General features: G+C 37.7%; 4 protein-coding genes and 1 pseudogene across 17 annotated transcripts; 2 read left to right on the top strand and 3 right to left on the bottom strand.

Annotated features, from left to right (window-relative positions):
- The first annotated feature begins 1008 nt into the window (after positions 1–1008).
- On the top strand, positions 1009–14389 carry PPID (peptidylprolyl isomerase D). The gene is made up of 10 exons (XM_025921494.2): positions 1009–1206; positions 2432–2572; positions 4762–4868; positions 7066–7254; positions 8158–8280; positions 8423–8529; positions 10266–10407; positions 13145–13231; positions 13327–13369; positions 14119–14389. The coding sequence occupies exons 1-10, from the start codon at positions 1122–1124 to the stop codon at positions 14205–14207; spliced, it is 1113 nt and encodes a 370-aa protein (XP_025777279.2). The 5' UTR covers positions 1009–1121; the 3' UTR covers positions 14208–14389.
- Positions 14390–14973: 584 nt separating this feature from the next.
- On the bottom strand, positions 14974–47886 carry ETFDH (electron transfer flavoprotein dehydrogenase). Of its 2 annotated transcripts, none has more exons than XM_086703986.1 (13): positions 47631–47886; positions 38710–38850; positions 38064–38293; positions 36632–36713; positions 35870–35988; positions 32975–33052; positions 29469–29615; positions 27747–27887; positions 23951–24094; positions 19637–19805; positions 17126–17308; positions 16510–16731; positions 14974–15300 (listed from the first exon to the last, which is right to left on the bottom strand). In XM_086703986.1, exons 1-13 carry the CDS (start codon positions 47662–47664, stop codon positions 15137–15139), a joined length of 1854 nt encoding a protein of 617 aa, XP_086560112.1. In that variant the 5' UTR covers positions 47665–47886; the 3' UTR covers positions 14974–15136. The 2 variants fall into 2 exon arrangements, with proteins under 2 accessions (XP_086560112.1, XP_086560113.1); XM_086703987.1 differs by having other exon boundaries at positions 38710–38909; positions 47631–47884.
- A 31-nt stretch (positions 47887–47917) lies between these two features.
- CB1H4orf46 (chromosome B1 C4orf46 homolog) lies at positions 47918–143329 on the top strand. Of its 4 annotated transcripts, none has more exons than XM_086703988.1 (4): positions 47918–48558; positions 50285–50411; positions 127122–127243; positions 133130–133358. In XM_086703988.1, the coding sequence occupies exons 1-4, from the start codon at positions 48373–48375 to the stop codon at positions 133178–133180; spliced, it is 486 nt and encodes a 161-aa protein (XP_086560114.1). In that variant the 5' UTR covers positions 47918–48372; the 3' UTR covers positions 133181–133358. The 4 variants fall into 4 exon arrangements, 3 of the variants coding, with proteins under 3 accessions (XP_086560114.1, XP_086560115.1, XP_086560116.1); XM_086703989.1 differs by lacking the exon at positions 133130–133358 and adding an exon at positions 143196–143329 and having other exon boundaries at positions 47919–48558; XR_015250159.1 differs by having other exon boundaries at positions 47933–48558; positions 50285–50449.
- Positions 58445–181544, bottom strand: RXFP1 (relaxin family peptide receptor 1). Of its 10 annotated transcripts, none has more exons than XM_025921349.2 (18): positions 181263–181544; positions 143262–143399; positions 121471–121569; positions 117942–118128; positions 112082–112153; positions 101437–101508; positions 96868–96939; positions 96710–96781; positions 96034–96108; positions 85569–85640; positions 76774–76845; positions 72884–72955; positions 69648–69719; positions 68735–68806; positions 66742–66971; positions 64269–64679; positions 63099–63317; positions 58445–61227 (listed from the first exon to the last, which is right to left on the bottom strand). In XM_025921349.2, the coding sequence occupies exons 1-18, from the start codon at positions 181309–181311 to the stop codon at positions 60926–60928; spliced, it is 2358 nt and encodes a 785-aa protein (XP_025777134.2). In that variant the 5' UTR covers positions 181312–181544; the 3' UTR covers positions 58445–60925. The 10 variants fall into 10 exon arrangements, with proteins under 10 accessions (XP_025777134.2, XP_025777135.2, XP_086560106.1 ...); XM_025921350.2 differs by having other exon boundaries at positions 117942–118047; positions 181263–181543; XM_086703980.1 differs by lacking the exon at positions 101437–101508.
- An 84531-nt stretch (positions 181545–266075) lies between these two features.
- Positions 266076–266502, bottom strand: LOC112858859 (2-iminobutanoate/2-iminopropanoate deaminase pseudogene; annotated as a pseudogene).
- Positions 266503–288358: the final 21856 nt, after the last annotated feature.

Below are 288358 nucleotides of genomic sequence, written 5' to 3' on the forward strand. Positions count from 1 at the left end.
TTCATCAAAGGACTCATGAGTTGTGTGCTGAGCTTACTTGATCCTCAGGGAACCACAAAGAATCAACACCATGGAATTCAAGGATGTCAACTGGTAAGGAATTAAGATTTTACATTAGTTTTAATGTGCTGGAATTTGAAAGGGTCAGCAGGAAGCACTGATAATCTTCTCAAAGCATACACAAAGACACATGGAAATAAAATTTCTTGTTAGCATTCTGTATAACTCATTCATTCAAAACAATTTATTGAGCACCTACTACCTGCTGGACACTGTTAGAAGTGCTCTGGATAAAGCAATGAACAAAACTAAATTCTTGTCCTGGCAGAGTAATTCTAATGGGAGAGGATAGATGAAATAATGAACAACTGGAATATCACAAAGTGCTAAAGAACATACCAGTTCTCTCCAAAATTAGGCTTGATCAGAGGTGAGTCTACGTTCCTATGACTAGGTAAAATCTTTACACAAATTCCCGTAAGGGGAAACTGGACTATAACACAGTTTTATCAGGGAACGAAACTGCTCTTTTCTGGACGTTCAGCTTCACAGTCATCAGTAAAAATGTTAATATTAAGAGTAACTTCTAACAATAAGGCAGTAATAACATGGCCACTATTGATTAGCTACCACCAGGCTGTGTTAGGCATTGTGCTAAGCAATTTACGTTTCAATCCTCAAAACGACCCCCCAAGGTGAGCATTTTGTCCCATTTTCCAGACAAGCAAAATGAGTTTCAGAGAAGCAGTCACTCATCCGTTAGCGGCAGACTGAGGCTGGGATGGAGAGGACGGTCTCCAAAGCTCTTTTACACTACCGTGGTAGGAAAAGCGATGAAACACGTGCGAAAACCATAAAAACGATCGGGGATGCAAATTCAGTACGCGAAAAGCAAGAAAGCACAGGGCAGAGAACTACAGAGAACGCGCACGAGCTCCAGCGCGCGGAAACGACGCCGGGAGGAGGCGCCGGAAGTCAGGGCGCGGCTTCCCGACCTCACGCCGGAAGTAGCTCGTCAGCGCCGCCGACAGATCGTCGCGGAGAAAGTAGCTTTGGGGTCGAAGGTGCTGGGCGTCCACGAGATTGTCTGAGTTCGCTCCCAAGCGCATCTGCAATTCAGTATGTCTCACCCGTCCCCCCAGACTAAGCCCTCCAACCCCAGTAACCCCCGAGTCTTCTTTGACGTGGACATCGGAGGGGAGCGAGGTGAGCAGAGTCTGATACCGAGGAAGCTGGACTTACCAGGATTTGGGCGACTCCGAGGGTGGCGTGCGGTTCGGGCCAGGGGCTGCACTGTGATGCGAAGGGGATGGCTCCCTAGACTGGACTGTTGGAACAAATACTGATTTCCAAGGCTGGGTGGAGTCCGCGCCCTTGTACCAATACCATCGGTCGCGCGGAAGTTTCTGGAAATTTCTGGTTTGGGGATTGTGGCGGCCTTTAGTTTGTCTCTCCTGATTTGGTTGTACTTCCTCGCCACCTTGCATCAAGCAGGCATGAAATAAGGTTGTTTTATGTATGTAGTGGGACATTCAGAAAACTGTGATAGGCGTTTGTTGAGTTCCGGTCACGCCATGTCTTTTTGCCACGCGAGATACATATCAGCAGCTGCCATATGGTTTATAAATAGAGCGACTTTTGTTTGTTGGTTTTTCTTATTACCTATTTTTAACTTAGAGGTACCCTCAGGTTGGTGAATATTTTCTGTTTTGGCATTGGGAAAAAGGAGCTCAGTGTAGCAATGTGGTTGCCTAGGCTACGTCAGCGGCTCGGAAGCTCCTAGGGTCTTGTGAATTAGCTTATCGATTTGTAACTGAATTGCTCTTGTAGAACGGGTTAGGTTTGTGGGGCTAGGCTGTGTTAACGCAAATACTAACGGACACATCAGGATTTAGGGACCCCGTGGATGATTATGGACGCACATGTACATTTTGTTTTGAAATTAGCGCGAGGTTTATTTTACCTGCCTTAGGAGTTGTCTAAAATGGGAACAACTTCACATTTTTGCTTGAGCGGCTGCATTAGGCAGATTCCATAGAACACAGAGGCTACAGCTATACTTAAAATTCAGCCAACCTGACCACTCAAAGGATATTTAATTTTCTCCTATTGGCTACTTGGTGGTTATAATTTCTGAGTACAAGTTAGAAGAAATGACTCAGAATTTAAAACCATTTGCACTTCATAGTGTCCCTTATATGGTGTTAATCTTCTGGCTACTGTATTTATGATCCTTTGTTAAGATGTAGAAAAGTAATTGCTTCAGATTCATTAAGATACATGACACTTAACATTAGACTAAATTTGAATGTTAGAAAAATGACCAAAAAGAGAACTTGGTATTTTAGTCACTAGAATTTTACCAGCTCCCCTTTTATCATTTGCATGTTTGGTTGTTTGCATACTGACATGATTTCATTTTTTATTTTAGTTGGTCGAATTGTCTTAGAATTGTTTGCAGATATTGTACCGAAAACTGCAGAAAATTTTCGTGCATTGTGTACAGGAGAAAAAGGCATTGGACCTACCACTGGGAAACCTCTCCATTTCAAAGGATGTCCTTTCCATCGAAGTATGTGTAAAAATTTGAATCTGATTCTTTTTTTTTAACGCTTATTTTTGAGAGAGAGAGAGAGAGAGAGTGTGTGTGTGCGCGCGCGCACACGTGCACGCGGGGAAAGCAGAGAGAGGGAGACAGAAAATCTCAAGCAGGCTATATCAGCACAAAGCCTGATGTGGGACTCGAACTCCCAAACAGTGGGATGGTTCCTGACCTGAGCCGAAACCAAGAGTTGGACGCTTAACCAACTGGACTACCCAGGTGCCCCTTGAATCTGATTCTCGTAAATAATTCTGTAGGCATTAGGGAAGAAAATACCAAGTGATAAAGAGTGAAAGTTAAAAATTACTGCTGGTTTCAGGAGGATGCTTTGACATCTGAGGCAGTAGCTCAATTTCATAAAGGTTGGTCTGTGAAAAGTGGAATTCTGAGAGGGTGCTAAGGTTTACTTAGAAATGGAATGCCTTAGCTTCACCAGACATCTGGCTCTTCACACCAGTGGGATTAGATTGAGAAAAAAGGGTGTGCTATGATAAAGAAACAGACTTTATTTTTATTTTTTATTTCTTAAAGTTCACTTATTTATTTTGAGAGATAGAGAGTGCATATGTGTGTGCAGCACAAGCGGGGGAGGGGCATAGAGAGAGAGACTGAGAGTTCCAGAATCCCAAACAGGCTCTGCGCCTACAGCTACACTCACAAACTGAGATCACGACCTAAGCTAGATCAAGAGTTGGATGTTTGACTGATGGAGCCATCCACACGCCCCAAGAAGCAGACTTTAGCTTGACCGATGACAGAAAAGTTATACCTAGTACTGGACAGGATTGCTTGGGAAGGCTGTAGCTGATTGAAAGATTCAGTGTCTTGGTATTATTTTAATTAAAAGATGACACTTCACAATGCTTGTCACCCTTTGTTTAGTGATTATTTGATGGTTCCCTAGTAGGCTCTAGGTTCCATGAATTCAGGAACTAAATCTTTTCATTGTATTGTCTTCAGCATACAGTATAGTTATTAAATAGGCACTCAATAAATATTTGCTTAATGAATAAATAAGTTAAAGCATAATCATGAGTAGTATTTTTAAAAGAAACTTGATTAAGAAAAAATTAATGTTGATTATAAAATATTTAAATGTTTTACATTTATGTTTAATAAAATACTAAAATATACTAATAGAATGTAGTATTCAGAAGAGAGTTGATGTAGGAGGCCTGAGACTGCTTTCCTTAGAAAGGTTTGCTTGCAGGATGGCCATTAGCTGGAGTTTAGGAATTTGGCACTTGAATGATTCCCTGAATCATAATGATGGTTTACTGTGCCCAGATTGTTTGTACACACACTTTGATTTATGCTGAACATCTGATTTCCTTTTGAGAGTCTGAAATTTTGGTACATGGCTAGGTAGAGAGTAACTGCATGATCAGCCCTGATGAAAACCCTGGATGAGTCTGTAATGGGCAACAACATTGTGCACATGTTGCTGCATTTGTTTTTTTGCTGGGGGAAGAATGTGCTATATGACCTCTCATAGAAGCGAGAGAGTGTAAGGAAACACATGGATTCCTCCAGACTCTGTTTATTATCTTTTTCTTTTATCATCTAGTTGTGTATCTTTATTACATTACTGTAATGCAACCAAATGCTGAGGCCCATGAATCCTAGAAAATGTCTGAACATGGAGGTGGTCTTGGGAACCTTTGACACCAAGTGCTAATACTTGCTAAAGTACTTCCATTCTCGTGTAACAAATCTCAGAATAATTGATCTTATTTAGTAGACTTTAATGAGTAACGTGCCTAGCCATGTGCATGGTGAAAAGCAGTTGCTGTACTTAAGAAATTGTTTCCTAGAAGAGACAGATCATTACAATATGTGTTGTAAAGGTAGAATCAAGCTGCTGTGGGAGGAAAATTGATGAGATCCAACTTGGGGGTCTCTGACAGTTTCACAAGGAGGTGCCATTTGAACTAATTCTTTGAGTATTAGTGAGTGAGCAGGCAGTAAAAGTAGTTTGGACTCAGACTGAAAAGTCTTTTAAGAGTTTGGAGTTGTGGGGATGGGTGGGGAAAGATAGGAGAGTGCTAAGACTAGAGTCATGTTTTAGGAAGTTCATCTTTCTTACTACATGTTCATTAGTTAACATTACTATAGTCATCCATATTTTAGTTTCTAATAGCTGTTTTCCTTTTTTGTAGTTATTAAGAAATTTATGATTCAGGGTGGAGACTTCTCAAATCAAAATGGGACAGGCGGAGAAAGTATTTATGGTGAAAAATTTGAAGATGAAAATTTCTATTATAAGGTAAAGTGGACAAAAGGGAATGTTTATTGCTAATAGTAAAGGTTATTAGATGTCTGGGATACTTGTTGGACTAAGAACCAATAAATGTTTCAACGTGTGCTTAGATTCTCCTTTTCTTGTAGAAGGTATCATTTGTAAATATATATTTAATATATATTTACTATTTTTAATATAGAAAAATTTGATCCACTAATTTTATTTGGCAAAAATACAATGGTTATGCTTGTGAGATCCAGGTTTACATACTTCAGTAAAGCCAATGAGTTTTTAAGAGTGGCCACCATATGGCAGAATTGTTTCCAGGAAAAATGTTCTCATTATCAGAAGGATGGTAACTTGTGCATCTTTATGCTTGAATTTGAAGAGCAACAAAACCATCGCTAATATCCAGGATGTCAGGGGATTTGCAAAGTAATGGATATGGTTAATGTCCAAGCTCCTAAAGGACATTAGTGGTGCCTGTGCCTTCTTATCTTCATTTTCCCAAGATGTAATTGGGGTGTATTGCATCATTCGAGTTGTAAGAAGGGACACATAAGTACAAAAGTAAAGTAATATCTTTGGAAATGAGGAATATGAGCAAGGTAATTAGGATAATTTGAAAAGAAATTGTCATCAGTCTTTTAAACAGTATTCATTGGCTGCAATTGTATGTATTTAGTACTGTCACTGGCACCAGAGGGTTTATAAAAATGAATGGCTTTGGTGATAATTTAAGATCTTACCAGGAAGACCAGATTAAAACACATGGGACAACTGGAGAATAAATAATATGCAAATTAATGCTAAATTGATTGAGACTTTATATATTCTAGGAGACAGGTATGATTTACATATTCTAAATTATTAGGGGAGACATTGAAGAGGAATGGGTACTTAAACTGGGCCTTGCAGGGTGGCCAAGACTTGGTTAGACAGGAACTAAAACATAGATGCCAGTTTGAAGGATATGAGTGAGGAAAGACAAAGGCAATAGAAAGCTAAGAAAATAAAGTTAATATTCTATTTGATATTGTGGGAAAAGCACCAAACTTTGGGAATGGAAAAAAGAGAAGCTACCTGAAGAATGAAAACTAAGATTATGTGATCACTTTGATCAAAAGAAAGGGGGCCTATTGAAATGATGGTTTGTGCCTTCTACAAACTTGGTAGCCTTGAAAGCTGAAGTTTTTGGGTTGCAGGGGTAAAAGGCATTTTTGGTGGGAAGACTAACAGAGGACAGTGCATGACCCGACAAAAATTTAGAAAGCCTAAGGATAAAGTGGAAAGATGAAGACATTGGGTTTCATAGAATCTATGAATAGGTTGATGCCAAGTAGAAATTTGATTTTGAGATGTATGCAGCAGTTTGTTTAGGTCATTCTCTGGAATGGTTCTCTGAAGATTCACCTGGAGTGAAAGCCATAATGTTTGTATTTTTTTTTTTTTTTAAGTTCTATTTATGTATTTATTTTGAGAGCATGCGTGTGTGTGTGTGTGTGTGTGTGTGTGTGTTTGTGTGTGTGTGTGCGCGCGCGTGCATGGGGTCAGGGCAGAGAGAGGGGAGAGAATCTCAAGCAGACTCCACGCTGCCAGCACAGAGCTGACCTGGGGCTAGATCCCACAAACTGTAAGATCATGATGTGAGCCAAAATCAAGAGTTGGATGCTTAGCCACCTGGGCCACCCTGGTGCCCCGTTTGGATTCTTCTGAGATTAGGAAAGTACCTAACGAATGTCCTGTCTAAATTGAATGTCCCATCACTGTTCTGAGTTTATTGATGTGTAAAGGAGGAATCAAAGTGTAGGCTGATAAAAATGGGAAGACTGTTTCCTGTTCTCAGACTGTTCCCTGTTCTCAGAAGAGAGAGCATTCCTTATGAAAAGAGGGCAGAGTACAATCATTAGATTTCCATAATGCAGCATCTTCATCTTAAGTTGAGATACAAACATGTTCTCAAAATGGCCTGTTTAGAAACCTGCCCCCCCCTTGTTTTCATTATTTTATTTGGTTTCATAAACTTTTCTTAAGGTCTAAAAAGTGATTAAGTGCCCCATGTTTGTGGATTAAAGGTTGCAATTTATACAAAATAAAATTACATTGTTTGCTCTGAGTAACATTAAAGCCTGCCCTAGTTTTATGTGAATGGTCAGTGAAAGAATGATTCAGACTAGGACCACTAACCTTGGTTTTCTTTTAATGATTTTTATTTCTACAGCATGACCAGGAAGGTTTATTGAGCATGGCAAACGCAGGCTGCAATACAAATGGTTCTCAGTTCTTTATCACAACAGTTCCGACTCCTCATTTGGATGGGAAACATGTGGTATTTGGTCAAGTAATTAAAGGAATGGGTGTGGCAAGGATACTGGAAAATGTAGAAGTGAAAGGTGAAAAACCTGCCAAAGTAAGTAAAAAGTTATAGTGAGATATACTTGTTATCTTAATTACTGCCTTAAACATAAGTAAAAGGATCAGGTGGTTATTAGTTGGGAGAATGTTAGGATGACTTTTGGTATTGAAGCTTGGACTGCCACTTTTTTTTTTAAACTTTTCTACAGTGGGAAAGATGAGATTAGGGTAGCTTATAAGGAGATTTTTATTATTTCAACTTCAATTTTGGTGATTTTTTTGTACGTTTCTTAACTCTTTCTATACCTGCAAAACTTTGAATCAGTATGTGCAGTAGTACATAGTAGGAAGAGGACAGGAAACCAAGAATCCTGTCTAGACTCTGCCATTTAACTGGTGGTTTGGCCTTGATCTTGTTATTTAAGTTTTCTTGGCATGTTTCCTCATCCTGTATAAATTACTTGAGGGTTTAGACTAGATTATATAACTCTGTAAAGAACCTCGTATTTTACATGTCCTTGAATCACAGTGGCCAGAATACTACCTAACCTAGTTGGCAGGGTTGTGTGTGGGAACTGGAAACTGAAATACTTAGAGGAGATAGACTGTTTCTCATTGTATGACGGAAACAGTAGTAAACTTGAAAGGACATGCCTCACCGAAAGAAAATTATATAGAAAATGATAACATTTTCAACTATTCTCTGTATACTGAGCCGCTAAATAGCAGTAAAACACTTTCATAAAATAGTGACATTGTATTGTATAGTGGAATGTATATAAAGGGCATTATTGTAATCAGAGCAGATGGATGAGACTTCTGTCAATCTGTCATTTTAGAAGTGACATGGACAGTGTTGCACATAACTTATACCTGTATAGCTTTTAAACCTAGATCTCTTGTTTTTAATCTCATTAATATGGTAGTGCACCTCTACAATTTAGGATTATTTTTACAGTTGTGCGTTATTGCAGAATGCGGAGAATTGAAGGAAGGGGATGATTGGGGCATATTCCCAAAAGATGGCTCTGGTGACAGTCATCCAGATTTCCCTGAGGATGCAGATATAGATTTAAAAGATGTGAGTACTTTCAGATTAGTCAAACTTTATTAAAAATAGTACTAAAATTTTGAGCTTTGTATCAGTCTGTCTTAATGATAGAACCTAGCATTTAGCTACATTAATTACTAAAATGCAACATATTTGTATTTTTTTTATACAGGTAGATAAAATTTTACTAATAACAGAAGACTTAAAAAATATTGGAAATACTTTTTTCAAATCCCAGAATTGGGAGATGGCCATTAAAAAATATACAAAAGTTTTAAGGTAATAAAATATTTTTAGTAAGTTAATTTTAATAACTTGTAACTTGAATTATAAACTGAAATTCAGAGTTGTTTATTGTCTTTTGGGCAAAATTACTTTGTAGAATAATAACCAGGTGTGTTGAAATAGTTGCATTTCTTTTGTTTCCTTTAACTTTTTATTTTGAAAATTTCAAAATACAGGAAAATTGAAAGAATAGTATGTGAATACTCATGTACCTTTACCTGTTTTCACTAATTTTTAACTTTTGCTACATTTGTTTTTGTAGAATCGTTTTGAAAGGAAGTTACAGATACCATGACATTTACCCCTTCAATGGCTTAGCAGATATTTCCTAAGAATCAAAAACATGCTTCCACATAACCTTCTGGACCACTGAAAAAGACCCCCAGAATAATATTGATCCAAAATATTGTCTAATATGTAATCCATGTGCAGATTTCCCTAATTATTTCACTTGGTTTTGTGTCTCTAGTCTCCTTTAATCTTTGGTAGTTCCTATTTTACATTAGGTTTTCTAAGTCATTTGTATTTTGTGCAGTCTTAAGTCAGTTGTTTTATGGAATACCATCTGTATTTTTTTGCTCCCTCAAGATTATTTTGAGGTTAAATATTTTGGCAAGACCACTTAAATCGGTGGTGTTGAATATTTCCTATGATACCACATCCTGAAAGCACATGTCAGTTTGGCCTATTTTGAGTTTTGGCATTTGGTTAAAGTGGCATTAGCCAGATGCTTGTGTCATAAAAGTACCTTTTCCTTTTGTAAATAATAAGTACTTTGTGAAGTGATCCTGTGAGATTGTGTAAATATCCAGCTCCTAATCTTTCTTTCATCCAGTGGGTGTTAGCATCATTGAAGATCTTTGCCCGAATCAGTTATTACATTGATGGTGACAGAACTGATTTTCTAATTTATCATTCATAGCTGGCATTCTAATGTTTGAAAGAGCCTGTTCCCTCTGCCCCGCCTCCCTTTTTAGTACCACTGTAGATCTATGTTTTTGGTTTTTTTTTTTTTCCAGTTCAGCTTGTTACTGTACTCTCCTTTTTGATGTTCAAAGGGTTCCAATTTGTCCAGTGGAAGCCCCCTTCCTGTATCTGTTTGACATGTTCCTATTAGTCTGTGAGCACTTGCTTGCTTTCACAAGGTGTTCTATGTTCATCTTGTTTCTTGATTTGGTATTAGCAGTTTCTCCAAGGACCCCTGGCTCTTTTTATTGGGGGATTGATTTTAGAAACCAGATTCTGAGAGCCAGGTGTGCTCATCATTTCTGGGCCTTCTTCCGTGGGCAGAGCTAAGAATTGTATTAAAATACAGTTCAAAGTCAACAGTTCAAAGTCAACAAAGTCAGCTGTATTAAAATACAGTTCAAAGTCAACTCATTCCATACCCTCTCCCACAGTGAGAACCTTGGCCCAAACATAATTACATTGGAACGTAAATAATGGAGATTGTGAGTTTTAAAAATTGGGACATGTTAGTAGTGCATGATTATCTTTAGATTTGGGGATTGTTGTTAAATTGGTTTCTTTGAACACTTTTGGGGAAAAAGTTGGAACAAATAAAAATAAATCTTCTAAAGGAAAATAAAATTGTGATCATTAAGAATATTAATATTAGCATTTGATGAGCTTTTTATATCAGAAGTGACATAATACTTTTTGCCATAGTTGAAGGAGCAGGTTAAGTCGTATGTGGCGTTACATGCCAACTTTATTAATGTATTCTCCAGATACGTGGAAGGTTCAAAGGCTGTTATTGAGAAAGCAGACAGATTGAAGCTGCAACCTATAGCTTTAAGCTGCGTGCTGAATATTGGTGCTTGTAAACTGAAGATGTCAAATTGGCAGGGAGCAATTGACAGTTGTTTGGAGGTAAGTCTCTTTGACATCAGACTTTTTGAAGGAGTTGGTTTATGATTTATCAACTTGAACAAAAACAATTTTATATACATTAATATGTTTTATTACATAGGACCTAATGAGACTTGATGAAAAAGTTCTTTTATCTCTAAATACTTTGGACCTTCAGTTCTTCCTGTTAATCCATTCATTTAGCTTATAACATTATGTAACTTAATACCAATGAAGATATTTTCCTTTTCAGAGCACAGTATCAGCTCATTTATTCATTTTAACATATTGAGCACCTATTGTGTGCTAGGTATTGGAAGACAAAGCCAGGAATGATTAAGATTATGGGTTGTGGAGCCAGTCAGACTTGGGTGTTTTTGTTAGACTTCCATTACTAACTTTGTGTTGGGTAAGTCCTAATTTTAGAGAGTTTCAACATCTTTATTGTTTATTTATTTGCTTATTTTAAAGTTTATTTATTTTTAGAGAGAGAGAGAGATGGCATGAGAAGGGAAGGGGAGGAGAGAGAGGGAGAGGCTTTCAAGCAGGCTCCGTATTGTCAGCACAGAGCCTGATGCGGGACTCAAACCCACAAACTGTGAGCTCGTGACCTGAGCTGAAGTCAGGAGTCAGACATTTGACAGACTGAGCCACCCAGATGCCCCAACATCTTTATATTAAATGAAAATAATACTTGCCTTATGGAATTGTTACAAAGATTATATAACATGTAAGAACATTTAGCACAGTATTGGGCATATTTTAAGCACCTAACAGAGATAGGGTGTTTTTTTTTTTTTTTAGATATGAGAGAGAGAGAGAGAGAGAGGGGGAGAGAGGGAGAGAGAGGTAGAGAGAGAGAATGTCAAGCAGACTCTGCGCTGTCAGCACAGAGCCTGAACTGGGCTCCAACTCACAAATCATGAGATCATGACCTGAGCCAAAACCAAGTCAGACATTTAACCAGCCGAGCCACCCAGGCACCCCGAGATTAGGTGTTTCAGTTAAAAGACTCATACTCTCAAGGAACTTTTTATTTGGCTGAAGAGGGAGTCAGTTTCAATTTAGGGTCATCAGGATTTACATAGGGAGAATGGATACTACTGAGACACTCAAAGGTCACCTGTCTTCATGGGGACATCCAGGGATACTGACTGATAAAGCTAGATAGGTGGCAGCATTACCTCCTTAATCGAGCAGTTATGACATTCTTCCTATTGCATAGTTGAAAAATTTTCCAAACTGTGTATTTTAGAAAGACCCATCTCCAGTAATTTTTATGTATTTTGCACATTAAGCAATGTAATTAAATCAGTTATGCCCAGAGTAAGTAGAAATCAAATGAGATCTGGGGTGCCTGGTTAGCTCAGTTGGTAGAGCATGTGACTCTTGATCTTGAGGTTGTAAGTTTGAGTCCCATGCTGGGTGTAGAGATTACTTGAAAAAAATTTTTTTTTTTTTAACGAGATACTAATTTGGTAGGATAGGTAGAATAAGGGCTAATATATTTAGAAGGGAGCATACAACAGGAAAAAATTTATCCAAGGAAAAGTTTGGTCTTCACTCTGGGTTTCTTTTCTTTCTTTCTTTCTTTTTTTTTTTAAATGTTTATTTCTGAGACAGAGAGAGACAGAGCATGAGTGAGGGAGGGTCAGAGAGAGACGGAGACACAGAACCAGAAGCAGGCTCCAGGCTCTGAGCTGTCAGCACAGAGCCCAATGCGGGGCTTGAACTCACAAACCATGAGATCATGACCTGAGCCGAAGTCGGTCTCTCAACCAACTGAGCCACCCAGGCGCCCCTCTTTTTTTTTTTTTTTAAGTAGTCTCCACACCCAATGCGGAGCTTGAACTCCTGACCCGGAGATTAAGAGTGGCATGGTCCACTAACTGAGCCAGCCAGGTGCCCCAGCTCTGGATTTCTTTTGGACCTTTGTGAGGCAGATAATATGCCTTTTGCAGTAAAATCTTAGTATTGACCTTTAGAAGATGTGAATAAACAAAATAGGTTATTTCTAAAATGCTTGTTTCAGAGCAAAGACCTATTAAGTGTTAACTACTGCTCCTTAAAAAAACTCATAGATTGCAAGTAAAGAGTGTAACAAATTTTTATTCATGTTTTTCTCTGTTAATTTAGGGTCCAATCAGGAGATAGAAACTATATAGTAATTTGAAAAGAGAAAGTTTAATATGAAAGTACATGTAAGAGGAGATTGGAATAATGAGGGATTGGCTAGTAAAGAGAATTCTGAAGAATATGAGAACAGCAGATCTATATCTATCTGCCATATATAAATATATGGAGCTGGGATGGAGCCTCAAGGAAAAGTCACCTCTTAAGGGCCCTTAGGCTGAGATCCGTACTTCATTGGAGAGGGGATAGCTGTGACTTACTGGTGGCAGAGAAGTTCAATGGGTACCATACTTGTGATTCCCTGTAGTGCTTAGGGAAGTTGCCTGCAGGGAGCTCCTATTGACCAAGTAGTGCTGTTGACCAAGTTCAGTGCAGGAGCCCAAGAGAGAAATGCACTGGAACCTGCAAGAGAAACAGCTTTTCTCATCCGTGTCCCTTTAGTGCCCTCTACTGACAAAATGTAATGTGCCAGCTGGCAGAGGGTATTTACAGGGTCCATCCAACTCCATTATCACAGAGCAGTAAAGGGTTGATTTGTAGCTGACTGGCAGTAAATTGAAATCTAGCACATATATTTAATTCTTAATATTTAGATAAAAATATTAATTTTACAATTTTTTTGTAGGCTCTTGAAATAGACCCATCAAATACGAAAGCATTGTACCGTAGAGCTCAAGGATGGCAAGGATTAAAAGAATACGATCAAGCTTTGGTAAAATTTTGTTCTAAATTTTAATTTTTTTAGACAACCACCTTCATAAATCATACATCTAATTTCTTTAAATGTTTTTTTTTTTTCAATTAAAGGCTGATCTTAAGAAAGCTCAGGAGATAGCACCAGAAGATAAAGGTAAGTTTGTACTTTTTATAGTGAAACTTCATTTTGTTCTGTAAGAATTCACCTTCATAAACCATTGTATTTTTTGCCACTTAGAGACCTATTTGTTCAACATATATTACAGAATGTCTGTTATTGGGCTAGGCATTGGCCATACTGCAGTGAACGTCAAGATCCCTGCTCTCAAGGAGCTTACATTCTGGTCTCTCTTCAGAATATTGATTTTCACACATCTGAATACTATTTTTCTATCATATCATTTGAGATCTGGTTCCTATTGCTGTAATTCTAGTTGAAAGCACAGCACTAAAAGATAAAGTATTTATGATGAATTTAATGTTTGGGACCATTCCTTAAGCTGAATGAGGCCATAATATAAGTATTCTAGTTACTGGATATGTTTTAGGAAAGCTATGGAAAGTTAGAGCACAAAAATTTGTTTTTCAAATAATGCCTGCTACAAATAGTGATGGTAGGCCTAGGTATTAAAATATATCTTCAGTTTCTTATTACTAAAGTAAAATAGGAAAGGCACTTCTTTCAAATTGACAATCTTCTAAAATTATGTTTCATGGTTTTTTTGTTTGTGTGATGTTTCCTCAGTAAAATATTCTGTTAATAGAGCTCAGTTACTTTATGGACAAGAAGAGTTTTATCAACGGCGGGGGCGTTAACTGTCATACTAAAACATCAGTTTGTTGGGCATCCTCATTTTTTGGATGTTTTGAGAAATAACTCCTATTTACATATTTATTTTACAGCTATCCAGGCAGAATTGCTGAAAGTCAAACAAAAGATAAAGGCACAGAAAGATAAAGAGAAGGCAGCATATGCAAAAATGTTTGCCTAATAAGGAATTCAGTTTTATTTACATATGCATTGATTGTATAAAGGCAATAAGAAAATTTAAAGGTTTCTGTCTGTTATAGATGATCCCTGATGTGTTTCCTTTGATACTTCAGTTTCTCATTGTTTACAGTTTAGGAATACTGAAAAGGGTTCACTCTTAATAAAACGGTGTTACAAAATACAGTGAAGTTGGTTCTTCTTAATGGCTATTCTGCATTAGTTACAAAGAATAATGGTGTCCAGCCTGTTTCTAATCTCCTAAAGACACATCTGTTGGATAAACAGATTAAAGCTTAAGTTTGTATACTGTTTCCCTTGATTCTTTGATGTATTTCTTTGTGGTTGGTTTTTGCTGGCATTTTTATACTTACATATAATACAGATATACATGTTCAGGGGTTGGCAGACTTTATCCAGAGGGCCAGAGAGTAAATATTTTAGGCTTTGTGGACCATTATCATTTGTCACAACTACTCAGTTCTGTAGTTGTAGCCACAGACAGTATGTAAACCACTGGGCATGGCTGTGTTCCAATAAAACTATTCATAAGAAAAGTGGTGGGCTGGATGCTCATCTCTGGTCTAGAATAATAATACGTTTATACTTGAAGTCTTGAATTTGACAAGTGCAATATACATTAAAGGCCAATAGTGTATTTGCTATTGGTACTGAATCTCTGAAGAATTAAAGAGGTAAGCAGATGCTACCTCATTGATAAGGTTTTATGTAAGAGGTGTATTCATAATTTTTTATGGGACAATTTTAGGTGTAAGTATAAAATTTTTATTTCGTTGATAATTTTATGAACATTCTGGTCAGTAATATGTGGTAAGATAGTTTGACAACCTGTTGACTTCTAAATGTTTAGTTAGCTTGCCATACATTTTAAAGAAACTCTCACAAGTGCCTGCAAATGAAATCAGTTGCAGTTTACATTCCATTGTAAGCAGGTCCTCCACCACCTTCAGGTACCACCCAGTTAATATTCTGACTTGGATCTTTAATATCACATGTTTTACAATGCACACAATTCTGAGCATTTATCTGTAACCGAAATCCATCACCTTGTTCCAAAGGTACAAATTCATAAACTCCTGTAAGGAAAAATAAATAATACTATGAAGTGCGTATTTTGACTTTTAAAATTCAAACGTAGAAATTGAACCCCTGCAAACAGTAGCTACAGAAACCTTAAAGGTTTGTTTTCTGAATGTTTACCCATAGAGAATATTATGAAGATCTTGGTGTGTGCCATTGCTGTTAGTATAAATTATAGATAAAAGGGGCGCCTGGGTGGCTCAGTCAGTTAAGCGGCCGACTTCGGCTCAGGTCATGATCTCACAGCCCGTGAGTTCCAGCCCCGCGTTGGGCTCTGCTGACAGCTCAGCCTGGAGCCTGTTTCGGATTCTGTGTCTCCCTCTCTCTGACCCTCCCCCGTTAATGCTCTGTCTCTGTCTCAAAAATAAATAAACGTTAAAAAAAAAAAATAAAAACAACTAGTTGTTAATATTTAAACAAAAAAATTATAGAGAAAAGTAGAAGGTATAGCAGTATTGGCTGAGTTAGTCTTACTAACAAGGGAACAACATTTAGTAGTTTTTGAGCTCCAATGTTATATGTGCGCTACAACTGAAAAGACAAATTACATCCAGTCCTTCCCCCTTGAAGAGTTTAAAACCAGTGTGATGACAGAAATTATTTAAAAGTAAAGTCAAAAGACAGTTGAGGTGCCTGCCCTCAGAGAGCTTATATTCAAATTCTAGTCCCTCCAGGATGTGCTAATTTTCATATATCTACATACTATTCTACCATATCATTTGAGACCCAATTCCTATTACAATTCTCATTGAAAGTTCACACTAAAGGATACAGTATTCATGATGAATTTAATGTCTGGGGCCATTTCTTTGAGCTGAATGTGGCTATACCCTAGTATTTTAGTATATATACTGTGTATGTGTGTGTAGGAGCAGCCATGACAGAAATGATTTTAAGTCCTGTGAACATGGAAAGAGGTATTCTTTGATGTTCCATAATCCTTATCTTGGTCTGAGGATAGAAAGGGAAAAGTTTTTTTGACAACTGTCATCTGAATTAGGCTTACCAAAAAATCCCTATTATTTCAGCACTGATAGAATAAGAACCATAAAAATGAGCTTTCTAAAGGAAGCTGTATGTAGGGGGTCGTTTACAATTTCCATGCAGTGAAAATGGTAGACTTCCAATGGTAATGGAAGTCTATTACCAACATGGTTAAAACAAATATTTGTGTTTCAGAAATGGATGGAAATCACATTACTGACCTGCAGGGCAAAATCGCTGTTCTGGTCCATCATATATTGACAGATTTTTGTTTACAGGAATACTGTCATCCTTTAAGGTTAAATGTGCTGGCTGGTCATGTTCATGATTAGTACCACTTAGGGCCACAGATGACAAAAGGTCAAAGCTGATCTGTCCATCAGGTTTTGGATACTCAATAGGTGTGCAGTCCTTGGCTGGCTTGAGCTGATCAGAGTCAGAACCTTAAACCATTTTGAGAAAGATGTTTAATAAAAATAAAACACTAATATAAAAGTACTTTATCAAACATTTTTATGAAAACTTGAAAATACCCTACCAAAGAAATAAAACTTTAACCCTCTTATGGTAACAATACACTATTAAAAATACTGAGTTCATTATTTCTCTACTAAGACAAGTTCAAAACGTTAAATTTACTTTCTCTACTACTTAATGGATTACATTCATGAGGTTAAAAAAAATTTTTTTAAAGGTAAGCTCTACCCCCATCATGGGGCTAGAACTCATGACCCCAAGATCAAGAGTCACATGCTCTACCAAATGAGCCAACTAGGTGCCCCCCATTCATGAGCAGCTAATGATTTTAATACTCATACTCAAGTATGTTGGAATTACCTTTATGTTTTAGAGTCCATGGCTCCATTCCTCTAAGTATCCAGTAAAAGATTCCAGTGTAAATCATCCCTCCATATACACCCAGTATTCCATGGCAGGATGGTCTTATATTTCTAACAGAATATAGCTCTTTCCACACCCATGATTTCTTCAAATTGTCCTCATACTCAGTTACATGGAGTCCTTTTATTAAAAACGTGAAGTGTTAAGGGTCAAATCACCTCAAGGAGTATAAAATACTTTATCATGAAGGTATTTTGCTGCTGAAATATTTGATGAGTGAATCTTAAGTAAATTTAAACAGGTGGTCATGTGAGACCACATCTGAAGAATCTTTCTGTGTAAATGTTGGCATCTTCCAAAAAAGATAACCATTTGATATATGTTGTTAACAGGCAGTAAGACATTTGATTTCTTAAACTAGTAGCACAGAAAATCCATTTCAAAACTGAATGAACCTGAAATGGTTACTTACAAAGTTCATGCTACTATAAAAGTGAGGCATTTTATAACTGATTAAATGAAACACTTCCACCTCTTACAAGTTGAATTGTGTCCCCCCCCCCACCAAAAAAAAAAGATTATTTTGAAGTCCTAACCCCCAGGATCTCAGGATGGGTCAGAATAAGGTCACTGCAGATGTAATTAGTTGAGGTCATATTGGAATAGAGTGGGTCCTTCATCCATCGACTGGTGTCCTTATGCACATGGAAGAGAGGTGAAGATGGAGGCAGAGATCAGAGTTATTCTGCCACAAGCCAAGGAATGTCTGGACCGATCAGAAAGCTGGGAGGGGTGAGAAGACTAGAGGCAGCAGAGTAAGGTCCCATCAATGCCTAGAGAACTCAGAATAAATTCCCGTTGTTTTAAGCAGCCTGGTTTGTGGTACTTTATTGTGGCAGCCCTAGGAAATTGTAACAATACCTAAAACTTGCTGCATGCATTTAACTGGTTCTTCTTAACTGTCACAAACTCCATAGTGACTATACACTTCCCAGTCACAATGTTGCCTCTTCTGGCTCCATTCCCTCTCCCTCGGGCTGTCATCCTCAACCTAGTCTTTGGTGATCTACTTGCTTCAGTATCATCTATGTGCTGGTACTGTGTCAAGAAGGTGAAAGTATGGCTGGTGGTCCCAATAAGGAAAGATAACTTGGCAAGAAAATTAGGAAAAAGGTTCCACTGCTCAACAATTACACTCCTTACCTATTCTGTTCTTGAAGTAGCTTCTTGCCTTTTCTATGTTCTATCTATCTCCTTCCTCTTCCACATCCTAGGCCTCCAATTCTACAAAGATACTTGAAGGCATAATCAGGTTTCATACCTCTACTTGAAGGAACACTTGTTATTTGGAATTCTAAGGAATAAGGTTTATTTATCAAATATCCGTTGAGTTGCTACTATATGCCAAGTATTTGGGATTCATAATGAACCAAGTCCCTGCTCTGCTGAAGCATTCTCTGCAAGAGGCAGGAGATAAAGTTGATACATAAGTATCTTCCCAAAAGGGGGAGAATACTATATAAAAAACACGGTGTGTGTGTGTGTGTGTGTGTGTGTGTGTGTGTGTGTGTGTGTGTGTGGAGGGGCGGTGTTGGGAGTGCTCTGTGTGTGTTGCAAATTAACTGGTATGGTGAATGTAAGGCCACCATGAATGCGCGTTTGACATTTGAGCAAAGGTGAAGGCAGAGAGGGAGTTAGCCATGAGTAAAGACCATGAGATGGGAATATGCTTGGCATGTTTCAGGAATAGTAAAGAAGCCAGTGTGGCTGGAATGGAGAGTAAAAAGAGATGAAATCAGAAGAGTAAGAAAGCTGAGGCTTTTATTTTGAGAAAAATTGAGAACTATTAAAGGGTCTTCATAGATTAAGGGTTTACAGAGGTTTCAGTGTTCACTCTTCCTCTCCACCACCGCAGAAGGCAAAGCCTGCAAAGGAAAAGGTGCTCCTGGGTTCTGCAGTGTGCAAAGCTGTTCTGTTTTCAGATTGAAGACACTTCAGTATTTGTGAGGTATCTTAGTGTGTATATTACATACATGAAACAATGCAGTACTGTCGAACTTGAAATCATTTCTTCTTTTAAATTAAGAAAAAAAATTTTTAAGTTTATTTGACCAATCTCTGCACTCACAACCCCGAGATCAAGAACAGCATGCTGTACCAACTGAGCCAGTGAGGCACCCCAAACTTGAAATCATTTCTAAGTAGGTGAGATATCATTGGTACTATTCTACTTTTGATCTGAATAAAACACAACATTGCTGGAAAAATCTAATTACTGAGGTTAGTTTTCTTCACACAGCACACATTTGAGTGCTTTGTGTAAAGGGACAGATACAATATATGTCTTTTAAATATCGGCTGAAATATGCATAAAAAAGACCTCAAGATTTTTAATTGTATTTATTTTCATTCTTTATCTGTATACTAAGTGTATGTCTAAAAAGATTCTTTTTAATATCTCAATGAAGACCTTGACAATTTTCTATGCTTTAAATGGGAATTTCTTACCTATTGTCTTTGATTGGAGATTTTCACCAGTTAGTTGATTAAAAATAGATTCTGCTGCCAAAATTCCACTTTTCATTGCTGTGTGGGAACCTTTGATCTTGGGAACATTCATGAAACCAGGGCTACAACCAATTAGTAAACCACCAGGAAAGGTGAGCTTTGGTATAGACTGAAGGAAAGAAACATTCAAAGTGCATTTTTAGTTCAAATTAAACAAGCAGAACAATATTACAAATTATATTCTCTTAAAGTCTTCTAAAGCTATAGGGAAAAATTTGAAGGAAAAAATCAGAATAAGGGCAGTTCCCCCCCCCCCCCTTTTTAAGAATGAGGGTTAGACTATTACTACTATTCTAGGACTTCTTCCTCTTCTGCCGCCTGACTAACCTACATGAGACAGATTTACAACCAGAAATTAACATACATTTTTATTTTTACATATCCACATCTAAAAATACTCTGTAAACTTAAACAACTATTATAGAAATTGTAATCTGCTTTTACATACATTCTTGGTAACATGATTTACAAAGGATGTTAACTCTATATCCCTGTTTTATTTTACTTTGATATCTAGAGATGGAAACTTAGGTTCTGATCATGGTATCGTGACAATTAGCTACTACTTTAAAGATATATTTTAGGGGGCGCCTGGGTGGCTCAGTCAGTTGAGTGTTTGACTTCGGCTCAGGTCATGATCTCACGCTTCATGAGTTCGATCCCTGCGTTGGGCTCCGTGCTGACAGCTCAGAGTCTGGAGCCTGCTTCAGATTCTGTATCCATCTCTCTGCCCCTCCTCAGCTCACAATCTGTCTCTCTCAAACATAAACATTAAAAAATATTTAAAGATATATTTTAATTAAGAATAAGTTGAATTTCCAAAATAAATTTTATTTATTTATTTATTTATTTATTTATTTATTTATTTATTTATTTATAAAGTTTATTTTTTTGAGAGAGTGAGAGCACAAGTTGGGGAGAGGGGCAGAGACAGAGGGACAGAGAATCTCAAGCAGGATCTGCACTGTCAGCATGGATCCTGACGCAGGGCTCAGTCTCACAGACCGTGAGATCATGACCTGAGCTGAAATCAAGTCGGACACTTAACCAACTGAACCACCCAGGCGCTCCCCCCACCACCAAATTTTAAGACAGTTGTCTGGGCCTTAGTATATACTTTTCATGAAAAACAATGTAATAAAAGGTAGTGCTGTTATTTGGGTTACCCAGTAAAGCTTATATATACCCTACAATGTAGTGGCTAAATTAGATTGCATGAGAAAATGTATTCTAACTATAGTTTGAAAATGAAAGAAGAGAGGACCAGTGCAGAGTTTCCTCCCTCTTTATTTTTTCTTCTTTAAGGGCTTCCTAAAGTAAGCCACAAGCCTGTGTTGAGAAAGTGGTGGGTGGTAAGAGTTTGGCTGATGGTGCCAAAAGGGACACAGAGGGAGAAGGATAAACAGGGAAACCAGTGCCATCAGCTGCAAGATCCGTGGCCACAGCTACTATCAATTACAGAATTCTCACTATGAGGGAGAGGTGGTGAGAAGAGAAGCTGGAGGGCAGAGGGAATGCTGGTATAAGACAGATCAGGGTTCAGATCCTTTCACAGTACATGTAGGGAACGAATTTATGATTATAGTTCTCAGACCGAATTCAATTATCAGAACCACCTAGATAAAAGAGCCTGAAATCAGGATCACAAAATAGACAAGAGGGGGAAAGGATATTACTAGCTGAATATTACTAGCTGAAAAGAGATTAACAGTAATTTGGATAATGACACTTTTCTTAAATAGGACTTTGGCCTTGCCAACACTAAGTTTGATTTAAGAACCAGAAGACTGGGTGAAGTTTATAAAAGGGCATGGATTGTTAGTGCCAGTTCTTCCAAAATGGTGCTTAAGTGCGAAGAATAAAAATCTTATGGTCCAAGCAAAATGATTTTTATTTTTTTAATTTTTAAAAAATGTTTAGTTTTGAGAGAGAAAGAGCACAAATGGGGGAGGAGCAGAGAGGGGGAGAGAGAGAGAGACAGAGAGAGAGAGAGAGAGAATCCGAAGCAGGCTCCAGGCTCTGAACTGTCAGTGCAGAGCCTGACGTAGGGCCTGAACCCATGAACTGTGAGATCATGACCTGAGCTGAAGTCAGAAGCTTAACTGACAGAGCCACCCAGGTGCCCCAAGCAAAATGGATTTTTAAATCCTGTGAGGATCTTACACTGTATGGGCAGTGTTACTGGCAGCTAGGTATCTGGTCAAGGAACTATGGACAGGAAAAGTTGCACTGGGAAAGGCTGTATTCTGGGACATGAAACCACAAGGTTGGAAACTCTCCAGAAAAGGTAAGTTTTAGTACAGACTAAAAAAAAAGAGAAATAAAAAGTCATGTACACAGAAACTACCTCATTTATAAAGAGAACAAACTGGTGATTGCCAGAGGGGAGGCAAGTGAGGGGAGGGCAAAATATGTGAAGTGGATTAAAAGGTACAAACTTCCAGTTATAAAATAAGTATGATTAAAAAAAAAAAAGGGGGGTGGGGAAATCTTATCATATTTGTTAGCTCAAAATAAACAAAATTGAATTTTCCAAATTATTGCTTCTTAAGGTTCTTTAAAATTTTACTGGAAAAGTTTCTGAATCTTTAATTAAATCAGAAAATTTAAGTAAAATGTATGTGTGTGTGTGTGGTCAACTCTTCTCGCCAATCTAAAAAAAATAATCTGAGAGGCTGAAATACACAAGGCCATATGTTTTTAAATACAAATCTGATGATGTCCTATTAAATATACTGGAAACTTCATACTATAAAAATGAGTAGAATTAAATTGACAGGTATTATGGACAATATGCAAAAGAGCTGAATGGGCTTGAACATAGTAATACAACTTAATAAATATTTGTTGCAAATGAATTACTACTCTAGAAACAAAATTATTCATGAGAATAATTCCATAGCAACAGGGACACTGTTATTTTAAGATTCTAATGATTATATTTATAATTTAGCTCTGATTTTACTGGACTTTATGAATTATTGTTACAGTAACAAATTATTTAGAACTTCATTTTATTTATTTATTTTTTTTAACTTATTTTTTTTATTTTTTTTATTTTTGAGACAGAAAGAGACAGAGCATGAATGGGGGAGGGGCAGAGAGAGAAGGAGACACAGAATCGGAAGCAGGCTCCAGGCTCTGAGCCATCAGCCCAGAGCCTGACGCGGGGCTCGAGCTCACGGACCGTGAGATCGTGACCTGAGCCGAAGTCGGACGCTCAACCGACTGAGCCACCCAGGCGCCCCTAGAACTTCATTTTAAAGGTTAAGTTACTCATCCCCCATTTTCTTTTTTTAAAAATTTTTTTATATTTATTTATTTTTGAGAGAGAGAGAGAGAGAGAGAGAGAGAGAGAGACAGAGGGTGAGCAGGGAAGGAGCAGAGAGAGAGGGAGACACAGAATCTGAAGCAGGCTCCAGGTTCTGAGCTGTCAGAGCCCGACACAGGGATCAAACTCCTGAACCATGAGATCATGACCTGAGCCCAGCTGGATGCTCAACCAACTGAGCCACCTAGGCGCCCCTCCCCCCATTTTCTATTATCTGTTACTTTTACAACAGAATTAAAAAAAAAAATGTCCAATCTCTAAGATAGTTCTAGATTCCTAGAATATTAGAGACAGAAGGGATCATCTTCATTTTACACATGATCCCACAAAGCCAGAGAAGATATGTAACTTGCTTCAAATCACTTGGTATAGATTTTAGAGCTAATTTTTAAGATCATCTTACATGTTTAATATTTTTACAATAGTACTAACAGCTTTTATTACTGCTTATTTCATTGTTTATATATAATTAATACATTAACTGCATTTGGTAAGATTTATTTTGAACATACACTAAAATAGAACAATTCAGGGTAAAAGCTTGACAGAGGCCACCTAAAAGGCATGACTGTTACTAGGTAGTTGGGATTAATTAATTACCTTTGTGGAAAACTAAATCTGTCTTTGTTTCCTTGCTGCTAAGGAGTAATGGAAAATATCTTGGATCATATAGTTTTAATTTTCGGGTTAAAAACCAAGCAACCAACAAGAAGCCTATAAATTTATCTCAAGAAATCAATATATTCTTAAAACTAAACTCACAGTGTAATTTAATTTAAACTATGGTGTGACACAGTTTTATAAACACTAGATGCTCTGCTTAAAAGTTTCTTTCTATAATTTTCTATTCTTTATCTAAATTTGTTACATTATATTTTCAATGTTTACTTTATAATACAGAAATAAATAAAAAAATTTGTTACCTGAAAGCCACCTTCATTCAGAGCTCTGGCTCCATATGCAATTCTTTTTCCACCTTCCAATGTCGGCCGAATGCTGGGATGGTGTTTCCACCTCTGGAACTCTCTAAATGGGCTCAGATACGGATTCTGGTAGTCTAGACCAACCTTAAAATTTTTATATTTAAATTTAGTAAATTTATATACTTAGAAATTTTTATTTCAAATTATATCAAACTAAAGTGTGAGCAATATTTATGAGAAAGCATTAAGTTTCTTGTGCTCAATAATACTTGGAGAACTATAGGCAGTAACTCAAACCTAACTGAATAAAATCTGTTTGGAAAAGAAAGGGTAAACAAAAGGATACCATGTGTTTGTATTTGGCCAAACTTTAAAAATGTAGACCGTGTTAATAAATCTTTGTGCTCTGTAAATAAAAGTTCAAATTAGAAAAGTATTTGTAGGTAAGTGGCTAACATTATGTTTCTACGAAAGGAGCTGTAATTATTTTTCATGTATCAATACCCTCTCTGGTAATAAACTAATAAACTATATGTGGTGCTACTAAGGCATAAATGAAGAAACAGAATGTAATCATACTTAGAAAAAAAGAAGACAAGAAATATTAGAGGCTACATTTTACAAGGCATTATCAAAACGCTAAAATTAATACCCACAACTTTTTTGCTCTCAAAAAATTAAGTCACTGGAATAACTATACAAAAATGATATACTGAACACTTGGCTATCTGTCAAAAAACACCAATAATGCAAAAATTTAATGTATCACATACAAGTCTAATTATGACATTAAATTATAAAGTTGCGACCAACTGCAAGGCGCAGTAACTTTATTTTTTCCATTCCTTGCAAGGTTCAAGATGTAATTTACTGCAAAGACATAAGTGGCCAAAAGGGAGAAAATGCTTACATTTAAAAGTTATAGATTTTTTTGAGGGGAAGATGGCGGCGTAAGAGGACGCTGGGCTCACCGCGTCCTGCTGATCACTTAGATTCCACCTACACCTGCCTAAATAACCCAGAAAATCGCCAGAAGACTAGCAGAATGGATTCTCTGGAGCCAAGCATAGAGGAGAGGTCCACGGAAGAGGATGACATGATATTATACATGGAAAATCCGATAGACTCCACCAGAAGTCTGCTAGAACTGATACATGAATTTAGCAAAGTTGCAGGATACAAAATCAATGTACAGAAATCAGTTGCATTCTTATACACTAATAATGAAGCAACAGAAAGACAAATAAAGAAACTGATCCCATTCACAATTGCACCAAGAAGCATAAAATACCTAGGGATAAATCTAACCAAAGATGTAAAATATCTGTATGCTGAAAACTATAGAAAGCTTATGAAGGAAATTGAAGAAGATATAAAGAAATGGAAAAACATTCTGTGCTCATGGATTGGAAGAATAAATATTATTAAAATGTCAATACTACCCAAAGCTATCTACACATTCAATGCAATCCCAATCAAAATTGCACCAGCATTCTTCTCGAAGCTAGAACAAGCAATCCTAAAATTTGTATGGAACCACAAAAGACCCCGAATAGCCAAAGTAATTTTGAAGAAGACCAAAGCAGGAGGCATCACAATCCCAGACTTTAGGCTCTACTACAAAGCTGTCATCATCAAGACAGCATGGTATTGGCACAAAAACAGACACATAGACCAACGGAATAGAATAGAAACCCCAGAACTAGACACACAAATGTATGGCCAACTCATCTTTGACAAAGCAGGAAAGAACATCCAATGGAAAAAAGACAGTCTCTTTAACAAATGGTGCTGGGAGAACTGGACAGCAACATGCAGAAGATTGAAACTAGACCATTCACACTTACTCACACCATTCACAAAAATAAACTCAAAATGGATTAAGGACCTGAATGTGAGACAGGAAACCATCAAAACCCTAGAGGAGAAAGCAGGAAAAGACCTCTCTGACCTCAGTCATAGCAATTTCTTACTTGACACATCCCCAAAGGCAAGGGAATTAAAAGTAAAAATGAACTACTGGGACCTTATGAAGATAAAAAGCTTCTGCACAGCAAAGGAAACAACCAACAAAACTAAAAGGCAACCAACGGAATGGGAAAAGATATTTGCAAATGACATATCGGACAAAGGGCTAGTATCCAAAATCTATAAAGAGCTCACCAAACTCCACACCCGAAAAACAACCCAGTGAAGAAATGGGCAGAAAACATGAATAGACACTTCTCTAAAGAAGACATCCAGATGGCCAACAGGCACATGAAAAGATGCCCAACGTCGCTCATCAGGGAAATACAAATCAAAACCACACTCAGATATCACCTCACGCCAGTCAGAGTGGCCAAAATGAACAAATCAGGAGACTATAGATGCTGGAAAGGATGTGGAGAAACGGGAACCCTCTTGCACTGTTGGTGGAAATGCAAACTGATGCAGCCACTCTGGAAAACAGTGTGGAGGTTCCTCAAAAAATTAAAAATAGACCTACCCTATGACCCAGCAATAGCACTGCTAGGAATTTACCCAAGGGATACAGGAGTGCTGATGCATAGGGGCACTTGTACCCCAATGTTTATAGCAGCACTCTCAACAATAGCCAAATTATGGAAAGACCTGAAATGTCCATCAACTGACGAATGGATAAAGAAACTGTGGTTTATATACACAATGGAGTACTACGTGGCAATGAGAAAGAATGAAATATGGCCCTTTGTAGCAACATGGATGGAACTGGAGAGTGTGATGCTAAGTGAAATAAGCCATACAGAGAAAGACAGATACCATATGTTTTCACTCTTACGTGGATCCTGAGAAACTTAACAGAAGACCATGGGGGAGGGGAAGGAAAAAAAAAAAACAACAAAAGAGGTTAGAGTGGGAGAGAGCCAAAGCATAAGAGACTGTTAAAAACTGAGAACAAACTGAGGGTTGATGGGGGGTGGGAGGGAGGGGAGGGTGGGTGATGGGTATTGAGGAGGGCACCTTTTGGGATGAGCACTGGGTGTTGTATGGAAACCAATTTGACAATAAATATCATATATTGAAAAAATAAAATAAATAGATAAAAGTTATAGATTCAAACGCAGTGCTGCTTTCATTTTTAGTGACAGCATGCCTAAGTGGAAAATGGGCTTTGAAGTCACACAGACTCAGGTGTGAATCCTGCCTCTTGTCATTTAATGGGTGTATTTGAGAAAGTTGTTTAACTTGTTTGGACTTCAGTGTCCTGTCAGTAAAATAAGGACACACCTACTTCTTAGGATTATTATGAAACTTAGAATTCTCAGTGAAGCATCTAGCATAGTGTTGGGCATTTAGTAGCTATGATTCCTAAAGTATACATAAAGTATATTTATAGTGTTTAAAAAGCTATAGACTAATGCCAATAATAGCCACAAGCACTTTACAGACTGACAAAGTTAGAAAGGGACCTTTAAATGAAAAGCATTTTTTTTTTTTTAAGTAAAAAGCATTTTATATGCTGCAGATATCATAACACTGATGATCCAGGGGCGCCTGGGTGGCGCAGTCGGTTAAGCGTCCGGCTTCAGCCAGGTCACGATCTCACGGTCCGTGAGTTCGAGCCCCGCGTCAGGCTCTGGGCTGATGGCTCGGAGCCTGGAGCCTATTTCCGATTCTGTGTCTCCCTCTCTCTCTGTCCCTCCCCCGTTCATGCTCTGTCTCTCTCTGTCCCAAAAATAAATAAAAACGTTGAAAAAAAAAAATTAAAAAAAAAAAATAACACTGATGATCCAATGACTCTAACAGAATTTTCCATATTGGGCACGTAACTTACCACAAAACCAAGAGCTACCAGAGGTTCACCTTCATTTAAATGGTAGAGGAAAGAGCCTCCATAAGTATGTCTGTCCAAGGGCCAACCAACAGTGTGATCTACTCTTCCAGGTTTCCACTTCTTTTCATCAATAATCCATAACTTAAAAAAAAAAAGTCCTAGAGTATTAAATATTTTCTATCACCACAATATATATAACTTGCCAAGTTTTATGTCTTAGTTATGAAAGTTTCAAGTCAAAGACTGTAATACACAAAAAAAGTAATACACTGAGAAACACAAAAAAAGTACTTCGCATATCAAAGAAAATTATATCAAACTGCAGCATGATAAACCGGACTAAAGGAAACAGGTCAGAAAAGTTATGAAGTCTATAGGAAACACCCTGAAGAGATGAGGAAAACTTCTGCGGTGCTGGTAATGTTCTGTATCTTGATCTGGCTGGTGGCTACATGGGTGTGTTCACCTTACAAGAATTACTTGAGCTATACACTTAAGACCTGTTGCTTTACATATGTTATTCTTCAATAATATAGTTTATGCTTTCCTGCACTAACCCCCCAAATGAAAAAAATTGCTCATCTATTTTCAGAATGGTTAGTTTTAATTTTAAACAATTTCCATCTGAAATATTATTTAAAAATCAGATAACGTTACGTGCTATCTGCAACCTACCAAAACAATTAAGCCTTTACTCACAATAAATCTAGTTATATATGGAATTTGAAACTTTCTGAGCTTTACCCTAAAAAAAATTAAACAAAAGGGTTATAATTAATCTTTTACACTCTAATAAGCACAAGGTTTGGGAAAACAGAGATCGGATAAACTGAGAATATATACAATACTTAACCTAATTAAATTTTAGGTTTCAAATCAATATACTACGGCTGAGTATATATTTCATAAACTAAATTATCTGCACAGTGCAATTTTGAAGAAACAATTCTTGTAAGATGCGGTCACCCTACAAACAGCATATGGGTATCAGGTCAAATCTTATTAGGGCAGATGGCATTATAATGAAAAAAATTAATACTACAAGTATTTTTGGGGTGCCTGGGTGGGTCAGTTGGTTGAGCATCTGACTCTTGATTTTGGCTCACGTCATGATCTCACAGTTTATGAGTCCGAGCCCCACGCTGGGCTCTGCACTGACAGTGTGAAGCCTGCTTTGGGATTCTTTCTCTCTCTGCCCCTCCCCCATTCACTCCTTCTCTCGCCCCAAATAAATAAACTTAAAAAAAATATTTAAGTTCAAGACTTTGATTTCAAACAACATTTTTTAAAAAAAGTTTATTTAGTTATTTATTTTGAGAGAGAGAATACAAGCAGGGAAGGGGCAGAGAGAGAGAATCCCAAGCAGGCTCTAGGCTGTCAGTGGAGAGCCCAATGCAGGGCTCGATTCCATGAACTATGAGATCATGACCTGAGCTGAAACAGTCAGATCCTTAACCGAATGAGCCACCCAGGCACCCTTCAAGCAACATTTGATAAAACAATTACATGTAGATACAATTTAGATAATAATGGAATTTGATTAGCAGTGCTTTCTAGCCCCTTAAAAAATATCTGAAATCTTTTTAGTCATAATGAACATCTCAAGTCAAGGAAAAATATAACAACTATAAAATTATATCAATGTTATAAACTACATAACAGTACAAACAAGTTTAAATTCCATATTTCAAAATGAAAATTACAAAAAACAAATCAGGATACCTCCTTGAGTCCAATTCCATAGGTTTGGGGATCACAGTTGGCTCTCAAATCAAACTTCTTATATAGTTGCTTGGCTAGATGTCCATGGCAACCCTCTGCAAAAATTGTAACTTTGGCATGTAGTTCTAGTCCTCGCTCAAATGTTGTCTAAAAAACAAAAACGTTAAATTGCAACATTTGACAATTTAAAAAATATTCACATTCTAGTCAGTTTTTTTTTAATATGAAATTTATCATCAAATTGGTTTCCATACAACACCCAGCACTCATCCCAACAGGTGCCCTCCTCAATACCCATCACCTCCCCTCCCCTCCCTCCCACCCCCCATGAAACCTCAGTTTGTTCTCAGTTTTTAAGAGTCTCTTAGGTTTTGGCTTCCTCCCTCTCTAACCTTTTTTTTTTTTTTTTTCCTTCCCCTCCCCCATGGTCTTCTGTTAAGTTTCTCAGGATCCACATAAGTGTGAAAACATATGGTATCTGTCTTTCTCTGTATGACTTATTTCACTCAGCGTAACAACTCTCCAGTTGCATCCACATTGCTACAAAGGGCCATATTTCATTCTTTCTCATTGCCAAGTAGTATTCCATTATGTATATAAACCACAATTTCTTCATCCATTCATCAGTTGTCTGGTCAGTTTTGAATTGAACCATGATTCAGGTATGGAAGAAACAGTACAAATACATAACCCTAGAAATAAAACTAGGTACTGCTGTAAGTGGAATCTAATTTAAAATGTTATAATATATCCTGTGTCTCTGTTGTATTTTTCTTTATAACTTCCAAAGTACCTGAATGAATGCATAAGAATTAAAAATGAAATAAAGCATGCTCCTGCTAAAAAAATTCTCTCCAAGTGAAAATAAAGTGAAAAGTGCAAAGCCATTTCCCCCTGCTCAATTTTCCAGTCTCATCAGCTGAAGCAAAAAACACTATTAATAGTTTTCTTGTGAATCATCCCAGAAAATTCCATGAATAAAAAATTATACAGAGCCTATTTATATCCTTCTAACACAATCATACCAAATATACTCTTTAGCTACTTGTTTTTCACTTTAATTATACTTGTCCTCTATTGTTCAATGTATATTATAAAACTGAAATTTTTTTCCAAGTAGAAAAAGAGCTACAATTAAAGTCTTTACTTCTTTTTTGCTCTATATATTTTGCACTTAACACCTACCATGATGTAGATACTCAATAAAGTTACTTAATAAAGGAATACAGAATAATCAGGAAAGTCTCTAATGAAGTATATCTTTTCTGATATTTCTCTATTCATTTTGCTTGCATGTATGTGTGTGTGCAGACATTCATACAGATAGTAGTTTTACACTGACAAACTGTTTTATAACTGCTTTCACATTAGTGATTTGTCTAAGGCAATATACACCAAATAAGGCATTCATTTTTAAAAATATTTATTTATTTATTTATTTTGATGGAGAGAGAGAGCAAGCAGGGGGAGGGGCACAGAAAGGGAGAGAAAGAATCCCAAGCAGGCTCCATGCTGTCAGCACAAAGCGTGATGTGGGGTTCGATCCCACAAACTGTGAGATCATGGCCTAGGCTGACATCAAGAGTCTTGATAAAGTTAACTGACTGAGCCACCCAGGCGTCCTCCTATAGCATTCAGTTTTAATGCTTGAATAGAGTCCCCTAATTTTTTAAACAATTCTCAATAGTGGGACAATCACACCGTTCCAGTGTGTTTCACTATTATAAAGCATTTCTTACATGAATATACTTGGTGCTAAATATTTTCGGTCTGAATGGTAAGAATTATCTCATTAATTTAACAATAAATTAATTTCTTTGGTTACTAGAAATTCTGAACATCTTTCACATGCTTACTGGTAACTTTTTTTTCTTGAGCAATACTTACTAGTGTCATAATAATGCATACATGTATATAACACTTGCATACACATCCTATAAGTACTCTCACTCAGTACCTTTTTATTTTGTTCTTGTCTGCTTCCTTTTATTATACTTCATCCATAAACCATATTAACAATCTAGTATGTACAGTTTTACCCAAATACATAAACATACATATATTCTGAGATACATACACACTTAAATTTTTTCGATTCTTGATTTATTCTACAAAAAATGAGATCATATAATACAAACTGTTCTGTATCTTTTCTCAATACTACTTCATGAAAATCTTTTCAAGTCACTGTATAGTTCAAATTTTTCTTTTCAAAGGCTGTATAGTAGTAGTCCATGTGGAAATACCATAGCTTATTCACCTGTTCTGCTAATGCATAATAACCATTAACTCTGTTTCCAGTTTATTTGTGATCAAAAACAATGTTTATAAAACATACACCCTCGTATATACATATTCTTACAATACTGGTGCTGTGAGTGCAGAGCCCGCTTCCAATCCTATGTCTCTCTCTCTGCCCCTCCCTTGCACTCTCAAAAATAAGCATTAAAAACAAAAACAAAAACAAAAACAAAAAACTTCTTGGGCCCTAGTACAGGACACACTGAGTCCCAGACCTCATATAATTCTGATGAATCTGGTCAAACCCTTAGAAGAACAATTAAGTAGGTAAGACTCCAAAGCTTTGCCATTTGCTTATTTCTAGGCAGGAAGCAGTAAGAAACAGGAACATCTGCAGGGAGACTCAATACGAGATTCCCAATTCTGTTCAAGAATGGCAGAAGGAAGGATAAATTCCAAATTAACAAATATTTATTGAGGACCTGATATTACCTGGTACTATACGGTAGGTACTGGAGTAACCCTCCATGATCTCTGCCCTCATGGAGCTTATGATCTAGTTGAGAAATTAAGACAATAAACACATAAATATGAATTGACAAATTAATTTATTGAGATGTTAATTTGTGTTTTGTCCTATTGTTACAGGAAAGCAACATGTTTTTTTTCCTTGTCCTTTCCAGGGAATCTTATGGATCCATCCCCTTAGAGCTTTTCTTTGCAAATTCAAAAATAAAAGTTGTAAAAACCTGAAAACCAACCAGGATTATATCTGAATGAAAGGAAAGCAATCAGTTTAATATTTACCAAAAGATATTAAAATCATGTCAAAGACTCTATCAACATGACTGATAGTAATACAAATGACTCTTGTCCATAGAAATGAAAATTGTGGAAGTGGCAATGCAGTTTACTGATGACCTACACATGGGTATGTTTTTTGAATTCTCCTTGAACTGCTCACTGAGTCTGTCATTTATTAATGAGTAAAATAAAATCTGTCACGTTTGTTTTATATTTGTATGAGTCATGTTTTTCTCTTTAAAAAAGTATTCTTAAACACATTATATCGACTTGTCTAAGTCATTTTTTAGTTCAAAAATGCTTCTGTATTTTTTAACAAGAGAAAAATTCCACATTAATCATATTCTAACACACACTATTAGCATACACTCTGTAGCAAAACTAAATTATTGCATTTAAGTTGATTCTCTTCTTTGTTTTGTTTGTCAGTTTGTTAAGCTCATAACTGTTAAGATGTTTACCTTTGGGGCACCATCCTTTTGTATCCCTACATCGTTAGTGGCAATCCCCTTTACACTACCATCTTCATGAAAAAGGACCTAAAATGAAAACATATTTTGTTATCACCTAGGATTCACAACCACCTTGAAAAGAAACAATAAACAGTCTTAGATTTTTAAGAAAGTGAGCATGTTCTCTAGATTACAGAAATAAAGGCTTTAAAACAGTTAGGCAAAAAAAAAGACACATGTTTTAAAGATACTCCCTTCTAGTGTATAAAAGAACACAGCTCTAACAGTTGGAAATGAAAGAAATGCCACAACTTTTTGAAGAAGAAAAGTGGTAAGCTACTACAGAGGTCACTAAAGAAACCAGTAACAATAAACAAAAAGCTCTCTGAAGAGATCAGATATCAAAAACACGTATACAGAACCTGAAATCAGGGCCTGTAACAAATGAAGACCATCAGTGTGGGTGGGAAGACAATAGTGTCAGGAAAGCCTCTGTTCCAAATGAGCTAAGACCCCCTCCCCCCGCCAAAACAAAACAAAACAAAACAAAACAAAACAAAACAAAACAAAACACCAAAGAAAATGAAACCACAAAACAAAACAGAAAGAGGCTCAAGACAGCCCAAAGGTGATCAAAGTTTATTTCTGGAGCAAGAAGGATTGGCAAAAACTGGTCAAAAGGGTAATTCTGAGGATGAGAAATAGCAATCAATCCTCTGTAACCCTTACTTGGCTTCCGATTCCCCTATGGAGAAAAATGCTCTTGAGAAAGGAAGTACAAAACGTACACTAGAATCACACAGAAAGCACAGGTGTGAAAAGATGAAACAAGGATTAGCAGCAATGGATATGAAAAGAAAAACATATAAATATTTTATTTCTTACCCTAAAAATGAATCAACTGTAGAATGTGGCTTTGAACTAGAACTGAAGTCTGACTCAGAGTACAAAGAAACCCAACAAACAGATCATTAATCTATTGATGATGATCTTTAACAGACTGAGGAAAAGAAGAAAAGTGTAAGAGACTATGTGTATATGTGTGTGTCTGTTCACAAAAAGTAAAAATCATAGATTCTACAAAGTGTGACTTACACTGATCCCAGTCAAGAATATTTTAATCAGGAAAATGCAAAACCCCACATTTGGGTCTAAAAACCCAAATGCATATATATGAGCTGGGAAAACAAAAATTAGTATAGCACCAATTATAATACAGGGACTTACATGTTTTATTTGACTTACATATTGTAAGGGTAAAAACAAATTTAAAAAATTTTTGAGAGGCACTTGGGTGGCTCAGTCAGTTAAGTGTCTGACTTTGGCTCAGGTCATGATCTCACAGCTTCGCTCGTGAATTCAAGCCCTGCATCGGGCTCTCTGCTGTCAGCACAGAGCTGGCTTTGGATCCTCTGTCCCTTCTCTCTCTGCCCCTCCCCAGCTCATTTTCTCTCTCTGAATAAAAAAACTTAAAAAAATTTTTTTTTCAATTTTCCCTGAGGCCGAAAACAAAAGAACTCCCCTCCCCTTCCTGCCGATTCTTCCAATTCTTTCCTTTAGAAAACCCTGGTTTACAGCTGTAAACCCTTTCTATGTCTCTCTGAGATATACGAATGTTTTTAAAAGTCTTACTTAAGACTCCTGCCAGATCTGCATCTCAGAAACGTGTTTCTCCAAATATGGAGACATATTTGAAATGTGAACACCATGGAGAATGGTGTCCTATTTCCCTGTCTCTGTGGGAGTCTGGGCTAGGTGCTTGGTTCTAAGTTATAACTTTCTGCTTGTCAAAAAGATACAAGAAATTTTATTTTTCCTCTGGATAAAGACACTTAAACTATATGTAATGGATTGTATCTGTGTGGCTATGTGAGAGAATGATATTTCTTTCTGTTTTGGCAATCTCCCTAGCAGACTGCCTGTGACATGCATTGCAGTCTTGGTTTAATGCTCATTAAATAAAACTTTTTTTTATAACTTATACAGATTTTTCTGGGTTTGTAGGAGATTTTATTTTATCTATCTATCTATTTTTATTTATTTTGAGAGATAGAGAGCGTGAGTAGGGAAGGGAGCAGAGAGAGGGGGAGAGAGAGAATCCCAGGCAGGCTCTGTACTGTGATCGCAGAGCCTGACGTGGGGCTCGAGCTTACAAACTTTGAGATCATGACTGGAGCAGAAATCAAGAGTCAGAGGCTTAACCAACTGAGCTACACAGGAGCCCCAGTAAGGGATTTTATTTTTAATCATTTCCCCAATAACACTCAGTGTGAATCAATAGTATGGTATGTTTGCCAAAAGAATTATTTTGAGAGAAACAGAACAGATTCCAGAATGAAGAAGGCAATAGCTCTTCTCTTGAAGCAGTTTTTTCATTTGGGGTGCCGCTTTATAAAGAGGATAAAAAGGGAAGAATCTCAGGGCACTGAGGAATACTGAAGGAACTCAAACTATGTAACATTATGGTTGAAAGAACTGAGAATATTTGACCTAGGAAAGAAAAAACACCAGAGTGAAAGTGAGGAAGAAGAGAGGAGGGCATAATTATAATTGGAAAACTGTCCTTGGAAGAGGGCACAGATTTGTTCTACATGGTGTGAAACAGAAGATATATTTCTATTCAATACAAGAGAGTATTATCAACAATCCAAACATCAGATAGAGATTATTTCACTCCTGATGGTGTTCAATTGTAAATTAGACAATCACTTGATGAAGGTACAAAATAAGGAATTCACATACTCTTTGGATTAGATCTTTTCATGATTCCTTCTAATCTTACAATTCTGAAATTCCATGGCTTTTCTAAAATATCTATTTCTTTACATTTGTACTATCCTTGGTTTATATTCAAAAGAAAAGAGATTCTTATAAATATTAAAACCAAAATAAAGCTGTACAAACCTCAGCAGCAGCATAACCAGGGTATACTTCAACACCAAGGGCTTCTGCTTGTTCTCCCATCCAGCTTACTAAATGTCCCAAGCGGACAATGTAATTGCCATGATTATTCATTGGAAGACCTACAAATATATGCTTATCAGTCTGACATTTTATGAATAAAATATCTAAATAAAATACACAAATGCTTAACTTAAAAATTCTAATCAATATAGGGGTGCCTGGGTGGCTCAGTTAGTTGAGTGGCCGACTTCGGCTCAGGTCATGATCTCACGGTTCATGAGTTTGAGCCCCATATTGGACTTACTTCTGTCAGCACAGAGCCTGCTTCGGGTCCTCTGTCCCCCTCTCTCTCTGCCCCTTCCCCACTTGTGCTCTCTCTTCCAAAAAATAAATAAAACATTTAAAAAATTCTAATCAATGTATAATTTCTGTGTAAATATACACATTATCTAATGGTCATAATTTCATTTATTTTCTACAATTTTGGCAAAAATTCTAATCACTAAAATAAAAACAACATTACAACACTAAATTAAAATTCTGAGTGGCTTACAAGGTTATCTCAATTGTTCTAGACTAAAAGACAAAGAACCAGGTTCTATTCTTGTTTTACTACAAGTTAGCTATATAACTTTGGGTAAGTCCTTCAAATCTCTGGGCCTCAGTTTTCTCATCTGTAAGAGGAAGGGATTTCACCAGATGAAATGTAGTTCCTTCCATGTATGGAATTCTAAGATACTACAAATATTTATCATACCTTACCTGGAAGAATTGGCACTGGAATTCTGTATTTCTCCGTTAAAATTCCAAATCTGTCTTCTGTTACGGGAGTGTTAAGTGGAGCCTGAAAACAAAAGAAGGAAAAAGAAGTAAATTTTTAGTTCATATTTGTAATGATAAATAGAAATAATAAAAAAAAAAAAACTGTCAAAGGGAAAGTGAACTACTTTCCTCACTTTTCTTTCATCATTTCCTTTAGAAAACTTGGAACTATAAATCCTCTTTGTCTCTTTGAGATGTTTAGGAATCTTTTTAGAACCTAAATAAGCCAGTTTTACATCCCAGAAATGTCTTTGTTGGGGGGGGCTTGGAGACATCTTGGACATGGCTTCCTGTCTCCCTCTCTCTGTGGGAGGTTAGCCTAGGTGCTTGCTCCAAGTTGTAACTTCCTGCTTGATGAAAACAGAAGAGAAGTTTTATTTTTCCTTTGGATACAGACAATTAACATGTATGTAATGGATTGTATCTGCTCAGTTGGGCTTAGAAAATCTTTTTCTAATATAATTGATACTATAGCAATTCAATGAGATCTATTTTTGATACAATATTGTAAAAAGGAAGTTAATTAGGTATAACTAAAGTATTTCTAGTTTAAAGGAGCTTGGTCTTTTATTTTAAAGTCTTTTCTTTAGTGTTTATTTATTTTTGAGAGAGAGATCAGGAGAGTGTGCGAGAGCGAGGGACGGGCAGACAGTGAGGGAAACAGAGGATCCAAAGTGGGCTTTGCGCAGATAGCAGGCCAATGTGGGGCTTGAACTCACCATCCTGAGCCCAAGTCAGACACTTAACTGACTGAGTGAGTCACCCCAGTGCCCTGAGCTTGGTGTTTTAGAAAGAAAAACATAGATGAAATTTTTGGAATTCAATTTACTCCATACAGAAATAATACAGAAATCATATAATTTTTGACCTTTACAAAGTATATTCACAGGTAGTGAATATTCTAATGTTGGCAGATATAACATAACCCATCTTATAGAAGAAAAAACTAAGACATGTAAAGTGTAAGATTTTAACCAAGGTCCTACAAATTATGAAAGCAGTAAAACTAACACAGTTCTCTACGTATCATACCAGTGCCTTTTCTGCTTAGGTTATGAGAGGCCATATTAATTTCTTTCTTTAGACCATTTGGTTAGACTATCCTCTTTGGCTTTACATATTGCACTGTTCCAGGAAATTGACAGAAAGCTTTAATAAGAACAATGATATAAACACCTATGGAACAAGTTAGGAAATACCCTCAAAATCTGATAGGACTCAATTTTTTTCATTCTTTTTAAGTTAAAAAAATACCTATCTATAATAATCCTCTAAGAGGTAGAATTATGTGAAAAGGGTTTTCCATATTCTATAATTTGGAAATAGAGATAGAATAAAGATTATGCTTTGTATAAAAACCAATTTTTCATACTCCCTTCTCCTTCCAGTCTGGGAATAATTCTTCAAAAGCACGTGGATCCAGGCAGGCCCCTGAGAGAGTATGAGCTCCTATTTGGGCAGCTTTCTCTACGAGACACACACGGATGTCCTTTTCATGTTTAGTAGCCAGCTGCTTTAGACGGACTGCTGCAGAGAGTCCTGCGGGGCCTGCGCCAACGATAACTACATCTGCTTCTTCCGCAAACCTCTCCATGTTCACTCCTGGAAGGAAAAAATGTTTAAAAAAATACATAAAAATTCTGCGATGAACATGATCTGATAAAAATCACATACTGGGTTACAAATACTATACTGTACTAAGCATTACTTATAGAAATTGCCCCTCTGCTTTGCATGAAAATTATACTAAGTATATTACTGTATTAATTGGACGTTCTGTTAGGTTCTTTTCCAGTGTAGATCTTACTTTAGCTTCTAGAAGCCAACTTTCGGCTTTGGGATTTACTACTATAAACTTAGCAGATATTTGCTTATCTCAATATCAGTAAGTGATAGTGTTGGTAAAGCTATGAAATATTATTAGATGATTTTATACTATCATGAAAAATATTTCTCTCCACAAAACGATACAAAGTATCTAGAAAAGCCTCGACTCTTCTACAGAAATTATTACTTACCTTCCCATCGCTTGTCTTTATCCCGGGGATAAATAGTATAGTGGGTAGTAATTCGAGGTACAACAGAAGTTGAAGACCATCTTGTACCACACAGAGGTAGATAACTTTTCTTAATTTTTAAGGCATGAAAGCACTGATATGCTGCATGAAAATTATGAACATTATTATTTCTTTTTCAATTAGCTTTCCTCAGGAATAGGCTGAAAAAAACATTTTTTAAGAGAAAAAATTTCTAAGATTGGGAATCAGATCTGGTTTTTGTTAAATTTTCTATTAATTAGCCCTAAAACCTTAAACAAATCATTTAACCTTTCTAGATTTCAGTTTCCTCATCCAAAAAACGAAAGGGTCACTAGATGATGATTTTTATTTTTTTAACATGAAATTTATTGTCAAATTTGTTTCCATACAACACGCAGTGCTCATCCCAACAGGTACCCTCCTCAATGCCCATCACCCACTTTTCTGCCCCTCCCCCCCCCCCAATCAACCCTCAGTTTATTCTCAGTTTTTAAGAGTCTCTTATGGTTTGGCTCCCTCCCTAACTTTTTTTTTCCCCCTTCCCCTCCCCCATGGTCTTCTGTTAAGTTTCTCAGGATCCACGTAAGAGTGAAAACATATGGTATCTGTCTTTCTCTGTATGACTTATTTCACTTAGCATAATACTCTCCAGTTCCATCCACGTTGCTACAAAAGGCCAGATTTCATTCTTTCTCATTGCCAAGTAGTATTCCATTGTGTATATAAACCACAATTTCTTTATCCGTTCATCAGTTGATGGACATTTAGGCTCTTTCCATAATTTGGCTATTGTTGAGAGTGCTGCTATAAACATTGGGGTACAAGTGCCCCTATGCATCAGTACTCCTGTATCCCTTGGGTAAATTCCTAGCAGTGCTATTGCTGGGTCATAGGGTTGATCTATTTTTAATTTTTTGAGGAACCTCCACACTGTTTTCCAGAGTGGCTGCACCAGTTTGCATTCCCACCAACAGTGCAAGAGGGTTCCCATTTCTCTACATCCTCTCCAGCATCTATAGTCTCCTGATTTGTTCATTTTAGCCACTCTGACTGGCATGAGATGATTAAGGTAACTTTTTGATCTAAAATTGTATGATTCCATATGATGTCTTATATTTGGAAATCTGTGTTCATAATCTGACCATATCAGTACCGCATTCAATTAATAGTTAGGTCTATGTTGTTGAGCCATTAGTTGTGCATGTACTGAAACACACTATACTATTTCCTAGACGAACAATTAAAATTTTCTTAACATTTGTTTATTTTTGAGAGACAGAGAGAGACACAGCACAAGTGGGGTTGGGGCAGAGAGAGAGGGAGACACAGAATTGGAAGCAGGCTCCAGGCTCTGAGCTGTCAGCAGAGAGACCAACGTGGGGCTTGAATACATGAACTGAGAGATCATGACCTGAGCCTAAGCCGGAGTCGGATGCTTAACTGACTGAGGCATCCATGTGCCCCAGGTGAACAATTTAGTTAGTTTCTCCTCATTAAAGTAATGTTTTCAAACTATAATATTGTAGAAGTATCTAATAAACTAATTTTTCAATATAGCTCATATCAAGCCTAACCTATAAATAGGATGACCATATAATTTATCAACTGGATACTTGTGAGAGTAACAAGGGGCAGTATTAATTATGCTGGGACAATGCAGGCAAACTAGGTTTTATGGTCAGCCTTTTAAAAAATTAACTCTCCCATATGGCAGTATCTTCTGAGAGCCTCAAAAATGTACCTATACTTTAAGTTAGAAAATAGAAATAAACAGAGGTGTGCAAAGATTTATCTGCAATAATTTTCTTTAAACCTCTGTTGTCCTAAAATCTTCAACTCTACCTCCTCCCTCCCTTATCTGAAGCAGATACTCTAACACACCAAACATCATAGAAAGATAGAAGCAATTAGGTGGGAACTTCCCTATTTCCTTGGCAACAACTTCTAATGTAATCTGTATTTGTATCTACTCTTTGTTCATTCTCTTAGGTTATAATAGATGTCGTTTCCCTTCACTTAGATTAATCCTTCCACCTGGATGATGAGGCTTATCCCTCCCATATTTGTAGGGACATCCCTCCATCTGAGGCCTTCCCTTTGACCTGTATCTTCAATTTCAGTCTCTCTTCTCCGGTACTCTTCTTCATAATTTTTCCCATTATAAAAAAAAAAAAAAAAAGGGGGGGCAGAGAATCCTCCCTTGGGAATAGCCCTGAAAAGTATAAAAACTTGTATTTGGAGCTATAATAATTAAAAGTCTGTTATAGGAGAAGGGATAGAATAATCAAAGGAAAAGAATAAAGAGTTCAGGATTTGATGTCTGATAAAGATGCCATTTCTAATCAGGGAGAAGAGATGGTTACTCACTAAATCATCAAAGATAGGGAGATAGTCATTTGGGAAAAAAGTGTACCTTTTTCTTCCTATCAAAATGAATTCCACTTGGCCTATGATTTTAACAGAAAAAGTCAAAGTATAAAAGATTATGGTGATACATCCACAGATTATTTGTTTCTCTGCTTCTGAGTGTAAGTTGCAATTAGTTACTAGCTTCCCACAAGTAGAGCATGAAAGGGAAAAATATTACTTTTATAGTGGAGAAATATAGCAGACCCTTTAACCAAATGATCAAGTTTAACATTACTGGCAATAAGATATGTTGGTAAAACATACTCCCTGATAAGATAAGAAGAGCTCTTCACCTATGTGTCATACTTCCCCCAAAATCTATAACCTCAGTGTAATTATGAGAAGTCAGACAAATTCAGATTGAGGAACATTCTACAAAATGCCTGGCTAGTACATATCAAAAGTATGAAAGACAAGAAAAGACAGAGGAACTATCACATTGAGGTAGACTAAGGAGACATGACAACTAAAAGCAACGTGGTGTCCTGGACTGGATCCTGGAACAGAATAATAAAATCCAAATAGAGTCAGTAGTTTAGTTAATAGTATTACATCAATATCAATTTCTTAGTTTTGATAATTATACTATGCTTATGTAAAGAGTTAAGCTGGGCAAAGGGTATATGGGAACTCTGTTATCTTTACAATGCTTCTGTAAGTGTAAAATTATTTAAAAATACAAAGTTAAAAGATTAAGATTATGGTGATACAAAAGTTAACTCAAAAAGCTTCAAAGACCCAAATGTGAGAGCTCATACTATAATTTTTTTTTAAATATGGGTATAAATCTTTGTGACCCTGGATTAGACAAAGGTTTCTTTGCTATGATACCAAAACCACAAGCAACAAAAGAGAAAATAGGTAAACTATACTTCAACAAAATAAAAACCTTTTATCTTCAAGGGATGCCATCAAGAAAGTGAAAAGATAACTCATGGAATGGGAGAAAATATTTGCAAATCATATATCTCATAAGGGACTTGTATCAAGCATATATAATAAACTCATCTCTAATAATAAAAAGACAACCAGATTAAAAAAGAGACAAAGGATCTGAATAGACATTTCTCCAAAGGAGATATATAAATGGCCAATAAGCACATAAAAAGATTCTCAACATCATTAACCATCAGGGAAATACAAATCAAAACCACAATGAGAAAATACTTTATATCCACTAGGAGGGTTATAAGCAGTAAGAGGGATAATAACAAATGTTGATGAGGATGTGGAAAAACTGGAACCCTCATACACAACTGGTGGGAATGTGAAATGGTGCAGCCACTTTGGAAAACAGTCTCTCAGTTCCTCAAAACCTTAAGCATAGAATTTCTATGTAGCTCTCCCCTAGGTATATACCTAAGACAAATGAAAACACACAAGAGCTTGTACATGAATCTTCACAGATGCATAATTCATAACAGCTAAATTATAGAGAAAATCCAAATGTCTGTTTGTGGATGGAAAAAGGTGATATATTCATACAATGGAGTATTATTTAGCAACAAAAAGAAATAAAGTAGTGATATATGCTACAATATGGTACACTTTGAAAACATATTGCTAAATGAAAGAAGCCAGCAGGGAAAGATCACATATAATAGAATTCCATGTATATGAAATATCCAGACTAGACTAATTTATAGAGAGAAAATAGATTAGTTGTTGCCTAGGGCTGGAGAGGTTGAAGAGTGACTGCTAATGGTGTGAGGTTTCTTTTTAAGGTGATGAAAATGTTCTGAAATAGACTGTGGTGAGGGCTGCACGACTGTTATGTTTGTATTAAAAGCCATTGAGCTGTGTATTTTAGATGGTGTGATTGTATGGTATGTGACATATCTCAATAAAACTATTATTTTTTTTTTTAATTTTTTTTTTCAACGTTTATTTATTTTGGGGACAGAGAGAGACAGAGCATGAATGGGCGAGGGGCAGAGAGAGAGGGAGACACAGAATCGGAAACAGGCTCCAGGCTCTGAGCCATCAGCCCAGAGCCCGACGCGGGGCTCGAACTCACGGACCGTGAGATCGTGACCTGGTTGAAGTCGGACGCTTAACCGACTGCGCCACCCAGGCGCCCTTCAATAAAACTATTATTAAAAAAAGAATATTCACAACCACACACAATAAAGATTATGAGAAAAACACTGGAAAAATTTTTTCTAACAGAGATGTGGGGCAAAAGGATCTCTCATCCATTGCTAGTGGAATGCAAAGTGGTACACTTTGGGAGATGGTGTGGCATTTCTTAACAAAGCTCAACATGCTCTTAACAAATGATCCAGCGGAGGAGAGGGTGGGTAATGGGTACTGAGGAGGGCACCTTTTGGGATGAGCACTGGGTGTTGTATGGAAACCAATTTGACAATAAATTTCATATAAAAAAAAAAAAATGATCCAGCAATTGCACCCGTTGGTATTTACCCAAATGAGTTGAAAATTAATGTCCACACAAAAACCTGCAGTCAAGCAAGAGGAGTAAGCTCTAGAGATCTGATGTTCAACACTGTACCTATAGTCAACAATAACATACATTTAAACATTTGTCAAGAGGGTCTATGTCATGTTAAGAGTTCTCATCACAATAAAATAAAAGAAAGAAAATGGCCAATATTAAAAACAAAGCCCTTCACATGAATGTATAGCGGCATTATTTATAATTGTCAAAACTTGGAAGATGTCCTTCAATAGGTGACTGGATAAACAGATAACACTGGGGTGCATCCAAACAACAGAATATTATTTAGCACTAAAAAGAAATGAACTATTAGACATGAAAAGACATGGAGGAAACTTAAATGCATATTAAAAGAAGGCAATCTGAAAATGCCAGTCTACATACTGCATGATTTCAACTACGTGACATTCTATAGATAAAATTATAGAGACATTACAAAAAAATCAGTGGTTGCCATGGGTTCTGGAAGAGAGAAGAAGGGATGAATATGTGGAACACAGGGGATCTGGGGGTGAACTATTCTATACAATAATGTAACTAATGGTGGATACATGTCACTACACATTGTCAAATGCACATAAAATGTACAATACAAAGAATGAACTCTAATAACAATGTATCAAAATTGGTTCACCAATTGTAACAAATGTACCGCCAATACCAGATGTTAATGGGGAATGGGGGAAAGTTATATGGAAACTCTGTGTATTTTCTGCTCAACTTTTCTTTAAACCTAAAACTGCCCCCCCAAAACTAAGTTTATTAATTAAAACCAAAACAAATAGAAAAGGGCAACATGGAAAAAAGCAGTGGTTAAGTGCATAGGTTTTGGAGTCTGTTTACATTGTGTTTGAATTCATTAACAGCAACAAAACATTCAGCATGTTATTCTAACTCTGCTCACCCCATCAGCTCTAAAGTTTATGGTCAGTCTTTGCCTTGGAAATACTATGATATATGATCTAGTATAACTCTTACAAAAAGCAAGGGGCTAATACATATTTGATAACTAAATAGATATCTTCCTAGTTACAATTTTCACTGTAATTTGCAGGAACCTGCAAATCTGTGGTTTAATTTCCAAAAAGTAACTTGGGTTATACAGCGATAACAATAATAATGAGGCCTTTCCTGGTTTTTAACTTGTCTCTTATAAGGAAGCATCTATCTGCAAATGAACAAGTTTCTTTTTCTTTTAAGATTTTATTTTTAAGTAAACTCTACACCCAATGTAGGGCTTGAACTCACACTCCCGATATAAAGAGTCACATGCTCTACTGACTGAGTCAGCTAGACATCCCAAAAATAAGTTTCTAAATATGGGCTATAACAAATAATTAGTAAAGATCAACAAAGACTTTTACATGGATTTGAAACATACAATAAAATTTACATTTTAATGGACATACTGAACAGTTCAAAATTTTCAATTTTAGGGGTGCCTGGGTGACTCAGTCAGTTAAGCATCCTACTTGATCTCGGCTTAGGTCATGATCTGAGGGTTCATGGGACTGAGCCCGGCCTCGGGCTCTGTGCTGATAGCGCAGAGCCTGATGCTTGGGATTATCTCTTTCTCTGCTCTCCCCTGCTTGTGCGTGCCTGCGCACTCATGTGCTCTCCCTCTCTCAAAGTAAATCAACTTAAAAATTAAAAAACAAGAATTTTCAATTTTAATACATCTTATCCTTCATGACCTTATAAAAATTGTGGGGCAGCTCATCCCCATTTACAGTAGATAAATAGGAATTCAGATGATCCCACTCAAGCTCAGTCTCAATCCTTCCAATATCAGTCAAGCTCTGAGACTATGATCGGATTTGGAATGATTTGTGAATGGAAACTGTGCTGTGATGAAAACAAGATTTTTTTTTCCCCTTTCTTTTCTAATTACATGGAGAGATAATTGCCTGGCATAGTCTAATTATTTTTTAGTACCTAATTGCAGAACTAGCATATTTTTATGATTTATTCTTTCCAATAAAATATTTTTTTAAAGCAAAAATCTGGCCTCAGAAAATCAATAAGTAAAGATTGTGGGAAACAGGAAGGAAAGAGATGTATAGTGGCTCAACTCTAAGGACTTTTAAACACTAAAAAATATCTTGGGGCACCTAGGTGGCTCAGTCGGGTAAGCATCTGACCTTGGCTCAGGTCATGATCTCATGGTTGTGGGTTCAAGCCCCGGGATGGGCTCTGTTCTGACAGCTTGGAGCCTGAAGTCTATTTCAGATTCTGTGTCTCCCTCTCTCTCTCTGCCCTTCTTCCACTTGTGCATGTGCTCTCTCTCTCTCAAAAATAAATATTAAAAAAAATGTTTTTGATAATCTTAAAAAAAGAGTGGCAAGGAAACTAATTTTCTCTACTTACAGAGGCATACTAAAAATTTTAATATTGGGAATAATGTTTTAATTATTAGGTAACTTTTCACATATCCTAAATCTTGAAAAAAATGTATCTAAAATACATAAATAAAGATATTACAGGAGAATTCAGTTCTAGAGTTCAGTTCAAATAGAGCATTATCATTATTCAAAAGAATATTTATTAATTATTTGTATTATTAAAAGATATTAAAAATCTTTGTTTTGTGATGAATTGTAGTTTAGTGTATAGAAGTTATCATTTGCTGCTGCAAACTGTTGACCTGGTATCAGACAAAACTAATTCTATTGCTTACATAGCCAGTGGTTTTCTTGAGAATATTTGGAGTTGGGTAGTTTGATTTTCCCCAGGGGATAAAAATTAAAAAGTCATGACCTTTACTCTTTTTCTGAAAACAAATCTGGTACTCCACTTTAAACATCTGAACCATTAGGCAACTTGGCTGAATTTTGGTAGAGAAGGTCAAAAAGTCCATTGAACTCATAACATCACTGCCAACACATTTGTGTCCATCTCTTTGTTGCCAGTAGTGCTAACACTGAGCTATGAAAATGACAATGATTTAAGTATCCATGGAAAATGGAAATGCTGATTGTGGTGGAATTTGGTTAAGGCTTGGCCCAAGAATGGTTTCAGCTAAATTAGGCAGTAGGGTAGATAGCATCTGACTACTTTGATATTCCACAAAACATAAAGCATATCTACACATTAGGTGTAGTAATACATGTATGAGTAACAGGAACTTTAAACAAAATTCTAATTTAACATATGGTAGCCAAATCTGACAAAATTCTACTTTCATAAAATGTACATAATAAGAACATCGTTGAATCTGCAGTATGTATACTTGTTTATTCCATAACCAAAAATTAAATAAAAGATAAAAAAATTAAGACAACTGTGAGAAAATTCAAGATTCTGCAGTGAAGTTTTTTGAATTTTTAAACTTTTTTTGTTTTTAAGTAAAACCAACCAAAGACCATTCAACTGCATTATTATTATTATTATTTTTACTTAAGAGAAAGGGAAGGTAATGAGGTATTTTCACAAATCATCATGATGGTTCTAGGAGCACCCATAACACGGTAAGCCTCTAAAGTTAATTTTAGACAATGTAGAAAAATTTCTGGCTCCAGATGTAATATGGTGACTTGGGGCAGCACATGGATGTTAATCATGATGTGACAGATCGGACTTCAAATTCTTAAGAATGTACTAGGCTGGGTGCAAAGACGAAAGTCAGTACACGACCAAGAAGAAAAACTGTGCAAATATTATTTTATCCATTTAAAACAATGCAACATATAACACCTGAGCTATGGGATAAGAGTTTTAGGACCAGGATTTGGGAATATTCGGTTCAGGAGTCCACCGGAGGGTCATGTTGACAAGGTTCCTCAGCCCACGACCTTTAACCTAGTTGTTAATTCTTCCAATTGGGGCAACTCAATGGGGAGGAATTTAGGGTCCATTACCAGGCGCAGACAGCGTGGCCTTCGTCTTAGTTTAACCAGTGAACGCCAGGAGAGCCGGAGGAGAGAGGTCGGTGTCCAGCCGCACCCCCCCTCCCCCGCCCCAGGTGTGGCCCTGTCCTTTTCGCCCTGACTCCTCGACCTTCCTCCATTTATCCCCGCCCGGAGTTCTCTCTCACCCGGGCAGGAAAGCTTGGCCAGCGGCACCAACATATTCACTGTTCCCAGGACTGTCGGTGGGACACAACGGAAGGGCTGTCTGTGGCTCGCCGCGGGCGCTGGACCTCTAGGCCGCGGGGGGCGCCATCACCTGCCAAGAAGGACCAACACCTCCGCTGAAGTTTGCCTAGAGTTCGGCCCAACACTGTGGCTTCACCGTGTTCCCGCCTCTTTCTCGCTCTGCGCCGGCGCCACGCATGGACGCGATGTCCAGCAGAGACTTCCGGGTCACGTTCCAAAAGAGGAAAAGGAAAGAGACTCTAAGTCCCAGCCCGCCCCCGGCTTCAGGCTGAGGATTGGTTCTGAGTTTGCGTCTCACCAAGGCGTGGTGAGGCCTCCGAGGGCTTGTGAGAGAGACCCACAGATCCGGTAGTGTAACGCGCTCGCATCAAAAGCAGTGGGAGGTGGCTCGATGCATACGGCATTCTGGGAGTTGTAGTCCTCTGCTCAAGCGTCTTCTGAGCCTGACTGGAAGTTTGCGCAAGAGCGTTGAGCTACCCAAGGTGAATTAACTGACATATGATTGGCTGTCCCGAAAAAATGACTGGTATCCGCGGATTTGGCTAGAGACCCACTAGTATACTGGGCGGGATTGCGGCCGGGAGGAGGCGGGGCTTCTGGGCGTTGGGCGCGAGCAGTTTGAAAGACTCTTGGTGTCTGTTCGGCTGCTAAGGTCGGATTCCGCAGTCCCAGCCCCGCTCAATGGCAAACCCTGAGGACGTGCAGATTTCTTCGCCGCCCCCGCCACCTCCTTCGTCTCCCTCGTCTTCAGACGCCTCGTCAACATCCTCCCCCGGCGTCCCAGTGAGTTTGGGCTGGCCAGTTCCAAGCAGAAGCAGCAGCCGAACAGTGGACCCCCTGGAGGAAGTGGAGCTGCAGATCGGAGACGTGAGTGTTGGTAGACAGGTCCCCACTCAGCCCTTTTTGGAAGACAGACCTTGGCGGTGCAAGGGAGAAAAGGACCAGGAGTCCGCGCACTCAGTCCGGCGCGTCTCGCGCTTCTGCCCTTTCAGAGTATGGGCTGGGGGATGGGTTGAGTAAACTGGCGACCCAAGGCCCTTTGTCCCCCATCTATGAGGATTCCGCCTTTAGATTTAGTGTTGAGGAATAAGGGGTTATCCCTCCACCGCCCCACCCCTATTTTCTTTTAGTCTCGCCTTCTGGTTTCAATCACCCTCTGTAACCTGAAACCGTTCTGCTCTACTGCGCCGACTTGTGCAGGCGGTGTCTGTGCTCTCCTTGTTGCCTGTTGGTGCTTAGAATCAGGCTGTGATTTCTTTCCTTGGGACTTAAGATCCCGCTGCTCTAGTTGGCCACCCGCCAGAGCCAGCTGGTAATGCTATTATTGTCTGTTTTAGGCTTGCTGTGCGCTGGACCCAGTTTGGAGGGATTACTTAACTGCTCTTGTAGTCTAGATTGGGTTTCATTAGAGGTTAGGTCAAAAACCCCTCCCTATGATTGCTAGAATGCATAGTATGGTTTCTGTTGAATTGCGAATTCCCAGTGGCGCGCACACCCACCTACTCACCCATCACCGGAGTTTCAGTATAAAAAGACTCTTGGATGGGTCAAGTGAATGAGGTATGTAGGGTGTGATCCTCCTGGGAGAACTTTGTGGAATAGACCCTGTTGTGCAGACTGGAAACTGGATAATGAACTCGATTATCTTAACAAGTATTTGTTTGCTTGTTTAAAGATGACTAAAATGGTGAACAAAACAGTGTTTTTGCTGAACAAGACTGGTTTCAAGAGAATATGTAGACTGGACTGCTGATGTGTTAGTGTAGGAACAGTGTTATTCTATATTATAGGTGAAGAAAACATTTCTGTATGCTTGATTTTGTTCATTTTGATTTTGTTCATATATGTCAGCTCAGAGTATCTATTCTTTGTTGTATATATTTTCATGGTTTAAATAGCGTTCACAGGTAAAATTAGTGGAGCGCTGCCCTTGTTACTAAATATCAGTGAGTTTTTTATTTTTTAGTGAGTTGTTTATGATGAAGTAAGTCTGTAAGTCCTTCTTCAGATAATTCTGGTCCTTAGTGTCAAGGGATCCAAGTCCTCTTGTTGAGTTAAATGAGATTCTAGTGTATTTTTTTTTTTTTACTTTCTTTTTTCTTTTTTTCTTTTAAAGATTTTTTTTTTTTTTTAAGTAATCTCTACACCCAAAGTGGGACTTGAACTCAACCCCCAGATGAAGAGTTTCATGTTCTATGGACTGAGACAGCTAGGCACCCCTAGTGTATTTTCAGTTAAAAAAAAATACTGATTTGTTATGTTTGGTGCATAATGGATGCCTTTCCAGCAGACATATTTCCTCAAAGCTTACTTCATATGAAAGAATTTCTTGGGTTCCCTGAAAGAGCTGGTATTTTCGTTTGAAGATTTTTTTGTTACTTTTAAGGAAAATAACTTAGGCAATGGAATCAAGGTTTTAAGCTATTTTCAGACTATTTATAAAATGAGATGAAAATCTTAAAAATAAACTTCTGTTGTTTCTTTTTTCTTTTCTTTCTTTCTCCTTCCTTCCTTCCTTCCTTCCTTCCTTCCTTCCTTCCTTCCTTCCTTTCTTTCTTTCTTTCTTTCTTTCTTTCTTTTTTTTAAATTTCAGGCAGCATTTTCATTAACCAAACTTCTTGAAGCCACATCTGCAGTATCAGCTCAAGTGGAAGAGCTTGCCTTCAAATGTACAGAAAATGCACGTTTCCTTAAAACATGGAGGGACCTCTTGAAAGAAGGTTATGATTCTTTGAAGCCTGACAACTGATTTGGCTGTGTAATAATTCCCTCTTCCTCATTGATGATATTTGCACGTGTACCATAAGTATAAGGTAGTCTCCAGTAGTTCTGTGTATTCAGAATGAAATTTTTTTGGTTTCCTTCACTTTTGTGAAAGCAGAATACTGATGTTATATTTGATGTTGGCAATATTTATCTTTAAATACTTTCTGTCCTCTAAACTTTCATAGAATCATTTATGGAAGTTAATTTCATCAGTGGATATTGTTATCTGTAGTTTTAATGGCAGAAAAAAAAATAGTTAAATCATTATTCTATTTGATTTGCAAGAAGATGCCAAGAATGCCAGAGTTTGAAGTTGAGCTTTATTTTACAGACCTAGGGAGGTAACTTTAAGGCTACCAATGTTGGCCCAGTGCCACTAGGCCAAGGTCCCTGGAACTAATGATTGTGTCTTGTTTATCTCCAGCACCTAGAACAACTGTGTCACACAGCAATCAGTAAATGTTTGTTGAATAAAAGAGTTGACAGTACAGTTAAAAGCTGTTTTTTTTGTTCCTGTTTTTACCATGAAAATTGTAATTGTTTTTCTAAAAAAGTATTTGACTCAGAACCTCACTGACTTGAAGGAATACAATCTCTCTCTTTTTTTTTTTTTACAAGAATTTGAACTTTGAGGACAACTTTTTAAAATATATGATAAATATTGTTTTATCCTTTACGATGCTTTCTAAAAAGCTTTTATTTCAGAAAATGAAAGCCTGTCTAGAAAGAATGTTTATATTTTTTCCTTGTTTATTTCTCAGGTTAACTCTTTTTGATGTTGTATGTTTGGTTGTTCTCTTTAAAGTGCCTTGTCAAAATTATGGCTCTGTACTATTACTTTTTGAGCTTTGCACATAATAATTTAAATTCTAAATATGATTCTAAAGAAATTACTGTGTTTTTAAGCCAACAAATTTAAATGATGTGATTGCTTGCATATAATTTGACTTTATTGACAACGTTCTACTTTACTTGTTCCATATCTTATATTCTCTCTGTCTCTCTTTGGTGGTTTGTGTTGACAATTAAGCCAACTAATTTTCCGTAATTTCTAGACATCTTTGATAATGCATCTTAGTTCTTTGTAGATATGGAGTTGTGTACAGATACGTATTCTAAAGACCCACAGTGGGGTTATGAAAGGGGACAAACGGATGGGCAAAGAATAGTTTCATTGAGTATATTAGGTCATAGTTCTTGGTCCCCTTTTTTTTTTTTAATTTTTTCTTTTTAGTTAAAGATAACACAAATGGTGTGCTTCTATACCAAAGAGATACTTATTTTCATATTAGAAAAATATTTTTCTTACATGTCACGAAAATTGCAATTTTAAAATGTATAAAAATAAACTTGTTCAAAGCAAATTTTATTTCCATTTCTTTGGGTTCATTATTTTAAAACTTTTTATTGAAATATTTCGAACATAACAGGAAAAGTGAATGATTAAAGAATATATCCCTACCATACAGATTTAATAAATATTAGCATTTGGGGCAGCTGGGTGGCTCAGTCTGTTAAGCGTCCAGACTTCAGCTCATGTCTTGATCTCACAGTTCGTGGATTTGAGCCCCTCATCGGGCTCTGTGTGGACAGCACAGATCTTTGGCTCTTCTGTTCCTCTCTCTCTCTCTGCCCCTCCCCCGCTTTTGCTTTCTCTCTCAAGAATAAATAAACATTTAAAAAAATAAATAAATGTTAGCATTTGGCTATACTTTCTTCAGATCTATGTTTGTAAATGTCAGATACATTTGAAACTTTTGCTACCTCTTTGATCCCACCCCTTCTCTCCCCAGAGGTAACCATTGTCCTGGAGGTGGTGTATATTCTAGTTTGTGTTTTTATGTTTTTAATACATGTGTATGTTTTCAAAGCACTACAAAATACTTTTTTGTGTATGTGGTAGCTAGCCTCCAGATGGCCACAATGGTCACCCTCCTGGTATTCATGCCCTTGTATAGTCTCACATGTTGAATAGTGCTGACTTTAATAACTACTAGGAGATTGAAGAAATGCAGTGTGTGATTTCTGAGGCCATACCTTTGTCCATTTTTCTATTAGGTTTTGTCTTTTCCTTATCAATTTGTAGGTGTTCCATATATTGAATACTAACTAATGACCTGTTCTCTGTGTTTCTTTTTTTTTTTTTAAATTTTTTTTTTTTTCAACGTTTATTTATTTTTGGGACAGAGAGAGACAGAGCATGAACGGGGGAGGGGCAGAGAGAGAGGGAGACACAGAATCGGAAACAGGCTCCAGGCTCTGAGCCATCAGCCCAGAGCCTGACGCGGGGCTCGAACTCACGGACCGCGAGATCGTGACCTGGCTGAAGTCGGACGCTTAACCGACTGCGCCACCCAGGCGCCCCTGTTCTCTGTGTTTCAACTACCTATTGTAGCTTGTGGTTTATCTTTGTATTTGAGTGTGGAGTTTTCTTAAATAAAGGCTTTTAATTTTAATGGAATCTTACCAATTTTTCATAATAGTGCTTTCTGGGGCTTGTATAGGAAATGTCATAAAGATACTCTCCTTTATGTCTTTCCAAAAGTTAAATTTTTGTTTTTAATGTTGAGGTGTTTATTCGTCTGATTAACTTTTGCTTATGGTGCGATTTTGGGATCTTGTTTATTTTTGTATGTCTGTTGCTGTTCCTTCAAGTATCAGTATTTCAAATGCTACGTCTGTCATTCAATTACCCTGTAAGTGTTTGGTTCTGAGCTCCATATTGTATTCTGATTTATTTGCTTAGCCCTATGCTAAGGTCCCCTATAACTTTTTCTGTTATAGCTGTATCATAAGTTTGATCTGTACTACTTTGATTTTTGTGTGTGTGACTTCCTCTCCCCACCATGTATGTTTTTATGATAGAAAAGAAGAACCATCTTAGTTGATTTATAATTTTGTTGAATTGTAGTCAGCTTAGGTTAACCCCTGATTTCAGGAGGTGAGGCTTCTGTGGACACTTTCGGTTCATTCCTCATCACTAAAACTCATAGCTGCTAGTGTCAGGAGTCTGGTATCCCCACAGCTCAGCTCTGTTGACAGTTTTTGTTGTCATGTGTGGCCCACAGAGAAGTTCATCTTATTTTTAACAGTGGCTCTTTAAAAAAGCATCCCTTTTTGTATTTCTTTTTGCTCTGCTTCATGGCAGGGGTTGGGGAAGAGCTCAAAACATAAACATTTACTTAAAGACTTAAGAAATTGTTTTCTTAACTAAGTAGCTCATTACCAGTTCTATATACACCTTAGAGGAAAACTCAGTATTTTGATGTAATTAAAAGCCTCAAGAGGTTGGGGTGCCTCGGTGGCTCAGTCAGTCGCTGGAGTATCTGACTCTTGATTTCAGCTTGGGTCATGATCCCATGATCCTGCTCAGCACAGAGCCTGCTTGGGATTCATTCTCTCTCTCTCTCTCTCTCTCTCTCTCTCTCTCTCTCTCCCTCCCTCTCTCCCCCTTTGCCCCCCTCTGCCGTTTGTGCTCTCTCTCTTAAAAAAAAAAAAAAAAAAAAGGCCTCAAGAGGGTAAAAGTCACTGTAATGAAATTTTTAGTATTACAAATAATGTGTTTCAAAAATTCTGAGTTAGGCACTATGCTAGGAGATTTATAAGCATTATTTAATATTAACTTTTGAGGAAAGTGGTGTTGTTTCTGTCTGTAGAGACAGAATAGGAAGTAAGCTGAGATGAAATTTGCCTGTGGGTCTCTTACACCAAAATTAGTATTCTCTCTCTCTCTCTCTCTCTCTCTCTCTCTCTCTCTGCCCCTCCCTCGCTTGTGTGGTCTCTCTCAAAATAAATAAATAAAAACAAACAAAAAGTTTGTTTTTGAGAGAGAGAGGGAGACAGAATCCCAAGCAGGCCCTGCACTGTCAGCACACAGCCCAATGCGGGGCCCGAACCCACAAACCATGAAAGCATGACCTGAGTTGAAATCAAGAGTCAGCGCTTACCTGACTGAGCCACCCAAGAGCCCATAGATTAATTTTTTGAGAGCTCTAAATATGGATAAAAATCACTTGAACAAATTACAACTGGAGGTATAGAAACTTGTTAGAAGGTTATTGCAAATACGGCAACAATACATGATGTCCACACAAACTAAGGTACTGGAAATTGGGATAAAGCCAAGTGGTTAGATTTAAGAGTTGTTTTTTAGGTAGAATAAAGGTAGGGCTGGGTGATTTGATATGATGGATAAAGGAGAAGGAAGAGCTAAAGACTGATTCTAGGATTTCTAGGTTGGGCTTTTGGTACCATTCACTAAGACAGGGTCTCAAAGGACTCTATAGGTTTTTGGAGATTAAGCTGTTGATAAGATAAGGTGTCAGTACAGAGTCTTAGTAAGACAGAGTCCTAATGATGAAGGAGCATAAGGCAAGCTGAGGGCAAAGCTCAAGCTAAGAATAACAATCCCCCGCCCCCAACCCCTCCTACTCACCTGGTGGGATATGTGTGACATTCCTCAGGCACTCTTGGCTGCCCAAGAACAAAGGAAAGGGGGAAACAAATGGTTAACTGATGGAGATCATAGTCCTGCAGGATATGAGTTTCCATTAGTTTATAAAAATAGAATTACTCGGGGCGCCTGGGTGGCGCAGTCGGTTAAGCGTCCGACTTCAGCCAGGTCATGATCTCGCGGTCCGTGAGTTCGAGCCCCGCGTCAGGCTCTGGGCTGATGGCTCGGAGCCTGGAGCCTGTTTCCGATTCTGTGTCTCCATCTCTCTCTGCCCCTCCCCCGTTCATGCTCTGTCTCTCTCTGTCCCAAAAATAAATAAAAAAACGTTGAAAAAAAAAATTAAAAAAAAAAATAGAATTACCCTACAACCTAGCAATAGCACTATTAGGAATTTATCCAAAGGATACAGGAGTGCTGATTCATAGGGGCATGTGTACCCCAATGTTTATAGCAGTGCTATCAACAATAGCCAAATTATGGAAAAAGCTCAAAATCCATCAACTGATGAATGGATAAAGATGTTTTATACATACATACATATATATATATATATATATATATACACATATATATATACACATACATACATATATGTGTATATATACACATATATATGCTATACATGTGTATACATATAATATATACATATATATATATATATATATATATATATATATATATATATATATATATAATGGAATACTACTTGACAATGAAAAATAATGAAATCTTGCCATTTACAACAACATGGATGGAACTGGAGGGGATTACACTAAGTGAAATAAGTCAGAGTAAGATACGTTTTCACTCATGTGGGATTTGAGAAACTTAAGACTATTGGGGAAGGGAAAGGGAAAAAATAATTTCAAACAGAGAGGGAGGCAAACCGTAAAAGACTTAAATACAGAGAACAAGCAGGGTTGATGGAGGGACAGTCGGGAGGGAAAAATGGGTGATGGGCATTGAGGAGGACACTTGTTGGGATGAGCAGTGGGTGTTGTATGTAAGCAATGAATCATGGGAATCTACTCCCAAAGCCAAGAGTACACTGTATATACCATTTGTTAGCTAACTTGACAATTATATTAAAAAAAAGTCTTCATAAATTATAGGAAAAAGGCAATCTTATAAATAGCTTAATCTCCAAAAACCTATAGACTCAGTTTCCTGGAGCCCTAACATCACCCTCCCCTCCATAGTGATGTGGGGAACAAAGACAAGAAGGAAATGATATGCATAGTTAAATTTCTTTATAACCTGCAGCCCATTGACAAATTCTTGAGGTAAATACAGAGTATGTGTAACATTTCTCCAGGACTCTCTACTATCTTAATGTCTTACCAGAGGGAAAACAACCTAAGCTTGACAATAGCAAGGCCTCTGGTATCTTTAGCATATGAAAGTCCTTTTGAAAGCCTCCCTTTTTGCCTTTACCTCTCCAAACTACATAGCATATAATCAGTCACTCTTCACAACCCCAGTGCATCTTTTTCTGCCCAGGAGTCCTATCCCAGTGCTTTAATAAAATCACCTTTTTGCATCAAAGACATCTCAAGAATTCTTTAATGGCCATCAGCTCTGGAGCCCCACCACTCTAAATCCCCATCACATAATGTACATGAAACAGCCAGAGAGATATTCAAATGTTAATGTTTAGTGGGCAGTTGTATGCATAAGTGACTAATTTAGGAGAGAGAATAGGCTAAAGGCAAAAACGTGGGAATCATCAGTATATATAAAGTAATTGAAACCATAGAAATAGATAAGGGGAGCCTGGGTGGCTCAGCTGGGTAAGCATCTGGATTCAGCTCAAGTCACCATCTCATGGTTTGTGGGTTCAAGCCCCACGTCAGGCTCTGTGCTGATAGCTCAAAGCCTGGAGCCCACTTTGGATTCTGTCTCGGTCTCCCTCAGCCCCTACCCTGCTCACGCTCTTTCTCTCTCTTAAAAATAAACATTAAAATAAATAAAAACATTAAAAAATTAAAAAAAATAAACATTAAAATCTTTTGTTTTAAAAAGTCTTAAGAAAAGGACTTAAAACAGTAAATGAGGCTTCTAGTGAAAGATTTTTATTTAAAAGAGGAGTACATTGGGGTGCCTGGGTGGCTCAGTTGATTAAACATCCAACTCTTGATTTCAGCTCAGGTCATGATCTAATAATGGTTTATGGGTTCAAGCCCCACGTCAGTCTCCACACTGACAGCACAGAGCCTGCTTGGGATCCTCTCCCTCTGTCTCTGTCCCTCCACCACTCATTCTCTCTCTCTTTCTCTCAGGAAATAAACTTTAAAAAAAAAATGCATTAAAAATTCAATGTATTTTTGAAGTCTCTTAGAGTGGTTCACTCCATCACATTCAAGTATCAATTTACTTATTACTTAGGTAAGCAGTAAAATGCATGGACTTGAGTATTCTGGCTGCATATATCTCTTTCTTATTTGTTTTCCTTCAATTTTATCAATATCTAAGTTGCTAAAAGGCAGTAATTGCTTTGTGAGGGATTAGGTAGTAGCCAAATGCATTAGGAACCCTTAAACTGAAAATAGTAAAAAAAAAAAAAAAAAGTTGAAGTCTTCCTGGTATTTATTTTTAAATTTTAAAATACTTTGGTTTAACTTAGAGGCATTGATTTGACCTAGAAGCATAGGCCATGAGTTTTGGACCAAAGTTATTTTTGCAAGAGAGAAAACCATAACTTCTGTGTTAACTTAGTGCTTCTATTGCACCTTCCTTCGAAGTTAGTAGGAACTAGTTATGTGGTATGCCAGTAATTACTTACCAAAATAAGTTAAATAGAAGTTACCCTATTTGGAGAGGTGGAAGAATGGAAGAGTGAGTAGCCTGAATAAACAGGAAACTAAATGGCTTCTAGAAAATTATTGGAAAATATTTTAATGCTAAAAAGTTGTTTCAGATTATTTTGTAAATTCATGCATTTCTAAGACCCTTAAACACAGGTTATGATCATGATTTTTGTAGTATTACATTTTATCTATCTTGTCTTCATAATTATTGCTTTTTTTTTTAGAAATTATTTTTAAGAAAAATATTTTTCTTCTAATTTTTTAATGTTTATTTTTGACAGAGAGAGAAAGAGAGAGAGAGAGAGAGAGAGAGAGAGAGAGCAAGTGCGGGGGAGGGGCAGAGAGAGAGAGGGAGATACAGAATCCAAAGCTGGCTTCAGGCTCTGAGCTGTCAGCACAGAGCCTGACATGGGGCTTGAACTCACAGACTGTGAGATCATGACCTGAGCCGGAGTCAGATGCTCAACCAACTCAGCCACTTTTCTATTGTAATATTTATTAGCAATAAGATTTAAGAATAACAAATAATCCCAAAATAAACTTATGAGAATTTAAATATTTTTGTTTTTGTGAGCTTTAAAAATTATATAGTTTCAGTAGTTAGAGAATTGAATATTATAAGCAGAACTATAGCTTTCTATTATTTTCTGATTTTTTGTTGGAAGTGTAACCATATTCCTCATGTAGAAAATTTATTGTCATTATTCCAAGTAAGAACAAAAAGGACTCAAAGTAATCCATGTTTTTAATAGATGTAAGTTTCAGGTAACTTACTTTCCAAAGAAATCTATACAATTATATATTCAATAAATACATTTCTGATTCCAGTAATTTCATGTGTTAAACATTTTTAGTGTATTTAAAACTACCTGAAAACATTTTGTTCCTATTTAAAGGTTTCAAATTACTAAACCAAAAAAATTCCAATAGCTCAGTTAGAGACCAGAAGAATAAGTGGCCAAAAAGTTAGTATCTTATGAACTGACTGGCCATGCAAAAGGAAGGTAAATCCATCTCTTGATGACAGCTACTTTGTCTTTGAAGTAAAACATGTGCATGCAGACCTTTCCTTCCTTAAGTTCCTGAATCATTTCATTGCATTCTAGCTCTTCTTTTTCCCTTTAACTGCTTTATTGAGATCTAATTCACAAACCATAAAATTCACCCGTCTAACATCTACAATTCAGTGGCTTTTTGCATTTTCACAGAGTTGTTTATCCATCACCACAATCAATTTTATAACTTTTTTTGTCCAGGAAAATACTCTGTACTTCTTAGGCAGCATCTTTCTGACCCACTCACCCCCAGTGACCTCTAATCTATTTTCTATCTCTATGAATTTGCTTATCCTAGATATTTCATGTAAGTGGAATCATATGGTATTTGTCCTTTTGTGTTTGGGTTATTTGATACTCATCACATTGTAGCATGTGTCAGAACTTTATTATTTCTTATAAATGGCTTTAGCCATTGTATGTATATACCACATTTTGTTTTTCTGTTTATTAGTTGATGGGCACTTGAGTTGTTTCCATCTTTTGGCTACTGTGAATAATGCAATGAGCATTTGTATACAAGTGTCTGTTTGAATCCTGTTTTCTATTCTTTTGGGTTTACACCTGGGAGTGAAATTGCTGGATCATATGTTAATCCTATGATAAGCTTTTGAAGAACCACCACACTACTGTCTATGATAACAGCTGCATCATTTTACATTTCAACCAGCAATGCAGAAGGGTTTCAATCTCCACATCCTTGTCAGTATTTGTTTTCTCTTTTTTTCTTTGTCTTTTGTTGTTTTAGTTACAGCCTTTTTAGTAGGTGTAAAGTGTAATCTCATTGTGGTTCTAATTTTCATTTTCCTAATGATTAGTGATGTTGAGCAACTTTTCAAGTGCTTATTGGCCATTTGTATATCTTGTTTGGAGAAATGGCTTTTTAAGTTCTTTGTCCACTTTTAAATTGGCTTGTTCATCTTGTGTTTGAGTTGTAGGAGTTCTTTATATATTCTGGATATTAAAACCTTCTCAGATATATGATTTGCAAATATTTTCTTCCATTCTGTAGGTTGTCCTTTTACTTTTTTAAAAAAGATTTCATTTTTAAGTAATCTACACCCAACGTGGGGCTCGAACTTATAACCCCGAGATCGAGAGGTACACTCCACTGACTGAGCCAGCTAGGCGCCCCGTCTTTTTCACTTTTTTGATAGTGTTGTTTGGTACACAAAAGTTTTTAATTTAGATGAAGTCCAATTTATCAATTTTTTCCCCTTTGTTGCTTATGCTTTTGTTGACACACCTAACAAACCATTGCTAAATCCAAGGTCTTGAAGATTTACTCATATGTTTTCTTCTAAGAGTTTTGTCTTATTTTTAGGTTGTTGATTAATTTTGAGTTAATTTTTATATATGGTGTAAGGTAAGGGTCCAATTTCCTTCTTTTGCATGTGAATATCCAGTTGTCCCAGCATCGTTTTTTGAACAGACATTACTTTCCTCATTTGATTGTCTTGGCATCTTTGTTGAAAATTAGTTGACTGTAAAATGCTTTTTTTGAGTTTATCAGAATATCTTTTTTCATAGAAATAGATATCTTGTACTACCTCTCAAATGTACAGCAACTTGAGAGGTAAGATGAATTTTTAAAACAAAATATTTTGCAAACAATCAGACATTTTCTCATTTCTCATTTTTCATTACATTGAGTATTACATAACCTTAAACCTTTATTTAAAAGTGTCCATGATTATTATGTTTGCTATGTGCACGACAGATAAAGCTCTACCTTCATCTAAGAGCTGCATCTATTCTGTTGTAGCTAAACATAATTTAACATTGCAAATTGAAAAGATTCCATACTATTCTATACTTCCAGGTTCTATACTTGCAGAAATTTACTGCAGTGCTATACACATAGTGGGTACTCAATAAATGCCTAGTAAAAGAATGAATGAGTCTTTCTGAAATAGATTTCTCTTAATTTCCTATGCAAAATATGTACCAATATATACACATTATCAGTATAATTTATTTCCCTTTATATGGGCATCAGTCACTTTGATTTTTCCCAAATAACCTCATGTCTTTGTAATGGTTTTATCTCAGCCATTATAAATTATTAATTTTGTGGCATTCATTTTATACTAATAAATCCATCACGAAGCATCCCATAATATTCTCTGTGTAGAAATGGGTTTCAAAGTCCGTTATGAATAGGAATTGAGTCTAGTTGATTGAGAAATTAGTGACAATTCACAGGGGTCTGTGAAAAGAGCTGGCTTTATTAACTCAGGTGGCATCTCCTGCAGCGGCCACATTTCTACCCAGATGAAAGACGGAGCATATGTTTTCTGACTTCCTTTGCTGTCAATAGATCTTCTTTTTCTGTAGTTATACCAAAACTGATGAATCATTTCCTTGAATGGTCTTGTGGTCAGAGTATACAGAATTGGGTTCAAAGCACTGTTGATAGGCAGAATAAAAATCACTACCCAAGAGGTTATGGTACCTGAAAGAGAAAAAATGTGATAGTTTTAGTGTTTGTGGATGTTTACAAGGTATAGAAGCCCCTTTTCCTTGTTTTTCCCCCAGTCCTCTTTTGAGTCTTAATTTTTTCTCTTTGATGTCACATAATTAAATACCAAATCTAATGTGTTTCCAGAACATCTTTCCAGGGTGTCAGTGTTTGAAGGGAGTGCTGGTAGAGCAAAAAAACAGGGTTCTTTGCTAAGTAGCTTTTCTTGAATACATCAACAAAAGTATTCCATTAGGTAGAACCATTTTCTACCAAGTGATTACATATTATTGTGATATGATTCCATTTTAGGAAAAATAATATTGTTTAGCATCCAGATCAAACCTTTCCCAATATTTTAATTGCTGGATAGAACATATAGTATTTCTGAGAATATACAGTCTTTAAAAGATTTCTTTTCTGCTATTTTTTTGGTTTTAAAAACAGGTATGCATTTTTAGGCTTTTGGCTAGATATTTATTTCAGTAAAAAAATCTTTGGCTAAACTTATCTTAAAAATCACTGTAGTACATAGGTAACTCATCATATTTGCTATTATAATTTTACTTGCTATTGTCCTTCTTTGTTGCTTATGAAATGTAAGATAATATCACCCTAACCATGGGGTAAAAAAAATTAAAATTGTATGTTCATAAATTTTAAGAATGTGAATATATACTGTATTACAATTAATAGCATTTTGGACACTTTTTTATTGTAGTAAAATATACATAAAGTAAAATTTACCATTTTAATCAGTTTTAAGTGTGCAGTTCAGTGGCATTAAGTACATTCATATTGTTGTACAGCCATCACCACCGTCCGTCTCTAGAACTTTTTCATCCTCCCAAACTGAAACTACACATCTATGTAAACAATAACTTTTCATGCCCTTTCCCTCCCAACCTGATAACACATTCACAAACTGTCTGTCTCTATGAATTTGACTATCCTAGTTACGTCATATAAGTGGAATCATACAATATTTGTGTTTTTGTGACTGACTTATCTCACTTAGTATAATGTCTTCAAGGTCCATTCATGGTACCATGTTTCCGAATTTCCTCCCTTTTTAAGGCTGAGTAATAATCTTTTGTGTGTATAGGATACATTTTGCTTATCCATTCATACATTGATGGACACAGGTTATTTCTACCTTTTGGCTATAGTGAATAATGCTGCTATGAACATAGGTGAACCAATGTCTGTTTGAGTTCCTGCTTTTAATTCCTTTAACTCCCAGAAGAGGAATTGCTGGGTCATATGGTATTTCTATGTTTAATTTTTTGAGGAACCACCATGCTGTTTTCTGTAGCAGCTGTGCTATTTTACATTCCTACCAGTGATGCTCTAGTTTCTCCAAATCCTCACCAATTTTTGCTACTTTCTGTGTTTTTGATAATAGCTATCCTAATGAGTGTGATGTACATTATTTTTAAATACCAATAATGCATTCTTCAATCATCTCTCACACTCTGGCGTCATGCTCTCTAAATTGCTATGTGTTCTAGGAAGAAAAATGTCTTATGTTCTCAAAAAAAAAAATGAAGTAAATATTTGATAATCATTTTCACCTGTTTGGTCATCTTAAGCATGGGATTATCAGAATTACAAAGCATAGAGTGTTATTTATTTGAGTTGTTCTTTGCTTCAATGGTAATAGGGTTTTGGGGCATTTATGGAAATAATTGAACAGCTTACTCCTGGTAAACATTTGATTGATGAACAGAGCCTAAGGTACATATAACTCTGACTTATAATTCTTAAAATGAGTTGATGTTAAGGATCTTAATTTTCTTTCTTGGAGGAACACTGCAGAAGGAGACTTGTTATTTCTTTACAGAAAGAAAAAAAAAACATTGTACCTGGTATTTCTACCTGAAGCAATGAAAGAAATTTCAGCACAAAAATGGGTATCCAGCATAATGCATCAGTAAATACAATAAAGAAAAAACGTTTGGCAAGGATCATCTCTTTTTTAACTTGATTCCGTATTTCAGTTGCTGTTATGGCACTTTGATGAATGCTATAAAACATGCTTCCATAAGAAAAAACTATGATGATAAATGCTGCCAAGTTAATACCTATTTAGAACACAAAGATTATTATTAATGTGATGATCATTCTTTCAAAACAAACACACATACTCTTAGCTGTTTGAATGTGAACAACATGTGTTTTGTTTTTTATAAGAATTAGAAGAAAAATAATGATTTTTAAAAAAAATTTGAAGTTTTGTTGAACTAATGTGGAATGAAGAAATTTTAATTTAAAAATGGCATATTAGGGGCCCCTGGGTGGCTTAGTCGGTTAAGCATCTGACTTCCGCTCAGGTCATGATCTCACAGTTCGTGTGTTTCAGCTCTGCCACAGACTCTGTGTTGACAGCTCAGAGCCTGGAGCCTGCCTCAGATTCTGTGTCTCCCTCTCCTTCTGCCCCAACCCCGACAGGCCCGCGTGTACTCTCTCTCTCAAAAATAAACATTAAAAAAATCAAAAATGGCATATTAAAATGAGAGTATAGTGATTCAGTGAATATCCTGGGCCTTCTAAATTAATCTTTATAATTTTTTAAAATAATTCAATTAGTGTGTGTATATATATATATATATATATACACACACACATTTTTTTAACTTACCCCTGAAACATTTTTTACAGTAGAAAAACACTTGTATGTCTATTTTCAAGCCAAAGACTTGTGTGGGTGGCTACTTTGAGTTTATTTATCTTATAAGGGCAAAGAGTTAAATATATATTTTGTTTAGTATTATTAGGGTGAATGCATGAACTATAAGTATTTACTGTTTTGTCTTTTATTAAGGAGCATGTTGGAATTTATATAAGAAAGTGGTAATTCAGGGGGAAAAAATCCCTTTAGGGGATTCTGACAGAATCCATCCCCAATGTTGATGAGAAAAACTGGCTAGAAGTTCTGAAATAAAAATGTATAAACATTAGAAGAAATAATGAGATTGAAAATGTGATTTATTCTAATATTTGAATGAAAGGGCTTCTAATACACAGTTTCTTACCGAGAAAAATTGCCACGGAGTAAATCTGAGCTCCAGTACTTTCTGTGTCTTCTGAATGAAGAGGGAAGCACACGCCATTGGTGCCATAGTAGTTTTTGAAAAATTCCTTATTGGTCAATGGAATGAAAGCCACGATAAACCCAGTCATCCAAATGAGAATCAGAACTGTAATTGTTCTGCATTTTTTAGGTCTTAAACATCTAAAAGGATAGACAATGCAGATATATTTTTCCAGTGTCAGAAATGTTAGAAGTAACACTGATACTTCTGTGGATAGAATGGCCAAAGATCCTACAATCTGACAGTGAATGCTCTCCATCCACAGCTGCGCGTGCTTGTTGTATTCTCCACGAAACTTGAGGTCGAAGGCTCCAATGACAAACAAATATATTCCCATTAGGCAGTCAGCACCTATAGGATCAGTAAATGTTGCGAATTTAGAGAAATAAGTAAGTATAATAGAATTAATGACAAACAGTAATATTTTTAGTATTAGCAAAAAATACCTAATTTACTTCTATTTTGGGGTGAGGTAATTTTTTTTAATGTTTATTTATGTATTTTGGGAGAGAGAATCCCAAGCAAGCTCCATACTGTCAGCACAGAACCCAAGTAGGGCTTGAACCCGTGAACCCCAAGATCATGACCTGAGCCTGAAGTCAGATGCTCAACTGACTGAGCCACCCAGGTGCCCTTTGGGGGGAGGTAATTTTTATTCTAACAATTTGTTTATGGATAAGGACCTTTTCATCAGCTCTATTCAATACGTACTCTTATAGCACCATCTACAGTTAATTATGTAATCATTTCTCTGTTTTTGTTTTTGTTTTTGTTTTGTTTTTTGTTTTTGTTTTTTCTAATTTTCAAGTCTGTGTGAGCAGGGATATTGTGTATTTTGTTTTCCATTCTGGTCCCATTACCTAGAAGTGTTGAGTAAATGAATTAAATGCAATTATGTTGAGCGTTTGATTAGGGACCAATATGGGGATGTTGTTATTTGGATCCCCTCTTCCAGTGAAATGCTCCCAGCTTAACATGCTAGGGATATCATCCAAAATCCTAGAGAAAGTAATTCAGAAATTGCTGTGATAGACTAATGACTATGAATTTCGGGGTCTATAATTTAGAAGAAAGGAATAATTAAGAAGTGCTCTGTAGTCAGTATAATTTTGGAGGGCTTAAGTTATTTACCCAGAGCTGGTCTAAGCAAACCTGTTCTCTCTGATTCTCTCTTCCATTTTTACATCTTTCTCTGTCTCTTTTTAGGCTTTCCCATCCCCCAAATCAGTTGTCAATGTGATGCACTACTTGGTGATTTTGCTTTTTAAATGAACATTTCATGTCAGAGAGTAGGTGAGATTTTTTTTGACTTTATAAGCATTCTATACAAACCTTCCAAAAATCACATCACTGTATAAATCATAAGGCTGGCCCTAATCCTTAAATATTGCTGTGATATTCTAGCCTTCACCAGGGAAATTTAGCATACTCAAAATTTTGTAGTTAATGATACAACGTAGTAAACAATTTCTGAGTTCTATTTCTTAGATAGCTTGCAGTGAAAAAAACAATTAGATATTAGACTTTGAATGAGGCTGGGGGTAAGACATGGACAGCATGCGTAAAGTAGAACATTGTATAGATTGATACTCACTGGAGAAAATATGGACCACTTGACCCACGCTATAAAAAACCTGAGGACTGGTCTTGCTTATTTTTCTTTGTAGTCCTCACTTAACATAATACCTCGCAATCACATTTCAAAAACTTAAAAATATTTAATTCTACCTAAAAACATTTTATTATTTAAATATTTCAAATTATGGGGGTGCCTGGGTGGCTCAGTCAGTTAAGCATCTGACTTCGGCTCAGGTCATGATCTTACGGTTCATAGGTTTGAGCTCCACATCGAGCTCTGTGCTGACCGCTCAGAGCCTGGAACCTGCTTCAGATTCTGTGTCTCCCTCTCTCTCTCTGCTCCTCCCTGACTAGTGCTCTGTCTCTCTCTCAAACATAAATGTTAAAAAAATTCTTTTAAATATTTCAAATAATGAATGGAAAAGATTTTAGTAGCTCAGAGACCAGAAAAACAGCCATCAGTTAAGTCAATGTCTATATCTGGACATGCAAACAAAACGGTAAATACACCTCTGGATGTAAAAATTAAAGGTTGCCATTTTATTCACAGTAAAATATTTTACCTGCTTTAACAAAATGTCTTCAGAGAAGAAAACCAATGAATGACAGCTTCTTTAATATGTATAAGGTAATTGAATTTTCTTGTTTTAAAAACGTGTTTTCTTCTCACTAAAGGAATTTCATTTTCATTGCAACGAATGTGAACACAATATATAAGCAAAAAGGAGAAAGACTTAAAATCTCATAATTGCACCACTCTTTTTACTCATTTTTGAATAGCAGTGCTTTCATATATTGCAAAAGTGTAATTCCTCTTCAACCAGGAAATACTCACAGCAGAGAGAAATGATTGACATGGCATGCAGTCTGTTCTCAGACCTGATATAAGGTCTCATACAAATGACAAAGACGTTTCCAAAGCATGTGACTGCAGATACAACCCAGACAAATACTCTCTGAATAATGCTTGCCAAGAGGTTCTCGAGAGATGAGATCCCATCAGTGTTTGGTTTACAGCTGCGAACATGTGGTGCATACCCACAGTACTGGAATTTCTTAAAATATCTGATGAACAAAGCGAGAGTACAAGAAGAATTTACATTTAATTCAGTGCCATTATACATTAATATTTCTTTCCTACATTTTCTCAATAGAAAGAAAATATCTTAATATGAGACTCACAGGAATGTAAAACATTAAGGACACTAAGTGAACTTGATTTCACTGTAAAAGAGTTTGAGGGTCAGAGCAGCAAGTGGCCATCATGAATATACAAGTGTTAGGCGTGTCTTGAAACATAAACAAGCCGTTAGCATGTGATCAAGAGAATTAAAGGAAACTTTTATTGCATTTTTAGTGTTTAGTACAGGTGAGTGCATTGTTACACAGCTCCTATTGTTGCTGAAACCAGTTTGGCCCTCCGGGGAAGAGACAGCCATATGCTTTCTCCTTTATGCTTCCATGGCTTTTCTACTATATAGTTATGTGATCTGTAACTACGTGTTAACATGCTTATCTCTCAACCAGATTTTGGTACCTAGATGAGTGTTCAGTAAGTTTTGTTGAGTTAATTCTTTCATTAATACACTAATCTTACTGATAAAGTCGATCAATAATTATGACTGTTACCACCAACACCAACACCACGTATTCAGCATCTTCGTATCAGGAATAAATTCTCCAGTCAACTCCATGGGACAGGTATTAACATCACCATAGGAGGAGATGAATATTCAATGGAGGCAAATTATTTGCTGTGAAATTTCTAATAAATGTAGAAATTGAAGTTCAAATCTAATTAGAGCTTTAGAGTACATAGCTCTAAAGCTATGTACTCTGGCAAAAGAATAGAAATGATCTTTATAGTATAGACAGCTGTAGCAATACAAGATAAAAGCATGTCAATCACAGTATATTGTCCTATTGTTTAACCCTTCCTTCCTGAGTCCCTTAGATCTGATATGGTTTCTGCCCCAATTCAGGTTTATTCCTTGAGTTGTTTCTTGGGTTTTGTGAGCTACACCATTTTCTCCCAATAAACTATGTTTGGCTTACTTTAGTCAGAGTGTTTTATGTTGTGTGCAACCAAAGAAACTTTTAAAAGCATCCTCTGTGAGGAGTTAGGAAAAACAAAAAGAATGTCCCGTGTGAGATTTAAAACATAAGCGAAATTATAGAGTGGTGACATGACACTTTGTAAATTATTGAGAATTAATTACCCTGGCATGGAGATCATTCTCATATCTGCTGTAAGATTGCATTCAATTAAAGAAAATGTTCCCAAAGCATGGAATCAATGGTACTATAATACACACTGTTTGAATAAAAGATTTTTCAAAGTTTACCAGTTTATCCATACACACTTGCTCCAATCATGTCCTAACATTGGAGGCAATTTTTACTGAGGAGGATTTCTCCATACTGTCCTCCATTTACAGCAATTGTTTATTTATAGTTATTTTGTGTTGCTTATGTAAATTCTTATTTTTTTCATCTGGTAGCACTTATACCATGTGTGCAAATTACTAGCTCCTCAGGCAAACATCAATATGTATGAATGGTGTCAGTGCTGAGGAGAGCTTATAGGAATGGGTGGGTTCCGTCCACACTCATGTTCTCTGACATTAAAAAAATCACCTTTGATTCTACCAAACCATGGAACAGTAAAAATCATCCCACCCCATAGCAACACATTAAGAATAATATTGTTTAGGCAAATTAGAAAATTTGATAGATTGGATGCATTGGGTATGGATATATTAGCATAGTGCACATGGAAACATAAAAGATTAAAATCAAGGTGAAAAACAAGGAAAACATCTGCTTACATGTGAGAGAGATTCATTAGAGGTCTAAACATCCTTTGTTGGATATTTGAAATTTCAATTCCTTCTAGGCTGCTAAAAATACCAAATTAATTATCAAAATAACATGTTATAAGGGTGTAATAAAATGACTTTTTGTGATAGACAATTAATAAGATACTGTCAGTCAACACTGATTGTGAACCAAACATTCATCCTCAGCCTGCCCTACACACTTACTTCCCCAACTCCTTTCTGATTCTAGCATTTATACACATATATCTCTTCTATTTGAAGTTTTAGATCCTTGTAGATCATAACACAATGCTTTGTGTATAGTAACTACTCAATAAATATTTGTAGAATAAATGAACAAACATCTTTTAGACAACGTTATAATAGCAGAGGAGTTTTACATTTTGAAATTTTTCTAATAATTCTTAAATAACAATTTTTTTTCTAGTAAGATGCCATCTAACTGAGGGACATTTAAATTAAATTAACTGAGACATCTTTTAGAGGCAATTGTTAGACCATAAAAGATTTTTTTGTGTGTGGTGTAAATAATGATTTATATAAGAGAATATTGCATCTTTGGCTAAAAGTAGCTATAATAAATTCTTAGATACCAGTGCTAGTAGAGAAATAGATATGCAGAGATGCCTTCAGAGGATCAAAATAAATGATCCAATATAAACTCCTGGTGATTACAGCAAAATATAAAATCATTACCTAATTCTTAGTTTATAAACATGTAAGATAAAACTAACAGCTACCTGTTGGTTTATGGTGAGCACTCACATGGTTTGGTGGCACTTAACTAACATCCTGGAAAAGCGCTTCTGATTTGAAAGATTCTACAAATCTTACAGAATTTATTAGTCAGTATATAAATAATGATTTCATCATAAAACTATCCCCATAGGTATATACTTACAGAGACTTGAGTTTGACAAGATAATCAAATTGATTTGCTTGAATTTTCTGGATTGGGTTATAGGAAAGATTCCTGTTTTTTAAAAAAAGGCAGCAGTAGGTCATTTCTAGAAACTTCTTAAGCAAAGAGAAAATGTATCTCGACTTTGGTACCAAAAAAAAAAACAAAAAAACCAAAAAAAAAAACCAAGAAAACAAGTGTAGTAATAGCACTTGCCTTACAGAGCTCATTAAATATTTACAGAAATTAATGGAGATAAAACACTTAGAATAGTGCCTGGCTCTTAGGATTTTGTTAGTGTAGAGAGGGAGCTAATACAACATAAGAATGGAAGTGAACTAGTCAAGAAATGGCTCTCACCAACGAAGTGATAGGGTACCCTGAGAGAAACCACACATACCTCACATTTTGCCTAGGTTCTCATTTAGTTAAATGAAAACACAATCTCATTTTGTCAAAAATTGAATTAATAGAATTACCCTGAATACTTTTTCCAATAAATCTTATTCCAAAGAGTGATGTTTGTTCTAATGATTTGTGAGGCATGAAATGAACAGTGAAAGGCTAGAGCTGGGAACAAAGAGATATAGACCGGAATGACAGTGCAGCTGAATTCTGATGGAAAAAATTTCATAATCCTTTTTGAAAAAAACAAAAAACAAACAAGAAGCATTGAAACAAGAATCATTGATTAAAGGGGCTTCTCAGGGCAAATTCTTTTAGAAATTTATTCTAGATTAGACCATTAGTTAAATGGAGGAGCTATTGGGGAGTGGTGATTGCAGAAAGAAGGAAAGAGAGGAAGAAAGACAAATGAAAACTGAGTTGTATAAAGGAACAAAGTGAACTCAACAGTCTAGGACTAGAAGGAAATTATCTGAACACAATACAGGCTGTCTATGCAAACCCCACAGCTAATATCATGCTTAATGGTAAAAGCCTGAAATTTTTTCCTCCCAAATCAGTAACCAGACCAGGATAATCCATTTTTCTTCTATTTAACGTAGTACTGGAAGCCCTAGTCAGAGTAATTAGGCAAGGGAAAAACAGGGCATTCAAAATGGAAAGGGAGAAGTAAAATTATTTCTGTTTGCAGATGATATGAAACCATGTGTAGAAAACTCTAAAGCTTGCATGCTCGTGCACACGCGTGCGCGCGCACACACACACACACACACACACAACTGTTGGAACTTATAATAAAGTTCAGGAAAGTTGCCAAATGCAAAACCATCACACAAAAATTGAATGTGTTTCTTTACCCTAACAATGAACAATCCAAAAAAGGAATTCAAAAGATAATTCCATTTACAATAGCATTGAAAGAATAAAATACTTAGGAATAAACTTAACCAAAGAAGTGAAAGACTTGACTTTGAAAGTACAGTGTTGCAGAAACAAATTTACAAAGATACCAGTAAATGGAAAGACATTCTATGTTTATGGATTAGAAGACTTAATGTTGTGAAGATGTCAATACTCCCCAAAGTGACCCACAGATTCAGTGCAATCTCTATCAAAATCCTAATATATTTTGTAGAGATAGAAAAATCCATTCTGAAATTTGCATGAAATCTCAAGGGACCTTGAATAGCTAAAGCAACTTTGAAAAAGAAGAACAAAATCGGAGGCTTCACACTTCCTAATTTCAAAACTTATTATAAAGCTACAGTAATCAGAACAATGTGGTACCGTTACAAAGACAGGCATACAGACCAGTGCAGTAGGATAGAGAGCACAGGGATAAACCCTTGTATATACGGTCAAGTGATTTTCAACAAGTGCACCAAGACTATTTAATGGGAAAAGGACAGTCTTCAACAAATGGTGCTGGGAAAACCAGATAGCTATTCACATACAAAAGAATGAACTTAGAACCATACCTTACATCATGTATAAAATTAACTAAAAATGGATGAAAGACCTAAATATAAAAGCTAGAACTATAAAACTCTTACAAGAAAACATAGGGGAAAAGCTTCAGGGCATTGGATTAAGCATTATTCTTGTATATGACACCAAAAGCATAGGCAACAACAACAACAAAACAGAAAAATTGGACTACATCTAAATTAAAAACTTCAGTGTGTCAAAGGAGACCATCAACAGAGTGGAGAGGCAATTTACAGAATATAGAAGAAAGTATTTGTAAATCATATATTAAAAAGGATTTAATATCTAAAATACATAAAGAATTCCTATAATTCAACACCAAAAAACAACCCAATTTAAAAAATAGGCAAAAGACTTGAATAGACATTTCTTCGAAGAAGATATATGGCCAATAAGTCCATGAAAAGGTGCTCAGCATCACTAACCATTAGGGAAATGAAAATCAAAACCGCAATGAGATATCATTTCACATCCATTAGGATGGCTATTATCCAAAAAAGTGTTGTTGAAGATGTAGAGAAATTGGAATTCTTGTGCACTACTAGTGGGAATGTAAAATGGTGTAGCTGCTTGGAAAACAGTATGTTGTTTCCTTAAAAAATTAAAAATAGAATTACCGTATGATCCAGCAATTTTACTTCTGGGGCTATATACTGAAAAGGATTGAAAGAAAGGTCTCAAACAGGGATTTGTACACCCATGTTCATAGCAGTATTATTCACAATAGCTAAAAGGTGGGAGGAACTCAAGTATCCATGAATGGGTGAATGAATAAACACAATGTTTATGTTTATATGTGTATATATGTGTGTATCTCTCTCTCTCTCTCTCTTTGTGTATATTCATATATATATACATACACACACACACACACACAGACACACACACACACATAATGAATTATTTAGAATAGTATTATTACTAATTAATGCTATTATTCAGAGTAATAACCAGAAATTCTGACACATGCTACAACAAGTATGAACCTTGAAGACATTATATTAAGTGAAATTAGCCAGTCACAAAAGCTTAAATATTGAATGATTCCACCTAATGGGTACCTACAGTAGTCAAATTAATAAATACAGAAGAGAGATGTCAGTCAGGGGAGGTGATGGGGAAATATTGTTTTATAGGTATGGAGTATCAGTTTGGGAGGATGAAAAAGTTCTGGAGATGGAAGTGATAGTTGTATAACAATATGAATGTACATAATGCCACTGAACTGTACATTTAAAAATGGTTAAATTGGTAAATTTTATGTTACAGATATTATTACAATTTAAAAAATAAAAGAAATTAAAAATAGAGAAATGAAGTGACAAAATTAGTATCAGTCTTACAATTGTGAGAGCTCCTTCAGATCCTTAAATACTTGCGGTGGAAGATTTTCAATCTTATTACTTCCTAAATCCCTAGAGAAATAATTGCAACCATGTCATATTATTTTCTTAAGACTTTATTGATTGTACTGCAATTTGTTAGGGAACCATTATACAACTTTAAACAGTGCTATTAGTGAGTTATATTAATTACCAGAAGTCTAAACGTTTTAAAAAAGGAGTATAACAAGAAAATATAAGAATAACCCATTTTGGGGGCGCCTGGGTGGCTCAGTCGGTTAAGCGTCCGACTTCGGCTCAGGTCACGATCTCATGGTCCATGAGTTCGAGCCCCGCGTCAGGCTCTGGGCTGATGGCTCAGAGCCTGGAGCCTGCTTCCGATTCTGTGTCTCCCTCTCTCTCTGCCCCTCCCCCGTTCATGCTCTGTCTCTCTCTGTCTCAAAAATAAAAAAATAAACGTTAAAAAAAATATTTGAAGAATAACCCATTTCGTAACTTTTTCAGAGACAAATGCTTGATGGTATTTGATCTTATCCCAACAGATCCAATTTTCTAATTTAATTAATATATGTGTTGTGCCTCTTTTCCCCTTTCCTTCATTCCCTTCAACCTTTTGCGTTGGAGCAGTAGTATAATTTGGAGCCTTAATTTTTTCATTTGCTTGGGTTTATTATGATTACCAAATGGAAGTGGATTCTTGTGGGGGCAAGCATCTTTCACAGGTGACATGCATGGGATCTCATATGCTCTTGGGGCAGGATACTTTGGGTGTATGTGTAGAAGTTAGGCTGCCTAGCATAGTATGACCTTGTAGCTTAGTATGACCTTGTAAGAATGGTTTTTTTTGTCTTATTTTATTTTTTAAATTTATTTATTTTGAGAGAGAGAGAAAGCAGGCAGGGGATAGGCACGGAGAGAGAGAGAGAGAGAGAGAGAGAGAGAGAGAATCCCAAGCAGGCTCCACACCGTGAGCGCAGAGCCAATGTGGGGCTCAAACTCACGAACTGTGAGATGATGATCTGAGCCGAAACCAAGAGTTAGATGCTCAACTGACTGAGCCACCCAGAAGCCCCTGTAAGAAGGGTTGTGAAGGTAACAGATCTTGTGGTAGCTTTGGTGGTGGCAGCACTCATGAAAAAGGTTCAGATTCTTCTAAACAAGATAACATTTCAATAGGTTTTAGTTCTCCAAAGTGATCAAGAGATGCTAAGATAAAGCCTAACCACTTTCCCTACCCATCTCCAAATTCTATTAGTTCCACAAGGAAAAGTAGGAGAATGTATGTATTTGTTACATGAGTTGGAGTGCTTATAAATCAAAAGTGAGATTATTCAACCTTGAAGGGCATGATAGTTTTAGATTTGAGGTTCTTTAAAACTTATTGATTGATTGATATTTTTGAGAGATAGAGAAACAGAGTGCTCATGGGGGAGGGGCAGGAGAGAGGGAGACATAGAATCTGAAGGAGGCTTCAGGCTCTGAGCTGTCAGCACAAAGCCCAACTTGGGGCTAGAACTCACAAACTGTGAGATCAGGACCTGAGCTGAGGTCGGCTCCTTAACTGACTGAGCCACCCAGGTGCCCCTAGAACCACCCATTTTAAACTATTGCCTCTTAGAAAACATACCATTTTCATCCTTGGAAATCGGATTTTTCAAGCCAGTGTTTAATATGGGATTCAGCAGGCTTTTGGTAGGACTAATGATTTGCCTTGGTTATTCTCTCTGCAGGTTTTCTTGCTCATTCCTTTGCCCCTGAACCTGGATTAGCACTGGTTATGGACTTCACTGTTTGTGTTTCATGTTCCCTGCTGGTTATTGATACTCACATAGAACCTGCACCTTAATGTCACCATGAAAGTTAGGATTTGGAGAATTGCTTTCTTTTTTTTTATAAAAATTTTTTTTTTAATGTTTATTCATTTTTGAGAGACAGAGAGAGACAGAGCATGAGCGGGGAAGGGGCAGAGAGAGAGGGAGACGCAGAATCCAAAGCAGGCTCCAGGCTCTGAGCTGTCAGCACAGAGCCCGATGTGGGGCTCGAACTCACAAACTGTGAGATCATGACCTGAGCTGAAGTTGGGCGCTCAACTGACGGAGCCACCCAGGCGCCCCTGGAGAACTGCTTTCTGATACTCACACAGTGGTTGCAAGTAGGATAAAACAAGGAAAAGTATGGATCCCATGACTAACTTGTATTTTAATACCTAGATAATAACTTTGGATCACCTGTTTGCACGTCTCCTTAGTATTGAGAATAAAATAATTTCCTATTTACTGATGATGTGGTTCAGTTGCCAAATACCAAGAGTTGTTACAAAACTTGCTTGGGTCTAATACCTATTGAGATTTTCTTGCACATTTAGTGAATGATTGCTACTGCCTACCAAAAAATGTTTCAGGCTAATTGTTATGAAAAAATTGGGGGTTTCAATGGCTTGTTTATTGATGTTTTCAAGCAGAATGCGGCATATAAATTACCTCCATCTGTCTCAGTATGTAGGTAAGGTATCCAGAGAAACATTCTAGTTTACATTCTTTAGTTTTTTTATGGAAAAGTTTTAATACTTAATGTTCTGCCCAGCTTATTGTCAAAACATGTTGATGTGTCCACAATCCAGATTCTTTCCAGAAAACACAAAACCAAACTACAGCTGACCCTTGAACAATGTGGAGGTTAGGGGTGCTGACCGCCTTACCCCTATGCAGTTGAAAGTCCACATATAACTTTTGACTTCCCCAGAACTTAACTACTAATAGCCTACTGTTGCCCAGAGGCCTTACTGATAACATAAACAGTGAATTAACACATATTTTGTATGTTATATGTCTTATATACTGTATTCTTTCAATAAAGGAAGTTAGAAAAAAATAAAGTGTTATTAAGAAAGTCATAAGGAAGAGAACATACATTTACAGTTCTGTGCTGTATTTACTGAAAAAAATCCAGGTACAAGTGGACCATCACAGTTCAGACCTATGTTGTTTAAGGGTCAACCGTAGTTGTTAGCTCAAACTTCAGCAAAAATCCAATTGAGAAAATTAATACTAAAACATAAAAAAATTGTCCGAAGAACACGGACTTCATCCATTGCTCAATATATATTTTATTCTGACAATCAGCTACTATGTGCTTGGGCCACAAAGCTTTGGTTTATCAGAGAGTTGTTTTTAATACTCTTTGGAATTCTGTCATTGATCTTAAAAAAGGGACATTATAAATAGCTGATTCAACTTATGTCTCTCTTCCATTATTATAGGCTGGGATGTTATCCAAGGATGTCTGATTTCTTTTGGATCCAAGATTATCTTTTGTTTCTAGAATTAGCAAAGTATGTCTTTTTGTTTTAAGGTCTCTGAATCCTAACTCTTTAGGAAACTTAAAAACAAATGTGCTGTTCCTCTCTAGCAATGGGACAGAGGATGTAATTTATTTATTAATTTTACCCTGACTTTATTATTTAGCTATGTTTCCTTTATCTCCTTTTCCTTAGGGCACCTTGGTGGCTGAGTCAGTGAAGCATCTGACTCCAGCTCAGGTCGTTATCTCGTGGTTTGTGAGTTCGAGCCCTGCATCTGGCTTGCTGATGTCAGCATAGACCCCGCTTCGGATCATATGTCCTCCTCTGTCTCTGCCCGTCCCTTGCTCATGCTGTCTCTCTCAAAAATAAAAAAAAACAAAATCTCATTTTCCTCAATACTTATTTTATATATATTTTAAAGTGTATTTTTCTAAGCTGTCTGAGTTCATTTATGGTTCAAAGTGTATACAGATAATGCTAGGAAAAGAGATAAATATTTCTCAAATGTATAAAAGCATATATATGTAACAAGTGTGAACTAAAACAATAGAAAGAAAAGTCTTATCAATATATGCATAATCAAACTTACAATTCATCTAGCTTTTGTAGAGGTGCAAAAGTATTTTCACTTAGATGGTTAATTTTGTTTTTCCTCATTACCCTGAAAGTAAAAAGAAAAATATGTTGTAGCTCTTTGAGGTAAGTGATAAATGAGTTTTTGGAGAGAGGATTGACAGCCTAAAAAAAGGAAATAATTATATATAGTGATTTGCACATCAAGTATCTTGTAGTATGAGAAATTACCCAGTCTTGTTTTAGTCTTAAATTTCTCAAAATTTTTAATGATGAAAAAAAATTATTTGATTTTTTAAGTGAGGTAGGGAAGAATTCTGCAAGGGAGTTAGTGAAAACTTCAACGCTTGAGAAAACAGACTGAATATCATGCAACCGAGAGCACAGGGAGCTGTTATAGAACTGCCTCTTCTCCAGCCTGTATCGCATGTCTAACAGAATACCCTGCACACGAGCACTCACACACATTGGAGTTGATGTGATTTAGAGTGGAGTTACCTAAGGAAGTGTAATCTAAGCTGGACCAATTCAGAAGATCTCTAGTTTGGGATGTTGAATCAGACTGTATATAATTCTTGACCAGTTCATTTCTATCTATCTTTCTATCTTTCTTTCTTTCTTTCTTTCTTTCTTTCTTTCTTTCTTTCTTTCAAGTTTATTTATTTTTGAGAGAGAGACAGAGTACAAGCAGGGGAGGTGCAGAGAGAGACAGAGAGAGAGAGAGAGAGCGGGAGGGAGACACAGAATCCAAAGCAGGCTCCAGGCTCTGAGCTATCAGCACAGAGCCCGATGCAGGGCTCAAACCCTCAAACTGTGAGATCATGACTTGAGCTGAAGTTGGATGCTTAACAGACTGAGCCACCCAGGCACCCCTTGATTCATTTCTGCACTGATCTTATGTGTTCTGAACGTTTCCAATTCTTTAAACATTGTGAGGCACGACCCTGGAGGTTGGTCTTGTCCCATCCTAAAGTATTTATTTCCTTTCAGCTCTCCAAACCATTTTCATCTCCTGCCAGGATCTCTAGACCAGAAAAGAGCAAGCACCTGCCAAGAGGAAATTCACAAATGATATCTTCACAAAGAGGCTTCTTTAAAAACAAATACAAGTAGAACAACAAAGAAGTTGTAAGTTTTTCAAGTATCTATTTGGTCTATGGCCTTTAGTTGCAATTTGGTTTCCCTTGGGCAGTTAGTAGGAACTGTTTTTTGCATGACTGATATAGAAGCATCCTGCACCGGAAGACTGCTGAGCTCATTGCACAAGAGTTCAAACATCTCAGTGACCTGAACCCATTGGAATGGGGGGAGCATACTGGAGAAAAAGTTATTGTATCAGTGGTAACTATTGCATTGCCTGTACACAGGGGTCCTAGTATTTTGGTTTCTAGTATGGATTTCTAGATGGATTCTAGTGTGGTTTCCAGACGGATTCTAGTATAATGGTTTTCAAACTTTTCCCATGGTAACTACACTTAAAAAAATGCATTTTACGTTGGGACACGACAAACACCCACACGAGCCAAGATTTATAAAACAATACATTTAATGACCCAAATTGTGCTACTACATTTTTACCCAATTCAATTCAACTTTCATTAAAAAAGCTAATCAGGAGGTACCATATTGCTTTCATCATCCACTTGTGAGTTTGAACCCACAGTTTGAAAAACACTGATCTGAGAAACTGTAAATGAGGCAGTTGTGTTTTCATATCGCAAGACACATCAGCATCCTTCACTTTCATGGGAAAAGCCATGTGAATTTAAAATAGGCCAATAGGGGCGCTTGGGTGGCTTAGCTCTTTAAGTGTCTGATTCGGCTCAGGTCACTATCTCACATTCTATGAGTTCGAGCCTAGCATCTGGCTCTGTGCTGACAGCTCAGAGCCTGGAGCTGATTCAGATTCTGTGTCTCCCTCTCTCTCTGCCCCTCTGCCATGAGCACTCTGTCCCTTTCTCTCTCTCAAAAGTAAATAAACATTAAAATAAATAAATAAGGAGGTGGAGGAGGAAGATGGCGGCGTAGGAGGACGCTGGGCTCACCGCGCGTCCTGCTGATCACTTAGATTCCACCTACACCTGCCTAAATAACCCAGAAAACCACCAGAGGATTAGCAGAACGGAGTCGCCGGAGCCAAGCGCAGACGAGAGGCCCACGGAAGAGGGTAGGAAGGGCGGCGAGGCGGTGCGCGCTCCACGGACTGGCGGGAGGGAGCCGGGGCGGAGGGGCGGCTCGCCGGCCAAGCAGAGCCCCCGAGTCTGGCTTGCAAAAAGCGGAGGGGCCTGACGGACTGTGTTCCAACAGCAAGCGCGACTTAGCGTCTGGGAAGTCATAAGTTAACAGCTCTGCTCAGAAAGCGGGAAGGCTGGAGGACAAAGGGAAGGAGAGCTGCTGAGCCCCCGGACGACAGAGCTCAGTTTGGTGGGGAACAAAGGCGCTCGCCAGCGCCATCTTCCCCGCCCATCCCCCAGCCAAAATCCCAAAGAGCACCAGTTCCTGCCAGGGAACTTACTCGCTCCACGCAAACACCCAACTCTGCGCTTCTGCGGAGCCAAACCTCCGGCAGCGGATCTGACTCCCTCTTGCTGCCACAGGGCCCCTCCTGAAGTGGATCACCTAAGGAGAAGCAAGCTAAGCCTGCCCCTCCTGCCCCTGTGCACCTTGCCTACCCACCCCAGCTAAGACGCCAGATCCCCAGCATCACAAGCCTGGCAGTGTGCAAGTAGCCCAGACAGACCACCCCACCCAACAGTGAATCCCGCCCCTAGGAGAGGGGAAGAGAAGGCACGCACCAGTCTGACTGTGGCCCCAGCGGTGGGCTGGGAGCAGACATCAGGTCTGACTGCGGCTCCGCCCACCAACTCCAGTTATACACCACAGCACAGGGGAAGTGCCCTGCAGGTCCTCACCAAGCCAGGGACTATCCAAAATGACCAAGCGGAAGAATTCCCCTCAGAAGAATCTCCAGGAAATAACAACAGCTAATGAGCTGATCAAAAAGGATTTAAATAATATAACAGAAAGTGAATTTAGAATAATAGTCATAAAATTAATCGCTGGGCTTGAAAACAGTATAGCTGACAGCAGAGAATCTCTTGCTACAGAGATCAAGGGACTAAGGAACAGTCACGAGGAGCTGAAAAACGCTTTAAACGAAATGCATAACAAAATGGAAACCACCACGGCTCGGATTGAAGAGGCAGAGGAGAGAATAGGTGAACTAGAAGATAAAGTTATGGAAAAAGAGGAAGCTGAGAAAAAGAGGGATAAAAAAATCCAGGAATATGAGGGGAAAATTAGAGAACTAAGTGATACACTAAAAAGAAATAATATACGCATCATTGGTATCCCAGAGGAGGAAGAGAGAGGGAAAGGTGCTGAAGGGGTACTTGAAGAAATAATAGCTGAGAACTTCCCTGAAGTGGGGAAGGAAAAAGGCATTGAAATCCAAGAGGCACAGAGAACTCCCTTCAGACGTAACTTGAATCGATCTTCTGCACGACATATCATAGTGAAACTGGCAAAATACAAGGATAAAGAGAAAATTCTGAAAGCAGCAAGGGGTAAACGTGCCCTCACATATAAAGGGAGACCTATAAGACTCGTGACTGATCTCTCTTTTGAAACTTGGCAGGCCAGAAAGAATTGGCACGAGATTTTCAGTGTGCTAGACAGAAAAAATATGCAGCCGAGAATCCTTTATCCAGCAAGTCTGTCATTTAGAATAGAAGGAGAGATAAAGGTCTTCCCAAACAAACAAAAACTGAAGGAATTTGTCACCACTAAACCAGCCCTACAAGAGATCCTAAGGGGGACCCTGTGAGACAAAGTACCAGAGACATCACTACAAGCATAAAACATACAGACATCACAATGACTCTAAACCCATATCTTTCTATAATAACACTGAATGTAAATGGACTAAATGCGCCAACCAAAAGACATAGGGTATCAGAATGGATAAAAAAACAAGACCCATCTATTTGCTGTCTACAAGAGACTCATTTTAGACCTGAGGACACCTTTAGATTGAGAGTGAGGGGATGGAGAACTATTTATCATGCTACTGGAAGCCAAAAGAAAGCTGGAGTAGCCATCCTTATATCAGACAAACTAGACTTTAAATTAAAGGCTGTAACAAGAGATGAAGAAGGACATTATATAATAGTGACAGGGTCTATCCATCAGGAAGAGCTAACAATTATAAATGTCTATGCGCCGAATACCGGAGCGCCCAAATATATAAAACAATTACTCATAAACACAAGCAACCTTATTGATAAGAATGTGGTAATTGCAGGGGACTTTAACACCCCACTTACAGAAATGGATAGATCATCTAGACACACGATCAATAAAGAAACAAGGGCCCTGAATGAGACATTGGATCAGATGGACTTGACAGATATATTTAGAACTCTGCATCCCAAAGCAACAGAATATACTTTCTTCTCGAGTGCACATGGAACATTCTCCAAGATAGATCATATACTGGGTCACAAAACAGCCCTTCATAAGTTTACAAGAATTGAAATCATACCATGCATACTTTCAGACCACAACGCTATGAAGCTTGAAATCAACCACAGAAAAAAGTCTGGAAAACCTCCAAAAGCATGGAGGTTAAAGAACACCCTACTAACGAATGAGTGGGTCAACCAGGCAATTAGAGAAGAAATTAAAAAATATATGGAAACAAACGAAAATGAAAATACAACAATCCAAACGCTTTGGGACGCAGCGAAGGCAGTCCTGAGAGGAAAATACATTGCAATCCAGGCCTATCTCAAGAAACAAGAAAAATCCCAAATACAAAATCTAACAGCACACCTAAAGGAAATAGAAGCAGAACAGCAAAGGCAGCCTAAACCCAGCAGAAGAAGAGAAATAATAAAGATCAGAGCAGAAATAAACAATATAGAATCTAAAAAAACTGTAGAGCAGATCAATGAAACCAAGAGTTGGTTTTTTGAAAAAATAAACAAAATTGACAAACCTCTAGCCAGGCTTCTCAAAAAGAAAAGGGAGATGACCCAAATAGATAAAATCATGAATGAAAATGGAATTATTACAACCAATCCCTCAGAGATACAAACAATTATCAGGGAATACTATGAAAAATTATATGCCAACAAATTGGACAACCTAGAAGAAATGGACAAATTCCTGAACACCCACACTCTTCCAAAACTCAATCAGGAGGAAATAGAAAGCTTGAACAGACCCATCACCAGCGAAGAAATTGAATCGGTTATCAAAAATCTCCCAACAAATAAGAGTCCAGGACCAGATGGCTTCCCAGGGGAGTTCTACCAGACGTTTAAAGCAGAGATAATACCTATCCTTCTCAAGCTATTCCAAGAAATAGAAAGGGAAGGAAAACTTCCAGACTCATTCTATGAAGCCAGTATTACTTTGATTCCTAAACCAGACAGAGACCCAGTAAAAAAAGAGAACTACCGGCCAATATCCCTGATGAATATGGATGCAAAAATTCTCAATAAGATACTAGCAAATCGAATTCAACGGCATATAAAAAGAATTATTCACCATGATCAAGTGGGATTCATTCCTGGGATGCAGGGCTGGTTCAACATTCGCAAATCAATCAACGTGATACATCACATTAACAAAAAAAAAGAGAAGAACCATATGATCCTGTCAATCGATGCAGAAAAGGCCTTTGACAAAATCCAGCACCCTTTCTTAATAAAAACTCTTGAGAAAGTCGGGATAGAAGGAACATACTTAAAGATCATAAAAGCCATTTATGAAAAGCCCACAGCTAACATCATCCTCAACGGGGAAAAACTGAGAGCTTTTTCCCTGAGATCAGGAACACGACAGGGATGCCCACTCTCACCGCTGTTGTTTAACATAGTGCTGGAAGTTCTAGCATCAGCAATCAGACAACAAAAGGAAATCAAAGGCGTCAAAATTGGCAAAGATGAAGTCAAGCTTTCGCTCTTTGCAGATGACATGATATTATACATGGAAAATCCGATAGACTCCACCAAAAGTCTGCTAGAACTGATACATGAATTCAGCAAAGTTGCAGGATACAAAATCAATGTACAGAAATCAGTTGCATTCTTATACACTAACAATGAAGCAACAGAAAGACAAATAAAGAAACTGATCCCATTCACAATTGCACCAAGAAGCATAAAATACCTAGGAATCAATCTAACCAAAGATGTAAAGGATCTGTATGCTGAAAACTATAGAAAGCTTATGAAGGTAATTGAAGAAGATTTAAAGAAATGGAAAGACATTCCCTGCTCATGGATTGGAAGAATAAATATTGTCAAAATGTCAATACTACCCAAAGCTATCTACACATTCAATGCAATCCCAATCAAAATTGCACCAGCATTCTTCTCGAAACTAGAACAAGCAATCCTAAAATTCATATGGAACCACAAAAGGCCCCGAATAGCCAAAGTAATTTTGAAGAAGAAGACCAAAGCAGGAGGCATCACAATCCCAGACTTTAGCCTCTACTACAAAGCTGTCATCATCAAGACAGCATGGTATTGGCACCAAAACAGACACATAGACCAATGGAATAGAATAGAAACCCCGGAACTAGACCCACAAACGTACGGCCAACTCATCTTTGACAAAGCAGGAAAGAACATCCAATGGAAAAAAGACAGTCTCTTCAACAAATGGTGCTGGGAGAACTGGACAGCAACATGCAGAAGGTTGAAACTAGACCACTTTCTCACACCATTCACAAAAATAAACTCAAAATGGATAAAGGACCTGAATGTGAGACAGGAAACCATCAAAACCTTAGAGGAGAAAGCAGGAAAAGACCTCTCTGACCTCAGCCGTAGCAATCTCTTACTCGACACATCCCCAAAGGCAAGGGAATTAAAAGCAAAAGTGAATTACTGGGACCTTATGAAGATAAAAAGCTTCTGCACAGCAAAGGAAACAACCAACAAAACTAAAAGGCAACCAACGGAATGGGAAAAGATATTTGCAAATGACATATCGGACAAAGGGCTAGTATCCAAAATCTATAAAGAGCTCACCAAACTCCACACCCGAAAAGCAAATAACCCAGTGAAGAAATGGGCAGAAAACATGAATAGACACTTCTCTAAAGAAGACATCCGGATGGCCAACAGGCACATGAAAAGATGTTCAGCGTCGCTCCTTATCAGGGAAATACAAATCAAAACCACACTCAGATATCACCTCACGCCAGTCAGAGTGGCCAAAATGAACAAATCAGGAGACTATAGATGCTGGAGAGGATGTGGAGAAACGGGAACCCTCTTGCACTGTTGGTGGGAATGCAAATTGGTGCAGCCGCTCTGGAAAGCAGTGTGGAGGTTCCTCAGAAAATTAAAAATAGACCTACCCTATGACCCAGCAATAGCACTGCTAGGAATTTATCCAAGGGACACAGGAGTACTGATGCATAGGGGCACTTGTACCCCAATGTTCATAGCAGCACTCTCAACAATAGCCAAATTATGGAAAGAGCCTAAATGTCCATCAACTGATGAATGGATAAAGAAATTGTGGTTTATATACACAATGGAGTACTACGTGGCAATGAGAAAAAATGAAATATGGCCTTTTGTAGCAACGTGGATGGAACTGGAGAGTGTGATGCTAAGTGAAATAAGCCATACAGAGAAAGACAGATATCATATGGTTTCACTCTTATGTGGATCCTGAGAAACTTAAGAAAAACCCATGGGGGAGGGGAACAAAAAAAAAAAAAAAAAAAAGAGGTTAGAGTGGGAGAGAGCCAAAGCATAAGAGACTGTTGAGAACTGAGAACAAACTAAGGGTCGATGGGGGGTGGGAGGGAGGAGAGGGTGGGTGATGGGTACTGAGGAGGGCACCTTTTGGGATGAGCACTGGGTGTTGTATGGAAACCAATTTGACAATAAATTTCATATATAAATAAAAAAAAAATAATAAATAAATAAATAAAAAAAAAAAATAAAGTATAAAAAAAAAAAAAAAAAAAAAAAAAAATAAATAAAATAAATAAATAAAAAAAATAGGCTAGAGAGGCAGATGGAGAAATTATACCCAGTAACATTCTTTTTTTTTTTTTTTTTTTTTAATTTTTTTTTTTTCAACGTTTATTTATTTTTGGGACAGAGAGAGACAGAGCATGAACGGGGGAGGGGCAGAGAGAGAGGGAGACACAGAATCGGAAACAGGCTCCAGGCTCTGAGCCATCAGCCCAGAGCCTGATGCGGGGCTCCAACCCACGGGCTGCGAGATCGTGACCTGGCTGAAGTCGGACGCTTAACCGACTGCGCCACCCAGGCGCCCCTACCCAGTAACATTCTAGAGTTTATCCTGGTGTCCACAATTATAGCGTTAGGGGTGTAGACATTCTGCAGTGTTTTAAAAAAAAATTTAGTTGTAATTCAATTTGTCCCCACAATCTTTACAGTAAATAATTTGCAAAGGGCAAACATTCTTATAGAATACGACTAATTTGGTGTTTCTCAAACTGAGATCCAAGGAGAGATTTTAGGTGGTCTGTGAACATTTCTTTCCATTAAAGTGGGTATCACTTAAGTTCGAGAAAAACAGGTCTCAAATAATACAGTACCGTTGCGATGATCCATGTTATGTTGTGAATCTTTGTTAAGCTTGGTTTGAACTCCAATAATTTTGCCAATATGCTTCAGTTTCAGAAAATTTTAAGTCATCAGTGAACATTTGCCATAATTACTGTGCATGTTTATGCTAACTAATGTTCACATAAATGATTCATTTTGTTTGTAAAGAGATAGGCCATCAAAAGGATAAAACACTACTTACAAAACAGTTAAATTACTGCAGGAAATAAAAGTCAAATTTCTTAAATTATGGATATGGTTGCCTTCAAAGTCCCTGAAACATAAAAACAAAAATAATAAAGCTAAATTTTAATCATAGAAATAAACTGATCAAGAATTATTTGATTTCTAATAAAATATCTTTTTTTTTCACATACTGTTTGTTTCATATAGATTCTCATATGTAGCCACTTACATAATAGCTGAAATAATATATATATGTAATGCTTCTTTTTCTGTGTTCATAGTAAAAATGTTTTGAGTCATATCTGTATCATATGTTCATATAGGCACATATGTTATCCTGAGAAATGTGAAGAGAATGAGAAGTCAAATTAAAAAACTTTGTTATGATAAATATCCACTTAACAGACATTTAATAGTGATCTGTATTAAACATCTGTCTAGAGAGTTACCAATAGCATTGCTCTAAGTGGGGTGACCCACTCTGTAGAAGATTTTATTATCCTGCTGCCAAAAAAATATTTCACCTCTAGCTCCCTTGCCTAAACACCCCCTGGAAAAAATCTCAATAGCATTTTACCACTGAGAACACCACTGTTTGCTTTATTATATTGCCACACAAGCCAATGCTATCCTTGGTTTACAATTTCTAATTCAGGGAGATAAATGTAGACCCTAATTACACTCCCTTGCTGTGTGATGCTATGTCACCATCAGAAGTCTGGTCTGAGCAGTAAAACTTGTCAAAAAACTTATGTTTAGTGTCTCTTCTTCGTGGTGATCATGAAAGCATCCTTTTATTGCCCGTCTTTTATCTTTTGTTAGGTTTATCGTGGAAGTTTGTAGGAAAGAGTTAGCTGAGGTTAGGGATATACTTTCAGGAATAAATACTTGTCCTTAAATCTACTCAGTCTACCCCAACACTTAGTTTACTCTTCACCATATAATATAGAGCTATTCAAGAATAATTGTGACGAAAGTATATGAGCTGAAGTGTGACACAGCTACTAAAATCTGCAGGGTAAACATGGGTAGCATTAAAAGAAGTACCTATATTCTGCTGGCTAGGCTACATGTGGGAAAATTGGTTCTGTTTTGGGCATTGCAATAAAAATAAATGTTGACAAATCAAGGAATATTTGAACAATCTGGAAGACCAAGATGTAAGGGGTTTAGAAACCAAGTCGGTTGAGGAAAAGGGTGTATTTGTAATGGAAAAGAGCGAAATAAGAGAGACATATTTGAAGTCAGGCTGTAGAAGATATTATAGGGTTCTCCTATGTTGCATCAGATTGCAAAATTAGATTTTCTGGCTGAATGACACAAAATATTTAAAGTTCAAGCTCACAATCTATAGTGTCCAGGGAATAAGCTTATTATCACTACAGATATTTAGCAGAGGAAATATACTGTAATTCAAGAATTTTGTAGATAGGATTTCTGTACTATACAGAATATTACATTAAGTCTTAAATCTTGATTCTAGGTCATCCTTCTAAAGAAAAATTCTACTAATCTATTAAATTGGAAATTAAGTGCTTATGGTACTGCTTTTTTTGGTCATCAGCTTTGGTCTAAGCTTTTGGTCGCTCACAATATATATTGTCAGTAACAGAGACTGTCCATTTCTTTCCTCTTTTACTGTCGTTACCACGAGTCTGCCACCAGATGGTGATGCTCTCTTAAGTCTCACACAGTATTCTTAAGGTGAGTTGATAACACTTTTCTTTTTAGCTACTATTGTAACTTTCTTTTTCCTATTAAGCGAACAAAAGCATTTAAGTTAGTATTAATTCATCATTGGTATAAATCAGTAAGAGGTACACACCGAGCCATAAATTAGGGACTTTTGACTAAATTGTTAGTTTAATTTTGAGTTTATTTTAACATTTATTTGGGAATTTGTTTTGGCTTTCTTCCCACAATTAGAGGTTTTTATCCTTGATACACAGGGATCTGGTTTGAGGCATACAAATCTGCTTCTTGTTCCTTAGCTCCAAGCTCTAAGGGAGCTGACAAGGAGTGTTTTCATTACTTTATGTCTAGATTACTTTTCCAACTTAATGAGCCTCTGAATTTACCCATTTAATTTTTTCCCTTTATACATGGTCATTAAGTTTGGCTAATCTGGTCATGGGTTGAAAGTGAAAATATGGTTCTTTGATCTGAAGAACAACAAAAACAAAACCCCAAAGCATCAACAATCTTGCGTTTCTTCTCAACTTCCTCTCTTATCCCCTAGAATGTAGTGGCATTCTAAACATGCAAATCTCGTAAACCTCTACTTCCTCCCCTACCTTCCAAAACCTTTCTGGCTCCTGTTTCATGGAGAAAACTGAGGTGATGAAGCAGGGAGAAGCCCTTGACCTTCTGCCCAACATCTACAAACTTACCTGTATATGCACCTGGTCTCCTTCTAGTCTCAAAAGGAAGAGATGACCCTTCTCCTGCTTTAGGCTAATCCCTCCATCTGTTTTCTTGAGTTTGGCTTATGTATGTGTATGTCCTAAAATATATGGTCAATTTTGGTGAATGTTCTTTGGACATTCTTTGCTTTCAGGTTTATTTCTATCAGAATTAGGTGCAGGCACATATAACAGACACCCAACTATAACAGCATAAATACACATCTACTGTTAAGCAGTCCAGGGCTAGTATGGTAGTTTTACAAAGTTGTTAGAAACATCTTTCATATTCACTGTTTACATGCCCTTGTCTTCATGGTCCAGGGTGATGCTAAGCTTGAGCCATCATATCTACGTTTTCTGGATAGTGAAAGAGAGGAAGGGGATGCCTTTTTCTTTTTAGGGAGATTCCCCAGAAGTCCACATGATACTTCTTCCACATCATTAATTAGAGCTTAGTCATGTGGTTACATCAAGATGCAGGGAAGTCTGGGAATGTAGTATTTTAGCTGGGCACACTGCTGTCCCAAATAGATCAGTTCTGTTATTGAGAAGTACATTGCACTTTGATATACATCAATTAGAGTTAGTTCATTAATTATGTTATTTAGTTCTTCATATCCCTTTTGGTTATACTTGATATTTCACGGATGAAAAGAGGTGGATTATTATCTCTTATTCTTTGTGTATGCCTGTTATTCCCTTTGGTTACTATATGAATTATTTGGTGCGCATATACTTATAATGTAATGCCTTTTATTAGAAATTGCACCCTGTTGGGGCGCCTGGGTGGCTCAGTCGGTTAAGTGTCCAGCTTTGGCTGAGGTCATGAACTCACGGCTTGTGGGTTTGAGCCCCTCTTTGGGCTCTGTGCTGACAGCTCAGAGCCCAGAGCCTGCTTCATATTCTGTCTCCATCTCTCTCTCTGCCCCTCCCCTGCTTGTGCACTCTCTCTCTCAAATATAAATAAACATGAAAAAGATAATAAAAAAAGAAATTGTACATGGTAGCATTTAAATGAACTTAGTGTTGTTTAATGCAAATTGGCCAGAATTTTATTTATTTAGATAAAAAATATGATCCCTGCTTTTTAAATTTTGATTTGCATCTACATGGAATACTTTAGGCCAGCCTTTTATTTTTGATCTTTCTTAATCACTTAGATTTTTGTTTGTTTTTTTTTTTTTGTAAATAGTGCTGAATTAGGTTTTGTTTTGTGAGCCAATTTGAAAATCTTTTTCTTTTCAATAGGTAAGTTAAGCCCACTTAAGTTTATTGATATGACTAATATATCTGACTTAAGTCTTCTATTTAAAAATCTTACTGTGTGGTGGGGTGCCTGGGTGGCTCAGTCTGTTAAGCATCTGACTCTTGATTGTGGCTCAGGTCATGACCTCATGAGTTCGTGATCTCATGATCTCACGATCTCATTCATCCAGCACCGTGGTGGGCTCTGTGCTGAGAGTGCCAAGGCTGCTTGGTATTTCTCTCTCCCTTTCTCTCTGCCCCTCCCTTGCTTGCACATGCACATGCACGTGCGCTCACTCTCTCAAAAATAGACATTAAAAAAATTTAAAAATATTACTATATGGTTTTATAGGTTAAAAAGCTTTCAACAAATATAAAAACTCTTGGGGCGCCTGGGTGGCTCAGTCAGTCGAGCGTCCGACTTTGGCTCAGGTCGTGATCTTGCGGTTCGTGGGTTCGGGCCCTGCGTCGTGCTCTGTGCAGACAGCTCAGAGCCCGGAGCCTGCTTCGGATTCTGTGTTTCCCTCTCTCTCTGCCCCTCCCCCACATGCGCTCTGTCTCTCTCTGCCTCTCAAACATAAAGAAAACTAATTAAAAAAATTTTTTTAACAAATAAAAACTCTTAATATTTAGAAAGGTTTGTATATTCTATTGGTTATATTTATAATGATAATTTTACCCAATACAGTCTTTCTTTCTTCTTTTTTTTTTTTTAAGTGTTTATTTATATTTGAGAGAGAGAGAGGGAGTGAACCTGAGTAGGGTAGGGGCAGAGAGAGAGGGAAACAGAGGATCTGAAGCAGGCTCTGCACTGACAATAGAGAGTCTGATGTTGGGCTCGAACTCACGAATCATGAGATTATGACCTGAGTCCGAGTCAGGTGCTTAATGGACTGAGTCACCCAGGCACTCAATACATTGTCTTTCTTAGAGAATAACAATATTTATTAGTTTCCTATAATAAGAAATGATAAAATGAGTATATATTATTTTCCTTTCTGCTTTTACTTCTCTCCCACCATATGATTTTGATCAGTTATATGCTTTTTATTAATGTTCACTTTAGGAATCTTTCACCTTAGGAATATCAAATATCTGCATTTTAGTGGATTTGTTGGTTTTAACTGGTGTCTTATGACTCCTAGTTAGTTTTCTTTATATTTCTGTGGTTATCATCTTAATCATTTTGAAACTGTTTACTCATTTAAGATTATTATTATGTCTTCTTGCTGAATTGACCCTTTTATCATTATGTGATATACCTCTTTATCCTTGGTTATCGTCCCTGTTCTAAAGTCTATTTTTTTTCAGTATTATTTTGTAGATGATAAAGTTCCTTCTCATCAGTAGAAAGGGAGCAATGTTGTTTTGCAGTTCTATATCCTAAGCATAATATTGTTGGAATAGAATTGTAATACATGTCTCTTCGATGACTTTTTCTTTATAATTCATATTTTGTTCTTGAAACTGAGCCATGTTGATTGAAGTAGGGCTGGTTCATTCATTTAAAATTTTTTTTTTCAACGTTTATTTATTTTTGGGACAGAGAGAGACAGAGCATGAACGGGGAAGGGGCAGAGAGAGAGGGAGACACAGAATCGGAAACAGGCTCCAGGCTCTGAGCCATCAGCCCAGAGCCTGACGCGGGGCTCGAACTCACGGACCGCGAGTCCGTGACCTGGCTGAAGTCGGACGCTTAACCGACTGCGCCACCCAGGCGCCCCTCATTTTAAATGTGATATATGTATCACATTTTATTTTTTCTGTCTGTTTCCACATCTCCAGCACCTTGCTCCATAGTGTATCCCTATCACTGTCTGTATTATCAAATTCTTTATACCCGCTTCTCCTGCCTACAAATAAACTTGCGTTGTCTCATATAGGAGTAAGTTTAATTTACCCTCTTGCTCTTTAGTTTACCTTTGGCTATTGCCTCATGTGCTTATTTATTACTTATATTTCTAACTTATTGAATTTCCCAACTTCTGTTGTGGTGTTTACAGTTTTTATTTTTTGCTTTGAAAGAACTATAATAAAGGCCTTAATCTATTGCCTGTCATGTATCTTGCAAGCAAATTATCCTGGGCTGTCATATGTCTTTTATGTGTATTTTTCCACTAAATCAGTTAAAGAATATATATATATTTTTACCAACACATCTATCAGATATTTGAGTTTATACTTTGCTAAATAAAAGTTCATGTGCAAGGTAGAGGCACTTTATTTATTTATTTATTTATTTATTTATTTATTTATTTAAATCCAAGTTAGTTAACATATAGTGTAATAATAATTTTGGGAATAGAATTTAGTAATTCATCACTTACATGTAACACCCAGTGCTCATCTCAGAAAGTGTCCTCCTCCTTAATGCCTCTCATCTCTTTAGCCCTTCCCCCTACCCAACACCCCACCAGCAACCCTCAGTTTGTTCTCTGTATTTTAAGAGTCTCTTGTGGTTTGTCTCCCTCTCTGTTTTTATCCTATTTTTGCTTCCCTTCCCTTATGTTCACCTATTTTGTATCTTAAATTCCACATATGAGTGAAATCATAATGATACTTGTCTTTCTCTGACTGACTTATTTCGCTTAGCATGATACACTTTAGTTCCATCCATGTTGTTGCAAATGTCAAGATTTCATTCTTTTTGATCGCCAAGTAATATTCCATTATATTTACACATACCACTTCTTTATCCATTCATCAGTTAATGGACATTTGGGCTCTTTCTATATATACTTTGACTATTGTCCATAGCACTGCTATAAACATTGGGGCACATGTGCCCCTTCGAATCAGCACACCTGTATCCCTTGGATAAATGCCTAGTAGTGCAATTGCTGGGTCGTAGGGTACTTCTATTTTTAATTTTTTGAGGAACCTCCATACTGTTTTCCAGAGGGGCTGCACTAGTTTGTATTCCCACCGGCAGTGCAAAAGAGTTCCTTTTCTTCCACATCCTGGCCAACATCTGTTATTGCCTGAGTTGTTAATTTTAGCCATTCTGATTGGTGTGAGGTGGCATCTCATTGTGGTTTTGATTTGTATTTCTCTGATGATGAGTGATGTTGAGCATTTTTTCATGTGTCGCTTGGCCATCTGGATGTCTTCTTTGGAGAAGTGTCTATTCATGTCTTTTGCCCATTTCTTCACTGGATTATTTGTTTTTTGGGAGTTGAGTTTGATAAGTTCTTTATAGATTTTGGATACTAACCCTTTATCTGATATGTCACTTGCAAATATCTTCTCCCATTCTGTCAATTGCCTTTTGGTTTGCTGATTGTTTCCTTCACTGTACAGAAGATTTTTATCTTGATGAGTTCCCAACAGTTCATTTTTGCTTTTGTTTCCCTTGCCTCTGGAAACATGTCAAGTAAGAAGTTGCTGCGGCTGAGGTCAAAGAGGTAGTTGCCTGTTTTCTCCTCTAGGATTTTGATGGCTTCCTTTCTTACATTTAGGTCTTTCATCCATTTTGAGTTTATTGTTGTACATGGTGTAAGAAAGTGGTCCACGTTCATTCTTCTACATGCCACTGTGCAGTTTTCCCAACACCATTTGCTGAAGAGACTGTCCTTACTCCATTGGATATTCTTTCCTGCTTTGTTAAAGATTAGCTACCCATATGGGGCGTCTGGGTGGCTCAGTTGGTTGAGCGTCTGACTTCGGCTCAGGTCATGATCTCACAGTCTGTGAGTTTGAGCCCCGTGTCAGGCTCTGTGCTGACAGCTCTGACGGAGCCTGGAGTCTGCTTCGGATTCTGTGTCTCCCTCTCTCTCTGCCTCTCTCCTGCTCATGCTCTGTCTCTCTCTGTCTCAAAATAAATAAAAACGTTAAAAAAAAAAGATTAGTTATCCATGCATTTGTGGGTCCATTTCTGGGTTCTCTATTCTGCTCCATTGATCTTCATGTCTGTTTTTGCGCCAGTACTACACTGTCTTAATGATTACAGTTTTGTAATACAAATTGAAGTCCAGGATTGTGACACCTCCAGCTGTGCTTTTCTTTTTCAGGATTTCTTTGGCTATTCGGGATCTTTTCTGTTTCCATATAAATTTTAGGATTGTTTGTTCTAGCTCTGTGAAAAATGCTGGTGGTATTTTGATAAGGATTGCATTGAGTGTGTAGATTGCTTTGAGAAGTATAGTCATTTTAACAATATTTGTTCTTCCAACCCATGAACATGGAATGTTTTTCCATTTTTTGCGTGTCTTCTTCAATTTCTTTCACAGGCTTTCTATAGTTTTCAGTGTATAGATTTTTCACCTCTTTGGTTAAATTTCTTCCTATGTATTTTATGGTTTTTGGCACATTGTAAATGGGATCAATTCCTTGATTTCTCTTTCTGCTGCTTCATTATTGCTGTACAGAAATGCAACTGGTTTCTGTACATTGATTTTATATCCTGTGACTTTGCTGAATTCTTGGATCAGTTCTAGCAGTTTTTTTTGTGGAGTCATTTGGGTTTTCCACATAGAGTATCATGTCATCTGCAAAGAGTGAAAAGTTTGACTTCCTCCTTTCCAATCCGGATGCCTTTTATTTCTTTGTGTTGTCTGATTGCTGAGGCTAGGACTTCCAACACTGTGTTGAATAACAGTGGTGAGAGTGGACATCCTTGTTGTGTTCCTGACCTTAGGAGGAAAGCTCTCAGTTTTTCCCCATTGAGGATGATATTAGGTGTGGGTCTTTTGTGTATGGCCTTTATAATGTTGAGGTATGGTCCTTCTATCCTTACTCTCTTGAGGGTTGTTATCAAGAAAGGATGTTGGGGCGCCTGGGTGGCGCAGTCGGTTAAGCGTCCGACTTCAGCCAGGTCACGATCTCGCAGTCCGTGAGTTCGAGCCCCGCGTCAGGCTCTGGGCTGATGGCTCGGAGCCTGGAGCCTGTTTCCGATTCTGTGTCTCCCTCTCTCTCTGCCCCTCCCCCGTTCATGCTCTGTCTCTCTCTGTCCCAAAAATAAATTAAAAAAAAAGTTGAAAAAAAAATTAAAAAAAAAAAAAAAAGAAAGGATGTTGTATTTCGTCAAATCCTTTTTCAGCATGTATTGAGAGGATCATGTGGTTCTTATCCTTTCTTTTTTAATGTGATGTATCACACTGATTGATTTGTGGATATTAAAATAGACCTGCATCCCATTAATAAATCTCACTTGATCGTGGTGAATAATTCTTCTAATGTATTGTTGGACCTGGTTTGCTAGTATCTTGTTGAAAATTTTTGCATCCATGTTCATCAGGGAAATTGGTCTGTAGTTCTCCTTTTTAGTGGGGTCTTTGGTTTTGGAACCAAGGTAATGCTGGCCTCATAGAATGAGTTTGGAAGTTTTCCTTCCATTTCTATTTTTTGGAACAACTTCAAAAGAATAGGTGTTAACTCTTCTTTAAATGTTTGGTAGAATTCCCCTGGAAAGCCATCCAGCCCTGGACTTGTTTGGGAGGGAGATTTTTGATTACTGATTCAATGTCTTTACTGGCTATGGCACTGTGATTAGTTTTAAAAGAAATGAATACTTATAAAGCAAAAATTATTATTACTGGCATTAAAATTGGGATAATGTTATCAGGAATGCATATGAAATGAGTTATTTTAGATAGCTAAAGTTTAAAGATGGTAACTTTAGTGATGAAATTGTAAAAAGTCCACCTATTTAGTAGTATAACTTAATCATTTAAATTTTTATCTGAGATGTATATTTGGCTGCCTTTTTAAAGGCAAAGGAAATGTTTATTAGTGTATTGCATAATATCTCCTACATTTGCTGCTGGTGTCAGTGCATGAATTTTTAATTGCTAATTTATGTATGTAAATATTAACCAATTTTGCTTTATTATTAAGTTTGGATTACTGAGCACATAATAACTGTTAATGTGCTCATTTGAAACAAAATTTAATTACAACAAGGAGATTGAACTTAATTTGCCCTTTTCTTGAATACTTTAGCTGTCATCAATGCGGGTACTGTGCTGTCATACCAAGACGCCCTCTGGACTTAGTAATGACTCTGGGGATGTTTGTCTTCCCCTAAATGGTTCCAAACTAGTGTGTTTTGAATTATTATGTCTGTTCTTTATAGCACTCCCATTCCTGCTTTATTATCAGGTTGATAGTTGTCACTTCTCACTGATGTTTTGAACTTCATCTTTCCCCTCTACTTTTAATCTGGCACTTCTAATCTGCTGTGAGCTTAAAAATTAAACAGCAAACAAAACTTCTGAGAATTTCACACAAAATGAGACACAGAGGAGGTTTTCATATAATACTGTATATGCGGTTTATTGCTGAACTTTTAAACAGTTATTTTGGTCACTTATTTCTTCATTTTTACTGTGTTTTAAATAGGCAAATTTACTGGTTCTTAATAGGTAGAGTGATTCTTATTATCATATGCAAAGCTACTGTGTAAAAAACTTTATGGAACATATTCTGTTGTGATTAGAGTTAAATATAAATTCTAAATATCATGTTCTCATTATGCAGAATTTAGGAATGAGGCTAAAGTGATTTAGTCTTTCTGTATCAAATTAAAAGGTGAAAATAGATTGACAGAGGGAAGGAGGAGGAGATGTTCTATAGCTACTGTGACATCCTTTCTGTCTTTTTTCTTCCTGCCTCTCAATTTTTTTGTTTTTAAAAATGGTTTATGTTGGAGAGAATCTAGAGGAGTTAGTTTAGTCAATGGGGCTGTTCATTAACAAAAACATGCTAAAGTAATCTGAGGAAATATGATATGACATTAACAACCTATCATTTTTAAAAACCCAATATCCAAAGGGAACTAGGCAAAACCAGAAAAGTTAGCTGACTCCTTTAAGGAAAGGTACAGCAACTTACAGCCAGTGCAGTCTTGGCATGTGCTGGCAAAGAGGTTTATCCGGCAAATGGGTGAGGACATTATTCATCAGTGCTCTGAAAAAGAAAAGAAAGAGAAGTCACCTTTTTCTGGTTCTTTTTTCATCTTAAGTCAAATATGGTATTATCATTATTCTTTATGAAACCATGAAAATCTATTAAGTTAGTTATCTTCTCTTTTTTTTTCCTGTAAGTTTTGTTATATTTGAGTGCTTGTTAGTAATAAAATTCAACAAATGATAGTTGTCATATGGAGGAAGCAGCAATGTTAGTAACTGAAAAAAAGCCTGTACCCTTCAAAAGTGGGTAGTGAGAAGGAGGTGATTTTAAATGAATATTATTATTATTATTATTATTATTATTATTACTAAGATGACTACAGGGCAGTAGTGGTATGCTTGAGAATATTTCAATAAAATATAGCAGTGAGGTTGTATTCAGTTTTGAGGGGCTGATGTTCTAGAGGACAGAAGGTCTTATATAATTGTTAAAACTACAATATAGCCTCATAGGATATGACTAAGAGATGATTTTTAGTCAGAAAGGCCTTTCTGGGGCTTGAACAATTCCAAATTTAATGCTGTTAAACTTAAGGCAGTAACTTTTATTCACGTCTTTTCTTTCCATTGAAATAGTTGTCTTAATTTTTAGTACTTACAAGAGAATAAGAGAATTTAGTCCATAAAATGTTAGTGGGGAAATTCGACTGAGGTGATTATCTTCAATTATCCTGCCAGCCAGAAGAAAAAACGGATTCATTTATATATTTAGAATATAAAAACTAATACTATAAAATGACACATAAATTAAACATACAGCCATTCTAGTCTGTGGAGATCTTCAAAAACACCCGGCTTCAAGAAAGTTATTCTGTTATGACTGAGATACCTGAAAAAAGAGAAATGACTACAGTAAAAGTGTTATCTCCTTCTTTTTCTTTTTTTAAGATTTCATTTTTAAGTAATCTCTACACCCAATATGGGGTTCACACTCACAACCTTGAGACAGAGGGTTGTATGCTCTACTGACTGAGGCAGCCTGGCACCCCAAATGTGTTACCTTCTTGATATCTAACAATAAGGAGAGGAAAAACAATAATCATCCATCTTAGGTTTTCTTGTATACTATTCTTATAAGATCTTTTCCCTTCTTTTGGGTCTCTAAAAGTTCTTTATCACTTACCTTTTCATGTCTAGGTTTTAATTCCCCCACAATCAATCAATCAATCAGTCATTCCATTCATTTATGCCTTTATTCATTAAACTTTTTTGGGTACCTATACTCTACGGCAGTGTGCTAGGCATATCATCTCTTTCTTTGAGGGGCTTTGAGTCTAGAGGGAAGACAGAGTATGAACAGGTTATTACCGCAACATGGGGAAAAGAGAAGCGTATAATGTAGGGTTGCTCTGAATTGCAGAGGAGAAGGCATCTGCCTTTGTTGGGGGCAGGGACTGCAATGCTCGGGAGAGTCAGGAGACAGAAGGCTTTACTAGAGAATGCACAACTGGATGGATAGAGATTCGGATGAAGATACCATTCACAAAGCAAAGAATGGGTAGGAGTTAACGTAAGCAGAGGAGATCGCTTATGCAGAGGCAAGAGAGATGAGAGAGAACAACAAGGTAAGGGATCACCAGGTATTTCAGTGAGGCCTCACCATGAAGGCATTGTGAAGAGGGACAGGGGATGAACCTGGGAGGCAGGCAGGGACTGTTCTGGAAAAAAGGACATGGCGACATTGTATGCTTGTTAAGGAGTTTGACATCCACCTTTTCAGTTCTTACTCTTCTGCAGATTGAGTCAACTCTGTTCTGTTCATGTTTCTTTCTTTGTTTTTAATGTTTTTATTTATTTTTGAGAGAGAGAAAAGTGAGAGAGAGAGAGAGACAGAGACAGAGAGAGAGAACTAGTGGGGGAGGGGCAGAGAGGGAGACACAGAATCCGAAGCAGGTGCCAGGCTCTGAGCTGGTAGCACAGAGCCTGATGCAGGGCTTGAAATCCTGAACCAGGAAATCATGACCTGAGCTAAAGTCGGAGGCTTGACCGACTCAGCCACCCAGGTACCCCTTGCCATGTTTATTTCTACCTCCATGTCCATACAGCAGTTTGCTGCTCTGACTCTGACGTCAGATAGTTCAATTCCTAGCTTTGCTACTTATTAATAGTGTGACCTTAAGCAGTTAACTCCTGAAAGCCTCAGTTTCCCCAACTCTAAAATGGAGGTAATCTTAGTACCTACTTTATTGGGTTGTAACACGTCATAAGCATTCAGTACATATTATTTATGACGTCTCTATTCATGCCTCGCATTCTTATATCCGTCTTCTTTTTCCCTTCTGCCTATGGTTCATATGCAAGTTTTACTTCAAATTTCACTTCCACAGGTATATGGACCACACTGATGTTGCACTTTTCTCTACTCTTATAATTTGACAGCTTATAAAATTTCTCCCGCTGGGAGGCTCCCCGTTCCCACCGTATTTGACTTTTGCTTAGGGGTAACAGGAGATGATGCTCCATGTTAGAGCCACTTCTCTCCTTGCCTTGTAGGTCTAGAACCCCATTTGGGCACAGGAAGGGTAAAGAATAGCTATAATACTTCCCTATGACCACCTCAAGGGGCTCCGTTAAAAGCCAATAGCAATCCCTCAGGTAAAAGCATTTGATCCACCCCTGTACTCTATACTCATCTGTTTTTCCCAGTCCTCTTCATTTTCCCCAGCCATCCTTCATTGCTCCAGACCCCAAACAGTCACTTGTTTCAGTGAAACTTAACAAGAATTTTGGTCTGAACAACACGGGTTTTGGATTTAATCGTTCTCTAATTGTTGTGTGTATATTGGCATAGTTTCCCACCCTAGATCATAAGCCTCTGGAGAGCAAGAGGCATACCTTGCCCCAGTGGTATCAAAGCCCTTTACCTGAAATATTAAAGTGTAAACTGTTGGAAGGCAGCATGTCTGACTTATCTTTTTGTGCCACCTCCCCATGGTGTCTTGCTGAAAAATTTGCACATTGTAAGGACTAATGAATATTTACAGGTGAATGAAAAGGAGGAATCTAATGATTATCTATGAAAACCCAGAAGTATGTGACATCTTTAACATCTAAACAATAGTCCAGTGCTATGAATAACCATGGAAAGAGATGGGGAACTCTTTAAAATTTGTGGTACTATCCTTCACATTCCTTGGATACTAAACCAAGACTGTAGTATCTTTCACACCCATTGAACATTAAACCAAGCAGACACTGCTTATAAGTTTTGAACAGATTTATGCGGGGTTGGAGAGAAAGATAGGAGCCTGATGGGAATGAATCCAATATTGACTTTGGGTGATTTGCCAAGACACAAAAGAGCAGGGATGGGATAGAAGGGAAGAGGACTTGGTAAAAGTGGTTACTGTTAAGACTCTGAGTCTCCAGGGCCCTTCTTCCATTTTGCTAGTAAAATTATTAGACAGCTGTCTCTCGATCCTAAACCCTGATACCACAAACTAGGAATCGGACTGGAATGAGTTTCTTGGATTAGGATTAAAAAAAGTGGTGTAGGATAGAAAACAAGGCGACAGAAATAGAAATATAGGGAGTTGTTGATTTATGTGCCTTTTGGTTATATTTCCATACAATTATTTCCTATAGGAGGTTAGGTTCAGATGCTGAAATGGAATATTTAGTAGACTATTTTATTTACTTATATATTTACTTAATTTTTTAAATTTTTTAGAGAGAGGGAGGGAGAGAGTGCATGAGCAGGGGAGAGGGGCAGAGAGAGAGAGAGAATCCCAAGCAGGCTCCAGTCTGAGTGTGAAGCCTGATGTGGGGCTTGAGCCCATGACTCTGGGATCATGACCTGAGCTGAAATCAAGAGTTGGACACTCAAACAAACGACTGAGCCATCCAGGCGCCCCAAGAAAACCAATTTTAAAAAGCTTTGCTTTTAACTACAATGAAATACGACTTCATATCCATTAGGATGGCTGTTTTAAAAAGACAAACAAATTCTTAAACAACAAAACCTCAGAAAACAAGAAGTGCTGGTGAAGACGTGAAGGGATTAGTCCCCTTGTATGTTGTTGGTGCAGATGCTGTGGAAAACGGTATGGTGGTTCCTCCAAAAGTTAAACCTGGAATTACCATGTGACTCATCAACTCCCCTTCTGGGTATATACCCCAAAGAATTGAAGGCAAAGACTCAAACAGATATTTATATACCAATGTTCACGGCAGCATTACTCATAATAGCCAAAAGACGAAAACAACCAAAAATGTTCACTGATGGGTGTGCATGGAAAAACAAATGGATGAACCTTGAAGACATCATGCTAAATGAAATAAGCCTGACACAAAAGGACAAATATTGTATGGTTCCACTTAGGGTAGTCATATTCAGAGATACAGAAAGTAGAATGGTGATTGCCAAGGGTCAGGGGAGGAGGAGTTACTGTTTGGTGGGTACAGAGTTTCGGCTTGGGAAGATGAAATGTTCTGGAGATGGATGGTGGTGATATTTGCACAACAATGTGAATATACTCAACGCCACAGAACTTCACATTTAAAAATGGTTAAAATGATAAATTTTATGTTATATGTATTTAATCACAATAAAAAAGCTTTACTCTTTTAACCTTACAGCGCCGTATGTATTCATAAAAGCAGGAGTAGTGGAAAAAGAATTACTGGAAAAGTCTGGGTTTTTTTTCCTTCAAGATTCTATTATCATCAGTGTTTCTTATTTTGAATAAGTTCTTTTTTTTATTTTATTTAATTTTTTTTAACGTTTATTTATTTTTGAGACAGAGAGAGACAGAGCATGAACGGGGGAGGGGCAGAGAGAGAGGGAGACACAGAATGGGAAGCAGGCTCCAGGCTCTGAGCCATCAGCCCAGAGCCCGAGGCGGGGCTCGAACTCACTGACTCACGGACCGTGAGATCATGACCTGAGCTGAAGTCGGACGCTTAACCGACTGAGCCACCCAGGCGCCCCTATTTTGAATAAGTTCTAACGGCCATCATTCCTGTCACCATGGCCAGTATGTATTGAGTTCTATTTATGCGTCAGATGTAGTGCACCTAATTCTTCCCAGGGATTTCCTCGTTTGTTTCTTACAACAATCCTGAGGAAGGTACTGTTATAATTTGTATCTTACACTAGAGGGAATCAATGCCTAGAAAGGAAAATAAATTGCTCAAGTTTATAGACCAAGGGAGTGGTGAATCAGGACTTAAGTGGAAGCCTGTTCAAGTCAGAATTCCATGCCCTCGACCATAGTGCCCTGCGTGCCCCTTCAACTGTTGTGGGCAGGAGAGCTACCATGGAGGGCGGTGGGTCAGCCTGACAGACCACAGTGGAATGGGCAAACTAATTGGCACTGGTACTTACAGTTTAGTAAGACTGTATAGTCCTCTGAAAGCATAGATGGATATGGATCTAATATTATTGTTTTGCAGGCACCTGTGAACATAATTATAAAAAAAAACATAATGAAACAGAATTTCAGTTTTGCAAGATGTAAAGAGCTCTTTGGATGGGTGGTGGTGAGGGTGGCACAACAATATAAATGTACTTAATGGCTCTGAATGTAATTGGTTTAAGATGGTACATTTTACAGCATATGTATTTACCACAGTAGACTTTTTTTTTTTTAATTTTTTTTTCAACATTTATTTATTTTTGGGACAGAGAGAGACAGAGCATGAACGGGGGAGGGGCAGAGAGAGAGGGAGACACAGAATCGGAAACAGGCTCCAGGCTCTGAGCCATCAGCCCAGAGCCTGACGCGGGGCTCGAACTCACCGACCGTGAGATCGTGACCTGGCTGAAGTTGGACGCTTAACCGACTGCGCCACCCAGGCGCCCCTAGACTTTTTTTTTTTAATTAAAAAAGGTAAACATAACAAAATAGTGAAACTAGATATGTTATTTTGTTTGCTATTAAATTCGTGTATGATTAGGCTAGTTTTTATTTAGAAACTTAGTTGTAAAGATAAACATGTGATAGTTAAAATTTAATATTTGAACTTTCTTCTTTTTCTTTTTTGCTTTTCAAGTTTTTATTTAAATTCTAGTTAGTTAACATATAAGGTAAAATTGGTTCCAGGTGCAGAATTTAGTGATTCATCACTTACATATAACATCCAGTGCTCATCACAACAAATGCCCTCCTTAATACCATCACCCATTTAGCCCATCACCCACCCATCTCCCTCAATCAACCCTCAGTTTGCTCTCTATTGTTAAGAGTCTTTTATAGAGTGTTTCCCTCTCTCTTTTTTCCCTTCCCCTATGTTCATCTGTTTTGTTTCTTAAATTCCACATATGAGTGAAATCATACAGTATTTGTCTTTCTCTATTTCACTTAGCATAATACAGTCTAGTTCCATCCACATAGTTGCAAATGGCTAGATTTCATTCTTTTAGATGGCTGAGTAATATTCCATTGTATGTATATACCACTTCTTTATCCGTTCATTGTTGATGGACATTGGGCTCTTTCCATAGTTTGGCAATTGTTGATAGTGCTGCTATAGACATTGCTGTGCATGTGACCCTTCAAATCTGTATTTTTGTATCTTTTGGGTAAGTAACTAGTAATGCAATTGCTGGGTTATTGGGTAGTTCTATTTTTAATTTTTTGAGGCGCCTCCATCCTGTTTTCCAGTGTGGCTGCACCAGTTTACATTCCCACCAATGGTGTAAGAGGGTTGGTTTCTCTTTCTCCACATCCTCACCAACATCTATTGTTTCCTCTGTTGTTAATTTTAGCCATTCTGACAGGTGTGAGGTGGTTTCTCATCATGGTTTTCATTTCTATTTCCCTGATGATGAGTGATGTTGAACATCTTTTCATGTGTTCATTAGCCATCTGGATGCCTTCTTTTGACAAATGTCTATTCATGGCTTCTGCCCATTTATTAGCTGGATTATTATTATTATTATTTGAGTGTTGAATTTGAAAAGTTATTTATATATTTTGGATACTGGCCCATTATCAGATATGTCATTTGTAAATAACTTCTCCCACTCCATAGACTGCCTTCTAGTTTTGTTGATTGTTTCCTCCTCTGTGCCAAGAAGTCCCAATAGTTTATTTTTGCTTTTATTTCCCTTGGCTCTGGGGATATGTCTAGTAAGAAGTTGGTACAGCCAAGGTCAAAGATGTTGCTGCCTGTGTTCTCTAGGATTTTGATGGTTTCCTGGCTCCCATCTAGGTATTTTATCCATTTAGAATTTGTTTTTGTGTATGGTGTAAGAAAGTGGTCCAGTTTCATTATTCTACATGTCACTATCTAGTTTTCCCAAAACTATTTGTTGAAGAGATTGTATTTTTTCTATTGGATATTCTTTCCTGCTTTGTCAACGATTTGTTGACCATATAGTTGTGGGTCCATTTCTGGGATTTCTATTCTGTTTCATTGGTCTATGTGTCTGTGTTTGTGTCAGTACCATACTGTCTTGATGACTACAACTTTGTAACATAGCTTGAAGTCCAGAATCAGGATGCCTCCAGCTTTGCTTTTCTTTTTTCAGAATTGCCTTGGCTATTTGGAGTCTTTTGTGGTTCCATACAAATTTTAGGATTGTTTATTCTGGCTCTGTCAAAAGTGCTGGTGGTATAGGGATTGCATTAAAAGTGTAGATTGCTCTGGGTAGTATAGACATTTTAACAATATTCTTCCAATCCATAAATATGAAATGTTTTTCCATTATTTGTGTTCTCTTCAATTTCTTTCATAAGTGTCTATAGTTTTTAGAGTACGGGTCTTTTACCTCTTTGGTTAGGTTTATTCCTAGGTATCTTATGGTTTTTGGTACAATTGTAAATGGGATCGAGTCCTTGATTTCTCTTTCTACTGCTTTATTATTGGTCTATAGAAGTGCAATTGATTTCTGACATTGATTTTATATCCTGCAACATTGCTGAGTTCATGTATTCATTGTAGCGATTTTTTTTGGTGGAATCTTTCAGGTTTTTTTACATACAGTAGCATGTTGTCTGTGAAGAGTTTAAAATTTCACTTCTTCCTTGAAGATTGGATCCCTTTTATTTCATTTTGTTGTCTGATTGCCGAGGTGAGGACTTCCAGTACTATGCTGAACAACAGTGGTGAAAGTAGACATCTCTGTCATGTTCCTGACCTTAGGGGGAAAGCTTTTAGTTTTTCCCCATTGAGGATGATATTAGCTGTGGGTCTTTCATGTATGGGCTTTATTATGTTGAGGTATGTTCCTTCTATCCTTACTTTATTGAGGGTTTTTATCAAGAAAGGATACTTTATATTGTCAGATGCCTTTTCTGCATCAATTGAGAGGATCAAATGGTTTTATCCTTTCTTTTATTAATGTGGTGTACCACATTGATTGATTTGCAAATATTGAACAACCCCTGCATCCCAGGAATAAATTCCAGTTGATGGTGGTGAATAATTCTTTTGATGTACTGTTGAATTTGATTTGTTAGTATCTTGTTGAGAATTTTTGCATCCATGTTCATCAGGGATATTGGCCTGTAATTCTCCTTTTCAGTGGGGTCTTTGGTTTTGGAATCAAGATAATTCTGGCCTTGTAGAATGAGTTTGGAAGTTTTCCTTCCAATTTTTTTTTTTTTTTTTTTTGGAATAATTTGAGAAGAATAAGTATTAACTCTTCTTTAAATTTCTGATAGAATTCCTCTGGGAAGCCATCTGGCCCTGGGCTTATTTTGTGGGGAGATTTTGATTATTAATTCAATTTCTTTGCTGGTTATGGGACTGTTCAAATTTCCTATTTCTTTCCAATTTCAGTTTTGGTAATTTGTATGTTTCTAGCAATTTGTCCATTTCTTTCAGATTGCCCAGTTTGTTGGCATATAATTTTCATAATATTCTCTTACAGTTGTTTGTATTTCCGTGGTGTTGGTTGTGATCTCCCCTCTTTCATTCATGATTTTATTTGTTTGGGTCCTCTCTCTCTTCTTTTTGATAAGTCTGGCTACAGGTTTGTGAATTTAATTAATTCTTTCAAAGAACCAGCTCTTAATTTTGTTGATCTGTTCTACTGGGTTTTTGTTTCTGTATTGTTTATTTCTGCTCTAATCTTTATTATTTTCCTTCTTCTGCTGTTTTTAGGCTTTAGTTGCTGTTCTTTTTCTAGATCCTTTGTGTAAGGTTAGGTTGTGTATTTGAGACTTTTCTTGTTTCTTGGGTAGGTATTTATTAGTATATACTTACGTCTTGGAATTGCCTTTGCTGTATCCAAAAGGTTTTGGACTGTCGTGTTTTCATTTTCATTTGCCCCATATATATGTTTTTTATGTCTTCTTTAATTTCCTGGTAGACCTATTCATTCTTTAATAGGATGTGACTTCAAGTTTCATTGTGTGGTGGTCAGAAAATTTGCATGGTATGATCTCAATCCTTTTGTACTTGTTGAGGCCTGGTTTGTGACCCAGTATGTGACTTATTGTGGTGAATGTTCTGTGTGCACTTGAAAAGAATATATATTCTGTTGCTTTAGGATGAAATGTTCTGAATATATCTGTTAAGTCCATCTGGCTCAGTGTGTCCTTCAAAGCCACTGTTTCCTTGTTGATTTTATGCTTAGACCATCTGTCCATTGTTGTAAGTGTGGGTTTAAAGCCCCCACTGTTATTGTATTATTATCAGTGAGTTTATGTTTTTGATTAATTGATTTATGTATTTGGGTGTTTCAATATGGGGGCATAAATATTTACAATTGTTAGATCTTGATGGGTAGACCCCCTTAATTATGATGTATTACCCTTCTTCATCTCTTGTTACAGTCTTTGGTTTAAAATCTAGTTTGTCCAGGGGCGCCTGGGTGGCTCAGTCCGTTGAGCTTCCGACTTTGGCTCAGGTCATGATCTCACTGTTTGTGAGTTTGAGCCCTGCGTCGGGATCTGTGCTGACAGCTCAGAGCCTGGAGCCTGTTTCAGATTCTGTGTCCCCACCCCTGCTTGTGCTCTGTCTCTGTCTTTCAAAAATGAATAAACATTTAAAAAAAATTAAAATCTAGTTTGTCCAGGGGCACCTGGGTACCTCACTCAGTTAAGTGTCTGACTTCAACTCAGGTCATGAACTCATGGATTGTGAGTTTGAGCCCTGCGTTGAGCTCTGTGTTGACAGCTCAGAGCCTGGAGCCTGTTTTGGATTCTGTATCTCCCTCTCTCTTTACCCGTCCCCTGCTTGTGCTCTGTTTCTGTCTCTCAAAAATAGACACATGTTAAAAATTAAAAAAAAAAAATCTAGTTTGTCTGATACAAGTATGGCTACTCTGGCTTTCTTTTGATGTCCATTAGCATGATATATGGTTCTCCATCCCTTCAATTTTAATCTGGAAGTGGCTTTAGGTCTAAATGATTCTCTTGTAGGCAGCATATAGATGGGTCTTGTTTTCTTTATCCATTCTGGTACTCCATGTCTTTTTTTTAAATGTTATTCATTTTTGAGACAGTGCAAGTGGGGGAGGGGTAGAGAGAGGGGGACAGAGAATCTGAAGTGGGCTCTGTACTTACAGGCTGACAGCAGTGAGCCTGATGTGGGGCTCAATCTCACAAACTGTGAGATCATGACCTGAGCCGAAGTTGGACACTGAACCACCCTGGTGCCCCTACTCTATACCTTTTGATTGGAAATTTTAGTCCATTTACATTCAGAGTGATTACTGTTAGATACGAATTTAGTGCCGTTGTAATACCTGTAAAGTTGCTGTTTCTGGTGATGTTCTCTGTTTCTTTCTAGTCTTTGTTGCTTTTGATCTTTTTTTCCCCATCAAAGAGTCCCCTTTAATGTTTCTTGCAGGGCTGGTTTAGTGGTTGTACTCTTCTAGTGTTTGTTTGTCTGGGAAATTCTTTATCTCTCCTTATATTCTGTATTACAGCCTTGCTGGATAATGTATTTTTGGCTGCATATTTTTCCCATCCAGTACATTGAAAAATCATGCCACTCCCTTCTGACCTGCCAAGTTTCTGTAGATAGATCTGCTGTAAACTTGATGTGTCTTCCCTTATAAGTTAAGGACTTTTTTCTCTTGCTGCTTTCCAGATTCTGTCCTTGTTTGTGTATAGTCAGTTTGACTATAATATGTCTTAGTGATGGCTGGCTTTTGTTGATTTTGATGAGAGTTCTCTGTGCCTTTTGGATTTCAATGTCTATTTCCTTCCCCAGATTAGGGAAGTTTTCAGTTATAATTTGCTCAAACAAACCTTCTGCCCCCTCTTCCTTGCCTTCTTCTTCTGGGACCTCTATGACACTAATGCTATTATGTTTAATGGAATCATTGAGTTCCCTAAGTCTACATTTGTGATCCAATATCTTTTTTTTCCTCTTCGTGTCAGCCTCATTGTTTTCCATAATTTTATCTTCTATATCATGGATTCATTCCTCCATTTTATCCATCCTTGTTGTCACTACATCCAGTCAGTTTTGCATCTCGGTTATAACATTTTTTTTATTAGGCCTTACTAGTTTTTAGTTCTTTTATATCTGTGGTAAGGTTCTCTCTGGTTTCTTCTATGCTTTTCTCAAGGCCAGCTAGTATACTCATGATTGTTGCTTTATATTCTGGTTCAGACATATTACTTATATCTGTTTCGATTAGATCCCTGCCCATTACATCTTCCAGTTTTTCTTTTTGGATGAAGTCGTCCATCTTGGCCTTTGCCTAGACCTCTGTCTACTGTGTGTTAGGAAAACCTGTTTTGTTTCCTGCTTCTGAGAGTAATGGTTATATTAAGAAGTCATACTGTCCACGGCCTGGTACTTCAGGACATTTTTTTTGGTGTTATGTTCTGTGCTTTCTGCTATTGTGATTTGGCTGCTCTTTCTCTTAGATCAGTCCTCTGCAGAGTTTCTCCCTGCCTGCAGTGTGGAGTATTTGGACCTGGTCCAGTGTTTGGCGTGTTTTAACTAGAGATGTTTTGGTCTGCTTGTTAGAAAAGGCTAGATCCTGGGGTGCCTGGGTGGCCCAGTTGGTTAAGCTTCCAACTTCAGCTCAGGTCATGATCTTGTAGTTCGTGAGTTTGAGCCCCACATTGGGTTCTCTGCTGTCAGCCTGTCAGTGCAGAGCCCATTTTGGATCCTCTGTCCCCTCTCTCTGTCCCTCCGCCACTCATTCTCTCTCTTTCTCTCTCAAAAATAAACATTAAAAAAAAAAAAAGGCTAGATCCTATATCCCCCAGAGCTGAGGCTTTGCACACTCTATGATCAGTGGACTTGGTATTTGCAGGGGGGTTTGTGCTAGTCTTCTGGGGGAGAGGCCTGCTGAACTGGTTCTCAGGCAGACTTGCCTTTGTAAAGATGACCCCGCAGGACATATTGGGATGAGGCTTAGTGTAAGCTGGGGGTGCTGTGTTGCTCACAGAAGTGCTGATGGGCAGAGGGAAAATGGCATCCCCCACGCTGTCATCTCTAGAGAGGGGAGTTCATGCCTGTTGCTGTTCAGGAAACCTTTACAGAAGAGCAAACAGTCTCCTCTCTTGTGTCTCAGGCTTCTTCCATCAGAAACCCTGCGTTCATCCTCTCTGTTTCCAAGCCGTCTATTCTTCTGGCAGCACAGTACTCCTGTGTTTTATCTCAGGCATGTGAGTGAGTTTCAAAGCTCCAAGTTCAGGGACGCGGTATAGCACAGACCCACGCTGATCCTCCGGAGGAGGGTCTTGCCACACTGTAGCTGGTGCTGGTTTTTCCCAGAAAAGCAGATGCACGACTGTGGGGGCTAGGAGTTTATGACAAAGCACACCCAAAAGCTGGCTTCTAGGTTAGCTACCTTCTGTAAGTGCCTCTGCTGCTATGCTAATTAATGGGAACATTCAATGATGCCCACCTTCTCTTTTGTCCCCTGAGAGGCAGTGCTGCCTCTCCCAAATGCACTCCAAGCAGAACTATTTCTCCCTGTGTGACCTAGGGGATCCTCAGAGCATGCTGTCTGCTCCTGAGCCTCTGCCCTCTTTCCCCACAGGAGCACCACTAAACCCACTAGGAATGACCGTGGTGATTTCACAGACTTCTAAAACTTTAGATTTTGAGCTCCACTACTTATAAAAACTTGTGATTGTCAGCCCCTCTCCTTTTCCGAGTCAATGGTTTTGGGGAAGAGTTTTTCTTGTGCAATCCCCTGTTCACTGCTTTCATGCTCTCTCTCTCTCTTTATCTCTCTCCTCTCTCCGTGATCAGGGCTCCTACCCCTCTGCAGCCCTTGCAATTCTTTTCTCCCCCAAATCAACTCTCTGCAGCAACTAACTTCCATGATGCGGCTGTTTTTCTCCCTCTACTTGTGCAGTTTTGCTGTCTCAGTCCTCAGATCGATTTCTTGGGTGCTCAGAATGATTTGATATTTATCTGGCTGTGTTTGAGGGATGAGGCAAGCAGAGGGTCTTCCTACTGCTCCACCATTTAACTCCTCCCCTTGAATTTTCTATAAGTGAAACTTTAATGCACAGTAAGGCACTCACTTATCAAACAGGCTCAGAAGTCAGACTTTTTAACATTTCCTGCTATAATGGAAATATAGGTGTTTAGCATAGTGCTGGCAAAAGTACAAAATGTGACACCTTTAAGGCCCCAAATCATATTCCATGTTAATCACAAATCTGCTAAGCAAGTCAGCTCCAATTTCATTAATTTGACACTCCAAGTCTTGCTTTAAAAAGTGTTTGAAGAAACTTATAAGAAGTATTTATGACAAAAGAAAAAAAAGGAATAAAAATAAAGACTAGAAGAATATAAATTAGACTAGCATGTCAAGACAAGAATGTAGTTTTATATAATTAACTAGATTGGCCTGTGTTAATTGGAGGTCAAAGGAAACAGAGACCAGAGCACAAGAAATTGCATCAACTGCATCCTTGTAAAGCTTTGCATTTCTGCGTGCACTGGCCCCAGATTGTAGGGAATGACAAGGTAAGGCTTTGAGCCTGACTTCCTGTTCTGAGTATAGGCCATCGTTGTCCTTGAGGGTACTCTGAAGTTTATATATATATATTTATAAATATTAGGAGCAATAAGGAAGAAACCAATATGAACAAATTCTTAGTTAATTAGAAATTTTGACTAAAAAAGATCTTCTATTTCTGCAACATGCAAGAAAACCTAACTTTGTACGATGTTACACAATAAGTTATGTTAAACTATAAGTTTATTGTGCATATAACAATTTCACAGAACATGTTATGGTTCCAATCACATAATAGGGGATGCATCTTCCTCACTAATACACAGAGAAACTTTAGCATGTATTATTTGTTTCTAACTATTTTAATAATCTGCTAAGCAATAGACTGTATTGTGTGGAGGTTGAGCAAAGCTTATCTCTAATAACCAGGTAGAATTTTTTTTTTTTTTGTAATTAGGCTATTTTGATCTATTAGGTATAACAAATTGGCTATTTGAGAATTAATTTGGGGCTCCTGGCTGCCTCAGTCAGTAGAGCATATGACTCTTGATCTTGGGGTTGTGGGTGTAAGGTTGGGTGTAGAGATTACTTAAAAATAAAATCTTAAAAAAATTGCTAAAATGTTTATTATGGAAAAATGCTAAACTACCATTACATAAACCTGAATTTTGATATTTAAATTTGAAGCCCTAATTCCTTTTTTTTTTTTTTTAAATTTTTTTTTTCAACGTTTATTTATTTTTGGGACAGAGAGAGACAGAGCATGAACGGGGGAGGGGCAGAGAGAGAGGGAGACACAGAATCGGAAACAGGCTCCAGGCTCTGAGCCATCAGCCCAGAGCCCGACGCGGGGCTCGAACTCCCGGACCGCGAGATCGTGACCTGGCTGAAGTCGGAAGCTTAACCGACTGCGCCACCCAGGCGCCCCCCTAATTCCTTTTAAACATGTGGACATAAGGTGGTGCTACAGATCAGAAAAACTCTTCATACTCCAAAAATCAGGAAATAGAATACAGAAGCATCCTCTTGAAGATTTTCTATAATGCCTAATTTTGAAAGGCTCTTCTCTGCTGATTGCTGAACATCCAGAATAAAGTTTTGAAAGTAATTTTTATTGAAATTTTTATTTTTAAGTATGAAACATACTTTTTTTTCAGATTATCTGGGTTTTGAGTACATTTCATCTAATGAAGTAGATTAATATTTCTTCTGATGTTGCTTTCTATTTTTTAATCTTAATTTTTTAAATGTTTATTTATTTATTTTTGAGAGAGAGTGTATACGGTGGGAGAAAGGCAGAGAGAGAGAATCTCAAGCAGGCTCTGCACTGTCAGCACAGAGCCTGATGTGGGGCTCAAACTCATGAACCCTGAGATCATAACCTGAGCTGAAATCATGAGTCAGACACTTACCTGACTGAACCACCCACATGCCTCATATTTGTTATCTTAAAGAAGAATATACAGATATACATCTATGTGTGAGGTTTCTTCAGTATAAAACCAGAATCAAAAGCAACATAGGTATGAAAATGAAATGAAGAATTCTGAGATCTTTTCTAGATAGCGTGATTCATGAACAAGATATTTAAACCCAGCAGTTCAAGTGTGATATGATTTAGTCACAAAGTTGGCCTAGATATTAGGTAAACATAACCCGGGCCATTATGGATTTTTGGAGTATGTATAAAAATGCTAAACTGATGGCAATCTAGCATGTCAGATACTACTTGAGGCCAAAAGAAAACTCAACCTACATGGCAGATGTGAAAATGGAATTAAGTCCCCCAGACAACATGCTCTGGGGTATCAAACCACCATGACTTGCTCTCTTAGTTGGAGACCGAATTTGCAAACATATGCAAGAAAGTTCTTCACAGTCTAGTGTGTGGCAGGAGAAGTAATAGCTCATATGCTCTAGTTTCTTTGGGAATAAGTATCTGAGGTTTTTCTAGAATGGCCTCTAGAACCTCTAAAAAAAAGTTACCTGGTAGTCTTGAGCTAACAGCTAAATAATTTCCTGAAGAGGAATTAGACTTAAGCACCGGAACAGTGTTGGTCTCCACAGATGTAAGAAGAAACAGACATGCCAAAACAATGTTAGTGAATTAAATACTGGGGATTAAACTTTTTCTTACAGCTTCTGAAGGTGATGGTACTTCTTGAAGCCATCAGGAGGAAGCTTTCTTATTAAGTTCCGCTGAAGTGACCTGAAATAAATGTAAATTTTGGTTCTTAAATTTTTTCTTCATTACTTTTAAACTACAAATAATACAATAAATTTAAAATAAAATAATTATAAGCTTTATTTACTTTGGTACCAGCTTTCAGGAAACATTTTATTTCATGACGTTAACGTTCATATCCATAGGACAATTTGAATTGGATCTAACTATTAATTTTGTGTTACTAAAGATATTTATCTTTTCTTAAATTTAGGTTACAACATTGTAATTCTGGCAAAACACAAAAATAATTAAACTGGGAAAATAATTTTCAGTTACATTTTCCCTTTCTCTTTTTATTTAATAAACATTAGGTTTATAATCTCAATTTTGAAGTGACAATAAAAGTAGTGTTTTCTGCAAAGCACATTCAAGTACGTAAGTAATTTTATATTCTTCAATATTTCATTGCTCACATCCCACTTTATTTTTTGCTTTTTTGTGTTGTGTTGTTTTATTTCTACTTCCTTTTTTATTTATTTATTTATTTATTTATTTATTTATTTTTTCAACGTTTATTTATTTTTGGGACAGAGAGAGACAGAGCATGAATGGGAGAGGGGCAGAGAGAGAGGGAGACACAGAATCGGAAACAGGCTCCAGGCTCTGAGCCATCAGCCCAGAGCCCGACGCGGGGCTCGAACTCACGGATCGCGAGATCGTGACCTGGCTGAAGTCGGACGCTTAACCGACTGCGCCACCCAGGCGCCCCTCTACTTCCTTTTAAAATTAGTTATGAAGGAAACTGTCAGTTGGGAAGTACAATTGAGCCGTGTTTATTCAATAAGTGATTTTATTTGTTTCTAGTAAATTGTATAGAAAGTTTTCCCCTTGTATCACAATTTGATATGCAGCTTGACACAAATCAGGTCCACATAATTGTGGCTGTATTGGGATGGACCTAAACCTTTAATCTGTTAAGGAAAAGCAATGTAAGGTAGTAGGAACAAAATTAAAGAAGCAAAAAAACAAACCAAACAGGGCAAAACGCAGATCATTACAGCTGGAGTCCCTTGCACGAATCATGAATCATACGTAATCATTCCTTGTCAGTGTCTTTAACTGTGAAAGCATGGATTTGGACTAGATGAACTGTAATAATATGATGCAATTATTATTACTATCTTTATATAATACAACGGAACAGACGATTGTCTGGAGGTTAACCACTGTGGGATAAACCCTTGGAGATACTTGATCTGCATAAAGGACTCGGGTTATAACAGTGTTGTATAGTAGGCACTACCAATGTTAGTTGTTATGTTGGTTTTGGACCAGTGTTGCTTAAACTTGGTAATGAAATCTTCTTAAATAAAAATAGTTTCTCAGATTCCCCAGGACACATTTTTGGAATCTAATTTGAGAAATGCTATTCTAGAGTTTAGGAATGCAAGTATTTTCAATGGAGGTATTATTGCCCCAAGGTGTGAAAATTGGTTCTAAAGGAATGAAAAAAAAATTTAAAAGTCTTACCTTTTTTTAAAAAAAAAATTTTTTTCAACTTTTTTATTTATTTTTGGGACAGAGAGAGACAGAGCATGAATGGGGGAGGGGCAGAGAGAGAGGGAGACACGGAATCGGAAACAGGCTCCAGGCTCCGAGCCATCAGCCCAGAGCCTGACGCGGGGCTCGAACTCCCGGACCGCGAGATCGTGACCTGGCTGAAGTCGGACGCTTAACTGACTGCGCCACCCAGGCGCCCTAAGTCTTACCTTTTTAAATGGATGAAGAACAGGTATACATAAACAGATATATAGTATTAAAATTTCACAGGAGGGGACAAACAGAAAAACAATGTCTAAAAAGGCTTGGGGGGGGGCAGTAATGAAAAGAAAAAAAAAATTAAGACAACTGTTCTAGAATATAAACACCAGTCACTTAGTAATTTTTTAATGAATGAGTGCCAAAGGTTGATTAACTATTAATCCTCTCTTGAAATCATTCTTAGCTGCCAGGCTATCACTAAATGTTCTTTCATTTCTTATGTTAGCTAATCGAGAATCCCCTTCCTACTAATCATTCTCCCTTGGCTTGGGTCTTCAATTCTGCTTTACATCCTGTTTCAATGTTTGTGTTGTATACAAATAAACTGTTGAATATTTGGGTTTGATTTAAAAATATTGACAAAATCTTAGTGTGCTTTCAAAAATGTGCTCATTCATTCATGCATTCATTCATTTTCTCAACAAACATGTTAAATGCCTTCCATTTGCACTTTGGAAAATAACCAGTAATGTCCCTGCTCTTCAGAGCTTATATTCCATTGGGGTGAAAAAGAACATATTTTATCTATAAATAGAGATTTTTCTTTGGAAAGTAACTTCAGTTTTATAGCCCAAGGCTAAAAAGGCAATCAGCTTGTTTTATTTTTATTATATATATTTTCTTATAAATTTAATTCAAAAACAGTGTTAAGAGCTTATTATACTCTATTGGGAACTTTGGAGGATATATAGAAAAACCATTTTGTAGGCCCCCATGGAGCTTATGGCATTTCCCTTTCTCTGATAGAGATTAGAACCCCAACCACTGTAGTACAAGGAAGAAATCTGATGACACAGGTGAGGTTCAATGAGAGAATAAAAGAGGAAAAGCTAATTCACCTGAGTGGGAAGGTTACTCTGGAGGAAAGGAAAGCTCATTTAAGGACTCCTAACTATGGTTTCTTAGGAAGTTGGTGTTTTGTTAAGAGTGCCTAGGATTTATAGGCTACTTCCTTCTAAGTGATGTCAAGTATTTTTACAAATAGCGTTCTTGATATTTTCATAATACCCTGTTGAAACGGAAAAAGGTAGGTGTTATTATTCTCACGGAATAGGACAAACTCCAAATTTTTTAATGTAATAAATTCTTGAGTTTTAAAATGTAATATTCCAAGTCTGACTCTTCACAAAGTGAAGTGTGTGTGTGTGAAAGAGAGAAGCTACTTAGTTTAATTACTATTGTCAAAGCTAGCTGCAGTTTTGATAAAGAAAGCTCTTACAATCGATTATGTGGTTTAGTGGTTAAATTCCAGCATCTTATCGTCAGCTCTCATGCAGTCAAAATTAATGTTTAGGAAGCTAGAACAATGCATAAATAATCATGTTTATCTGTTTGTCTCTTTTGCTCATTAGCATTTATGTGAAATGTCTTAAAAATCCCAACTTCAATAAATATATATACATTTTTAAATGCTTATTTATTTTTGAGAGGAAGAGAGAAGAGTGAGAGTGGGGGAGGGGCAGAGAGAGAGGGAGACTCGGAATCTGAAGCAGCCCAGAGCCTGACACAGGGCTCGAACTCACAAACCCGAGAGATCATGATCTGAGCTGAACTTGGAAGCTTAACTGAGCCCCCCAGGTACCCCCCCCCCAACTTTAATAAATATTATCTGGATTATTGGTTTCTTTAAAACTTATATATGATTTAGTCCATTTCTGACATTTCCCTATGAGAGTTCCAATTCAAAATATGGAATGAACTCAGTAATAAAATTTGATATTTACTCTTTTAATGTATTTGTTGTAAAGCCTAGTGTTCCTTTTCTCTATGGAATTGAATAAAGACTGGGGTGAGTATGATGCTGAGTCAGCTTTCTCCAGAAAAAAGTAGAAATGAGGAACTTGAATCAAGCTGCTCAATCCAAAGCACAAGAAAATGCATTTTTTTTTTAACAAAACAGAAAAGAAAGTGTTACAGACATAAACTCCTGAGCTTTATTTCTACATCTCCAAATGCCTGTTGAAAATTTCTGCTGAGTGACCTGTTAACCTCAAGTTGAAAAATCCATCTAAAATTGGAGTCCTAATCTTAGCCACTTACTGTCACCAAGTGTCCCCATTCTTGGATCACTCTATTTACTCAGGAGGGAAACTCTGAAATCATCTTGGACTCTTCCTTCTCTCTCGTTTTCCTGTAGTCAGTCATTCACAAGGAGCTGATCCCAGTTTGTTTTTTTTTTCTCTGTACCAAGGGTTAAAAACTGGTGACCCACAGGACTGCACACACCTCTTTATGAACGTTTGTGTGAATGGATGTGTGAATGTATGCATTGAGCCAAAACAGTTTTTTATTTAAATTTGGATCAGAATGCCTTTAGGTATTCTTTAGGGGTACACACTGTCTGGTTAGTCATTGCCTATCTTCTTCCATTCCTCCAGTTCTGTCCATCTCTTCCTTTCTTTTTTTAATTTTTTTTTTTTCAACGTTTATTTATTTTTGGGACAGAGAGAGACAGAGCATGAATGGGGGAGGAGCAGAGAGAGGGAGACACAGAATCAGAAACAGGCTCCAGGCTCTGAGCTATCAGCCCAGAGCCTGATGCGGGGCTCGAACTCACGGACCGCGAGATCGTGACCTGGCTGAAGTCGGACGCTTAACCGACTGCGCCACCCAGGCGCCCCCATCTCTTCCTTTCTTATGCAAAGTTTAGTTAAGTTGCAGAAGAACAGATTCAAATCTTACTTGTAGGAAAGTGAAAAATGGGACCGGCAGCATCAGGGTATTCTTTGATTTTCTGCTAATTTGATACAAGCAGTGGGGGTGATCAATGTTTTTCCTTGAAAATAGAATGCAATCATCATCAATTTTTATACCGAACAGGTCCAGTCATGACTTAAAGCATGGCAACTTTCCATGGAATTCAGATTGTTATTTAATTCTAGTAAAATACTAATTATCGAGAAAGAGCGAGGTGAGTTGGGGATAGGGTAGAATGCTTGCCTTAGTTCAGGTGGGATTATCACCTACCTTGGAAAATAAGTCTTTGTGGTTTCACCCGTTTGATATTCTTAGCTTATTACCAAGTTGAATAAACTCCTCAGGTCACTATCAATTGAGTAAACCCTCCCAGATTCTGTTAATTTGATGGCACCACTATCCACAGGAACTCTGAACTCTAGCTCTCCCCACCTCTTATACTTCAAGCATATGAGTTGCTGTGTTATGTGGTTTGGGTTGACAAAGGCAGGACTTACCCGTATTTGTAAATTTAAGAATTACTCCGATTTTGTCTTCATATACTCAAAAGTCAGAACCATAAGGCACTAAAACACTTGGGTGAGACAAAAAACTCAGCAAAAATATTGGATGAAAATATCTATCCTCCACTGATTGCTTTTGAAAAGTTTCAGCCAAATGTGTGTGACTGTGTTCCTGAAGTTTGTTGAATTGGAATTATTACTGGATCAACAAACCACTTATTGTGAAGATAATTTTCTTTTATATATATAAGTTTGAGTTACTTGGGAAAAAAACAATAGCAACCTCTCTCAGTCAGATGTGATTCAGAAGAGTTAGATTTTAAATGTGAAGTTCTAGGAATATTTTATCCAGTTTTTGTCCCTTCTTTTCTTTTCTTTTTCTTTTTCTTTTTTCTTTTTTCTTTTTGTGCTTGTTTGTAGATAGGAATGTTTCTAACAAAGTCTAAAAGAACTCTTTCAATAAATGTCCATTCTTGTAATAAGAAAATTCTATATCATAGTTTAACTGGCAGTCTTTTCTCTTTACTTGCACATAAATGATGACATTTTTTGTTTAGGTAAAATGTGGAGACACTAAATACTTCATAGAATTATTATCAGGGACCAAATAAATTAATATATAGATGAATTTAGAGTAGGGCCTAGCATTTACTAAATGTAAAATAAATATCAGCAATCATTATAATTGATGGAGAACAATGATATCATCTTTGAATAAAAATGCATTCATAATGACAAGGCCTTAAGTATGATACAATTTTCCAGGTGCTATTCTGGCTGTCAGGTTGAAGCCATTCTTTTCTACTTACATTTTAGTCACATTTGAAGAAACTGATGGAACAGCTCGTAAATTGGTCTCATCACAGTCAACCTCTAAACCTCGGCAAAGACATGGCACGGGCACAGAACCGACCACTGAATAAGGAGGAAGTAGTAAGGAATGGGGATAGTGAGGGACCAGGAAGAGGAGGGTAATGAAAAGAAAGAAATGAGAAACTATGAGAAAATTATTTAGTACAAAAGTATGTCCTGTTTTACCTAAGCAATTTGGGCACTGCTTTAAATTAAGTTTACAAAGTTTGCTTTTAATTTAGTGTTAAAATGATGCTAGAACACTAAGATGAGAAAACACATACAATTTACGAACCCATGCATTTTTTGTTTTTTTAAATAGCAGACTACTCTTCTCCATTTGCTGCAAAAATGAATGAAGTCATCTGCTTTTACTCATACAAGGAGAGTGGTTATGTCCAGGGGTCACATGACTGACAGTGTGTGATGGGCTTTAATGTCCATGTCAAAGCTGCTACTTAAGAATAAAGTATTTATCGGGGTGCCTGGGTGGAAGCTCAGTAAAGGTGAGCCTCGACGTCGACTCAGGTCATGATCTCACCATTCATGAGTTTGAGCCCCCAACTGGGCTTGCTGCTGTCAGTGCAGAGCCTGTTTCAGATCCTCTGTCCCTCTCTCTTTCTGCCCCTCTCACTCATGCTTGCTCTCTCTCTCTCTCTCTCAAAAGTAAATAAAACATTAAAAAATAAAGTATTTATTAATAGCATAATCTAACCCTTAATGGAAGACTAAGTCATTTTTAACTAGCGAGAAAGAGGAGAACTAAACATGAATTATAGTGTTGGTAGAGTTCTTTTTTTTTTTCTGGAAAATTCAGGAGTTACTTTAAAGGATTTTTTATGATCTTCTTTTGGATTGGATTACATAGGGATGTAAGGATGTCAAAAATGTCATTTATGGGAGTGAACTTTTAAAAAAAATGTTTTATTTATTTTTGAGAGAGAGAGAGCGCACAAGTGGAGGAGGGGCAGAGAGAGAAGGGAACAGAGGACCCAAAGTGGGCTGCATGCTAACATCAGCAAGCCTGATGTGGGGTTTGAACCCACCAACCGTGAAATCATGACCTGAGCTGTGAAATCATGACCTGAGCCAAAGTTAGACATTGAGCCTACTGAGCTACCCAGGCCCCCTGGGAGTGAACTTTTTTAATGCATAGCCAGCCATTCTATTCTCACTGCTGCCATTGGGAAGAGGAAGAGTTGAATGTATCCCTTTAGCCATCTTGTGGGGCTGTAGTGATGGTCTTAAAGATGTGACCTCATAGTTCTAATGTCTGTTAGACTTTCAATGATGTGTTCGTATAGCTCAATAGTACAATAGGAATGGTTGATTAATGAGAACAATGAGGAGTGTTTTCCCTCTACGTTTACTTTGAAACCCTAACCTGTATGGTAGAGGTACAGACTCTTATGTCCAGGGGACTGGCAAAATAGGTGTAGGCATTGTCCAGATGTCCTAGTGGAACAGCTTCTCCTAACTGTTGCCATATTAGGATAAGAACATGTGTAGCCAAGTCAACCAACTTTCTCAAAGAAGCCAGAAATACAATGTCATACATAGGTACTTATGTACCTATTTTAAAAAATGATAATAGCCAACTTAAAATATTTTAAAACATCACAGAACAAAGAAAACTTTCTATGAGAATTTTCTGCTTGTAGGCTTCCAGTTTTTTACCTTTACTGTAAAGCCTCCAGAGAGTAGAAAAGTGTCTTAATGCAAACTAGAGATTTCCATGACAAAGGTGGTGGATGACTTTGACCTACTAAACTTCCCTTTGCTCAGCTATGGGATGACAGGTGTTCTACCTCTCCTCCCAAATAGCTCTGCAGACTATTTTATAGGATTACAAGAGATCAAAATCATAACTTAGGTTTTGTGTTTTTTGTAAACAGTCTCCGCCAAGAACTTTTAAACAGTTTTATGGTTGTAAGTAACCATTTTGGCTATGGATCTCTGAAAATGGATTCTGTCTCCAAGTTACAGCCATGTCTAACGTGAGTGTTGTGGGGAAGGAAGGGTGTGGGTTGGGAAAGAAGATGAAGGTTCTGAGAGTGAGACTAGGAAGGGTTAAAATGGAGGGAGTGAAATTAGCATTACTTGAAGTGTGTTTTTTCTCTTTATATTGACAGAGTTAAAATAATTCATATACGTTGATTACAGGGTTACCTGTAATAGGGAAAAATGAAAAAAAAATAACACCAAAATATCCAACAATCAAAGAATGAGTAAGCAAATTATGACACTTAAAAATATATAGTATATTCAAAAAGAGCTTATAATAGCATGGATACCTGATTATGTCAAAATGCTAAGTGAAAATATGATACAAATGGTTTTTACAGGATATTTCAACTATGTTAAAATAAAAAAGATAAGTAATGCACCAGCAAGTTAGTGCTGGTAGCCTCTGAGTCTGTAGACTCAGGAAAGGCTATACAATAAAACAAAAAAATAAAATCCATGTTTTGAGATAACATGGCATAATTCATTAGGTTTTTTTTGTTTGTTTTTTGTTTTTATTCTATTAGCAGTTAAATTATACCTGTTACCTTTTTCATTCTCAAAAAGTTTTAGCTTTTCAACGATCGAGTAATTTGGTTTCTGTACAAGGAGAAAATGTTAGACTGAGACAGATTGCTTGTAATCTGTGGATTGGCAGGATAGAAGTATGGTCCTTAAATTGGGGACTGTTAGTAGTAGTTTTTTATTATTCTCATCTGAATGCTGAAGACAAAAAAAAATATTAAACCTTAAGAAAAAAACTATACTTTACAACTTGTAATAGAACATAAAGGAAATAATGTAGTAAAGGATTCTCTCCACTCCCACCCCCAACTATTTAACCAAGGTTTTGCAGAGCTAAGATCAAATTGTAACTCCCTGGCACAAATTTACATTTGCATAATTTATCAGAATAAACACAAATTATTTAAAAGGAAAAATTGACAAGATCTTCATGTTCTAAAATATTGCAGAGTCCATCCTGAGGTCATACCCTCCCACAGCCCCTCCTGTGTGTTGGAAGTTTTCAGTATGGAACTAAACATAGCAGGTTATAGCTCTTGTATTAATAGCTCTTGTATTAATGAGACCTTTTTGTATTTCTAAAGTAGTTTAGACCCCAGAAGCTTTTTCACTTGCAAACATTAAAATCCAAACAGCTTCTCTGCCCTTCTGTTTCTACAGTTCCCTTTGTATCAGAGTCTATAGTGATTGTGAAAAAGGGACATATAATAGCAACCCTGACTGACAGACATTAATTTTGTTCATAACAGTATCTGGCATAATGTATTGTTTTTTTTACTTGGGATCCCTGAGTCACTTTTGAATAGAATTCTCAAATTAAGGCTACATGTCTGATAGAGTTTGCAGTTAGAAAACTATAATTAACCTTTTAAAAAATATGTTGGATCCAACTTTTAAAAACATGATATCTTATTATGAACTCATGGAAAAGGAGACTCAATCCCTCTGATTACTTACGGCATTCAGATGTTCGTGTCTCAAAGTGATACAAGGAAGTCATTTTGTAGTAACTGGCAAAGTATTTGTCAAATTGTATAGGCCATCCATTGTTGTCTCCTAAAATAAAAATCAGAAAGCAGAAAATTCAAGAAAACAGAAATACTCTGGTGTGTTGGGAAAAATAGGTCCTCTCTTTAAAATAAACAGGTGATTGTCACAAGAGAGACAAGCATCATCTGGGAGCTTGTTGAGAAATGGAAATTTCTGGGCCCCCACCTAGAGGTCCTGATTTCACACGTCTGAGATGGGTCCCCACATCTCCACTATGGGCACTGTAGGTGATTCTTTGGCAAGTAGTGTTTGAACCACATTTTAAGAAACAGTGCTTTCTTAAGTACTGATACACAGCATACTGTTCCTAGCATATTAATTATGATTCTCTCTTCTATCATTTAAACTGATGTTGGAGATGTATTTACATGGATAGATGATCATGACTGTTAAAGAAAAAAAGAACCTGACCAGCATGATCATATTGCTTACTTTTTTCTTTCTTTCTTTCTTTCTTTCTTTCTTTCTTTCTTTCTTTCTTTCTTTCTTTCTTTCTTTCTTTTGCTCGTTCGTTCGTTCGTTCTCTCTTTTAAAGGGCACCATGGTGTCATGGATGGTTTTAACAGGAATTATCTTCTGAGTGCTTACATATTTTCTCATTTATATTTTCTGATTTTGATATTAAGCTCTTGTATCAAAAACCATAAAAATTGGGGTGCCTGGGTGGCTCAGTTGGTAAAGCGTCTGACTTTGGCCCAGGTCATGATCTCACCGTTCAAGAGTTCAAGCCCCACGTCAGGCTCTGTGCTGACAGCTCAGAGCCTGGAGCCTGCTTCAGATTCTGTGCCTCCCTCTCTCTCTGCCCCTTCCCTGCTCATGTTCTGTCTCTATCTCTCAAAAATAAATAAACAATAAACAAAATTAAAAAACATAAAAATTATAAAAGTCCTTCTTTGGGGAGAAAACCAAAGAAATAATTTTACCGTACAAAATTCCTTATGACCTTTTAGTTAATACTAAACATAAGAGACAAGGAAGCCAATCATGTGATAGAATGGACTTTGCATGGAGGTGTAGGAGCAACTTCTCTGGACATCTTTGCAGATGGTACAAGCCTTCCAGAGATTCTTTCCAGAGGTTTTAAAATTTTTTCAGAATGTTGCCAAGACTCTTTAAGGATGCATAAACATATGAGAAGATGATAAAACCTATAAAACTTTCTTGTTTTTTTAAAAATTTTTAAAGTTTATTTATTTTGAGAGACAGAGCAGAAGAGGGGCAGAGAGAGAGGGAGACAGAGAATCCCAGGCAGGCTCTGCACTGTCAGCATGGAGCCTGATGCAGGGTCCAAACTCACAAACCATGAGATCATGACTTGAGCTGAAGCCAAGAGTCGGAGGCTTAACCGACTGAGCCACCCAGCCACCCCAAAATTTTCCTGTTTTTATAAATTAGTATTAAGTCTAGCATAAATGCTATTTATACTTGTAAAATTAGTCTTGCTTTTAGAAATCCCACTAAAAGTGAAAAATTGAATACAAGTTTATTTAAACATTGTATTTAAAATATTCTTCCTTTAGCATGCCTCTTTAGTTTTAAAACTTGTCTATTACAGAAGATTTCAAAATAGAAGTAGCAAAATAATATAATGAGATCTCAGTTCAGAGGGAGATAAGTGATGGCCCTCAAGTTTACCAACCACACTCTTCAGCATGAGACCCAGATGGGTACCAGTAACTAGATGGCCAGGAACAACATCCTAGAAACAGAAAATACCATCCACTGAATACCCAGGTATCAGTTCAAGGTGCCTCCCCAGCCTCTGACACCATGAGGATGGTATCTTAGAGAAACAGGAAGAATGGGAGGAAATTGGAAAGACTGAGGTTATACAGCCAAATAGAGACTACAAGCTATTGAGTCTGTGGTAGATTTTGTGCAGTTTGTTTCTCCTTTGTTCTATACTGGGTTTAGAATGCTTTCTTTTTCTTTAGAAGTTGGTAGCTCAAATCTATGTTTTCCATACCTTTAGCAACTAGGGTTCTTGTTACAGATAAGTTCTTCCATTTGAATGCACGCATGTGAGATCGGAAGTTTATAGATACCAGTCTTGTGGGTATATAGTGGGAGTTGGGGCAGCTACTGCAACCAGTCTCAGGGTTCAGTTTCACAAGTAAAGAGATTATTAGCAGTACTAGTGACAGTGACAGAATGTCACTAGTACTTCTTGATCTTGGGCTTGCAATTATGGTGATTTTTTCTCCACTCCTGATTCTTGCTTCTATAGCCTTAACAGTGATTCTATAAACACCTTCTTCCTAGCATGAAATCTGCTTTTTCTTAAGTTCCCCCCCCCCCCCCCCCCGCAAACGAGAGTGGTTTCTGTTTCTTCCTTCTAGAAGGGATTGCAGATAATGCTCTCAAGGATGGAAACATTAGATTGATGATTTGAACTGGTTGGTGTTGAAGATAATGGCAATACTGTTACTATTAGAAAATGGGACTCTCAAAGTTTATGTCACACTGTGACAAAGAAGTGACTTCAATGATCACTTATGGCTTCCTTATGATGTGCCTCTTAGAAGGCTACACTCTGGCACAGTAGTTGCTATGGTAAATCATTAGAATGAAAATGAGAAATTTCTAGCGTTGTGGAATAAGATAGCTATGGAGATGTCCTGGGGAGATTAAAGCTAGAAAATGATAAGCCCAGGGTTTTGGTTCAAGCTTATCGGTATGAAAAAGTTCAGAGAACTACTGAGCTTCCATGATCACTCTAAGATAATCTTTTATCTCTTGTGATCTCAGGATTGATGTAACCTCAAATCTGATAGACTCTGATCCAGTGGATTACAAAGGTTACAGCATAAGCTGAATTCATGTTTTGCTATCTCTTTTAAGTGAACATTAGGACACTGATTTGGAAGGAGAGAAGCCCTGCAAATTATAATGGGACATTTGAGTACGTTGAGTTGAATTTAAATCCTTTGAATGTCCATCCCATGGAACCTTTCCTGTCTGCAAAAACATCTCCCTTCCCTGTCCCATAGGGTTGGTTGTAGTCTGTTGGAGACATGCTAGTTACTTTACTTGAGGTAAATAACTTTCGAGGTCTCTTCAAAGGGCCCCACATTTTGAGTATTCTTTTCTGCTTCCCAGACTATTATAACTAGAGTCAGATCCTAACACACCCAAGAAGCCAAGCACAAGTTGGACTCAGAAAAAGAAGATCTACATACCAAAAGATTTTGCTATTTTAAATAAGCAGAAACTCAAGGGAATTGTTTGGGAACAATTTCTAAGTATACTATACTAGGAGGAGGGACTATAACTTTGAGCACAGCTAATTAACACAGGTTTCTGGATTCAGTGTGCTGGCTCAAGCAGTAGTTTGCCAGATTGTTGACGGGAATCAAGACTCATTGTTGCCATAGACTAAATAAAGTCAAGAGGCGGGACGCCTGGGTGGCGCAGTCGGTTAAGCGTCCGACTTCAGCCAGGTCACGATCTCGTGGTCCGTGAGTTCGAGCCCCGCGTCAGGCTCTGGGCTGATGGCTCAGAGCCTGGAGCCTGTTTCCGATTCTGTGTCTCCCTCTCTCTCTGCCCCTCCCCCGTTCATGCTCTGTCTCTCTCTGTCCCAAAAAAAATAAACGTTCGTTGAAAAAAATAAAAAATAAAAAAAGTCAAGAGGCAAACACTTATGGGCATTGAGTCACCAAAGGGGTGGATTATGAGGGACATGGCCCATGTATTGTAGAACTGAAATGGACCTATGGTGGATACTGTAGATTGGCTTGCTCAACCTCTGTTCAACTCCCGCTTCATTGGTGTGTTCCTGGAAAGTAGAGACTGCAAAGCTCACAACATTTCACATCTTCTTTACAGCCAGGATCATGTGCACTCACACATATTTTGGTTGACTGAAGAAAGGTAGAGATCATTTTCCTGCTGCTATGTCTAAAACAGAGACACTGTGTTAAGAGGCACTTATGGCAGCAGCATGACAATTCGAGTATTACCAGCTCTGTGTGAAGAGGCAGTTGTGTTAGTGGTAGGGACAGCAGGATCAGCAGTGATTGGGGTAGTCACTGTCTCAGTCTTTGGATTGCAGCTATGTTGATGTGTTCTTGGATTCAATGGCACCAATGGGAGCCTTGCTGATGCCCACTCTTCCAGCCTTACCGGGAATTTTGTATCTAAATTCTGTTTAACATACCTAGAATGGGTTCTGGTTTTTCCATTAAACCCTGATAGATACAGAGACCTTTTGAATTATTGGATTAAAATATGGTTTAAGTGTGGTTGGACATTTATAGCATTTTGGGAGCCCAGGTGGAATCTCAAGTGTGAGAACAAAGCAGTGCATTTTTTCTGAAACTATGAGCTTCGGTGTAGGTTAATTTTGTGGTCTCACTACAGAAATGATGACATTTTCCAACATTTTTCTGCATCTCTAATATGAGTTCTAGGGATAGGTTTAAGAGCCTTACAAAATGATCTATTCTTCTGGGCTCAGAATTACCTATTTGTTTCCTTGGCTGTCCGGTTTTGGTTTACGGCATTGGCTTTCCCCCTTTCCTGGTTTGGCTGTGTTTGTTGATTTTTTGGCAAGGTTTTGCTTTAAAAAACTTGGTTCATATCTTTAGATATAAGAAAGGAGGATTCTGTGAGAGATTTTAATTCTCCCATTTTAACAGAGAAATTGAATATTAGCACTTAGCTCTGAGAGAACTTGTGTTTAGCAAATACCTACTACATTGTACTAGGTACTTTATTTTATCCTCATAATTCTATTTGGTCACTATTGTCACTTCATTTACAGATGGAAAAACTGCTTCTAAGATGTTTAAGTGAAACAGATTATCAAAATTTACTAAAGAGTTAAAATAATAAAATAATTAAAAATTTTTCTTTCCTAGGCCAAATAGATGATTTATCAATACATAGTCTACCTACAGAATTTCAGCTTTTGTGTGACATTGGCTTTAAATATTTAACCAATACTATTTATTCTTATTTTTCTGTTGTCTATTTCATTTCCATTATTGAGGCTCTTATATCAGAATTGTGTGAATTATACAAAAATTCATTTATTAATTTTTTTTTAACATTTACTTATTTTTGAGAGACAGAGTGTGAGAAGGGGTAGGGCAGAGAGAGAGGGAGACACAGAATCTGAAGCAGCCTCCAGGCTCTGAGCTTACAGCACAGAGCCCAATGCGGGGCTCGAACTTACTAACCATGAGATGGTGACCTGAGCTGGTGTCAGATGCTTAATCAACTGAGCCACGCAGGCATCCCCAAAAATTCATCTAAATAACAACCAGAAGTAGTTATTAACTGGAATTTAAGCTCATCACTATTGCTACTTATGGAATCAATGAAAACATTGTAAATCATTAAAGTATTACTAAAACATTAATTTAAAAAATAAATTTTTTTATAGATTTATGCTATAATTTTTTATACATTTACATGTTATAAATAAGACATGTAAGATAAGTCATTTGGCTCTGGCTATGTTGAGGCACTGATTATTTTTATAAACAAGCTTGTTGTGTATCTAGAGAGCAAAGGCAGAAGTGGTTTGCAAAGGTCTGAAGAATTTCTCCTTTCAGGCTGCCAGTGCCTTGTTGGCTTTGTAGGAGGAGGAGGAAGACACCCCCTGCCCCACCTTCATGTTCATGTTCATGTTCCTGACACATCCGCCCAGACCTCAGAAAACAGCAATGGAAATGAGGTGAGGTGACAGCATTCCAGAAACACAGGGCTGTTTCTATGGTTAGTGTTTCACTGCTGCTGGGAAATTTATGAGATCAGGGATGGGGTGAGTGCCAGTAGATGTTGATTTTCTTTCACTCTGGTTCTTTAGCAGGCCCTGTATGGAACTGAATTTTTACACCTGAACTATTTCAATTTGCCGCATTTTTTACCATTAACTGATAGTTCAGTGCTTAAAATCATGGGCTCGGCACCCTGTGCTAATACTTTGTCCCTCACCATTGCTCTCTATTTTAAGAGGTTCACTCTGTGGCCTTGGTTGCAATGATTGAGTCCAACAAATTGACATGTGTAGTTATTTATGCTGCTTCTCTTTTCATTTTCTTAATCCTACTCCTTTTTTCTCCTTTTCTACCTTATTGTACCTCAACACAACATACTCACACTCACACACACACACACACACACACAGAGTCAAAAAAAAAAAAAAAGGAAAGAGATGTGATATTAGTATAGATGTGGGTACTTTTAGAATGCAGAAAGAAGCAAGACAAACCTGCTTATACTTCCCTAGATAGAGCATATCTTTTTTGGGATGGTCTCTTTTTTTTTTTTTTTTTTTAAATTTTTTTTTTTTTTGAACGTTTATTTATTTTTGGGACAGAGAGAGACAGAGCATGAACGGGGGAGGGGCAGAGAGAGAGGGAGACACAGAATCGGAAACAGGCTCCAGGCTCCGAGCCATCAGCCCAGAGCCCGACGCGGGGCTCGAACTCGCGGACCGCGAGATCGTGACCTGGCTGAAGTCGGACGCTTAACCGACTGCGCCACCCAGGCGCCCCCAGGACGATCTCTTTTTAAACAGCAACATCTTCAAACACACAAGCTTTTTAGGAATTAGTTTTTACCTTTCTTTCTGCCTTCCCAAAGCATTTGCTTCTTCCCACTCATTACTTCCCCCCACCAGAAGGCAGGAATATAGAACATAGGAATTATAGCCAAAATTGCAAAGTTGGAAAGTTAGCATTTTTAAGAAAACAGCTTTTGGAATATGTGCTTCTATATTTTAAATCCTTCATTCTTAAGGATGTTTGGGGCAGTGAGCAGAATGGTTTTTCATACTTTGGTAATGATCCCACTAAAGTTTGGTTGTCTGGTTTTTTTGTGTGCATCATAAGGTCATATAATGAGCACTTTACTAGAAGACCATTGTGTTAGGGCGTATCATTTCCTTATGTATTGCTGAGTGAATAATAGTGTTGATTAACAATATAAATGTTTATTGAAAAAGAATTTTTTCTAGCTAAAAAATGATGGAATGATACTATTGTTAAAAATGAGACAGCAGACTCCAAATAATGTCACTTGTGCTAATCCCCAAATCAGCAAAGCAAGACTTAATACCTAACCTAATTGTAGTCTTAACTCCCCAGGAATGTGACCTTTAACCAGTCAATTTGAAATTTCCTGGTCAGCACTAGGAGATAATCCACTGATAAACCCCCTCTGTTTCTCTTAGTAGGGCAACCTTGCCTAAAACAATGCATTCTTGGTTAATTATTTCCTTTTTTTTTTCCTCCTCTGTCTTTAGAAACTTTTCCTTTTCTGCAGCTCAAAGGAACTTCTTTCTACCTGCTATATTGGATGCTGCTTGATTCACGAATCCTTACATAAAGCCAATTTGATCAGTTTATTCAGTTGAATATTTGTTATTTAACAATGTAAATAAAAATTAATGACACAGATGAAGAAAAATCTGGTGGTGTATGCCACATTAGCTCAGTACATATTTGCTAACTGAGTGAGTGAATGAATAAATGAATGAATGAGGCTCTACCCTCAAAGACTCCTCAGAGAAAACCCAGTCTCTCTTATTCTACAATAAAATTTGGGAACTGGAGCACTTATCAAAAACACAGTTTTCCAGGATCTTCTACTGTAGATTCTGATTTGTTTGGTTAGTATGGGGTCTAGGAATTCATAGTTTCCACTGGTGTCCCATGTGAGTCTTAGAACAAGTTTTGGGAGAACTGCGTTATGAAATTCACCCTAGTTAGCTGGAGCCCTTCTCCCACTGCAGTAGAGCACAGCTAATTTAGTCACACGAAAATCTTGTCCATCAGAAGAAGCATACTTCTTTTCTTTAGCAAAGTTGTTGATTGTTAATAATGAGTAGCTCAAACACTCCAATAAGATTGCAAGTGGTCCTTAATTTACATATGTATATATAGTTATTTATATAATTACTTATAATTTACTTAAATTGCTTATATCTTTCTTATTATGCTTATTGTAATCTGCTTCATACTCTACTTATTTCTATATGCATTTTATCTCCTTATGGCAGTATAGTAGGAAATAATCTTATAAACCTATGCATTTTTTATATACTTCAGTGACTACAAAGCTACTTTAAATATATTTAAAATATGGCTCTTACTAGCTCCTCTAAAGTATACGAAGTATATGAAATACTAAAACATCATTTCACTTGCATCAAGTATTTGTTATAATTTAGTTTTTTTAAAGATTTTATTTTTAAGTAATCTGTACACCCAAATGTAGGGCTTGAATTTACAACACTGAGTTTAAGAGTCACGCGCTCCACCGACCAAGCCTGCCAGGTACCCGTTATAATTTTAGTTTTATGGAAAAGTGATTACACAATGATTTGTATTCTGGACAATGTACCTGCCCCTCCCATGCTCTCAGATTCTTCTGGCACTGGGGCAGAAATATAGGGGTGGGGGTGGTTCGAGGGATGAGGTCTGGATGGGAATGGGAAAGGTCCAAGTTTCTTAAAATGCACTAATTTGTTATGCTGCTATATTGGGCTTTCCTCAAATAGTTTCCCAGGATCCTCCTTGAGGAGAGAGCTCTGTGGTGAAATACATTTGGAAATGCTGCATCCTATATCTCCACTTAGGATTAATAATGCATGCTAATATGATGAAAGAGAACACAGGCATTAAAGAAATATCTTTAGGGGCATCTGGGTGGCTCAGTCAGTTAAGTGTCTGACTTTTGATTTCAGCTCAGGTCATGATCTCATAGTTTATGAGTTCGAGCCCCTGTGGGGCTCTGTCCTGACTGCACCGAGCCTGCTTGGGATTTTCTCTTTCCCTCTATCTCTGCCTCTCCCCTGCTTGATTTATTTCTTTCTCAAAATAAATAAGATAAACGTTAAAAAAATTTTTTAAAAAGAGGTATTTTTAATTTTGTTTAATTCTTGTTATAAGATGCCATACATTTTGTTTTTTTATTTATTTTTTATTTAAAAAAAATTTTTTTTTTTAACGTTTATTTATTTTTGAGACAGAGAGAGACAGAGCATGAACAGGGGAGGGGCAGAGAGAGAGGGAGACACAGAATCCGAAACAGGCTCCAGACAGACTCTGAGCTGTCAGCACAGAGCCCGACGCGGGGCTCGAACTCACGGACCGTGAGATCATGACCTGAGCCGAAGTCGGATGCTTAACCGACCGAGCCACCCAGGCACCCCTAAAATGCCATACATTTTGGAAAGTGTTTGTTTTCTCATTTGCACAAGAAAGAGTCTGTCTAGATCACTTGGTTTTCAAAGTGTAGATCCAGGACTAGCAGCATTAGCATCACTTGGGGACTTCAAACAAAAGGAAATTCTTGAGTCTTACTCCAGAGACATTGAATCAGAAACTGTAGATGGGGGGAGGAGGGAGGAGCAATCTAGGTTTTTACAAGCCTGACCTGATGCCTTTGAAAACCACTGCTCTACACTAATTAACCACTTTCTAGGTGTTCTAAACAGGGTAATAATATTGTCTGTGCATTGGGAAGTGAATCATTTCAAAACGTTAACAAGTATGTTCATCTGCCATGTTTGTTAAAAATGCAGATTTCTGGGCTCCAAAACTACCTAGGAGATCAGCATTTCTGGGGGTGGAGCTCAGAACTGCAGCACCTCTTGCCAGCCCTCAGGGGAGGCTGCTGCCTCTAGTTCTCAGAGCAGGATTCCCAAAAGTTCCCATCAATTTTCAGCAGCCACGCCTGGGCACCCCTGATGTTTGGGTTTGGAATAATCCAAGGTTAAGGGACTTGTGTCTCTGACAGAGAGGAGGCCAAAACAAAGGATGATGTAATAATGCTGTATCAAATGGTCTCCTTTTTTTTTTTTTAATTTTTAAAATGAAGGCATAAATCTTATGGGTTACAAAGTATGCATGTTTATTGACTAATGAATGAACAGATAATTTATAAAGTTTGGGTTTATGTAAAGTGGAGCATTCCTGATTCTGAGACATTTACTCACCTCAGCACCCATTCTTGGGAGTATCTTTTTCTCAGAAAGGAATGATCCCCAGAGTAAAGGTGCCCTAGGCCATTAGAATAAACCTTTGGATGCTGACTAGCCAGGCAGAACAATTCATCCAACTAACTGTGTGGGATCTCCTTGAATTTGAATGACAATAGTAATTTGCTGGACAGAAAGTATTAGCCTCTTTGTAGGCTCCTAATACCTTTGGAGGCAGCTCTGAAGAAATTAAAGGGTGTGACATTATCCTGGGCATATTTAAAGAAAATTAAGGCCACTGAAGAAACTACCTTTTGTGGCCTATCAAGTAGGAAGTGTTCTGAGATGAAAGTCTTTGTGAAGTTAACCCAAACATTGTTTAAGCATTGTTTGATAAACGAGCTTGAGGTTAAAATGAGGTTTGTCCAGCAAAGGGAAACAAGAGAGAGAAGCAAACCAAGAAACAGACTCTTAAATGTAGAGAACAAACTGATGGTTACCAGAGGGGAGGTAAGTGGGGGATGGGTTAAATAGGTGATGGGGATTAAGGAACACTCGTGATGAGCACCAGGTATTGTATGTAAGTGTTGAATCACTAAATTCTACACCTGAAACTAATATTACACTGTATGATAACTAACTGGAATTTAAATAAAAACTTAAAAAAAAATAAAATGAGGTTTGTGTGTAGAGAAAAGTGAAAGTTTCAGTTCCTTAGGTATTTCCAGTGCTATTTTGAGAATAAGAAATAGAAAACCACATATTTTTGAACAGACAATGCATGGTTGTGTATTAATACATATTTATGACCCACGTCACTTTTCCTCTTGTGTTTTTAACCTTGAAAAAGGCAGACCACTAACTTTAATGGAATATTCTAAAATGCGAAGAGCTAAGTTCTACATCAAATTGCCTGCCTTTCCCATCATTCTGACCGTTGTATAAAAAACTGTATTTAGGAAATGAAGGAATATTTGGTATTCCAGAGTTTTAAATGCAGGCCCACTTAAAAATTTAAAAATTATATTTAAAAATACATATCATCACCATCACACTCATAAATAAATACTGTTTATCTAATTCTTATAGATTAGTAAGTGCAGGAAAATATTTTGGGATATTAACAAAGTTTTTCTTCCCTTGAAGTTTTCTCATTCTCTGTCCTTTTTCCTAGAGCAGGCAGCTAAAGTTTTCCGCTTTTGTTGTTTTGGAGAAAGGATGACACAGAAGCTTGCAGATAACAAAAGGAATCAAATTCTTAGTATTTGATTTTCAAAGGCCTAATTTGAGCACTGAAATTTGGAAAAACATAACAGAAGAACGAGCTTTGCTATTCCCAGTCTGCACAAGTCAGTTGGACCAGAGAGGGAGAGTAGAAGGGTCTTCTTGTCTTCCCATTTCCCTAGACAGCAGAATCTGGGGGAAACCAGAAACTCTTTACTTCATTACATCTGCAAAGACATTATTTCCAAATAAGGTCACATTCTGAGGTTTGAGGTGGACATACCTTTTTAGCAGATACTAACCTACTACACTACCCAAAATGTATTAGAAGAGATTTCTATTTCCCCTGTGGATTATAGAAAAACTAACATGGAAACGGAATAACAAAAGTCTTCATCTTTTTTCCTGTAGACATCCTTTTCCTCTGCTAAAGTGAGGAGTGTTCAGAGAAAGAGTCTATAGAGGGATGGCATCAGAACTCAGGTCTTCATAATAGAGTAACTCAACTTGACTCCAACCGGGGGATGAAGTTGGGTTGGTGTAACTTCGAAGGGGAGCCCTCTCTGTACAACCATCCATTTATAACGCAGAGGAAATGCTAACAAATTCTCATCTGGAAATGCGGAGTTCCTTTTAAATAAAAATCTAGAGGTAGTGAATAAATGCCATATATCTGCGAATTTGACACTACTTTAATATTTCATGTTTACTACTGAGTTACACTCAGTTTAAAATGGACATAAGTGATTTCTGAATGAGGGTCCTAACATTTTCGTAATCTGATCTTTGGTATTTACCAGATGTATTCATCCAGGTATCTCAAGAGTTTTAGCTGAAAAAGCAAAAGGTCCCTTTTCTTTTGGTTTGCCATTGTGATACCAAGTACTACTCTAAGGACTCTTTGAGACTCTTTTGGGTCTCTAGTCTGTTTGATTGCATCTTAGATAGTTCTGAGTAGAGATGAAAAGTGGGTTAGGATACACAGCAAACACGTATGGAAATTGTATGGGAATTGTATCAAATTTTTCAGGGGAAAAATTATACATTTCATATTGAAGTTTATCAGTAAGGATCAAAGTTATTATAAAAATGGTGTAACCAATTTTGATATATGTATGTCTATAAATTCTGTATTGCCCAAATATTTTAGAAAGAAAGGGATTCTTATGAATTCAATGGAAAACTTCAAGTCTATTGCTTTTGCTTGCCTTGTGTCACTGAAAAATGTTCAGTGAGTAGATGTGTTATACTTTTTATACTGAGATATTTTATTTTTGTATTCAGTAAACTATTCCATTATAGAGAAATTATTTTTGTAAAGAAAAGTGGGAACTCAATAAGCAAATAGGAGTGCTTGTTTAAAATGCCTGTGATAATACAAAAGTCACATTTTTATCCCTAAATATATTTAGTTCATATTATAGTTCAATATATGGGGAGTCAGTTTAATTTATTTAATGGTGTTTCATTTTTGGGGTGACTCTGCTAAATTTTATAGCTACTATTTTGATTTGACTTACTTTTCCACTTTAATAATTACTACTGGTGTCAATGGTAATAGCTTGGAGGTATTTTTTAGGGTGTATCTTAAAAGTTCTAATTAAGGAAAAGTCTCCTCCCTTCCATTACAGAAAGATTTTTTATTTGGCAATACATTATTAACTTATAAATGAACACTCTAAAAGTGATTTTTACCTGTGGATTTTTCTTTTATTCATATGTTAAGATACTATATTTTATGTGATTGTAAATATATTTAATGCTGCTTATTCAAATATGCATGAAGTTTACATACTCTGAAAAGAACCAACTTTCTGACCTAATTTAATTAGCATTAAACAGCATGTAAACATGAATGTCTTAAAAAATGAACAGCCAGGGGAGCACAAATTATGTAGATATTCTAAAATTGAAAAAAAAAAAAAAGAAAGAAAGAAAACAATTCACAGCCAGTGAAGGAAATTCAGTAATAAGAAGCAAGAGGAAATAACTGCATTTCATAATTTTTGTCACCTGGACCCTAAAGGTGATGATAAAATTCTGTTTTCCTTCCTGGGATGTTCCAACCTGTACATGCATGGATGCAGCAACATGTCAACTTACCATTGCTGAGGTTTTGACCAGAGTTCAACTTAAATTCTTCTTTTTTTAATTTCTAGATGACTGCAACCAATACAGTGCCAATGTTTCTTATAAAAGCTAACAAATTGTTAATAATGATAATGGAGTTAGCAAGTTAGTAAGTCTGCATACCATATTGAGAGTTTGACTCTAGTTTATTTCTACTCTTGCTACTATCTCACCTGCATTCCTTGTTTTCCACTCACTTGGGTCTAGGTCAGTGGTTCTCAAAATGTAGTGTGCGGGGTGACTTGAAGAGCTTTCAGAAACATTGCTGAGCCACCGGCAGAGTTTCTGATCCAGTCGGGTTGGGATGGAGACTGAGAACCTGCATTCCTAATAGCTTCGTGGCTAATGCTGATGGCTTTGGTCCAGAACTACAGTGGAAGATGTGCTGGCCTGGATAAATTTCAGGAGAGTACTTTTTTTCTGACATAAGAAGTCCAGGAATAGTTTAAGATAGTATTTGTTACATAGACATGTTTTCATGAGAATAGATTATGATTTTGCCCATATTTCCAAAACTGGACTTGGGTTTTTTATTTTTTTGATGTTGACAGTGGTGAATAAAGGAGGTTTAAAATAGCATTAAGCAGGGGCACCTGTAGGTGAATGTCTGACTTCGGCTCAGGTCATGATCTCACAGCTCGTGGGTTCGAGCCCTGTGTCGGGCTCTGTAATGACAGCTCAGAGCCTGGAGCCTGCTTTGGATTCTGTGACTCCCTCTCTCTCTGCCCCTCCCCCTCTGGCTCTCTCTCTCAAAAATAAGTGAACATTAAAAAAAAATTTTAATGGCATTAAACAGAATATTTTTTTTGTCTAATAAACAGAATCTTTTTTGTCTAATAAAAATATTTTAATATTAATTGCTATTCAAGTCGCCTGCATTTTTAATAATTAGTATTTTTGATTAAACAAAATGTTCACTTTCATATGCCATATACACCTATAGCTGGAACTTGACTTATTTCATCTGTGCCCTATTTTATTTTTATGAATGCTGGTGGTGCACACCACTCCCTGCTCACATCAGGGGTCCCTAAGATAACCATTTTGCAAAACCTTTGGAACAGATTGCTTACACTACTTTGACTCAACTTGCTTCACCCTTCCCTACATGCATACAAACCAGGATTTCCCTGGTTTGAAGTCCAATCAAATATAAACTATTCCTGGGATAGAGTGAAAAAGATGTGAACTCCAGAGTAACTACTGAGTATAGTGGTCAATAATCTGATCCACACAGATTTATTGAGTACCTGTTTTATGTGTGTGTGTATGCATTTCTATACAGGCAATTAATTTAATTCTCACAACAAATTTATTATTCCAATTTCACAAATAAGGAAAGTGAGACAGCCAAAAGAAATGACTTGTCTAAGTATCAACAGATAGAAAAAGACACTTCCAGGATTTGAGCCTGAACTTTCTGATGTCAGGTTGAGAAGTCTTCCAACCATTCTGTTTCTATTTAAAAAGAAATCAAAGAGGGTAAGGAAAAGTCATTATTGTTGACCGCAAAATACAAGCCACTATTCTGAGATACACAGTCCAAGGGTAGAGAAGGGGGGTGGGGGCAGGAATCTATTTAGTGCTACATAGAAATTAAAAGCAACTGCTTGGGTTTTTTCTTTGGAGGTAATGATATTAAAATATTAACAACGCAGTTTGTAAACTTAATGGGATGAACAGAATAATAACTAAAGTCTAATTTACGAATACTGTGATGGACTTGGTTTGAAAGAGAAAAGAAGAGAGGAAAAGACAAGCACGAAGTAGAAAGGGAATTGAGAGACGGTGAAAAAAGGGATGAGGACAGTTAGGGAGGCAGAATGGAAGTGGGGAGACACATGGAAATGAGACAGAAAAAGAGAGAATGGCCCTTAGATACACAGAGAGCGGGGGGGGGGGGGGGGGGGAGGGGGGAGGGGAAATTGGGAAGGAGATAAAGGCAAAGAGGTGGAAGAAAGAAGAAACCATGATGGATCTCTAACCTGATTTTTGTTCCAATGGTATTGTTTTCACAAGAGTTAAGCCCCTGCTTGTCATCAGAATTCAAATTCTAAGAGTAAAGATGTAGGCCTTAATATTTTCTCTAATGTATATTTTCTTTGTTAAAATTCAACAGGATAGTTAAGCAGGATAATTAACATAATTAAGGTCCAAATATACAAATAAAATATAGTTTATTTGGTCCTGCCCAAATAAACTATAGTTACATTTTCAGGAAATGGGGGAAAGCTTACCCACCTCCTGACTATCTCATAATCAATAGGACACACACACACACACACACACACACACACACACACACACAGCTATTTATATAAACATAAAACTACAAAAACAAGAATATGGAAAAATAGTGTTCCTTCAAATATGAGCTGCTGTTTCAATAAGTAAATAGACAAACCATGGTTGTTCCTAGAAATATTTAAATTGCTTAACAGACAGGACTTCCTAAAGTCACACAGGTGGGGACTCTGAGTCACCGAGAGTTAATATCAACGTTTGTGGGAAAAGCAATCTCTGAGTCACCGAGTGTTAATATCAATGTTTGTGGGAAAAGCAATGATAATACCAACTGCGGTAGAATTTGCAAAAGTGGTTGCAGTGGCTGCCCTCCCTCTGCCCAACCCCCTTGCAGTGTGACTTTGCAGCTCCTCTCAGCAAGAGAAGTCAATTTCATCCCTTGAAACTGGACTGGTCTTGTGACTCCCTTCAACAAGGATGTGGGGCAAGTGGGTCATTTTTTGAGCATAGGCTTCCCTCCTGGGTGTACCCCTGGGTGCCATGTCTCTACCACTAGCAGAAAGCTTAGCCTACTGGAGGGCCAGAGCTGAGTCACTCTGGTTATCTCAGCCAAGGTCCCAGGCATGACGACAAAGCTGATCCACAGATAATGGAGGGTACATGAAAAAGTCCCAACTAGGTTGAGAACTGTGGAGCTGATCTCAGCTGAGCCCAGCCCAAGTTGTTGACCCACAGAATTGCAAGCTAAAGAAATGATTACTTCTTATGTCATTAAGTTTGTAAGGTAGCTACAACTGGCTGATACACAAGTTAACATTTTACTGAATGCCAATTTTGTGTCAGGTGCTGGGCTAAGCATCCTAGATACAGTATCTCACTGAATCTTTTTAAGACATGTGGACACAGATATTTTTATTATTCCCACGTCACAGAAAAGACAACAGCCATTGTTACCCTCTTCAGAGCCAGATTTTAAATCCAGGTCACCCAAGCCTGATCTCTGCATTCCAATGCATATCGCCTCCATCTGAATTTGCTGGTTGGTGAATCCTGAAAAACTTGAGTAATTAAGGATTACTACTTTGAAGATTGTTACTTTTGTTACTTGGTTTCTTTAAATGCAGCACTAGACCAAGAGCTCCCAAGCTATTTTTCACTGAGAAACTACTTTTGGTGGCAAGTTTCCTGTCCTACCAAGTTTTTTCCTGCTTTCTGTCAACATATCAGTTGGTAGGAAACTCTCAAGCCACTCTCTCTATATGAACTGCTAGCAGCTTAAGGGGGAAGTGGCTGGCGGTGGGCAGAACACTTTTATCTTGGTTTTTTAAAAGTTTATATGGTAATCAGGTGTTTTAAGAAGATAGAACATATATATACGTATATGTATATATACGTATATATATGTATACATATACACACACACACACGTATTCATATGTATACATATATATAAATATATAAAAGATTTTGGCTCAGGTCCTGATCTCATGGCTTGTGGGTTTGAGCCCTGTGTCTGGCTCTGTGTTGACAGCTCAGAGCCTGGAGCCTGTTTCAAATTCTGTGTCTCCCCCTCTCTCTGTTCCTCCCCCACTCGTGCTCTGTCTCAAAAATAGATAAACATTAAAAAATTATAAAAAAAAAGAAGACAACACATATGTATAGCCATCCAAATCAAAGATAATCATAGCTTAAGCTCACCAGTTTAGATAGTGTGTTTACTCTTGAGTTAACTGCTACCACCTAGAGAAGTGTTAATTCCTTCAGTGTAGGGTCCTAAAAAAAAGTCTGTAATACTCTAGGGAGTGAAAACAGCAAGTCTCTTCAGTGTATTACTTATTTATGCAGCACTTCTGATTGTTATGTATGTCTTTATCCTCCAAAAATAGTACCTTATTTCCCCATGAGTAAGAAATCTCATTATTTTACATTATTATCCAAAGCTCATTTTCCCGGTGGGTCAGATCCAGCCAGTTGAAGTTCTTTTATAAATTTGTGTTGTTATGGCTTCAGAAATTTGAACAGGATATTTGGAGGTATGGTAGTGGAGGAGTAGTGAGACCATAGGCTTGCCTTGTCCCTTTTTAGAGTAGAGGTGAAAAAAACCGCCACATCTTGGAAGGTAGGAGCTGCAGAGAGTTGATTTGGGGGAGAGAAGAGCTGCAGGTACTCCAATGGGGAGGGAGCCCTGATCACAGGGAGAGGAGCGAGAGAAGGAGAGAGAGAGTGACAGTGTGTGCAGGGAATTACACAAGAAAAAGTCTCCCTTAAAGCCATTGACTGTGACAGGGAGAGGCATGGAATACCACAAGATTTTATAAATAGTGGAGTGCAGAGTTTGAAGTTTCAGAAGTCTGCACCATCGCCAGGGACACGCCTAGTAGGCTTAGTGGTGCTCCAGTGGGGGAGGAGGGTGGAGACCTGGGAGTGGGCAGTGTGGGCTGAAGATCTCCTGGGTCACATGGGGAGAAGCAGTTCTCGTGCCTTCAGTACATTTGGGAGAGATGGCCCGGCCTCTCCAATGAGGGCTTCCTGAAGAGTGGTGGCTGCAAACTCCCTGCTCCAGGGACAAGAGAGCGGATGACGCCATTTTCAGCCTGCCCAATAGCACTGACCCACTTCAGTGCGCAAAATAGCACCACCAACCAGAGGCTGGAGCCCCTTTTACCAAGCCTTGCTACTCTGTGCCCTGCAGGTGCATTTCCATTAGGGCAAGTCAGCCTAGGGTAAGTACAGCAGATCCCACCCCCAGAAGATCAGCACAAACCCCTTGGGTGCACCAAGTCTACTGATCATAGGCTGCTACGAAGCCTCACCTCTAGGGGAAATAGGATCTAGCTTCTTTTGTTCAGCCCTCCTTGGGATACCAGAAAAAGCAATTTTAATCTTTATTGTTATTTTAAACTTTATTATTATTATTATTATTATTATTATTATTACTTTGGATCTAGCTTCTTTTAACAAGCAGAACAAAACACACCTAGGATCTAGCTTTTTCTTTCTTTCTTTCTTTCTTTCTTTCTTTCTTTCTTTCTTTCTTTCTTTCTTTCTTTCTTTTCTTTCCTTCCTTCCTTCCTTCCTTCCTTTCTTCCTTCCTTCTTTTTCTTTCTTTCTTTCTTTCTTTCTTTCTTTCTTTCTTTCTTTCTTTCTTTCTTTCTTTCTTTCTTTCTTTCTTCCACCTTGACAACATGACAAGATGGAGGAATTTACCCCAAAAGAAAGAAAAGAAAGAAGCCAGGGCCAGGGATTTAATCAATACAGATATAAGTAAGATGTCTGAACTAAAATTTAAAACAATAATTATAAAGATGATGGCTGGGCTTGAGAAAAGCATAGGAGACACTAGAGAATCCCTTACCATAGAGATAATGGAACTAAAAACTAGTCAGGCTAAAATTAAAAATAATATAACTGATATGCAAATCTGAATGCATGTTATGACGACAAGGATGGATGAAACAGAGGGGGAAAATCAGTGATATAGAAGATAAAATTACGGAAAATAACAAAGCTGAAAAGAAGAGGGAAAGAAAAATATTGGATCACAAATGTAGACTTAGGGAACTCAGCAACTCCTTATAGCATAATAACATTTGTATCCTAGGGGTCCCAGAAGAAGAGAGGTAAAAATGGGCAGAAGGTATTTGAGCAAATGATAGCTGGAAACTTCCGTAATCTGGGGAAGGAAACAGATATTGAATTCCAAAAATCACAGAAAGACTCCCATTATTCAACAAAACTGACCATCACCAAAATATAAATGAACTACTGAGACTTCATCAAGATAAAAAACCTTTAGGGTGCCTGGGTGGTTAAGTCAGTTAAGCATCTGACCTTACTCAGGTCATGATTTCACAGTTCATGAGTTCAAACCCCACACTGGGCCCTGTTCTGACAGCTCAGAGCCTGGAGCCTGCTTGGGATTCTCTGTCCCCTCTGTCTTTGCCCCTTCCCCACTTGCAATCTCTCTCTCTCGCAAAATAGATAAATGTTAAAAAGAAAAAGAAAGCTTGAAATAAAGATAAAAAGGTTTTGCACAACAAAGGGAACAATCAACATTCCCTACAGAATGGGAGAAAATATTTGCTAATGACATAAAGGGTTAATATCCAAAAATATGTAAAGAACTTATGAAAGTCAACACCCAAAAAATAAATAATCCAGTTAAGAAATGGGTAGACTACATGAATAGACATTTTTCCAAAGAAGACATCCAGGTGGCTAACAGACACATGAAAAGATGCTCAGTATTACTCATCATCAGGGAAATACAAATCAAAACTACAAACAGATCACCTCACACCCGTCAGAATGGCTAAAATTAACTACACAGGAAACAAGAGATGTTGGCAAGGATGTAGAGAAAGGGGAACCCTCTAGCACTGCTGATGGGAATGTACATTGGTGCAGCCACTCTGATAAACACTATGGAGGTTACTCAAAAAGTTAAAAATAGAACTACCCTATAACCCAGCAATTGCACTACGGGGTATTTTACCCAAAGATACAAAATACAGATTTTGAAGGGGGACATGCACACGTTGGCAGCATTCTCAACAATAGCCAAATTATGGAGAGAGCCCAATGTCCATCAACTGATGATGACAAAGACAATGTGACATATATATGCAATGGAATATTACTCACCTATCTAAAAGAATGAAATCTTGCCAATTGCAATGATGTGGATGGAACTAGGGAGTATTATGCTAAGCACAATAACTCAGAGAAAAACTTGGAGAAATAACTCAGAGAAAAACAAATACCATATGATTTCACTCATATGTGGAATTTAAGAAACAAAAGAGATGAACAAAGGGGAAAGGAAGGTAAAATAAAAAGATAAAAACAGAGTGTGAGGCAAAAATATAGGAGACTCAATTATAGAGAACATGGTAGGTTGCTGGAGGGGAGGGGCTGGATGGGCTAATGGGTAACAGGTATTAAGGAGGGCACTCATTTTGTTGAGCACTGGGTGTTACATGTAAGTGATGAATCACTAAAGTCTACTCCTGAACCAAAACTACACTAAATATTAATGAGCTAGAATTTAAATAAATATTTGGATAAAAAAAAGGAATGAAATCTTGCCATTTGCAACAACATGGATGGAGCTAGAGACTATCATGCTAAGTGAAATAAGTCAGTCACAGAAAGACAAATAGCATATGATTTCACTCATATGTGGAATTTAGGAAATAAAACAAATGAACATATGGGAAGGGAGGAAAAAGAGAGAGCGAAACAAAGTATAAGAGACTCTATGATAGAGAATAAACTGAGGGTTGATGGAGGGAAGGTGGATGGGGAGATGGGCTAAATTGGCAACAGGTATTAAGGAGGGCACTTGTGTTGAGCAGTGGGTGTTATATGTAAGTGATGAATCACTAAATTCTATTTTTGAAACAATATTACACTGTACTTTAACTAACTAGAATTTTAAAAATTTGAAAACAATGAATATACTAAACAAAATTTGAGCAAAATTCTAACCAAAAGCCAAGTTTTCCTGGTATTCTCTTTGGTCAGAAGCTCTACTTGTTGACTTTATTAGGTTATAAATTTGATTGTTGGTAAATAATAGGTTAGCTGGACTTATTGTTTGTTCTTTATTGGGCGGTCTCATTTGTCCATCAGAATTGTAGTTAGCAACAGATAATAAGAAAGAGCAATAGCTGTTCACACTTAGCTAGTACCTGCTGTATGCTTGCATTTCTCTAATCCCTTACATTTAATCTTCCCAAGTTATCTCAGCATAGGGACAATTTCCAAACCCTTTTCTAATATCAGGAAAGAGAGTCAAAAGAGAGGTTTAGAAACATTCTCAAGACTACATAATTGGTCATTGTTGTACCCAGATTCAAACCAGACAGTCTTGTCTCCAGCGCCCAAATTCCCAATTCCTACACCATTTTGCTTGTAAGATGTTAACTGGATGGGTTCATGGGATACAAAACTTACTATGTGCACAATCACCACTTTCCTCAAATACTGGTGGTGATAATATAAAGAGTGGATGTTTGAAGCTAATAAAAAAAATGTACGATTTCCTTAAGTGACATATTTTTTTTCAATTTAGTTTCCTCTTTTCTCTTGTTATGAGCAGTCTCAGAGACTTTACCTGCACTGATTTTGCCCTGATTCCTGCTGTGACTACAAGTGCTTCACTCACCGCAGTTGTCCTCATCCGCTTGGTTGCCACAGTCGTCCACACCATTGCAATGAAGAAGCTGAGGCAAGCACTTGGTGATATTCCCACAGGGGAAATAGCCGAGGGAGCATTTGACATCCTGCCCACTCCCGTGAAGGACTGTGATGAAGAAGGAGGAGAGAAGGTTAATACAAAGGCTTGGCAAAAAATGGTTTCTCCCCAGTATCCTAAAACCTGTAATCTCATTCTGGCTTGTACCGCCCACTGTGTGGCCGCCTCACCTTGCTTACTAGCCTCATGCCAACTGTTTTCCAAGAACCTCCACGCCAATGGGATGTTCTCTTCTGTGTCCCCAGAAGATGCCAGGATTCTCCTTTCTTTGCCTTTTCTCATGCTGTATCCCACGTGGAATGTCCTCCACCCCCATCCTTTTTCTATGCAATGTCTGCCCATACTTTATAGTTTATCTCAATTCCCTTCTTCTCCCTTTCAAAAGTATTTTAACCAATCATTTTAAAAATCGGGAATTTATTGAATTCTTACTCAGAATCAAGACTCTTCTGGTATTAAAGGAAGAAGACATAGAGAACATCAGGAAAGTACATGCACATGCTCACTCACAGACTGGATAGTGTCTGTGTGTGAGGCTCTGTGCAAGATTTTGTGTAAACCACACTGAATGAAACAAAGTTCCTGCCCAAACTTTCAGATGGGCTTCTTTCACTTAGTAATACACATTTAAGGGTCCTCTATGTCTTTTTATGGCTTAATAACTAATTTATTTTAGCACTGAATAATATTCCATTGTTTGAACGTACCATAGTTTATTTATCTTTACTTACTGAAGGACATTTCAGTTTCACCCAAGTTTTGGCAATTATGAATAAAGCTGCTATAAGCATCCACCCACATGCAGGTGTTTGTGTGGATATAAGTTAACTATGCCATTTTAAAACCTTAGATTTATATAAATTTTAAAGATTATTGGAGACTCCAAATGTAGTTCTGTTACTTACTATCCTTACCAAGTTTGTACATGTTTGGAACTTTCTAGAATATTGTCAATTAAAAGAAATAAAAACAGAATAGCTTGAATTGTCAATAACATTTATTATATAAAAATGTATTTGTGATTTGTCATCAAGACGTGAAAAGAATAAAAAAGACTATTTTCTTTGTAAGATGCAGCAGGACATCTTACAGGGCAAGTGACATTTTTATACAGAAGAAATCTAGCAATGTCAGGTTTTGACTGTACTTAGTTGTTTCAGAGCACATCATTTGATGACATCTTTGTAAGATGCAGCAGGACATCTTACAGGGCAAGTGACATTTTTATACAGAAGAAATCTAGCAATGTCAGGTTTTGACTGTACTTAGTTGTTTCAGAGCACATCATTTGATGAAGGAAATAGTTAAATCTATGTAATAATGAGCTGTGTTGTAAGTGGTGTTCTCACTAGTGAAATTATTTTTAATTTTTTTTAATTTTTAAATTATTTTAGTTTAATTTTTTTAAACGTTTATTTATTATTGAGAGGCAGAGACAGAGCATGAGAGGGGCAGAGAGAGGGGGAGACACAAAATCTGAAGCAGGCTCCAGGATCCAGCTGTCAGCACAGAGCCTGATGTGAGGCTTGACCTCATGAACCGAGAGATCATGACCTGAGCCGAAGTTGGACGCTTAACTGACTGAGCCACCCAGGCGCCTCTCACTTGTGAAATTATTTTAAAATTATTTATCAATATTTTTTCAACAAATTGATTAAAATGAAATCAAAGGATTTGTATGCCGCAGGATGGCCCTGGCAGGACATCACATATTTCAGAGACTTCAAGTGTACATAAAATAAGGTAATCTGTGTTGATACTGACTTCTGATGTCTTTATTAATTTTTTTAATCAGTTTTTTAAGAACAAAATTTAAAAATCAAGGGTTTCAGGGATACCTGACTGGCTCAGTTAGTAGAGCATGTGACTCTTGATATTGGGTTTGTGAGTTTGAGCCCACCATTGGGTATACAGCTTACTTAAAAAAAAAAAAATCAAGGATTTCAGAAAAGTTCTGTGATGAGTTGTCAGTCTTCAGCTGAGAGTTACTATTTGAAGATGTTTTAACTAGACGAGACATACCTGCCTGTGTTTTCATGCTGCTGTTTTGAAAATTCTCTTCTGAGTAACTTACTTTTAGGGATATTATGTTTTTATGTCCTATCTTTTAAGTTTATATTTAGAAGCAGATACAGCCCTTCAACGATTGTGTCATGGAATGAGTTCTATATTTTTATAACATTATGATTCAAAAGATACATTTAAGGTCTTAAATAGTGATATTTTAAAAATAACTTTGATATTATCTCAGATTTAAAGTTGCAAATACAGTATAAATAATGATTTTTCCTCCTGAATCATTTGAGAGTAAGTTCCTGACTAGATGCTCCATCACCCCTAAAAACTTCGGTTGTGTTTTTTTCTCTAAATAAGGATGTTCTCCTCCTATATAATCATGTTAGAACCATAAAAATCAGGAAATTAACATTAATACCTTATTACCATTTAAACTGCAGAATCCATTCACTTTTCACATACTGTTCAAAAAATGTCCTTCATAGTAAAAGGATCTAGTTTATAATCCTTACATTTAATTGTCCCATTTCTTTAGTTTCCTTTGATCTGGAATAGTTTCTTAGTTTTTCCTTATCTTTCATGACCTCAACACTTTTGAAGATTGTAAGTTAAATATTTTGTAGAATGTCCCTAAATTTTGGTTGTATGATATTTCATCAAAATTAGATTTAGATTATGCAACTTTGGTAAGAAATTCACAGAAGTGATGCTTATTTCAACCTGTCAGGTTATGCAAGATTTGATTTGTCCCATTACTGATGATGATCACTTTTGGTCGCTTGGTTAGGGTGATATCTGCAAAACTTTTCCACTGTGAAGTTAGTCTTTGTGATTAATAAGCATTTTTGTAGGGGCACCTGAGTGGCTCAGTTGGTTAAGCCTCCAATTCTTAGTTTTGGTTCAGGTCATGATCTCATGATTCATGAGTTTGAGCCCTGCATCGGGCTCTGTGCTGGCAAAGCGGAATCTGCTTGGTATTCTGTCTCCCTCTCTCTCTGTCCCTCCCCTGCTTGCTTTCTATATCTCTATAAAAATAAATTTAAAAAAATTTTAAAAATAAGTATTTCGTGGAAGGGTGTCCAATTCCTAGTTAACACCATATGGTTCAGTCTAGTTTACTCCCTTTACATATCTCTAGCTCCCTTTTCTGACAATGAGAAAGTGCTTTCTATTATCCTTAATATAGTTATTATCTTGACAAATCCTCTTCCTGCATAGTTACCTTCCTCACCCCCCCTTTAGTCTGACTCCCAATAATGGACATTTTTCCTGCATGAGCACTCTCCTTGCCTTGTTAGCCATCTGTTACAGAATGCCAGGCACCACCTTCCTCTGTGGACACCCTCCTTATCCCACTGTGGCCCCAAAATTCCTCTCTGGGATGCCATAGGTCCTCTGTCACATCCAGCACAGAAGAATACCTTTCTGTGGTTCACCAAATAGCTTTAGGGCTCAATTGTTCAGGAAGAGAATGATAGAGTAAGGGGCAGGTAAGTGATGGTTATAGGAAAATTTAGGAGAAGTTGAAGGGGATCATCTTACACCACTCCCAAATGTGCATGCCACTTTGGCATAAGTATTGTTTTAAAATGAAGACAATTGAAAATAAGCAAACATAGAGCCCTCCACCCTTCCCCTATCTGCCTAAAAGCAGGACATATATTTCCCTTTGTAAGGGTGTCTTCCTCCTCCCTCCATACCAGGAGGAGAACAGCTCTGGTCACTGGAGATGGAAAGTTGGCACCGAGGTGAGTCTGCACAAACCAACATTATTAAATAGCCCCGTTTCTCTCTCTCAGGACTAAAATCTTAGGGGTTTCAATAAACACTTTTTGGAGGCTAAGTTCCAAGTGATTTATCATTAGTGAAATAAAATTTAGCTTCTACTTTTTTGACAGACCTTGACAGAAATGCACAAGCACTTACAATTTTGCCTAGGAAAATGCACAAAAGTGCCACTTCAGTGAAATTATAACTCTTACTCTATAGCAAACTTAAATGCAAATATGGAAAATTTTAACACGGTTGCTCTGAAGTCAATGCCTTAAGGGCATCTCTGTTCAGTTAAATTTAAGTAGTGAGTGTATTTGGCACATTTAATTAAAATGTTTATTGTGTTTCTGTACAACTTTGACTTGTGTAAACACTAAGATGGGAGTTTCATTGGATTCTATAACTTATTTCCAGCATTTGAAATCCTCCTCACAATCTGTGGAAAATATGCAATATTCTATTTTCTTAGATAATTACAGCATCAAAAGTATAGAGGTAGTTACTACCTTGTTAGGAAGTAAAATACACACACACACACACACACACACACACACACACACACACACACTGACACAAAGACAGACTTTCCCTATATTCAGTCCATTTATTTTAAAAAAAGATAATTTCTATCTTAAATGATGACTATCAATAGCTATTTAAGATGTTTAGAAATAAAAAATAGAAGTGTCAGATGTGGGGGTGCCTGGGTGGCTCAGTTGGTTAAGCATCCAACTCTTGATTTTGTCTCAGGCATGGAATCAGGTTAGTGAGATCGGGCTCCATCTCAGGTTCTGCACTGACAGCACACAGCCTGCTTGGGATTCTCTCTCTCCCTCTCTGCCCCTCCATCTCCCCTGCTCACTCTCTCTCTCTCAAAATAAATAAATAAACTTAAAAAATACCGGATGTAGTGGAGGATTGTTAAATAAATTACGTGGTGTAGTTTCAGAACTATATATTTGCATATGTTGAACAATAGTCTATATTGTTTGTTCTTATTTATATAAAATAAAAGCTGTATGTGTGTTTATAAAATGCTGATATATTCACAATGAACTGTTAATAGTGGTCATCTTTGGGAAATGGGACAAATAATTTCAGGAAAAATGGGAGATTTTATTCTGCAGTTTATACCTTTAAGAAAAGAAAATTTGGACTTGTGTTTTAAAAATGAGTATTCCTGGGGCACCTGGGTGGCTCAGTCGGTTGAGTGTCCGACTTCGGCTCAGGTCAGGATCTCGCAATTTGTGAGTTCAAGCCCCGCGTCGGGCTCTGTGCTGACGGCTCAGAGCCTGGAGCCTGTTTCAGATTCTGTGTCTCCCTCTCTCTGCCCCTTCCCCGCTCATGCTCTGTCTCTCTCTGTCTCTCAAAAATGAATAAATGTTAAAAAAAATTTAAAAAATAAATAAAAATGAGTATTCCTTTAATAATAATAAAAATAATCTGAAGTTATTTATAGACAATTCAAATATGTGAAAATTTGGTTTCTTAGCTATAGATTAAAAACCTGATTGTAATATTAGTTAGCTCTCTTTAGACCTTTTGAAAGAAGGTGAGTATGAGATCAGTGGTTCTTAATCAGGGATGATTTTGTTCCTCAGGGGTCAAATGGCAAAGTCTGGAGACATTTTTTACGTCACAACTTAGGGGGCTGCTATTAGCATCTAATTAAGGTAGAGTCCAGGGATACTGTTAAACATCTCACAATGCACAGGAAACCTCCCCCCAAACAAAAACTTGTCTGTCCTAATATGTCAGTAGTACCCAGGATGAGAAACCCAGGACTTGTCATTGGTGAAGAATCAATAGGAAAACACTCCATGCCAGCAGATGACTAACACATGAGCTCACTTGCAGAACAGGCAATTGATTACTTCAGTGGCTGTTTATCCTTCTAGTGGAGACTTTCTAATTGATTTTAAGAGGTTTTAGAAATAGATGGACATTACCAGTGCAGCTTTTGTGTCTCTGGAAAGGTTGCAACTGCTATTGTTTTGACAACTGGGAAAGAGGTTGCACATTGTTATGTCCACTAGTCCCAGGGACTCATGGTAGTTAGAATCATTTCTTAAAAAAAAATTTTTAATGTTTATTTATTTTTGAGAGAGAGAAAGAGAGAGAGAGAGAGAGAGAGAGAGAGAGAGAGTGTGTGTGTGTGTGTGTGTGTGTGTGTGTGCAAGCAGGGGAGAGGCAGAGAGAGAGGGAGACACAGCATCTGAAGCGGGCTCCAGGCTCTGAGCTGTCAGCATAGAGCCCGATGCAGGGTTTGAACTCATGAACTGTGAGATCATGACCTGAGCTGAAGTTGGATGCTTAACTGACTGAGCCACCCAGGCACCCCTAGAAAGAATCATTTCTTAAGTGTAAGAATTATTAAACAATGGGTTGGGTTACTAAGACAGTCTCTGGAAGTTTTGAAAAATTGGATAGATAATTTAAGCATATTCTGCCAAAAGTAAAAGAATTGGCCACAGACTATTTTCAGGCCTCTTGAACGAGTTCCATGAATCTTTGAATAGCAAAACAGATGTTTTAAGGAAGATATTATTTAAAAAGAACATTTTAGACTTCAAATCTGAGAGTTTGAGATGTGTGTACTCTGTACACACAAAAAATATTGACAAAAATTCAATCATCTCTACCTCAAGAGAGCTTAAAAATTAGCCAAAAAAATTCATTTGTCCTCACAAAAATCCGGGTACTTAATATCTCTGAATTTTATTGCTTCAGCCCAGTTTCTCATTATAAATATTGTATTATGATCTTTCTCATAACTTATGCTCCTCCAGATAAATTAAACACTTGGTTTCCCAAGAAATACGCCTTTCTCTAGGAGAAGAGGATTAAGAGTACACTTCTTGTAAAGAGCACTGAGTAATGCATGGATTGTTGAATCACTATAGGGTACACCTGAAACTAATATAACACTGTAGGTTAATTACAGTTGAATAAATCAATTAAATAACATTCTGCAACAAACACAAAGAAACCATTCTTCCACCAACAATAACAAAAAAATATGACTTTATCATTGCCTGTCCTGATTCCAGTTTGACTTAAAACCTCACATAGAACTGACTGACTGTTTGCAGTCCCCAAATATGTCATGCACATTGCTGTTACCTACCAATAAAATGACAGTACATAGGCACTGGGATTTCTTCATTTACTTGCCAATATCCTGTGCTTTCTTTAGGATTCAGGTATTACCTTCTTCTGAAAGCATCTAGTTCTTTAGGCTGGGTTGTATACCTACTCTCTGTTTTCTTAGCATTCTGAATCTATCTCATTCCAACGGCCCCTGTTGCACTATACTGTAATTGCTGCCCACATGTCTCTTCTGTAAGCTTTCTTTTAAAAAAATTTTTTTAATGTTTATTTATTTTTGAGACAGGGGGAGACAGAGTGCTAGTGGGGGAGGGACAGAGAGAAAGGGAGACACAGAATCTGAAACAGACTCCAGGCTCTGAGCTGTCAGCACAGAGCCTGATGTGGGGGTTGAACCCACAAACTGTGAGATCATGACCTGGGCCGAAGTCGGACGCTTAACTGACTGAGCCACCGAGGTGCCCCAGCTTTTTGAGGGCAGACAGACCATGTCTCAAATCATGGTCATATTCTCTGTACTTAACATTATAGTATAAGATGGCAATAAATATTTGTGAATGAATGAATAAATAAATGAATTAGAATGAAAGATATGTGGTGAACTGAATTAACTGGAGATGGACTGAATTTTCATTAGCCTTATCTACTCACTGTCACCAGCGTAATAGTCCATGTCCTATTTCACTCATATTCTTCCTATATCATTAGCCTAGGAGAGCATAAGAACATGCCTGTTACAACTAATTTCCTATAAAAACCAAAATTAAAAAACTGAGAAAAACTAGGAAAAATATGTTAAATTTTTATTAAGTTCATATCTTTCATATCTTTCCATTAAATTTGATATGGTTTTTAAAAATCTTGGCTTATGTAGCAGCTTCTTACCAGATACGTCTCCTGAGGCAAAGGAAACAAAAGCAAAAATGAACTATTGGGATTTCATCAAGATAAAAAGCTTCTGCACAGCAGAGGAAACAATCAACAAATTAAAAGGCAGCCAGTGGAATGGGAGAAGATAGTTGCAAATAAAATATCTGATAAAGGGTTAGTCTCCAAAGTCTATAAAGAACTTACCAAACTCAACACCCAAAAAACAAATAATCCAGTGAAGAAATGGACAGAAGACATGAATAGACACTTTTTTCAAAGAGGCCATATAGATGGCTAATAGACACATGAAAAGATGCTCAACATCACTCATAATCAGGGAAATACAAATCAAAACTACAATGAGATATTACTTCACACCTGTCAGAATAGCTAAAATTAACAACTTATGAAACAACAGATGTTGACAAGGATGTGGAGAAAGGGGAACCTTCTTGTGCTGCTGGTGGGAATGCAAACTGCTGCAGCCACTCTGGAAAACAGTATGGAGCTTCCTCAGAAAGTTAAAACCCAGCAATTGCACTAGTAGGTATTTATACAAAGGATACCAAAATGCTGATTCAAAGAGATACATTCACCCTGATGTTTATAACAGCACTATCAACAATAGCCAAATTATGGAAAGAGCCCAAATGCATATATATATATATATATATATATATATATATATATATATATATATATATATAATGGAATATTAGTCATAAAAAAGAATGAAATCTTGCCATTTGCAATGATGTGGACTGTTCCTCCCCTGCTCGTTCTCTGTCTCTCAAAAATAAATAAACGTTAAAAAAAACACAACATTTTAAGGTGTGCCTGGGTGGCTCAGTCGGTTAACAATGGCATGGAAGCTAGAGAGTAGTATGCTAAGTGAAATAAGTTAGTCAGAGAAAGACAAATACCATATGATTTCACTCATATGTGGAATTTAAGAAACAAAGCAAATGAGGGGCGCCTGGGTGGCGCAGTCGGTTAAGCGTCCGACTTCAGCTCAGGTCACGATCTCACAGTCTGTGAGTTCGAGCCCCGCGTCGGGCCCTGGGCTGAAGGCTCAGAGCCTGGAGCCTGCTTCCAGTTCTGTGTCTCCCTCTCTCTCTGCCCCTCCCCCGTTCATGCTCTGTCTCTCTCTGTCTCAAAAATAAATAAACGTTAAAAAAAATTTTTTTTTAAAGAAACAAAGCAAATGAGCAAAGGTGGAAAAAGAGAGAAAGGCAAACCAAGAAACAGACTCTTAACCATAGAGAACAAACTGATGGTTACCAGAGGGGAGGTGGGCAAGGTGATGGGTGAGATGAGTGATGGGCATTAAGGAGGGCACTTACAGTGACGAGCACCGGGTGTTGTATGTAAGTGATGAATCATTAAATTCTCTACCTGAAACTAATAATACACTGCATGTTAACTAACTTGAATTTAAATAAAAATTTGGAGAAAGAGAAAACAATCTTGGCTTATTTGTGGGGTCTTATAAATTGGTGAGATAACCTTTAAAAATAGTGACTGAAGTTCTTTTTTCTTTCCTGAAATTTTTTTGTTGCATGGGCTCTTCATCCATTTCAGTGATATTCATTGCTTCATGAGGTGGGCAAGTATAACTGAGAACAAAGGAGGACATTACTACTGCAATCAACTTATATATTTTTAGATGAATTATTATTTTTCTTTTAGAGAGAGAAGGAGGGGAGACTGTGTGCAAGTGGGGGAGGGGCAGAGGGAGAGAGAGAATCTTAAGCAGGTTCCACATTCAGCACAGAGCCTGATGTGGGGCTTGATCTCACCACTGTGAGGACATGACCTGAGCTGAAATCAAGAGTCAGGGGCTTAACCAACTACGCCACCCAGTTGCCCCTAGATGAAGCATTATTATTGACAGCCTGGGTTTCCATTGTAAGAGCCAAAATTTTGAAAAGAAAGTAAGTGTCTTTTCCTTTAAGTTCCAAAGGCTGATTTGTGTGGAGGACTTAGAACATGGAGTTTATACATAAACCACAGAGTGAGAACCCATAGGTGATGGTTAGTTTTATGTGTTAACGTGGCTAGGTCATTGTAGCCAGTTTTTCATTCCGGTACTAATCTAGGCATTACTGTGAAGGCATTATGTAAATGTGTTTAATGTCCACAAAAGCTTTACTGTAAGTAAAAGAGATTGATAATGTGGGTGGGTCTCATCCAATCAGTTGAAGGCCTTAAGAGCAGAAATTGAGGTTTCTCTGAGGAAGAAATTCTACCTGTGGATCACAGTGTTAGGTCCTTCCTAAGAGTTTCTAGCCTTATGGATTTCAGACTTGCCCAGACAGACACCACAACTGAGCAAACCAGTTCACTGAAATAAATCACTATGTATCTATATCTATCAATCTATATATGTGTGTGTATATATATATGTATATATATATATATGTATATGAGTATATATGCAAATAATATAAACATAAGAATCACCACATATATGTATGTATATATATGGATAGATAGATCAAAATGAAAATAATATATATCTTACTGCTTCTTTTTCTTTGAAAGAACCTTGATTGATTCAGCATGTGATGGGGCAATTTTCCTGCCTCCTAAAGATATAAGAATTTGTCAGAAGGCAGGAGGAAATGGATTGCAGGGAACCACCATTCCCTGGGCTGGGACCAAACAACAGTGTGGAAGGAGGATCAACAAGTAGTGGGAGGAATGCCTGGGTGGCTCAGTTGTTTAAGCGTCAGATTTCAGCTCAGGTCATGATCTCATAGTTCATGAGTTCGAGCCCCACATTGGGCTCTGTGCTGACAGCATGAAGCCTGTTTAGGATTCTTTCTCTGTCCCTCCCCCTGCTCTCTCTCTCACAAAAGTAAGTAAATAAACATAAAAAAACCCTCCATATATATACATATACGTATATATATGTATATATATGTGTATATATATATGTATACATGTATATATATATACACACACAATGGAGTATTACTCTGCAATCAAAAAGAATGAAATCTTGCCATTTGCAACTATGTGGATGGAACTGGAGAGTATTACGCTAAGTGAAATTAGTCAGAGAAAGACAAATATCATATGACTTCACTCATATGAGGACTTTAAGAGACAAAACAGATGAACATAAGGGAAGGGAAACAAAAATAATATAAAAACAGGGAGGGGAACAAAACATAAGAGACTCATAAATATGGAGAACAAACAGAGGGTTACTGGAGGGGGTGTGGGAGGGGAGATGGGCTAAATGGGTAAGGGGCACTAAGGAATCTACTCCTGAGATCATTGTTGCACTATATGCTAACTAATTTGGATGTAAATTAAAAAAATAGGGGCGCCTGGGTGGCGCAGTCGGTTGGGCGTCCGACTTCAGCCAGGTCACGATCTCGCGGTCCGGGAGTTCGAGCCCCGCGTCGGGCTCTGGGCTGATGGCTCAGAGCCTGGAGCCTGTTTCTGATTCTGTGTCTCCCTCTCTCTCTGCCCCTCCCCCGTTCATGCTCTGTCTCTCTCTGTCCCAAAAATGAATAAACGTTGAAAAAAATAAAATTAAATTAAAAAAAAAATTAAAAAAACATAAAAAAGCCCCACAAAACCTTTAAAAAATAGGAAATCGTGACCGGGGTGAGTGAAGGGATCACAAATCTCAATGGACCTTTTTCATCCCCCACCACACGGTGTAAGCCACAGTAGAATAAAAAGGAGATGTGATGCATTTAAGGACAGAGACCCAAGGGCTCCTTTTTACAGTCTCTTATTTTATGAAATCCTAGACTGGAACAGAACAGTGTCCTGATGTTTACAGTGTTCCCCAGAGGGGACAGAAGTAGCCAAGAAGCTAGCCAACTGGGAGAGGTCTGACGAGCGAGAGGAGGATAATGCAGACTGACCAATGTGAAGCTGACTGCAGGATGGTGTGGGGAAGCAGATGCCTCCACACCAGATATGACAGAGCCAGGGGACTGGGAACTAAGCACGGGTGGTGCTATTTCCCAGGTGAATGATCCAGCAGTGGACCATAGGACCAAAAGCAGAGGCCCCTCCCACCACAGTCTAGATGACACAACTTTGGTCACTCCTGGAAAAGAGAGAAGAGAAGAAGACAGAGAAGGTAGAGAGCTTTGAATTGGCAAAATATTTACCCAAAAGATACTGAAGGGAAAAAGTAGTGGGAAGAAAATAAGTGATTGGATTACCTGGAAGTACGTTAGGTTTTCTGTCATATGCAGGAGTGGACATTCAGATTAATTTCATTTACTGAGAAATGAATTTCCATTATTCTGCCCTTAAGTTTCTAAAAGGAGTTGTACTGCTTCTGTTTTACTTGAGTCTAAATTGTAGAGTTAGAGCACATTAAAAAAAATGGCATATTCTACTGTGTGTGCATTTTTAAAAACTGATTTAAATCAAGCATTGTGGAGTTCAAAATATATTTAAAATGGGTTCTTTCCAGAATTACAGAATCACTGAGAAGAATACCAATGTTTATCTACTCAAAGGCTACCAAGGTTCTGCCACGCAAATCCTTTCTGGAAGAAGGTAGCTCCTTAAGAAAAGTGTGTAGGATTAGCTCATCTGGCATCTCTGGAAAAGAGCTGCTTGGTTTATTCTGCATGCTCAGTGATGGGCTCTTCCTGGGAAGCATTTGAAAAATTGTCATTGAGGGAATAAATAGTAGCCCTTTAAACAGAATGGTTGAGATTCATGAATTTGGCTGTTGTTGATTTGCAGCATTTAAAATATATCCCCTCTAGATTTACTTTTATGGCAAAGCCGTAACTTCAGTTCTATCCAATTCTGTTTCTCTTAGACTTGCACTGTTCTGGCTAAACTTGACAGGAGAAAAGCACATGATTCATTTCATAACAGGACCCAAATGTTGGGGGGCTCTTAAAGCTGCTAAGAGGAGCCCCACTGGTCCTCCCGCAGTGTCTCCCCACAGATCGCCCTCATACGTTCTTCGCCCTTGTTATGGATGAACCCTCTGTGCTCTTGCTGAAAGTTGGCCCATTCTCTGAGCTCCAGGCACCACCTTCTCTATCCTACTCAGGACACATTTCAGTGGTTCCTTCCTCGTGCTAAGCATTATCAAATTTTACCTCTCACCTGGCTCATTCTCAACAGTCTGAAAACGTGCCGTTACCTCTCCCTTCTTTTTCTTTTTTACATCTCCCTTCTTAAAAACAAAACAAAACGGAACAAAGCAAGAGAAAAAGAATTTTGTGATCCCATTTCCCATACTAGTCCCATTTCCAGTTTTGTCTCCCCCTTTTAGCAAAACTTGTCAAAATTTTTCTATACTGGTGTTTGTGATATAACTTTTGTGTTTAGCTTTACCTCTAAAGTGTTGGGAAGCTATTGAATACAATATTAATCTTCCTTTGTGAATTTAGGTTATCATGTTGAACAGTACAAGGATGCCTTTAAGGCACTTTGAGGGAATTTGTGTCCTATAAATTTGACCACAGACTCTTGCGCTTTGAGTTGTCAACTTTGTATAGTTTTTCTCCAAAATTCTTCACCAGGTGTTGCATCACCTATCATTAATTTGTTTGCCTCTGTAGTCTCAGTATCTTCATTACTATTTTTAATTTTTTACTTGAACTGGCTGTGGCTACAAATGCAGATACTCAGACATGGTAAACTTCTGTGTAAAGAATGAGTCAATACGCTATGAATGAGATCCTGAAAAGGACAAAATTCTTTTTCTTCTTCTTTTGTTTTTTAATGGTTTTTAAGAATCAAATTAAAAAAAAATTTTTAATGTTTTCCTATGTTGAGAGAGAGAAAGAGAGAGAGCAAATAGGGAAGGAGCAGAGAGAGAGGAAGAGAGAGAATTCCAAGCAGCTCTGCATTGTCAGCACACCAGTGAGCCAGCCAGGTGCAAGAATGAAATTTTTTTGGGTTCTAGGATATGTGATCTACAATTGGGTGCGATGTTATTGTAAACATTTTTTAGAGCTTAGTATTCTGCCATAATAAGCATTCAGTAAGAATTTATTGAATGGATGCACATATTTCCCAACACAGAGAGCAGCCAAGATTTCTGAATTTTCTATTTATGCATTTTTAGCATATTTCTCCAACTATGACAAAACTGTTTTTCTTGACTATCCAACCATCACATTTTATTCCTACTCACCAGTACAACAGCAGTAAGCTTTGTTGATTACTCTAGTAGCGCAGCCAAGAAATAGAGATCTTAAATCAAGGGCAGTTGTATTTCTTAATAGTCCTTCCATTCAGTACCTTATTTCCATTCCTGCTGTCTAACTTATTTCAATCCGTATGATATCCTGTCCAGGTAATAAATTTTTAATGGTTTCTTTTTTGATCGCACGTTAGCCTTATAGTCAAACGGCCCCAACTCGTGGTAACCTGCTTTTTAAAACCTAAAAATCCATTACTTTAACTTTTGCTCTGATCAGCAGTTCTTTCTTTCATGTTTTTGAGCACTTATAATATGTTAGGCCCTAGGCTAAGCATTTTGCATGCCTTGCTTCATTTTATCCGCATAATAATTCCATTAAATAATTATCAATATTACCCGACTTTAAGGCTTAGAAGGGAAGGCATAGAGGAGTAAGTTGCTTGGGATCCAAGACCTGGTAAGTGGCAAAACTGATTCAGGCTCACAGCCAACTCATTCCAGAGCATGTGTTCTTAACCATGGTGCCTCTACTCATTACCCCCATATTAACCTGCTCATGAGCCCCTGAAAAATTTTCAGATTTTGGCCTTCCTTTTTTGGCATATGATGGTGTCCCCACATTTCTTCTTTTTCTAAATCTTACCTTTCATGATCAATTATCCTTTCTGACTGACTTCCTTTTGGATTTCTATTCTGGGTAAAATGTCTTTCTTTTGAAATCTTTCAGTGCAAGGATGAGATACTGCTTTATCAGGGTATTTTGTATTTGTGTTTCCCTGGATGTTCTAAGATATTTCCCCAAAGGTCAAAGACAAACATAATGCATCTAAACAGACATTTTCTTATTGTTTCTTGGAAGATGGTATTGGAGATGGCGGGTTTATAAATTCAGACTCATGGTTCATATGGAACAATGATTCCAATGAAGACAAGGATTTCTTCCCATGGTTTCCCCTTACTTATATTTACTCATATTTAGAGAGTAAAAAAAAAAAAAATTAAAAAGGGGGAAAACACAATTCTCATTATCTTTCTTCTTTAGAGAGGTCTCCAGAAATAAACAACTGAATTGATAAATCCTTGTGGAGAACGTTATATTTCAGTGGCCAAGGTATGGGCAAAAGGGACCAAGCAGAACAAAGTGGACTAGTATGCACCATATATTCTTTTTTTTTTTTTTTAATTTTTTTTTCAACGTTTTTTATTTATTTTTTGGGACAGAGAGAGACAGAGCATGAACAGGGGAGGGGCAGAGAGAGAGGGAGACACAGAATCGGAAACAGGCTCCAGGCTCCGAGCCATCAGCCCAGAGCCTGACGCGGGGCTCGAACTCACGGACCGCGAGATCGTGACCTGGCTGAAGTCGGACGCTTAACCGACTGTGCCACCCAGGCGCCCCCACCATATATTCTGATATTCACAGTAAATACTGATGTCCAGCAGACTTATGTTTTATTCTTGGCTATGCCTCTAAATTGATGGGCAAATTTGGGCAAGTCACTTCATCTTGCTGGATGTGAGGTCTCCTCCAATGTTGCGAGAGGAGACGGTACCAGCTCTTGTAATGTTATTTGATTCTAGGTGGAAGATAAAATGTTAATAAAAATATTTGAAAGTTCATCTTTCAAGGGGAAGTACTAGGAAGAGAAGATACATGAAGAAAAATAGGGAAGAAATATTGAATGAAATTGAGAAGTAGAGAATGGATACAGTTAAATAGTGATTGGGAGGAGACAGAGGAACTTCTAGTTGCCTGCTTATTATTTATTTCTTCCTCTCCCTTTCATAATGGAATCCTGCCTCCCTTTTTTTGTGGTGACAATGTGTTCAGTACTGGAAGATGAGATGACAGGCCTCAACAATAATTTCCTGTGTTCCCTGCTTCCTTGGCAGTTAGGCGGGCTATGTGACCAAATACCTACCAATGAAATCTAAGAAGTAGAAGTCTTCTTGAGGAATTTCTGGAAAAGCTATTGCCTTACTGATAAAAAGGGAAAAATGGAGCTTCATGTCAGTTTTTCTTTTCTTCCTGCTTTGAACATGGACTTAATATCAGGTGCTACAGGGATGCCTGGGTGGCTCAGTCAGTTAAGCATCCAACTCGTGGTTTCTGATCAGGTCATGATCTCATGGTTTGTGAATTGGAGCCCCACATCTGGCTCTATGCTGATGGTGAGGGGCCTGCTTGGGATTCTCTCTCTCTCTCTCTCTCTCTCTCTCTCTCTCTCTCTCAAAATAAATAAATAAATAAATAAAATTAACAAAAAATTACTTAAAAAATGATCTGATGCTACAGTCGTCATCTTTGCATTCATCAGGAGATAAGTGTTTAACACAATAACCAATGCACAAAAGATGGTGGAGTGAAAGATAGAGCCTAGGATCCTAATGGAATGCCTAAACAGCTGATCCAGTGCCAGCAAGCACTTACTTCTGGATAGTGTTCATCTGAGAAAACAAACTCATTTGTTTAAGCCACTGTTGCTTGGTCCTTCTCTTTGCGGCACCTAGAATGCATTTCGAATACAGAGGGGATTTATGTAAATAATGATACAGACTCCCTTCCCTGGAGGGGAGTAGGAGAACTATGAGCGTAGGCAGGTAAAGGAAGGTAGGAAAATGAAAATGATTGCCAACAGGTGAAGGCAAAGTGTGCGTTTAGGGTGAAGGTTCCAGAAATGACCTTAAAAGTTAGGATAGATAAGTGTGACAATGAAAAGAACAAATGAGACATGGAAACAGGGAGTTCTGTGAGTCCTATTTGAAACAAAAAAATGATGTAATATGAAGAGGAACATTAACAGGAGATCAGCCTCCATGTAGGCTTCCTCTGGAATATTTCTATGACAACTTTTGTTAACAGTCTTGTGTTCGCAGAAGGCATTATTTTAGGTATTTATAAAAGCATACCCTTGAATCAGACAAACCCAAACTGAGAATGTTTTACATAACAACATTCTTCAAAATTCATGTCATTGTCTTCAAATTAAAGGAGACTACAGAGCTGTGGTTGGTGAATGCAAGGTGTGATCCTGGATTGGAGCTTGGATTAGAAAAAAAATAATTTTTGCTTTAAAGAAAAATTAGGACAGTTGATGAAATATGAATATGGACTTTATAGTATGATTTTATCAATGTTAGATTTTTCTGAATTTAATCATCATATGGGGGCTAAGAAAATGTAATTCTTAGGAGATACAGCTTGAAGCATTTAGGAATGAAGGATCATGATGTCTGCAACTTATTCTCAAATCATTCAGCAAGAAAAAAAATGTGTAAGTTTGTATGATTGGTGAGAGTCAGAAAGCAAGTGTGGGACAACATTAGCAACAGGTGGTCCAGGTGAAAGGTATGTGGGTGTTTGTCTACCACTTTTGTAATATCTTATAGGTTTAAAATTTTTCAACATAAAATTTAAAAAAGTTTAGTAAATATGTAATCTATTAAACCTACTATAGCTGAAAAGCTTTGTAAAGTTTCCAGGTTTTAAAAGTTTGATTATTTGAAAAATATTTAACCTCTCCTCTATCTGGTGTATGGGCATATAACCCACACAATTTTTGAATAAACATGAAGTTATCTGGACACTATCTATGTATGTGTGTGTGTAATATATGTACACTGTAAGATTTCTGAGAATTATGTGTGTGAGACACAAATAGCTTTAAATGCCAGACATATTATTTATAAGAGATGTCCTTCCATATTATCTGTGTGTTCATGATTTGGAGTTTGTAGTTATTCCCCCTATCTTTAACCCAAAGGACAATTTCAAAGGCATTTATAGGCTATGAGAGTTGCACAAGATTTTATCTGATGTGACATAGATGTCTCAAGGTACAGAGTAGGGATAGTATACCTGAGGGGGAAATACAATAAGCAAGACTCTGAATATCATTAAGGGTCTGCTTCAGGCACCACTGACTATTGACTGACTGCATGTCCACAGGCTACAGGTTAAATGCCATTGCTTCCTTTTTAGAATTTCCAGGATGGCTATTATTTTGTTAATAACATCTGTCATGGACTTAATTTTAATGCTTTTCCATATAACTACTTATTATTCAGAAAAATCAAAGAAGTTTATTTAAATTTGAATACTGTATTTTCCTGGTTTTGCCTTTTCTTGGAATTATCACAACCTCAGACAATAGCAATCCTCAAGACTCGCTCCACACACCAGCACCGCACGTCCTCAGTGTAGGCTAAGTGTGGCTGCTGCAGGGCAGGGAGAGTTATTCTTGGGAGTTCCCAGTTATGCCATTGTGGATTTTTTGTGCAGGTTTCATAACTTCTCAATTTCCTCTTCTAGAACACAGGGGTTAGTAAATCTTCCTTCCAGGTATTTTGGTATGATTAGATGAAGCTAATGGATGTGAAAGAGTCTCTCACTGCCTTTCACAGAGATCACATGTAGTATGTGCGAATTTCCCTTCTACGTCCATTGTTTTTAATTTCTAGAGTATTTCTATTGTGAGAAAGAGAGAGCATGTGTGAGCATGAGTAGGGGAGGGGCAGAGAGAGAATCTTAAGCAGACCCCATGTCCAGCACAGAGGCAGACACTGGGCTCCATCTTACGACTGTGAAATCATGATCAGAGCCAAAATCAAGAGGTGGATGCTTAACTGCCTGAGCCACCCAGGCATCCCATGAATATATTTAATAGAATCCATTCCCTCTAATCAATCATTGACCCATGAAGTTGTAAGCATAATGGGCTGAATATTGGCTGAGATGCTAAGAGTCATATGTAGCCCACTTTGATGCTAAGACCCCCTCTGATACCAAGTAGATATTGCCTATACCTCTCTCTTCTTACTGATGTCTACTGAGAATTAGTTAATATTCTCCTTAATCTTTTGTAGGGCACCCTCACCCTCAAACCTTTCATGATTGATTTCTTTTTTTTTTTTTTCAAAAAAATTTTTTTTCAACATTTATTTATTTTTGGGACAGAGAGAGACAGAGCATGAACGGGGGAGGGGCAGAGAGAGAGGGAGACACAGAATCGGAAACAGGCTCCAGGCTCTGAGCCATCAGCCCAGAGCCTGACACGGGGCTCGAACTCACGGACCGCGAGATTGTGACCTGGCTGAAGTCGGACGCTTAACCGACTGCGCCACCCAGGCGCCCCATCATGATTGATTTCTAATGAACATAGCTATCTGTGGGTACTTATTTGTGTTGTTGACTGCCTGACTTCCTATTTCTGTCTAAATTGCCATCTCAGATTAAGCTGAAGCCTATACTGGGAGATGGTTGCTAATTCAGGTCACCAGGTTAAGCAGTGAGGAAGAATTCATCTTCTTTGGTCATATTCTAGTATGGCTTTTGCCAGCTGGGGTCCCTCCAAGTGTCTGCCTGCTGACCTGCCCATCTGTACCCAGCGCATTAGACCAATAAATGGGTTGGATGCTCATCTGTGGCAGGTAGGGGGAAGCACCATTCCTCCAGAATTGAATTATTAAGTAGAGAAGCTGTAGATTATATGGCCATTTTCCTACGTATTCTTCTCTCCTTTAAAAGAAAATTCCTTTAGCTTCTCTCTGACCCTTAAAATTCCTTTTGCCTTTTCTCACCTTTCAGGGATAAAGGAATGGCTTTCTCTCTGCCCTCACTTCCCACCTGTGATCCTTTAGCAAGGACTGGTGACTCTCTTTATAGCTATCCTGAATGTGCCAATGTCTTCTCCTCTTGGCTTTTTTCTTTCCTTATAGGGTCAGCCACTGTCTTTTCTTAGCTGTAGTTGTCTCTCACTTGGACTTCCTGCTTCTCTTTTCAACCTGTTCTCCATATAGCAGCCAGAGGGATCTTTCAAAAATAAATCACATCACAAAAATATCCTCTTTCAAAACTTATAATGTCACCCCATTGTTCTTAGGATAAAAATCCAAACTTTCTATCCTCCCCTTCTGACCTTACTTGAGTGAACCTTTCCTACTCACTGATTTGGTTTCTTTCCACTTTTCCTGCTTCACTTAATTTCATCCATATTGACTGTCCTCTAGATGGGCTGTTTGTTCTTACTTTAGGGTCTTTGAGTTAGCTGTTCCAACAACCTGGATGCCTGGACTGTTCTTCCCCCGGGTCATGGCTGATTATTCCTCATTATTCAGGTCTCAGCATAAATATCCCTGCCTTACAAAAACTGGGGTCACCTATCTCAAGTCCCTCCACATTCCTAGCTGGTTACTCTCCTATTACACTATTGGTTCCCTCCCCGACCTTCTTCTTCACAACACTTATTTCTATCAGGGACATTTTATTTATTAGTTTATTTTTTTGTTATTTGAATATTGCTCCCAGAATATAAATTCTCATAGGCAAGGGATCTTTCTTGTTTTGTCCACCATTAATTTCTGATGCCTGTATCAGTGCTAGACACATTGCAAGAACTCAAAAAAATATTAGTCAAAGGAAAGGAAGAATGAATAATTGCCTATGAATTTGAAACATTTGGAATAGTATTTTAAAATGGTGGTGCCTTGAAGATCTCTTTAAAGGCTGTGGCCTGGGCTTTTCTTCCAGACTCTGACTTGAGCTAGTTAGGGTCCAGTTTCTATAAATATTCTCCAAACATATCCTGGACCTGATGTTAGTGTAGTTAGCCACGAAGTCTTTGTTTCCTCAAAGGACATGAGGCCCTTTACCAGACCTATAGCAACTCTAGGGACCACAGATTTTTGTCTATGAAACAACTAGATAAAGGAAACTTAGTTGTATTTTTGGGGCAAGGGGAGGAAAGGAAGAGAAAATTAAGGGAAGAAAGAGATGCAAAGAGAAATATTTAAAATTAGGACTAGCTCTTCAGTATAGCTAGTGGTGGAATAACACCATGTTTACTCCAGCTGTATTCTGTCATCCCATGATAGTAAAAATCCTAAAGACAGGTTGGATTTTAGATTTAGAATCTAGAATATATATCTGTAAGTGAACAAATAATATAATCACTATAATCAAGTGAACAAAAATCAATTTTTCCTATATTAGCTAGGTTTTCATGAATTGACAAATTGGCATGGAATTTACTTTTTTAAGGAAAACCATAAACAGAACTTTGTGCATTCTATACATGTGGAATTCTTCGCTCACCACTGTAAACCCTAAATAGTACATCAATATTGCAACTCTGGAATGTATGTGATTTTTTGAGTCTGTTATTTTTTAAAAATGTTTATATATTTATTTTGAAAGAGAGTGAGAGAGCACATGTGCATGAGTGGGGGAGAGGCAGAGAGAGAGAGAGTGAGGGAGAGAGAAAATCCCAAGCAGGCTCCACACTCAGCATGGAGCCCAATGTGGTGCTCTATCTCATGACCATGAAGTCATGACCTGAGCCAAAATCAAGAGTCGGGCATGCAACCTACTGAGCCACCCAGGTGCCCTCTGTGTTATTTTTAAGAGTTAATATATTTTCCAAATATGCATTTAATTTACACCAGAAAGTATTTATCCAGTGGAAGGATTTGTTCAGCTGAAAGCAAATGTCTTGTTTTTTTTTGGTAAATGTATTGAAACTACTTTTTAGTTTTCTATGACTAGTAGTTGTAACATTTCTAATCATATTAGAAGCCATTAGCAATGGTTTTTACATAATGTTTACAATATTTCCCCAAAGAGCCCATTTTCAGTCATGTGTCTCTTTTTAGCAACATGATCTAACCAACTAAGCTAACTGGCCAACTCACTCATGTAGCTCCTTTAGTTTAATGCCTGAGTTAATAGTAACTTGCAGGAATACTATAATATGCTATTATTTTGAAGATGTTCTGGACAAGCTACTTTTCTAGATAGCATGACCATGAATGTGCAATTTTTAGGGAGATTAGAAGTATGCTGAGGGTCAAGGGCCTCTCTGATGCATGGTCAGTATTTGTGCCATAAACTTTCAGCACCATTTCACCCCATTCTTACTGTGCCCTTCATCAAGGAAACTTTAAGAAATAAAGTAATGAATGTACACTTGGGCCTAAAACTTATCACAAGTAGTGTTATCGATTAAAACATGAACATATTAAAGCAAAGGGTAAAATTATATCTTACAGATATTATGCCTTGGCCCTATGAACACAATATTTTAAGTTATTTATATAAATACTGTTTTTCCACTATGGTGAGGTCACTGAGTATTGTGAGTTGCTGAGTAAAATCCCTGAAGTTTGTTTACTGATACTTTCTTAGTAACAGCTTTGTGCTGCCAAGTTACTCATTGATTAAAGAGTAGAGATTGTACTTCTAGATAGTACCTTCCATTTGATTCAAATAAACACTGTGGCCACCTATTGTCCATTATCGTGTGTACTTTTGTTAACAATGTTTTCTATTATGTTTTGTCTTCTGACTTATTTTCAAATTGGATCCCAAACTTTATGCAGTTAAAGAAAACAGTGAGAAAATAACACATGAAAAACAAGAAACATGTAAATACAGGCACAGAGTGGATCAAAAGAGTTTTGGGAACTAGAAGTAGAGACAATAGTTGGATTTTTGTGGAGCGCAATGTCACAAAAGGCCAATATTATCATATTCAGTGTAGTAGACAAAAAGTTTGTCTTGTATTCCACACATATTTTGTGTATTTTATAGGTACTAGACAGGGAGAAATACATTAAAAATGTATCAAGGTCCTATGAAAACAATGTAAAACCCAGCAGCTAACTTGACTTGGCCACAGTCTTCTCTAGTGACTCGAGTGCAGTGGACACTTCCTTTAAGGGTTGTTTTCAACGGCTCAGTGATCTAGAAACCACTTTTGGTAAGCTGCTGGGATAACTTCCTAAAAGATAAATCTCTTTATATCATTCTGTGCATATATGACGAAGTCCATTGTTGAGAGTGGTTTACAAAGACTACATAATCTGGTTCCAAAGATCTTCTAGCTTCTCTAACTCCAAGCACTTGCTTTAGCCCTGTTTCTTAAGCCACCCAAACTTCCCAGCATTTCCTAAACCTGCCATGCCATTTCCTGCCCACACTCTACCTGTTCCTGCCAGTGCTTTCTCTTTTTTTCCCCACGAAACAGTAAGTGTAGATCTGAATTGAGTTCAGATTGCTTGATCAGTTTGCTTATCTGTAAATGGGAATAAAAATATTTGTCCTATAAAATGAGAGATAATATACCATAATTAAGTATCATGACTTTGGTGCTTGTATGATGAGTGGAAAGAACTCAGACTTGGGTGCCAGATAAACCCGAGTTCAAGTTCTAAATTAAGCACTTACGAGCTGGTGATCTTAGCAAGTTTCTAAATCTGAGGCAGTCCCTCATGTAGAGAGAGGAGAATACATTACTCTTCAAGGTTCATGTGAGGATTTAATTAGACAACACCCTGACGTGTTTATCTTCAACCAGAACTTCAATAATGTAACTGACTCTAATTACAACTTCAGCAATATAAATAATTCACGTTAATAATCAGAATATGGTAGCTTTGGTCTAGTACATTTTGTGTATCTAAGACAGCACAATATATATTAAACTTTTGCAACAATTACCCTGGAATAAATTTACAAGTAGTGTAGATTCCTGGAGACTGATTGGAGGATGCGTGATAGCACAGCTTCTGGTGGAGGAGAGCATCATGTCAGACCACTCTTTGTTCCTTCCTAATATTTATCAGAAACTCTATTGTTTTACAGATTCTAATTTTTTTAAGTTTATTTATTTATTTTGAGACAGACAGAGAGAGAGAGAGAGAGAGAGAAGGGGAGGGATAGAGAGAGGGCTCAATCCCATGAACCAAACCCATCATGATCTGAGCCGAAACCAAGAGTCTGATGCTTAATGACTGAGCCACCCAGGTGCCCCTCACATATTCTGGAAGAAAGATAATAGATAGACACAATGATTTGCGATTTTTCACAATCTGAATAAAACTTTTATGTTTTGGTGTTTTCATCTATAATAATGTACAATATTATAATATTGTGTTGTTAGAACAGGAAAAGAAAGCATACAGTAAAATGTAGGGAAGAGAGATTAAAAATAAAAATTACAGAAAAGGTAGGTGTAAGTGAAATAAGAGAAACCAGTTTGGGCAACAGAATGAAAGAGTGGAAGGAGAAGGTACCAGAAAGAATATAAGATTTGTGTCATGATATTTGAATTAGGATCCAAATAGGATGGGCACATTTTCATGTGACTTAAAAAACAACAAAACCACCAAATGAAGATATTCCTTTGATAAAGTGAATAACCCTACCCACCATTATTTAAGTTGTGAATATTCTGATTTTTCTTTAGAATTTTCTTGAAAGTGAAAATAAATAAATACTGAAGGACTCAGAGCACTGAGGTTTTCCCCAACCTATAGAGGTGAGTAAGCATGTATGATGTCCTTAAAGCAGTTTTTTTTGAACTTGGGGGGAACCAAATGGGAGGATGAAGCACCCTGTCAACTTGGAATCCAAAACTCCGTTGGGGAAGGGGGAAGGCGAAAATCACTGAGGGAGCTTGGGGGATTGCCCAAACAGAGGTGATTCTTGTCCCAAATCCAAATATGCAGTCCGAGGAAAGGGCAAGTCTCTAGCAGAAGCCATGTGCCCTGAGTGATGTGAAGGGCCGGGGGAGCTGTGGCACAGAGGTAAGTCAGAACAGGGTCTGAGTCAACCTCAAATCGCCCCAGGGTTCCTGGCAGATGAAGGACATTTGAGGATTTCTTATGCGGTTCTGAGAAGGCTGGCTATGAGCAGACAGTCAATGTAGGTGGGCATTGTTGCTGGGTGAGAAGCATGTGGATTATCTGGTAGCTGGAGAACATGAAAGTGTTTGAGTGCTTTGGTGAGTGCTGATGCCAAAATCCAACAGAGGAGCTAAACCCCACACAGGACTGACGAAGTTACTGTAGGTGTTCATCTCTCCACCTGTCCTCCACTTTCATGTTTCAGGAGCTGCCTCTGAGTCTAGATGCTATTGGGCAGAAGGGGAAAATGGGTGGAGTGGATAAGAATTCTTAGGTGATTAAGATTGTATCTTTAAAAAAATTTTATTTTAATGTTTATTTAATTTTGAGAGAGAGGGACAGAGAGACAGACAGAAGGTGAGTGGGGGAGGGTCAGAGAGGGAGGTAGGGAGAGAGAATACCAAGCAGGCTTTACACTGTCAGCACAGAGCCCAAGGCAGGGCTTGAACTCACGAACCATGAAATCATGACCTGAGCCAAAGTTGGACGCTTGCTTAAGTGACTGAGCCACCTAGGTGCCCCTAAAGTTCCTGATTTTTATTTTTTTATTTTTTATTTTTTTTTTCAACGTTTATTTATTTTTGGGACAGAGAGAGACAGAGCATGAACGGGGGAGGGGCAAAGAGAGAGGGAGACAAAGAATCGGAAACAGGCTCCAGGCTCTGAGCCATCAGCCCAGAGCCTGACGCGGGGCTCGAACTCACGGACCGCGAGATCGTGACCTGGCTGAAGTCGGACGCTTAACCGACTGCGCCACCCAGGCGCCCCAGGTTCCTGATTTTTAAACCAAGCTACTTTGAATTAGCAAATTCGTGACTCGTGTAGGAGTCACGAGTTCTGAGTTTAGTCACAGAAACAAAATTTCACTTTTATGCATATGAGATTTGTGGCCTAAAAATGAAAATTCGTGTATTATATACTATGTCTGGTTTTGATATACTTAATATTAATGATCGGACAAAGCTATTATTCTCTGTGTGTGTGTGTGTGTGTGTGTGTGTAATAGTTTACAACCTTTCCCTGCACCCTTAAATTTTATGACCAGAATGTTGGCATTGCCTTTTAACCTTCTTCTCTGAACTTCTCCCCTACCCTGTGTTTTCTGAAGGAAAAAAAACATGAGAGGTGAATTTTCCTGAGAAAAGTAGACTAGAAAACACATTTTGTGCCCAAGGAGACCGTGCGGCAGAGGAGTGTGCTGTGTCAGGAGTGTGTTAGGAATGAGGGTTGAGTGATGGGGGGCAGGAGGCTGAAGGGAGGCCATGCAGTCTTGCATCCAAGAAAGAAATCTGGGGAGAGGAGTCAAAAAGTTCTTGGAGATTGAAGAGTAATAGAGAAGAGAGGCCATGGGACTTCAGTAGGATTCGTGTAGATCGCGTACAATGGAGGAGTCTAAATTTTTCGGAGGCATGAATAAAGGGAACGCCCTTGTTCTGTATGAGTGTCATTAAATGTGAACCCATTCTGGGATTGGATCACATATAATAAAGTTTACGCTGGTACTAACACCACCACCAACACATGAATGCCTCCGTTAGTTCCTTATCCTGCCTCTACGTCACAGACTGCTGGGTGATTTCACTGAATTCTTTAATGTCTTAAAACTTACTGTCCATCTGCAAACACTACTTATATTTATTCCATATGACGTGGCATCATTCTTGCTTTCATTCCTCCACAACACACTGCCTTGTCAGGTTCCATTCTTCTTGATCACTACCACATTCACTCCTCAGTTATCTGTTCAGGTATTCATTATAGCTGTACCATAAGCAAAATGTGGAGGGGATTTAATCAGGACAAACCATTTGGCCTTGACCTATCTGTTCACATCTTAAGTTGATAATTCTAGCCTGTGTCTATTTGTATCCATCTTATACAACAGGCATTAAAGCTGTCATAGGTTGTAAACTCCTAGAGAGAAGGGAATGAGTCTGTTTAATTTCTTCATGCAGCTCCTCCTAGGTAATGACTACAATGGACCATGAGAATAATATTGAAGCCACTGTATATTACCAGCATAGAAACTTTGAAAAAGATGCCTAAGAGCCAGGAGCACGACAAAAAGATTTGTATAGATTTTTTGCCACTAAAGTGGATTTGATGGACAAATGATTTGCTCCATTATTTCAGGTCAACACTGGGGGTGAATGCTCAGTTGCTGAGAAAAGTTATGGGGTTTCAACAAATAAAAACAATCCCTCTTTCCAGGGAGCCTGCACTGTTGTGCTGTGGGCACTCAAGATCGGGGGTAAGGGCTGCAGGCAGAAGGGAAGAAACAAAAATCTAAATTTAACTTAGCTAAACTAGCCAGCTCTCCTGATTTTACCACAAAGAAGGAGGTTAAGTGGAGGTTAGGAGAATCGAACAGAAAGCATGACCGATGACGTCTTCTTGTCCAAGCTGGAAACGTGTGAGAAAGTAGAAACATTTATAAACCATGAAGCAGTTTTGCGGTGTCCAATAAATCAGCCACAACCAGGAGAGCAAATCTTCTGGACCATTGAAAATGAGTCAAACATTTCTAGCCTGCGCTGGGAAAAGCCTATTAAAATATCCAAAGGCTGGGGGTGAGCAGGAAGATGAGGGCAGAGGCTGAAAAGGAAAGACAAGGATCAGAGGTTTTGCGAGTGACCGAGGTACTGGTGCCAGTTGTGTTCTGTCTCAGAAGCTAGTGCCTGATGCACCCGAGAGCTTAATCGGTTCTTTCCCTTAATTTATACCTGCACCATGGAACCTGGACAAAAGCTTTATCAAAACAGCTTTGTGTGGTAACTTACGTGATTTCTCTCAGATCCAGGCATGCACATTTCATGTCCATCAGCATGTTTTATCCTATAAAATTTCAATTTCGAATCTATGAAGTAAGATTTATCTGCTTGAATGGCTACAACACAGGAACCTGTAGGGTGATAATTCCCTTATACCGTGAGGATCAGATGGGGGCACCATCTTACTAAATGTTTCAAAAATGAGCCAGAATGTCCGTGAATGCAGGTAGCTGCAGAATGGATTGTGCATATGTGATCTGTCGAAAACCTGTTTAATAGGGAACTATCCTTCATGAAGGTCCTAACCCATGAGGGGGGATATTAAGGATAAGAGGTGGGTAGAACTAAGAATTCTGGTTGCAAGATGTGCGACCAAGAGACGAGAGTTTCTCTTTGTGTGTGTTTCGTCACGAGGTATGGTGAGTCTGAGGAATGGAGAGAATGGTTAGGATGAAAAGGGAGAAATCAGGTGGTAGCGAGGGTGCAGAAGAGCTTGTTGATCAGAATTAGAAGTCGATATCTGGACCTCTTGGAAGTCAGGGAAGGAAATGCTGCTGATTCCACTTGGCACTAAGCAGCCTGAATGTGGGGGAGATGAAAAAGAGGAGAAACTGAGCACGCAGCAGGATCAAAGCCTGAAGGAGGTGGGAAAGTGGCCAAGGAGACGTGTTCAGTGTCCGCATACCCACTTCATCTCAATGCAAAGCCTGCCTCCCCCCACAGGATAAAGAGGAAATCAGCCTGGCATGGTAACAGACAGCTTATTACCAGTGTGGGATGTATTTGCTACCAAATCATGAATCGTTAATGCCTTTGGGTAGCTTCGCACAGCAGTGAGGATGCGTTGCATTGCTTCTCTACGTGTCTCTGCCATATCCTTGAAGTTGGGAGACGTGTGGCTACCATCTCAGGGAATTGTGTGTGTGTGCTGAGGCAGGGCGAGGGAGGAAGGAGCAAGTTAGGGTGACCCTGTATGAACATGGTCTCAAATGTATCTCCCTTCTCTGGGCACCAGCCTCGGCACAGGCAGAATGACAGAAGACACGGTATTCTTTTTTGGGGGAGAGGTGATGGGAGAGGTCAAGTGTGTAGGTATTTGGCAACCAAGCTATTTAGGGTTACCTGGAGAAAAGAAAGCATCTGTCTGAAACTAGAAGTGTCAGGAAGTGGGTCGCTTTCGTGGCTCAGTAGATTAAGTAGCTGACTCTTGATTTCAGCTCAGGTCACGATCTCACGGCTGTGAGTTCCAGCCTCGTGTCAAGCTTTGTGCTGACAGTGTGTAGATTCTCTCTCTCTCCCTCTCTCTCTGGCCCTCCCCTGCTGTTTTTTTTTTCTCTCTCTCTCTCTCAAAATAATTAAATAAACTTAAAAACAAAACAAAAAAAAGAAGTGTTGGGCAGATCCTGGTAGTTTACAAATTACTCCTGAGAAGTTGACAAAGTTTCTTTCACTGTGGCTTCACCTGACACCTGTATAGCAATCTTCAGCCTCAGGTTTCCTACAGCCTATCAAGACTCCTCCACCTTAGATGGAATGCCCCCAAAGGCCAGATTCAGTACCTGAGGAGCGTGGGATGGAAAGGGCTGTATCTTTAAGGAAAATGTAGTTGTCTGAGGGATAGCATGGGAGTATGGACTGGAGAGGGAATAGAGATAATAAAAACATCCACTGGATCTTAATCACTTGGAGATTTATAAAAGCCCCTTTTGTTAAAGTTCCTCTGGGCCTGACTGCAAGCATGGACTTGGAGAAGTGTGATCAGACCCTTCTCTCCCTGCTCATTCTCTCACTGGCTGTGAGAATGATTTAAAATGTTTATCTACTAGGCAGGTATGTGCATAATGATTATACTAAGCTTAGTGTATTGGCAAAATCTTAATCTTTAAGGCTAGGATTTTGGGTGATAATAAATTTGTTTTAATAACATCATTGTAGGTTCTCTCTACTTTAAGGTGACATTCTACCCTTCTACATTTCCTGCCCTTCTTGCCCTACATATGAAATTGGAGGCCCATTTTTAAGAGTAAGTAAAGAATAATACAACTGATGACAAAAGGGAACACAGCTATATGGCCTCAGTTTCTTGCTATGTAAAAAATGAGGGTGTTGTACTCTACAAGTTTTTGACTTTCCCCTGAACTCAAAAGTCTGATTTTATGAGACTTAAATTAAAAAAGTACTTGAGAGACAGAAGATGAAACTGTCTAACTAGATAGTAATTCACTAAAGATTCAGATGCTGGAAACAGAAAAAAACTTACTATTTTTCTTTAAATATATTAGATAAGAATTAAGAGAAATGATTAGGGGACAGCAGTGTAATTAGATGTTTTAATCAATTAATTAGCTCATATAATTGGATGGCCTTTCAGTTCAAGTGCCTATTCAATCCTCTAATAAAAACAAAAAAAAATTTTAAATGTTAGTTGCCTTTTAAGAAGGGTGAATCTTGGGGCGCATGAGTGGCTCAGTCGGTGAAGCGTCCAACTTCGCCTCAGGACATGATCTCTCAGTCTGTGGGTTTGAGCCTCGTGTTGGGCTCTGTGCTGACAGATCAGAGCCTGGAGCTTGCTTAGGATTCTGTGTCTCCCTGTCTCTTGGCCCCTCCCATGCTCATGCTCTGTGTCTGTCTCTCAATAATAAATAAACGTTAAAAAAAATTAAAAAAAAAAAAAAGAAGGGTGAATCTTACTATTAAAGACTGTATCAGATTGTCTGCGTTCCTTTTTGTAGCTAATCATGTGATGACATTTTGGTTCAACAGAGCACCTTGACCAAAGGTGGACCTGGAGTTGAGTTTGGAGACAGGGGCTCAGGCCAGAGAGCTGTGTGTGTGTGTGTGTGTGTGTGTGTGTGTGTTAAATGTTTATTTATTTGGGGGAGAGAGAGAGAGAGAGCGAGCGAGAGAGAGCTCTTGCATGAGTGGGAGAGGGGCAGAGAGACAGGAGAGAATCCCAAGCAGGCTCTATGCTATCAGAGCAGAGCCTGATGCAGGGCTTGATCCCACGACCCTGGGAATATGACCTGAGAGGAACAAAGAGTTCGATGACCAACTGAGCCCCCAGGTGCTCCTATGTTGTTCTTCACTATGGAAGAGAACTTGAGTTCCGGAGACAATATCAGGGAGGGGTGATAGGTTGAGGAGGAATGATGGAGAGAGAGAGGTGGAGAGAGGAACTGGTATAGTTGTCAGAGGCAAGGCCTAGAGCATCCAGTGCAACGGCCCTGAGAGTCCTCCTCACAAAGGATAATCCTTGGAGGTTTTTTTTTCTTTTTTTTTTTTTTTTGAGAGTATTGATTATTTAAAAAAAAGATATATTCATTATTATGGGGGATTTAAGAAATAAGGTGACCCTAGTAAATTGAGGTAATATTGAAATAATTATAAAATGAATCTACTTAGCAAAAAAAAAAAAAAAAAAAAAATCAAACAAATTACTATAAACTACAACTATTTAGCAGGAAAGTATCAGTTTCTAACACAAGTAACAGGAGACCTCACTTTATACTATGTTTTTTTTTTTTTTTAACTTGACTTCTAGCTTTGCTGTAACAGAGAACAAAACCTAAATTTGAAATATACATGACGTGCCAGCCCCTGCTTATCTTCAAAGAAGGACAAAGCTTTTGGTTGTTCTGATCAGGGTGATGGGTGAAGGTGCAAAAAGGATGAGAGAGTATTGGATGACTATGTACAAGAAGTAGAGCTACTGAGGTTGTGGGGATATTGAGGGGAGAATATATCCAGGAGGAGGGAGAGGTAAACTGACATTGGAATGGAGTAAATATTTATTGGTACTTCTAATGTGTATAGTTCCATGTCATGAGGTACAAACAAAAGTGCTTTCTAAGAAAAATCCTAAGATCAATACAAGTGGAGTCTAATTTTCTATTCATTCAAATTATTTACTTGTGTATCCTAATTCCTCAGTTGGGGGACACTGAGAGATATACATAGAGCAGATGGCACCAGCTCATAGGAGGAGAGCCATAAACAATGGGCATGGATTTCTTCAACTTCCCTGGGATGGGGAGGGCCTCACCTGGGGATGTGCAACCTGGTGTTGTTTGGATTTACTAGTTTTATGACTCTGGGATGGTCAATAGTTCTCTTTTGCTTAATCTCTGAAATGGAGAAATATCTGATTTGCCTGTAGGCCAATGGGCTAGATTAGAGGATCTGTTAAAATCCCCTTTAATTCTCAGATATTATGGTATTAGAAAATATTAGAACTCAATCATGTTTTGCTAGCATAGGCTGTTCAGGGAGACAGGCTTGGAATCAAATCTCTTTTGCAACAATTACTAGGGAATGGTGCCAGGCATACTACTTAATATTTCTCATTTTCTGTTTCTTCTTTTGCTAAATGAAAATATCTCTTTGTGTTTTTATAGGGGTAAAATCAGATAATGTTTATAAAGCACTTAGTACATAGTTCGTGGTTCATGGGAAATTCTCAATAAGTGGTAAATATAAAAACAACCACATCTATAACCACAATCATAGTCCTTGAAATCAAATGGTATGAATGCTTATAGTTTTTCAGACAAAACAAAGAACAAAAAAACACACCTAACTAGAATACCCAATTCCAAGCATTTCACTTTGCAAACAAGTTTGTCCTAATGTGCGAAATTATGCTTGCAAAACTATTTAGTTTTGTTCACAAATATTTAGTTCACAAATATAATCATGTCTTTCCTTGATGCAGATTATGATGATGTATTTGCACAGATCTATTAATTTCTTCCTATTCGAAACTTAAAAATATTATTCCACACTCACAGCAAGAACAATAAAAAATTATTAGTAACCTTCAAAAACATAGGGCGGCATAATAGATACTTCTGTAGTGTGCACATTGGAAAGTTTATTCTCTCATCTTTTGGATATGGGTAAATATGCCAGTATTCTCTCTTTTTTTTTTTTTTTTCAACGTTTTTTATTTATTTTTGGGACAGAGAGAGACAGAGCATGAACGGGGGAGGGGCAAAGAGAGAGGGAGACACAGAATCGGAAACAGGCTCCAGGCTCCGAGCCACCAGCCCAGAGCCCGACGCGGGGCTCGAACTCACGGACCGCGAGATCGTGACCTGGCTCAAGTCAGACGCTTACCCAACTGCGCCACCCAGGCGCCCCTCTCTTTTTTTTTATATACTAATGGTCGGTTCTGGGAAAACCCTTTCCTTTCTTCTTCTGAATGGTTTGAGAAAAAAATATTAGAAGGTACGCCTGTCGTAGGACTTAAGGCAAAGCTCAGATAGTCTTGTAAGTATCCATTCGGAATTGAAAAGTGAGGACGTGGTGCATCTAAGTGGCTTAGTCGGTTGAGTGTCCGACTTTGGCTCAGGTCATGATCTCACGGTCTGTGAGTTCGAGCCCCATGTCGGGCTCTGTGCTGACAGCTTGGAGCCTAGAGCCTGCTTCAGATTCTGTGTCTCCCTCTGTCTCTCTGCATCACACTTTGTCTCTCTCTCCCTCTCAAAAATAAATAAACATTTTAAAAAGTTAAAAAAAAAAAAAAAAAGAAAATGAGGACGTTCCCAGCTATGCCAGCTCTTGGCAAAATACTTCAGTGGATCAAGTTTATGTTTGGGCCTCTTCTATTTCCTATTTCCTCACTCGTTCTCCGTCTATCCAAAGTATTGAGTGAAATGATTGTTTTTGTTTAATGATACTGGTTAAGTAATAAGTAAAGCATTTGCTGATAAGGACTTAAGATACAATTCTTCCTGGGGATTGTTTTTTAACTTTTAATTTCAAAATATTATGGACTCAAAAGAAGTTGCAAAAATAGCACAGAGAAGTCCTATATACCCTTCACCCAGTTTCCCCAATGGTAAAATCTTGTATAATCAGAGTACATTATCGAACTAATAAATCAACACTGGCATAATACAACTAACTAGACTATACACAGAGGAATTTTTATTATTTATTATTATTATTTTTTTAACGTTTATTTATTTTTGAGAAGAGAGAGACAGAGCATGCATGGGGGAGGAGAGAGAAAGAGGGAGACACAGAATCTGAAACAGCTCCAGGCTCTGAGTTGTCAGTACAGAGCCCGACGCGGGGCTCGAACTCACGGACTGGGAGATCACAACCTGAACCGAAGTCAGACGCTTAACCAACTGAGTCACCCAGGCGCCCCAAGACAGAGGAATTTTTAAAGAATTAGAAATTCTCAAGGGTCAAAGAAAACCTTCTCTATATCTCAATGTTGCCCCTGTCTGTGTGCACCTAGGTTTTTGCCCATCTCACTGTTTGGGAATCCTAGATTAACTTTCTGTCTTCCCACTCTACCCCTTCAGAGCAGGGATCATGCTTTAGTCACCCCTTAGTCTTATTGCTTATTAAGGTCATTGGCATTCAAAAAGTATTTTTGGTTAACAAGGTGACTAATAATTGCTTAGGTCTTTATACACATTATCTCTCAGAATGTTCATGGTCTAGGGGAAAGAGTATAGACTTGAAAAACATTCAAATTCTGCTATTTATTAGCTTGAGTCTTGTGACAAGGTACTGAATGTCCTTGGGACTTGCCTTCCTCACGTATTTCATTACATCTACATAATAGAGTTGTTGTAAAATTCAAGGAGGTAATTTATGTAAAAAAGAAGCAAACATAAGGGCTTGGGATGTGGTTAGGGTAAAATATTTTATTGCCATTTTATAAACTAAGGGTCAATGATTTTATTGCCATTTTACAAACTAAGGCTCAGGGAAGGTCAGTCATTGCTAGAAATCTTAGAGCGGATACATAAAGTGCTGCTAAGCACCTTAGACCAGCAGCCTTCCATGATAGCACATTGTCTTTTCCAGGCCACTGGAAGAGTAGATTAAAAAAACAAAGAAAGAAAGAAACAAACAAACAACAACCACCACAGGGAAGTTACAGAGATTTAAGATTTTGTCCTTATGTAGTTGTTGACTTCTTTTGCTAAGTGCATAGGAAACCCTCTCTTAGTGGAGCTGGATGATGAGATAAACTAGAAGGTCAATCATGGGTGTGGGGTGCTATTTTAGAGGTCCCTGCCAAATGCCCGTTCACCCTCCCCATTCCGTTGACACCCTATAGTGAGGAATGTTGTTTGCCAAACTGCATCAGATGTTTATATCCTCATCCCTTGCTGAAGGGGTGAGAAATTGGAGCCCTTAAGTATTCACAGTACATTGTCAAAATTTGTTTTTAAATCACAAATTAAACTTAATTTTTTAAATCACAAAATAAACTTAAATTTAAAAAGTTGGAGGGGGGTGCCTGGGTGGCTCAGTCAGTTAAGTGTCTGACTTCGACTCAGGTCTTGATCTCATGGCTTGTGAGTTCAAGCCCCATGTTGAGCTCTGTGCCGACAGCTCAGAGCCTGGAGCCTGCTTCAGATTCTGTGTGTGTGTGTGAGTGTGTGTGTGTGTGTGTGTGTGTGTCTCTCTCTCTCTGCCCCTCCCCTACTCACGTTCTGTCTCTCAAAAATAAATAAACATTTTTAAAAAGTTGGAGGGTTTTGACATCATCATCATCATCATCATCTACTTTTATTTTCTGCTCATAAATAATTTTTTTTAACAAAAGAGAATATGTAAACATGGAAATTTTTTACTAACCTGAATTGGCTGGAAACACATTAGCCAAAGTTGCTTTTCAACGTGCTCTGATCACCTTTTTTTTTTTTTTAAAGTTTATTTATTATTTATTTTGAGAGAGAGGGTGCAGAGGAGGGGCAGAGAGAGAGAGGAAGAGAGACAGAGAATCCCAAGTAGGCTCCACACTGTCAATACAGAGGCCAAAGTGGGGCTCAAAGTCATGAAACATGAGATTATGACCTGAGCTAAATCAAGAGCTGGACACTTAACAGACTGAGCCACTCAGGCACCCCTGCTCTCAACACCTTTTACATACCCTTGAATTCCTCATATTAGAATGTCTAATTCTAATTGGAAGTATCTTTTGGCCTATTTAATCTATTCATTTCATTGAAATGGAATAGGAGATAGTAAAATATGTTATTGATTTATGAGGCTGTTGGCTACAAATGTCAAAAACTCAGGTAGCTTAAATACTTGGATTACAGTGAGAAACATTCCATTTTTGGTGGTGGTTTGCAATTTGTTTTTTGGTCCTCTAATTAATAAAATGGATAATGGGTCTTAAATGTAGGAACTGAAACCATGAAACTTCTGGGAGAAGACATAGAACAAAGCTCTTTGACATGGATTTTGGTAGTGATTTTTTGGATATGGCACCTGAGACACAAGCAACACAATACAAAATAAACCAGTGGGACTGCCCCAAACTAACATGCTTCTGCACACCAAAGAAAACCATCAAAAAAGTGAAAAGAAAACATACAGAAAAATATTTGCAAATCATATATGTGATTGGGGTTAATATCCAAAAGCATAAAAAGAACCCATGCAATTCAGTGGCAAAAAACAAAATAACCCAATTAAAAGATGGACAAAGGACCTGAATAGATGTTTCTCCAAAGAAGACATATTTCAACAGGGCCAACAGGTGCATGAAAAGATGCTCAACATCACCAGTCATGCACAAGGAAAAGGTAAATCAAAACCACAATAAGATATCAGCTCACACTTTTTAGAATGGCTATCATTAAAAGGACAAGGGTAAGAAAGCTGGCATGGATGTGGCGGAAAGGGAACCCTTGCACACTGTTGATGGAATTGGAACTGGAAATTGGTATACTCACTAAAGAAGGACCCTCAAAATGTTAAAAATACAACTACCATATGACCCAGCAATTGCACTTCTGGGAGTATATCCAAAGGTAATAAAAACACTAACTCAAAAAAAGATACATACTCCTGTATTCATAGCAGCATTACTTACAATAGTCAAGACATGAAAACAAGCTAAATGTCCGTCAGTAAATGAGAGAATAAAGAAGTTGTGGCCTATATATGCAATGGAGTAGTATTCAGTGATTAAAAACAACAACAAGAAAATTTTACCATTTGCAAAACATGGATGGACCTTGAACGCATTATGCTAAGTGAAATAAGGTAGACAGAGAAAGACAAATACTGTATGATCTCACTTATATCTGGAATCTCTACAACAAAAGGAAAGTCTCAAAACTCATGGAAAAAGAGATAAAATTTGTGGTTGCCAGAAATAATGGTGGGAGGTGGAGGAAGGTGCTGTATGATGTACAGGACAATTGTTAAAAGAGTAAATCCTAAGAGTTCTCATCACAAGGAAACAATTTTTACCCATATTTCTTTTCTTCTTTCTTTTCTTTTATACTGTATTTATATAAGATGGATGTTAGCTGAACCTATGGTGTCATCATTTCACAATATATATAAATCAAACCATCGTTCTGTAGGACTTAAACTTACACAGAGATGTATGTAAGGTATTTCTCAACAAAACTGGAATGAAAAATGGAGTACCAGCTACCAAGATTAGAGATAGAGAGAGCAAAGAAATAGGATGCTTTTCCAGGATTCTGAACTGTTTCCTCGGTTTCAATGCCGTCTCCCACCCTCTGACCATTAAAAGTAAGGTATACCGGAGACCAAGAGAGGAAAGGAAAAAAAAAAATCACTTTGATGCAGTACAGGCCATCGGAACTGGGAAAGTTAGGATTGAAATTTACTTGGAGATATTCTCAATAGAATATCTCAGTGAAAACCACCTTCTGCAAACTTTGAAGACATGGAGGAGTGTAAACATGCGTGTGAATTCTAAATGTGTTAAAGTTTGTCATTCCCAGCATCATAAGGTGTTAAAGACACCCAGAAAGTTTTCTTTCTTGATTTCCTTGGACTGTCTCATAATTTAGTACCTAAGAGACATAAACATTTTATTTCTACTTACATAATATAATTTAAAGAGGGTGTAATGCAGAATGCCTCTCCTTTGATTAAAAAAAATTTTTTTTTCCTGAAAAATAAACTACAGCATCCATGGAGAAAGCAAAAATTGTCATAGTAACAAAAGTAAAAATGCCCATCTGGGCTCCTGGTGTGTCTGTGCCTTTCACTGCTTTGTGCTTTTCCTTTTTTTTTTTTTTTTCCCAAGGCATAGCAAGAGATCTTGTTGAATAAAAAAGATTTTATGAATGCATTTCTCAGTGAGAAGGCACACCTGTGATATCAAATCACAAAGGACCGGGACCACAAAGTGTTAAAACTACACAGAAAGCTGAATACACGTAAAGTCTTTCCCAGAATATTTCAATGGGCATCTTACTTGAACACGATCTCTTTAAGGACTGCTTCTCTTGAAACATTATAAAATTACTTATAAAATAATTATTGCTTAAACAAATTGGTTTTTATGAAGCATAGGTTTGTATGTCACGTTAATCTTGCTCAACTATTGAGTCTGCCAGGATAGTCCAGTTTCTAATATAAATACCAGAAATGACTTAAGAATAATTCTGAAGTGAGATTACAATTTTATCAGAAAAAAATGATCTCAAAAGCATAAATGTAAGTAATAAACATTTGTAATTGTGATTAGTTCATACAATATTATTAAGGTATATAAAATTAAATACTGAGCATACTTACAATATTTACCCAAAATTAAGATGTAGAAGAAGACAGGACCAGATGTCATTTCCTTCTTTCTGAGCAACTGATTAATAAAAGTGAATACAATTTGGTCTTGGTTTCTGAGTCGCACACAGCTCACGGTGGTTGTGTGCTATTTCTGTCTGCAATCTTAGCAGCTACAAAGCAGTTCACCCTCCTTCTTCTCTCATTTCCTCTCCCTCTCTTTCCATTCCCTTTTCTTTTCTTTCTTCCTTTCTGTTTCTCAGAATCTCTCCTCCCACCCTCCTTTGCAAAAAGTCTTAATATCCTTCTTTACACCCTCTCCACACACACCCCCCCCAGCAGACGTGCGCGCGTGCGCACGCACACACGCGCGCACACACACACACACACACACACACACATACACACACACACAAAAGAGGGAACACAAAGCTGAGCAGTGAGCAAAAGTTTCAGACAGAGAACATACAAGCTCTTCTTGACTCTAAACATCTTGTTTCTATGTCCTGCCGCAGTGTACAAATGAGAGTGTGTGTGAACTGACAAATGTCTGAGCTGATCAAAGTCACACTACTAGAAAGAAACTGAGCTAGAGATACATTACAAATGAAAACTATTTTTTCTCCTCAGTGACTTGGGACTAGGAAAAGAACAGAACTACACGGGGCAAAATGCCTTTGTGGAATTAACTATAAGGCAAGGATTAAAATGTAACTGTAGCATTCTTTTGTGATCTGAGTTTAGGCATTTGAATGATAGGATATTGTTTATAGGAAAATACAAAGGAATAAAAAACAAATCTTAAATTTTCTTGAGCCCATGAATTTGACTGCAGTGGAGAGAGCACGACAAGTCATTGGTTGTGGAGTAAAGCCTTCCTGGGTTTGAATCATGGTCTGATTCAAACAAACTATAGTTGTGTAGTTGCTTGCTCTCGGCTGACCTTTGGTTTTCTGGAGGAAAATATCTGGAGGAAAAAGGCAAGGTGGCTGGGATGATCAGCATAGTGCATACTGAATATCTCGCATAGGTTCTAGGGCATAGTAGGTGGTTACCAAATGGCAGCCATTCATATGATGATGACTTGTATAAGTAGGAAAAAAAAGGAAAGGAAAACAAGGAAAAACATTTCCATTCAGTGCTTTCTTCTTTTAACCAGGCTATATCATTCTTATTTTTCAGTTTGCTAATTTATTGCTAAAGCAATGGGCAGCACCTTGCCATGAGAAATTTGCTCATGAGGTTAATGCCTCCTAATCTCTCTCTACATAAGGACTCTATGTAAATTACACATCACGATATCATTTATTTCATCACAGGAAGCCCTTTCTTCTTTCTTTCTTTCTTTCTTTCTTTCTTTCTTTCTTTCTTTCTTTCTCTTTTTCAGGAAGCTTATTTCTAAAATGTGGCTAAAAGTTTATATTAACACTACTTTTCTTTTTTCCTGTAGAAGTAATTAATACCATGAAAGGAGAAATGAGGTATAGGAATCTTTATAAGTCCTTTATTTATCAGATTTATTCAATGAAGACACTGTTATTTTAATAGAAATGTTTATGGTTAACTGAATTTGAATGCTCATTTAATGATCAGTAAGTGTTCATTCAGTGTTTATTCTTTATAATAATACTTGAAATGACTTAAGATTAACGATTTTTTATTTATTTTAGAAACAGTGTTTCCTAGAACGATGCTAAGGGGCATATTAGGGCAATATCTGAAGGGAAGCCCATAGGAAGCTTCTCAACAGTAAAGCTGAGGCACTTGCTTTGGGAATCTTCCAGCAGAAAGTCGTTTTCAAAGTAATCCTGATGTTATTTTGTTAGCTTTGAGCATTTTGTCTGAGCTGATGATACAATTAGTGGGCCAGTAGTCAGGAAGTACTTTTAACAATATATACATGCATTGTATTTTTAATCTCAAATTATCCATGCTAAACTTCAAAATAATTTCTCATTTCACTAAGATTGTAGTATATTTTACTAAAATGGATATTTATCTGGAGGAACAATTTAAGACTTTTTTTAAAAATAGAATATCACTTCTTTCTTATTTTAAGCCAATACAACGAATCTGGAGTATTAGTTTCATATAGGTATATTGGTGGAAAAAACCCAGGTGTGAAAAAAAAGTACCCTTACCATACAGTGCAGCAGGACTATTGGGATTTTGGACCAGAAAATTATTGTGAGGTGCTATCCTTTGCATTGTAGAATATTCAGCAGCATCCCTGTCCTCTACCCACTAGATGTCAATAGCACTCTCTAGTTGGGACAATTAAACACGTCTCCAAACTTATGCAAACGTTCCCTGGGGGGCAAACTTGCTCCTGGTTGACAACAACTGCATTGTAGACAAAGCCTTGCCTGAACAATGTTTAACTATTGATTTTTACTTAATAATTAAAGTAGAATTCTTCTCACTTAAACTTCTAATTAAAATGTATTTTCTTCTTTTGTTGTTCTGCAATTTAAAGACATACATTAAAGAGTTTTAAAAAGAGATGGTGTATGTTCCTAGCCTTCTCTTCCTGCTCATATCGTTCAATTCCAAGCTTACATTATGGGTCTGATAGGATCTGTGACGTCATTCCCTCTGTTTGGCTGAGTATTTACTTCATGGTTTTCCACATCAGATTTGGTGGCGATTCAGGCTAACAGTTAACACCCTTTCTTACCTTGGAGTCTCTTTTAAAATCTTATTGAGACTCTCTGAATAATCACAAAACTTTATATTTGAAAATTACTTCTCAGAACAACCTAGAGTCAAGCCAGATAAGCATTATCAACCTGTGTGCACTGTATAGATTCAAATTTCTAATCTGTGGTTTTTCCTTCCCACTACCACTGACCTATTCTAGTACATTTTTAGCATCATATTTTAAAATTTGTAATGATACTCAAAGGTTTTTTGTCTATGTGTCTCAACCTATTTGCCACCATCATTTCCAACAGTAGAAAGAACCATTTTGCTTAATGTGTTTTTTAATTTTTTTTTAAAGTTTACTTATTTATTTTTGAAAGAGAGTGAGAACCAGCGGGCGAGGAGCAGAGAGAGAGAGGGGAACAGAGTATCCGAAGTGGGCTCTGGGCTGATAATAGAGAGCCGGTTGCGGGGCTCAAATTCATGAACCATGAGATCATGACCTGAGCCGAAGTTGGACACTTAGCCAATTGAGCCACTCAGGCTCCCCTAAATGTTTGTTTGATTGCAGACCTGGGAAAGTCTCAATGAAAGAGATTGGTAAGATCTCAATCAGAGCCTCATGATTCAAAGATATTCGGGCAATAGTAAACCAACTCTTGAATCAAGACTGTGTGCGATCCCGGAGCTAAAATGCATGCTGTCAAATGCATGGATCCCATGGATCCATTCCTAATTGACAGCTGTCAACCAGGCAATACTCTTGAGATACTCATCATTTCTAAGTCATACCAAGGCAATTTTAGCTATCTCAACTTAGCATTAATTACACAATTCTGAAATGAAATGACTTCTGGAGAATGATATGAAGTAAGATGTGCACTGGGACAGAGCAATGAAGAGGTACAGGTATTTCAAGAGACATTTTATACGGAATCTAAACAATTTCACTCTAGACGGAAGCTATTATGTCATTTTAGCAGAAAATCAACCATTAAATGTAAACCAAATCCCATGTGGATTCGTGTGTTGCCTTGATGGTTATAATAGGGGTGTGACAGAATTGAGTAATCCTCTGTGAAACCGATGGTGTGAAGACGGCGAGGACATGGTTAAGAAGCTCAACACCATCTATCCATGTATCTATCTGTTTGTCTATCAATCATCACCTTATGCAGTAGATAACAGTTGATGGTTTTTGTTAAGTGAAAATTATGTACATAATTTAGTATTACTAACCTTGCCTTAGTTTCCTCAAACCATTGTAATTGATGACCTTCAAGTTTCAGGCTCCTTGTATCAAGATTGAGCCTACCTAGTTCAAGACCAACAGTATAAAAGGAGAAATAAAGTCTGTTGCTTGAGCCAGTAGATGGGGTCTGGAAACTAAACCTGCTGGTTCATATCTAGCAGCCTGCATGCTCTCTGAGCAGCCATCTCTGTCCCTTCTTCTGCACATGCCCATTGTTCCTGCTCAGTCGTGATAAGCTTCAGCTGCTTCAGGTTCCTAGCTGGAGCTTCGGCATCCATGCTGCCTTGCCTCTAACCCCAGCTCACTTGCCTATGATTTAGCTTGTTCTTCACTCCATGGGGTTGACCCTACAGGAGATTTACTGCTCTTAGCCCTAGCTTCCTAATCCCAGTGTTCTCCCTTTAATGCACTGCCAGTCTGCTGCTGATGCCTCTGCATGGCTCACCCAAGACTGCCTGATCTATGCAAGGGGCATCTTCTACATGCTGGAAGAAAACATAAATCAGAAAAGTAAAGATGGCTTGTTCCAGTAGTGTCAGTAGAGGATGGCAAGTTACGCTCCCAGTTTTGCCACTGATTAGACATGTAACCTCTGATAAGTCACTTAAATGCCCTGGTCCTCTGTTGTGTCACCCGTGAAATCAATAGTTGATCTTTCGTTTATTTATTTTGTTAAAGATTTATTTATTTAAGTAATTTATTTATTAAGTACTCTCTACACCCAACATGGGGCTTAAACTCACAATCCCCAGATCAAGAGTCGCACGCTCTACTGATGGAGACAGCCAGGCATCCCAACAATTGATCTTTTAGAGGAATTATAACTCTGTAATTTTATGAAATGTAATAATCTGCTTCAGAAAAAATGATAAATTGGGGCGCCTGGGTGGCTCAGTTGGTTAAGCATCCAGCTTTGGCTCAGGTCATGATCCCGGGGTTTGTGGGTTTGAGCCCTGCATCGGCTCTGTGCTGACAGCTCAGAGCTTGGAGCCTGCTTCAGATTCTGTGTCTCCCTCTCTCTCTCTGCACCTCCCCCATGCACTTTCTCTCTCTTTTCAAAAATAAATAAACATTAAAAAAATTTTAAAAAAGAAAAAAATAAATTATTATGGAGACAGAATTCATACATATGAAATACCTAAAATATATTTTTACCAGATTTTTCAACAAATGTAAATTGTTGCCATGAGTATAATGTTGTAAAGAAGGTATGAGAAGGTGTCAAGGAGGCTGGTACAGACAACTAGGTGGGGTCAATTATGGATGATCCTTTAGGGAAGAAAATCTGTGTAGTGAATATGGAAGACAAAGAAAGTCATGGGCTGACAGGGAGTCATAGAAACAACATTTTACTTCAAAAACAAGTGCGTGTAAACATGTGCAAACAGCAGATCCGGATGGGTCTAGGCCAAAATATAACCAAGAAATGCTATTGTAAAGTTATGGAGTAATTAATCACTTGTTGGAAAGTGTCAGACATGAGGTTGACTAGATAACAAAAAGTAGGATATAAAAGTTGATATCAATTTCTGAGCAGTAAATTGATATAATAAAAAAAAAAGACTAATAAAGACGACTAGTCTCATGACCGTGTGATGCAAAAGATGAGAAAGAACAGACTTTAGCTACGGAGACGAGGCTGTTGTGTAACAGATGTAAGTCAGCTATTCGGGTTTGGTGTCACTGCAAAGGCTGCAAACACCAGCCGCTGCCAGAAAGAAAACTGTTCTAATTATGGTTGATTATGAACAGACTTTGACTATTTGTTTACCTATTTATTTTGTTCAGACTTTGACTTTAGATGAGGGATGTCCAATGGAAGTAAAAAATGAGCCACGTGTGCAATTCAAAATTTTCTAGTAGCCACATTAAGAAAATAAAAGGAAGTAGGTAAAATTAGTTTTAATAATACATTTTATTTAACTCAATATATCCACTATATTACCACTTCAACGTGGAATCAGTATGAGAATTATTAATGGGTATTTAAGTCCTTTTTTAAATTTTTACTATCTTTGAAATCTGGTATATGTGTGTTACACACACAGCACATCTCAGTTTGGGCTAGCCACATTTCAAGTACTCAGGAACCATGTGTGGTTAGTGGCTATCATATTGGACAGTGCAGCTCTAGAGGAGGACACAAGAGGTTTTCTTTAAGATCCCATCAGAAGTTTTTAGATCTTAAGAGCAAATAAAAATAATCATTTTATAAGTAAGTAGAATTTTAACAAAAACAATGGGAACAACATAAGGTTACCAACCAGTTTTATCAAGTAAAAAAATTAACAACAGCAACAAAAGCGTTACTTACCATTTTTTGGCCATCATTTTATGAATCTGAGGACGTTTGGTTACTGCACAATTAGGGCAAATACAATGTTCAAACACAAAACAGTCCTTTAAACTAAACACAATTAGCTTCATAAAACATGATGACATTGTATTTATTTTTCTTGTTTCATTGCAAATCAGTAACGACTTCTCCAGATCCTATCTGTGGACCATAATTTAGGAACTACTGATCTAGTCTAGGCTCAGAATCTGTTTGGTAGCTCAAGTCCTTTAAAACCCTGGTAGACTGCTAGTGCCTTTGATTTTGGGGCACTCAGCAGTTAATCAAAGTTTTTAGAGTCTGGATCAATCAATCTAGGGGCTGCCTTTGTAGGTCTTCCTTTTAGTATGTGCTGGAGTTCCTAACCCTGTTTTAATGGCAGCTAACTTGGCTTCTGCTTCAAAGCAAGGAGAATAATATATGGGTCCATGTGGCAGAGCTAATCTTTCATCTAATGCCAGGATAGATTCTAGTGATTGGTGCTTAATGAAGGGAGGTATTGTTACCCCTGTAACTCAGAGGTAATCCTGTGGGGCATTTTGGAGAAAGGTTGGGAAGCCAGGGTTTCCTTATTTCTTTGGCTCCTTCTAAGTATTCCTCTTCCTAGTCTGGACCTTAATTTTTGATTTGGGTATGTAATTGGACTTTTACAGTGCTGTAAAGAAATCATCATCTGACCTAAAAGTGATCTTTGTAGAAAAGGCCTTTCTTACTTTTTTTTTCTTTTTTCCTAAAGGCCTCTCAGTCAATATCCACTAGATTACGCTGTTATAAAATACAACCACAAAAATATTAGTTGCTCAAATCAACAGAAATTTGTTTCTCACTCTACATGACCATCATGGGTCAGTAGGAGGCTCTGGTCATTATGGTCTCTCAGGTATCGGGCTGATGGAGGTTTCATAATGACACATGCATCCATGATCATCAGGGCAGGAAGAAGGTAACACAGTAAATTGCACACTGGCTTTTAAAGATTCTACCTGAAAGTGATATACATCATATCTGCTCACATTTCATTGGCCTAGTTTCAGAATGATAAGGGAAGGGACAATTCAGCCATGTGCCTGGAAGAAGAGGAACAGAAATATTTTGATGAACAGCACTAATGACAGCTTCAATCTGCTTTTCTGAATACCAGTAAGCATAATACACTAATCTCTTTACTAAGGCAGACATTCCAGAAGTCAAATCTAGTCACAATATCAAGCCCACAGATCAGGATCTCTGAATGACATATAAAATGCGTACTTCTGACATGATATCTATCTGTGGCTTCTCTTGACTAATCATATACGAACTAAAAAGACACACTATCCTCCCCCAATATGCAGTGGTGGAACAGGGACAAGATAATCACAATGAATATTCTTACTAGAAAGCAGAAGGTGAGGAGAAACCCTATAGATAGTTGTGGGTAGCAATTTTGAAATTCTGCTGGGCAGATGAGGTGAGGCTCCTTACCCTGAGGATGGGGAATGTTTGTTAATTGGCTGAGTCTACTCCCTGGAAGGGGCTCCCCTGTCCATTGTTCACTGTGGCCCTCGGTCTGCACACTGGAGGGTCCTTCCTTTGTATTATATGATTTTCCATGTTGAAGAATATGTTCTTCCACATTAGAGTTGGGGGCTGAACAGAGTACACAGCTTCCTTTTTTTAAAAATTTTTTAATGTTTATTTTTGAGAGAGAGAGAGAGAGAGACCGAGTGAGCGAGCAGGGGAGGGGCAGAGAGAGAGGGAGACACAGATTCTGAAGCAGGCTCCAGGCTCTGAGCTGTCAGCACAGAGCCCAACATGGGCTTGAACCCATGAACCATGAGCCAAAGTCTGATGCTTAACCAACTGAGCCACCCAGGTGCCCCTATACATCTTCTTTTTTCCTTTCATATGGTTGGGTATCCAAGGTTGTTTCATAAATAGAACAATCACCATTTTTGCTTTTAAGCTGAGGTTGATAGTCTTTGTAGTAGTACATCTCTCTCAAGGACTTAGTTGTGTTCTTATTTATTTGATTCCAATTAACTTCATGTGTTGATGGCCACTTCAATAGTTCTTTTCTCAGAAAAGTTTTGTGGACACAATTTCCTGATTTACCATGCTACTTTTTTTGCCCCCATACCTATGTATCTCTTTGTATTTAATGACATAATTTCAAGTAACTTGAGTCCATTAAGTTTTGTTGGGGCAGCCACTTCCTGTCTTCTCCCTGAGCTATTTGGTCACACTGAAAGACTTTACTGAACCACAGTCTGTTGGGTCTTTGCTCTTTCAATTATATTTTTTACTGGTTGTGGATGAAAAGCACACAGTTCTCCCAATCCTTCAAGGGCTGAATTTCTGGATTCTATTTCTTTTTCTTTTCTTTTCTTTTTTTCCCCAAACTGGACAATTCTCTGCTAAGTTTATTTGCTTTTTTAAAATCTTATGAAACATAGACAATGACAACCAGCAACAGCAACAACTAAATTTCTATAATCTCTTGTCCTAGGATTATAAATTCTTTAGGTACACCATCTGCTTGCCAGGTTATCAATGGTGACAGTATTACTAAGTGCTTTGTCACTATGCAACATGGATAACTATCCTTAAAGCTTTGACAACAGTTTCTTTCCTATGTGCCACCTGGCCTTTAAGTCAATGCCATATGTTCTCTTTTTGTTATGACAGCACACCATGTCTAGTTACCAATTTCTGAATCAGCCAGTATATGCTAGGTGTGGGGCAGGGGGGCCTGCAGTAAGAAACATCTCCCATGGAAGTTTATTTCTCACATTATGATCACTCAGGGACCTGACAATATTCTGTCTTGATACATATTTCCACAATTGTTGTGGTAGGAAGAAGGGAAAGTGGTGTGCCATACCCTTGTCCTAAGACATGACAGGTGATAGTTTTAATCACATGACTTTATATTGAATGACTAAGTTGCCAATTTCCCAGTCTGGGATGGAAGAATTATTATTGCTTTCTACCCTTATCAATTATCAGTTATGCCTGCATTTTAGCTTTTCTTATTTATGACAATCCACTTCCCATTTTTGTATTCATCAGAATTCCCTGGAGTGCAGATGACAGAAATCCAACTCAGTCAAGTTCATCAAGTCTCTTTGTCTATTTCCATAGGTCTCTTCCTCCTTTCTCTATTTTTTATCTCTGCTTCTCTATGCTTTATTACTTTAGATAGATTTTCTCTGTGTGGTTGACATAATGGCTGTTGTTAATCTCTGGTTCTTATCTTTTCTGGTCCATGATCCCCAAAGCAAGGAAACATCTCCTTGTCTAATTAAAGAATTGTTGGTGCAGGTCTCTACTTTTAGGTTACATGTTTGGCCATGAATTAAGCATTGTGTCTACGAGAAAAGAACCTTATAATTATCTGAGACTAGGTTTTGCATTTACTTTATGATTAGAAGGTAGTATAGGACACATTATCAGAAGAGAGAAGATGGGTAGGATTAGTGAGCAGATACACAGTCTACCAAAATCCAGAACTTTCCTCTGCCAGTAAGTATAGAAGGAAGTAGCACCAAGGCTGAAAATGTTTAGGAGATGTTCAGAGATAGTATAAGTAAGAAGAAAATGGGGCAAGGGTTGGGGGTGAAGACTGAGAAAAAGAAAGATTGACAAAGGTAAAGACAGATGGTAAATAATTTACAAATGGTAACTAAAATGGATCAGTAACTAAACTGAGTGAGAATGTTGTCAGGTTTTTCGAGTTGGTGTATACAAACTCATGGAGATCATGAAAAGTAATTGTCATAATAGTCATAAAAGCAAATATTAAAAAAGTAACATATAATTATGCAATTAAGTTTATGATTTTGCTATGTGAAGACAGATCAGTTCTGTCATATTCCTCTTCTCCTGGTGAGATAACACTCTTCAGGCTGTGTGACTAAAGTAAGAAGGTGTTGGAATAAGAAATCCTAGTTGTGAAAACAAAAATGTGTCTCCTATTTCTCGTTTAATCTTCTTTTAGAATTACTAGAGGTCAACTGGGATTTCTAATTTATGTTCCAGGCCCGTGTTAGCTTGTCATGAAATAGCTTCAGGGAATTTCTCAGCTATTGCCCCTTCTAGAGACTAATCGAACTTGGGTCTGGGGGTAAAAATCTTAATGAAGACATTTTTCGGCAGCTCCTGATTCCTTACATGTTTATAGCTTGCTATTTACCTTTTGAAATGTGAAGTTGGGTTTTCTCCACAATGTGTCAATCTGTAAATATATCAAATAGACATACATTTATAAGGGTCAAATGCCATACCAAATTTGCTGTAGGGAAGTCAGGAATTTTCTGGGTGGAATATTGTGGTACATGTGTACTTGTTGGAACCAAGGGGAAGGTGGCAAGGAGGTACTGGAGAACCAACAGCTTCAATCCTGGCATAGGGGGACAAATTGTGGACTGAAGCTAAGGGGAATCATGAAAATTCACACCGCAAGTACCAAGAATCAAACAGGTACTTAAAAAAAGTTAAGGTACTAATAATTATTGGGCACTAACAATGAATAAATATGAAAAAAATGCAGGTGGGAGGAGAATGAGGTTCTGGAAGTAGATGCTTAATGAGTCAACCTTGTAGGATGGACCTCTTGCCTCAGAGACTATTATTAGGGAGGAGACGGGACACTTTAGACTTTGTTCTTGATACCGGTATATGTCTGGTACCTGATTCCTGGTGATTTCCTGAAGGAGAGAAGCTTGAGAAAATAGTGATGCACTAAAGGATTGGGTAGAATAGGGTTGAAGAGACAATGAATCCAGGTGTGTTATGTCAAATTAGTCAATTGATTGTTACCTTTATTTTCTCGCATATCTTTGATGATTGTTATTGGATTCATCTTTTTTTTTCTTTTTTTTATTTAAAAAAATTTTTTTAACGTTTATTTATTTTTGAGACAGAGAGAGACAGAGCATGAATGGGGGAGGGTCAGAGAGAGGGAGACACAGAATCTGAAACAGGCTCCAGGCTCTGAGTGGTGAGCACAGAGCCTGACGCGGGGCTCAAACTCATGATCTGAGCTGAAGTCGGACGCTTAACCGACTGAGCCACCCAGGCGCCCCTTTTTTTTTTCTTTCTCTAAGATAAGTAGTAACTATTCTTTACCTCCGGCAATTTACTCATCTTTGTTAAGTAAAAATAAATTTTATTTTTGAGAGAGAGAGAGAGAGAGAGAGAGACAGAGAGTGAGCAGGGGAGGGGCAGAGAGAGAGGGAAACACAGATTCTGAAGCAGGCTCCAGGCTCTGAGCTGTCAGCACAGAGCCCGACGCAGAACTCAAACCCACGAACCTTAAGATCATGACCCGAGCCAAAGTCATATGCTTAACCGATTGAGCCACCCAGGAGCCTCTCATCTTTGTTAATTTTAAAGTTAATTTAACTTTATAAGTTAATTTAGAATTTAGACTTTATAAGTCTCCACATCATAGTAGTGAGTCCCTTCCTTTGGAAAGGCTGAGAGAACTGGTGTTCTTAGCATCATTAAAATGAGTTTCTCGAGAAGGTTGTTCTTAAGACCACACTTGATTATTAAATGACACAATAAGAGAAACAATCCAAAGTCCTGAGAAGTAAACTTGTCACCTTGAAGTTATCCTCGCCACAAAATTCTCTTTACCTGCCCTAGTCAACGTGCAGCAGAGGGGTTAGTTTTCAGAGAGCTAAACAGTGAGAGGCAGTCAACAAACTTGTTAGCTTTTAAAAGTGTTTCAAATTAACATGAAAATACACAGGACGTAAAGTCGACTAAAATTCAGTTCTTAGGCACACATATTTAATAATGTGAAGTTTTAAATCATTACTGAATGAAAAATATTTCCTTTAGACATTAATTTACACCATAAGATTCAGGAAACTGATGTGGGGCAGTAATTTGTTACAAGGCTACACTTATTCTCTAACATATGATGCACATTTAGGATTCTAAGGTAAGTTGATTTTTTGATTAAATTCCATTTCTTACATTATCACATAATTGGTGACAGAATACATTGCACAAACTGGAAATGAAAAAAAAAGTGACTTTGTTTTAAAAAGAGGCACAAATAATTGGTAGCAAACCACACCCATAATCATGTACGCCTTTAGAAAAATTTTACTTTACATGTAGTTAGAGTTTGCTTTGTAACTTTTGGAAGATCTGTAAACATGTGGAGTCAATTTTAACTCAGTTAATTAAGCTGTTTTTTAAGAGTTATACTGTGTCTTTAACTTTGTATTATTCTGAAATGAAAAATACGTTTGTTCTTTGGAAACTATCTAAAAACTGAGGTAAAATAAATTGTTGTGCTTAAACTTAAAAATATGGTAGAGGGGAGGAGCCAAGATGGCGGAACAGCATGGAAATCTTTCGTGTGTCTCGCATCCATGAAATACAGCCAAGCAACACTAAACCATCCTACACACCTAGAAAACTGACTGGAGGATTAACACAATCTGCACAACCTGAACCACAGAATTCAGCAGGTACGCGGAGCGGAAAGCTGAACTTGGGGAGCGGTAAGGGAGGTGTTTTTGCGAGCAGAGAGAGGACTGGGGAGGGGAGAATATGGGAAAAGCACCCCTCCCCAAAAGCAGCTGCAGAGAAAGTGGAAAATTGGAAACAGCCGCAGGGACTAAACTAAAAAGGGAGAAAGGAGGAAGGAGAGGGTTTACATTCCATTGAGACTGTAAACAAGGGGAGCGCAAAGGCTGCAACTCAGCAGCTCGATACCTTTTGGTGCTCTGGTGGGAAGGGCGAATCTCCAGGAACAGAGTGGGGTCCGGGAGGTTCTCAGGCCACACGGGGAAAAGCGGTTCCACTGCTGTAAGGACATTCGGTAGAGACTGTTGAAGCCACATGGTCCCAGCAGACCCCAGAAAACGGCCACATTCGCTGGTGCTGGAACAAGGTTGTTAAGGGTGAGGCCCGGTGCCAGATGTGTGTTATGATTTTCCATAATCCCTGAAAAGCTGCTGCTACACTATCTCGCGAACTTTTTTCGGGGCGGCCTGGCACCTGGCCGCAGTCTCGGGGCACCAGCAGAAGCAGGGTCTGGCAAACGTTCCTGGGTGCAGCCGACATTCAGCCATTGCTCATTCGGCCATTGCTCCGTGAGACCTTCCCGCAGAGGGGCGGAACGGGCCAAAGCCGCAGTCCTTCAGAAGTAAGGGGCTGGGGAAAACAGTTGCATCTGAGACAAAACTCAGGAGAGAGGTACTGCCTGGGGCCTGGTCAAAAAGCGGGGAGTGGACAAGAGCTGAAGACAGAGGACAGGTGTGCAACTACTGATCCGGGAGAACAGACTGGATAGCTGGGTGGTGCCTTTTTCAACTAAGGGCCCCACAACACTCCACCCCAGTAGACTAGCAGCGCCATCTAGTGGAGAACAGAGTCTTTACACTGAGCCCCGCCCAACTGGGCCAACCTTGCTCTTCAAGAACACAAGTCTCACACTGCCTGCTTAGTTTATGGACTATAAAGTGCTACATAGTCTGACTTCTATGACTTTTCCCCTATGGGGAAAACGAAGTAATTTCAGTCCTACTTCAATCTGTTAGCAGGTCCATCAATTCAGTTTTCTTTCTTTCTTTCTTTTTCTCTTTTACACTTCTTTTATTTTTCTTCATTACAGAAAGAAAAAAAATCATTTTTATTTTTAATTTTTATTAAAAATATTTTTCTTTAATTTTTATTACTATATTTTTTACTTTTGTGTAAATTTTTTTCAAATTCTATAATACTTCCATCATTTTATTTTAGTCTACTTCAGTGTATTCACCTTTTTAAATTTTCAAATGATTTCCTTTTCCTTTTCTTGAATGCAGAAAGAAACTTCATTTTTACTTTCAATTTTTATTAAAAATATTTTTCTTTAATTTTTTCTACTATATTCTTTACTTTTGTGTATACTTTTTCAAATTCTGTTTTACTCCCATCGTCTCATTTTAGTCTACTTCACTGTATTCATTTTTTCAAATTCTCAAATGATTTCCTTTTTTTCCTTTCTTCCCCCACCTTTTTTCCCTCTAATCTGCCAAACCACTTTCAACACCCAGACCAAAACACACCTAGGATACAGCATCATTTATTATATTTTTATGTGTGTGTGTTTTTAATTTTTTAATTTTAATATTTTTTAATTTTAATTTTTTTCTTTCAATTTTTCTACCTCATTAATTCCTTTTCTCCCTTCAAAATGACAAAATGAAGGAATTCACCCCAAAAGAAAGAGCACGAAGAAACGACAGCCATGGATTTAACCAACACAGATACAAGCAAGAGGTCTCAACCAAAATTTAGAATCACGATAATAAGAATACTAGCTGAGGTCAAAAATAGATTAGAATGCCTTTCTGCAGAGATAAAAGAAGTAAAAAATAGAATGAAATTAAAAATGCTATAACTGAGCTGCAATCACAGATGGATGCAGTGGTGGCAAGGATGGATGAGGCAGAACACAGAATCAGTGATATAGAGGACAAACTTATAGAGAATAATGAAGCAGAAAAAAAAGAAGGAGATAAAGGCAAAAGAGCACAATTTAAGAATTAGAGAAATTAGTGACTCATTAAAAATGAACAACATCAGAATCATAGGGGTCCCAGAAGAGGAAGAGAGAGAAATAGGGGTAGAAAGGTTATGTGAGCAAATCAGAGTGGAAAACTTTCCTAACCCGGGGAAAGACACAGACATCAAAATCCAGGAAGCACAGAGGACCCCCATTAGATTCAACAAAAACTGACCATCAACAAGGCATATCATAGTCAAATTCACAAAATACTCAGGCAAGGAGAGAATCATGAAAGCAGCAAGGGAAAAAAAATGTCCCTAACCTACAAGGGAAGACAGATCAGGTTTGCAGCAGACCTAGCCACAGAAACTTGGCACACCAGAAAGGAGTGGCAGGATATATTCAGTGTGCTGAATCAGAAAAATATGCAGCCAAGAATTCTTTATCCAGTAAGGCTGTCATTCAAAATAGAAGGAGAGATAAAAAGTTTCCCAGAAAAAGGAAAATTAAAGGAGTTTGTGACCACTAAACCAGCCCTGCAATAAATTTTTAGGGGGACTTTTTGAAGGGAGAAAAGATGAAAAAAAAATATATATATATATCAAAAGCAACAAAAGATTAGAAAGGACCAGAGAACACCACCAGAAACTCCAACTCTACAAGCATCATAATGGCAATAAATTCATATCTTTCAGTACTCATTCTAAACATCAATGGACTTGAAGCTCCAATCAAAAGACATAGGGTAACAGAATGGATAAGAAAACAAGATCCATCTATATGCTCTTTACAAGAGACCACTTTAGACCTAAAGATACTTCAAATTGAAAATAAGGGGATGGAGAATCATCTATCATGCTAATGGTCAACAAAAGAAAGCCAGAGTAGCCATACTTATATCAGACAATCTAGACTTTAAAATAAATATTGTATCAAGAGATGCAGAAGGGCATTATATAATAATCAAGGGGTCTATCCACCAAGAAGACCTAACAACTGTAAACATTTATGCACCAAATGTGAAAGGACACAAATATATAAATCAAAGAACCACAAACATAAAGAAACTCTTCAAGGGGTGCCTGGGTGGCTCAGTTGAGCGTCTGACTTTGGCTCAGGTCATGATCTCACAGCTCATGAGTTTGAGCCCCATGTCAGGCTCTGTGCTGACAGCTTGGAGCTTGGAGCCTGCTTCAGATTCTGTGCCTCCCTCTCTCTATGCCCCAACCCACTTGCATTCTGTCTCTGTCTCTCTCAAAAATAAATAAACATTAAAAAAAAATTTAAAAAAGAAAAAGAAACTCATCAATAGTAATACCATATTAGGAGACTTCAACACCCCACTCACAGCAATGGACACATCATCTAATAAAAAAAATCAACAAGCATACAATGGCTTTGAATGACACACTGGACCAGATGGACTCAACAGATATATTCAGAACATTTCATGCTAAAGCAGTAGAATATACATTCTTCTCCAGTGCACATGGAACGTTCTCCAGAATAGACCACACACTGGGACACAAATCAGCCCTAAGTACATACAGAAGGATCGAGATCATACCATGCATATTTTCAGACCACAATGCTATGAAACTCAAAATCAGCCACTTGGGGACTGAGGAACATCCTACTAAAGAATGAATGGGTTAACCAAGAAGTTAAAGAGGAAATTAAAAAGTATATGGAAGTCAATGAAAATGATAACACCACAACCCAAAACCTCAGGGATGCAGCAAAGGCGGTCATAAAAGGAAAGTATATAGCAATCCAGGCCTTCCTAAAGAAGGAAGAAAATCTCACACAACCTAACCTTATGCCTTAAGAAGTTGGAAAAAGAACAACTAATAAAACCCAAAACCAGCAGAAGACAGGAAATAATAAAGATTAGAGCAGAAATTGCTATCAAAACAAAACAAAAAAAAAAAAAACCACAGTAGAACAGATCAGGGAAACTAGAAGCTGGTTCTTTCAAAGAATTAACAAAACTGATAAACCACTAGCCAGTTTGATCAAAAAGAAAAAGGAAAGGACCCAAATAAATAAAATCAAGAATGAAAGAGGAGAGATCAGAACCAACACAACAGAAATAAAAACAATAATACGAGAATATTATGAGCAATTATAATGCCAATAAAATGGGCAATCTGGAAGAAATGGACAAATTCCTAGAAACATATACACTACCAAAACTGAAACAGGAAGAAATAAAAAATTTGAACAGATCCATAACCAGTAAGGAAATCGAATTAGAAATCAAAAATCTGCCAAAAACCCAGAGTCCAGGGCCAGATGCCTTTCCAGGGGAATTCTACCAAACATTTAAGGAAGAGTTAACACCTATTCTCTTGAAGCTGTTCCAAAAAATAGAAATGGAAGGAAAACTCCCAAACTCTTTCTATGAAGCCGCATTACCTTAATTCCAAAACCAGAGACCCCACTAAAAAGGAGAACTATAGACCAATTTCCTGATGAACATGGATGCAAAAATCATCAACAAGATATTAGCCAACCGGCTCCAACAATACATTAAAAAAATTATTTACCACCACCAAGCGGGATTTATAACTGGGATGCAGTTTCAATATCTGCAAAATAATTAACGTGATTCATCACATCAATAAAAGAAAGGACAAGAACCATATGATCCTCTCAATAGATGCAGAGAAAGCATTTGACAAAATACAGCATCCTTTCTTGATAAAAACTCTCAAGAAAGTAGGGATAGAAGGAGCATACCTTGAGATCATAAAAGCCATATATGAACAACCCAATGCTAATATCATCCTCAATGGGGAAAAACTGAGAGCTTTCCCCCTAAGGTCAGGAACAAGACAGGGATGTCCACTCTCGCCACTGTTATCCAACATAGTATTGGAAGTCTTAGTCTCTGCAATCAGACAACACAAAGAAAGAAAAGGCATTCAAATAGGCCAGGAGGAGGTCAAACTTTCACTCTTCGCAGATGACATGATACTCTATACGGAAAACCCAAAAGAATCCACCAAAAAAAACTGCTAGAACTGATTCACGAATTCAGCAAAGTTGCAGGATATAAAATCAATGTACGGAAATTGGTTGCATTCCTATACACCAATAATGAAGCAACAGAAAGAGAAATCAAGGAATTGATCCCATTTACAGTTGCACCAAAAGCCATAAAATACCTAGGAATGAATCTAACCAAAGAGGTGAAAAATCTATATGCTGAAAACTATAGAAAGCTTATGAAAGAAACTGAAGAAGGCACAAAAAAATGGAAAAAGATTCCATGCTCCTGGATAGGAAGAACAAATATTGTTAAAATGTCAATACTACTCAAAGCAATCTATATATTTAATGCAGTCCCTATCAAAATAATACCAGCATTCTTCACAGAGCTAGAACAAATAAACCTAAAATTTGTATGGAACCAGAAAAGACCCCGAATAGCCAAAGTGATCTGGAAAAAGAAAACCAAAGCAGGAGGCATCACAATCCCAGGCTTCAAGCTATACTACAGAGCTGTAATCATCAAGACAGTATGGTACTGGCCCAAGAACAGACACTCAGATCAATGGAACTGAAAAGAGAACCCAGAAATGGAACCACAAAGGTATGGGCAACTAATCTTTGACAGAGCAGGAAAGAATATCCAGTGGAATAAAGACAGTCTCTTCAACAAGTGGTGCTGGGAAAACTGGACAGTGAGATGCAGAACAATGAACCTGGACCACTTTCTTACACCAAACACAAAAATAAACTCAAAGTGGATTAAAGCCCTAAATGTAAGACAGGAAGCCATCAAAATCCTTGAGGAGAAAGCAGGCAAAAACCTCTTTGATCTTAGCTGCAGCAACTTCTTACTCAACACGTCTCCAGAGGGAAGGGAAACAAAAGCAAAAATGAACTACTGGGACCTCATCAAAACAAAAAGCTTCTGCACAGCAAAGGAAACAATTAGCAAAACTAAAAGGCAACTAATGGAATGGGAGAAGATATTTGCAAATGACATATCAGATAAAGGTTAGTATCCAAAATCTATAAAGAACTTATAAAACTCAACTCCCAAAAAACAAATAACCCAGTGAAAAAATGGGCAAATGGCATGAATAGACACTTCTCCAAAGAAGACATCCAGATGGCCAACCAACACATGAAAAAATGCTCAACATCACTCATCATCAGGGAAATACAAATCAAAACCACAATGAGAAACCACCTTACACCTGTCAGAATGGCTAACATTAACAACTCAGGCAACAACAGATGTTGGCAAGGATGCGGAGAAAGAGGATCTCTTTTGCACTGTTGGTGGGAATGCAAGCTGATGCAGCTCCTGTGGAAAACAGTATGGAGGTTCCTCAAAAAAAAAAAAAAAAAAAAAAGTACTACCCTATGACCCAGCAATTGCACTACTAGGCATTTATCCACGGGATATAGTTATAAGGGACACATGCACCCCCATGTTTATAGCAGCACTATCAACAATAGCCAAAGTATGGACAGAGCCCAAATGTCCATCGATGGATGAATGGATAAAGAAAAGGTGGTATAGATATACAATGGAGTATTACTCGGCAATCAAAAAGAATGAAATCTTTCCATTTGCAAGTATGTGGATGGAACTGGAGGGTATTATGCTAAGTGAAATTAGTCAGAGAAAGACAAAAATCCTATGACTTCACTCATATGAAGACCTTAAGAGACAAAACAGATGAACATAAGGGAAGGGAAACAAAAAGAATATAAAAACAGGGAGGCGGACAAAACATAAGAGACTCATAAATATGGAGAACAAACTGAGGGTTACTGGAGGGGTTGTGGGAGGGGGGACGGGCTAAATGGGTAAGGGGCATTAAGGAATCTACTCCTGAAATCATTGTTGTACTATATGTTAAGTAATTCGGATGTAAATTAAAAAAATAAATAAATACAGTATAATAATTTTAGACATATTTTTTATTTGAAAGAATGGATATTTATAATATTACTTACTAAAATTCTTTTAAGAAATATTATGAGGTTGATACATCTTAGAATCAGAAGTATGAATGTTTTAATTTTCTTCAGTAGTATTTTAAAGGTGTTTTGTAAACACTTTTTGTTTCTTTTCGGACCTCTAGGACAGTCTCTAACAGTGGTTTTTCATAGTGTGGACCTGAGAAGTGGTTACAAACACGAATTCTCCAGTCCTTTCTACTGATTCAGAAATTCAGGGGCGGAGCCCACTCACCTGTGGTTTAACAAGCTTTCCAAGTGATTGTGATACACACAGGCTCGAGAAATGTTGGTCTAGAAGGTGTGAGATCTGTCTTGTCTCATTTGACCCATGAAAAAACAGTGAAGAATTTTTGTCCTCAAGTAGAAGTCCCACTCATTTGAATGGGTAAAACCACATTGCTAAAGAATACCCATCAGCACAGATCATTAAACAAAAACAATGAGAGTTCGTTTCATGGCAACTTTTCAAGTTGGCAATGTGGAAAACAAGCCACAATAACAATGCAGGAAGACTGCAGGGAAAATTATGTTTACTTAATTTCCAGAAAAATGTATTTTTGAAAGTGGTTAAAAATTAAAATGATGGTAGTCTAGAAGACCAATCAGTGGCTTGAAATAAAAACTATTTTATCTGTTAATTGTTTATTTTGGAAAATATGTCTTAGGAACCTATGAAGGAATTTTAAGAACATTAAATGTTTGGGGCTCCTGTGTGGCTCAGTTGGTTAAGTTTCTGACTTCTGCTCAGTCAAGATCTCATGGTTTATGGGTTCAAGCCCTGCATGGGGCTCTGCACTGTTGGTGCAGAATCTGCTTGGGATTCTCTTTCTCTGCCCCTTGCTCTCACTCTTGCTCTCGATCTGTCTCTAAATAAATAAATAAACTTAAAAAAAAAGAATGTTAAATGTTCTCTTAATAATGTAGGAAGCAACGGGGGAAATGTATATAAGCAACTGGTTTTACATAGCCTGCTTTTGATGGGGACAAAAAAAAAATCTTGTATTTTAAATAGCCCATGTGAGGCCCAGTGATTTTAGAAAGTTCTCTTATGAAGACCTAAAGCCAAGCTCTATTTAAAACAATTTTTTTTCAATGCTTATTGATTATTGAGAGACAGAGCACAAGCAGGGAAGGGACAGAGAGAGGGAGACACAGAATCCAAGGCAGGCTCCAGGCTCTGAACTGTCAGCCCAAAGCCCGATATGGGGCTCAAACTCATGAACCCCGATATCATGACCTGAGCTGAAGTCAGACACTCAACAGACTGAGCTACCCAGGCGCCCGCAAAAGTCAAGCTCTATTATTGGAACCAAACTTGGGCCTGCTGTATCTAATTCCAAGTGAAACACCTGTTCGTAGATCACGTTGCCATTTTAAGTGCAGTGAAGCAAATGCAATTGTGACTTTGATAGTTGTAGGAATAAAGATTATTGCCAAATGCCATATTACAACCTGATGAAATATTTCCTGAACTAATTTACATTAACTGATTTACTTCATTGAAAAAATACACACAGTTCTTAAAGAATCTCCAAGGTTATGTATGGCTTCTCCCACTGAGCTAAAAGTGATTTCAGTTGTATAAGTAAGCAGGCTGTGGTTACCAGCTGAACAGATTTTCTTTCTTTAGAAGCAAATGATGTAAGTAATAGTTACGAATGTCTAGTGTAGAAGAGGGTTTGTTTTGTTGAGTTCTGCATTTTAATTTAAATGCCTACCCATGTTATTTAAAAGAGGTTTCAGAATTTTGCAGTTATAAAAAATTGTGTAACTTGGATTTAAGTGGAAATGATCTAATGTGAAAAGGTAAAAATAAATAAAGACAAATAATGTTATGATATTTATATGTGGAATCTAAAAAAGCTGAACTGGTAGAACCAGGGAGTAGAAGGGTGATTACTGGGGGCTTTGAGGGTGGTGGAGGAATCAGGAAGTTATTGTTTAAGGGCATAAACTTGAAACTAGAAGATGAAGAGTTCTGGAGATCTAATGCGCACCATGGTTACTATAGTCGATAATACTGTATTATGTACTTGAAAATTTCTAAGAGACTAGATCTTGTCTGTTCTCACCATAAAAAAGAGATGTTAATTATGTGATAGCAAAGAAGTGTTAGCTAAAGTTACAATGGTAATTATACGGCAATATGTATCAAATCAACATGTACAACTTAAACTGTAAGGTGTGTAACAATGTTATATGTAAATTATATCTCAGTCAAAAAGAATAGACTGGGTGTATTTTTTCTTGAGCTCAAGTAAGAAGTGGTTATGAGACCAATGCAGGAAATGTTAAATTTTCTTCACTTTTCTAAATACATTAAATATGATTCTACACCCACACCTACCTGGCTCCATTCTTCTCTTCATTGGATGACACAGGAATCCTGGACCCTGGATGTCCAGGGTGGTCGCCATGGTTACCATTGCTTTTTTGATATGTGATTGTAGATGTCGACAACTTTGCATCCCTGTCGCTTGAGACAGTGATGCTGTTTTCAGAGCCTGGCTCCTCTATAAGGTCAAACACAGTGGACGTTTACCCTTACCTTCTAAGCCAGGTGTGTAAGGCTCAGAACCCAGCTCTCCACTTTCTGCATGAGAACTTTTCTTCCCCTTTGAAATATTGCTGATGAGCTGGGTGCAGACTCAGCACTTACAGAGCCTGCCATCCTGTGGACCTCCTAGTCTTGCAGAAGCCAAACCTCTCACTGGAAACTTAAGCTAAGTCCCTCTTCTGGTCTAGAGTGGCTGCTTTCCCTATGTTTCCCTCAGGGACCCCTGGAACTCTAGTATTTCCTGGATTGTCACAATAGCAGGTTCTTTTTTTTTTTTTTTTTTTTTTTTTTTTTTGAGAAGTTTCTAAAATCTAATCTCTAATCTCTTTCTCCCCTGGTAAAATTGAGACTGGGAACAGAAAGATTTGGTCATTCTTTAGGGAAAGGAAGTTGAGCAAGACTCAAGGGATTACAGAATAAGCATGCCACATCTATGGCTAAGGAGGGGCTGCACTGAAAGCCCCAAAGGACTCACTTTCCTTTCCAACCAGACTTGCTCTAAAAGCAGGCAATGGCTTCTCAAAAACACCAGTGCCCTAGGGGCCCTAGCATATCTTTGCTTCCTTGTTTCCTGCTGTTACTTCCATACACTAGCTAACCATTCACCCGGAGAACATGACACAGAAAGAGAGTGAAAAATAGAGTGACTCAGAGTTCCTTTTCTTTTCAGCCCCTTCGGATTTTTAGTAAGCCAGAGGCAGAGAGTATTGCAGAAGGTCCTGTGTCAAGAAGTGACACGACGAGTTAAGTTAGCTCTGTGCCGCGTTTCCACTGTTTCATGAAGTATTAATGTATGAGCTACAGAATACAAATCATATAAGTTTGATGATTTTGTATATAAGTTAAGTGCTCCTTCCTTCCTTCCTTCTTTTTCTTTCTCTCACTCTGGCTCTCTCTCTTTCTTTTGGCACACAGCCCAATGCGGGGCTTGAACTCATGACCCTGAGATCAAGACCTTGAGCTGATATCAAGAGTTGGATGCTTCAATGAGCCACCTGGACGCCCCCAAGTTAAATGTTCTTATAGTTGCACTGAAAACCAGCATCGCACAAGGTAAATGTGGACAGAAAAATTCATGCTGATAATTTAAAATTTTAATTTCTCTTTACTTAGAACGATATTAAATAGGAAATAAAAAACACTGTGACAAGTCGGGAGAGAGAAATAGAGAGAAACCATGGGAAAAAAGAAAAGGGTTTATACTTCCATACTTTTAATGGCAGTTTCCTCTCCTTTTTTTTTTTTTAAAAAAAAAAAAGGATACCCACATTTTTGTTGTGCACTGGGCCTTGCACAGTTGTACAGCTGGTCTTGTGCCTGTAGCAACGTGAACTGTGCACTATGTCCACTTTGCTTTGTCCTTTCTCAGCTCTTTGGAGTCTGCAAATGAATCAGGACATGGCAGCAACTTTGAAAATACTGCTGTCCCACAGAGTACTTGTTTAAGGTGAATCTGTAAAAAACGCACCAGTTTATACAAGCTGTTTGATTGCAGAGACCATCGTCTGCCTGCACTGTTTATTATGTAGCAATTCTTTTCCCTATTGTTAGATTCTTGTATTTGCCACACCTGCATCTCAGAAGCTGAATTTAATATTTGCAAATGAACTCAACTGTTGTTATGAGTATCTCAGAGCATAAGTATTAAGTTCGGTGCCTAAGGTGAGATTTCCTTCTTGTCTTGTTCTTTATAGCAAGTATTAAGCATGGCTTAAATATTAAAAATAAGAAAACATGTCTGGGTTCTATGATGTAATTTTCTACAACTCTGAGAAATCATATATTTTATTGGAAATGAGCATGTAGCGTCATGTTAAACCTGTTGAAATAGCTTTTAATGTTTTTTTTTTATAAATGATTTTAATATTCTTGTAACTCAAATTGCCTAGTGAAGCAGACTTCATTTTTTCCTCAGTGAACATTTACAGCCTAAATGCCTCAGGACATTATATTTCACAGCAGTCAGCTTATAATAAAAACCTTTTGAATATTCCAGTTTGGTAGGCCTTTAGTAAATTTTGACAACCACATCAGTTCCTATTTACTGGCATTTTATTTTATGTATTCTTTTTAAAAATTTTGTTTAATGTTTATTTATTTTTGAGAGAAACAGAGAGACAGAGCATGAGCAGGGGAGGGGCAGACAGAGAGGGAGACAACAGAATCCGGGGCAGGCTCCAGGCTCTGAGCTGTCAGCACAGAGCCCCATGCGGGGCTCGAACTCACAGTGAGATCACAACCTGAGCTGAAGTCGGACGCTTAACTTACTGAGCCACCCTGCCGTCCCTTTAGTAGCGTTTTAGATTATAGAATAATATAGAACGTGTAGATAAATAGCAATTTTTATTAATGGAAAAGAAAACTGACGAATATAAATTTCAGTGATAAATCCTTTTAGATATTTTATTGTTTAGTTATCTGTTTTATTTTTCTCCTCCCCCCCCCCCCATTCTATGATGTCACTCTGCCGGTATTGTTATTTGTAGCATTAGGAAATAAATGGGAAGATACATGTTCATTTGTTCATTTAGTCATTCCATCAAAAAATTTATATAAACTGCCTCAATCTAATCTATTTTTGGAATAGGAAAGGGCAAAATTGAATGTAAATAATTGCAGATTGTCTCCAATAGCAATCAAATCATCACTCAACAATTATGTTCCTGGGGTTCCTGGCACTGAGAACTCAGGCTTCCTGCCCACAGAAAACTTTGCTTTTTGTGGTGGAGATTTACAATAAATACATATGTGTGCTTGAGCTAAGTAGTCAGAGAAAGCCTTGCTGAGAGTTGACATTTGAGTTGTACCCTTAATAATGGGATAGGGCATTCTCATACCTTCCTTCTTTTGGACCCAGCCCTGCATCTTTCTGTTTCTCTGACTTTCTTTCCGCCAGTGACTTTTCAGACTCCATCTTGGCTCATGATTCCCCTTATGTGTATGAACATTATGTTCTTCAGGGCATGCTTCCTAGATATCATTTCTGAATCTACACTTCTGGTTCAAAACTCTTTGGGATAGGAGTGCCTGGGTGGCTCAGTTGGTTAAGCATCCGACTTCAGCTCAGGTCATGATCTTAGTTAGTGAGTTCAAATCCCACACGGGACTCTCTGCTGTCAATGCAGAGCCTGCTTTGGATCCTCTGCCTCCTCTCTCTGCCCCTCCCCTGGCCTGGTTGCTCTCTCTCTCTCTCTCAAAAACAAAACAAAACAAAACAAAACAAAACAAAACAAAACAAAACAAAACATCTAGGAGGTCATTGATACTATAGGCAAGGGAAGCCCCTTAAAAGGTGGTCGCAAAATCAGATTAAAATGATCTTTGGGAAGTAGATGAAAGGTAGTAATGAGGAGTGGGTGACTAAAAACATTAAAAAAAAAAGACCTTTTGGGGTAGAGAATTTGAAGAAAAATATAGACCCTATTTCCATGTAAATCATACAAAATTTTTAGGGGATTAAAAGAACCATTTGAAGATTACTCATTGAAACAATAGGGGAGCATTAACAGGCAGTTGAGGACCCCTCCTTTACCTCCTCTTCCTGGTTAATTTCAACCGCACTAATGACATTAGACACACCAAGGATTCTGAAACCTGTGTCCTCAGCTCATCCTCAGCTGTGTATATTTGACTGCTTTCCAGACATTTTCACTTCATATCCCTAAATCACCTTGATTCTATATGTTCAACAGGGAACATACCTGTCACCGCTAATCATCACCATTTTGTAACAGGGAGAAGCTTAGCATGTCTGACTCCATATTGCTTCTATTTTCCTTGCTGCTGTGACCTATAGTGTATAAACTTCTGTCTATCCCTGCACGTAGGCACGTTACAACTAAGATTTGTAAAAACTGCTATTTATGTGAAATCTCCCCTGAGGAGATTATCTCTCTCTCCCCCGAGGAGATAGGAAGTATGTACAGAAATGACTATACTAGGTTTGAGTTTTACAGGAACAATATGACCAGACTCGTGTACACAAAGATCAACTGACCAAGGACAAAGGAGTTACATGACCTTCCTCAGATGTCTGCAAGATGTCAGTCATCTTTTGACTCCAATCCCTTCCACTTCCTCCTTTTGGTAACATAAAAGAAGCTCTAATATTATGCCAAGGAGAGGTGGTTCTTTGGGACAATAGTCTGCCATCTCCTGGTTTGCTGGCCTTCTGAATGAAGTCACTTTCCTCACCCCAGCATTCTGCCTTTTGACTTATTGGCCTGTCCTGTGGCATGTAGAATGAGCTTGGACGCAGTTACAATTTCTTCCTTTCCCTTTCACCTTCTGCTTCCTCCTTCATGCTCTGTCCTGGTGAACAGTAGCACCAGTCAGTGACTGACCTATTAATCAACCATTCTTTCTTTCATCGTTCCAAGGAGTTGCCACACCCATCATCTTTCCCTCATTCCCAATGCCACATCTGTTCTGTAATCCCACCCCCATTGCCTTTATTTATACCTTCTAATCTCTTTCTTGGATATTTTCAGAGAGTAGGAGTGCCACAGAGATCTTGAAGAATATGGCAAATACTTGCAAAAGCCATTTGAAAGAATGGGCAAGTTTGCTGACTTGGGATTGCTGAGTAGCACTGGGGGCCCAGTCAGTTCCCATTAAGAAAGAATTGTCCTCTCTTTCCTGACTTAAGTTCCTCATGAAATAGCAAGGGTGGAGAAGTTACCAATGCGTAATGTCTTTCCCCACATCAAACCTGAAGATAGTTACTAAGTTTCTCATTACATGGTGGTCACTGACCAGTTAAACAGGTTCACTTCCTTTGATTTAGATATGTTTTCATCTGTATTTCTTTCTTTTGAATTCTTTCAATATTTTCCTCATACATGTTAATGTTTAATTCAGAACTGGACATTTGGTCCTAGTACTTTAGCCAATTCAGCAATTATATGTATCTTTTGTCCTCAAAACATTGGAGACCTTGTTGTATATGGGAGTTAGGGAATGTTAATTAGATTTGTGCATGTTACAATTAGGTAAAGCAATTTAAGGCAATGCAATACAGAAAGTAAAAATGCTGAAAAAATATACATGGTTAAGCGTCAACATATCTGGCAGTGAGATGGGTGGATAAAATGTGAAGCCAACATAAATGATTGATTAAGCATTGCCTGCAGGCATATCAATGAATTTTGGTTGTAGGAAAGTCTTAATGGGAAACTATTATGGCAGCCTGAAGAGATTTTTTTTTTTTTTCTTTTTCTGTGATTCTTCCCATTGTGCTTTTGTCTTCAGTGGTACTCCAAAAAGCCCATTTAAGGAAAGAGCTGTACTCTGGGTTTTTTCCCAATCTGAGCTCCTACCTCTTACTCCCACAGAAGCAATTCTGGTTTCATTTGTTTTACATATTTGTCTTCTCTGAAAAATTGTACTTAAATGCAGAGTTCTAGGAAAGAAAAAGAAGGAAAATCACTGTTATGTCGGATGAATGAAGTTACTCTTTACACAAAATATGTCTTGTCATTGTTTGGATTCTTCCCTCAGAAGTCAGAATGTTAAAATGTTATATTAGACAGCATTATTTATGTTTCCTATATGCCTGTATGATGTGTCTGATTTGAGAGTTCTAAGATTTACAAGATTTTACTGGCTAGGTCTTAAGTGAAAAATTCCTTTCATTCTTCCTAGCTGTAATTTTGTAGAATCATAGATTTTAGCAGTGAAAGAACACCCAAGGCAATGTCTGGTCACCTTTCTGACTTTCGTGGGTTAGTTCTAATTATTTACATTTTACAGATGTCGTATCTGAGGCTTAAAAAAGTGACTTGGCCCATATGTATTATGACAATGGGTGCCAATGAAGATTAGATCTTTCATGTAAATCGGATTAGATTTTGCATTAAATATAGTTAAGTATTCACATCTTGAATACTTTGCTAATTAATATCAGCAAAATGTGAATAAATCAGTGGATTAAATTTTTACAATTTCAACTTGGGGGTAATATATTACTTAATTGCTAGATGTCATCAGTTTTTTTATTTCTTCAATGATACTTTCCTTTTTTCTTTAATAGAAACTGGTTCTCATTTTGTGGCTACTGTTGCCTTGTGGCTACTGCTGGAGCCACCTGAAAGGAGTCTATACATTCTCTCACTTCAAGGAGACACTGGAAACCTATCCTGCATTTTCCTTTATTCTAGTAGCAGTTGCTGATCATACTACCCCCTGATAAAAGCTTATTTCTGCCTCTGAGATTTATCCTTTCACCTACCTCTCTTTCTTCCCCTCTGTTTTGCTGTCATTTACCTTCCTCTCAGTTACTTCCTCTCATTCAGTGAAGGCTAACCAACTACTAATGATCTACCCTCAGTCTTGCCATTATGAATGACTTCCAGGTCCACATTGAATATCCCACACCATTTTCTAGAAGTTTCTTGACTTTTTCTCCTTCCTTGACTTTCCTTTCCACTTCATTTTAGTCAGCCTTCTGTGCATGTATCTGGGGCATCACCACAAATTGTTCCACCTCTCACTTTGGACCAATATGTCACGGACATGGTCCCGGTCTAGACTCTTCAATCTCACAGGGAATTTGTGTCTGAGACATTTAGCTAATGTACCCAAAATTTAGGTTCCCTTTCCTTAATGTAGAGTTTTTGTTTGTTTGTTAGGAAGTGGCTGTATAACCAAGTTATTGTATTACTTAGCAGCTCTCACATTTAGGTGGGAGCATTAATTCTTCCCAAGGACCCTGAGTGTAAGTGATGTGTGGTAATTTTAAGTCCAAGTTATTAGGAAGCAAATGCACTTTCTTCAGTTTGCTGGATGAATGTCATGTCCAGGGGTCACCTTGGAAAGCAATGTTGAAAATATTAGGTCATCTGTTAGCCTATGTCCCTGAATGACTTTTGGAGCAGAAGCCTTCATCTATCCTGATCATCAATACTCAAGTGAGTGAGTTATTGTATTAAGCTATTGAAATACTGGTGTTTATTATGGCAGTCAGTAATCGTCTGATTATTATTAACAGCTAAATACCTATTTTCTTACTCTTCCCCTGTCTACCTTTTTCCCTTTTTTATATAATCCATTTAGATTACTTGGCTAACACTTTCTTGATAATCTTTAACCAGGTAAACCCTTGTCTTTATCTCACTTCTGCTGGGAAAACCTACAAATTTGGATTTGACTAATCGTATACTATTTTGCTTATGTTTGTGCTATTCTGTGCCACTGGAGAATATCACCTAGCCATGTAGATTTGCACCATGATCTCCATTTTCTGAGTGGTTTTTTGAAATGCTATTTTTTTTTTTTCATATCAGTCTCTTGTCTAAGAATCTTTATCAAAGCAATCTTGAGAAAGAACAAACCTGGAGGCATGATGCTTCCTGATTCCAAACTATATTGCAAAGCTATAGCAATCAAAACAGTGTGGTACTGGCATGAAAACAGACAACATTGATCAACAGAACAGAATAGGGAGCCCAGAAATAAATCCATGCATTTAGGGTCAATTAATTTATAACAAAGGATCCAAGAAAGCACTGGGGAAAGGACAGTCTCTTCAATAAATGGTACTGAGAAACTAGAAAGCCACATGCAAAAGAATAAAACTGGACCACTGTCTTACACCATACACAAAAATTAACTCAAAGTAGATTAAAGACCTGAAATCATAAAAAGTCTCAGAAGAAAACATAAGCTCCTTGACATGAGTCTTGGCAATGATTTTTTTTGGATTTGACACCAAAAGCAAAGGCAACAAAGGCAAAAATAAACAAGAAGGACTAAAGTAAACTAAAAGCTTCTGTGCAGCAAAGGAAACCAACAACAAAATGAAAAGGCAACCTATCAAATGCAGAAAATATTTGTAAATCATACATCTGATAAGGGGTTAATACCCACAATATATAAAGAACTGATACAATAAAATAGCCAAAAAAAAAAAAAATCCAATTAAAGAATGACCAGAAGATCAGAATAGACATTTTTCCAAAGAAGATATGCATATGGCCAATGGGTACATGAAAAAATACAACATTACTAATCATCAGAGAGCTGCAAATCAAAACCACAGTAAGATATCACCTCACATCTCTTAGAATGGCTGTCATCAAGAAGATGAGAAATAACAAGTGTTGGTGAGGATATGCAGAAAATAAAACCTTTGTGCACTGTCAGTGGGAATATAAACTGGTGCAGCCACCATGGAAAACAGTATGAAAGGTCCTCAAAAATTAAAAACAGAGCTACTATATAATCCAGAAATTCTACTTCTGGGCATTTATCTGAAAAACAAAACAAAACAAAACAAAACAAAACAAAAAACAACAACTCCCAAAACACTAACTTGAAAAGATATATTTACCCTCATGTTCATTGCAACATCATTTATAATAGCCAAGATACAGGAGCAACCTGTGTCCATTGATGGATGAATGGATAAAATATTGTAGTGTGTATACATAATGGAATATTATTCATAAAAAAGAAAGAAAATTTCCCATTTGTGACAACATTGATGGATCTTGAGGACATTATGCTAAGTGAAGGAAGTCAAACAGACTGTATGTCAAACATACTGTATGACCTCACGTATATGTGCAATCTAAACACACACACACACACACACACTCACAATTAGCTCATAGATACAGAGAACAGACTGGTGATTGCTGGAGGTAGGGGCTGGAGGGTGGGTAAAATTGGTGGAGGAGTTAAAAGTTACAACTTCCAGTTATAAAATAAATAAGTCATAGAAATGTAATGTACAGCATAGTGACTATAGATAATCCTGTATTGCATATTTGAAAGTTGCTAAGAGAATAAATCTCAAAAGTTCTCATTTCAGGAAAACAAATTTGTAACTGTGTATAGTGATGGATACTAACTAGACTTATTGTGGTGATTATTTCAGAATATACACAAATATAAAATTATTATGCTGTATACCTAAAGCAAATATAATGTCACATGTCAGTTATATCTCAATAAAAAATACTTAATGGTTCTTCATTGCTTTAAGAATAAAACAGTAGTATGGGTGCCTGGGTGGCTCAGTTGGTTAAGGGTCCAACTTCGGCTCAGGTCATGATCTCATGGTTCATGGGTTCGAGCCCTGCGTCAGGCTCTGTGCTGGCAGCTCAAAGCCTGGAGCCTGCTTCAGATTCTGTGTCTCCCTCTCTCTCTGCCCCTCCCCTGCTCACTCTCTGTCTCTCTCTGTCTCTCTCTCAAAAATAAATAAACATTAAAAAAAAAGAATAAGACAGTAGTAGACATCAATACACTGCTATGTAAGAGTAAACAAACCCAATTATGCACATTTGTTGATTATTGGTAAACATTGTAGATTGATATTAGCAGCATTGTTAGTCTAACTTTTTATTGTCTTAATCAAATTTAGCTCTTTTTTCAGAAATCATTTATGTTTTAATGAAAATTTTATTTTTTTTTTTAATTTTTTTTTCAACGTTTTTTATTTATTTTTGGGACAGAGAGAGACAGAGCATGAACGGGGGAGGGGCAGAGAGAGAGGGAGACACAGAATCAGAAACAGGCTCCAGGCTCTGAGCCATCAGCCCAGAGCCCGACGCGGGGCTCAAACTCACGGACAGCGAGATCGTGACCTGGCTGAAGTCGGACGCTTAACCGACTGCGCCACCCAGGCGCCCCTTAATGAAAATTTTAAATCATTCTGTCGGTTGCTGAGAGTGGAGTGTTAAAATCTACAAGTATTGTTCATTGCTCCATTCTGTTTTTTTCATATACTTTAAAAGTGTTATTAGGTGCATACGCATTTATGATTGCTATATCCTTCTGATATATTGGTCCTTTTATCATTATAAAATGTCCTCATCATCTCTGATAATACCCTTTGTCTTGAAGTCTACTTTACCTGATATTAATATAGACACTCTAGCCTTTCTCATGCTTACAGTTTGCATGGCATAAGCATGGCAGTTTCCCCCAATGATTTAATTTCCATCTATTTGCATATTTATATTTAAAGTGTGTCTCTTTAAAATAGCATATATTTGGGTCTCTCAAAAATTTATTCTGTAATTTCTGTCTTATAATAGGGGGTGTTTAGTCCAATAACAATACAATTATTGGTATGATTAGATTTAGGTCTATCATTTTACTATTTGTTTTCTGTTTGTTCCTTTTTGTTGTTGTTTCTCTGTTCTTCCTTGGTGGCTTTCTTTCAGATCAATTGAATATATTTTTTTGGAACTCCATTTTAATTTACATATTGGGTCTTCAGTTCTACTTCTTTGCGTTAGTTTTAGCAGTTGTTCTTGGGGTTATAATATACAACCTTAACTTTCACAGTCTACGTAGAGTTAATATTTTATGACTTCATGTAAAATGGAGCCACTTTATGATTCTGTAGGCCCAAGCCAAAGACCAGGAACCATCTCACAGTTATCTGAGAAGTAGTAGAGAGCTTAAAAGCTATGAATATAAGCTAAGTCTCGAAGACCAAATGTCACCAGTTCTTCTAAGTGTGTTGTTATAGCGGGTGGTGGGATGGTGGTGCTGGTGGTAGTGTGCATGTGTTTATACCAAGAAGCAAGAGAACCAGACAAAATCTGTTGGCAACATAAATGGTATTCCACCTGGATTTCATTGTCTCCAGCACCACGTACTGCTCCTTTACAGTTCACAAGATGATTAGATATAAATTCTATTTAATAATCATAATGAATTCTTCTGGGTTTTATTATGTGATTGATTCTGACATTTGAAAATCAGCAAATACCACTTACTTTGTGATAGCAATGCAACTACTTTTGCTCTGGCTACCAGTATGCTATGATTATATTTTCTTTTTCAGGTATCTTTTCGTTTTTATCTGAAGATTTTAGTTAGGTTTCTAATTTGTTGCACTGACTGTCTTTATTATATTCTGAAGTTCTTAGTAACATCTCAAAAATAATATTAAATCTACAAATATTTTTCTCAGACAGCTTTTTCCTAGAACCCTGTGTCTTCCTGTTACAAGGTTTCTTGTGAGTTTATATCTATTTTATTCCTTTTTAATAATTTTAAGAAGTCTTGTTAAAGAGCAAAGATAAATACTTGTGGTTACTCTTCCATTTTGACCTTTGTTATTCCTTGACATTTACTGTAGCAGGAAGATGCTTGCTAGAACTCAATTCTAATCTAGTTTCTTTTTGGGTTTTTTAGTCTCCTTAAACTTTGGATAGATGACATGGAGCTCACTATCTACCCAACCCCTGTTTCAACTTGCACTTCCTTAAAACTGCAAATGTTTCTTCCTCTTTTTTTTTTTTTAACGTTTATTTATTTTTGAGAGAAAGAGAAAGAGAGAGAGAGAGCAAGTGAGAGAGAGGGAGACACAGAATCTGAAGCAAGCTCCAGACTCTGAGTTGCCAGCACAGAGCCCAGCACAGGGCTGGAACTCACAGACCAAACCGTGAGATCAGGGCTTGAGCGGAAGTCAGAGGCTTAACCGACTGAGCCACCTAGGCGCCCCAAACATTCCATTTTTTACTATCCACTGCCACTGCTTTAGCTGATGCCACTATCCGAATGATGGCAACAGCTTCCCAACTAGTTTCTTTGGTCCCCTTTACCTCTATCTGGGCATACTTCTCCCTCTTTTTGCTCTGACTAAACTCCTATTCATCTTTTGGGTGGTTTTCCTTTAGGAAGATAGGAAACTCCATATGTGAGGTTAGTTGTTCTTGCTAAGTATTTGCATATGACATCAAGCTTTTCCTATCTGTAACAGCATCTCGCTTTGTAGTATAATTTTCCTCTGCTATCTTCTTCTGTTGACAATAAAAATTATAACTGTCTTAGTCAATATTGTGTCCCTAGTCTCTAGCACAACATCTGGAATATAGGAGAGGCTAAATGCAAGTTTTAAGTGTTGAATAAATGAATGAATGTTGTGTTTGGTATTCTTTTGGAAGCTCTTTACCCACTGTAGTTTTTTTAGTGTCTGAATATCAAATTAGGTTAATCATGTATCAAGAGACACTTCTTAACTAATGTCTCATTTGGTTATTAAATACCTATTATCTTGATTTTCACTCATAAGTGGAATTGTTTTCTTTCATTGCCTGCAAAAAGCATCTCTCACTTTTAAATTTATTTTACTTTCTATTTATCAGGGCCATGACTGTGTTTTTGCTATTCTCTGGGGCCTCCTGGTTTCTCTTGTAATAATTGAGTCATTTAAAGATAATTTGTGAAGATAACTTTTCAATTAGAACTATGGCAAAGAGCTTTATCTACAAAGGCAAAATATAATTGAATACAGATAAAAACCATGGAAATTTAGCTGACAAATTAGGATACATATCCTGGTAAGCCTTTGAACTTTTGAATGATTATCTTAATTTAAAATTTTAAAATCAGAAGCTGCCTCAGTTATGAGTTGATTTATTTATTTATTTATTTTTAAATGTTTATTTATTACTGAGAGAGAAGAGAGAAAGAGAGAGGGAGAGAGAGGTGGGGAAGGACAGAGAGAGAGGGAGACACAGAATCTGAAGCAAGCTCCAGGCTCTGAGCTGTCAGCACAGAGCCTGACGTGGGGCTTGAACTCTTGAACGGTGAGATCATGACCTAAGCTGAAGTCAGACGCCAACTGATTGAGCCACACAGGCACCCCAAGTTATGAGTTTAATACATGGAATGATAAATATGTGACAGCATCATGGGCACATCACGTAGTGACACTTTTCATAGGTTACAAAAGTTATATCCTGGTGTATGCTGAAAACCATGTCATTCAGAGTGGGGAATTTGGGCAAACCAACACAGTACATAAAGTTGCTTTCTTTTTTCAAATCACATATGTGGAAACTGAAGGGGATGAGGACGCGCCTAATGCTACTGTGGCATTAGGGTTTTTTTGAGCTGAAGGCAATTGAGAATCAGCAGATGCAGGAAGAGTTCTCTTCCCTCCCCCTTTTCTGCCTACAAGCAGAGCATAAATTTTCCCATGTGAAGGTGTCCCCTTTTCCTGTTCCAGGAAAGGGAAAGCAACTCTTATCACCAGAGATGCAGAGATGACAATGAGATGGGTCTGCATCAACAAACCTGACTAAAATAACCCTTATCTTCCATTAGTTCCCCCATATATTTCCTAGTCACTTACCCACAATTTATTATACCTCAAAGCCCAAAGCCCCTTTCCTTCATTAAAATGATATATAAACCCCTGAGTCTAAGTGCTGCTTTGAGTTTCACTTTTTCTGTGAACTCCTATGCATTTCAATACTAATCAAATTTGTGTTCTTTTCCCCCTGTTAACCTGTCTTTTGTCAGTTAAATTTGCAGACTGCCAGGCAATGAACCTAACAGGGAAAAGGACAAAACAAAATAATTTTAACACTTTCTGAGGAAGCAAATGATGGAATCACCATCAAAACTGATTAGAAGCCTCTGCTTTGTGAGGTTCATTTCTGGCTAGTTTCTAGTGTATCCAGAGAGCTCCCAAAATGGGGTTTTCAGGATGGACAAATCTTTGCTTCTTTATAAGCATAGGGAATGAGTCGATGGAAAGGTGAAAATTTAGAAAGGGGAGATGTATGTGGACCTTCAGGTCCCTTAGTAGTTAGGAAAGCTTGGAATCTAGGATGTAGAAGGAATTTGCCTTAGAGGATAATGGAAGGATGAAGTAGAAATGAGAAATTATATATAATAAAGAGGTGAAGAAGATGGCAGTTGATGGAACTTTCATAGAATGAACCTTGTTTTAATGACAGTGTAGGAGGCCAAGGCCTCTGGTTAGACTGGGGGAAAGGAGGTGTTCCATGGGGAATTTTATCTTCAGTGTGCAGTATCGCATCTGGCTAGTAGGGATTTACTTGTCTCCTCTTTCAGTGCAAATTAATATGTTGAAGTCCTGATCCCCAATACCTCAGAGCGTAACTGTATTTGGAAATAGGGTCCACAGATGTAATAAGTCAAGATGAGGTCATATTGCAATAGGGTAGGCCCCTAATCCAGTATAACTGGTGTTCTTATAAAAGAGGGTGAAATATGGACACAGACACATGGAGAAGGAAGATGATGAAATGAAGGGAGAAGGGAGAAGATGGTCATCTACAAGCCAAGGTGAGATGCCTAGAACAGATCCTTCCTTCACAGCTCTTAGAAGGAATCAACTCTACTGACGCCTAATTTTGGACTTAGCCTTAAGAACTACGAGACAATACGTTTCTGTTGTTTAAACCACTCAGTCTGTGTTACTTTGTCATGGCAACCCAAACAAACAAATATACTGGAGTCAATACTTGGGGAGCGGAATGGATGGATGCATAAATAAATGCACGGACAAGTGGAAAATGACTCTCAGGAGTGAGGATAACAAGAATCAGTTGTTAAGTTACCCCAGAGGGTGGAAGTATTTCTCAGAGTTCAGCTGATGATTTGGAGAAAATAGTAAATTTGAAATTCAAATGAAGATAACTGGAAGGAAGGTGATGCATGGATTGCTTAGAAATAAGGAGATGGAATAAAGTAAGGATAAACCCTTCATCCTGTCCCACTGAATTAAGGTGGAGTTGGAAAAAGTGAATCTTAACCGAGTGAGCAGGGGGGGATGTGGTTTAAAAAGTACTCATTATCTTCATTGTACTAGATCTCATGTTCATATATTCATCATTGAAGTACTCTGGTAGATCTTCTTTTAAGCTACCAGCATCCAGAAAGCAGTTGGGTGTTAAGCCAAGAGCCCAAAGATGTGTGTGCATACTAATGTTTTCTACTATGATAATTTTGGTATTCTTTTTGAATAGCTCCTTTGGATAGTTTCCCACTGTCTACCTTGATAAAATCATTAATGCTTTCAAATATTCTTCCTCACAACTCCTTAGGTGCTTTGAACACCTAAGTGATATCACATACAGTGATATGCTATAGAAACCGAAGGGGAAAATACAAATGCTTTCTAGGTAATAATGTCAGAATTTAGTCATTAAGTTTCAGAGATGTTTTTTTATAGGCAATATCTATAAAAGTAACAGGTGATAATGGGTAGACTGCCTTGCACTGAAAATAACAAAATATTTAGAAATAAGACATTAGATTATAAATGTGTTTTATGTTATATTTGCATTTTGGTCCCGGAGGAAAATATTTACAAGATGATGTTGGATTCACAGAAGAGTGGATGCCATGGTTATAATGCTGCTGGAAGGATCTTTTGTGTGTTGTTACAGTCTCAGGGAAGTCAGTGGACCCTGTAGCATGGTGCTTACTGAGTTTTGGAGCGTCTTCAGGCTAGACTGTAAATGACCTAGAAGTGTTGCCTTTTATTTGGCCTTGGCACTTCTTACTGGAAAAAGCTTCTTTTCTCGTGTCTGTTCTTCCTATGCAGTATGTATGTTTCTAGCATTATGGAGTTAACTTAAAAATATATATATATCTCTTGAAGTCACACAACTGACTCCTATCCATGGAGATCATACAGAAAATATGTGTTAACCTGCTAGTTTTATGTTGGGGTCATTTGCCTGGGAATTAGATAATCTATGAAAAAATTGTAAAGCTAATATCCCACTTCTTACGTTGGTGCAGATAATTAACATGGTTTTTCTGCCCAAGGAAGTCATCTAAACTTATTTCTTCTTCAGTAGAACCTGGAGAGCCTTAGAGAAACAGAACCTATAGGAGATCTCTCTCTCTCTCTCTCTCTCTCTCTATCTATCATCTCTATCTCTATCTATGGAGAGTTTCTATCGATCTATCAATCTGTCATCTATCTATCTAAGAGATATACAATATTGGCACATGCGATTATGGAGACTGACAAGTCTCTGTGAGCTGGAGACCCAGGAAAGCCAGTGGTGTGTTTGAAGACATAAGAATTGGAGTGTTTATGGTGTAGATTACAATCTGGGTTAGAAGGTCTGAGAACCAGAAGTGCCTAGGGCTGGAAAAGATTGATGTCCCAACTAAAATAGTCAGGCAATAAGTGAATTCAAACTTCCTCTACCTTTTAGTGGATTAGATGATGTCTGCCCACATTGGGGAGGGACATCTGCTTTACTCAGTCTACCAATTCAAATACTAATCTCTTCTAGAAAGTTATTGAGGCATCCCTTGGCCCTGTCAAGTTGATGCACAAAATTAACCATCACAACTATCTAACCCAGGAAGCTGTCTTCTCTCTAGAAGTTGATATCAGTTCCATATTGTTATTCAACCCACCATTGAGTTATGCTGTATAGTTAACTTTATACAGCCTTCCTTTTGGTTTGTAGCTTCTTGTCCTGGAACAGAGTTATGTCTATTTTTCTCCTTTATCTCCCTCTCTAATCTGGATAGTGCCACTTGCCTTAGCCTGTTCCATAAATTCAGCCTTAAGTCTCCTAGGCAAGGTCTTTTTGTTGCTCCCAAAAGACCTACCAAATTGTGAGACATACAGCAGACATTGCAGAAATACAGGCTGATATTTGCACAATTAATTGCCTGGACTCAGATTGCACTTAAACAGTTAAGAATTTAACAACCAGACTGAGTTTACCCAGGGAGCTCACAGTTCAGTGGGCCCTTTCCAGCCAATTCATGAATGTCTGGGATGGCAGGTAATTTGAGAACCAAAGGAAACCTGGTGAGAAACAAATGGAATGCTTCTAAATATTAGGTTATTAATGTTATTAATGTTTATTATTTTAGCTAACCTTTGTTGAGCACTTACTTTGTGCCAAACACTGGAGTAAAGGGCTTTACATTTAGCAGTAATTATAGGAAAGTCCCTATTTTTCAGATAAGGAAATTAAGGCTTAAAGAATTAAGGAACTTGCTCAAAGTCAGAGAACTTAAATGGCACTTAAGTGGTTGGGATTTGAACCAAAATCTGTCTAAATTTCCAGGTCATGCTCTTGACCAGGGAAATACTTTTTGTTATGAAGTTATGTTTGAGACATGGACTCAACTGCTGTCAGAGAGAGATACCTGCACTGAACTGCTCTGACGGTTGTCAATGGCTGCCTCTAACAATTATCTCCTTACCCAGTTTTCTCTCAGGCATTTATTTAACCCTGCCTCACATTCTTTTTTTTTTTTTTTTTAAATTTTTTTTTCAACGTTTATTTATTTTTGGGACAGAGAGAGACAGAGCATGAACGGGGGAGGGGCAGAGAGAGAGGGAGACACAGAATCGGAAACAGGCTCCAGGCTCTGAGCCATCAGCCCAGAGCCTGACGCGGGGCTCGAACTCACGGACCGTGAGATGGTGACCTGGCTGAAGTCGGACGCTTAACCGACTGCGCCACCCAGGCGCCCCAACCCTGCCTCACATTCTTGAGCGTGTTTCCTATAAATGTTTCTGGTTTTAGCTTGACTGCCTTTGTTCTATGTTCCTTTCAAAGGTTATGATACTAGTTTGATCTGAGGGAGTGATTTTTGCCTTAACACCCTGGCTACATGAGAATATAGGGGCATCTGAGGTTTTCTTACGTAATTACTGCATAACCTGCTCCAGACCCTGCCCCTGTAAAGGATATATTACACAACCCTGGTTATTATTCCCATGGTGATTTTAGAGTTTCTGTGTGCATGTATTTGTGTGTGCATACATATTGGGAAAGCGAAGATAAAACATGATAAATGGATGTTAACCTTAAGATCTCTTCGTTTTCTTTAGTAATTGCACAAGTCACATGTGAGACTAATTACAAATGGTCATACTGAGCAGTACACTAGTTAAAATGCTTTGGGTTTACATTATTCATGAAAAGATTAGGTATAGGAAAAAAATCCAGTTTTTGTAAAAATTATTTAAAAAAAGAGTCAAATAACTTTGAAATCACTATAGATTGGGTGCCCTTCTATTTCAGTGAAATGGTACTCTGAAAAATGCACATTTTGTTTTGTTTACAAAGATAGCTAATATATTATGCTTGGCATTTTCAACCCACCCCACTCAGCAAATTAGTTTTTACCCAAACATTTTATGTGTGCTGTATTATTTGACCATCTGTTGTCTTTGACATATTGTTTTCCTCTCTAGGTTGATTTATTATTTTTAAAGTTGCCTTTCAGTGAGTTGCCCGTTTAATTACTTATAGATACATGTCTGCATATGAAGTAAAGACAATTTTAAAGGGTTCTATTGGTAATATGCACAATTCCCAGTTTGTATATGATATGTGTTTTCATGAATAGCTGTCAGTCCTGGGTGGTGAGTTGCTGTGAAGATTGGTCAGAACAAAATGGCACAAATATCCAGAGGCCATGATGGATGAAGGACAGAAAAGGAAACATGATGATATAAGCTGTAGAAAGCAAAGTGAGTTGACACTGAATATGAAAAAGGCAAGTATCATAAATTCAGAGGATGAAACTGACATTGAAGTCATGGGATGGTGACATCAGAGTCAAAGGTGTCGTGGGAAGTCTTCTGAAGAGAGGGAACAGAGATCTGGAGGATATGGTGCAATTCAGACGTGAGAGAAGGGCATAGGATTTAACAGAATAAGAATGCAGTGACCAGGAAGAGTCTTAGAGTCTAATACCCATCACTGGGTCTATAATAAATATAATTCTTCATTTCTGGAAAACAGAAGGATAATGTCTGGAAACTGGGTGGTACTTCCCAGCCTAGGGAAAGACATGGGACCAAAGATTTATTTATTTGTTTTTTGGTAAATCATTTCAATAAGGCAAAGGCTAAATTCTCCTGGGATATTGGCTTCTTGACTGCCATACTCTGGAGAATAATGATATATTTGTAATTGGTAAGACTCAGTTGGGAATTAGTCTATAAAATAAATATCAAGCATCTGGATGATCAGTCATTAAGCATCTGACTTTGGCTCAGGTCACGATCTCATGGTTTGTGAGTTCGAGTCCCATATTGGATGAGCTTGAGCCCTGCTTTGGGTGAGCCCCGCTTTGGATGACCCCCCCTTCTCTCTCTCCCTCTCTCTACCCCTTGCTCACTTGTGCCCTCTCTCTCTCTCTCTAAAAAACAAAAAACATCAAAATACTTGTCTTTTTTTGGTGCCAGATATCAGCTAAGGTATCTATGATCAGGAGTTTCAGCTATAAATATTTGCCCATCTTTTAAATAGTAACGTTGGGTTTTCCTTTTCAATAATTTTAAAATGTATCTCTGCAGCAAATAAAGAGGAAACCATGAGATTACTATAGAAATTCCAGTGTGTGGTTAGTATTCACATGAAGCTAAGTGGTCCATCTTTCCTGTATACCCATTCTTAATTAACACTCACCACTCTTTCTGTGTCAGAAAACTCCAATTTTGATGGTGAGATTAGAGTTGCCAACCCCTTGATAAGGCCAGCAAAATGATTGATGGGCATAAGACAGGCAATTTTTGGAAAGGCCAGGTGCTGGTTTATGCAATTGGTCTGATGGCAGACACAGCTGATGGCTCAGAAAGGCAGACTTTGGAACTCTACATGTGGATCTTTCCATAAACATGAATCGTTCTTGAGGAATTTGTTGGGTTTATTGGATGTGGTAGTCCTCTTCTCCATGAGAGATGAATGTTTCCATTCACCAATGTCAAAAGACTAAATCTCACCAGTAGTTTTGGAAATCTCAAAGAGCAGAGCTGTTAAAAGGTATGTTTTTTTTGTTTTTTAAAGATATTTGAAAAAAAAATGTAAAGAGATATTTGAAACTCTGGCAAGTGTCTTGCACTATGATTTGTATAAAGTGGGATGCATTCATGGAAAAAGAGGTTATTGTGCAAACTAGTGGGATTCTGGGAAACTAAGATAACATCAGTATCATAATACTAAATTAGTAAACTTACACTTTATTTCTCCCTCTCCCACTGATTGAACTTACTGGATGACCTTAAGTGAGTCACTTAATGTCTTTGTACCTCAATTCTTCTTTTGAAAATGTAAATTAAGTTGACACACAGTATAAACAAGAGCTTATTTCTAATCCTTGGATCTTCAGGTATTTTGTGTGTGCTTATGATAACATTGTCTATCCTCCAAATGAATTTATTAATCAATCAGATTTCAGAAGAATCAGATGTGGAAATAGCAAACCTGTTTACTTCTTGTTTGAAACTTATCCATTACAGATAAATGAGGTTTTATATCCATTGCCTCTCCCCCTCCTTAAATACCAGTTTTCTTGAGGAAAACAAAATCACTGCTTCTTTCTTCAAGTTAGTTTTCAAGAATCATTAAAATTTTCTTATTGTGTTTTTATTCTGAATAAAGCATGCATGCATGTTAAAATAGGTCCTCCTTCCTAACTATTTTATAAGCTAAATTTGTTTTTTAGATCGAGTCAGAGGTTCTTTATTTTAAAGTAATGATTTGACATTGAGGTCCCTCTCTAAAATTTAAATCAAGAGTATAATATTTCTCAAAAATTATCTTGAATAAAGTTAATAATAAAATATTTTATAAAATTTGCTTCACTTTTACTATTAAAACATGAATTCAAGTTTCTGTGTTAATTTTAGGAAAAGGGACTTGAAAGAGGAAACTTATTTCTAAGAGTGATCTCTAAATGAAACCATTGATAGATTGGGATATTTTATCCATTTTGGAATAAGTTCTTGATTCTGATTACATGTAACTTAAAACAATTTAATTAATTGATTTTATGTGAAGTTGGACATCAAATTTGGTTGCTTAATGGAATCACCTAGGAAGCTTAATATTTGTTACATAGTCTTTCCTCCAGATATTCTGATCCAATTGCTCTGAATTTGGCTTTGGTATCAGGAGTTTTTTTTTTTTTTTTTTTTTTTTAATTTTTTTTTTTTTCAACGTTTATTTATTTTTGGGACAGAGAGAGACAGAGCATGAACGGGGGAGGGGCAGAGAGAGAGGGAGACACAGAATCGGAAACAGGCTCCAGGCTCTGAGCCATCAGCCCAGAGCCTGACGCGGGGCTCGAACTCACGGACCGCGAGATCGTGACCTGGCTGAAGTCGGACGCTCAACCGACTGCGCCACCCAGGCGCCCCTGGTATCAGGAGTTTTAAGAGCTCTTAAAACCAGCTGATTCTCACATGCAGCCACTCGTCTAGAGACAGGACATGATTGGAAATTAAGAGACAACAGCTCCTGACATCACAGTCTACAAGTTTCAGGATGAGACAAGAGCTACTTAACTCTAATGGTGACTGAGAGTGGCACTAATACTAAGGGTTGGTCAATCTTTCATATATGAGAGGACGATTCAAAGTGGAGAATCATTAAATTAATTAAACAAGGAGGCCATTAGATTGATGTGGCTCTAATACTGTGGCAGCCTGAATAAACAAAGCATAATCTAAGAGTGTAAATGCCCCAAGATTACAAAATTGAAACATAAAGACAACAAACAGCCAACTAGGCCTTCAGCTATAGCCAATCAATAATTTCCTTTCTTTGTTTCCACCTTTCCTCTATAAAAGTCCTTCCCCTAATTCCTGTCAATGGAGTGCTTCTAATTACTTGTAGTTTGGCACTGCTCGATTAGAATTGTTTTTTGCTCAGGGCGCCTGGGTGGCTCAGTCAGTTCAGTGTCTGACTTCAGCTCAGGTCATGATCTCGTGGTCTGTGAGTTTGAACCCCATGTCAGGCTCTGTGCTGACAGCTCATAGCCTGGAGCCTGCATTGGGTATTGTGTTTCTCTTTCTCTCTCTGCCCTTTCCTTGCTTGGTCTCTGTCTTTGTGTCTATCTCTCAAAAAAATATTTAAAAAATTAACAGAAAAGAATTGTTTTTTACTCAAATAAACTCTTAAAATAAAAAAAAAAAGATATCAGCCCCAATAATAACCTTTATCAAATAGAATAAGGTATAGGACAGAGGTAAACATTATAGTGGCCATACTGCCTCTGGCAAAGATGAAGTTTCAAGATGGCAGATTGTGTTTTATTCTTCTCATCCAGAAGGTTTGACCTTGCAAAAGATAGTCTTAGATTGGCAGTGATGAAATCATCCTAGGTTTATGGAGGGTTTATCTGACTAATTCCTACTGTGCACATTTCTGTATTATTGTAATAATTAGAAGGAATAAGTCTTTGGCTTTTTCTAATCTCAGTTTTCTGGCAACAGGATCACAACATAACAGAAGATTAAAAGCATTTTCTGACCCCAGGGTGATTTCTCTTTAGAAATCTTTGAGAACAATTTTTTTTCCTGTATAAAGAAAAACTTTGCTTTGTTTGTCATAAATATTGAATATTTACAAGGGTCTGAGAGACCTTTGTTTCAGACAGATTTTGAAAAATCTCTGAAGAAAGCTGGATTGGCTTTCATCTAAGCATAATTATTCAGAAAATATAACAGATTCCTTCTTAGCTAATGATAAGCCAAAACAGTCCATCCTTTAATAAAAATAAGAGCTGCTACTCTAGGAAATGAAAATAGGAAAGGTGGCATGAATCAGTGTTTCTACAATTACAAATGTCATCTAGGTGCTTTGTCTTGTGTACCCATCGTGACTCACTGTTATCTCATCTCCCTGCTTCCTGTGTGTAAGCAACCAAGACCATCACAACTGGTTCCCAATTTGGTGAAAATTTGGGTATTGAGTGAACTGCAACTCAGGTTAGTTTTGGAGGTGATGCTGACACTCTCTGGTTGCAGAATTTGCCTCTTAGTTGTTTTAGTTTTGAAGACTCTCAGGAAGGCTCATCATGATGACCTGCCAATATTTCTTTGGCTGATAATTAAAATATTTCATTAATTATATAACAATAATTAGGAATGACTCCAACAGTGTTGAACACTTTCCATATTGAGTCGACTCACTAGAAAATCAAACTAATTTGTGTAATAAAATGGAAAATCTTTAAATAAAATCTGAATGAGGAAAAATATAAAATAATCCAAGACAGGAAAGAAAGACTGTGAATATGTATTCTACATACATAGTTACTAAAGTTGAGAAGGAAAGTGATTCTAGGCTTCCTGGTTTTTGAAGAAAGAGAGGAATGAGAAAAGCCTAAATGTCCATCAACTGATGAATGGATAAAGAAATTGTGGTTTATGTACACAATGGAGTACTACATGGCAATGAGAAAGAATGAAATATGGCCCTTTGTAGCAACGTGGATGGAACTGGAGAGTGTGATGCTAAGTGAAATAAGCCATACAGAGAAAGACAGATACCATATGTTTTCACTCTTATGTGGATCCAGAGAAACTTAACAGAAACCCATGGTGGAAGGGAAGGAAAAAAAAGAAAAAAAAGAGGTTAGAGTGGGAGAGAGAGCCAAAGCATAAGATTCTTAAAAACTGAGAACAAACTGAGGGTCGATGGGGGCTGGGAGGGAGAGGAGGGTAGGTGATGGGCATTGAAGACGGCATCTTTTGGGATGAGCACTGGGTGTTGTATGGAAACTAATTTGACAATAAATTTCATATAATAAAAAAAATTAAAAAAAGATTATATATGTCATTTATAAAGAGAAAATACACTATTCTTAGGGATATAGTTACATTATTCCTAGAAAAGAGAGACAAGTAAAATCACCAACAATCATTGTCCGAGAGAGGAGAGTTCAACTCTACTTTCCATGTCACCCTTGGTTAGTAAATTTCTTAACTCTTTAGAGGAAACACTTTTGTTAAGAACTTTGAGAAGGTTGGCTGTCAATCTACTTTGGCTCAGTGGATGCAGAGTGTGTTATCAAATCTTTTCATGAGACCTCATCATCAATCAGGTCTGAGAATTTATAAGGAGTTGTGTTTATGTTAATCCACCATTTTTCAAATAATGTCAATGACTACTGTTATTTACTGCTCAGTTAGATTCATTCCTGGAACCAACATGATATCCATATAAACCATTTGGATCCCTGGTGCTTTTAATTTATGTAATATGTATAGATTGTCCAAGGTGAAAATTAAGATGGAGGTTTTTATCCCTAGCAGTGCCTCAGAATCCTTTAGGGAAAAATGTGTGGATATTTCTGGGCTCCACATGAATTCCACAGAATCATAATATCTTGAGGCAAAAGACCAGCATAAATATTTTAAAAAATTTTTGCAGGCAATTTTGATGTAAAGCCAGGGTTGAGAATCACTGCAATCGTAGTTGCTACTCTTTGCCAAAGAAAAGAGATATAGTTAAAAATGAGGAGGAGGATTATCTGTTAACAACTACCTTTGGAAATTGACTGGTACCCACTTCTGTATTTTATAATTGCCTCACAATATAGCCATAGCCAGTTCGCTATAAAAATTTATTCATGTGCTGTTTATAAGAGGCATGGCATTTAAGAACTCTGATAGCATTGCTATTAATTATTCCTGTAAAACGTTTAAGAAAAAATGACTTCACAATAGATTAAAATTTCTGTAATAATAACTTGATCCAAAATAGAGGTAACCCCTGGGCACCTCTGTTTCATGCCCTGATCTCATATATCTTTATTTTCTGCCTTCCACTTACATTAGGATAGTTTGCCTAAGAGGCACTGAACAATGTGGAATGGATATTGTACAGAGCTGAGTAAAGTCAAAATGACTTTCAGAAGTTTCCTATCCATTAGGCCTTCTTTCTGTAGTTACTATGACCAAGGACAGATGGTCTGTGAAATACAAAGACTGTACACGATGTTATCTCAAACAAATACCTCTGATTATTCAGTTGCACAGATAGGTTGCTAACACAGAAATAGAGTTTTTGGAATTTGACGTCTAACTTATCTCTGAAGGTGGGTGCATGCTTGCCATGAATTTTATTAATGCTTCTTTTAGATCCAAGACTCACACAATGTTAGCGTGATGCATTTCAAACTGGAGTGTGTTTTAAATGAGAAAAAATATTGTAAAGTTTAAATTAGAAGGATAGAGCAGAAAGCTTATTTTTGTTCGTGGTATGAATCTGACACTCTACCATTTCATTGAGATGTTTGAGTTTTGGTTATATGGCTCATGGTAAGAACTTACCCCAAGATCGCCAATACCTGGGGTCTAAAATCCATCCTATTTATCCTAACGCTCTATCTGTTTGCCTGGAGACCACACTGTTATAATAAATAGGTACAAGAGATATTTTCTACCTCCATCTTTCCTTTCCTAAAAGAACTAACACTTTCTTTGCTTCCCTCTATTGTGAGTCTTCTGTTCAGTCTCTGGGTCTTTCTGTTCATCCACCTGGGGTCTCTTACTTTCTCCATTTTGTGATGGGCTGTAGGAGTTAGTATCTCTCCTCTGCCCGCTACACATTTTCACTGGTGTATTTAACAGGGGGCTGGAAAATTGCTATTATATACTTGGGATGAGTTCAGAGAGTAGTTTTTGACTCCTTATATGCCTAAGGTTTTTACATTATATGCATTTTATTCTGTTTGGGGTTGAAAACTTTGACTATAATATATGCAAATAAATTAGGAAAGATGTCTCAATTCATATGATAGGAATGAACAAAGAAACTTCTTGTGATATTAGACATTTTCAGCACTTTGTAGTCTGCACTTAAAGAAATAGGATAGAAATATCAGTATCTATTAATATTTGCATGTTAAGCATTAAAGACTGGGTAACACAGGTTTCCACTCTCAAAGAATTTATAGCATCGTTAGTTAGAAAAGACAAAAACTTTATAACAGACTTTAGTACATTTTAATTTGAAGCTTACTTTCCTAGTTTCTTCATTTTCACTCCCGATGGCTGAATTATGGTAGAGAATATTAAAAAATCATAATGATTGACTGCATTACACATCTTTGAATTGCTACTTTATCTGGGTCTTCAAAAGCAGTCTGACTTAATTCTAATCAATTCCTTTCCCTATTTCTCACGCCAACTATCTCACATACCATCCCACCCTCCATTGGTTTTTTTTTTTTTAAAGCTACTTTAACCTTACCAACACCTGTTGTTTCCTGTGTTATTAATGTTAGCCATTCTGACAGGTGTCAGGTGATATCTTATTGTAGTTTTGATTTGTATTTCCCTGATGATCAGTGATGTTGAGCATCTTTTCATGTGTCTTTTGGACATCTGGATGTCTTTGGAAAAATGTCTGTCGTATCTTCTGCCCATTTTTTAGTTGGATTATTTGTTCTTCTGGGTGTTGAGTTTTATATATTTTGGATACTAACCCTTTATCAGAGAAGTCATTTGCAAATATCTTCTCCCATTCCACAGGTTGACTTTTAGTTTTGTTGATGGTTTTCTTTGCTATGCAGAAGCTTTTTATCTTGATGAATTCCAATAGTTTATTATTGCTTTTGTTTCCCTTGCTTCAGGAGATATATTTAGTAAGAAGTTGCTATGGCCAATGTCAAAGAGGTTATTGCCTGTGTTGTCCTCCAGGATTTTAATGGTGAGGAAAGAGGAACACTCCTACACTGCTGGTGGGAATGCAAACTGGTGCAGTCACTGTGGAAAATAGTATGGAGGTTCCTGAAAAAGTTAAAAATAGAACTACCCTATAAGCCAGCAATTGCACTACTAAGTATTTATCTACATAATACAAAAATAGAAGAAGGCAGAGCAGCATGGAGACCTTGAGCTTGTCTCATCCTGAAATGCAGCCAGATCAGCACCAAACCATTCTGAACACCTAGGAAATTGATCTGAGGATTAACACAACAATCTACATAGCTTGAGCCACAGAAATCTACAGGTATGCGGTGCAGAGAGGTAAACTGGGGGAGAGAAAAGCCACGAAGGGTAGGGAGCTATTTTGTGGAGAGCAGAGAGAGAAAGGGAAAGGGGGAGAGTGTGGTGCACAGGGATTGTGCAAGAAAAGCACTCCCCTGAAAGTAGCTGGAGAGGAAGAGAGAGAAAGAGTGAAAACATGTGCAGGGGACTGAACAAAGAATCTGTTCCCCAAAACCATTGAGGGAAGAAAGGAGAGGTTTCAATACCACCAGGATTCTATAAACAGTGGAGAGCAGAGTCTGAAGTTTTGGAACTCAGTGCCTGGCAGTGCTCTGGTGAGGAAGCAGGGCAAATCCCCAGGAGCAGGCAGCAGGGTCTGAGGGGTCCATGTGCCACATGGGGAGAAACGGTTCTCCTGCCTGCCCATTTGGTAGAGACAATATGGCCTCCCAACAGACAAAGGTCCCAGTGGACCACAGAGAGCAGCCATGTTTGCTGGTACTGGGACAGAGGCCAGAGTGTGGTGAAACCCTGCCCCGGCTGTGTGTTGTGGTTCATCATAATCTCAGAACCTCTGCTGCTGTATGATCACAGGAACATTTTTCTGAGGCAAGCCGTCCCCAGGCACTGGTTAGCAAGACCCTCCCCCCAAGAGAGTCAGTGCGTGTCCAAGCTTCAGGGGTCTCTGAAGTGTGGGATTTTAAAACACAGCCCCATCTGAGATAAAACTCTAGAGGGAGGTGCTGCCTGGCAAGTGGACAGCTTAGAGATGGACAGGGTAGAGGCAGGGAGTGGACGGAGGCCTGAGACAAAGGAGGAGTACTTGATTGTGGATCAGTGAGAGCGTGAAGTTCCTGTGCCAGAGACTAGGAAGCTGGGTGAAGCTATTTCAATCTCTCCTGTGCATGCTTATGTACGTGCACATGCATATGCACCACACTGATCCACCCCAGTAAGCTAAGCAGCTCAACCTAGTGAAGAACAGAGCCATTACACCAATTCCACCCAACTGCACCCTCCAAGCACATCCCCTAGAAAACCAACACAAGTTAATTCACCTGCTTAGTGAATGGACTATAGAAGGCTTCATAGTTCCAGTTCTAGGGGAAACTGGATATGACTTTATTCGGGTTTCATTCTGTTCACTGGTTTATTTATTTGTTCGTTTTATTTGCTTCTATTTTTGCCTAAATTGTTTTCTTTTTTTCCTTTTCTTCCTCATTCTTGGATACAGAAAGAGAAAATTTTATTTTTATTTTTTTACTTTATTTTTATTAAAAAATTTTAAATTCTATTTCATTTTATTCTATTTTATTCTATAATTTTTTAATTTTTAAATTTGTTCTTACCTTTTTTATTCTTTTTTTCTTTCCTTTTTTTCTCTGTTCTATCAAGCTTCTTTCAACAAGCAGACCAAAATACAAGTGGGATCCAGATTTCTTTATTTGATTTTTTGTTTTGTTTTTAATTTTTTGCTTTATTAATTTTTCTTCTGCCAAAATGACAAAACAAAAGAATTCACACCAAAAGAAAGGAAAGGAGGAAATGACAGCCAGAGGCTTAACTGACACAGATATAAGCAAAATGTCTGAACTAGAATTTAGAACCATGATAATAAGAATATTAGCTGGGGTTGAAAAAGCATAGAATATCTTTCTGTGGAGATAAAAGAAATAAAACCTAGTCAGGACAAAATTAAAAATGCTATAACCAAGATGCAATGTTGAACGGATGCCACAATGGCAAGGATGGACAAAGTAGAGCAGTGAATCAGTGATTTATAAGACAAAATTATGGAGAATAATGAAGCAGAAAAAAAGAGGGAAACTAAGGCAAAAGAGCATGATACAAGACTCAGAGAACTCAGTGACTTATTAAGAAGGAACAATATCAGAAACATAGGAATCCCAGAAGATGCAGACAGAGAAAAAGGGACAAAGGGTTTACATGAACAAATTATAGGGGGAAACTCTCCTAATCTGGAAAGGACATTGACATCAAAATCCAGATGCTCAGAAAACTCCCATTAGATTCAACAAAAACCGACCATCACCAAGATATATCATAGTCAAATTCACAAAATACTCAGACAAGGGAAGAATTATAAAAGCATCAAAGGGGAAAAAAAGAGTCCTTATCCTATAAGGGAAGACAGATCAGGTTTGCAGCAGACCTATCCACAGAAACTTGGCAGGCTAGAAAACAGCGGCAGGATATATAGTCAAAGTGCTAAATCAGAAAAAATATGCAGCCAAGAATTCTTATCCAGCAAGGCTGTCATTTAAAATAGAAGGAGAAATTGTTTCCCTGACAAACAAAAACTAAAGAAGTTTATGGACACTAAACCAACCCTGGAAGAAATTTTAAGGGGGACCCATTGAGTGGAGATAAGACAGAACAAAACAAAAAAGGCCGAAAGCAACAAAGACTAGAAAAGACCAGAGAGCAGCATCAGAAACACCAACTTAACAGGCAACACAATGGTGCTAAATTCATATCTTTCACTACTCACTTTCAATGTCAATGGACTAAACACTCTAATCAAAAGACATAAGGTATTAGAATGGATAAGAAAACAAGACCTATCTATATGCTGCTTACAAGTGACTCATTTTAGACTTAAAGACACCTGTAGATTGAAAGTAAGGGGATGGAGAACCATCTATTCATGCTAATGGTCATCAAAAGAAAGCTGCTGTAGCCATACTTGTATCAAACTAGATTTTAAAATAAAGATTGTAAGAAGAAATGAAGAAGGGCATTATATAATAACTAAGGGATCTACCAAGAAGCTCTAACAATTGTAAATATTTATTCCCCCAATGTGGAACACCCAAATATATAAATCAATTAATCATGAACATAAAGAAACTCATTGAAAATAATACAATAATAGTAGGGGACTTCAACACCCCACTTACAGCAATGGCAGATCATCTAAGCAGAAAATCAACAAGGAAACAATGGCTGTGAATGACACACTGGACCAGATGGACTTAACAGATATATTCAGAACATTTCACCCTAAAGCAGTGGAATATACATTCATCTCGAGTGCATCTTGAGGAACATTCTCCAGAATAGATAACATACTGGGTCACAAATCAGCCCTTAACAAGTACAAAAAGACTGAGATCATAACAAGCATATTTTCAGACCCCAATGCTATGAAATAAAGCATAAGAAAAAAATGAATACAATGACTACTTAGAGATTAAAGAACATCTGACTAAAGAATGAATGGGTTAACCAATAAATTAAAGAGGAAATTTAAAAGTACATGGAAGCCAATGAAAATGAAAACACAACAACCCAGAACCTCTGGGATGCAGCAAAGGCAGTCATAAGAGGGAAATACATAGCAATCCAGACCTATCTAAAGAAGGGAGAAAGGTCTCAGATACACAACCTAACCTTACACCTAAAAAAGATGGAAAAAGAACAGCAAGTAAAGCCCAAAACCAGCAGAAGAAGGGAAATAATAAATCTAATAAAAAATCTAATAAAGATTAGAGTAGAAATCAATGCTATCAAAACAAACAAAAAACAAAAAACAAAAACAAAAACAAAAACAAAACAAAACAGTAGGACAGATCAATGAAACCAAGAGCTGGTTCTTTGAAAGAATTAACAAAATTGATAAACCCCTAGCCAGATTGATCATAAAGAGAAAGGAAAGACCCAAATAAATAAAATCACGAGTGAAAGGAGAGATCACAATCAGTACAGCAGAAATACAAACAATAATAACAGAATATTATGAGTAATTTATGCCAACAAATTGGACAATCTGGAAGAAATTGACAAATTCCTAGAAGCATATAAACTACCAAAACTGAAACAGGAAGAAATAGAAAATTTGAATAGACCTATAACCAGCCAAGAAATTGAATCAGTAATAAAAAAATCTCCCAATAAACAAGAGCCCAGGCAGGGCCAGATGGCTTTCCAGGGGAATTCTGCCAAACATTTAAAGAAGAGTTAACACATATTCTTTTGAAGCTGTTCCAAAAAATAGAAATGGAAGGAAAACTTCCAAACTGATTCTATGAGGCCAGCATCACCATGGTTCCATAACCAGACAAAGACCCCACTAAAAAGGAGCACTACAGACCAATTTCCCTGATGAACATGGATGCAAAAATTCTCAACAAGATACTAGCCGACCGGATCCAACAATATGTTAAAGAATTATTCACCACGATAAGGGAATTTATTCCTGGGATTCAGGACTCGTTCAATATCTGCAAATCAATCCATGTGATACATCACATTAATAAAAGGAAAGATGGGGCGCCTGAGTGGCTCAGTCGGTTGAGCGGCCGACTTCGGCTCAGGTCACGATCTCACGGTCTGTGAGTTCGAGCCCCGCGTCGGGCTCTATGCTGACAGCTCAGAGTCTGGAGCCTGTTTCCGATTCTGTGTCTCCCTCTCTCTGACCCTCCCCCGTTCATGCTCTGTCTCTCTCTGTCTCAAAAATAAATAAACGTTAAAAAAAATTTTAAAAAATAAATAAATAAAAGGAAAGATAAGAACCACACGATCCTCTCAATATATACTGAAAGAGCATTTGACAAAATGCAGCATCCTTTCTTGATAAAAACCCTCAAGAAAGTAGTGATAGAAGGATCATACCTCAAAATCATAAAAGCCATATACAAAAGACCCACACCTAATATCATCCTCAATGGGGAAAAACTGAGAGCTTTTGCCCTAAGGTTAGGAACATGACAAAGATGTCCACTCTCACCACTCTTATTCCACATAGTACCGGAAGTCCTAGCCTCAGCAATCAGACAACACAAAGAAATAAAATACATCCAAATCAGAAAGGAGGAAGTCAGATTTCACTCTTTGCAGACGACATGATACTCCACATGGAAAACCCGAAAGACTCCTCCAAAAATCTGATAGAACTGATACATGAATTCATCAAAATCACAGGATATAAAATCAATGTACAGAAACAAGTTGCATTTCTATACAGCACTAATGAAGCAGCAGAAAGAGAAATCAAGGAATTGATCCCATTTGCAATGTGCCAAAGCCATAAAATACCTATGAATAAACCTAATACAAATCTATACACTGAAAACTATAGAATTTATGAAAGAAATTGAAGAAGACGCCAAAAATGGAAAAACATTTCATGCTCCTGGATAGGAAGAACAAATGTTGTTAAAATGACTATACTACCCAAAGCAATCTACATATTAATGTAATCCTTATCAAAATACCACCAGCATTTTTCATAGAGCTAGAACAAACAATTCTAAAATTTATATAAAACCAGGAAGACCCCAAATAGCCAAAGCAATGCTGAAAAAGCAAAACAAAGCTGGAGGCATCACAATTCTGGACTTCAAGCTGAATTACAAAGCTACAATCATCAAGACAGTATGGTATTGACACAAAAATGGACACATATATCAATGGAACAGAATAGCAAACACAGAAATGGGCCCACAAATGTATGGGTAACTGATCTTTGACAAAATAGGAAAGAGTATCCAATGGAATAAAGGCAGTCTCTTCAGCAAATGGTACTGGGAAAACTGGACAGCGACATGCAGAAGAATGAACCTGGGCCTCTTTATTACACCATACACAAAAATAAACTCAAGATGGTTGAAAGACCTAAACATAAGACAGGAAGCCATAAAAATTCTAGAGAAGAAAACAGGCAACAACCTCTTTGATTTCGGCCGCCGCAACTTCTTACTTGACATGTCTCTGGAGGCAAGTGAAACAAAAGCACAAATGAACTATTGGGACCTCATCAAGATAAAAAGCTTCTGCACAGCTAAGGAAACAATCAGCAAAACTAAAAGGCAATTGATGGAATGGGAGAAGATATTTGCAAATGACATATCAGACAAAGGGTTAGTATCCAAAATTTATAAAGAAATATCAAAATCAACACACAAAAACCAAATTATGCAGTGAAGAAATGGGCAAAAGACACAAATAGACATTTTTCCGAAGAAGACATCCAGAGGGCTAAAGACACATGAAAAAATGCTCAACATCACTCATCATCAGGGAAATACAAATCAAAACCACTGTGAGATACCACCTCACACCTATCAGAATGGCTAAAATTAACAACTCAAGCAACAACAGATGTTGGTGAGGATGTGGAGAAAGGGGAACCCTCTTGCACTGCTGGTGGGAATGCAAGCTGGGGAATGCAGCCACTCTGGAAAACAGTATGAAGTTTCCTCAAAAAATTAAAAATAGAACTACGCTGTGACCCCGTAATTACATCTCTAGGTATTTATCCAAAGGACACAAAAATGCTTATTCAAAGGGTCACACACACCCTAATGTTTATAGCAGCACTATTGACAATAGCCAGAGTATGGAAAGACCAAATGTCCATCAACTGATAAATAGATAAAGAAGATGTGGTATACCACATCTTTCTTCATATATATATATATATATATATATATATATATATATATATATACCCCCCCACACACACCTCAGCGTTCACATCAGTACTCTCCACATGCAATTTCCTGTGCACATACTATGCGATCTTTCACATATTGGTTTCTACCTGCATCTCCATCTGCTTTCCAAATACACAAAATTTCTGCCATGTTACACTACTTACTGTAACGCCAACAAGTTTGAATTCTGAAACTATTTGAGAGAGTCCAGGAATGCTCTGGGCATTCTCAGTCTGAGGTAAAAAGAAAAGCAGTACAAAAGCATAATAAAATAATAAACAAAAACATTAAAGTAATTTTGCAATAAAGAAATACAATAAACCAAAAATACAGAGGGAACTATAAAGTGCTTAGATAAGTAAGGAAAGCGCTTAGAGAAGTCAATTTCAACTATCAAATTAATATAAAATTAAAAAACAATGAATCATAGTATTGGTTATGTGTGAAAAGTTTTTATTATACTCACAATCACCTAGAAACAGGGGGCATGTCATACCTGTAGGGCCACACAAGAAAAGCACAGACAATATGAGCAGGCTGAGAGAGAGAGAGAGAGAGAGAGAGAGAGAGAGGGAAGCAACTGGGTAGGCCCTTTTTTCTGGCTTTTCTGGGAGGGACCAGATGAGACAAGGTAAACAAATTCAGCAAGTTTGAATAATTTGGGTGGGCTCTGGGCTCTTAGGTGATTCCTAGTTGTCTAGTAATTGGCTCTGGGTTGATTAGGTTGGGGATAGTGGTTCTCAGACTTGAGGAGCCCAATAAAATGAGACAGAGGAGGGTTTGGTTGGGTGGCATAACAAAGACGTGCCCCCAGGCAAATACTTTACTATCTCAGGGAATTAGCTAACCCTGGGATGGACAGTTCCTCCTCAGTTAGCAATGCCCCAGATGCCAGGGCATCAGGAATACACAAAATAAGAAAATGTAGTCAACAAAATGATTGTGGGTATCTCATATACAAGTCAAAACAATTGTTTCCCTGTTTGAATCATCAATTTTCTCTAAGAGTATTAGAAGACAAGAACAAAGAGTCCTTTCACCATGTGATTTCAAGGATTACTAAAGAGCTACAGTAATCAAGACAGAGTGGTACTGATGTAAAGATAGATAAATAGATCAATGGAACAGAACAGGAGGTCCACACCCATTGATTTTTGAAAAGGTTACCAATTCAATTCAATTCAACTCAATTCATTGGGTGAAAACAGTCTTTTCAACAAACAGGGCTGGAATAGTTGGTGAATATGTGGGAGAAGAATGGGCCCTGACACTCCTATGACAATGCACTGGAAATTAATTTGGGTGAAGCATGGACCTAACATAAAAACTAAAATCATAAAGTTTCTAGAGGAAAAAACTTCTTCCATAAGAACAAAACCTCCACATTACCTTCACGATCTTGGAGCAGGCAAAGATTTCTCAGGAGGACAATAAATCCATTAAGTGCAATAGAAAGAAAATTAAGAAATTTACCTCACTGAAATTAATGTATTAAGAGCAACATCCCAACAATAAAAAAAGAGCCTAATGAAAAGGAGCAAAACTATTGAATACATATCTCACTGAAGAAGCTCCAAGTGGATAATAATCAAAAGAAGACATACTCAACGTCATTAGTTAACAGCGAAATGCAAATTAAGTACACTATGAATTGCCACTTTAACCCCACTGGAATGGCTAAAATTAAAAAGATTAGTAAGGGGTGCCTGGGTGGCTCAGTGGGTTAAGCTTCTGACTTTGGCTCAGGTCGTGATCTCGTGGTTCGTGAGTTTGAGCCCCACATCGGGCTCTGTGCTGACAGCTCAGAGCCTGGAGCCTACTACAGATTCTGTGTCTCCCTCTCTCTCTGCCCTTCCACTGCACGCGCGCTCTCTCTCTCACTCTCTCTCTCAAAAATAAATAAACATTAAAAAAAAGACCAATAATACCAAATATTAGTGATGAGGTGACACAACAGGAGCTCTCACTTTGGAAATCTGTTACTGTTGGTTTGTAACCTCAGGAGTTCCCCAGGTGAACTCTGAAACTGGCCTCTGTACACAGAGGACAAGGAAAGACCAAAGAAAGAGGCAGACCCCTTCAGATTGGCAGGTGGCAGGTTTTTATTATTATTATTATTATTTTATTTTTATTTTTAAATGTTTATTTTTGAGAGAGGGGGAGGGGCAGAGAGAGAAGAGACACAGAATCAGAAGCAGGCCGTAGGCTCTGAGCTGTCAGCACAAAGCTCTTCGAGGGGTTTGAACTCACGAACCGTGAGATGATGACCTGAGCCAAAGTCAGTCGCTTAACCAACTGAGCCACCGAGGTGCCCCGGTAAGTGGCAGTTTTAAGAAGCAGGGGCACTTGAACATTAAGCTGTCTTGGGCCGCTGTAAGATGAGAAGATCTCTGCATTGTTCCATCAGGTTTTAAAAATTTATAGAAAGGCCTTCACCGGGTTCAGTTCCAGATGGTCTCAACAACACATTACCCCTTCAAAAGGCTGCATTCTTGACATGGCACCTAGTGTGGGAATGATGAATAGAACATATATTCCAACAGGCGAAGAGATAAGAGACTCCCAATGGCTGGGTCCAGCTTTGCAGATCAACCAGAAAGTCATGTCTTCTCAATGACCTCCCCCAACAGTTAGGTAGTTCCTTAAAAATTAATCATAAATTTATTTTATGATGTGCTAATTCTACTCCTAAGTATTTATCCAAAAGAACTGACATTTTCTTCCAGATTTTCATTTATCTTCTGACTAGGATTTGGCAATGCAGATTAAATATGTTTGTTTTTTGTTCTTGTTCTTATAATTAGGTGGAAACAATACTGAATGCCAATCTTTTTGTAGTCATTTATTTATTCCTGATTTGGCTGAAGTTTATCTTCTAGTAAAGTTTATCTTCTTTCTTTAAGTTTATTTATTTATTTTTTTTGAGAGAGAGAGATGGAGAGTGTGGAGGAGGGGCAAAGAGAGAGGAGGAGAGAGAATCCCAAGCAGGCCTTGCGTGCTGTCAGTTCAGAGTCCTTGATGTGGGGATCCAACTCAAAGTGTGAGATGGCGTCCTGAGTTGAAATCAAGAGTCGGATGCTTAGCTGACTGAGCCACCCAGGTGCCACTCTTCTAGTAGTTTCTTAAGTAAAAATTTATGTAAATTATGTTCTGAGTTTTAATATAATGTATTTTTTGGTGGCCTTTGTGCTTGAGTGACAGTTTGGCTGTATATGAAATTCTTAAGTTATGCTTTCTTTGTTTGAGGGCTTTGTGGGTGTTGTTTTATTGTCTTCCAACAATGAATGTTTTCTCTAGAGAAGTAAGAGCTAGTCAGAATTTTTACTATGGAGGTTACCTGATCATTTTGCTTAGATTCCAATTTTCTTTAACTCTGTTTCATTACAATCATAATGCAGATGACAATAGTGTCTATAATAGCACAGCCTGCCTATCTCAGGATTAAATGAGATAGGTACTACACGTGAAACATAAATGTGGATGATGATGATGATGATGATGATGATGATGATGATAATTTATTAATCTGGTTCCATTTTTTGGTTTGGAAACTTTCTGGGACATTTCCTTAATTTATATCTTATTTTTTTCTAGTCCTTTGATTTTACTCTTTGGTAACATGATGTATGCAAATGTTGGATCTCCTTTACCTATTTTCCTAAAGCACCATTTCCTTTCTAAAGTTTTAAAATCTTTTTTCATTTTATTAGTCCATATTACGTAACTGTGCTCTGTGTTTCTTATTGTGCTTTCCGTGTGTTTATTTTTGTGCTGCTGCTTATGTGATTGTCATTTCTGTGATGACTCTTTTTGCCCTTGTACTTCTTTCTTGAGCTCATTTAGCTGATTTTCCATCTTCTATTGTTATTTTTCCATGACCTCTGAATTCTCATATCTCTTATTTGTGTTTCTGTTTTAAAGAGGCCATTGCTTCATTATGCTTTTCATACTTAGTACACTATATTTGACTACAACTTTTATTTACTGTTTTATTTTCCTCCTTTAAAAAAATAGATCTTGTGTATTTTTCTTTTTTTTTTATTATTCGTTATTTTTGAATGAGGTGAATTGTCCTTGGATAATCTATTTGTAGGAGAGTTTGATAAACAAAGGACAGTGTTAGGATCCAGACTCACAAGAGTTTTACTTATGACATAGTCTATATAAATTCGTTTAGCTTTCATTCCTCTCTAGTCAACTAAAAATGGTACTTTAGACTGTTTTTAATCTTCATCCTTGTCTCCCACTGAGATAATTGCCAAAATATAGCTTATCTATGTTTCCTAAATTAGTTCCACTCTCTCAGATATTTTAGACTTGATGCCAAATAGAATCTGTTGGTTCACAACCTTTGGAGCTTCCCTGGGTTAAATTTGAAACTGACCCCTGTACAGGGAGGACAAGGAGAGGACTGAAGAAAGAGGCAGACTCCTCTGGATTGGTAGGTGGCAGGTTTAATAGACAAGGGAACTTACTTCCAATGCTTGTCTTAGCTGCAAGACAAGTAGATCTCTGTACCCACTCACCAAAATTTTAAGTTTATTTGGAAGCCTTAACTAGGTTCAGTCATGTATACCATCCAGATAGTTTCAACAACATATTACTCTCAGGACTGTGTCCTTGAAAATGCCTTCCACTGTGGGAATGGTTGGGAGAATATACACCCAAAGACAGGGGAAGGGTTAAAGAGCCTCAGTTTCCCTGGTCACATCCTCTCGATTACCTCTTCCGATAGGATCCAAGGGGGCTTCCATTATTAGTTTACATACTTCATTTATCCTGTTGTAAGTATGAAATAATTAAAAAAAAATCTTAGAAGTATGTTCTGCTTGGGGCATCTGGGTGGCTCCATCGGTTAAGTATCAGATTCTTGATTTTGACTTGGGTCATGATCTCAAGGTTGGTTAGATCAGGCCCTGCATAGGGCTCTGGGCTGTCAGATTCTTGGGACTCGCTCTCTCTCCCTTTCTGTCTACCCCTCTCCCGCTTGCAAATGTTCTCTCTCTCTCTCTTAAAATAAATACATAAATAAACTTAAAAAAAAAGAAATATGCTCTGCTGGCTTTTGTGAACTTTTTAGCTATGATTGTTGTCAGTCCATATCCTGCTGTACTTTCTATTTGACTTTCACAAGTTTTTGTAACCTTTCTTTTGTTTTATTATATCGAGGTTGAGATTTCTCTAGTTCAATCAAAGATAGATTTATACTTGTTTCTCACATTATTTATAGAAGAGGCAATGCTCAATTTATTTTATTACAATTGAATCAGAAGTTCCTCCAGACTCATATATATATACATCCCAATCTATCAAGGTGCTTAGTGGAACAAAATGGTCTTAATTTTGCCATAGTCGCTGAGGTTGGATGGTGGTGTGTTTCTAAATAGCAAATTTCTTTCCTCCTCCTTATATATGACTGCATTTATCTTAATCAATATCTATGTGTACCTTTATTGATTTTAAAAAATAAACTTGAAGGGAAAATTCTGAAATACAGATTGTGGTTATGCATGAAAGTAACTACTGAATCCCCAAATTAGGTGAATATTCTAGATCCTAAGAAAGTACTAACCATCTAGCAGTTCACAAATACCAAATGGGGAAAGATGTAGATATGTAAATCAGAGTATGGAACACAAGTCCAGGGAAAGGCAAGTCAGGGATGAATTAGAAATTGGTGTGGGAGGAGAGAGGAAGTCAAGAAGCTCTGTTGATCTCTTTAAACTTGCATTTCTGAGCCATGTGGGAAAATGGTATGTGGGCGTGTTGGTCTGGTTTAAAGGATGGTGTCTCAGCAGGAAAGGAGCATGCCATATATATTCATTCCTCCATGCTACCTTAACCCTGCCAGCCTGGAAAATATGGCCTACAAATTTTTTTTACTCATTCTTTTAGGGACAGTTCAAAGATGGTCAGTTCTCTTTGGCTTTCTGGATTCCTACTATCTCCCCTATTCCACTTTGATTTTTTTTCTTGATTCACCTAGCTGTTTGAGCATATCTCTGTTACAGCACCTAAAAGGTACCTTTAGATTATTATTTGTCTGTTTTCTGTTTTTACATTATTAATTCTTTGAAGGCTAGGATTTAATAACATGATTTTTACTGCCTAGCACATAACTTGAGATACATGAAATTCTTAATAAGGTTCATACATTTTATTGATCACGGTCTTTTCATGTAGCACTAAATGTTCATGCATGATGGATGCCTTAGGAGTTTGGTAACATTTAGTTCAAAAATCTTTAATGCATCAGTTGAAGTTTTTGTGGTACTACTTGAAATATCTGTGTACAGTTATAGCTTCTATGATTTAAGTACCTAGAAATCTTTAATACATTTGTAAATATTTTAGTTATAAAAACATGTTTCATACATTGCAAGCCTTTTTGAAAAATGTTTATTTATTTTTTGGGACACCTGGGTGGCTCAGTCAGTTCAGCATCCGACTTTGACTCAGGTTATGATCCTGTGATTCGTGGGTTTGAGCCCTGGGTCAGGCTCTATAAGGACAGCTCCGAGCCTGCTTCAAATTTTGAGTCTCCCTCTCTCTCTGCCCCTCCCCTGCTTACACTCTCTCTCAAAAATAAACATTAAAAACATTTTTAAAATGTTTATTTTTAAGAGATAGATAGAGAGAGAGAGAGACAAAGACAGAGAGAAGGAGACAGAGGATCTAAAGTGGACTCTGCACTGACAGTAGAGATCCTGATGTAGGGCTTGAACTCACAAACCATGAGATCATGACCTGAGCTAAAGTTGGACGCTTAACCAACTGAGCCACCCAGGCACCCCTCATTGCAAGCCTTTTTGACCATTCTGTGAAGAATTCTAATTTTAAGGAAAGTTACAGATCATAAAATTACAGTGTGTGAAATTTTCATTGCTTTCGCTTCATGAATTTTTCAATCACTCTGAGGAATTTTAGTTCAATTCAGCCTGGACAAAAATATGTTTCCTTAGGCTGCATTTAACTCATGGCAAGAGACCAGTTGCAGAATGAGTCTAAGGGTTACTTCCCAATGTTTTGATAATCTGTGATCCGAACATACTGTGTATACTAGCAAAGGCTGCAAGTATGATTTTCTCTGTTATTTTGATCAATAAAAGTTATTGAATGCTTACTATTGCCAGGCACTGTGCTAAATACTTTACACAAATTGTAGACTTTGATTCCTCATTTTATTGATAAGAAAACCAAAACTTGGTGAGGTTAACATGCCAACCCCACCCAACTGGCAAGTGACTGAACAGATAGTGAAACCCCAAGGCTGTATTCTTAGCCACTATGTTACTTGACCGCTGTGAACGATGAATGAAAAACAGCTACTGAATTTTACTCAGTTTCATAAAATATTGTTCAGTGATACTTCTGGTTCTGCTTATGCAGACTCAAAGTCAGGTCGAGAGAGGCTCAGAGGTTTCTTGGCACATGATTCAACTTAACAGAATTTTTCAATTATTATACAGAGCATCATGGAGCCAGTCTCAAACTCATCTGACTTGTGTGTTTGAAATTCCAATCTCTTGTGAAATGTTCGAGGATGTTTAAAATTGGAAGATGTTTCAGTAGGCTGTCCTTCCGTGACCTCTCTTTTTGCCTCAGTCACACTGATGATGTGACCCTGGGGAGAGCAAGAAGACGGAGACCATTCATAGCAACAAGGTTATATTGCTGGGCACTGTGTGTGTGCAAGTCTCTAATTTTAATTAAAAAGCACTCTGAAATGTTTTGTTCAAGACTGCAAATCAAGGCATGAATTTAACAAGAAATTTTTACCTATTTTATTTTGCAAATGCCAATAGAGTGTTTCAGAGTTAGAAATGAGCTCAGGTGCTTGCGGCGGGAAGATACTGGTTTGTGTGTTAATATGTAATAAAAAAACCCTAAAAATATCCTAAATCAACAAAGTGTTTTGTTTTAAAAAGAAATTTGAAACAAATTCTCTTAGGATGCGTGAATTCCAAAGAATCGATTCGAACATATGGATATGGCTTTTTGTTTTTTTTGTTTTTTTTTTTTTTTTTTCTTTGGATATGGCTTTTTGGAGTTTCAGTCATTCAATCTGAAATGTAATTAATTTTTTTTTTTTTAAATTTAAGGCCAAGCTAAGGAAGTAACCGGGCAAGTAAACTGATAAACTATTTGAAAAACACAGCAAATAGTTTCTTAAAAACAAAAACCAAGTAAACCTACACAAGGACTAGAATGAATGACTTTGTATATACTGCTTCTCCCTTTTTTTTTTTTTTTTACTCTCTAAATTTATGCTATGTCTAAATAAAAGAGAGAGAAATTGAAGGAGGCAGGAAGCGGGGCACAGGCTATTGTAGCACCTCTCGTCTTCAGATCAACATAATACTTTGGGTGTGCGGTGAGCAGCTGTGAGAAAGATAGATGATTTCCCACCTCCCAGGAGTTATTTCCTCGGGACAGAGAATGAACAGCAACCCCTGCTGCTGGCAGTGAAGTGGGCACTTAATTTCAAAGACTCCTAATGCAATGAATAAGTAGTATAAAACCTACTAAAATTAGACCAGAATATGTATGTGGAATAAATTGGAGTATCAATTTATAGGAGAATTATTAACCTTTATATCATATCAGCTGTAATGATTGAATTTTGCTCTTGGATCTCTTACAATAATAATTACCAGATTATTTTTCCAATCCAGTTACACCTCTTGACTGTAATGAATGCTCCCTCTGCACTCAGAATGTACGGAGGGGAGGCATGCAGGGTCTCACCTAATCTAATCAACTGCTATAAATGTGGCCTTTAGAAACCTGAATAGATGTTTTTCCAAAGGAGTCTGTACAAATGACCAACAGGTACATGAAAAGGTGCTCACCATCACAAATCATCAGGGAAATGCAAATCAAAACTACAGTGAGATATCATCTTATATCTTTAGGGTGGTTATTACCAAACAGACAAGAGGTAAATGCTAGCGAGGATGAGGAGAAGGGAAATTTGTGCACTGTTGGGGGGAATGTAAACTGGTGTAGCCACCCTGGAGAACAGTATGGAGGTTCCCCAAGATATCCCATTTCTGGGTATATATCCAAGGAAGTGAAACCATTATTTTGAAGAGATAACTGTTCCCAAGTTCATTATTCACAATAGCCAAGGTATGGGAACAGCTGAAATGTCTTAAGAATTTTTTTCTTCCTCCACCCTTTTAAAATTGTGTTAAAACATACATAAAATAAAATTTACCATGTTAACCATTTTTAAGTGTACACTTCAGTGGTATTAAATACATTCACTTTGTTATGCAATGACTTTGACCACTCTAAGTACCTCTTATAGGTAGAATGATGCAGTATCTGGTTTTTTCACTTAACATAATTTCCTCAGGGTTCATCCTGTTGTAACTTTTGCAGAATTTCCTTCCTTTTCAAAGCTGAATATTCATTTCATTGCAGGTGTATACCACATTTTGCTTATCCACTTCTTGGCTGGATGGACACTTGTATGCTTCCCTGTTTTGGCTATTGTGAATAATGGTGCTATAAACATGGCATACAAATAATTCTTTGAGATCCTGCTTTTAATTCTTTTGGGTACATATCCAGTGGAATTGCTAAATCATATGATAGTTCTATTTTTAATATTTTGAGAAAACTCCATACTGTTTTTCACAGCAGCTGTACCATTTTACATTCCCACCTAACACTTGTTGCTAACACTTGTTGTTTTTTGTTTTTCTGAAAGTAGCCATCCTAATGGTGTGAGGTGATATCTCATTGTGGTTTCGATATGCATTTTCTTTCTATAGAGCAGCTTTTCAGGAGCTTACTGGCCATTTGTGTGTCTTCTTCGGAGAAATGTCTATTTCAAGTCCTTGTCCATTTTTGAATCAAGTTGTTTGTTGTGTTTTAAGAGTTCTCTATATATTCTCTCTCTCTCTCTCTATTTGATATACCTTATCAAATATATGACTTGAATATATTTTCTTCCATTTATGGGTTGACTTTTTACTCTGTGGATACTGTTTATTGATAGATAAGGAAGATGTGATATAAATAGACAATGGAGTATTATTCAGCCTTAAGAAAGAAAGAAACCTTGGGAGCCTGCCTGGGTGGCTCAGTCAGTTAAGCTTCTGACTTCGGTTCAGGTCATGATCTCACAGTTCATCAGGTTGATTCCTGTGTCAGGCTTTGTGTTGATAGCTCAGAGCTTGGAGACTGCCTTGGATTCCGTGTCTCTCTCTCTCTTTCTCTCCCTCCCCCACTCATGCTCTGTCTCTCTCTCTCTCACAAAAATAAATAAACGTTAAAAAAATTAATTAAAGAAAAGAAACAAAAGAAGAAAAAAAGAAATCCTGTCATTTGTGACAATGAATGAATTTGGAGGGCATTAGGCTAAATGAAATAAGCCAGATAGAGAAAGACAAATACTGCAGAATATCATTCATATGTGGAATGTGAAAAAATAAAAAGTTGAACCTCTAAAAACAGAGACTCGAAAAATAGTTGCCAAAGGTTGGGGGCTGAGGGGTGGAGAAAATATGGACAGGTTGGTAAAAGGATACAAACTTCCAGTTACAAGATCAATAAGGCCTGAGGATCTAATGTATAACATGGTGACTATGTTGATAGCACTGAATCAAAAAATTGAAATTTGCTAAGAGAGTAAAATGTAAAAGTTTTCACCAAAAAAAGGAAAAATGAAATACATGAGGTGATGGATGTATTAATTAATTCCATGTGTAAATCCTTTCTCAATGTATACATATATCAAATCATCATAGTGTGCACTTAAAATATTTTTTAAATATTTATTTTTGAGAGAGAGAGACAGAGAGACAGAGAGAGAGAGAGAGAGAGAGAGAGAGAGAGAGAGAGAGAGAGAGACAGCATGAGCAGCGGAAGGGCAGAGATAGAGGGAGACAGAATCCGAATCACGCTTCAGGCTCTGAGCTCTCAGCACAGAGCCCGATGCGGGGCTGGAACTCATGGACCGCGAGATCATGACCTGAGCTGAAGTCAGAGGCTCAACCAACTGAGCCACCCAGACGACCTGTCACTTTCCTCCTTTGTAAATCGAAGATGATACTAATGTTCTGCTACAATGTGTGTTTGTGTAATGTGAATTGCCTTTCATGATTGGTACGTGAAAGAATGTTGTCAATATAATGCAGTAATGTGCTGGTTCATATGAGATTTTCTCCACGCTTGTGTTTCATATCACTAAGTTATCAGCAGCTGAATGTGAAGTGTCTGAAGACCCCAGTGCAGGCAGCTGTGGGGAAGGTAGGACTGTGCCTGGTGCCAGCTGGTGCTCCCTCTAAGGGTTGGGTAAGTTCAACCACATGATCTTGCTTGCAATGGTTATCTGCATAGTTCTTCCTGACTTTGGTGCAGGTCATTGCTGTAAAGACTGTCCATTCTTTCCTACACCCCCATCAGTCCCACCAATTCCACATTTTTAGAAAGTTAAAGTCCTGTATTTTCTATAGCATTTTTTTCTTACATTGCTGAGAAGGAGAAAACCACACATAAACTCTCATTTTACTTATTGGGCATTTGTCACGTTTAAAAAATGTGCTATTTTAGGGGCACCTGGATGGCTCAGTTGGTTAAGTGTCAGACTTTTGATTTTGGCCCAGGTCATGATCTCATGGTGTGTGGGATCAAGCCCCATGTCAGGCTCTGAGCTGACAGCATACAGCCTGCTTGGATTCTCTCTTTCTCCCTTTCTCTCTGCCCCTCTCCCACTTGTGTGCATGCACACTCTCTCTGTCTCTCTCAGAATAAATAAATTATTATTAAAAAAAATATGCTATTTTAATTAATTCTATTACCACAGTGCTTAGACAGTTTTGTTTGTTTTGGATGGTCTCCTTTTAATCCTATCTTCACTATGAACCCTGCTGGTTTAGTGCAAACTTTTGCAGAATGTGATTTTTTTTTTTTTTTTTTTTTTTTAGGAAGGTGTGTATTTCATTTTAGTGGAAAAACCTATATTATCTATCCTGTAGAATTTTTTTTTGTGTGGCTCAAGTGGGTTAGTAACATACAAATCTCTGCTACCAATTACTGTGTTCTAGGTATAGCTCTGAGCACTTTACATGTAAGTGTCAGATGAAGCTGGCACTCAGGAAATATTCATTTTTATCAGAGGAAACACTTAACTAATTTACATGCTCATGGTGTCCTGAATCAGGGTCATAGGTTATGCATTGTGTTGCTCAGAGGGGTGGTGAGATGCACACCAAGGACGTTGCGTGTATATATATATATATATATATATATATATATATATATATATAATGACAATTTCCTGCTGGATAGAAGTACACCATCTGGTTTTAACAAAATCATGATGGTAAAATCTGTGTTGAAGAGGACTCCTTTCTAAATAGTAGTTAGGGCCAGCAAAGGACCTGTCATGAATAGTCTTTTTAGCTCAAGTAAGCCTCCATTTATAAGCCTGAAGTTATAAGAGGAAGCATATTAATTTACATTTATTTTAAAACTGTGATTAGTGATTTATCTCTCACACCATCATGGCATTTTAGGCGGAGACAAGCTATGACATTAGGGCGATGGAGGCCCCAGTGATTTTTAGTTTGCATAAGTGATTTCTTCCTAATCAAGGCTCAAGGCCGATTTGGTAGTTTATCTTTGATGCCCTTTTTCTTCCTTTCCTATTCTTGTTGGGCTTTGTGATCAGGTAGTGTGGTCTTGAATCCCAGCTCCACCAATGTGAGGCCTTGATTAAGATGCTTGGGGCGCCTGGGTGGCGCAGTCGGTTAAGAGTCTGACTTCAGCCAGGTCACGATCTCGCGGTCCGGGAGTTCGAGCCCCGCGTCGGGCTCTGGGCTGATGGCTCAGAGCCTGGAGCCTGTTTCCGATTCTGTGTCTCCCTCTCTCTCTTCCCCTCCCCCGTTCATGCTCTGTCTCTCTCTGTCCCAAAAATAAATAAAACGTTGAAAAAAAATTAAAAAAAAAAGATGCTTAACATCTTTGGGGTGCCTAGGTGGCTCAGTTGATTGAGTGTCTGCCTCTTGCTTTCAGCTCAGGTCATGATCCCACAGTGGTGGGATTGAGCCCTGTGTTGTGCTGTGTGCTAAGCGTGGAGCCTGCTTAAGTTTCTCTCTCTCTCCCTCTGCCCCTCTCCCCTGCTTGCATACACCCTCTGTTTCTAAAATAATAATAAAAAAATATACTTAAAGTCTTTGCTCCTTCAGTTTCGTGCTTTGTGAAATGGAGGCAATAATACCCACTGGAGGAGTGCCTGGAAGTATTTTTTTCCAATACCATGAAAAGTGATATATCAAATAAAACTAACCAAACATTTAATTCTGTGGTAAAATAGCCCACAGACACCTTAAAGTATCCAGTGGCAGCAGGCAGTATCGATTAAGAAAAATGCATAGAAGAAAAAATCTAAATTGAGAAAATATAGTTCATTAAGTCAGCTTATTGAAAAAGAAAACTAGAGCTCTATTTTCATGGTTTTATAACTTTAGTCATTTCTTAGAAATGCTGAGATTTCTTAGAAATGCACTCGGCCCTGGACTTGTAATGTAGTACTTCCTCTCTTATTCAATGGCTACTGAGTACCTACCATATGCTGGGCACGTGTCTAGGCACTGGAGAGGCAGAGGTGAGCAGGACACCATTCCTGGAGGGATTTTGGAGCGAGGCCAACCATACACAAGCTAGGGGGAGGTGAGTGAAGTAGGGGAAAGTTAGAAAGTCACTGAAGAGTTCATCAGAGCGATGAACTGATGGTGGCTCAGGCCAAAAACCCAGGCATCATTCCTGAACCTCTCTTTCTTTCACTTCTAGCCCTATCCAGCCCAACTGCAATTTCTGTAAACTCTGCCTTCAACATATTTTCTGAATCTCATTGCTTCTCACAGCCGCTGCTGTCACCCTAGATTTTGGCCCGAGCCATCTTGTAACTGGTGGATCATCACTCTCCTACCTGTACCCTTTACCCCGACTGCAGGTAATTAGTGTCCCCAAGCTGCCTGCTGGATGTCCACAATAATACCCACCTGGGACCCTCTGTCTACATTTTCTCTCTCCCAAGTTATTTCTCCTATTTTGGGATGACTGCCTGTTGAGACTAATTCCTGCAGCTTTCAATCCAGTGGTGACTCAGATGTCAGCTGTTCCCTCATTGCTGTCTGTGAACTCCCCCCAAAAGAATTTGCTTCAGAAAAAACATTAGTGTGTTATATAGAACTTGCTGGTTATTTCACAGGTGATTTGGAGGAAAGAGGAAATATTGTATACGTCTATAAGCAAAAAACCTGAGGCACTTAAACATTTTTCTTTAAAGTCCTTTTTTTTTTTTTTTTTTTTTGGCCACAAGACCACCAAGTGTCACTTTGCTCACTTCCTTTCCTGATTTAGTGCCTAAATTTATAACATTATTCTCCTTCCTTCCACATTTTTTTCTAGACTTTCAAATGTAATTTTTATTAAGGAAGCAATCTATCTTATTCCTCAGTTCCTACCAGTTCACTTGCATACTAACATGGGAATCCAGCTGAATAGAATAATCTGGCTACAAGATGTAAACTCTTTGCCACTTGGGTGTTATAGTAACTAAGTTTTTTTTTCTTTTTTTATTGCATACTTGTCATATGTAATTCACAATGTGGGCAAAATACCAATAGATTTAATTATCCCCCCCAAATATTTACTTTGAAACAAATTCGTATTCAACAAAGTGTACTGACAAAATGATGTTTACTTGTTGTAGGACAGATTGTGTGTGTGTGTATGTGTGTGTGTGTTGCGTCCTTTACTCTTTCTTGGTCTCTTTTCTTAGTCAATCACTCTAAGTCATCTATTGTGATAAAAGGCCATGCAACTGGTTTATGGGTTAAATTTGTGAAGAAAAATGATAATCCTGGCATAGGTTCTGGGTTAAGAAAAAAAGGAATCAAAGTTGGCTCCAGTGACCATTCACCCCTTATTAGCTATCATTTCCTTCCCGATGTTTTCTCTTTCTCTATTCACAGCAGGGATTCTCCAAGATGTTTCAGTGAACAGCTACCCACAAACACTTAATCACACATCTTAATGTTTTCCCTCGGGGTTCTATTTCAGTCTTAGAGTGATTTTAGGAATGTGTTCCCAGATAACTTGGCACACAGTTGCCTCAGTTGATAAGTTGCAGAACGTTTCGTCTAGTGTTTCGGGCAGGTTTCACAATTTGCCTTGTGGGTGATTGAATCATACCTATAAGGATCATTGTGATTATCTTGGCCAAGCCATGCATGGGCCTTTCAGTCACCTAAACTTGTATTCTAAGAAGGAGAAAATTGATAAAATTTTAGTTTTTAATCAGTGATGTTTCCAATGAAAGCTAAGTGTTGCTATGGCTGATGTCAAAGAGGTTGCTGCCTGTTTTCTCTTCAGGATTTTGATGGTTCCCTTTAGGTGTTTCATCCATTTTGAATTTATTTTGTGTATGGTATAAGAAAGTGGTCCAGTTTCATTCTTGTGTACGTTGCTATCCAGTCTTCCCAACACCATTTGTTGGAGACTGTCTTTTTTCCAGTGGATATTCTTTTCTGCTTTCTCGAAGATTAGTTGGCCATAGAGTTGTGGGCCCATTTCTGGGTTTTCTGTTCTGTTCCATTGATCTATGTGTCTGCTTTTGTGCCAGTACCATCCTGTCTTGATGGCTACAGCTTTGTAATATAGTTTGAAGATGTGATGCCTCCAGCTTTGCTTTTCTTTTGGAAGATTGCTTTGGCTGTTCAGGGTGTTTTGTGGTTCCATACAAAAGTTGGGATTATCTGTTTTAGTTCTGTGAAAAATACTGTTGGTATTTTGATAGGTATTGCATTAGATGTGATTGAATTAGATTACTTTGGGTAGTTAGATTGTCTATTCATGTATGAGTTTTGCCAGATTTTTTCTTTTAAGGAACTGGTCCATTTCATCTAGGTTATCAAATCTATGTGCATAGAGTTATTCATCGTATCCCTTTATTCTCCATGTAGTAAAGGATAACTATCCATTTAGTATACATTTTTATAAAGGGACCTGCAATGTTGTCCCCTCTTTCATTTCTGATATTGGAAATTTGTGTCTGCTTTCTTTTTTTTAAGTTACCCTGGCTACAGGCCTATTACATTCATTCATCCTTTCAATCAGCTTTTGAATTTGTTGTTTTGCCTATTGGTTTTCTGTTTTCAATTTCATCTCTAATTTTTATTATTTCTTTTCTTCAACTTACTTTGGATCTAATTAGCTCATTTTTTCTAGTTTCCTAAGGTAGGATCTTAGATGATTGATTTTAGATCTTTCTTCTTTCAATGCTATAAATATTCATTCAATGCTATAAATTCATTCAATTCAATGCTATACACTGAATGCTATACATTCAATACATTCAACACTATAAATTTCCTCCTAAGTACACTTTTAACTGCATCCCACCAATTTTGATAAGTTGTGTTTTCATTCCAATTTAATTTAAAATATTTTAAAATTTTCCTTAAAATTTCTTCTCTAACACATGTGTTGTATGGGAGTATGTTGTTTAATCTGCACGTATTTGGGGATTTTCCAGCTATCCTTTTGTTATTAATTTCTAGGTTACTTCCATTGTGGTCTAAGAGCAGACATTGTATGCCTTTTAGTTTTGGAGGTTTCTACTGAGTTATACTCGAGCACAGATATTATCTCCTCAGCCATGTATGATCTACTCATCAGCCTATCAAAGGTATTCTTCATTTCAGTTACAGTGTTTTTGATTTTTAGCATTCCCTATATGTATCTTCCTTGGAATTCCCATGCCTCTGCCTACCTGTTCTTGCATATGATCTACTTTTTTCATTACAGCCCTTAGTAGGTCAATCACACCCATTTTAAATTCCTCATCTGATCATTCCAACATCTCTGTCATATCTGAGTCTGGTTCTAATGCTTGCTCTCTCTCTTCAAACTATGTTTTTTCCCTTTTTGTACATCTTGTAATTTTTTCTTGATGCCTAAACATGATTTTCTGGGTAAGAAGAATTGTAGTAAATCGCTTTAGCAATATAGTGGTAAATTTTAAGGTAAGGGAAGCTTTCAATAGTCCTATGATTAAGTTTCAGGCTTTTAGTGAGCAATATGACTGAATATTAGCTAAATTAAAAAACTAGTAAGTATTGTTTTCTACTCTAGTAATAAACTTCAGTAAGGTAAATGAAAAAATTGTGGTAGTAACAAAACTATGGAATACTTAAGGACATATTTAGTAAATGACAAAGCTCATGTTTTAATTATTTAACAATTGGGAATCCATCATATGTGACAAGTCAAGTATACAAAATAGGATAATAAAACTCCTACAATAAAATCTAGGATGTGTGTGCAGTCCAGGTTTGTGGAAGATCTTCTTAAATAAATCTAGAAACTTAGATAAGATATTTGATTAAAAAGTATTAAAATATATGGTAAAGGGGCGCCTGGATGGCTCAGTCAGTTGGGTGTCTGACTTTGGCTCAGGTCATGATCTCACGGCTCATGGGTTCGAGCCCAGTGTCAGGCTCTGTGTTAACAGCTTGGAGCCTGGAGCCTGCTTCAGATTCTGTGTTTCCATCTCTCTTTGCCCCTACCTACCCGGCTTGTGCTCTGTCTGTCTCTCTCTCTGTCAACAATAAACATTAAAAAAAATATTTATGGGAAAAATACAACTAATATGGGAAAAATACAACTAACAAAACAAATGGATATAGAACTATTTGCTGTATTGTCTATTTCTCATATTAACAGACAAGCAATATAACAAACATGACTAGACAATGAATAAAAGAGCAAATCCAAACCACCAACAAAAGCTGAAATTATGGCCAAACTCACTAATAATCAGGAAAAGTCAAATTTAAATTAATACACATTGGATAAAGGGCTAGTATCCAAAATCTATAAAGAACTCACCAAACTCCACACCTGAAAAACAAATAATCCAGTGAAGAAATGGGCAGAAGACATGAATAGACACTTTTCCAAAGAAGACCTCTAGATGGCCAACAGACACATGAAAAGATGCTCAATGTCACTCATCATCAGAGAAAAACAAATCAAAACCACACTGAGATATCACTTAATGCTGGTCAGAAGACTAAAATGAACAAATCAGGAGACTGTAGATGCTGGCGAGGATGTGGAGAAATGAGAAACCTCTTGCACTATTGGTGGGAATGCAAACTGGTACAGCTGCTCTGGAAAACAGTGTGGAGATTCCTCAAAAAATTAAAATTAGAACTACTCTATGACCCAGCAATAGCACTGCTAGGAATTTACCTAAGGGATACAGGAATGCTGATGCATAGGGCACATGCACCCCAATGTTAATAGCAGTGCTTTCAACAATAGCCAAATTATGGAAAGAGCCTAAATGTCCATCAGCTGATGAATGGATAAAGAAGATGTGGGTTATATATACAATGGGATACTTGTATACTTGTATACTTGGCAATGAGAAAGAATGGAATCGTGTCATTTGCAGCAATGTGGATGGAACTGGAGGGTATTATGCTAAGTGAAATAAGTCAGTCAGAGAAAGACAGATACCATATGTTCTCATTCAGGTGTGGATCTTGAGAAACTTAACGGAAGACCATGGGGGAGGGGAAAGGGGAAAAAGTTACAGAGAGAGAGAGAGGCAAACCATAAGAGACTCTTAAATACTGAGAACAAACTTTGGGTTAATGGGGGGTGGGGGAGAGGGGGAAGTGGGTGATGGGCATTGAGGAGAGCACTAGGTGTTGTATGGAAACCAATTTGACGATAAATTATATTAAAAAAATAAAATGATACACAAGTATCACTTCACATCAGATTGGCTAAAATTAAAAGGACTGCTAACACAGGATACAGGGATATAGGAAATGTAAACTCTATTTATTTATTTATTTATTTATTTATTTATTTATTTCCCCCATTTTTTTCAATTTACATTTTAGTTAGTTAGTGCAATATTGGTTTCAGGAGTAGAATTCAGTGATTCATCACTTATGTACAACACCCAGTGCTCATTCCAACAAGTGCCCTCCTTAGTATCCATCACCCATCTAGCCCATCCCCCACCCATGTCTTTTCATCAACCTCTACTTTGTTTTCTGTCATTAAGAGTCCCTTGTGGTTTGTTTCCCTCTCTTCTCTATTTTCTCTCCCTTCCCATATGTTCATTTGTTTTATTTCTTAAATTCCACATATGAGTGAAATCATATGGTATTTGTCTTTCTCTGCCAGACATTTCACTTAGCATAATACATTCTAGTTCTCTCCATGTCATTGCAAATGGCAAGAGTTCATTCTATTTGATGGTTGAATAATACTCCATTATACACACACACACACACACACACACACACACACACATATATATATATATATATATGTATATATATATACCACATCTTTATCCATTTATCAGTTGATGGACATTTGGGCTTGGTCCATAGTTTGGCTATTGTTGCTAATGCTGCTATAAACTTTGGGTGCATGTACCCCTTCAAATCTGTATTTTTGTATTCTTTCGGGAATTACCTAATAGTGCAATTTCTGGGTCATAGGGTAGTTCTATTTTTAACTTTTTGAGGAACTTCCATTCTCTTCTCCAGAGTGGCTGCACCAGTTTGCATTTCCAGCAACACTGTGAGAGGGTTCCCCTTTCTTCACATCCTCACCGACACCTGTTATCTCTTGGGTTGTAAATTTTAGCCATTCTGACATCTGCAAGGTGATATCTCATTGTGGTTTTGGTTTGTATTTCTCTGATGATAAGTGATGTTGAGCATCTTTTCATATGTCTGTTAGCCATATGGATACCTTTGGAAAAGTGTCTATTATTCATATCTTCTGTCCATTTCTTAACTGGATTATTTGTTTTCTGGGTGTTGAGTTTGACAAGTTCTTTGTAGACTTTGGATACTAACCCTTTATCAGATATGTCATTTGCAAATATCTTCTCCCATTCTGTAGGCTACCTTTTAGTTTTGTTGAGTGGTTCCTTCACTGTACAGAAGCTTTTTATCTTGATGAGGTCCGAATAGTTCATTTTTGCTTTTATTTACCTTGCCTCTGGAGATGTGTACAGTAAGAAGTTGCTATGGCTGAGGTCAAAGAGGTTGCTATCTGTGTTCCCCTCCAGGATTTTGATGGCTTCCTGTCTCATATGTAGGTCTTTCATTCATTTTGAATGTATTTTTGTGCATGGTATAAGAAAGTGGTCCAAGTTCATTGTTCTACATGTTGCTGTCCAGTTTCCCAGCACTATTTGTTGAAGAGATTGTCTTTTTTCCATTGGATATTCTTTCCTGCTTTGTTGAAGATGAGTTGACCATATGTTTGTGGGTCCATTTGTGGGTTTTCTATTCTGTTCCATTGATTTGTATGTCTGTTTTTGTCTCTATTGATGACTACAGCTCTGTAATATAGCTTGCAATCCAGAATCATGATGCCTTCAGTTTTGTTTTTCTTTTTCAGGATTGCTTTGGCTATTCTGTGTCTTTTGCGGTTCCATACAAATTTTAGGATTGTTTGTCCTAGCTCTGTGAAGAATGATGGTGGTATTTTGATAGGGATCATAGGGATCACATTGAATGTGTAGATTGCTTTGGGTAGTATAGACATTTTACCCATGTTTGTTGTTCCAATCCAGGAGCATGGAATGTTTTTCCATTTCTTTGTGTCCTCTTCAATTTCTTTCATATGTGTTCTGTAGTTTTAGAGTATATATCTTTTCTCTCTTTAGTTAGGTTTATTCCTATGTATCTCATTGTTTTTGGTGCAATTGCAAATGGGATTGATTCCTTGATTTCATTTTCTGCTGGTTCATTATTGGTATATAGACATGCAAGAGATTTCTGTACATTGATTTATACCCTGTGACTTTGCTGAATTCATGTATTAGTTCTAGCAAATTTTTGGTGGAGTCTTTCGGGTTTTCTACATAGAGTATCATGTCCTCCGCAAATAGTGAAAGTTTGGCTTCTTCCTTGCCGATTTGGATGTTTTTTATTTCTTTTTGTTGTTTTATTGCTCAGGCTGAGACTTCTAGACTATAGTACTTCTAGTACTGTTTTAAATAGTAATGGTGAGAGTGGACATCCCTGTAATGCTCCTGACCATAAGGGAAAGGCTCTCAGTTTTTCCCCATTGAGGATGACATGAGCTGTCGGTCTTTCATATACGGCCTTTACGATGTTGAGGTATGTTCCATCTATCCCTACTTTGATGAGGTTTTTTTTTTATCAAGAATGGATGCTGTATTTTGTTAAATGCTTTTTCTCCATCTATTGACAGGCTCATATGGTTCTTACCCTTTCTTTTATTAAAAAATGGATGAATTTCATAACAGCTTATGTTGAACTAGAAAAGACACAAGAAAGTCACATCATAAGATTCCATTCCAGCAGGGTTGGCCACATAATGTGGAGCCATTGTTCATAAAGCAAGAAAAAAATGTCATTAAAGGTATATATAAAGCTTTTTGTTTCTTTCAAAGTCTTTTGAATTGTCCTGACATTTTAAATTTGTTATTCAATCTTGTTCTAAGCAAAGAAAAATTAAAATTAAAATTGTTACATTTAAATTTAATATTAAGTATTATAATTTGTTTTTCATATTTATATTGTGCAATGCTTGTTTTAAATGCAAATGTAAGAACATTTATCTTGTATGCAGAATTGATATTATAAACTGTGTATTTTGTAGCTCATGCATGCATATGTATTTTGTTCTTTTTTAAAAAAAAATATTTATTTAAATTCAAGTTAGTTAACAGACAGTGTAGTGTTGGTTTCAGGAGTAGAACCCAGCGATTCATCACTTACATATAACCCCCAGTGCTCATCCCAACAAGTTCCCTCCTTAATGCTGGTCACCCATTTAGCCCATCTCCCCACCCACCTCTCCTCCAGCAACCCTCAGTTTGTTCTCTATATTTAAGAGTCTCTTATGGTTTGCTTCCCTCTCTGTTTTTATTTTATTTTTCTTTCCCTTCCCTATGTTCATTTGTTTTGTTTCTCAAATTCCGCATATGGGTGAGATCATATGATGTTTATCTGTCTCTGACTTATTTTGCTTAGCATAACACACTCTAGTTCCATCCACATTGTTGCAAATGGCAAGATTTCATTCTTCATGATTGCTGAGGAGTATTCCATTGTATATATATACCACATCTTCTTTATCCATTCATCAGATGATGGAAATTTGGGCTCTTTCCATAATTTGGTTATTGTTTATAGAGCTGCTGTAAACATTGGGGTGCATGCACCCCATCAAATCAGCATTTTTGTGTCCTTTGGATAAATAGTAGTGCAATTGCTGGGTCATAGGGTAGTTCTATTTTCAATTTTTTGAGGAACCAATACATGGAAGTAATACAACGAGGAGAGGATATGATAGTGTTCCTTGGTCACTAATGTTTCTTAGATCCACATTGCTTCCTTTCTGTGTTTGAAGCAAGTTATGATTAAGATGGGGAGTGTGACTTTTGAGGCTATGGGGGTCCGTGCTTATTCATACCTGGAGGTAACATGCTTACCTCACACTGAGTCTCACTGAATCATCACTCGTCATTTGTCCTCTGGAATTCTATCTTCATGGGGCATTGTAAAGTCCATATGAGATGGGGCAACAAGCAACAGCAGACACACACATTGCTCCTTTGTCCAATCAGACTTCACTAAAAAAAACCACAAAGATAAAATTATTAAGAAGAATTTCAAGAAAATAATAATAGAGCACTAAGCTAAATATGAAGCCCTTTTGAGCACAGTTATATATGTATACATTTTAGTTAACATATGTATACATTCCTCAAAATTTAGCAATTTAGTTTAAAACATTTAGTTTTTCTGGTGACTAATCCTATACTAAACAAAATAGATTAAAATGATCAGTTATCAGACTCTTCCTCCATTTCCTCCCAGCTATGTGGCCACTTCAATAGTTTAGAATGGCAAAACTATTACACGGTCACAGAAGGTAAATTTTTTGTCTTGTTCCATATTTTTTTTTTCAACAAAGAAAATGCAATTATCCCTTTGAATAGTATAATATATGAAAAAAAGTTTGTAATGATCAGGCCACAATTTCAACAAAAGTACATTTCTTGCCTCTTTTATGTCTTATGAAATATGTAATGTGTCTGCAATTCATGAAGAATTTATATTCATTTTTCTCTATGACAGTTTAAGCCCCTAGGGAGAAAAGGCTTTGATAGGGATCATGGTATTTTGCCTCAATGTAGTCATTTGTCCTGGTCAAGGATGCAAATTGAAGGATGTTTCTTTCAGTGCCATTTTATTTTATTTTATTTTATTTTATTTTATTTAAAAAAATTTTTTTTTCAACATTTATTTATTTTTGGGACAGAGAGAGACAGAGCATGAACGGGGGAGGGGCAGAGAGAGAGGGAGACACAGAATCGGAAACAGGCTCCAGGCTCTGAGCTGTCAGCCCAGAGCCGACGCGGGGCTCGAACTCACAGACCGCGAGATCGTGACCTGGCTGAAGTCGGACGCTTAACCGACTGCGCCACCCAGGCGCCCCAATTTCAGTGCCATTTTAATCACACCACTGAGAAGGAAGAAAGTTCAGTATTGCTGGATTTTGGGCCACACTTATCACATCTGCAATGCAATCAAGAGCTTTAAAAATTTTCTGAAGATTTTATTTTACCATTTTCCCCATGGCTAATATGCAGCAGGATAGTGAATTATTTTTACATTTGTCTGTAATACAAAAGCTAACGTACTGTTTAATTTTCAGTTCACGGAGGCAATGTTTGAAAGAAGTACTTCATAAGGAGGAAATTTATGAGCATATTTTTTCCAAGTACTGTATTATTTGTTCAGAGCTAATATCATTACCTTGAATGTTTCCTATATTTAAAAGGAAAAATCATTTTAAGAAAATATTACAAATGGAAAAGATTTCAGGCATGAAAAAAATTTTTAAAGCATATTGCAGTCCAACAGATTTCTCAGTGCCTTTATATGTTGCCTATGTGAGCTGATGTGCAAGCTAAGTGTACAGCCAGGAAAGTCAAGAGCATTACAAACTTGTCCAAAGGAAGAGCACAAAACATGGAAAATGCTTTTTGAATCTCAAAAACCATTATCAGAATTATTATTGTCTGAATTACGATTATTTACTAACACTTCAACTTGTCCTTTTTTCTGTGTGAAAATTATATTGTATAGTTGAAGATGCTTCTCCTCTTATTTGGAAATAATATTTTTATCTTTTCGCTGAATGGTTTATATTGTGGTCCCCCTGGGACTTAATTCAACAAGTTTGAATCCGAGAATATCATTCTCCTCCTCAAATAAGCTCTTCCTTTTCTCTTAATTCAATTTTATCATCCTTCAAACCATCAGGAGATTCTGTCTGCAAAGTGTCTCAAGAATCAGTTCTCTCTTTTCCATGCCTACTCTACACTCTTCTGCTAGGCCTTCCTTCTTTCCCTGTGACTGTTGCAATAGCACACTACTTTTCTTTCCTTCTGTAGATTCTCCCTCTTTGTGCTGCATCATGTATAGTCCCAGCCAGATGCATCTTTGTAAAATGCAGTTTTGAATTTACAACTTTTAAAGAACTCAGTTAAGACAATTGATCTTTTCAGAGGAAGACTGATCATGTGAGGGAACAAATATTAGCTGTTACTCACTATCATTTGCATTGGATGGATTTGCCTCAGATGTGGAGTTGGAGAATAGTCCTCATGTAGGGGTCTTAGTGGTCAATATTCTTCATGATATTGTCAGCCTATTGGGATATAGAGAATTAGAGCTGCCAGATTCCTTTGTGTCTTTCTGACCCCAAAGAAACGTGCATTCCTAATCTTTACTCTCAAAAATAGTCCTTAATGACCATTTTATTTTTTAACATTATGGACTACACAAAAAATTATATTGGGACATCTGGGTGGCTCAGTTGGTTAAACATCTGATTCTCGATTTCGGCTCAGGTCTTGATCTCATGGTTGTGAGATTGAGTCCGGTGTCAGACTCTGTGCTGAGTGTGGATCCTGCCTGGGATTCTCTTTCTCCCTCTCTCTGCCCCTCCCCAGCTTGTGCACACTCACTCTCACACACTCTCTTGCTTCCTCTATCAAAACAAATAAATAAGCCTTTAAAACAATTATAAAATTATAATGTATAGTACCCTGGAGTAAATGGGAGGGGACCTGGAGACATTTATATCATGTTTAGTGAAAAGATCCATTACATTTATATGATATAATTACATATATTGTAGATATTAGCTATTGAGTGTGCTTAAAATTTTCAAATACAATCTTTCAGGGTTTTTAATGAGAAACTTGTACTTGTTTCCCTGAACATAACATTTTAAAATTAGGTTTTATGTTTTCAGTGGCTATATTTAATTCCTGATTAATACTTTTGGATAATGATTTCTTCATTTTTCTTAATAGTCACCATCAAAGAAGAATTATTGACATAGGTATGTGATTTTAAAAATTAAAGCCATTTGTTTTTAATTTTAGAGACAGAGAGTGAGTGGGGGAGAGGGGCAGAGGGAAAGAGAGAGAGAATCTTGAGCAGGTCTGTGCCGAGCATGGCTCAGCTGATGTGGGGCTTGATCCCATGACCTTGAGATCATGAACCTGAGCTGAAATCAGGAGTTGGACGCTCAGCCAAATGAACCACCCAGGCACCCCTTAAAACCATTTTTAAAGCATTCAAATTAAGTATTTATAACAGTTGAAACTGTATTTAAAGCAGCTCTTCCTTTTTTTCCTTCAGAAATGAGAAACATTGAAATAATGTTTAATGTTAATAGATTTTTAAAAAAACATTTTTATTTAATTTTGAGAGAGAGTAAGAGAGAGAGCACGCAGGGGAGGAGCAGAGAGAGAGACACATGCATAGAATCTGAAGAAGGCTCCAGGCTCTGAGCCGCCAGCACAGAGCCCAAGGCAGGGATTGTACCCATGAACTGTGAGATCATGACCTGAGCTGAAGTCGGACGCTTAACCGACTGAGCCACCCAGGCGCCCCTAGTGTTAATAGATTTTGAATCCACTTAAACTTTTCCATATCAGAATTTCAAAATCATCACGAGGCTCTAATTTTCAGAAGGTGGTTGCATTTTAGACTGTCACCTGAAGCTAGTTTGAATGAGAAAAGGGACAAATCAGCCACAGACACACAGAAATCTTATAAATAGGTGATGGCAGAGATTCAGAGCCACTGCATTGGTGGTGCCTGCCAAGAAGTTTGCCTGACTCCCATCCCCATTCCCATTTCCTGCTAGTAAGTGTACTTAGGGCTGGCCGCTGACCTCCCTTGGTACTTAGGACGTGAACTCAAGCAGTTCTGTAGCCTCCTTGTCCATGCATGCTGCAAGTGGGCCACTGAAAGTGATACCCCGTGCTGGACACCCATGCCGCCTAGCCTCACGGCAGGGAAACAGCAGGGACTACATACAACTCATGCTCCCTGCCTGCAACTGTGAGGGCAGCCAGTTCAGTCCTCGCTCTGCTAGGGCCGCCTCCTGGAAACCCTGTGCAGCAATGCTCATTGTCTGGGGCAACCGCTCTAGGAGCTCCTGGTCATCGCAAATAGAGACAATTTCTCTCCTGAACTCCTGAACCTTTGTAATTTTTATGGTTCTCCTCTCACTTTCATGTTAAAAAAATTTTTTTTAACATTCAGTTTTGAGAGACAGAGAGAGAGTGTGAGCAGAGGAGGGGCAGAGAGAGAGGGAAACACAGAATCTTAAGCAGGTTCCAGGCTCTGAGCTGTCGGCACAGAGCTGGACGCAGGGCTTGAACTCATGAAGGGTGAGATCATGACATGGGGCTTGAACTCATGAAGGGCGAGATCATGACCTGGGTTGAAGTCGGATGCTTAACCAACTGAGCCATCCAGGCACCCCTCTCACTTTCATGTTTTATAGTAAATTGTTTTATTCTTCCTAATAGGAAGCAAATCTCTTTGAATACTGAAACTGTGACTGAATCCTTTTGTCTCCTAAGGCACTGCATCGGTAACATACTTAGCACTCCATGGATATTTGTGGACTTGAACGTAGGTACAGAAATAAAATCTCTAAGAAGTTTCTTTGTGATTAGCTCAAGGTTGTAATGGGCAGTCAGTAAATCTATTAAACATATTGAGGAAAATTTGGCTTTTATAATTTGTTTTATAATGTAGTGCAGATAAGTGGAATGGAGTTTTTATTTTTTCTTCAAAAACAATGCCAAGAGAGTTTTGCAGTTAGGTTCACGAACCTTCCAGTTCAAATGATTTTTAGGTTTTGTTGTTGTTACTGATATTAAACCAGGGAAATCATGTATATTTTTCCACAAATGAGATTTTACATGAGGTTCCAATATATAAAACAGACAAAAGCAGAGCAGCCTAGGGTGATGCATAGGGCAAACCCGACCTTTCCCCACCAACCTGTGCGCTATCAGCATCTGTGAGGAACCTGGGGCCCCATGGAACACAGTTTGAAAACTGCCACCACGGCATTTTCACTTGCGGGGGTTCTCATTGGGTAAAGACATGGCATGTCAGACATCAGAATCGCAGGCCCCATCCTGGACCTACTGTATTGGAATATACTTTTTAAGAAGATTCCCAGGTGATTCTTACCTGTGCATTAGAAGCATTAACTTAGAGGATTTGGGGGATGTTAGGATAGGAAAGGAGACCAAACAAGAATTTGCTATTACAGATACGAGAAATAAGATAGAATGAGTTGTGTCCGTGAGAAAAAAAAATGACGCTGGCATCGCGTTTCCCGTATGATTCTGGGTGCGGACTGGGCACAGGAGAAATGTGTGCAGTAATTTGGAAGGTAGAGGAAGCAACGACAGTGACACCAGCGACTCTTGCAGGGTTGCAGTGCCGCTGCAGCTCGTGCATGTGGCGGCTGATCTGTAATCCACCTCCTTGGGCTGGGGCAGCGCTGAGGCTTGCACTACAGCTGCAGCTCGGTGTGCAGCTGCATTTGACTTTGCTGCTGCTCCTCCTGCCGCCTCTCCAAGTCCTGGGCCAGGCACTTGGGCAGCCCCGCGGGTGCCGGTCTCTGGAGGTGTCATGGGAAAAGACGCATATTCCTGCTTGTCCTTGTCGGTTTTATTTTGTCTTTGTGAATTCTGGCTGGTCTTCGTGGGTTCTAGTTTTTCCCTGATTGCTTCCACTCTGCAGCGCGACCTGTTCCCTCCCTCTGATCCAGCTGACCTACAACACTCTCCGCCTGGCCAGCAGGCGGCTACAGACACAGCAGCTTTGCATAGACTTCTGCACCAGCTCTCCGTGTGGTTCCGGCTTAGAGATGTTTCTCGGGTTCTCCAGCTACCCCCTTCCGGAGTTTTCCTTCCCCAGCTTCTCCGACAATTAAGTTTAAACCCTATAAGGAACCCCTCACTCCATATTAGTCACTGTGGTCCTGGTTCTCCAATTAAACCCTGATATGTGTATTTGATTCTTTCAGGTCTCGCAGGACCAGTGGAGCATATAGTCAAAGGCTATATGATGCCCCATATAGTCAAATCCCATCTGATGCCCCATGAATTAGGAAGTTTTCCTCTCTGGCTGGTGGGAGCAGACACTGTTCCAGGTCTGTGAGTGCCTTGAGTGCTGTTGTCTTTAATCCTTCCAGGTGGTTCTTTTTCTGGCTTCAGATTGTTTGCTCACCTACAGGTGCTGATCAGTACTTGGCTGAGTACTTAAAGAGAACCATCTGCACATTCCCAGATTTCTCTCTTCAGTGAGAAGATTTCTTTAACCCTCTACATGGCCAGTTCTAGCCTCCTTCATCTCCCCAGAATCTTGCTTGCTTCTCCTCAACTCAAGGAGACCTTGCCCTCAGGTTGTGCCTTCCTGCACTGGGGTCTGGAAACTCTTAAAGCAGTAAACTGGGACAGCCCCAAGGATGTTTATTATCTCTTAGGGATCACTGCCCTTCACTGTCTGATGCTCGGTGTCTTTAAAATCGTTGTTCCAAACAACTTCATTTAGTATTCTTGGTTGCTTTAGGCAGGAGGATAAATCTGATCTGCTATTTCATCTTGGCCAGAAATAGAAGACTATTGTTTTTATTCATTCATTCATTCATTCAAAACTGCATGTTTATTTTATTTCCATTAGAAAAAATATTATCTCTTAAAATTTTGGTCCGCTTTTGTCTTCTTTACTTCTACCACTCAAACTCCAGTACTTCAATTTTACTCAAGTGAAAGCAGAAGTAGATAGCTGATGTGAGAACTAAGTATTTCACATCATTAAATTAATAGAATTTAATTGAATGAGGTGTGCGCTTTATTATTTATCAGGAATAGTAACTCATCTCTCCTGCACGTTATTTCCCTTTACTATTATTTATGAGAGTAAGTATGTAATGAGTGTCTCTTTTCCCATACGCAGTCATATGAGTGTGCTTAAGGGTGGTTTATAACACCGGTAACAGGATTTGTCCTCTGATCTTCAATTCATGCTCAATCCCCCTTATTCTAGGGTATTTCCACAATAACTTCAAATGTTTTAGTCAGACGTGCACTTTCCAACATCAGCTGTAAAAATCAAGATGTTAATTTAAAACCATTATTACAATTCCAGACTAAATAATGCTGGACCCACTTACAGCGATGCTGTTGTGAGAGGTCCTTGGACAGCCACTGGCTTCAGTCTCCACACGGCCTCCTTTGGCAGAACAGCAACCTGGTAAGTGGCTCTAGCAGGAAAGCTACTCTTGAAATGTTGCTTGTGGGTTTCATTGACAGTTTTGAAGCCATTTGTGTCAGCCCACAAAACAGTTGTCTTTACATTTTAGTGAAATCACAACCTGCAGCTTTCAGAATTTCACCCATGTTGACAAGGGCTTGTTTGGTTTCTTCTGCCATCCCTCCTAGCACCAGCTGTCCACTGGAAGGTTCATGCCTACCTGTCCTGAAATGTAAATAGTACTGTTGACTAACAAAGCTTGACTGCAGGGACCAACAGCTCCTGGGGCTTTCGCAATGCTGATCACCTTTCTGATCAAAGACACCGTGGCCAACACTGCCATCTTGCTGTCCCTCCAAGAGAACAGTCCCGTACACTGTCTCTCATAGCATCTCACCTGACTAACCAGAAGACTATTGCTTTTGTTCTCTTAGTTAAGAGTCACTTATGTTTTTCCTCCCACTCTGTTATCTTATTTTTCCTTCCCTTCCCTTATATTCGTCTCTTTTCTTTCTTAAATTCGATATATGAGTGAAATCATATGGTATTTGTCTTTCTCAGACTGACTTATTTCACTTAGCATAACACTCTCTATTTCCATCTATGTCATTTGCATATGGCAAGATTTCATTCTTTTTGATGGCTGAATAATATTCCATTCCATTATTTTATATATATATATATATATATATATATATATATATATATATAATCACATATCACATTTTCTTTAACGATTCATCATAGGGTAGTTCTTTTTTTAACTTTTTGAGGAGACTCCATACTGTTTTCCAGAGTGGCTGTACCAGTTTGCATTCCCACCAACATGGCAAGAGACTGCATCCTCACCAACATCTGTTGTTTCCTGAATTGTTCATTTTAACCATTCTGACAGGTGTGAGGTAGTATCTCATTGTGGTTTAGATTTGTATTTCCCTGATGATGAGTGATGTTGAGCATCTTTTCATGTGTCTGTTAGCCATCTAGATGTCTTCTTTGGAAAAATGTCTATTCATGTCCTGCCCATTTCTTCACTGGATTGTTTGTTTCTCGGGTGTTGACTTTGATAAGTTCCTTATAAATTTTGTATACAAACCCTTTATCAGATATATCATTTGCAAATATTTCTTCCATCCTGTAGGCTGCCTTTTAATTTTATTGATTGTTTCCTTTGCTGTGCAGAAGTTTTTATCTTGATGAGGTCTCAGCTCAGTTTTGCTTTTGTTTCCCTTGCCTCCAAAGATATGTCTAGTAAGATGTTGCTGTGGCCAAGGTCAGAGGTTGCTGCCTGTGTTCTTCTCTAGGATTTTGATGATTTCCTATCTCACATTTAAGTCTTTTATCCACTTGGAATTTATTTTTATATATGGTGTAAGAAAGTGGTCCACCTTCATTCTTCTGCATGTTGTTGTCCAGTTTTCCCAACAACTTTTGTTGAAGAAACTTTTTTTCCATTGGATATTCTTTCCTGCTTTGTCGAAGATGAATTGACCATATACTTGTGGGTCCATTTCTGAGTTTTCTATTCTATTCCATTGATCTATGTGTCGGTTTTGTGTCAGTACCATATTGTTTGGATGACTACAGCTTTGTAATACAGCTTGAAGTCCAGAATTGGGATGTTTCCAGCTTTGCTTTTCTTTTTTCAGGATTGCTTTGGCTATTCAAGGTCTTGTGTTCCACACAAATTTTGGGATTGTTTGTTCTAGCTCTGTGAAAAATGCTGGTGGTATTTTGATAGTGATTACCTTAAAAGTGTAGATTGCTCTGGGTAGTATCGACATTCTAACAATGTTCTTCCAATCCTTGAGCATGGAGTATTTTTCTATTTCTTTGTGTCCTTTTCAACTTCGTTCATAAATGTTCTGTAGTTTTTGTGAAAGGGACATATTTTGGGGTGTCAGGATATAGGTGGGGTGATATTTGCAGTTGAGATTCCTCCTTGGTGTGCTTTACCTTCCAAATGAGCAGGTCTGGGTATGAGTCAAGGCGTTGACAACATGGGAAGGGAACCAGTGGGTTCGGTTCTATAATTTTCAGGGCGTTGTGCATTTTGTCTCATTTCAGCCTAACAGTTACCTAAAGACCCTTTGAACAGATCCTAATTCCTTAAAGCATACACCTGATTCTTTTCCTAAGCAGTTTGACATACTACTTCCCTTCAGGATTAACTACTGTAATAGTCTTTTCTGCATACAAGTAGACCTGCTCACTTAAATCCTAGTAATTTCTTAAGTCCTATTATCTTTTTCGGCCTCAGAACAAGTCCAAATTCCTGCACAAATCAAACACATATTTTATACTTTATTCTAATATCTCCACATTGCCAATTTTCTGGTAGGATTCATTTAAATTTCAGTGAGAATTAATGCATATTGGACACAAGCAATATGCATGTCCAGCTGGAGTTCACAGATAATTTCTGATAATTTTTCTCTTTGAAAATTCCTGCCTTCTCTGTATTTCTCCCTCTGAAGATAGGAAGTAAGTTTTCTCTGTGAAATATAAGTTTGTGTTGCTGTTGTGACTTTTAATCAAACCTAGTTTTTGGCTTTTACTGTCACTGTAATATGTTGCAAAATTATATTACATTTTTGAAATTTTCCAAATTTGTTTCAGATACAACCTTTTCCCTTTAGTCACAGGTTAATGAACCTAAGCTTCCTGTTTGGTTTATGAATTTTATGTAATAATATCATATGAGAAACATATAAACAAATCTCTCAAGTTTGTTATGGGCCCAAGGCAATAAAAAGATCTTGTTAATTTATTAAAAAAAAAAACCTTTTCAGATTGTTTGTCCAAAAGAAAAACCTCTACTCACCCAAAAGAAATAATAAATTACCTTTTAGTCAGCTGAAAATACATATAAACAAATCTAGTCAGGAATTGTCTTGGCAGGACAGGGTCAGATTTTTCTCTGGAAGATTTCTTTTTATTTTCACATGACACACTTACATGCTAGTGAAGTTTGAGAAATTGGGGGTGAAATGGACTGAAGGAACCCCTTGGCACACAGCATTGCTTTACCTTCCTGTGACATTTCACAGTCTCACTGTCTCTCCCTTTAGGACTCGTGTCCATATGAGAACATCACTGCATGTCTGAGCCCAATTACGGGACTCATGCCTGGGGACCAATTCACTGCAGACAAATATAACTGCATCTCTTGTAGACAAATATTGGTTAGAATGGATTTCCAATACTTTGTTTTTCAAGAGGTACATTTTATTTCATCTGTATTCTTGCAATCTGTTCCCTAGACACTTCTTTGTTATTTTAGTCAGTGCCAGAAACCCACTTGACCAGTGAGGGGGAAATTTTTCTGCTGAAGTATTCAGGGTTTTTTTTAGATAAAATTATTTGTTGTCACTAAACTTATGAGTCTGATTTTTCCAAGCAATTTACATTGGGTACAGAGAGAGCAAGTTTTATTAACAGAAGTATTTAAATAGTTATATATTTAAAATTTTGTTTAAGTTTATTTATTTATTTTGAGAAAGAGTACAAGCAGGGGAGGCACACAGAGAAGGAGGGACAAAATCCCAAGCAGGCTGCACACCATTAGTGAAGAGACTCGTGCAAGGCTCAAACTCAGGAACGGTAGGATTATGACCTGAGCTGAGATTAAGAGTTGGGTGCTTAACCAATTGTGCTACCCAGGTGCCCCTTAACTAGTTAGATACATTTTGATATGGTTCTTTAATGAGAGTTTTACAATGGGGCAGTACCACTCTTAGAACTGGGTGACTAGAACCCCTACTCTGGGTGCCCTGTCCTCCATTCACCACTTCCTCACTGGGCCAGAACATCTCCAAACCAGGAGCTTCCATTCTCCTGCCTCCCCACTTCTACTCCTGCTCCAGGCTCTCCAGGACCATAGAATTCCCTGTGCAAAAGTGTGGGCTTGCTTTCATGCCCCAAGCCTACTTTTAATGACTGCTCAGGAATCTTCCCCCAATGGATCACCTGAGGTCTACCTGAGTTCCAGTAGTTCACCCCTGTGGTCATAGGCCAAAGGACACTGTTGAGGGGAACATTATCAGAGCCTGGGAATGTGGTTTGGATTCTCCCTAGTTGTGCACTGAGGACCCTTGTAATACCAAGTGGATCTGCTGGTGGTCGGTGGGAACTGCAGGGGCATAGGAACCTTAGTCTGTGCTCCTCTTGGGCTGTAAATGATAGAGGTGGGCCTTGGACAGAGGAGGAAGAAGTCATGAAAAAGTGAACATCGTGTGGTTTTTCTCAAAGACAGTTTGTATACAGTATGCAAGGGATATGTACGATGAGAGAAGATGACAATCAAATCAATTGTCAAGGGCAAGGGAGCTTTAAATTATATAGATTGAGCTTGTTCTGGAGTCTTCTTTCACCTGTGTGCCTTTCTCCTAAGTCTTGGAGGCTAGAATGTTTCTAGTCAAGGTGAGGAAGAGCAGGAGGCATGCTGAATGGCCATTGCTAGGTGCAGGTCACCATCCAGTTGGAGCAAAAGTAAGACTGGCTATTAGTGGTAGTGAGAAGCATCATGGAATTAGCTGAAGGCAATCAAATGTTTGTTCATCAACTGGGAAGATGAACTGCTTTAATCAGTGCAGGTGCTCATTTTAATTTTCCTGTCAGAAATTAAGGTGGGAGACTTTTTACAGTAATAGGGAACTAGGTTTACTCTCTTGCTTAAACAATGAAAAACTGGATAAAATACATGAAACAATGGTTTATCAAGACGCGAAACAGCCAACAACAAAGGTTAGGATTCTCTGAGAGAGGAGAAACAAGTGAGGTGAATCCTGTGATTGCCCCAGTTTACCACTTGAGAATTTCCAGGCCATGGCACAAGGAGGAAGAACCCAGATGAATGTCAGTGGTACCCCTGAGTTGAGGAGAAAAAGCTGAGAAATCAGGTGGGCTAAGAGGCTAAACTATATAGGGTATTATGCTAAGTGAGATAAGTCAGAGCAAAGCAAATACTGCATGATGTCACTTATATGTGGAATAGAAAAAAGCTTACCTTGTAAAACATGGAGTAGAATAGTGGTTGCTAGGGACTGGGGGTGGGGGAATTGGGAAGATGTTTAAGTATATATATATTTGCAATTAGTACCTCAGTTCTGGAGACCTAATGCACAGCATTGGGATTGTATTCAACAATATTATATTATAAACTTCAAAGTTGCTAAAAGACTAGATCTTAATTGGTTGCCATCATAAAAAATAATTGTGATATAATAGAGGTGTTAGCTAACACTACAGTGGTAATCATATCGCACTTATGTAAGTGTATTAAATTAGACAGGTTGTACACCTTAAACTTACACAGTGCTATATGACAATTGTATCTTAGTTAAAAAAAAAAGGTGTAGAGGCCAGAATACCTGAAAAGGAGCTTTCAGAGAATTTAAGAGATCTGTAGAGATCCCCTGAATTCTTTATCTGAGTATGGGACAATGCTTATGTGTCAGGAAATTATCTGAGGCCAAAGAAAAAAAGGACACTCAAAAGGTTCAGAAGGAACAATCTCCAAGTAGTCTAAATACTCATTTAAAAGGCAGAAATTCTGACTGAGTAAAAAAGCAATGTGGTTGGAATGTAAAATGGTACCTTGACAGAACAATTAAAACTTTTAATATTAAATCAAATCTTATTTGCCTGAATTAAAAAAAAAACCCAAACATTAAGTCTGTGATGAAAACAGATTTATGATCATTGGGAAGATTTGTATAGTTTTATAAAACTTGTATAAAAACTATATTTCAACTATTTTTGTATTCTGACAAAACTAATTACATATGATGATTAAAACACTTTTTCTCTAAATTTCTTTAACTCTCATCCAAAACTATGGATGAATAAATTCATGCTATAAAAAATTCTCCATATCATATGCCACGGAACATACTGTTTTCATGGCATAGAAGTAATTTTTACTTGTAAAAGACATACTGAATATTCAGTATGGTCTAAATGAAAAAATGATTTGTTAATTTTTTTGGAGTCTTTGGAGTCTTTGGTCTTCTGGACCAACATTATTTATGAACTGAAATCAATATGCAGATAGGCCAGGGCGTTAAACATTGAGAATTTGCCACAAGCCAGGGACTTTTCTAAAATCCTCACAACAATTCAGTGATACAGGTACTATTATTATTATTCTCAGTTTTACAGATGAGGACACTGAAGTCAGAAAGTTAACTAATCCAGTGTACTCAGTAAGTAGCTCAACATGAATCTCATGAATTGTGATCGAAAGGGCAATTATCCTGGGTGTTCAATTTTATCATGTTGGCATTTTTGTTTCAGTCTTTCATGGTAATGTGAAAAGTACAAATTTCTTATGTTTAAATTGAAATTACTTGTCAACCACTATGGTGAGTGAATTCTGAATTAATCTCTTTAGACTGGGATTCCTCTTGCCCTCTTAGTGGTGTGCCCACTTTGAGGAGGTTTTGCTGGGTCAACACGACTCATATGAGCCTCAGCAAGGGAGCCAGCAGGACATGACTATTCCTTTTAATTCAGATCTACATAAATAATTCCAGAATTGTTTTTTTTTTTTTAATCTTACAACTTATTTTAAAATGTTCATGGATTACATTCAGAATAATATCTTTATTTCTGTAATAATACACACATTAATTTCAACATACTCAAAAACTTTTGGTGACAATAAAAGTATGTAGAATCCTGTTTTAGTCAGCTTCGACTGCCATAACAAACTACCATATGCTGGGTGGCTTAAATAATAGTAACTTACTTCTCACAGTTCTGGAGGCTAGAAGTTCAACATCAAGTTGCCAGCATGGTCGTTTTCTAGTTGAGGACTCCCTTGACTTGTAGATTGCTGCCTTCTTTCTGTGTCCTCACATGGTTGGGGAGGGGAGAGAGCAAACTCTCTGTATCTTTTCTTCTAAGGGCACTAATCCCATCATGCGGGCCCAATTCTCATGACCTCATCTAAACCTAATTGTCTCCCACTGGTACCATCTCTAAATAGCATCACGATAATTTTATTTTCTTAATTTTTACTTCAGTTAAAAGATTTCCTTTTATTCTAGTGCTGTTACAGAGAGTAAGTTGGAAGTAAAAACATTTAGATAAAGGAGGCTTTTCTTTGTATTTTATGTAAAATTTTGTGATCTGAATCTTTGTGACTTTCTCATTATAGCACATCACAAAAAGCATACTCATTTCAAAAACCTACTGGTCTCAGTGGTTTCTATGGATAATACAATCTGAATAAGTGTCACATGGTACTATGACTTTAAAAAAAAGCAATATCACCCCAAAGTGATGTGGTATCAAAAAAAAAATCACATTAGGAAGCACAATCTAGCAGTGAAAATAGTGCCACCCAGAAGATGGGCAGTCTGTGTACTAAATAATGAAATTACTGATCACAAGTTAGTCTGTGAAACATTTTCGTAAGAGTCTTCTCTACCTCCTCTTCCTTCTAAAGCCTTTAAAATAATCCATTCTAATTATGTTAGAATGTAGTGTGGAATTTAATAGTAACAACAGTTTAAGTCCAACACAAGTCTTGCATTTGCATGACTGTGTATTAGCAATTCACAATTACCCTTGAGACACTATTTTGTTTTTTAAAAAAAATATTTATTTATTTATTTTGAGAGAGATAGAGATAGAGAGCGAGGCAGAGAGAGAGGGTGAGAGAATCCCAAGCTGTCAGTGCTGAGCCCCATGCGGGACTTGAACTCATGAACCACAAGATCATGACCTGAGCTGAAATCAAGAGTCAGATGCTTAACCAACTGAGCCACCCAGGCGCCCCAAGACACCTTTTTAGGGATTATTGCACAGAGGCTCAGAAAATTCTGTAACTGTCACAGGTTCACAGAATTAACATGGGTTTGAGATGGACTAACAGTTCAGGCGTTGGACTCTAGAGCCCAAGTTTTTAACCACTACGTTGGTGTTGATTGATTCTGATATACATACTTATTCAGGGATAATCCTCAGATATGCAGGTGGAACTTGACCTCGGACTGTCCTCTCATGTGAATTGATTATCCTTATTCTTAGCCATTGGCTGACTCCATCTCCAACTTCCTCATCAAAGAAGCCCATGCAGTAACTCACCATGAGAAACTGGTTGGTTATGCTGTTTCTGTATCCAGATGAATTAGACTCTTTCACCCTTAGGGTTGGCTGAGAACAGAAGATTTGAAACTATAAAATATCAAGTATCCAAAGGCAACTTGTTTTAGTTATTCTGACTTGGAAACTGCTCTGGAACATATCTTCAAGTGACAAAAAATCTTTACTATGGTAAGATGGAAATTTTAAGGCAATAATTTAAGGCTGGTTTTAATATCTATTGCATATGTACTTTTCCTGTAGTCTCAGAATTGTGGCTGAAACTCAAAGCTGAAGACACAACAAGGCACTAAATATTCCTAAGGCATTAATGGCTTCCAGGGCTTACCAAATGGCATTTGTCCCTTCCATCACCATTAGTAACCATCTCTTTTCTACTCCCCCATCCCATTTCCTCCTACTGCCCCAGAATTTGAGGGAGGGAGAACATTCACAATTTATGACTGGAAGTTCCTCCCTCCCTTCAGTTGGAGGAGGAGACAGTGGTGCTTTTCCATCCATGGAGCCAAATGAGTCAGCTTCGATAAAATCTTCATGAAGATTGGGGATGTCTCAAAAATGGGGAGACTGACACCCTGTTCCTCTGGATATTTATTTAGCTGCAGACTCTGGAGACTTATTCTGTCGCTAAATGTGTGGCATGGTTTTGAAAGGTAACAGAATATGCCACTTCAAAATATGCCACTTTGGCATAAGAATTATTTTGAGCTAAAGGCAACTGAGAATCAACAGATACAGGGAGAATTCTCTGTTTTCCACTTATCTGCCTAAAAGAAGAACATAAGTTTCCCTTTCAGGAAAGTTTCCTCCTATCCCCCCCTAAACCCCCACCAGGGTGAGAAGAGCAAGTCTTCTCTCTGTAGATGGGCAGTGGATAACAAGATGAGTTTGCAAATACGGGTCTTCCTAAAATAGCCGTTATCATCCATTAGTTACCCCATATATTTCCTAGTGATTTCCCATAATTTATCATCCCTTGAAGCCAAAACCCTCTTTCCTTTGTTAAAAGGATATATAACCTCATGATTCTAACCCTTCTTTGAGTTTCATTTCTTTTCTGTAAACGCCTGTGCACATAAATATTAAAAAAAATTGTGTGTCATTTCTCCAGTTAAATCTATCTTTTGTTAGTTTAATTTGCAGGCCCTCAAGCACTTAAAATAAATGGATAGGGAAAAGTTTTTCTTTCCTACACTTTTCTTCTCAGTTCTTCTCTCTCATTATGGGAGAGAAAAGGGAAGTGCTTGGCTGTGTTTCCTGATGTTTGAAGACATGTTATGATGAGGCTGAATGAGATGAGTTGCTCCTTGGAGGGGCCCTTGCGGCCTGGGAGGATTTCAGACAAGAGAGGTCCAGCATAAAACATCACATGTACACCACTTAGATAAAGGCTGCCACATCAGGTGAGGCCACCAGTACCAGGTGGAATCAGCCTAAACTAGAAGTAAAGCAGAGATCCTCTCAACCAACACTGTGGAGACACGTAAGGAGAATTTCGTAACTCCCTATACCCATTTCCATTTTATCCCCAAATCCAGAATAGCAAGTGTCCATAAGAAGGAATAAAAAGGGGTGCCTCAGAGACAACACACCCCCTCCCACCATTTCAAACAGTAAAGCTTACTTGGGGTGGGTCAGGGAGTAAGTGAAGACAGGAGCTTAGAGTCAAGTGTGAGATTCAAGTTAAAAAAAAAAAAGCAGCATAAAATCCTAATTACCAGAAAAAAGATTGTTCTAGTAACTGAACAGGGTTATGGAACCAATGTAAGACACTATTAAGGTAGCAATTACCCAGCTGGAAAAACAAATTTCATCTAGTGTTGCTGGTGTGCATAGTTGGAAGAAAAAAGTTATCACGTAATTACACTCCAAAAATTGAGACTCCTCCATCAGCAGGTATATTTATGAGTGAATTGTTTTTCTCAGCAAGTTCCATGTAATTTTCTTTATGGGCAAGGCTTCAATTGCTTTTTATGTTATCTAGACCAAGGCTGTCCAACAGAACTTTCTGTGCTAAAAATGTTCTCTGTTTGTACAATCCAATATAGTATCCAGGAAATACATGTGGACATTGAACATTTAATATGTAGCTTATGAGATAGAAGAACTGAACTATTAACTAAAAATGTTTAATTTTAATTTTGATTTAAATTTAAGTATAAACAGTATCATATGGCTAGTAGTTAAAGTATTAGTGCAGTCTAGACTCAAGGAAATTGTGGTAGAGGCAAATACAAAGATAAGGAAAGTTCTATGTTGATAGGTGTTTTTCTTTTCCTGTGAATTTATTTATTCTTTTTCAAAAGGGTAGTATAGAAGCATCAATGTATACTAACCCAGCTAGGACTCATTTTAATCCAGTTTAAAGAAAATCGTGACAATTAAAAAAAATAAGTCACATTTTTAATGACTCATTTGTTAACTCGAGTGTTGAAAGAATGGAATGGAATGCTTGGATTCAACTCTGCAAAAAACTAAGCCATCTTTATTCAAAGATTATTTCCTCATGGGTCATTTTTCCAGAAATATTTGTTTTGACCTTAAAAGTCAAAATTTCTTCCTTAAATTTATTCTGTTTTTCAATATTGCTATCTTTCAGTTTGACTGTTTATATCAAAGAATGGATAAATTAAGGAGTAAAGGAAGCCACAACGGGGAGGGAGGTTTTTTTTTTTGTTGTTGTTAATTTTATTTTTAACTGATCTCTACACCCAGCCTGGGGCTTGAACTCATGACCCTGAAATCAAGAGTCACATGCTCTACCAACTAAACTAGCCAGGCAACCTAGCATAAGGACCTTTCTAGTGCATAAGAATTCTTCATCATACTTCTGTAAGAATCATGATGGAAAAGATGGTATTCTGCTCCATTTCAGAGGGACATAAATGAAAGCTATGTTCTGTTCTCTCTTCTTATCAATATAAACCAACAATCTGGTTGTTATTACTTAGATTAATTTGCATCCTTTTGTTATAACAAAGGGAAAAGCAAACAGCTTCTTGGTACTGATAATGTGGTGGTACTATCACGGATTAGGAGGAACCCATCATCCAGATTGCCTATTACTGTTAAGAGAACTAAAATAAGTTTTTGTGGCTAATGAAGCCCAACATTCAAGTAGTGAATATTTTAAATATTTTTATCCAGTAACTTGGCTGTACATTTTACAGCGAACTCATTCTGGTTGGCTTCATAGGAAGCATTGCTGCTCCAAATCAGTTATTGTCAGCAAGGGTCCCACATGGCCGCCAGTAGGCCAAATTCTGCCAGGAGACTGGCTGCCACACTATTTTTGTATTTTTGAACGTGAATGCCTTTAGGTGAGTATCTCCAATTTGCCACTCTCACGTGGGGCCCTATTGCATGGGGCCGTTTAGTGACGGCTAGGGCTTTTGAGTTGTGAAAGCCCTTTCATTCTACTCAAACTGTCCTGAGATTCCTCTATGGTGAAAGCAGCTCATTGACAAAATAGCTACCCTAAAAGGTTTGCAGGCCCAATCATCTACAGTGAGCTCTCTGGGGCTCAACTTAGCGGTTATATAGGCTTTTGGACAAATTGAAAGAGTTAAAGTAAAAGTTGATCCTGCTGTCAGGCAGTTCTGGAGTTCCCAACCATTGAAGTCCTGCTAATTTATGATTAAAGGGACAGATGTTGGAAAGAAGCCATACATGGGACCATTAGAATAAGGTTCTCTAGGTTCAATTCTTGTAGCAACTTAGATCAAAAGACATCTACTTGGACTATATTAGCTTTTCCTATAAAAATCTTTCCCCTGAAATAAAATATAGTATTGTGCCTTTGGCTTTGTAAAGAAGAAAAACACTTTATTGATCACTGTCTTCATATAAAGACACATGGAATACATTTCCTTATCCCTAGTACCAGAGAAAAAGTTTGATTCTTTTGAATTGGTGTGCTTCTTTTCATCACATGGTGAGAGTTTCCTCACCTTCAATGTTTACTTTTTAACCTTGGTTGTCAGAATATTGAAATTAACTGAAAATTAACCCATGGCTTCTTCCTTACACAGTTACTCTCCTCTTTCTTTATATGGGTTTTCCCCCCATCTCTCTTTTACTTTTAATCCTTTTCTATATAAATATATAAGAATTTACTGGTAACCACTTTCAATGACATTCTGAAAATATATGCATCTAAAACTGCAAATAAATCATTAATCATGAAACATAGCCATATTTAAATATGACAAATAACTTTGTTAAAGATTCTATGACTTTTTGTATTACTCTTTCTTTTTTTTTTAAACAAATCGAAGAAAGTGTAGAAAAATCTAGTGTTTTAGAATATAAATTTTCTTAAGGAAATAGAGATGTGCAAATACTTAACCAGATATATCCTTTAACTGCTTTTTGTAATAAGAGAACAAGGACATATCTATCTGTATTTTTAAAACCAGAGGCAATCTGTTAAATGAATTAATGTGTATCCATGCAGTGGAATATTGTGCAGTTTGAAAAGATGCTGTTGTACAAGTATATTTGTTAGATGAAAGTCATTAGAATATTGTGATTCAAAACAATATAGTGTTGTTTGTTGTTGCTTGTTTTTGTTTTTTGTTTTTTGTTTTGTTTGTTTGTGGTTTTTTTGGCACAGAAAATCTAGAACTATGTACACCAAAGAGTTAGCAATAATTGCCTCTGGGGCAGTTGGAATTATATTTAACATGTATTTTATTTTTGTCTGTTTGTATTTTGTTTCTTTACTTTTTCTAAAATAAACATGTATTGCCTTACTAATAAAAGCTAACAGATTTCAAATTAAAAAAAAAAAAAACAGCCAGTGGTTGGGGATTTTTTGTCAGGGGTGTCTGGAATGGTAAAGGAACACAAATGAAAGACAGTGGTCCATGCCAATCTGTCAGGAAGATGGGGCCCAGAGAGGAACTTCAAAGAGCAGCTTACAGATCAGCCAGGTGCTTTGATCTTTGGTGAGGACTCCCCTGAGCACCATTTAATTCCTCTTTGTTAGTGTCTGCTGATAAGAAGACAGGATAGGAGATCCACCTGCTCAGTAAAGTAGCTTTGATTTAGCAGAGGTGGAAATCAAGGGATTTTTATTGATTTGAACCATGGATGTCTTATTATCAAAGTTTATTGATTGACATTTCTGAGAGATTTTCAGAGATGGGCATAAAATAATGCAGTTAATGTCTATAAGATAACCTCTTTTTAAGGTAGAGGCATTTATGGATTTAGAATAAATGGATTTAGAATTTAATAGTATCTGGAAGAAAAAAAACAACAACCCTTGATGCCTCGCAGCATTGCAGGAGGAACGAGTGTTGACCTGTTATAAGCCAGTCCTGTTATAAGTTAGTTCATTTAGAAGCTAGTTCTCCAAAGCTTCTCAGTGAAGTCTTTTTTTCTTTTTTACTTTCTTCTGATTCTTTTAAAGTATGGGGATTTTATGAATTCCCTGCTTCCACTTCTCCATGTGACAATTTGTACTGAAACCCGAGGTTTCCATTTCCAGAGCAGAATCACTTTTAAGAAACAGGACCCTTGTCATTTTCTGGAAATGGTAGCTAATCCTGACTCAGTCTTCAGGAACACTTTAAAGGTACAGTTTTCCCCACAGTCTGCTGGAAAATAAAATATCGGGCTTGTGGATGGTGTCTGACTGATGTGGAGAGTGTGGAAATGAAGGTAGCCATTTGGAGAACTGCTCTGTTCATGCGAAGATTGAGAGAAATGTGCTCTTCTAACCTGTGAGGTACCATCTGTCTATGGGTTTATGTAGTCGTAAGTCAGAGATTTAGATGTTATGGTCTCTGCAGCAAAAACCTCACTTGAAATGAATCTCTCACTAGCTGTTCCCAATATGACCATTAAAGTCTACCTTCTATGGCAGTTTATATTATTATGCCTGATCTCTGCTAGGTAGTAAGAGACCTGGAGAGACTGTGTCTTAGATTTTTATTCCATATAGTGTCTAGTAGAGTGCTTTTCACCCTGTTCACATACAGTACATGTTTATTAAAACAACTCTATTAATATTTTCTTCTCTTTAAGCTAACAAAGAAAAACTGTCAGCTAAAAACATTAGTAGTTCAAAATCTTAGGCAAAGAAAGTCTATATAAATTTAAAAGGTTGAAATCAGAGTTAGGGACTGGTAAGGCAAGTTAAATGGAAGGGAGAGTGAATTAAGGAGCTGTGACTGTATTGGTGAAAACATAGTTGAGATCATTGATCGTGCTGTGCAGGCTGGAAAAGGAAGTAAGTGAATTCAGGAGACGCCAAATGGGCTGCAGAACTGGGAAAGGCTCAGCATCAGTGGATTTGGATGATGTTGACGAATAGTAATAGTAGTGAAAAGGAGTTCCAGGGCTAGAAGCAGAGCAAGTTATTATCAGTCTTGAAACAAGCTCAGAAATATGGCTAAAGCAAATAATGGAAAGCCTAAATGTCCTTCAACTGATGAATGGATAAGGAAATTGTGGTTTATATACACAATGGAATACTACGTGGCAATGAGAAAGAACAAACTATGGCCTTTTGTAGCAACGTGGTTGGAACTGGAGAGTGTTATGCTAAGTGAAATAAGTCATACAGAGAAAGACAGATACCATATGTTTTCACTCTTTTGTGGATCCTGAGAAACTTAACAGAGACCATGGGGGAGGGGAAGAAAAAAAAAAGAGGTTCGAGAGGGAGGGAGCCAAAACATAAGAGACTTAAAAACTGAGAACAAACTGAGGGTTGATGGGGGGTGGGAGGGAGGAGAGGGTGGGTGAGGGGAATTGAGGAGGGCACCTGTTGGGATGAGCACTGGGTGTTGTATGGAAACCAATTTGACAATAAATTTCATATTAAAAAAAAGAAATATGGCTAAAACATTTTCATTTATTCATTCATACAACAATGATTTCTAGTAGCTTACTATGAGAACCTATAGGATCCATGCTCACATTTTTAGTAGTTAAGTCAGAGAACATTGGCTGGCAAAATGTTAGAAAAGTTTATTTGTGCATCATGATTGTGATTCTAAAAGAAAAATTTTTGAAAAGATATTCCAAGCCAGACCTTGTTTGTTCCCTCATGATAGCTACCCCATTCTAAAAGAAAAATTTTCATATTATATTGCCCAAGGATCGTCGTATCTGAGTTTTTAATGTAATGGAGTCATCAGTGCCTCATGCCAAAAATAAAAAGCCTAAATTGATTACATTTTTATGTCAGATCCGAGAAACAGATATTCATATTTTTCCATTTATAATACCCATTCCCAAGGCACTCAAATTAACAAGCTTAAGGTTGAGGACATGTTACTTTAACAGAGAATCAATCCCTGATCTAACCACCTGGAAATGAAAACAAAGGGCTGGACCTTCATACCTATTTGACCTTAAGATATTCCCAGCTAATAATGGAGAGGGTGAGTTATAATTTTTTTCTCTCCTATGAGTTTATTTCTGTCTTCATTTTAATATTAGATCTTATTGGGAAGTAGGCAGAGAAGGCTGAAGAAGTGAATGGGGACTAAAAGTAGACTGAGAATGGCAGGGCTAAGAGTGTGGCCTTTATTTGGTACATTAAGAAGCCAATTAAAGTTATCTTCCATTAAAAAAATGATATATTCATAATATATACCAAGGTCAAGAGATTGCTGCCAAGTTGGTGTAAAGATGCAAAATATGAATCAGGACTACCTCTTATACTCCAGCATTTATTTAGTACATGTGTTGATTATAAAGTATCTATATCTTTTATGGAGGGTACCGTAAAGAACTGCATCATGTTTATATATATTGTGGCAATGGTGAAGTGTGTGTGTTTTAGGTGGTGGTTGGAAAGGAAAAATGATAGTATTAAAAATGTGCAGGTAAAGGGCGCCTGGGTGTCTCAGTCGGTTAAGCGTCTGACTTCAACTCAGGTCATGATCTCATGGTTTGTGGGTTCATCTCCCGCGTCTGGCTCTGTGCTGACAGCTCAGAGCCTGGAGACTGCTTTGGATTCTGTGTCTGCCTCTCTTTCTGCCCCTTCCCCACTCATACTCTGTCTCTGTCTATGTCTCTCTCAAAAATTAATAAACATTAAAAAATAGAAAAAAATAAGTTTAAAAAATGTGCAAATAAAGAATTGGAAGTTTCCATGAGAGTTATGTTGTTGATGCTGTTAATTGAATTTACAATACCTAATTTTTGAGTAGGTATTTTTCCTAAAGAAAATGGTATTTTTGTATTTAATAATTTATTCTTACAAACTTCTGACAATATGTATGTTAGCAGTGGATTTTCAAATTCCATAGGAATTTAGAAATATTATACATTATTGATGACAAGATACATCAAAAGCAAAAAATTTTTTAAAGAAAAATAATATAAATATCATATATTTTACATTTTCTGTTTGTAACTGTCTATTCTAGGTATCTCCGGAGTACTCTTTGATCTTTTTTTTTTGATAGAATTTACAAGCCAACTGCTGCAACAGCAGCAGTAAGGAGATGGTGTGATTTCAGCAGTATTAGAGAAAATTTTAACTTATGCAGGGTTTTTCTCCCCCAGAAATGTAATGCTATAAGTGTTCTTAACTGCACCCTTTCACCTCTTTTACTGCTTGAGCAAATTGCACCCATGTTTCAAAACCAGTTTATTTTATTTTTATTTTTTTAACTTATTTTATTTTTTATTTTTTTAAATTTACATCCAAATTAGTTAGCATCTAGTGCAACAATGATTTCAGGAGTAGATTCCTTAATGCCCCTTACCCATTTAGCCCATCCCCCCTCACAAACGCCTCCAATAACCCTCACTTTGTTCTCCATATTTATGAGTCTCTTCTTTTTTGTCGCCCTCCCTGTTTCATATTATGTTTGTTTCCCTTCCCTTATGTTCATCTGTTTTGTTTCTTAAAGCCCTCATATGGGTGAAGTCATAGGATTTTTGTCTTTCTCTGACTAATTTCACTTAGCATAAGTGAAATCCAGTTCCAGTTCCATCCATGTAGTTGCATATAGCAAGATTTCATTCTTTTCGATTACTGAGTAATATTCCATTGTGTGTGTGTGTGTATACCACATGTTATTTATCCATTCATCCATCGATGGACATTTGGGCTCTTTCCATACTTTGGCTATTGTTGCTAGTGCTGCTATAAACATGGGGGTGCATGTATCCCTTCGAAAAAATATAACTGTATCCCGTGGACAAATGACTAGTAGTGCAATTGCTGGGTCATAGGGTAGTACTATTTTGTTTTTTGATGAACCTCCATACTGTTTTCCACAGGGGCTGCATCAGCTTGCATTCCCACCAACAATGCAAAAGAGATCCTCTTTCTCTGCATCCTTGCCAACATCTGTCGTTGCCTGAGTTGTTAACGTTAGCTATTCTGGCAGGTGTGAGGTGGTATCTCATTGTGGTTTTGATTTGTATTTCCCTGATGATGAGTGATGTTGAGCATTTTTTCATGTGTCAGTTGGCCATCTGGATGTCTTCTTGGGAGAAGTGTCTATTCATGTCTTTTGCTCATTTCGTCACTGGATTATTTGTTTTTGGGGGTGTTGAGTTTGATAAGTTCTTTATAGATTTTGGATACTAACCCTTTATCTGATATGTCGTTTGCAAATATCTTCTCCCATTCTGTCGGTTGCCTTTTAGTTTTGCTAATTGTTTCCTTTGCTGTGCAGAAGCTTTTTGTTTTGATGAGGTCCCAATAGTTCATTTTTGCTTTTAATTCCCTTGCCTCTGGAGACATGTTGAGTAAGAAGTTGCTGCAGCCAAGATCAAAGAGGTTTTTGCCTGCTTTCTCCTTGAGGATTTTGATGGCTTCCTGTCTTCCATTTAGGGCTTTCATTCATTTGAGTTTATTTTTGTGTCTGGTGTAAGAAAGTGGCCCAGGTTCATTCTTCTGCATGTCGCTGTCCGGTTTTCCCAGCACCGCTTGCTGAAAAGACTGTCTTTATTCCATTGGATATTCTTTCCTGCTTTGTCGAAGATTAGTTGGCCATACGTTTGTGGGTCCATTTCTGGGTTCTCTATTCTGTTCTATTGATCTGAGTGTCTGTTCTTGTGCCAGTACCATACTGTCTTGATGATTACAGCTTTGGGTATAGCTTAAAGTCTGGGATTGTGATGCCTTTTTTTTTTTCAAGAAAAAGAAAAGGGTTTTCTTTTTCAAGATTGCTTTGGCTATTCGGGATCTTTTCTGGTTCCATTCAAATTCTAGGATTATTTCTTCCAGCTCTGTGAAGAATGCTGGTGTTACTTTGATAGGGATTGCATTGAATATGTAGATTGCTTTGGGTAGTATTGACGTTTTAACAATATTTGTTCTTCCTATCCAGGAGCATGGAATCTTTTTCCATTTTTTTGTGTCTTCAATTTCTTTCATAAGCGTTCTATAGTTTTCAGTGTATAGATTTTTCACCTCTTTGGTTAGATTGATTCCTAAGTATTTTATGGTTTTTTGTTCAACTGTAAATGGGATCGATTCCTTGATTTCTCTTTCTGTTGCTTCATTGTTGGTGTATAGGAATGCAACTGATTTCTGTGCGTTGATTTTATATCCTGCAACTTTGCTGAATTCATGAATCAGTTCTAGCAGTTTTTTGGTGGAGTCTTTTGGGTTTTCCATATAGAGTATCATGTCATCTGCGAAGAGTGAAAGTTTGACCTCCTCCTGGCCGATTTGGATACTTTTTATTTCTTTGTGTTGTCTGATTGCGGAGCTAAGACTTCCAATACTATGTTGAATAACAGTGGCGAGAGTGGACATCCCTGTCTTGTTCCTGACCTTAGGGGGAAAACTCAGTTTTTCCCCATTGAGGATGATATTAATGTTGGGTCGTTTTTTATGGCTTTTATGATCTCGAGGTGCAATCCTTCTTTCCCTACTTTCTTGAGGGTTTTTATCAAGAAAGGATGCTGTGGTTTGTCAAATGAATTTTCTGCATCTATTGAGAGGATCTTATGGTTCTTGTCCTTTCTTTTGTTGATGTGATGAATCACATTGATTGTTTTGTGGATATTGAACCAGCCCTACATCCCAGGTATAAATCCCGCTTGGTCATGGTGAATAATTTTTTTAATGTATTGTTGGAGCCGGTTGGCTAATATCTTGTTGAGGATTTTTGCATCCATGTTCGTCAGGGCAATTGGTCTATAGTTTTCCCTTTTAGTGTGGTCTCTGTCTGGTTTTGGAATCAAGGTAATGCTGGCTTCATAGCAAGAGTTTGGAAGTTTTCCTTCCATTTCTATTTTTTGGAATACCTTCAAGAGAATAAGTGTTAACTCTTCCTTAAATGTTTGGTAGAATTCCCCTGGAAAGCCATCTGGCCCTGGACTCTGATTTTTGGAATATTTTTGATTTCAAATTCGATTTCCTTACTGGTTATGGGTCTGTTCAAATTGTGCTTCTTCCTGTTTCAGTTTTGGTAGTGTATATGTTTCTAGGAATTTGTCCATTTCTTCCAGATTGCCCATTTTATTGGCATATAATTGCTCATAATATTCTCATATTATTGTTTTTATTTCTGTTGTGTTGGTTGTGATCTCTCCTCTTTCATTCTTGATTTTAGTTATTTGGGTCCTTTCTTTTTCCTTCTTGATCAAACTGGCTAGTGGTTTATCAATTTTGTTAATTCTTTCAAAAAACCAGCTTCTTGTTTCACTGATCTGTTCTACTGCTTTTTGGTTTTGATAGCATTAATTTCTGCTCTAATCTTTATTATTTCCTGTCTTCTGCTGGTTTTGGGTTTTATTTGCTGTTCTTTTTCCAGCTCGTTAAGGCGTAAGGTTACATTGTGTATCTGAGATCTTTCTTCGTTCTTTAGAAAGGCTTGGATTGCTATATACGTTCCTCTTATGACTGGCTTTGCTGCGTCGCAGAGGTTTTGGGTTGTGGTGTTATCATATTCATTGATTTCCATATACTTTTTAATTTCCTCTTTAACTTCTTGGTTAACCCACTCATTCTTTAGTAGGATGTTCCTCAGTCTCCAAATATTTGTTACCTTTCCAAATTTTTTCTTGTGGTTGATTTCAAGTTTCATAGTGTTGTGGTATGAAAATATGCACGGTATGATCTTGATCTTTTTGTACTTACTTAGGGTTGATTTGTGTCCCAGTATATGGTTGATTCTGGAGAACGTTCCATGTGCACTGGAGAAGAATGTATATTCTGCTGCTTTAGGATGAAATGTTCTGAATATATCTGTTAAGTCCATCTGGTCCAGTGTGTCATTCAAAGCCATTGTTTTCTTGTTGATTTTTTGGTTAGATGATCTGTCCATTGTTGTGAGTGGGGTGTTGAAGTCTCCTACTATTATGGTATTACTATTGATGAGTTTCTTTCTGTTTGTGATTCATTGATTTATGTATTTGGGTTCGTCCACATTTGGCACATAAATGTTTACAATTGTTAGGTCTTCTTGGTGGATAGACCCCTTGATTATGATAAAATGCCCTTCTGCATCTCTTGATACAGTCTTTTTTTAAAGTCTATATTTTATGATAAGTCTGGCTACTCCGGCTTTCTTTTGTTGACCATTAGCAATATAGATGGTTCTCCATCCCCTTATTTTCAATCTGAAGGTGTCTTTAGGTCTAAAGTGGGTGTCTTGTAAACAGCATATAGATGGATCTTGTTTTCTAATCCATTATGTTAACCTATGTCTTTTGATTGGAGCATTGAGTCCATTGATGTTTAAAGTGAGTACTGAAAGATATGAATTTGTTGCCATTCTGATGCTTGTAGAGTTGGAGTTTCTGGTGGTGTTCTCTGGTCCTTTCTAGTCTTTGTTGCTTTTGGTATATATGTGTATATATATGTATATATATATATATATATATATATATATATATATATATATATATATTTTTCCCTCTTTTCTCCCCTCAGAGAGTCCCCCTTAAAATTTCTTGCAGGGGTGGTTTAGTGGTCACAAAGTCCTTTAATTTTTGTTTGTCTGGAAAAATTTTTATCTCTTCTTCTATTTTGAATGACAGCCTTTCTGGTTAAAGAATTCTTGGCTGTAGGATTTTCTGATTCAGCACACTGAATATATCCTGCCACTCCTTTCTGGCCTGCCAAGTTTCTATGGATAGGTCTGTTGCAAACCTGATCTTCTTCCCTTGAATGTTAGGGACTTTTTTTCCCCTTGCTGTTCATTATCACCCTTTGTCACCTTCTCTTTTTAAAAAGATTCTTGGGGCGCCTGGGTGGCGCAGTCGGTTAAGCGTCCGACTTCAGCCAGGTCACGATCTCGCGCTCCGTGAGTTCGAGCCCCGCGTCGGGCTCTGGGCTGATGGCTCAGAGCCTGGAGCCTGTTTCCGATTCTGTGTCTCCTTCTCTCTCTGCCCCTCCCCCGTTCATGCTCTGTCTCTCTCTGTCGCAAAGATAAGTGAACGTTGAAAAAAAAAATTTAAAAAAAAAAAAAAAAGATTCTTAAAAAGAGCTTTATTGAGGCATAATTGACATATAATAAACTGTACAAATTTAAAGCATACAATATAAATTGAGATACAAATATATAGATATATTAGAAACTATCACCATAATTCAAACAATAAACAGAGAGAGGGGTTAAGATGGTGGAGGAGTAGGACAACCCTAAGCTTACTTCCTCCCCTAAACAGCTGGGTAAATATCAAATCATTCTGAACACCCAAAAAATCAAAGTAGAGAACAAAGATGCACGTCTACAAAAAATGACCCATGGAAGTTAGGAACTGTAGAGAATTGATCTGTGGGAGAAAAGAGCTATAGGTGCTTCAGTGAGGAGGGAGCCTGACTTCAGAGAGATGAGCTAGAGAGAAAGAGAGAGAAAGAGTGGGGGAAAAATGAAAACATGTGCAAAGGATTGCCCAAGAAAACTTTTCCCCAAAACCATTTACAGAGAAAAAGGAAAGGGTTTCAATATTGTCAGTTTTTTTTTTTTTTTTTTTTTAATAAACAGAGGACAGAGTCTGAATTTTTTGAGATCAGCATCTGGCAGTGCTCTGGTGAGGAAGCAGGACAGGGTCCCAGAAAAGGGCAGCTCAGTGTGAGGATTCCCTGAGTCACATGGGGAGAAATGTATTTTCTAGAGGCGATAGGCCCTCTCCATGGGTAAAGGACCCAG

Source organism: Puma concolor, chromosome B1 (assembly GCF_028749965.1).
Source record: "Puma concolor isolate L17-30 chromosome B1, mPumCon1.1.hap2, whole genome shotgun sequence".
Taxonomy (NCBI): domain Eukaryota; kingdom Metazoa; phylum Chordata; class Mammalia; order Carnivora; family Felidae; genus Puma; species Puma concolor.

Bases quoted from the DNA above. Each gene is read 5' to 3' on its own strand.
- CB1H4orf46 (XM_086703988.1), top strand. From the start codon at position 48,373: ATGGCAAACCCTGAGGACGTGCAGATTTCTTCGCCGCCCCCGCCACCT. The intron at 50,412-127,121 runs GTTATGATTCTT...TTCTCCTTTCAG, and splicing joins GAGGGACCTCTTGAAAGAAG to GCTGCCAGTGCCTTGTTGGC. The intron at 127,244-133,129 runs GTGAGGTGACAG...TTTTTCCTGTAG, and splicing joins AAAACAGCAATGGAAATGAG to ACATCCTTTTCCTCTGCTAA.
- ETFDH (XM_086703986.1), bottom strand. From the start codon at position 47,664: ATGTTGGTGCCGCTGGCCAAGCTTTCCTGCCCGG. The intron at 38,294-38,709 runs GTAAGTAATAAT...TTTTCCTTCCAG, and splicing joins TAAAGACAAGCGATGGGAAG to GAGTGAACATGGAGAGGTTT. The intron at 15,301-16,509 runs GTCAGTAATGTG...TTTTCCTTACAG, and splicing joins ACAGCGATTTTGCCCTGCAG to GAGTTTATGAATTTGTACCT.
- RXFP1 (XM_025921349.2), bottom strand. From the start codon at position 181,311: ATGACATCTGGTCCTGTCTTCTTCTACATCTTAATTTTGGGTAAATAT. The intron at 112,154-117,941 runs GTAAGTAGAAAA...CATTTATTTCAG, and splicing joins TCTTCAAATGTGACTAAAAT to GTCACTTCAGCGGAACTTAA. The intron at 96,782-96,867 runs GTATGTTTAATT...TCTGGCTGGCAG, and splicing joins CTCCACAGACTAGAATGGCT to GATAATTGAAGATAATCACC.
- PPID (XM_025921494.2), top strand. From the start codon at position 1,122: ATGTCTCACCCGTCCCCCCAGACTAAGCCCTCCAACCCCAGTAACCCC. The intron at 2,573-4,761 runs GTATGTGTAAAA...CCTTTTTTGTAG, and splicing joins AGGATGTCCTTTCCATCGAA to TTATTAAGAAATTTATGATT. The intron at 10,408-13,144 runs GTAAGTCTCTTT...ATTTTTTTGTAG, and splicing joins CAATTGACAGTTGTTTGGAG to GCTCTTGAAATAGACCCATC.